The sequence below is a fragment of the Diabrotica virgifera genome, chromosome 3, assembly GCF_917563875.1.
Source record: "Diabrotica virgifera virgifera chromosome 3, PGI_DIABVI_V3a".
NCBI lineage: Eukaryota > Metazoa > Arthropoda > Insecta > Coleoptera > Chrysomelidae > Diabrotica > Diabrotica virgifera.
The window spans coordinates 34,546,688-34,790,480 of NC_065445.1; the positions used below are offsets into that span (position 1 = coordinate 34,546,688).

The window sequence follows — 243,793 nt, forward strand, 5'->3', positions numbered from 1 at the left end:
AAAAATATTTCATCCGGAAAGCAGATGGGTTGACCTAGATTCGGATCAAACTATACCGTCATGTTGGCGGTCATCTCAATCTCAAAACAGCTAAACGTAAACAAGAAATATTGTAGTGATATTTCTTTCTAATTTATGAATACCAAGGTGTACGGTGGTTTTCTGGACGCTGGAACATGCACGCTGGAGCATGCTTTGTATTCAGTTGTCAGCGCTCCGTTGCATCTTGGACAGGGCCGTTTAAATACGAAGGATTATTCGCACACAGACTCGGCGCTGACACTTAAAACCAACGTGCACAGTCTTATTATTTAGACTTACTTTTACAATCAAAATTTCACTATTTATATTGTTTTTTCCGGTATCTGGAGTTGCACAGAAAGTTCTCGTTCGACCAGTTTCTAGGCCTCCGTTGAAGAGACTGGACTGACCAACAGATGCAAGAACAAACACAGTCCTGTATGCAGACGATACAGCCAGCTACACATCAGGGAATGAAGAGAGGAGAATTTTCAAACTCTAGAAAACCTTATTAGGAAGGATTTAAGAATTCACGGACAAATGGAAGATCAAAATAAACGGGGAAGATCAAACACAATTTACCAAGATTAGCTAGTTATTCAAAAATTAACAAAATTAAATATGTATGTTTACGTTGAGAAAACGTAGTTATCAACTTGAGCCGGCAGAGACTAGGTGTTGCCAGTTTTCTGTGGGAGTTGGATGTATTATAGTCTATAGTATTTGCTATTAATCACGGATAAAATAATGGGTGTTATTATCTATTCAAAAATAATGAATAATGAGCATAATATTAAACGGCCGCAGAAATATGTTTATCTACTCTATCTCTTATTATACAGATTGGTCATAAATTATACCACAGATTCTGGGGTCAAAAACAGGTTGATTGAACCTGACTTACCTACATACAATAGTGCACACAAAAAAAGTTACAGCCCTTTGAATTTACAAAATGAAAATCGTTTTATTTTCATATATCGAAAACTCTTAGAGATTTTTTTATTGAAGATGGACATGTGGCATTCTTAAAAAAATTAAAGTGAAATTTGTGCACCCCATAAAAAATTTAAGGGGGTTTTGTTCCCTTAAATCCCCCCAAACTTTTGTGTACGTTCCAATTAAATTATTATTGTGGCAACATTAATTAAACACAATGCTTTAAAAACTTTTTTGCCTCTCTCTAAGTACTTTTTCGATAAGCCAGTGTTTATCGAGATATTTTGAATATTTGTGGAATCCACCACATATTTGTATATGGTTAAGTACGATTATAGAAACCTGTTAATAATATGAAAATTTATTTATAATTTATATTTTTAGGTATATTTTGAAAAAGAAGCCACATCTCGATAAAAGGTGACTTATCAAAAAAAGACTAAGAGGCAAAAAAGTTTTAAAAACACTGTTTTTAACTAATGGTACCGCAATAATAGTTTAATTGGAACGTACACAAACATTTGGGGGGTTTAAAGGAACACAACCCCCATAAATTTTTTATGTAAACATATTAAATTAGAAGGTGCATCTCGATAAATACTGACTTATCGAAAAAATACTACGAGGCAAAAAAGTTTTAAAAACATTGTGTTTAACTAATGGCACCACAATAATGAATTAATTGGAACGTACACAAAAGTTTGGGGGGGTTTAAGGGAACAAAACCCCCATAAATTTTTTGTAGGGTGAACAAATTTTATTATAATTTTGTTTTAGGATGTTCCTGCCATAAGAATGATACATGTCCATTTTTAATAAAATATCTCTAATAGTTTTCGATATATTAAAAAAAATCGATTTTCATTTTGTAACTTCAAAGGGCTGTAACTTTTTTATGAGCACATTTGGACTAAGGTAAGTTAGGTTCAATCGAACTATTTTTGACCCCAGAATGTGTGGTATAATTTATGACCAATCATTTCGGGACACCCTGTTTTATAAGTTTTTAGTTTGTGAAAACTGTCATTATAAGTAGATAGCATTACGTGAAGGGTTTAAAGTGTGCGTGAAGTAACAATGTATTTTAAATGGGATTTACTTTTTCGCACTGTTTTTTGACACGCTTTCATATAATCAAATATCCTTAACTTTCGCGTTGTCATGGTGATGACATTACAACAAAAGTTTTGACAGTTTCGTGGTTTGAAACAAGTTTGAATTTTTAAATATCAAAGTTCTAAAAATTGTAGAATAGAAATGTATTCCAGTGACGAAGAGTTGCAGTTTTTTTATTTGTTTATCGTAGATAAATAAATATTGTATGAAACTGTGCGTGAAGTACTTTTTGCGCACTTACGCGATGTATAGCACTCGCTCCGCTGTCGCTCGTGCTCTAAACATCGCGTGCGTTCACAAAAAGCATACTTCACGAATTGTTTCATATACAGTGTGTCCACGATTGGGGTGCCCAAGAGGAAAAACTTTTTTATTTTCAATTTTAGCGAAAAATGTCATTCTTGGTAAAAAGTTTTGCTTGTTCTAAAAACCATTAAAACGAAATTAAATTCAAGTTTTTCAAATCATGCTTAATTTTGTAGCCAATTTTATGTAAATCCCTATAAATATTTGCACTAAGTTCGAAATTGTAACAATAATAACTTGGGAGAACAACCATTTCGCTTCTTTGGATTATGAAACCAAACTTTGTCGTTCTCCTTGAAACATCCAATTATTTAATAATTAAATAATTATTAATCCAATAATTTTAACAATAAAATTGACCACAAGATAAATTCTTTTTTGGACGCTTAACATTGTCAAAAAAAATGACAATTCGCAAATGATTTATCGGAGTTGACAGTTACTAAGCTACATTGTAGCTTGGCAACACTAGATTATTGTTACGATTTCGGACTTAGTGCAAAAATTTATAGGGATTTACATAAAATTGACTACAAAATTAAGCAGGATTTGTAAAACTTGAATTTTATTTCGTTTTATCGGGTTTTAGAACAAGCAAAACTTTTTATCAAGAATGATATTATTTTTCGCTAAAATTGAAAATAAAAAAGTTTTTCCTCTTAGGCACCCCAATCGTGGACACACTGTATAACTATTTTATTTTTATTTTTATTTGTATGACAGCAGTCATTGAAAGATATCGAGTTGATTATTACGATAAGTTCATCAGAACTTTTTGAATGTATTTTTCTTGTTAGCATTAGATGTTTATTGGAGCAAATTTAGGAATATAGGAAACACTTACCTTGATCTATCAGCATGGGTGGTTCAGTGGTAGAATGCTCTCCTTCCTCATTGAATCTACCTTAAACCAAAGTAGCGCATCTTTGTATGATTACTCCATTAGTTCTGTATCATCCATATATTTTATCACTCCGGAAAATCTTCTAAACCCGGCGACGGCCACATATTTCAATTCTCACTTACTCCATCGTATGATCTTTTCTATAGTACAGCTCTATTATATTCAAGATAAAGAAATCTGAATATACAAATTAATGATTTGGTAAAGTTTAATATTCAAATATACTCAATAAATAAAAATTAGTGCTTTCCAGATGCCATTTTAGCTTTGACTTTTTAGTTAATTTTGTCTTCATTTTTTTACTGTCACTTTTTAAAAGCAATGAATTATTTAGACCAACATAGACGGATAAGCTAGACTGAAGATTATGAGGGAGATCCATGTCCAGCTGTGGACAAGCGAAGATTGAGTAATGAGACTGATAAGCCTAATTAATCATATTACCAACGTCTTCACCAACGTCTTCACCAAAATCATATATATCAGAATCTACAACAAATGTAAAACGGAAATCAATGAGTCACAATTTGTTTTAGGAATGCTCTGAGCACAAGGGAGGCAGTGTTTTGCCTACAAGTATTAGTACAGAGATGTAGAGACCTGAACAATTAGTTCACAGAGAACATTGAGCTCAGAAAAGGTGTGCGACAGGGACGTGTTTTCTCCCCTCTTCTTTTTAATATTTACTCCGAACAAAAAAGCACTGGATGAAGCAAACGGAGCAAACGTATACAAATTAATGGAGAATTGACAAATAATATCCGATATATGGACGATACAGTCGCACTTGCCAGCAGTATTGATGAACTTTAGCATCTTATGGACAGGGTACAAAGGGCGAGTGAAGAAAGGGGACTTAACCTTAACATAAAGAAAACAAAATGGATGCTAGTGAGCAAAACTCAAAACCCTGCCAGACAATTAAAAATAAAAATGCTAATGAAAAAGCTAGAGGCATTCGAAATGTGGGTGTACCGACGTGTCCTCAAAATATCCTTGACGACTCTTACCACCAACGTAGAGGTATTGCGCCGAACGAGAAAACAAAAAGAAATCTCTGTCAAAATTAAGAAACGGAAACTTGAATACCTCGGTCATATTATGGGACATGATAAATATCATATACTATAACTGACAATACAGGGTAAAATAGAGAGCAAACGCGCACCAAGAAGAAAAAGACACTCATGGCTTAAAAACTTACGCCAATGGTTTGGACTAACATCGATCGAATTATTCAGAAACGCCGCAAACAAAATTAAAATTGCTATGATGATAGCCAACGTCCGTAACGGACAAGGCACGTGAAGAAGAAGAATGAATTATTTATATTAAATTAACAGTAGCAAAAAACTTGTGGTAAGTATTCAGGTTTCGATTCTTGAAGTATTTTCAAGCAGTACACGTGTTAAAGGTAGGCTCTATATAGCCGGTTTCCAGCAGCCTCGTTCATCTAATCCCAAAACGACGTTGGGCAAATAAATTTGCCAAACAACGTTCAAGAATTAGAAGTTGTTATTGCCCCAGAAAAGATCGACACGATCAGATTTAAAACACACATCCTGTATTCTATTTCTAGCAATAATATAAATTATTGACATTATGTAAATTATTGCTGAGAATGGAATATTAGAAAACGATAACATCGATGAAAGCTGGCAAAAACTCAAAGATAACATAATCAACGCTGCAACAGAATCACTGGAGAGAGAGAGAGAAAAGTAACGAATACTCACATATTAAAGAAGAAAACCCCGTGGTTTAGAGAGGAAGTTAAGATAAAATGTGAAGAAGAGAAGAAAGCCTTTTTACAATACAGAACGCAACAAACCCAACAGGCATCCAACCACTATAAACGAATCAGAAACGAAACGAATACTTTAGTGAGGCAAATAAGAAAGGAGCACTGGCAGAGTTTCTCAAAACAGATGGAACACGACTTCTACGGAACACAAAAAGAAGTATGGAGAATAATCAGAGGGCAAAGAAAGGAGATGAACGAATTAATAAAAGCGAAACACATTCAGAAGGAAACCTGGGCAGACTACTTCCGATCTCTATTTGCTTAAGGCGATGATATGAACCACCAACACCTGAAGTTACAACAAACGAAGAAATAAACATCGAGGAGGAAGAGGTAAAGGAAGCATTAAGCAAATTAAAAAATAGAAAATCTCCAGGACAGGACAGAATATCGAACGAACTCCTAAAGTACGGAGGACAAGATCTAACTAAACAACTATTAACACTAATACAAAAAATAATAGAACAAAACAGAATACCACAAGAATGGAGATCAAACATCCTAATTTCCTCTTCAAAAAAGAAGACAAATCGGACCCGGAGAATTACAGAGGAATTAACTTATTAAACACAACATTAAAATTAACAACCAAAGTGATAACAAACAAATTGAATGAAATTATAACATTAGCAGAAGAACAACAAGGTTTTAGGTCGGGAAGGTCATGTACTGATGCTATATTTATAATGAGGCAAGTTCAAAAGTAATCGTTGGAATACAACAAACTGGCATATTTATGTTTCGTGGACCTTAAGAAAGCATTTGACAGGGTCACATTAAAGGACGTTATCCATTTGTTATACTCGAGAGAGGTACCTCTAGGAATAATTAAAACGATCGAAAACATCTACCAGAACAACACAATAAAAGTAAAAGTGGACGATGAATTAACTGACCCAATTGAAGCCGGCAATGGGATAAGAGAGGGGGATTCCTTGAGTTCTTTATTGTTCAACCTGATTATGGACGAAATAATAAAAAAAGTAAGAACTAAAAAAGGATACCAAATGGGAGAAAAACAACTTAAAATAATCTGCTATGCGGACGATGCAATACTAATCTCTCAAAGTGAAGATGATTTACGACGTATGTTGCACCAATTCAACATAATCGCCAGAAAATTTAACATGTTAATTTCCTCACAAAAGACAAAATGCATGGTTATAACAGCAGATCCAATAAGATGTAGGTAAATTGGAGCTGGAAGGTCAGATAATAGAACAAGTGATGGAGTTTAAATAATTAGGCATTACACTATCTAGCTACGCAAGGCTCGAAACAGAAGTGAAAGATTAAGTGAATAGAGCAAACAGAGCCGCAGGTTGCCTGAATGACACAATATGGAGAAATAAAAATATCGGAAAAGAAATGAAAGGCTGAATTTACAAAACAGTCATCAGACCAATAATGACATACGCGGCAAAAACACGATCCAACACAGAGAGGACAACAAGATTGCTCGAAACAGCGGAGATGAAAACCCTTCGAAAAATCGATGGTAAGACTCTATGGGACAGAGCTAGAAGTACAGATATACGACGGAGATGCAAGGTGTATAACATTAATAACTGGGTAAGAAACAGAAGAATAGAATGGAATGACCACATAAGCTGAATGACAACAAATAGGATAGTCAGTACAGCGAGAGACGGTTCCCCAATAGGAAGACGATCAGTAGGAATACCACGAAAACGATGGAACGACAACTTACTAGAGGCACATTGAAAAACCAGACAGAGTCATGTCTACCTATACAAAAAAAAAAGAAGAAGAAGATGTAAATTATATTTTAACTGTATTAATCATATTAATAATAAAACATTTTAAATCACTCTCATTCTCCTACCTTTTACCGAAAGAGACGAGACACCTGAAACAAAAAAATCTAATTTTATCTCCTAAAATTTTGTTATAAAAATCAAAGTATAGAATATTTTCATCATCATTTCCAGCTCTCAAGTAATCTACTTCCTGCTCCGATCATAGTCCTATCATCAATGTGAGTACTGCAATTCTGCAAAAAGTTCTCCCTCCTGGATTATGCAATAAAACAATTGATTGGGTAAAAGTCCGGGAAACCATAAACACCAACCTAAATATCACCGTTAGACTAAAAACACAAGAGGAAATTGAGACAACAGTTAGAGATCCAAACTGATGAAAAACGCGGCTTGGAAAGTACATCATAACACATGTACATCATAGCAGAAAGGCAGATGATGTTCCTAGATATATTAAGGAGTTTTCCACAAGAAATCCAGCGGACAAAACCAATCTTAATAGTCTAAGAGCTAGAGCCGAAAAATCATCGTCATAAGTAATATGGAGTTTGGCATGTGAAATGTGTCTATTATATATTGATAATTATGACCCCTTTCAGGCTGACACCTCAGTGGATACAGGAAGTAGCAATAAGAGATGAAAGGGGAAAGTTAGTGTAGTCATTAGGTTTTCACCTCCTATTTTGTTAAACCTCCATCGATTTGCATGAAAATTGGTGATTAGTTAGAGCATACCTCAAGAAATAACACTGATTTGGTGCCAACTTGCACCTTTACCCTGGAGGTAGATACCACCCCTTCTCGAGGTGAAAACTATTTTATTAAAAATAACTTCACAAATCGATAGAGGAATAAATTTTAAGTAAAATTTGTTATATCATGTTATTAAAATAAATCAATACTTTTTGAGTTATTAAAGATTAAAGATTTATCTGTTTAAGAGCACATGCGTGAAGTTACGAATGATAAAAAGAAAATATTAATTAATTGTATGTTACTAAAATATTATTTTTATATTATTTCGATATTATAAATTTAGCAAAAGTGTATTCGAATATGTCAAATGTACCATTATTGGACACCCCCAGTTTCTGAACATATTCAGTTTATATTGATAGAAAAAATTTAATTAAATATCGAAATAATATAAAAATAATATTTTACTAACATACAATTAATTAATATGTTCTTTTTATCATCCGTAACTTCACGCATGTGCTCTTAAATAGACAAATCTTTGATCTTTAATAACTCAAAAAGTATCGATTTATTTTAATAACATGATATAACAAATTGTACTTAAAGTTTGTCCCTCTATCGATTTGTGGGGTTATTTTTAATAAAATAGTTTTCACCCCCGAGAAGGGGTGGTATCCGCCCGCAGGGTAAAAGTGCAAGTTGGCACCAAATCAGTTTTATTTCTTGATGTATGCTCTAACTAGTCACCAATTTTCATGCAAATCGATGGAGGTTTAACAAAATAGGAGGTGAAAACCTTTAATGACTACACTAACTTTCCCCTTTCATCCCTTATTGCTACTTCCTGTATCCACTGAGGTGTCAGCCTGAAAGGGATCATAATTGTCAATATACAATGGACACATTTCACAGGAAAAACTCCATATTACTTATGACGATGATTTTTCGGCTCTAACTCTCCGTCTATAATAGACTGAGTTTCAGACTACATTCAGCAATTCAAGAATCCGTGAATACATCTTTTCAATATTTTATAAAAAAAAAAACGTGAGTCCTAGTGACTACTCATTGTGAACAGCGACCCAAAAAATCAAAAAAGACTCCTCCATTGAGACAGAACGATAATGCACGGGCTAGATCAAATGATGAAAAAGCAAAGAGTTTTTGCGGAATACTTTGAAAAAGTGTTTGCATGAGTAGATTTACTCGATGAAGAAATAAACAACTATTTAGATACTCCCTGTCAATTATCACCACCAGCCAGATCAATCATACTTCATCAGAAATTACGGATGAGATAAAGAAAATCAATTGCCATAAAGCTCCATGTTATCGTCTAATAGTGAGAGAAATTCTCAATTATTTGCCAAGAAGAGCTATTGTGTTTCTCAGTACTTTATACAATCTAATCCTTCATCTTTATCTTTCCTACTATCCACGCTCAATGCCTCAAGAAAGTAGCCACAGAACTTTGAAGAACTTTAACCTGTTGATCCAAAATTTCATCGGGTTTTTCTTTTAAGACGCACCAAGCGTCCAGATTCTTGTCATTCGAGAGTCACAAATGTATGAATCGACAACACAATTTAATATTATATTTTCTTAATAAATTATGTAACATGGAAACTGTGACATGGTGTACCTACATAGCAGTAAATTTTGTCTAAGTAATACCTAAGTACATAGTAGGTACAAATTATTATCTAAGCACAAACACTACTTACGGTTTTATGGACTTTTATTGTAAATTACAGAAAGTATATTTAAATTACTTACCAACAATATAAATAATTTAATACGATAAACACACATTATTACACAATAATTCTGTACACTTTAAAACACTTTTTTATCAAGCTTCTTTGGAATTCAAAGTAAAATGGTGTAAAATGATCAGCCAATCAGATCAAGGAATTTTTATCACGTGATAAATACTTGCAGTTAGCTTTAGGTGGCTGTGATATGAGCAATCTACGTCAAATTTTGAGGATAGATGTTCACCTTGGTTGTGACTAAAATTCCGATACCTACTACAAATTTATAATTTTTACATTTTTGTTTCAGAGCAGCGTCAATTACACGGAATTTATTCATCATCATCGTAATGGTACAATGGTACACCGATATTTGAAAATGGCACCTGCGAGTATTTTAATGCGGATAACTTAACTTCTACTGATATTCCTGCAGCAGACGACGCGACGATCTGTATTCTATCATTCTTAATTAAAGTAAATAGTATGGCATGTTTTAGAGCTTTCTATTAGTATTTTAGTTTATTCGAATTATATAAGTAGGTATTGTAGAATGTAGACAGATATGGTAGTTAAAAAGTAGTACATACCTATATGCAAAGTTTTACGAATAAAATCCTATTTTTATCTAGATTTATAAAATGTATGCCCCACAAACATTTATTATAACACAAACTTATTACATATTTCGTTATTTTTCATTTACGTTTTATGGTTATTAGTTAATTAGTTTAATTAATATGGTTATTAGTCTATTTTTCTTAAGATTTAATATTATAGGTCTCTATTGTATAAACTTGTGACCACCACTGAATTTGAAGTTGCCTACCTATTGGGTATTGTTCATTGACGGCACCGGAATTCTCAAAATTGTCAAATTCGAATTTGTTTTTGATTCACAGAAAATATCTGTTTAATATAAGAAGACAACCATTACAATACAATAATTGTAATGTTAATATTATTATATTTGAAAAACAATTATATATATATTATATATATAATCATATCCCTTCTACCATACAATGGTGTAGGGTGTAATAATTATTATTACCGATAGATATTTGAGAAAATGATCAATTACAATTTTATCTCATAACTTTAATTAAATCAAACCAAACAAGTTTCATCATCGGATGGATTATTTGCATTAGAGACCAGGGCATTTATAACAAAAAACACCGAAGTAAACCGATTTTTTAATACTATCGACTTGCTACTATTTGCATTGTGTTTAGGACAGTGGCGATTATAGAATTGTATCTCGGAAAGGAAGGACGGGACTTCCCCAATGTAACACATTTGGTAACACCAACCAAAATTGAAGAGCTTATTGCAACATAATGGTAAGCCACAAAATAATAAAACCGAGATATCAATGTTTAAAGTTTTAAAAAAATCTAAAAAATATTGGTTTAAATGTAAAAACCTGAACGCTTGTTAGTTAGTTATATTAGTTATTAAAATACATGTACATTTATTATTTCACAAAAAAACACATATTTATATTAAAAAAATAAGTTTATTAAAAAAAAATGTGGCTTAACATATTGTTAAATTTAAAAAATCGCAATACAAAAAAATCAACTAAGTTATGTTTCTACAATTTCCACTTCTTCATTAACTTCAGAAGCTGCGTTTAACTGATTATAAAAAGTGTGGTACACTGGCGGGATATAAACAAACTTTTTATATTGTCCAGTTTATTTTTCGCAATTTTCAGAGGTTCGTTATATTTCTTGGGAATGTTTGACAACTCTATTATTGCAGGTCTGCCTTTCCGTAAAACGGAATTTTCTTCGCCAATTTCACGTGAACTAATAATCGTCTTGGTTTTCTTAGAAGTATACTGCTGTCCTGAATTACGGCTTCTTTTTCTTTCATTTCGATCATAGTGTTCCTCATTTCGTTGTCTCCATCTTGTTGGTTTTTTCTTCTCTGAATTAACCTCCTTATCTTTAAAAAGCCTGGGTATTGGTTCCTGCAATTCATCCTAGAACAACAAAAAGAGACTGTATTACACTCTAGAATTTGCGAATATTTCAAAAATTTTATATCAATAACTCGATAAGCCACATGGCATACCATATTGTTCCATGTAATATATATGAATATTTTTGTGCAAAAACATGGTAAGCCAAAAAATCAGAAAATAAAGCTTACCTCACTAGATTGAGACGGAAAATCATCGCCACTGGGCTTATGGTCTTTGTCTGCTACACTGTCATCCCTATCATCAATAAAATTGACATTTAAACTGCTATTTTCGCTTAAAACCGCTCTTAATTCAGCACGTGCACCTGATGTCGGCGCCATTTTAATGTGGCTTACCACGTTTTACGCGAAAAAGTGAACAGAAATGGGCGATTGTATAAACACGATACAGCAATAACTCCGCCATCTATTGCAGTAATCACCAAATAATTTTTATATGGCTTAACATAGGTTTCTTCAAATACATAATGCAATAAAAGAGAATTCTGTAGAATTGTGGCTTACCATTATGTTGCAATAAGCTCTTCAATTCATAAATAAAGATAAAACCTACATAAAAGACATAAGTTATAACTTATACGCATTAAATTCCCTTAATTTTCCTAGCTAACGGGTTTATTGGGTTGAATTTGTCTATGGTGTAAGTTTAATGAAATTATAGGACTTTCTTAGGGGGGAAATGCATGCAAAAGTGCATAAACATGTCAAAATCAGTGTATTACGGGCCAGATTTTGCCACTCGGGAGTTTTTGGGGTCACTAAATATGAATAGTTACGCCATCAGAACCGACCCCCGAAGCACCTGGCACCCAGAGTTAGGTAGGTACTGCCATAGAGAAATAAAAACAGGTTGTTTTTATTTCTCTATGGGTACTGCTAATTCAAATCATCTGGAGTTTCGAGAGTTTTTACTAGGAGGTTTCTGGGATCGCTGAACACGAATACGTCATCAGAACCGTTTCCCCTGAGGCACGTTATCTTTTGGAGTTTTGAGGGTTTTCGGCACTAAATTGATGCAAATAAATTACTCAGCCAGTTATTGCCGTTTATGAACACGAATATGACATCAGAACCAACCCTCGGGGCACCTAGTGCCCAGGATGACTGATATGTACATCATTTTCTGGAATTTCGAGGATTCTCTGTTTTCGTAGGTCGATTCTGATGGCGTATTTATGTTAATCAACCCCCAAGACCCACTAAATGATCTATCTGTCTCAATTTAGTGCCAAAAAGCCTCTTTTTATCTTATCTTTCTCGCTGTCATCTTTCATGCCTTCGATTTCTGCTTCTTGCAACCTTATATCACATATTATATTTAGTCTTCTCTGACTTTCTTTGCTTTGGAGATTCTAGCTCGTATTTTGGTTTGGACTAGGTAGTGGTCCGAGCCTATGTTTGCACCGCGTCTTGCACATAGGTTTGTATGTCTTACGTCGCTGAAATTTCTTGCAACGACCACTACATCGTCGATTTAATTTATTGTGTTCTCAGCATGGCTTCTTTGTTCCATTACGCATATCTTTGTACCTACATAAAACATGTTCTGACAACTACTACTACAAAGTGTATCAGGCGAGTTCCATTGTTGTTCAACTTTTCATGTAAACCAATGTAAACTGTGTTTTCCAATGGTTGGCCAGTATTCCCTCTCCTTACCTATATTTTATTAATCTCTCCTGTTAATACCTTTATGTCATTTCAAGTACAGCCTTGTATAAGGCTTTCCAGTTGTTCATAAAATTCTTCTTTTTCTTCATCCGACTTCTCCTCAGTTGGTGCATGAGCATTTATTATTCAATACATAAAGAATTTGCCTCCGATTCTTGCTTTGCATGGTCTTTCGTTGATATTTATGTTGGAAGTCTATTATAAGGTGTTTCACTCTTTTATTGACTGTGATGCCTGTTCCTAATTTATGTTGTGTGTATAATACACTCATCGGCATAATTAACCACCCACCTTGTATTTCTATCAATTTGCAGAAATTGTCAATTTTGGACCACATTTTATGAGAGATACGATAAAAACTACCTTTTAGGAAAAGAAAACAATAAAATTATTAAAAAGAAATCATTTATCAAGAGATGCTTAACAAAAATCCAATGTTTAAAAATCTTCGATCGAAAAGATCGAAGAAAATTCAAACAAACAATTTTGAAAATCATAGTCTAATTTAAAAAAAAAATTATTGGGGATATTGTGCCAATAATCCTCTACCGCAGGCGTCTTAAGGACTCCGAAGGATGTAGGGACTGGTACACTTGCTCACGCTTTTTTTTGAGGTTGTCCCAAATGTGTTCAATGGACCGTGATAGTCGTGACGTCAAATCAATGTTGGCTAATCTGAAAAGGTTTCCAAACAAAGCAAAAAATTCACACGTGATGTTTGTTTTCGTTTTCGTAATTGTAATCAATGCTCATAGTATATTTCCCACCATATTTCCAAATAGGACTGGTAAAGAACCTGAAGAAACGCAGTAAGTACTATGTAGTGTGTAAAGCAATGTGATTGATATGACTAACAAGGATTGTGTCTTTAGAAAAAATGTGCAGATGATTGTTAAAACAAAATTAAAAATGATAAACACAAATCAAGTCTATAATCAATTGCCAGACGTCAAACTTTTGCTTTGTTTGGAAACCTTTTTGACTATCTCGGTCTATTGGGTTAAAATCAGGATCGCATGTCAGCCATAGTAAAACGTGAATCCCGATCGCATTAAATACTTTCGAATGAATCTTGCGGAATGCAACTTGCATTGTCTAAATCTAAAGTTTTCACCAATGAACGGTGCGAAAGACATGACATGGTCTTGGAGAACTTCTTCCACGTATCTTTGAGCATTCACACTACCTCTATCGAACATAACAAGATCAGTTCGAGCTTTGTAAGAGATACCTTCCCCAATCATTTTTTACCCTTCTCGGTAAGTCACTGTTTCGGTTATAGTGCTTGGAGCAAACATTTCATTTTGACGCCTGTAGACACGCAGACGTCCATTTGCACCTCCCCAGTATGTTCCCGCCACAGTCCAGTCAGCATATTTATTGTCGTGCAAAACCAAGTCTAGCTCTACTGTGTTGTGGAAACAGCTGTGGCGTGCGAGCTGAACGAAAAGCCCTCAAATTTCTTTCTGCCAGTCTCTTCTAATAGTACGTTCACCCACACTAAAGGTAGACTTCCGCACCACGCGACCGAGACAGGAGACCGCGACAGGCGACAGATTGGCGAGGTCTCCCCACTACTGCTCTCAATGCAATTATATCGGGGTAGTGCTGCAGCCCGCGACCGAGACCAGCGACCAACTATCGCCTTTCCCGACCTATCTGTCGCCTGTCGCGGTCTCCTGTCTCGGTCGCTTGGTGCGGAATTCTACCTTTACATGTCTAAAAGACGCGTACGAGCTTCGGGAGAGCAGAAGCGATAGCTCAACACATTTCTGACAATGAAGCGGTCATCTATAGTCGGTTCGCTAAACTCAGACGCAACCGGCTAGATATTTTAGTCGATAATTTTTTTGTTTTGGCAAAATTGGCAAAATTACTAACTATTTAGTGATTATTAACTATTTAATAATTATTTTTTGCCAATTTTACTAAAATTGGGAAAATTACCGACTAAAATATCTAGAAAGTTGCGTCTGAGTTTAGCGAACAGACTATAGAATTGTGTTGCATCGATATCGGCTTTGATCTGGCATGTGGGTGTATGAACTTGTCTCCCGAAATCGTCTGATAGTATCCCGTACCGTAGTTCAACCCCTACATCCTTCAGAGAGCTCAAGACGGCTGCGGTAAAGGAGTGGCACAATATCCCCCAATCGGATATCCGGAATATCATGCATGGATTGTCGAACCAGCTCCAAGAAGTCCTAAGGAGTGGCGTCAACATTCATTATTAATACTCAGAATTTTTTAATTAGACTATGATTTTAAAAATTATGTTTGTTTGAGTTTTTTCGAGGATTTTTAAACAGTGGATTTTTTGCTAAGCATCCCTTTATAAAGGACTTTTTTCAATAATTTTATTGTTTTTTTTTTCCTCAAAAGTATTTGTCATCGATCACTGCCTTCACATTGCCGATCAAAAGTAACAGATGTGATCCAGAAGGTTGCCATATTAAAATGGAACTGGGCAGGACACATACGTAGGAAGAATGGAAGACAACTGCTGGACAAAGCGAATTCTCGAGTGGAGACCACGGGCAAGCAAAAGAAGTAGAGGCAGACCTGAAACAAGATGGACTGATGACATCAAGCGAATGGCTGGCCCGAATCAGTGGCGTAGCTGACAGGCCCGCAAGGCGGAGGGGGCCCCTTAAAGCCTTCAAGCTTCATACTTCTACTTTCGTTAAATTAGGGACCAAAACATATTTTCCTAATAAGCATCAAAATAGGGAATTTGGAAGGAAGTAATGAAGCGGATAATTGACGTAACTCTTACCCTTCCGGGTGCAATTTAGCGTTTCATGGACATGTTTGTAGTTTAGATGAAAGCGAATCCCAAAAAGGTAATTTTTGTCGGTGGTTTTTTTATTAGCTCAATATGATCCTGTTTCAGCTAAATTAATCGATAAAAACAATAACTTAAAAACAAATTACTTGAGCCCCCAAATACGAAACGAAGTTATTTTGCTGGCTCAAGAAACTGAAAACAAATTGATCTATTTAATGAAAAAAAGTTGCTTTTATTCAATAATTCTTGATACCACTCAAGATATTTCAAAACACGATCAGCTTAGTTTTTGTTTTGTTTTCCGTTATGTAAAACTAACTTGCAATGAAAATAATTTACCTTCCAAAACCGAAGATGTTGAAAGTTTCTTGGGATTTATTCGCATTTTGGACCAAAGTGCAGGCGGTCTTGTAAATAAAATTTTAAAATTTATACAATCAAAGCAGCTTTCCGTACACAACTGCAGAGCAAAGGGTTATGCTAGGGCAAGCGTTATAAGTGGTGTATATTCAGGCGTACAAAGGTGCATAACTGACATCGAGAAAACACCTTTCTATGTTCATTGTGCATCCCATAATCTAAACCTAGTGTTAAATGATGCCGTTGCTGCTGTACAGGAGTTAGGAATGGACTTTAACCGAGTCAAGCTATTGACAAGTTGAGCTCGGCTCGGAATGTAACGCCGAGCTCGAGATAGAAGCTCGGCTTGAACTTCGAGCTGCCGGATAAGCTCGTGGGTCGTGTCGGTCGACTCGAATATTTCGAGCCGACTGGAACTTACTCCATATTTTACGAACACATAATACGTAGATATATTAAAACATACATATTTTGTAGTCTGAATTACTTATTCCCAAACAAAAGTATCGGTTGTAGCAAAAATAAATAAATTAAAAAAAGTATTAAGCATTAGCTAAAATACAGTACAACTTGCCATATCCGGACCTCCCCATATCCGGACGGTTCTGCGCCGTCCGGATCTACCGAAATCTACCGAGAAAGGCAGTCCTGCTGTTGGACAACGAACTAAAAGATGGCGAAATAATGTATTATAGAAACTATAAAACGTGTCTATCGACGAAAGTTATTGACGGCGTTGATTAGATTACTGGAATGTATGAATGAGAAAACGTTTCAGAGACTGTAAAAGAAGTAATGGTCTTGATATCAGGATTTTTTCATATCCGGATCGGTCTGTCGCCACATTGATCCGGATATGGCAGGTTTTACTGTATTGACAAGCTCGTTGAGGAAAGCTCGGCTCGTTTCGAATTCAGCTGGGCTCGGCTCGCAAGAAACACACCGGCTTGAGCTCGAAGTTCGGCTTGTCAAACGAGCCGAGTCGAGCTAAGCTCGAGTTTGTGACCGTCCCTAACAGGAGTTGGATTTTTTTACGATATGATTAAGAGATTATATGTTTTTTTAGCGCCAGTATTAAAAGATGGGATGTACTATGTAGGGGAGATATGCCTGAGACGGCATACTTTTTTTTAAATGTTTTGTAATCGATAGAGTTAGACATGTAATAAAAACCAAATTCAGTGCTAGGAACATTTACATAAATATAACATTATTTTTTAACAAGGTACATATTATAGTTTTTTTCTGAAAAAATAAATTGTAAAGTATTACATGTGCCATCTCACCCACATACGTCTCACCCACATACATGTATGTGGGTAAGATGGCATACCCTTGTTATAAAGGCACTAATCTCGACTCATAAATCACAAATAATGTTTTTTTGTAGTCTTGGGTACACCGGCACATTCGGAATATGACCACTTGCCACAAATTTGGCAAGGTTAGTCATTTGGCACATCTCAGTCAGGTTTTTCGAGAACGAGATAATGAGAAGAGGCCATTACAAAAAATGCAAGCAGCATCTTCCTCGTCACTTGTCTCAACATGGACGGAATCGATTTTGTCGGTTCGAATTCCTCTTAAAACGACCCATAACTGTAACGACAAACTTCAATCTTATAACAAAATTAATGCAGTGTAAAAACGCATAAGGGTGAGATGGCATACCTATGCCATCTAATCCACCTGCTTACTATGCCATCTCAGGCAACATTGTAATCATACCGTTTTTTTAACCTAATTTTTCTTAAGCACATTTTTAAGATATAAATCGATACAGGGGTGATAGGCATAAGGTAAAAGAACATCACAAAATTTAAAAACTTAACTCGGGTGTAAAGACTCGCGAATTATAATGTGATACAAAAAAAGTCAGTAAATATTTTGTCCTACTTAATTAACATTCCAAAGGCTACCGCTGTCAAAATAAAACTAACATGCATAAGTTCAACAATGTTGACAAATTTTAACTTGAGGAACTGAAAACTGTCACACTAGGCACCAAATTTGGAATAGTTTACGAAAAACGCGTGATATGCCATCTCAGCCAGTATGCCGTCTCAGCCATACTTCCCCTACTATTATGACTTTGGATTCATCGCGTTTGCCAACACTTAAAAGGTTATGTGAAACTCGGTGGTCATCCAGACATGATGCTGTTACGGCTTTGCGTTGAGCTTTCCGACAAGTAATGAAATCTTTAACGAAAATTCCATTGCTATCTAAAAAGAAAACGATGAAAAATTAGAAGCTAATCCATTATCAGAACATATAAATAATTTTTAATTTGCCGTTAACATTACTATTCAATCTAAAATACTCAACTTAATCTAACATTAAAACTTTTGCATTCTGAAAGGGCAGAGTTAACGGTCGCCCTTCAACTTTTTGAAAAAACTCATGCTAATCTTCGAGAAATGAGAAATTCGTTTTCCGAAACTTTAGCAGAAGCGGCAGGAATAGCAGAATAGTGGGGCATTATACCAGAATTTAAAAATACATGAATAAAACGTATAAAAAAATTTTACATTGAGCTCAGCTGCGATGAAAAAATAACTTATAGTAAACAAAGCTTTGAAGTTAATGTTTTCAATGTAAATTTAGATATAACATTGCAACAACTTACTACATAATAGGTTTTTCGGATTAAGAGGCATGTACAATAGGTTTTCATGTCTATTCCCAAAAAATCGATTAACACTAACGGATGAAGACTTGTTAAAGAAAGGCCAAATATTGCCCTTATAAGGCAATATATTTTAGTCCCAAAGGCCACATATTTTAGTAATTATACTGTTATTTGGTGCAACGGTGTAACCAGGATGATCCTAAGGGGGTTACAACTACTGGATGGTCTCTGGGGGTATGTAATAGTAATGGTGTTAAGCTCAAAGTACATCCAAATGGGGTGGGGCTATAACCCCCAAACCCCCCTGGTTACGCCTATGATTTTGTGTCGTTGTTTATAATAAGGGGGCCCACAAAAATTGTCGCGGGGGCTCCCAATCTTCAGCTACGCCACTGGCCCGAATGGATGCAAAAAACAGCAAACAGATACGAATGGACACACCTAAGGGAGGCTTACATCCGACGATGGATGGAATAACTGTTGATGATGATGATTTGTCACCGTATCTTTCATAAAATGTCGTCCAAGATTGACAATTTCTGCAAATTGAAAGAAATAAAAGGTGGGCGGTTAATTGTGATCGTGAGTGTATTTCATGAAAATTCTTTTTTCAAAAATGCAAAAATAAAACAACTTGGTATATGTAAGAGATCTAATTTATTAAATGTCTCGAAAACATACAATAAATAAGTAAACTTTTATATGCACGCTACTGTATGATGATTACTTCTTAGTCCAACTAGAATCATCTAAAACATATGTAAATTTGATATATTCATTAAACATCTCACACAACTCCAACTTAAAAGGTCCTAAACTTCACATACAATATAAAAAATCACTACCAACATTATATTGCACAAATTGTTAAAAATTATTACTTTCGCAGATTTTTTTTCAACTTCCTACCATCCATTGCACATAGTTAAACTCAAGAAAAATCGGCTTATATGTATCAACTATTGGAGAATTAATATTTTTTTGAAAAAAGTTTATTAGTTTTCGATAAAATTCTTTTATTGCCTTATAACAGACACAAAAAGCTTTGAAATTCATCACCTCAATGTATCGATAGAACATACAAGAAATATATAATTAATAATTTAGTTTAGTTTTGTCAATGATGCCAATTTTGAATATAATGATATCGATTTTATTGCAAAAATATATAACAAGGGCAAGCAATTGGCAAGTTTATTGATGTACAGTGTACAGTATATTTTACAAATTTTTATATCGGACACATCAGAAGAAATCTCATTTTAAACTTCTTCTTTTACTTCTTTAAGATCTTTCGATCTGTTTAATTCTGAAGCTGCCTCTGATTAATTTCCTGGGAGGTAGATTGCCAACTAACCGGCGGGTTGTTTTCTATTCTATTCTCATCCATTCGTCTCACATGGTTGTACCACATCCTCTTGTGCTGCCTTTCCCATCTTACAATATCTTGAATTTTGCATTGCTCTCTAATGTTTGTAGTTCTCACCCTGTCTCTTCTTGTTTTCCCCACTATGGTTCTTAGGGTTTTTATTTCGGCAACCCTTAGCATCTGTTTCGTTGTGTTGGTGTCTTCGCGCACTTCTGTAAGATATGTCATGTCATGATAGGTCGTATGCAAGTCTTGTAGATTCTAATTTTACTATCTGTGCGCATATACGGATTTGACCAGACTATCTCCCGCAGACATCCTAACAATGTAGATAGTTTGTTGATCCGACTCCTCAGGACGAGTCTTTTTAAACTTAAATGATTAAATATTTCTGAGATTTGACGAAAGTTCAATTTGTTTTTGAAGGTCTTCGTATTCCTTTGAGATTCTTACTCTACTTTAGACTCTTTAGAATCTACATATCTTTAAGAGATTCTCTTCTTTCAAGACCGTCATGAAGATGTTTCCTGTCAATTTTTAGCTGTAATATTTTTACGTTATAGTTGTCGGCCTAGTGAGTCAATCCCAGTATTTTCGGCAGACTTTTCCATCTGCAGATCCATCCATTTGACGCTTTGAAGTTCACATGATCCATATTTTCAGCTATTTTTTTATAGAATTTTTTCTATTCGAAATGTCGAATAAAGGCCTCTCGCATTTCTCGCCATTCATCTCTGTTGTGTGTGAGGCGTTTCCACATTGGTCCTGCGACTCTTCTGATGTCATCGCTCCAGCGCATTTGAGGTCTTCCTCTTGGTCTCTTCGCTTCGTACGGTCGCCAGTTTCCAACTTCCTTGCTCCATCTACCATTTTCGAGACGTTCGTTGTGTCCAGCCCATTTCCATTTTAATTTAGCCGCTTGTTCCACGGCATCCCTTTTGTTTTGTTTCGGGTTGCTTCGTTTGTTTGCCGATCTATGAGTGAGATACCAAGCATCTGTCGTTCCATGGCTCTTTGAGTTTTTCTAATCTTGTCCATGTTCATTTTTGTGAATGTCCAGGTTTGAGCTCCGTAAGTGAGAACGGGAAGGATACAAGAATCGAACACTTTGGTTCGAAGGTATTGTGGTATCTTTTTGTCTTTTAGTATATGTGAGAGTTTTCCGAATTCTTACTCGTCTGCTTATTTCGGTAGTTTAGTTTAGTTTAGCTTTATTTCGGTAGTTTTCAGCTATGTCTTCAACTATTTCTTTTAAAACTGGACCGCTGATAGGCCCCATGACAGCCCTCTGCTCAATATTCCACTCGGATAATGACTGTTCGACATCTGAATCTTTCATACTGTGTTTTCATTTTTGGGTTGATCTTGAATTACTCGTCATTCGTTGATGAAACTCTCTTGTTTTTTAAAAGTTTGCTCACCTGTGCTAGTGAAATTCCAAACTTTTTTAGAAACTTCAATTTGATTGCATTTTGATTGTTTTGCATATTCGACTATATTAACCTTTTCTTTTAAAGTGAGATCATTTTTTCTTCGAATGATGCCATGATGCCCTTGCAAACACGTAGGTCTCTGGCTGAATTCTAAATTAACTCTATTAATTCCAAGTTAACTGTTTCTAACAATTTATTAACGGGCAATGTACTTTATGGAAAAGTACTTTATGGCCTGTGGATGTTTCGAAGAAGTGTCGAATTGGTGCTGATAACAAAGTAATAAAGTATTTAATAAAATACTAAGTTTTCAATCTAATAGCACATAAAACAACATCAAAAAATGTTACTCTATATCCTACCGGACTGAAAACAATTGGAACCTTCTCTGGTTACACCTCCGAGGCTTCTACAATTTGCAAGCCATAACGGATGCTGAGACTAAGGAAGATAAAGGAATTTTATAATTTATAATTCACGTCCCATCTGCTCAGCGCGGTAAAGTTCCAACGAGAATGGTTCCCTTCGTACTCCAATCAGAGTAAACATGTAAATCAAAAATGAATAAACCATTTTCAATTTCGTTGCAACACGAAAATACAGCCGCATCATTATTCTGCAAGCTTGCTGCACTCTCTGATTGAACTAGAATAATGATGCGGCTGTATTTTCGTGTTGCAACGAAATTGAAAATGGTTTATTCATTTTTAAAGTATGTATTTATTACTTGACAGGCCCTGATAAACCAGGCATCATTTAAATTTGTATATCTAATTAGTCTTCTTTGGTCCATCTTTAGACATAGGCCTTCCGAATATTTTTCTTTGTCTGTCGCTAGAGTCATCACCTAGAGCCTACGTGCTTTTTGATATCAACTGCCCATCTCATTTCGGACCTTCCTCTGCTTCGATTATATTCCCACGGTCTCCAATTTATAAGAATTTTGTTCCATCGGTCTTCTTTGTGTCTTATACTGTGTCCGGCAAATCTCCATTTCAATTTGGCAACTTCTTGTCTAACATCCCTAACTTTTGTTTTCGGTCTTATCCACTCTTATCCATTAGTCTTATGTGCAACATTTGTCTTTCCATTGTTATTTGGAGCTGTAGCTTAGTTTGCCAAATGCCATTTCGTTTAAATGTTTATGTGAGCTATCGCCGAAGTCGATCGAGGTTCAACAAATACGAGAGTGTAGACGGCCACCTTGTGCAACTTTGCCTCACTTCGTTCTACTTCCATTCCCTGTCGGTCTGGCGCGTCCGAGTCGAAGAGATCTTTGTCGGTATCGCACCACTCTGTCCGTATCGCACTTCCTCGCGAAGTAGAACGAGTGTGTAGAGAGGTACTTCGGACTTCGGTCAACTTTGGCGAAGTAACTTCGCCGAGAGTGTGGAGCCTGCATTAGGATTGCACATATAAACTTATTATAATGTAATGAGAGTAAGAGGAAACGTTTCAGATTCTCAAATTTCTAAACCGGGATATTTATATAACTGGTATTCTAATAAGCGGGTTCGACTTACTTCATTTATCATTGATTACAGCCGTCAAATGTTCTTCTATAACAAGTTTTTGCCTTACATTAGATTGAAAGATTATTTAAATAATTTTACAATTGAAAATTGTATCGATACCTTTAAAAACCAGCCTTGACTGCTTTTATAATTAATATGTTTTGTTAATTTCTTGTAGTTCGTTCATTAATTTAGGTAATTCATTTGACAGTACCTCCAATTCCGTATTATTGCCAAAAACTGATATATTATAGTACTACATTACTATTGTTCGAAACATTCAGCTAAGCGGGGTACTATTGTTCGAAGTATGAAATTCCATAAACAAGGGATCTACTTGTTTTCTGGAATGACCCCTGGTTTATATAATTTCACACCTCGAACAATAACATCCCGCTGAACTGACTAATAATGAGTCTCTTACATAGATTGTAATACTATGCTTTACGATTCACCCGTTTTAATTTTGATAAGATCTGATTCTAGTAGAACGCATACTTATGACTGTATAGGATATATTTAGAAAAACATCATGACGTTGAAAAAAAGCTTATCGGTGTTTTTGAAAATCGAAAAATCATCAACAGTATTGGCTGTGAAAAACTTTGATGATTCTCGCATTGAAAATTAATTGTGGAACAAATCAAGCTCTCCAGTATTCTCTCTATTTACACGGTACACTTTAATATTAGGTGATTAATGTACAGACCTGATCAGAAAACGAAGTTATTTAGTTACTAGGAAAAAAACGGACATCAAAATACATAAACAATTTCTAACTTTAACAATAATATTATGATATATCTAACACATAATGCATAAATATGTACAGGGCGATATTCTACTATTATTTTAGTTTTTATAAATAACAATTGTCCACCGACTATTATGCGATAAAAAGATGATCAAGATTACCACTCACAGGATTTTTAATAACAGACTACAAAATTTATCATTGCCTAGAAAGACAATGTTTAAACTTATTCTACTTAATATGGAATGATATCTACAATATTTTTTATTTATGAGTATACTAGTTAACAAGTTCAATGCTTAAGTTTTTGTTTTGGTTGACTTCTTCTTCTTTGAGCGGGTACCATGCCTAAATGTTAGGCCTGGGTAGCTTTCATGACTATTTGTCGATATCGTTCTCGATCTTCCGCGGCATGTAACAATTCATCTAATGATAAGCCATTCCATTGATGAAGGTTTTGGAGCCATGAATATTTCTTCCTATCAATTCCTCTTTTTGGTCGATCTTTCCGTTGAGTATTAACAGCAGTATCTAGTAACTGCTACCACTCATTATATGGGTATGCCCCCGATATTCATGTTTTCTGTTTTTTATTATGTGTATCAAGTCACCTTCGCCTTGACCTATTGTGTTTAAGACTTCTCTGTTTGAAATGCGTTAAGCCCATGATATTCTAAGCATTCTACGATATGACCACATCTCGAAGGCTTCTATTTTGTTCATCATATTCATGATCCAGGTTTCACATCCATACAGGATACACATAATATTTTAGGAACTTGATTCTTCAACTGACTGTTGTAAGTTCAACTAAGAATTGCTCAGTAGGTATAGATCTAAGTTTTGGTGGACTGCATTAATGAAATCATAGAATTAACATTTACACAGGCAGCCAAGCGGTTATTCTGGCAGTAAAAAGGACTCACCAAATCAAAACTAGCAAGGAACTGCAAAAATCTCCTCAACAACCTGACAAAAGATAAAGAAATCTTTAATAGGACTGCCGGGTCATCAAAGTGTGCATGGGACTCAACGAGCAGATCTGTTGGAAAAACAAGGCTCGAGAGAAATCTTTGTAGGTCCAGAACCTTTCTGTGGCATCACTGAAGAGGCTACAAAAAAGAGATTCACAAGTGGCTGATAAAGAATCATAAAAAAATGGAGAACCCATCAAAGACAAATCCAGACTAAAAATAATCAAGAATATTGATAAAAAACTCTCGAACAATTTGATAAATCTCAATAAACGAGAGATCAAAACGGTCACTGAAATGGTGACTGGACTTAAGTTTAAGAAAAAACCTATACAAACTAGGTAAGGCGAATGAACCATGGTACAGCAAGTGCGAAATAGAAGAAGAGACTGCCATACCCGTTCTATGCCATTGCAATGGTTTAAGTGACGTGGGTCAAGAATTCACTAGTCAACTGAGGTTTGAAACCAGAAGAGATCCTAAAATTACCTAATTAGAAAACTGTTGACCTTCGTTGAGGCTTATTGCAGTTTAAGGAAAAAACAATTGATGAAAAAACAAATAATTTAACAGAAGAAGATGTAAACAATTTATATTCTTCTTATTTTGGCATCATAACCCTGCCTGGGTCTTTGCCTGTCTAGCTACATAGTTCCATTCAGACCGGTCTTGTGCCCTTCCCGTCATAATTTTCAAGTCGTCTTCAACGTCATCCAACCATCTCGTTCTCGGTCTCCCTTTCTTTCGTCTTTTTGTCGGCTTATGGTCTGTCCATCATGTTCTTCCTCCTGATCTTCCTCTTGGTCTACGTCCTTCTACCTTTCTTTCCACTACCAATAGTTACATGGTCTCCGTTTTTATAAATATAGCAACATTCCTTGTATCGACATTATTTAGGTACCTTCCCGGAGACCTGAAGATGCATAGCAAATTGTAGTATGCGAAACCGGTCGGAAAGTTCTTTATTTAGGTATTTCTTTTATCTAAATATAGTTGTTTTATTTGTTATTTCTTATTGGAAATATTGTTTTTCGACAATTCTAAATATAAAAACGACATTAATAGCAGATCGCCCCATATTGTTAATTGTTTTTAGACAGTACGAACATGAAGCTTCTGCGCATGACTATTTACTACCTATATACGCAATGACTGCTCCAAAAGAATCCATATAAGATACATGTTATAAATATTGCGATATTCCATTAAACTAACGAAAGAAAAAAATAAATTACGACCATTACACAATCGACCAACAAGGAGAAATTTTGTCCGTTGATTTTCTATTACATTGAACATGCGTTGTTTTTTTTATTAAGCTCATTATAGAGGACGTTACAACTCTTCGTGAGTCTATGACGCGCTTACTATTGTCTTCCATGTTCTTCCATCTGGTCTTTCCCAAAACATATTTATTTATAAGACGACTGTCGTCACTGCGTATCACATGCCCTGACCGTCTTAGTCTATTAGCCTTTTATATCTTGACCTTTCCGAAGAGAGGCTTTAACTCGGTGTTGTGTATGTGCCTCCACTGCAAGAGCCATTATATCACTCGAAGAATTTTGTATTCCTACACCAGAAATTTAATTACTTATCTTTCTGTTAGCGTCCATGTTTCGCTTCCATAAGCGACTGCTGGTCGTATTATGGTCTTATATATCTGGATTTTTGCACCTCGTGAGAGAAGTTTTGATTTCATTAGATGGTGCCTTGCAAATAAATATATCTGTTTCCCGCCATTATTCGCGTTTCAACTTCTTGTTCTATTTTTGTTTTAGTGTCTTATTATTTGCGTAGTTGGTTGTGGTCGCTTTTCTTCCTTGATTCTCCCACAACCTCAATATCAAAATAGTAATCTTATTAGCTGAGTAGGTATCTATTATTTCACTTTCTACCTAATCACTAGGTTTTCTTTTTACAGTTATGGTATTTTTCGTAGAGTATTTTTAAAAGAAACCTTACTTTTGTGGTCGTAATCATTGGCTTTATAGAATATATATTTCGTACCCTTTCTTTTACAAACTTCTATGCTTTTTGTCAAGTCTTCTTCTTTTTCAACTGCCATCTCCGCGACGAAGGGCGGCAGTCATCATAGCTTTCTCCCTGTGCTTCTTTTTCCTTGGATCTTTTCCTGCATAATCAGTTGGAGCAAGCTGTATCTCACTTCATATGTAATATATCCAAGATATTCAAATTTTCCGGTTTTAATTGTATTTAAGATTCCCATTTCTTTATACAATCTTATCTGAAACCCTTTGTTTGTGACGTGTCCATGATATTTTCGGAATTCTTCTATACACCCACAACTCGAATGCTTCCGATTTTTTTATTGATGCTGCATTTAAGGTCCAAGCTTCCATTTCATAAAACAAAGACTAGAAAACGTAGCACCCTACCAACCTAACTCTTAGCCCCAACTTTAAATCTCCTGTGCAGAACACTCTTCTTATTTTGTTGAAATTTGCTATATCCCTTTCTATTCTGATTTTGATGCCCTGGAAGTAATCATTTGTGGAGTTAATTATTGTTCCAAGATATTTGGCTACTTGTGCGAGATTGGTTCCGTTTATTAGAAGATTCACGTTATTACTTTAAGTTTTCGATATTCCCATAAATCTTGTCTTCTTGACGTTCATTGTTAGACCGTATTCTTTTCGTTGCCCCGCTATCTTGGTCACCAATCTCTGAAGATCTTGCATATTTTCGGCTAAGGTGTCATCCGCATATACTATCTAATGTTAATGGAAGCTCTATTTATCTTTGTTCCAGCTGTTTCACCCTCGAGAGCTTTTTCAGAATCTCTTTCGAGTAGGCATTAAAAAGAATTGGCGACAATACCCATCCCTGTCTCACCCCACGTCTAATTTCAATTTCCTCCGACAGCTGTTCGTTAACACGTATTTTGCTCGCTGCTTATAGTATAAGTTCCTATTTTATCCTCGTTTAAATGTTCTAGAAAATATTATTTTCATCTATAAAGCTTGCTCATTCTTATAGTTTCTGAACAATGAGGATACATAAGAAATAACTGAACAGACAATAATAATAATATCGTATGGCATTCTTGCTGACGAGCTCGTTTCGGATTATTCCGGAGCCAATTACATCTTTAACCCTGTTTCAGATAACTACTATCGATGCACACTAGCCCAGGGGGAGTAACGGCGTTTCGTGCCCTCCGAAGCACGGAGACGGTTCGTATCGTTTTTAGAAATGAAAATGTCATTATACAGCCGACCCATTGGACTGATTATTTTAAAGCACTGTACAAACTTAATTGTAGAGGGGCATAGATGATTAGTCTGGCGCATCTGAAAATGTTTAATTGACACATATGAGAGTTGAATTGAAATATATCAAAAGCTTATCGAATTAAATACCAAATACATTTCACCTTGTTGGTTGTATCATGAAAGGACGTATTTCTCTTCTTTTTGTATATATCTTATCAGAAACTAAGATTATTTACAATAATAAACTATAGTAAACTTAACTAAAATACTACATGGAGATGCGTTTATGGTAAATTCTTAAAAAAATAGGAATGGCATGGAATGTATCATTTCTATATCAGACAAACTTTGCTTCGTGATTCCAGAACAATTTCCAAAAATAAAAAATACTTTAAAAATATGAAATTATATTCGTTTAAGCTAGGTTGGATGTATAAAATAAATACAAATTTGTTTGGAGCAAAATTCGCCAAAAGCTGTTATAAAAGGTATCCTACTTTCCACCTGAAAAGCTAGAGAATAGTATAAAGTGTCTGTCACGTCCCATACGTGTGTCCCATGATGTGTTCCAAAGTGGTTACTAATAGAACATCAACACAAATAGGGGACTTCAGTAGGGCTTTTCATTCACAGTCATTTGTTTCGAGCTTCTGTCATATGTCGTATCATCCGTGTATATTAACATTATCCACGGATTATACAACATATGACAGAAGCTCGAAACAAATGACAATCGATGAAAAACTTTGTTGAACACGTTGGTGCAAATTGTAAACATCCATTTAAAATGCATTGTGCACGAAATCAGTGGTTTGGCCTCATAAATCGTCGAATAGTTGTTTATTTAGAATACAATTCATATTTTTTAATAAACATGAATATTACAAGTGCAGTTAAAAATAGGCCACTAACTGAAGAATCCCGTGAAATTATACACAATGTTTTAAATTCAAAAGCAAGCGAAAGGAAATTTTACTGTGAAACAGGTACAAACGAAAACCCTTTGAAACCCTGACAACGTCGCGTAGGTAAACAAAGTTTGACGTTTCCGGATATTTCTGGCAACTTGTACATAAAGTTTGTACAGAAATAGCGGAACGAACAACAGTATTTTTGTAAACAACACATAACTAAGATTTAATATTTTTGGAAATTGTTTGCTGCTCCACGACAGCTATATACAGGACGTCCAAAAAAGTTTTAACCGTAGTATCATTCTAAATACATAATATGTGAAAGTAATACATGTCCAAATTTCAATTGATTATCTCAAGCGATGAAATGTGTAAAACTTTTTGTGAGACCCTGTATGTGGAATGTTTCAAGTTTCTCGAAACGTCGATTTTATATTAACTACAATAAATATTAAAAACTAAAACAGAATCTGTCTCGCCTGTACAATTACTGGCAGTAGTAGCTTAGATGATTAAATTAAGATGGTTCGTTATTCGTAGTAGGAGTAGGATGGATTGGTTGGTCTCTTTATCGGTTTCTAAAATAGGGGACGTAAAAGTCTTGTCCAGAACCTCGAGAAAATACGTCGCAATAAACTTGCGTGCATAGAAGTCGGCCCACTTAAAAATTTGGTCATTTTTGATGTCTCATATTTCCTAAACCTGTTGGCCGATTTAAGTGATTTTTTGACAATGTTTTAGCTTGATTCTTTAACAATACCACTGTAATAATATTGTTGCTAAATAAGTAAATTTTTTATTGTATACCGGGTGTACCAATCAAACTGTGTTTTTTTCTCAAAGTTCGCATCACCCTGTGGAAGATTCATAGAATACTGAAATTAAAATCCAACTATAGCCTCAGGTTTTCTTAACATTCTGTTTTTTTATTTATTCGTTTATGTTGGATAATAAAAAAGTTAGGTCCTTTAACAACTAGACATGTTCTTCATCAATACACGGTATTTCTAATAAAGTGCGACAAACTTTAAGGGATAATTCTGCATGAAAAAATAATGACAGTTGACTTTATAAACGTATGTTTGCAAATGTTTCGTTTCCGAGATACGGGATGTTGAATTTTTTCTTACAAACTGACGATTTATTTTATTGCTTTAAAACCGGTTGAGATATGCCAATGAAATTTGGTGGGTTTTAAGACGTAGTTATTGCACATTTTTTGACATACAATTAAGAATTAATATTCACCACTAGCGCGCATACGTGTAATATAACCGATCATATTACCCGTATGCACGCTAATGGTAAATATAAAATTCTTAATTTTATGTCAAAAAATCCGCAATAACTATCTCTTAAAACCTACCAAATTTCATTTGCATATCTCAACTGGTTTTAAAGCAATAAATTAATCGTCAGTAAAGGAAGTAATTTTGAACATTTGTTGTAGCTTTGCACCTAGTTAAAACATTTTTTAGTAATAGTTTCTGTTATTGTTCTACTTTGGTATTATTATATCGGAGAGTTCTTGATAATGTATTAAGAAATGAAAAATACGCTCGAATATGTTTTATTTTTTCGCATAGAAACGGTGCACCATAGGAAAAAAATACAAGAAAGGTCCTTTTTCGTAAATTAAACATGGAATATAAAAATAATTTTTAATTTGAAATATCTCAGTGGCGTACCATTTTTTTCTTTAAAAAATTCAGACCATTACCCTTAGGCACGCCAATGATGAATATAAAATTGTTATTTGTTTGCCAAAAAATGCTCAATAACTACCTTTTGAAACCCACCAAATGTAATTTTCAGATCTCAACCAGTCTTAGAGCAATACCCTGTATATTTCTGTTGTCGTAGCATATTTGGACTAGAACTAGTAAACTAGACAGTGCTTCTCTCGTTCAACCAACTCGATTATAACATATTTTTAAATGATTTAAGTATTACCTTTTAGAGGAAATAAATAATAATGGACGATTTCCTTAAGACTGTATAATAAATTGAATAGTGTAAAAATGAATATCAGCCTTAGGTTTGTTTTCATGATCCAATCTTCTCGAGGTATCCATAATATTTGATACTGTAAAGTATCAATCGTATTAATCTTAACTGTACTAATAACTGTTTGAGTAACAACCGTATGTAGTTGCGAACGTTTACAACTATCAATAAAAGCTGATTTCGAAGTCACAATCTGACCTTTAAAACCATAAAAGCTACTATTGCAGAAATTATACTGTTTTCGTAACTTTTTCTCGTCGTTTATAAAAAATATCTAAGTATCTAAGCCGTACAAATTAGGTCATAATGAAGATTTAAGTTAAGTAGCAGGCGTTTTAACGGAATAAGGTGTTGGTTGTTCCTTTTTTCTTATGTTTTACTATCAATAGTAGTTTCAACTTAGTTTCTAATAGTCTGTGGGATGGTCGGCGCTACCTTCGATCTCTTGATCTCCAGAATCATCTCCGCCTTCGTCATCGCTGGAGTTGTCCACGCTATTGCTCATCTGCTTTGCGGAATAATCCAAGCTGGATTTGTTCATGATGGTGTCTACAACAAAATTAACTTTAGATTACAATAAATTAATAGATACAATTGATGTCAGATCACAACTATGGTCTTAAAATAAATATATAGAAAACAAAATGTATGGCCATCAGTAAACTTCATATACTGAGAATTACAACACTCAACGTTGTAAATATATGACAGGTAAAAAAGGGTGCTCGCCGATTTCATAGAGAACAGAAGAATTGGTGTACTTTGTGTGCAACAAACTCGTTAGAAACGTAGTAAGTCGTGAGATCTTGTAGAAACATTGAGTAATTATTATTTTGAACAACGAATGGAAGGAACATCTTGTAAGGATAACCAGCAGAACTGATAGGATAATTAATGTCCAAGTAAATGCAGGCAATAGCAACGTGAACGTCATATCTATTTACGCCCCATAGGTAGGGTGAAAAGAACAGGAAAAGGAAGAATTTTAGTGTCTTGTTTGCGAGATGCTCGAGATTCCTATAGATGAAAACTGTTTTCTTAAAAAGAGTTCATGGAGGTGTTGGGATGGAAATAACAGATGATGAAGAAAATAGTGTGATTGACTTTGCAATGGCATTGGATTTGTCTGTGGTTAATATAATCTTTATGAGAACTGAAGACCAGTACCAAAAAACATGGGTTGTGGAATGATAAAAGTGTAATAGAACCTTAGAGAGAAGAAAGAGGCTAGAAAAAGGTATGACAGGTCTAAAACACAGAAACATAAGGGGAAATACAAGGTAGCAAAGAGGGAAGCAAAGCGTGCTGTAGCTAATGCTAAGCAAAGATAGTTTGAAAGAAAAAAGATGGATAAGAAAATGCTGAACGAAGAACACCAGAGAAGAGATGGAGGATCCAGAATCCCAAATGAGAATAAGGATAATACAGGATAGGGAGAAATGCAGTTGTCGAGGCGTTAAATAGGATGAAGATTGAGGCGCTAGAACCTGATGGAATACCTGTGGAGGTTTGGAAGGTCCTAGGAAAAGGAGGGATTGTTATTTTGTTGTCAAATGATGAATAGGATATATGAGGAAGAAAATATGGCCAATGCATGGAGAGAAGTGAGATGGTATCATTCTGTAAAGTTAACACATTCGCTGCCTATCAAAGGAGATGGAACTCGGTTAGGAACCATTCTGTTAAACGGCACCTGACTGAAGTAGCCATATCCCGCGTTGGCGCATTATCGGCAGCAAATCGGTTAAAAGGGGTATTAAGGACTGTAACAACTATAGAGGGATTTTTACCTATTATTGAGCCTGGGTTGACATAATATAATATTAATACAACAGTATTTTGGAAATCCTCATTTATTTAGCTTACATATATGACGTAATAAATAAGTACATGTTAACAATAATAGCGAGAATGAATATCTGATATAAAAAAGTCACTTCGCGCATGTAATAATTTTCCCGGCGAACGCACTCGGGTCAATGATCTTCGTTTCATGATGGACCGAGAGTCGGTTGCATGATATACCAACCGATACATCACAGGGATGAAATTAGTGTCACATGCAATGAACATTTTGGAGAGAACTTTAGAGCGAAAGTAAAGAAGACAAAACAAAGACTGCAATTGTTTGGTCAGGCTAGACGTAGGAATGAAAACTATGTGGTACGAAGAATAGAGCGGTTGGAAGATGATGGAAGGAGAGGTAGAGAAAAACCGAGGAGAAGATGGAAGGGCTGTGTGAGAGGAGACTTGAGAGAGAAATGTTTAGGTGAAAAAGACAGGAGGGTCAGAAATAAGTGGCAAATAAGGGTAAGGAACAATGGTCTCTGAAAAAGAAAAAACTGAGAAAGAAGGACAAGCAAACATGATATACCCCATGTCAGAATACATATAGTAAATCAGGGCATAGAAAGGGTAAAGAGATTTAAGCAATTGGGATGCTGGCTTAACGATAAAGGGGATCCTGATGATATAGTCAAAATTAGACTCGAAACAGCCAGAAGTGCGTTCCTCTAAATGAAAGCACTATTTTGCAGCAGAGATATGTGTTCGATTACTCGTTGGATTACCATTAAATGCTACGTAAGTACTGTCCTGATGATAAAAATAAATAAGGAAAACCAAACAGCGGAGGTAAAAAGAAGGGTCAGATTAGCCTGGGCAGGATTTGGAAAATTAAAATGGGTCCTAAAGAATAAAAAAATACAAAAATACTTAAAAACAATAGTGTTTGACCAGTGCATACTCCCAATTCTCACATACGCATGCCAAACATGGACGTTGACCAAGGCAAACATGGATAAAATAATGAAGACACAAAGAGCCATGGAGAGAGCAATGTTAGGAGTAAAATTGACAGACAAAAAGCAAAACAACTGGGTAAGAAATAAAACAAAAGTCAAAGACGCAGGACAACATATAGCCAGACTAAAATGGAGCTTCGCAGGTCATAACGCTAGACAAACGGACAATAGGTGGAATAGCACGATACAACAATGGAGACCATGGACAGGAAAGAGAGCAAGAGGACGACCCCAGATGAGATGGGGAGACGACATTAAAAAGATTGGAGGAACGCACTGGAAACAGAAAGCACTAAACAGAAGCGGATGGAGGAAACTGGGGGAAGCCTATGTTCAAAATTGGACGAATTAAAGGGCAAAAGAAGAGGTGCTGTCCACACTATTGTGCGGAGTTGACGTTAAAGGTAAAAACAAAGTCTTTTGAGATGTGATTGTACCGGCGGTTATTTAAAATACCATCGATCGAAAAAGAATAAAATGATCGAGTCTTAGAAAGTACGAATAAAAAAGGGAAAATTATTAACAACAGTTGAACAAAGAAACGTTTTCTGTAGTTCAGGGAGCCTCCCTGAGGGAGGCCAGCACAATTATACGATTAGCACAAAATATAGAACAACTCCACTTGCTGGTCGCCAACATCCAATCCGACGCGACGTTCGATGAGGCGAGATCTTTCATTTTATTCTTATAAGTTTTACAATATGTATTAAGAAAGGTACTTTAAGGGATTGTTTGAAATAAAAATATCTTACCGCAGTTGGGTTTTGCGCGTGTGCGAGTATTTGCAAATTCGACGCCATGTTTATCGACACACCAACACATTCCTATTGCACTATGACATTGCATCGGTAAGTAATACCCCTGGTTGTCACACTCAGGAACAAACACTCCTAAAAAGAAAAGAGATTTTAATTAAAAGATAAAAATAATTTTATAATATTGCTACATTGATCTTCGAGTTCAGAAATTAAGGGAAGCACGACTTTAATAGTTTGCTTAATTACAAAGATTACAATTACTAATCATATCAATAATTACCGCATAAGAAGAATTCGCATTGATGCGTATACAATAGGTAGGTACTATGTATTATGCAAGAATAATACTCCAACCCCGCATCTGCTAGCTTATATTTAATATAATATTAACAGTAATAGCCCGGGAGGTAGTGTCAAATTTACCGGAGCATTTTAACATGGCTTGTTTCTTTTTATTTAGGTAGGCGTTCCAAAGCTTTATTAACAAATGATGTGTCAGCTGGGCTAAAACCGGGGATTTTAGACAAGAAAAGGTAAAATATGAAAGTTGATGGACAAACGCTACAACTTAAATGTCAAATATTTATACACGTTATTCAGAACATTTGATAGCCTTGCTTACTTGGCTCCTACCTTTCACTCAGGAGATCCAGGTTCAAATCCTGGCGCGGAAAATTCTTTTTGTTTTTTAAATTGACATTTTATTTTGAAAAATAATTATTTTTATAATACCACGTTTTTATTATTTATACGAGACAATATAAAAAAATCTGTTTGTCTTTTATAGAATCGCAAACTATGCATTCTTGGTCATAATATTATGATTGATCTTAATAAGCCAATTTGTTTTACATGAACCTCTAAAGGTTTCTGAGTTGGTAAGACCAACAATCAAGTGGAAAGGGAGACATTATTTGTTATTTTTTTGAACTGTTTTTTCTTAATTTTATATGTTGTAGAACCGAAAGATACAACCCTAAATTTTCACTTTTCTCTCACCAACCCCCATTTTTAATAGCAATCTAAATATTTCCCTATTCTCTATAATACATAAAAATGAATGTTTGTCTGTACCTATGTCCCTTATAGAATCGTAAACTATGCATTTGGTAGTAAAAAGTATAGGTACGCAATATTTTTTGGTATTTTTTGGCTTTCTGGTAATTTTTAGGTATTAAACTTTCAAACATTATTTAGTTTTAAGCTTAGATTAATGAAAACACCTTCTTAAATCTATGGTTTTAAGGCGGTACGAAGTTTACCGGGTCAGCTAGTTCATAATAAAAAAATATTCGTAGACTAGTGTGGCAAAGATTAAAAAGTATAAATCAATAATTTATGAATTTTAGATTGTAATAAAAAAGCTTCATCTGCATCATGTACGTTGCAAAAAATGTTAGCTGGCCAAGTGGACATGCCGTGGTATTATAAAAATAACTATTTTTCAAAATAAAATGTCAATTTAAAAAACAAAAAGAATTTTTCGCGCCAGGATTTGAACCCGGATCTCCTGAGTGAAAGGTAGGAGCCAAGTAAGCAAGTCTATCAAATGTTCTGAGTAACGTATATAAATATTTGACATTTAAGGTGTAGCGTTTGTCCATCAACTTTCATATTTTACCTTTTCTTGTCTAAAATCCCCGGTTTTGGGCCAGCTGACACATCATTTGTTAATAAGCTTTGGAACACCTACCTAAATAAAAAGAAAACAGCCATGCTAAAATGCTCCGGTCAAATTTGGCACTACCTCCCTGGCAATAATGACACTCTGCGACCTTGATGAAGTTTAGTAGTCCTACAATAGGGCTTTTCATAGATTGTCATTTGTTTCGAGCTTCTGTCATATGTTGTATAATCTGTGTATAAAATTAATTATACACGGATTATAAAAAGCCCCATAGGGCTTTTAGTAATTCTGTTTATCAGAAAGATTTTTCATTGAGCGAGTCCGGCCCTAACTTTTCGCCTCAGATGACAGATAACAAAATGGCTACAAAACGAGACTTCAGAAACTTCAAAGGCACCGACGAGAGTGTCACTACTGTTTGTTTTTAATACTGTTCTTCTATACTGCTCTAGAAGGTAATCCTTGAAGGCAAAGTATTCGGAAAGCGAGGAATTGGGAGAAGAAGATTATCATGGTTAAAGAACCTGAGGAAATGTTGCTCCACAACAACTAATATATTTAAAGCATCAATTAATAAAATAATTATAGCCAGAATGATCTCCAATATTCGAAATGAATAGGCATCAAAAGAAGAAGATACTGCTCTAACGCACAAGGTCGTAATCAGGGGCATGTGACTCACATACCCCTGCAGTATATATTGATTTTTTGTGGCGCTCATGTATATAAACAAATGTATCAAGTCTCGATGATACTGTGGACAAGATTGTTATCTACAAGTATAATATTTGATGGCTACTCTGAAAACCCTATCACAGGAACAAACAACAAAGTTATGGGAAAGCTTGCGTCGCACGAAAAATCACCAATCGACAGAGATGAAAATAGAAGGACCGTATCAATATTATCCCAGGATAAATTTCTCGGTAATGAAAAGAACAAAACAAACTTAATATATCTTCTCAAAACTACTCTATCACAGGTGGGTTTTAACGTCGATCAAGCTGAATTAGATGCAGATACAGTCATCATACGTTCTGCGCTTGCTGCATCTCAAGATTCTGTGACTATCGTAGCAGCGGACATTGACATTATTGCTTTGCTCACGTCATTCGAAAGGAAACAATCCACTGTATTTTTTTAAACCTCAAAAGTGTGTAAGTAGGATCAATTATATACTGTCGTTAAAGTTTTATATATGGCGACGTCATTGCAGAGAATTTGCTGTTCTTCACGATTTTTCAGAATGCGCCATAACATCAGCAGTAGCTTACATGCTTATTAAACTTAAATTCATTGAGATTTTACAGAAACAGTGACTAAAAATACATTTAACTTATCATTGCTTCCTTCAACACAAGATGTAGCCCATTTCCGTAGTGTCCGAATTTATCAGTAGGTTCAGTCGTGGCTCGGCAGACACTGTGACTTTGAAGATTGAAGCTGGAAAATTTGGATACCAATCCAAACCAAAACTCCAACAACCCCGAACTTCCAAAACTAATTTTATCTAGATTGCAAAGAGAACTGTGGAAATATGTATGGTTGCCAAAAAAGCAGGCCCCAACTGATCTGCAGTGTGCCTCGATTATTTTAGTGAAACCTGAAGTAACATCACAGAGAGAGAAATATCAAAATTAATCGAAGAAAATGATTGCAAAGATGAATTACCCACAACAATACCAATTCTAACTCCCGTCATTCAACAAACATTAACATCCGATTTTGAGTTAGATCCTGAACCATAGACTGAAGCATCAAATAAAATGAAAAAAACAATAGCTGGAAAACAACTTTTTTTTAATATATTGTGACGAATTACCGACCGCAAATAACAGGTTCCGTCTCGACAGCACATGTAAGGAGACATCTGGAGGAATGACTCTCCGTACAAGTGAGGAAACGACTTCTCGAGAATGACCGACGGTCAAGGCCACGGATTACCTAATGATGGGCGGTTCCGTTTTTCTGGAACGTTCAAGAACATTGTTGTTCTTTTTTGTATTCAATATATAAGGAACAAACTTTGTAAATAGAGTGAGTCTGTAAAATAAATTCGTTTGTACCTACTGTTAGATAAATAAAATCGTAGATAAATACGAACCGCTGTTTCTTTGTAATTATAAGTTATTACAGTAAAAACCGCTACAATATAATTAGGATCAATATTATCTCCCCTGAAAATTGTCCGTGGATTCGGTCCTATGCTACATGTCCGGCGATAACACGTAAAAACGCCCCACCAGAGGTTGGGTGAGGCGTTCTTGGTGGGTGGGGGGTCGATAATAAATGAATAATATCATAGGAATGTTAAGAAAATGATAAATCGTATGAATAATAAAATATATAATAGAAAACTAAACCTAATGGTTCGTTTTTTCTTACGAGAATTCTTACGAGTATTCACGAAACCGGTCAACTTCGGAGCGCTGTAAAACCCAGATATATTAATGAAATTACACGTTTATTACTTAATTACATTAAAAAAATAAAAGTGCGTCCCCTGAAAAATGCAGTCCTAATTGTAACTTTTCAATGAACTAATAAAAAAATTATTTAAATATAGGTACATACCAAGCATGTCAACAGTAATCTTGCGTTTGACCGCAGCGCAAGGCCTTTCTGTTCGCTGGAAACATCTACACCATTCCGAAGGAGTAACGATGACGTCTCTGTCGATGTCGCATTGCTGCAGGAAGGGTTTCAAACAAACTTCGCTTTGATCGTGTTCTAAGTCGTAAAGTTCTTGTAGAGAAAGCTTAGCATCACCGTCAGCGTCCAAATGCTGGAACATCCATCTTACTTCGCCTTTACACGTTGCGGGGAAGTGAGCTAAATATGATAAATAATCGTTATGTATCAAATAGATAGCGGTTTGAATTGCTGCTAATATATAATTTAGTTATAATGCATACACTATTAACTTTTGAAAACATTTATGGGTAGAGTTAAATAGCGCGCCCCCAAACATTTCTTTAAGAATGTATGTAAGGGTAAATAAGGTACTCTATCCACAATCCGTTTTAAGGTTTTATTACATTAAAGTAAGATGGGGCGAACAGTTTCGCTATTTACCAGTGGCGGATCGTGGCCTTAGAGACAGGGTCGGCAATATTTTTTTGTTCTCCTCCTCTAGGTATACCATATAATTAAAAGGCTTAAATCATCATAGGAGATTTTTTTGTTTTTTTTTTTTTTGTTTGGTTTACTTGACATTCTCTCTTGTGTCATAGTGTTTCGACAATACGTTTTGATTATTTTGAGACAAGAGAAATCCCGTTCATTTGAGGCAGAAGTTAGTGGTAATAAGAGAATTTATGAACAGTTTGTTGTAGTGAATTGCAGTACTTACTATATTAAATTATACATATTTGTAACTTATCCCACTTTCCGAAAATATTTGGATCAGCATAATTTTTAAGTAACTTACACTTAAATAAATATATTGGAAATTTTTTGGCGAAGCAAGATATAGTAATTAAATTTTAATCACCATGCTAAAAATAATTAGATGTTCTTTATATCCATATAAATAACAAACAGAAAATGGCAAGTGGATTTAATTCCTCTAATATGCACATGCAGCAAAGCAGTCAAATAAATTGGGTCGATCCAAACACCCAATACGTACAAACAGGACAAATTAATTCATTTATGACACCGCAAACAATACAACAAATACCACCACCAGTTATACAATACCCACAAGTATACACTGCTCAACAAGTACAACCAGAGGGAAATCAACAATTTTATCCACCAAAGTACCAAACATTACCTAGCACTTCCAGACAAGATGAAGAATGGAAAATTGCAGAAAATAGATAACGTAACAGAAATAGTCCCGAAAATTACCAAAACAAATTAAAACAGATGAAAATAGACAACTACTGGCTCAATCCTCCTACGTCAACGTCAAACCGGTTTAATCTTTTAAATGAAGAATCCGATGGCGACGAAGAGACACAAGAAAATGGTACAATACCAAAACCTCCTCCAATATTTATTGCAGGTGTCAAAGATATAAAACCACTAAACCTCCTACTAAATAGCATAGCAAAAGAAAACCACACTATCAAGGTTCTAAACGATGACCAAGTAAAAGTTCAAGCCAAAACGATTGAAATATATAATATCATTATAAAAGCATTAGATGAAAAGAAAACTGAATACCACACATACCAAAAAAAAGGAGATAGATCATTCAGAGTCGTTCTAAGACATCTACATCCAACAACCAACCTAGAAGAGGTAAAGGCGGAACTGGAGAGCCAAGGGCATATTGTGAACCAGATCACTAACATACGACATAGAATAACAAAAAACCCACTTCCATTATTTTTTGTAAATCTTAAATCAAGCTCTAACAACAAAGATATATATAATATAGACTCACTACAAAATGCAAGAGTAAAATTTGAACCACCAAGGCCTGTAAGGGATCTAGCACAATGCCAAAGATGTCAGAGATATGGACATACGAAGAACTTCTGTGTCAGGCAACCCAGATGTGTAAAATGTGCGTTAAACCACCCGACAAAAGAATGCACACAGAAACATCGAACAGAAAATGTCATATGTGTCTTATGTAATGGTAATCACCCTGCCAACTACAGAGGGTGCACTGTATACAAGCAATTGCAGAAAGAAAGATACCCACCGCTGAGGAAGAAGGAGTCCGAAGAAAGTGCAAGGAGAGTATACCAAAATTACATAGTACCAGGTGTTACATACAGCCAAGTCGCAAATAATAATCAACAACTGAATCAAATTACTACACAACCATCTGATATACAAGAGTTAAAACAAATGATGAAGGGTCTCATGGAGCAGATGAGCACCATGCTCAACCTTCTTACCACCGTCGTAGCAAAGATGAAGTGATGGCAGACAAACTAAAATTTGTGATCTGGAATGCGAATGGATTAGCCCAACACAAACATGAACTTAGTTTATACTTGACAAATCATAAAATTGATCTAATATTAATATCAGAAACGCACTTCACAAAAAAGAATGTCTTAAAAATTCCATATTATACAGTTCACCATACCATGCATCCTGATGGAACCGCCCACGGTGGCACGGCAATCATTATTAAAAACACAATCAAACATCACCTCGCAACTTGTCTTGCAAAAGAATACATACAAGCCACAAACATAGTTGTAGAAGACTGGACAGGCCCCATTACTTTCACTGCGGTTTATTGCCCTCCAAAGCACAAAATAACAAAAGAAGACTTTAAAGTGTTCTTCGACGAACTAGGCAACCGATTTATTTGTGGCGGTGACTATAATGCCAAGCATCAGAGTTGGGGTTCTAGACTAGATACGACCCGAGGAAGAGAGCTATACAAAGCAATAAACAACGATAATCTAGAAGTAGTAACAACACGAGAACCAACGTACTGGCCAACCGACTTAAATAAAACACCCGATCTTCTGGACTTCAGCATAACTAAACAAATTAACAGGAACTATATGCATGCGGAGTCATGTTACGAACTTTCTTCCGATCATTCGCCAGTTGTTATAACACTAAATAAAAAAATTCTCCACAGGGAAAAACCATGTGTATTGCATAATCGAAAAACAAACTGGAACATCTTTAAACAACTGGTCGAGGAGCGACTTCAACTAAATATTTCCCTAAAGACCAATGAGGAGATCGAATATGCAGTAGAACACCTAAATTTAGTTATACAACAAGCTGCCTGGGACTCAACAACACCCAGCAACAATGAAATGAAGAATGAATACACTTCATTATCAATAAGAGAGAAAATAGCCCAGAAAAGAAAACTCAGAAAACAGTGGCAAGCAACTAGAGCGCCACAAACAAAAACGCAGTTGAACAATGCTGTGAAGGAGCTAAAAGAAATGATAGCAACAGAAAAGAATCTTCAATTCAGTGAACACATAAAACAACTAGATACAACTGAACAAACAAACTACTCCCTATGGAAGGCTACTAGAAAATTAAAAAGACCCCAATACAATATACCACCATTAAAAAAAGAGCAGGGCGGATGGTTAAAAACACCAAAGGAAAAAGCAGAGACATTTGCAAACCACCTAAGAACTGTGTTCATTCCCAATGAAACAACTGACCCCAACCAAGAGGAAACAATAAACCAAGCACTTGAAGAATCATACCAGCTAGAATTACCAGAAAAAAGATTCAAAAAAAGTGAAATAAAGGCCACAATAAGATTCAATACCAACCCTAAAAAAGCTCCAGGGTACGACCTAATCACAGGACAAATATTACAAGAACTGCCGGAAATAGGATATACATATTTAACACAATTATTCAATTCAATCATGAAAATCAGCTATTTCCCGCCACAATGGAAAGTTGCCGATATAACACTGATTTTAAAACGAGGCAAACCACCTGAAAGGGTAGAATCATACCGGCCCATCAGTCTACTACCCGTGCTATCCAAAGTGTTCGAAAAACTTTTATTAACAAGACTAACACCTCTCCTAGAAGACGAGGGAATAATTCCAACTCACCAATTTGGATTCAGGCAGAAACATTCTACCATTCAACAAGTACATCGACTAGTAAACAGAATCCATAAAGACCTCGAAGCATCCAGATATTGCTCCGCCCTATTCATAGACATAGGACAAGCGTTTGACAAGGTATGGCACCAGGGGTTGCTCTATAAGCTGAGGAGTTGTTTGCCTCTAAATTATTACACACTACTAAAGTCATACCTTACAAATAGACGCTTTAGAGTCAAATACGACAATGAAATATCAGAACTTCAACCCATAACAGCGGGTGTCCCCCAGGGAAGTGTTCTGGGTCCTGTCCTGTACCTACTCTATACTGCCGACCTTCCAACATCACCTGCCACAACAACAGCTACATTTGCAGATGATACTGCGATCTTATGCTCCAACAAGAATCCAAACATCGCATCAGAACTATTACAAAATAACATAACTGAAGTCGAAAAATGGTTACAAAAATGGAGAATTAAACCAAATGAGCAAAAGTCAATACATGTAACATTTACAACCCGTAGAGGAACCTGTCCACCTGTATGTATTAACCGCAAACAAATACCACAGAAAGACGATGTAAAGTACCTTGGGATTCACCTGGATAGAAAACTGACCTGGAAAAAACACATATTTTCCAAACGAAAACAATTGGGCCATAAAGTGAGAGACATATACTGGCTAATAGGAAAACAATCCCAGTTATCAACACAAAATAAATTACTCCTATACAAAGCGGTGTTGAAGCCAATTTGGACCTATGGGGTAGAACTGTGGGGAACAGCCGCAAATTCTAATATTGAAATAATACAAAGGTTCCAATCCAAAATACTAAGGATGATTTTAAATATACCTTGGTACATCACCAACAACGCCGTACATCGAGATGCAGAGGTAACTTATGTAAAGGAAGAAATTACATATCGAATAAAAAAATACAAGGACCGATTGCGGGAACACCCAAACCACCTAGCAAGGAACTTGATGCAGATGTGTGCAGTGCGCAGGTTAAAACGTAAAGTGACCAGTGATTTAGTGTGAGCTAAAAAAAAGTGTAGTACTTATTTATGTTTTCCCAGAACCAATAATAGTTTAGTAGACTAACATTAAGAGCGGCATATTAATGGGTATGTTCGCCACATGTCAATAGTTTAGCCGACATAAATATTATTTAATGCTTATTACTTTGTAAAAAACGGCAGATTGTAATAAATTGGGATGTCAATAAAAAAAAAATGTATCAAATAGATAGCGGTTTGAATTGCTGCTAATATATAATTTAGTTATAATGCATACACTATTAACTTTTGAAAACATTTATGGGTAGAGTTAAATAGCGCGCCCCCAAACATTTCTTTAAGAATGTATGTAAGGGTAAATAAGGTACTCTATTCACAATCCGTTTTAAGGTTTTATTACATTAAAGTAAGATGGGGCGAACAGTTCCGCTATTTACCAGTGGCGGATCGTGGCCTTAGAGACAGGGTCGGCAATATTTTTTTGTTCTCCTCCTCTAGGTATACCATATAATTAAAAGGCTTAAATCATCATAGGAGATTTTTTTGTTTTTTTTTTGTTTGGTTTACTTGACATTCTCTCTTGTGTCATAGTGTTTCGACAATACGTTTTGATTATTTTGAGACAAGAGAAATCCCGTTCATTTGAGGCAGAAGTTAGTGGTAATAAGAGAATTTATGAACAGTTTGTTGTAGTGAATTGCAGTACTTACTATATTAAATTATACATATTTGTAACTTATCCCACTTTCCGAAAATATTTGGATCAGCATAATTTTTAAGTAACTTACACTTAAATAAATATATTGGAAATTTTTTGGCGAAGGTAACTTTTAAATTTTGAATTATCAAAGAGGTCAAAAATTTGCAAATCTTCAAAATTCGAAAAATGAGTATCTATTTGCATAATAGCAGGTATCCAAAATTTCAAAATATACTCGTTTTTCGAGATACGTATCATGCCTTTGTCTTTTTTGGGATGGTTCGAAAATATCAAGCGAATCCAAAACGTCACTGCGTATATATTGGAAACTTCTATCATTACGAAAATCTCTCAGCTTTCTTATTTTATTTTTGGAATAAATACTAACAATTAACTGATTTTGAAGAACAATGAATATCAAATGGGTTTGGGCAAATACTTTCTTAAAAATATTTAAAAGAATATTAAAAGAGTAATCATTTAATAAAGTTCTCAAATCGATTGCTTCACGGATCAAGATATCACCGCTTTCAAAATCGTCGCCTTCGATAATAAAATCAAAAAAAACTTCCAAAAAGCTGTTCACGAAAATCTGCTACAGTGAAAACTAACCGAGATTTAAAATTTCATCGCGTCTGACAAACTGTTTGCATTTTTTTCGAAACAAATTGTTCTAAAACAGTAGTCCGTTTAGGCGAGCTAATATGGCAAAAAAAGACGATATTCTTTAATTTTTTTACACGTATCCTGCAAAACTATATTCATTCTATGCGCATGACGGTGAATAAATAAAGCTTTTGGTGCAATAGTTTTAACTTTTGCCTGGAGACCATTCAATTCACCGGACATCACGGCAGCGCCGTCGTAAATTTGCCTTACCAATTTATTTTTGATATACAAAAATTTTAATCTGATCTCTGATCTGTCCTTTAAAACACCAAAAATATATTCTGCCTTATTGCTTTTACTGACGTCTGTAAAACCTAAAAACCTCTCATAAATATTACCACGTAACGCCTATCGAACAACAATTGATAGTTGTGAATGACATGATAATCAGAAGTTTCATCTACTTCTAGCGAAAATCAAATGGTTTTCAGAATCTCAGATTCAATAACGTTATTCAAAATGTAACTGATTGATTATATTAGTTCATTCTGTACTGTTTTAGACACGCCGGTAAATATCTTCGAATCAGAAAAAAAATGGAAAATTTCAAATCGTATTTCTTAAACAATTTTATTAGTTCTCTATAATTACTTTGATTTAACGAATGCTCCGATTCATCATGTCCCGTAAATGATAATTCCTGACAACTTAAATAAATTTCAATATCAATTAAGCGACGTAAAGCGGCGTGATTATTTTTTACAATTTCTGCCGATGCTTTCAAATGAAACATCGGCAGATTTAAATGTGCCGTACCTGCCGCTTAACGCCTACGGAGAGAACTATACGTTTGGTAGTTTGGTTGCTCTTCGACTCGTATTTCGTTGAGTTTTACGTGTAAATCGTCAAGCTCGAGATGAGCTGGGGTCGGCTTGCCGAAAACAGTTAGATGAATGGCTCGGATCATTCATTTTTTGAAAAGTCTCTTATGCACAGGGATCACTTAACGCTCGGATTGGCCGAATCCTTTTAAAAACCATGAATAAAATTCAGTCTGTATTATCTGACAGATTTTTTTATTTCACAGATACAAATGACATTAACTCTGATTAAATTAGATATTAAAAAAAATCTATATCTATAAATGTGTGGGTCGGCACTGCCGACCCTGACAGGCCGCTACTGCTGTTTATATGTTGTACAGCATCGTCAGGCCCATAAGAAACTTAGGATATCAGTACAAGATTTTGTATAGTTTCGGTAACTGTTGATGGTTAATGTTAATTAATGATGTAATGATCTCATACACATCAAAGTCACAAACGCTAAACTGATTTAGTCATATAGAAAACATGTTCGAGCTTTAAAAATAGTACAGAAATGTAAACCATTTGGAAACCATACCTTTGGATTTAACTTTTGCTCTTCGTCTTTTCGTTGCATCGGACATAACAACGGAAAACCAGTCCAATAGTCTGTTTCCCATAGCCTGCAATGCCGATGGAGAACACTGCTTGGGGGGATAAATTGGAGTTCCAAGTATAGGACCACTATAGATTTTGTTATCCAAAATTTCATTGTATCCTCGAAGTCGTTCCTTGTCTTCTGCATATAAAATATTATTGTCCTAAAATAATGAGTTCATTAAAAATTAACATTTTTGGTAAGAGCCATTTTTTTAGAACTACCACATAATGTTACGACAGCCTTGCTACGTCCTGGATGGGAGGTACTCGACTATTCGACTATGCACGTGTTCGACGATTCGAAATAATTCCATTTCGTACAGAAATGTGACGTGCTGGGAGAAATTTGACAACACTGCCCTAAACATAACTCGCTCTCTCTCTCTTACCCCACCACTTTTGCCTCGCTGCATTGGTCAGTGTCGTCCTAGCAGCCTTCGAAGATAGAGGTCCCGGTCACTGTTACCGGCAATGTGAAATTCATGCTGTGATACGTTTTTTAAATGCAATGGATTCCGTCTATTGACATTTATCGTCAGTTAATCAAAGTTTATGGGTAAATATCTGTTCAACATTTTCGCAAATGGTATTGATAATTCAGTGAAGATCGGAGTAGAAGTCCTTCAGATTCATCGTGAATTTCCGTTTGGCCTTCACTAAATTCTCTATACAATTTGCGAACATGTTGAAGAGATATGCACTGTTACCCATAAACTTCGATTAACTGACGATGAATCTCGATAGGTGAAGTCCATTTTACAATTAAAAAACGTATAACAGCATGAATATCACATTGTGGGTAACAGTGACCGGGACCTCTATCTTTAAAGGCTGCTAGGCCGACACTGAGCAATGCAGCGAGACGAAACTGGTGGAATAAGAGAGAGAGGGAGAGTAAATGTGCAAGACAATGCAATAAAATAAAATATATCGTCAGAGTGAAAGACAGTAGAAGGGCCAGACATTTTAACAATGGAAAATGAAAGAAGATTAAGTGGTAGATTATGATAGAAACGGTTATATACACTATACTTTAAAATTTTAAAACAATTATTTTTCAGAAAAAATGGACAGAAAAAGATTCGTGAAATGTTTTAAAAAAATATTAACTTTAGGGAGGTAGGCGCAAAATCTTGGTCCAATGCTTTTTAAATGCATTTTTTTTTTCGAATCCTGAGAAAACTAATATGATTTTTTTTTTAATTTAAACGTAAAATGAAATATTACATTATTACCGAGAGCCAAAAGTCCCTGAAAATTTCCATATTGTTTATTTTAATAAGTAACAGGACTGGAAAAAAAGAGAAAATTTAGTGTGATTGTTAATTTCAAATATTTCATTCAAAAGAAACTTTTTGTATATTTTTAGGGACTTTCAGCCCTCGGTAATAATGCAATCTTTCATTTTCATTATGTGTTTAAAGTTTTCAAAAATGTTTATTAGTTTTCTCAGGATTCGAAAAAATTGAAATCATTTAAATAGCACTGGTCCAAGATTTTGCGCCTACCCCCTTAAGAATTTTAAAAAATTCATCAGAAAAAAGTATGTTACCTTATTATACTTTGTATATTTGATGTACTTGTAATGTTTGTTGTCGTATTTAAAGTCCTGAGGAGTATACGTATATAATTCGGATTTTGAAGGATTTTTGTTAAGCTTTCCTCCATTAATAGATCCACCAGTACCTGTCTTATCTAACGTAGCTTTATATTTGTTCATGAAAGTATTCAGTTTTTCTGATTGCTTCTGTTTTCTCTTGTAGTCATCATCTAAAAAGTAAAAGAATTATTAAAATTAATAATAGCCAAAAATAACACTAAAAATGTATCAAGGGAAAATTTTCAGTGATAATAAGCCATTATTTAAAATATTAAGAGAAAGATTTATTTTTCATCATTTGTATTGGTAATAGTTTTAGAAAAAAAAATCCAATCAAATTTCTTACTCCAAGATATTTAATTATGCTTTGATTGAAAACAACAAGGACAAAACAGAAATAATTGTACAAACACTCCACAACTACTCTCACCTTCCTCTTCGTCAATATCATTAAACACTCTTGAAGTTTTATTGCAGAGAATTGTTTTCATTTGTGCAAACGTATTTCTGTTTAATGATACTTTGCTGAAATGCAGGTTCCTAGGTATTTGTATTTTCCAACCATATGTTCTTTTTTTTATTTTTGTTTTCCCATATTGTCATATTATTAATCCTTTTATATTCACTTTTAGTCCATAATTTTCAAAGAAACTGCTTGTCTTGTTTAGTAGTAGTTGGAATTGTTCAGCAGAGCTTTCCATAATCACGGTGTCATCTGCATGATACGTAATTAATAGCTCTTCCATTAATTATTATTCCTTCACTTTTAGATAGTAATGGTTCCTCAAAAAGGGATTCACTATTAATATAATAATAATTTATTGAAAAGTAAGAACACACCTCACAAAGGCAATAAACACCATCCTAAAAGTGCAGTAGAAAGAACGACATTACCACGGAATCTAGGAGGAAGAGGACGAACACCGATCAAACTGAGGGAACCAGAAATGCGCATAAACCACCTCACTAAAGACGAAAAATGCGCACCTGGATGGGTAAACCTCTGCACGAGCGACATCCCAATGAGGTCAGCCAAAACTATGTCGACAATATAGCGTCGAACTATTGGTTGACATCACGAAAGATGTTCCCTGAAACGGATGGATCATTACTGGCCATTCAGGATCAGGTTATACCAACCAGAAATTACCTGAAATATATCGTCAAATACCCTCAGGTTCAAAACGACAGATGCCGATATGGATGTCAAGACCAAGAAACCATCCAACATCTTACAGGGGGCTACCAGGCATTTGTAGCAACTGAATACAAGAAACGGCATGACGCAGTGGGAAAAATCCTTCATCAAGGGATCTATCAAGCTGGGACTTCTCCAAACGGACCATCTCCCATATTATCAATACGCCCCTGAGAGTATGCTTGAGGATGGCAACTACAAGCTGTACTGGGACCGCACTGTGCTCGCAAACCAAACAGTGGCACATAATTATTATGTGTATATTATAGACCAGATCTCGTACTAGTTAATAAATTAACAAGACAAACAATACTAATTGATGTGGCGATACGTAACAATAATCTACGTAGTAAATTTACTGAAAAGATCGCCAAGTGCAGAGATCTGGAAATTCAAATACGAAGACAATGGAGAATGCAAAGTACCCAGACGATACCTATTATTATGTCTACTACTGGAGTCATTTCGAAGAACCTCCTCGAAAGTATAAAAAGACTTAAACATCTTTACAAGACCATGCAGAAAGCTGTACTACTCGCAACGGTCAGATGTGTACGAAAATTTTTGGGAGATACACCTGCATACCAAGTCACCTAGGGCTCGATAACACGGAAAGAGTCCCACCAGAGCTCAATCATTTTGATACCGTAGGTATCTGGGATGAGTCAATTTTCCCCTTAGAGGGAGTGTGAGCCGTGTGGCGAAATCTATTGAATAGTAATATAGACATAATACATCGCTGCCCAACGCCTCTCTGGATTCTCTGCCTTACTGAACTGGGTCTGTTAGTTATCTACTACAATATGTGCTCTTTGATTCCAGTAAAGGTTTGTTGTTATTCTTAATTATTTTTTGTCTATGTTTTTGTCTTTACAATTGGGACTAATTATTCATGTCATCCTTTGTCAAATGCTTTTTCAAAATCAACGTAACAAACGTACGCATCCACATTCATATCCCTGCATCTTGGAGCCATCACATTAAAACAAAATAAGCCCTCTCTGGTTTATATTCCATTTCTGAACCCAAACTGACATTCATATAAATATATTCCTTCTTTCAGTTTTTTTTTATTTATACCATCATGTATTATCGCCAAGAAGAATTTGACAACACGACTAAAATCTTCTCCCAGCGGAACTTATAAAAAATGGAACTGCAATATTGATCAAACTAATAACTATAATTTTCAACAACTACGCAAATGGAGAAAACATACCAGAAAATTGGAAAACAGGATGGATAACCCCAATACACAAAAAGGGTAACAAGGAAGACTGTCAGAACTATCGCTGTATTACTGTAACAAGCACCTTTAGCAGATTATATGGGAAAACTCTAAAAACTCTAATAGAAAATGAATATGCACCTTTAGAGATCGAACAACAAGCAGGATTCCGAGCAGGAAGATCCTGTATCGACCACATCTTCACGATCAACCAACTCAACGAAAAAAAAGTAGCCAGAGACAGAGAAATACATCTACTATTCGTCGATCTAACTAAGGCATATGATACCGTACCACTTTGTAAATTATGGCAAGGATATTAATATAACTTTAATAAAAGCAGTGTAACAATTCTATAACAATATCCAAGCAAACATAAAAATCAACAGCAGATTATCCAATAGCTTCATGGTGAATAAGGGACTGCGACAGGGATGCAGCTTATCGCCAACACTGTTTAAAATCTATATAAATGAGGTCTTGAATAAGTGGCGGAAATCGTGTTCTGGAATGGGGATACAGCTAATAGTCTAAGAGCTAGTGAACCTTTTGACTAACGGTCGTCCTGTAAGGCTAGAAATTTGTAGAGTGATAATTCATAGCACACCAAAGCTAAAAACCATGACCTGGCAGGCCTCAGCGGTGCACGTGTATCTACCAGGTGAATCGAAAAGTGCAAATTTAGGGGGTAAAATAAACTTTCTCCTGTAAGGTTTAAATTTAAGTATGTGTTTGAGTAAGTCATTTAAAAGAAATGTGTAAAATGACAGGCGATTCTGAAGAGCATAAGACCTTGCCAGGCGAGGGGAAAGATTAGGGGTTTTTCCTAAATTTATTTTTTTTGCATCGAACAAATTTTTTTTAAGTTTTTTGAATCATTCCAAACAGAAAAGGTCTTTGGTGATTTTTCTCTTAAGTTAATAGTTTTTGTTATATAAGCGATTGAAAATTTTGAAAATTGCGAAATCGACTATTCTTAACCCCAAATCGGATATTTATCTAAAAATCTCAAAGTTGCCAAGGTAGGTAGATATTCTTTAAACATTGATTGATGAAATCCCAAAGAGTTTTTTGCAATACAATATCGGAAACCCCTTTGTTTTTTAATTGCTAATCAAGCGGACGCTTCACTGTAGTATAAGTGAGGACGTTTGAGTTGGCATAAATTCATTATCTCGAGAATTGGCAAATTTCAAGAGCAATCTTCAGACAGGTCGATTTTTATTTTTAAATTAGGACTTTTTGGCATATATATAATACTAGTGACGTCATCCATCTGAGCGTGATGACGTAATCGATGATTTTTTTAAATGAGAGTAGGGGTTGTGTGATAGCTCATTTGAAAGGTTATTTAATTCTCTATTCACTAATATAAACAATAACATAATTATTTATACAGGGTGTACAAAAAAATTTTTTTTATTAAATTAACTTTGATTAAATTTGACAAATAGAAGAAAAAATTTTTTTTGTACACCCTGTATAAATAATTATGTTAATGTTTATATTACTGAATAGAGAATGAAATAACCTTTCAAATGAGCTATCACACAACACCTACTCTTATTTAAAAAAATAATCGATTACGTCATCACGCCCAGATGGATGACGTCACTAGTATTATATATATACCAAAAAGTCCTAATTCAAAAATAAAAATCGACCTGTCTGAGGATTTCTCTTCAAATTTGCCCATTCTCGAGATAATGAATTTATGCAAGCTCAAACGTCCTCAATTATACTACAGTGTAGCGCCCGCTTGATTAGCAATTAAAAAAACAAAGCGGTTTTCGTTATTTTATTGCAAAAAACTCTTCGGGATTTCATCAATCAATGTTTAAGGAATATCTGCGTACCTTGCCAATATTGAAATTTTTAGATAAATGTCCGATTTGGGTTAAAAATGGCCGATTTCGCAATTTTCAAAATTTTCAATCGCTTATATAACAAAAACTATTAACTTAAGAGAAAAATAACTAAGGACCTTTTCTGTTTGGAATGATTCAAAAAGCCTAAAAAAAATTTGTTCGATGCAAAAAGAATAATTTTAATAAAAACCCCTAATCTTTCCCTTCGCCTGGCAAGGTCTTATGCTCTTCAGAATCGCCTGTCATTGTACACATTTCTTCTAAATGACTTACTCAAACACATACTTAAATTTAAACCTTACAGGAGAAAGTTTATTTTACCCCCTAAATTTGCACTTTTCGATTCACCTGGTAGATACACGTGCACCGCTGAGGCCTGCCAGGTCATGGTTTTTAGCTTTGGTGTGCTATGAATTATCACTCTACAAATTTTTAGCCTTACAGGACGACCGTTAGTCAAAAGGTTCACTAGCTCTTAGACTATAAACGATGACTCAACACTATACACACTGCATTTTGCTGACGATCAGGTGGTGATTGCCCAGGATAAAGATGATCTAATATTTATGACAAACCGGCTGTTTCGAGATTACAAAAAATGGGGCCTATACGTTAATATAAAGAAACCCAAATATATGGTTTGACAAACAATGCGAAGAAATGTTGGAAACAAAAACTCACAAAAGAATGAAAATGCTACAAAACCCTACAGATGAGAACAAAGCAGATTTTCACAGAACGAGGGCACAGACAAGGCAACTACTCAGAACTAAAAAGAGAAGCTACATAGAACAGCAAATACGAGTAATGGAAATAAGTGGCGAGAGGAATCAAATAAGAAAATTCTTTAGGGAAGTGAAGACAGTCAGACAAGGTGGAAATGTTGGGGTAACACAAGCTATGAGAAATGAAGCAGGTGAACTGATAATGATGGAAACAGAAATCGTAGAGCGATGGAAGGAATACTTTCGGAATTTACTAAATATTGAAAGTGAGATGGAGGAATCAGAGACTACATTTCATTCTGCAGATGTGGAAATACCACCACCAACACTCCAAGAAGTAAAGAATGCAATAGCATCTCTTAAAGATCACAAAGCACCAGGAAATGATGGTATAAATGGAGAATTGATAAAAAAAGGAGGAAACGTTTTACATCAAAAATTGTATGACATTATTCTCAGAGTATGGCAACAGCAGAAAATGCCTAGAGAATGGAATGGAAGCGTTATAATACCCATACATAAGAAGGGAAATAAAGAGCAATTCCGAAACTACAGAGGCATATCGCTTATTAGTATAGCGTATAAGATTCTATTAATTATCTTACTAAAGAGACTCACTCCGTATTCGGAAGATATTCTAGGCGACTACCAATGCGGCTTTCGAAGTGGAAGGTCAACAATAGATCAAATATTTACCATCCGACAAATATTAGAAAAAAACTGGGAATTCAACCGAGATGTACACCAAATCTTCGTAGATTTCCAGCAAGCATATGACTCGATAAAAGGAGGCAGACTATGGCTAGCAATGCTAGAAATGGAAATACCAAGAAAATTAGTGCAGCTCACTCAAATGTGCGTGGCAGACTCATATGCACAGGTAAAGATAGGAAACAGAACATCGATGCCATTTATTATAACATCAGGGCTTAGACAAGGAGACCCTTTATCACCATTGCTATTCAATTTGGCTTTAGAATACGCAATAAGTAAAATATCGTCTGAACTAACAGGGGGATTCGCAAATCGAGGATCAAAACTATTGTTGGCCTTTGCCGATGATCTAGATGCAGTCGCACATTCTACAAGAGACGTAAGGGAGGTGTTTTCACAGCTCGAGGAGGAAACAGGTAACCTGGGCCTTCGAATAAATGAAGAGAAGACGAAATATATGCTGGTGACCAAAAATCCAAGACCAAGAGTTAGGCAGAACGTAACTATTAATGACCACAACTTTGAAGTAGTAAAAGAGTTTAAATATCTGGGAGCAGTAATCACAGAGGACAATCACATAGAAAAAGAGGTCTCAGCAAGAATAGCTGCGGGAAATAGAGCATTATACTCCCTATCATCATTATTAAGATCTAAGCTGCTGAAAAGACAATCTAAATTAAGACTGTACATATCAATTATTCGCCCAGTGATATTTGAAAGGAAAGTCCTCAGAATGATATTTGGTCCTCAAAGAGATGAATTGACAGGAGAGTGGGGAAGGCGCCGCAATGCTGAATTGGTGACTCTATATGGTACTGAAAACGTCGTCGGACATATAAAAGCTAATCGGATAAGATGGGCAGGTCATGTAGTAAGATCAGAGGAAGACAGAGTGCTAAAGACAGTGTTCTTCGAGAGACCAGACGGTAGAGGATCAGTGGGCCGTCCCAGAAAAGGATGGAAGGATGGTGTTGAAACCGATCTATCTAGGATTGGGGTACAACAATGGCAAATCGAAGCGCAAGATCGCAGACGATGGAGGGCCATAGTGGATGCGGCGAAGACTCACCCCGAGTTGTAAAGCCAGTCAAGAAGAAGAAGAAGAAGAAGACAAATATATGTGTATAGGATGACAGAAAAGTGAGTTACTAGAGGATGATATGGTTATCGAGCCAAGCTCTGATTATGTAAACCTTGGATCGAGAATTCAACAAAGTGGAAGGACAGAATTCGAAATAGAGGAAAGAATTATGAAAGGAAAGAAGGTAATAGGAGCTTTGAACTCACTACTTTGGTCAAAAACCATATCAAAGGAAAAGAAAACACAGCTTTATAATAGCATCTTTAAAAGCGTGGTACTGTATGGATGTAAAACCTGGCAACTGAATAAGCGAAAAGAACAGAAGTTGCTCGCACTGGAAATGGACTTCTGGCGAAGATCGGCCTGCATCTCCAGATTCTCACATATAACGAATGAACGGGTGCGAGACATTATGAATAGAACAACAAACATAATTGAAGAAGTCCAACAAAAACAACTTTGTTGGTATGGCCATGTACAAAGAATGGAGGAACATCGACTCCCAAAGCTAATAATGGAATGGCAACCCCCGGAAAGAAGGAAAAATGGCAGGCCGAAAACTACCTGGATAAGTGGGATCCAGAAAGCAATGTCGAGAGAGATCCATGACCAGGAGATTGGACAGATCGACGCGGCTGGAGAATAGGAACCGGAAGGCGCAGGACGCTATAAACCGGTGTTATATATATGACTAAAGTCTTCAACGTTTGTATTTTTAGGGATAGCGCAAAAGTTGAAGGTAACTATTGTTTCGGTATATGTCCTATTTTGTTTATAGTTAAGGAGGTCTATTTCAGAGTGCACTCTCTTAACGAACTGAAATATAAGCGGTTCTTGGTTTTATTTTGCAATGAAATTATTATTTTCTGTTAGTTTTACTCCTGAATGTGCGGGACCAAGTTTTCGTTGGAATTTTGGCACGTTGAACAGGCAGGAAGCGAGATGCAATTTATAGATCTCCCGTGGCCTTCCTTTTTCAGCATTCGGTTGGTTTGTAAATTGTACAAACCAAGAAGGAGTTACCAGGAACTTGGTCTCAATATAAGTTTTATTTTTAATATTATTTTTAATTTTATTAAAACAAAAGTTTCAATATGTTATTTTTTTATATTACCTGAACAGGGACAGAAGCCTTTACATCCCACTTTAATGTTTGAGTGGTGGATACAGTTATGGTAGTCCAGTCGACATAGGGAACTGTACGTCGTGTTATCTGAACCACACAAAAATATTGGTTTTACAACTGGACAAGGCTTGCATCTGCAAAAACATAAATAAATTATATGATCTATTATTAAAAATAAAGAAAATAACATCTAAGTAAAAATCTTCTGTTGCAATTGGTATAAGGAAAATTAAATTTAAAAATGCAAATGGTTTACAATAGTTGTTCAGTACGAACGTTTTCGGACTTATCAGTCCATCTTCAGTCAACTTTGAAGTACTTGCGCTAATAACCGCGAAGCCAAACAGTGTCTGAGTTTACATTGTTGGTTACATACTTCTTCTTCTTCTTCTTCTTCTTCTTTTTGTATAGACATCTCTGTCTGTTTTTCAAGGTGCATCTAATAAGTTGTCGTTCCATTGTTTTTGTGGTCTTCCCGCTGATCGTCTTCCTATTGGGGAACCGTCTCTTGCTGTCCTGACTACCCTATTTGTTGTCATTCGGCTTATGTGGTCATTCCATTCTATTCTTCTGTTTCTTACCCAGTTATTAATGTTATACACCTTGCATCTCCGTCGTATATCTGTACTTCTAGCTCTGTCCCATAGAGTCTTACCATCGATTTTTCGAAGGGTTTTCATCTCCGCTGTTTCGAGCAATCTTTTTGTCCTCTCTTTATCGGGTCGTGTTTCTGCCGCGTATGTCATTATTGGTCTGATGACTGTTTTGTAAATTTTGCCTTTCATTTCTTTTCCGATATTTTTATTTCTCCATATTGTGTCATTCAGGCAACCTGCGGCCCCTGTTTGCTCTATTCACTTGATCTTCCACTTCTGTTTCGAGCCTTCCTTAGCTAGATAGTGTGATGCCTAGGTATTTAAACTCCATCACTTGTTCTATTATCTGACCTTCCAGCTCCAATTTACATCTTAATGGATTTGCTGTTATAACCATGCATTTTGTCCTTTTTGAGGAAATTAACATGTTAAATTTTCTGGCGATTATGTTGAATTGGTGCAACATACGTTGTAAATCATCTTCACTTTGAGGATTAGTATTGCATCGTCCGCATAGCAGATTATTTTAAGTTGTTTGTCTGCCATTTGGTATCCTTTTTTAGTTCTTACTTTTTTATTATTTCGTCTATGATCAGGTTGAACAATAAAGGACTCAAGGAATTCCCCTGTCTTATCCCATTGCCGGCTTCAATTGGGTCAGTTAGTTCATCTTCCACATTTACTTTTATTGTGTTGTTCTGGTAGATGTTTTCGATCGTTTTAATTATTCCTAGAGGTACCTCTCTCGAGTATAACAAATGGATAACTTAACATAAGGTCCACGAAACATAAATATGCCGGTATGTTGTATTCCAACGATTTCTCTTGGACTTGCCTCATTATAAATATAGCGTCACTGCATGACCTTCCCGACCTAAAAACCTTGTTGTTCTTCTGCTAATGTTACAATTTCATTCAATTTGTTTGTTGTCACTTTGGCTGTTATTTTTAATGTTGTGTTTAATAAGTTAATTCCTCTGTAATTATCCGGGTCCGATTTGTCTCCTTTTTGAAGAGAGGTATTAGGATGCTTGATCTCCATTCTTGAGGTATTCTGTTTTGTTCTATTATTTTTTGTATTAGTTTTAATAGTTGTTTAGTTAGATCTTGTCCTCCGTACTTTAGGAGTTCGTTCGATATTCTGTCCTCTCCTGGAGATTTTCTATTTTTTAATTTTCTTAATGCTTCCTTTACCTCTCCCTCCTCGATGTTTATTTCTTCGTTTGTCGTAACTTCAGGTGTTGCTTACATACTTAAAACTATTAAACTAGCCGACTTCAAGTTACTGAAAATAGATAAAACTATCCGGGAACTGCATGTGTTCCTACTCAAAATAGCAAATTACATCCGTATTGAACCGCAATAGCCTGCCAATTCACTCAATAGTTTTTTTTTCAACTCAACATAATTTTGTGTATTTTGTACACTTTGCTTCTTCTTCTTGACTGGCTCTACAACTCGGGGTGAGTCTTCGCCGCATCCACTTCTTCTTCTTCTTATGCAATCCACTAATGGATGTTCGCGATCACGTTTGACCATTTTTCTCTATCCCTTGCAGTATGTATTAGGTCTCCTATGTTTCTTAGTCCTGTCCATTGTTTGACATTACAGAGCCATGACATTTTCTTCCTGTCCACTCCCCTTCTTGCTTCGATCTTGCCTTCAATTAAGGTTTGCAGAAACTGGTATCTTTCGTTTCTAATTAGGTGCCCCAGGTATGCCGTTTTCTCTGTTTAATTATGCATAGCAGTTGTCGTTCTATACCAATTCTTCTCGGGATTTCTTCATTTGTTATTCGTGCGGACCAGGGAACTTTAAGGATTCGTCGATAAATCCACATCTCAAATGCCTCTAGCTTATTCATTGTGTTTATTTTTAAAGTCCATCCTTCCATGCCATATAGGAGCACCGACCATATAGCATTTCGTGAATCTTAGTCTTAGGTTCAGGTCAAAGTCAGAGTTCGTAAAGACGTTTCTGAATTTCATAAATGCACTTCTGGCCCTTTCTATCCGACTAAAGCTCTCCACATCTCCGCATCCACTAAAGCTCTCCATTTTCTACGATCTTGCGCTTCCATGTTCCAATGTTGTACCCCCATTCTAGATAAATCGGCTTCAACATCATCCTTTCAACTCTCTTTGGGACGGCCTACTGATCTACCATCTGGTATCTCAAAAAATTCTGTCATTAACACTCTGTTTTCCTCTGATCTTAACACATGATCTGCTCAACTGCTCATCTTATCTGGTTAGCTTTTATATTATATTTGACAATGTTTTCAGTTCCATACAGAGTAACCAATTCAGCATTACGGCGCCTTCTCCACTCTCCAGTTACTTAATCTCTTTAAGGGCCAAATATCATTGTTAGAGCCTTCCTTTCAAATACCAGCAGCTTATTTATTTCCCGCTGACGTAGAGTCCATGTTTCGCTTCCATATGTAAGAACTGGGTGAATAATTGACATGCACAGTCTTAATTTAGATTTTCTTTTTAGTAACTTAGATCTTAATAATGATGATAGGTAGTATAAGGCTCTATTCCCTGCAGCTATCCTTGCTGAGGCCTTTTTTTTATAATATGGTTGTAGGCTCTGATTACCGTCCCCAGATATTTAAACTCTTTTACCACTTCGAAGTTGTGGTCATTAATAGTTATGTTCTGCCTAACTCTTGGTCTTAGTGTGCCTTGACCTTAATGATTGTCGGTGTCGGGTATAATAAACATAATAACAACAATAGAATAGTTGTAAGTATACTTACACTACAGAATCTAATGAATCGTCACTGTCGCTTTCTAGGTCGTCTTCAGTGTCATAGAATACATCGTCTTCATCGTCTTTTGATTCGTCTGGTTCAGCTGCCGTTTTTGGAACAACAATATCGCTAAAAATTGAAAGAGAAGTTAGCCATTATTAAAATAGAAGACTAGATCTAAAAACTGAAATATTCATTTTGAGAATTATTTTGTGATCTGTACTGCCACCTTAAAACACAAAAATATAATATAGTAATAAATAATATAGTAATAAATATATATAATTTCTATTTATCTTAATAGTGGGGGTGGAAAGTATTCTAAATTTGTAGTTACTCGAGTGTTATTGGGACCTATTGGGTTGTGAAAAGTAGGTCCTAAAACCAAAAAGTTAAGTAAAATTTTCCATAAAGTGGGGGACTTTCCATTTTTTAATTTAATTTTCCATTTCCAACAATCGTTTTTTCTGATTATAGCGCCATCTATCCATAATTTGAAAAAATGTCTCGAATAAAAGTTGCTTATTTTTACGTAAAGAATCCAAATCTTCAATAAAAATTTGGGGCTCCTATTTAATATTTTAAAGTAACCTCCCACTCCACTTCCGTGGAGGGTCGTGGTTGGTACCATTCGATAGATTTTTCAAAAATATTTAATACGTGTATGTTGGAATTTTTCGATCTGACGTTCATTTCGCGAAATATTCGCTTTTTTGTTGTCAAACTTTGTGACCCATTTCCTTACGCCCCGCTCAAATCGTCAGATTTTTAAAATATGCACTCTTTTGCATGTACTTAACTTACCTTATCTTAATCTCACGATTTCAAGTAGGATACATTTTTTTCTCGGACCCCCTAACGAACTCCCCTGTATTAACAGCCAATATATGGTAGAGGTACATTTACAGGGCACAAGGTTTCTCCCCATGTGATAATCTGACGCGCTCGAGTAACTGCAAAAATCCCCACTTGGGCTCCCCTACCATAAGTAAATATTTTATAATCAATGACTCGTGCAAACTTTTCTACTGTAAAAGCAAATACTTGACAATTAGCCCAGTAAATGAACGGGAAATTCGGCGATACCGTGTAATTTTCAGGGGCAACTACGAATTGCATGAAAATTTGGATTTAGGTTCTACTTACCCTCCACTTCAAAGTTGAAATTGTGCCGTTGGTTGCTTTTACTTGGGGGGTGACAGTCACCCCTTCTCGGGGGTGAAAAAACATACGTTCAAGATAAGACCGGAAATGGACAAATTGACTGATTTTAAGCAACTTTTGTTCTATAGAGTTTTTTACGTAAGTCAATACTTTTCGAGTTATTTGCCATTGAATATGTTGATTTTTCGACAAAAAAAACTACGTTTTCAGACGGTTTTTCGCAAATAACTCAAAAAGTAAATATTTTATGAAAAAAAAATATCCTTAGCAAAAGTGTAGCTTATAGAAAACCCAAAAAAATGGTGTATCAGTAAAGTCTATCAATCAAATAAAAACAAAGTTGTAGCTCATGAAAAATACGTTCTTATTCGTCTAATTCCAAATCGAATATTTCAAGGTGAAATCACCGAAAAATTAAGCACTTTTCAAGAAAAACCCATTTAAACTTTTTTAAAGTGTTTAAAAAAGGGTTATTTTAATTGTTAACAAAAGTTTTAGCATTAAAAATAAGCGAGTTACGCTCAAAATAAAGTTGGCCCCCTTTTTTTTGTAAAAAATCATGAAAATCTCGCCGTGTTTAGCTCTCCAAATGAAATTAATCGCTACCGCTTTACAAACAATTTACTTACCTATCTATTTTTTATATGATCTGTCAGTCTCACCGCTTTAAAGTGTTTATTTTTAAAAGGGTCATAATTGAGAAAGCTTGAATGGGTCCCTAATCACGAGTGTATGCAAATTTTGAACAGCCATATCTTAACCAATTTTTGTCTTACGGAGAAACAAAATGAAACTAGCATATTTATAATAGCAAAACCTACATTTTTTTACTCTTTAAGATTTTTCTTGTCACTAATATTTTTTAAGTTATTTTGAAAAAATGAAATTTTTCAAAAATTTTTAGAAAATTTTTTTTTACTATAAAACCAAAAGTATTCAAAAATAAACACTTCAAACCAATCAAACTTACAGATCATATAAACAATACACATACAGTTAAAATAGATTAATTTCATTTAGGGTGCTAAATAGAGGGAGGTTTTCACGATTTTTTTTACCAAAAAAGGGGCCAACTTTTTTTTTTAGTGTAACTCGTTTATTTTTGATGCTGTAAACTTTTGTAAAAAACAAATACTAAGCTTTTTTTCGATACTTTGAAAATGTTAATAAGGTTTTCCCGAAAAACTCTTCTTTCTTCGGTGATTTCGCGTTGAATTATTCGATTTGGAATTAGACGAATAAGAACGTATTTTTCATGAGCTACAACTTTGCTTCTACTCAATTTGTAGACTTTACTGGTACACCATTTTTTTCGTTTTTTTATAGGCTACACTTTTGCTAAAAATATTTTTTTCGATGAAATATTTACTTTTTGAGTTATTTGGGAAAAACGGTCTGAAAACGTAGTTTTTTTGTCGAAAAATCAACATTTTAAATCGCGAATAACTCGAAAAGTATTGACTTACGTAAAAAACTTTATAGAACAAAAGGTGCTTAAAATAAGTCAATTTATCCATTTCGGGCCTTATTTTAAACACGCGTTTTTCACCCCCCGAGAAGGGGTAAATATCACCCGCCAAGTAAAAGCAACCAACGGCACAAATTCAACTTTGAAGTGGAGGGTAAGTAGAACCTAAATCCAAATTTTCATGCAATTCGGAGTTGCCCCTGGAAATTACACTCCAAAACGGTCATTTATTGGGCTAAATGGCCTATCACATTTTTTTGTTGATACCCAGTAAAATATAATATTATAAAAAGAGTTTATAAACTTAAAAAAAGTAAATAAATGTTGAGTGTGCTTCACTTTCAATGGAAATCTTCATTAAGGTTTCATCTTATAGAAAGGTTTTAAAGCGAAACTTCTATACTGGCGTTTTTTTATTATTTGTCCTCTGTAGTAAAATACTGAGGCAATCATCATGAAAGAAACGTCACGAAATGCTTGAAAGAGTCCATTTTCGCGACGAAAAGAGTCCGTTATACATCATGTAAACTTTTCAATAATATTAAAATCTATAACAAGGATATTATCTAAAAGCAGCCTTTGATGGAGATCATTCATTCATTTCAGAGCAGCATTTGTGGCATGAAAGAAGTCTATCGTGCTACAAGATTATGCCGTCAGGGGCTAAATCTGCTCAATGGCGTGGCGAGGTTGTCCGCAGTCTCATTATTGTATCTGGCTCAGTTCCCATTTGAATAGTGAGGCGCGGCATAACCCATGGGATGTTCTAATGCAGTTTAGAGTCTTCCACTAAGCGGGTTTATTCCATACCTCATTGAGACTCGTTGACTCATTGAAATTGAAGGTTCAACCACGAGTTATACCAATATTAAGAACCCTCTATAGCAAATTGTGCAAAAATACAAAGATTGCGCTGAGCAGGTTACCTAAGTAAAATGCGGTGGCCGGGATCAGGAGTATGTGACGTAGACGGATATCAAGTGTATCATGCCGGAAATACCGATGCCAATCACTATAATGGAGTTGCAATCGTAGTAGCAAAACACTTAGCTCAATCAGTATTAACTTATATCCCCATATCTGACAGAGTAATGCTAGTAAAATTTAGTTCAAAGCCGTTCATTACCAATGTAATTCAGGTCTATGCCCCAACATCATCCAGTGATGAAGACAAATTAGAAGCATTTTACAAAGATCTTACTGATGCTCTAGATCTCAGAAAATACCATAGTCCTCGGAGATTTTAACGCTAAAGTCGGCACAGGACGCTGTTTGAACATTGTGAGGGATTATGGCTTGGGAAACAGAAACGAACGTGGACACGATTTCATTATATCGAATACTCACTTTAAACTACCACCGAGAAGACTCTACACCTGTAAGTCAAATGCAGAATCAGAGGACAAAATCATTAGGAACCAAATCGACTTCATTCTAGTAAAAATCGATTTAGAAACTGGATCAAATCAGTTAAAACTTATCCAGGTGCTGACATTGGGTCTGATCACAATCACATAGTAGCTGTAACCCAATTAAAATTAAAAAAGGGGATCAAAAAGAAGTCTCGCAAAAATATTGATACAGCCCAATTACAAGACGAGAAAGTTAAGGAATCAGTTCAAAGACAACTCAACGAAAATTTAATTTGGGAAAATATCGGTCAGAATGTCGATGAGGGCTTAAATAAAATCGTAACAACAGTAAAAGAAATCTGTGTGAGAAATTTACAAGGCAGGTCAAAGCTAAAAAAGCAGGCTTTGATGACAGAAGACATATTGGATTTGATGGAACAACGGCGATTAGTGAAAAACAACGAAACACTTTATAACAGCATACAAAAAGAAATTCGACGTAAAATACGAGAAGCAAAGAGTCAACATCTAGCCAAACAGTGTCAAGACATTGAAGAACTTGAAAACAAATATGACACGTTTAACATGTATAAAAAAGTGAAAGAAGCGGCTGGTATCTTCAATAAGAAACAAACTGCATTGCTACAAGATGAACAGGGTAAAGTAATATTTGAAGTAGAGGACAAACTTAAAGAATGGGAAAATTACGTCACGAACCTATTCGAAGACGATAGGAGTAGTTCACCTCCCGATATTACTAACTGCAACGGACCCCTAATAACACGCTCTGAGGTAATAAAAGCCATACTATCATCAAAAGATGGCAGAGCGACTGATCCTGATGAAATTCCAACTGAAATATATAAGCTTATAAATGATAGCAATGTTTTAGTTTAGAGGCTATAACCTCGTTTTTCAATACGATTTATACCAGCGGACAACTTCCTAATGGCTGGTCAAATTCACTGTTTATAGCTCTACCTAAGAAAACAACAGCAAAAACCTGTGCTGATTATAGAACCATCAGTTTGTTAAACCATTTATTGAAAATTTTTCTGAAGGTAATACATGGTCGTATCTACAATAAATGCGAGGAATACCTGGATGACACACAGTTTGGTTTCCGTAACGGGTTTGGAACGAGAGAGGCATTGTTTGGAATGAACGTACTTGCTCAAAGATGTCGAGATATATCTGTAGACATATAATGTTGTTTTATTGACTTCCAAAAGGCATTTGATCGTGTTAAGCACTCAATGTTGATCGAAGCTCTAAAAGACATAGGTTTGGACGGCAGAGATGTTCGAATAATTGCAAATTTATATTGCAATCAAACAACATCAGTTTTAGTAGATGGTGTGGAATCACAGGCTCTTAATATTAAAAGAGGAGTACGGCAGGGATGCCTCTTGTCACCACTGCTTTTCAACGTTTACTCCGAAACAATTTTCAGAAAAGCTCTTTCTGAAAAACAAGAAGGAATACTTGTGAACGGTGAAGTCATCAATAATTTGCGATATGCGGACGATACAGTACTCCTAGCTTCTAGTCAAGAAGATCTGCAAACACTACTTGATAGTGTCGTTGAGAGTTGTAGGGAGGCAGGTCTGGATCTGAACATACGGAAAACCAAAGTACTCGTAATAAATAAACAGCAGCATATAAAACCGTCTATATATGTAAATAATACCAAACTTCAGCAAGTTGATAAAATCGTTTACCTTGGACAGCAACTAAATTGTAACGCAGAAAGTCACGGCGAAATTAGATCTAGGATAGAGCAGGCTAGAGCCGCTTTTAGAAGGATGTCCAAGGTGTTATGTAACAGAGGCCTAAAATTGGCATTGAGGATCCGCCTACTTCGCTGCTACGTGTTCTCGGTCTTACTTTATGGTGTCGAGTCCTGGGCCTAGATTCCGTGCACTGTAGATATCTACATGTCGCTTTCTATCGATATTTGAATATCAAAATATTTGAATTTTTAGCTTTAATTGAATTATTTTCTAGTTTTGCTAGGTTATACTCTAATTGATAAACTAAAGCAAAACTAGAAAATAATTCAATTAAAGCTAAAAATTCATATATTTTGATGTTCAAATATCGATAGAAAGCGACATGTAGATATCTACAGTGCACGGAATCTAGGCCCTGAACTGTGAATAAAATCGATCTAAATCGCCTTGAGGCTTTCGAAATGTGGTGCTATAGAAGAATTTTAAAAGTTTCGTGGGTGGAGAAGATTCGAAACTTCACAATACTAGAACGTCTCAGCAAGACTACTGAGATCATAAAAAGCATCAAGCAGAGAAAGCTGGAGTACTTCGGACATGTAATGAGAGGTCCCAAATATAGGTTGCTACAAAATATTATGCAAGGAAAAATAGCAGGCAAACGCAGTCCAGGACGAAGAAGAACCTCATGGTTGAAGAACTTGCGAGATTGGTATGGTGTTGATACAAGCATGCCATTTAGGGTGGCAGTGAATAAAATTAAGATAGCTATGATGGTAACCAACGTTCTGAAAGGACATTGCACATGAAGAAGAAGGTTACCTTATAAGAGTGAATAACGACAGAACACCTAGTAGAACGCTCAGCGGAACTATGGTAAGACGTCTGTCAGTAGGAAGACCAAGGAAGAGGTGGATAGACGAAGTGAGAACCGATCTTACCCTTATTTACTTATTTTACTGCCGCCAGTTATTTGAAAAGTCACCTATCTGTTCTTCATGTATTCTCTATGACAATATTATTTAAAAAGTTTGTTGGGTATGGCGAGTCAATAGAAATTTCATTTCTGGAAAGGTTTTGTTGGTTTAAAAATTATGATACTTTCAGCGTATTTCCATAAAATAGGAAAGCGAGATGGGTTCAGCATATGACTGAAAATTGTGGTTAAAAGAATATTTGTTTTGCAGTGCAAACTCAACTGATATTAAATCGTAAAGGAAGCTTTCCGTGAGTTTAACCTAGTTATCTCAGTTTTAACTTCTGCTGATACAAAGGCTGCTCTTGGATGTCGTTTTAACTCTCATGTAGCTTTCAATAATGTGTTGCCGTTTACCGATAAATTTGTAATGTAACGTTCGGAGCTACTGTTCTGTAAGCTCTTTACAGCAACTTTTAATTGTCTTAACAGGGTTGTACTGACGTTAGATATTTATATTACGCGACGTTTGACCGATTTCCCTGGACATTTTCTCGAAATAAGGTATTGGATATAGGCGAGCGGCACACCCCTAATTTGAGGCTGAGAAATCGAAAAAGCGACCATGATAGGTGAATGGCAAATTTTAGTCATTCTTTATATTTTCGAGGTCGCTGAATCCGAACATGAAGTTTATTTTTATCTAGAATTTGTGAAACATGTTCAAAAATCAAATTTTATGCAAAAATGCGAAAAATCAATTTTGATGATTTTTCATATTTACCTCGCTGTATTTTTGGTCGCTGTAAATCTTTCCTTTTGAAAATTTTACTGTGTTATCTTGAAGTATCTGAATAACAACGAGCTTTGTCCAAAATGTTTAGACAAATTAAAAGAGGAGTTGTTAATTTTTAAACATTTTATCGTCAGATTTCGTTAGTTTCATGCTTTCTTAAAAAAGTTGAGTGACAACCTTTTTAGTTTATAGTTTTAACCAACACAGTAATAAAATATTATAATTCATGAAGACGTTTTCTGAAAAATTTCAAGTAAAAATATGCAATAGGAAAAAAGTTATGTGATTTTATAAACGAGTGGCACTCCCCCAAAAAAACGCTTATTTCTCGAGATAGGGAAGAGTTGGATAAAACGGGATACCTAGCCTAGAGACCCAACTAGTGCTGCTATCAATCGGACAACGACGAAAACTTGTTTTCAGTCATTTTAACATTCTCAGTTCGTTTTACCTCGATGCCATTATTTGATGAAAATTTGTTGTGGTTAGAATTTTTTGACTCAATTTTTTTGGTACTTTGTACTTTTAAGTGCGTTGTTTTCTACATTACATTGCCTACATATCTAAACATATAATTTCGGTGACTATTAAATTTAATTAAGCACTCATTAACGAATATTCTCATGTGTCGTCTATCTAATTTTACTTTCACGTTTAGGCAGGAGCCATTTTTCTTTTGAAAAATGTCTGAGTTGGACAAAACGGGACACTTATAAGTTGGATAAAATGGGATACAATTTTTTATGTCCCGTCTTATCCACCTATTTATTTGTTGGCCTATTAATTTTTTAAATAGCGATAAAGCGTGTTCTCATACTGCAGAAAAGAACAATATATTTTTATGTGACTTTTGTTCTGATACAGGTACGTACCTAGTCCTAAATAAAAGGTTTTATAACTCATTTTGCAATAAAACATAAAAAAGGCCTATTTTTAAGTTTCTGACTACTGAAGATATTATTTTTTTAAAGGTAAATTTTGCTTTGCAGTCTTATATCTACTTAAATATACTTTTTAGATAATTTTATGCAAAAAATTAAATATTGTGAACCTATCCCGTTTTATCCAACCGTGGTATGCTAAAACGGGATGTGCAAGACTTTAATAAATATTTATTTTTACTATTTTTCAGTCATTAAAAATAGCTAAAAATATATTGTTTGTGTGCTTCAATAAATGTTATACCTATAAAAAATAATAATATGATAATTTCTTTAACATTTTTTCCGTAATAAAAATAAACAAAAATGGTATCCCGTTTTGTCCAACTCTCCCCTACTGACCACGGTGTGGTGAATGGCTAATTTTTGTTTTATTTCATGTTTTTGATGGTGCTGAAAACGAAAATTAGGTTTATTTTGAATTTTAGATGGAAAAACATTGTCAACATCGCAATTTTACCCTAAAAATAAAAAAAAATAAATCACGTTTTTCTTAAAATTAAAAGTTGCACCATTTTATTCCATAAAACATTTTATTCTTTGTACCCCCTATTATAACATCAACTTGATTAAAAAGCTAAATTTCAAATTTTGTCATTTAACTTTTGCGATTAAACTTTGCGATTCAGGAATCAACACCTTTTGCTTTAAACAATTCATAACTTTTATTATAATAAGACAGAAAGATTGAAACAGGTACCATTGTCTTCGGAAACAAATATTATACTTACTATAAAAATTTCAAAAAAAAAAATTAAAATGGAACAGAGTTGTAGCGAGTTAAACGCAGAAAATGTGATTTCATTTTTTTTTTATTTTTAGAGCAAAATTGCTATTTTGCCATTGTTTCCCCATGTAAAATTCAAAATAAACCTAATTTTCGATTTCAGCACCATCTAAAACATAAAGTATAACCAAAATTAGCCATTCAGCACACCGTGATCATCACACCACACAGTATCTCGAGAAATATGCGTTTTTTGAGGTGTGCCGCTCGTGTATAGTCACATAACTTTTTCCTATTGCATATTCTGACTTAAAATTTTCCTGAAAACTTCTTCATGAATTATATTTTATTCCTGTGGTGCTATAAACTAAAAAGTTTGTCACTCAACTTTTTTAAGTAAACATGAAACTAACAAAATCTGACGACAAAATGTTTAAATATTAACAACTCCTCTTTAAACAGTTTGTACAAAGCTAGTTGTTATCTAACTACTTAAGTTAATTCAAAAGCAAATATGTACAGCGAGCAAAGATACAGCGAGGTAAAGTTGAAAAATCATCCAAATTGATTTTTCGCATTTTTGCATAAAATTTTATTCTTGAACAAGTTCGACAAATTCTGGATAAAAATAAACTTCATATTCATATTCAGCGACCTCGAAAACATACAGAATCACCAAAATTGGTCATTCACCTTAAAGTTGATTTTCGTGGTCGGTATAACGTAATTTTAGGGGTTGCTGCCGCTCGCCTAATATGCATTGACATATTTTGAGTAAAACTTTTGTTGGGACTTGCGGCCGATTAGGAATAGTCTAGGGCGCATCTGTTTTGAGATGGACGTTGAGAGGTGACTTAAATTTTTTTGCAGAAATTGCTTGAAAATAACTCAAATAATAATATTTGAGTTATCCTCCCACTCAAAATGGTCCGGAACATTGTTTAAATAATCAAAATGTCAAAAATTGAAGGAACAATTCGATTTTTTTATTGGTTTTTTGATTATAACTTTAAAACTATTAATTTCTGAGAAAAGTTGTACTGACATAAAAGTTGCGCAATTAAATTTCCTATAATATAGAATTGGCTAACAATTTTAAAAATAGTCACCCTTGTTGCAAAATAGCAATAATTGCGAAAAAAAACATACAAAAACAAGTATTTGCATTTTACGTTTTTCAACCATTTATGCTACACTTGGGACCTTCATATTTTACCAAGAAAAACTTTATGATATATTTAAACAACACTGTCAATTTCATTAAGATCGTTTTAATAGATTTTGCAATACAGCTTTCGCAAAAAAAATTCATTTTTTTAAAATGTTGCAGGACTGAAAATAAAGCAGATAGCAAGTTGAATTTTTTTTTTGCGTATAGAAGTGTACTGTACCTTTCATTTGCAATTTGCAAAATTAAAATCGATTAACTACGTCAGGAATTTTTTTAAATAAACATTAATTATTGGTGCTACGCGCAGGACAGCGGTGTTCGAATCACACAAGTTGATTTCCACCAAAATTTCTTCCAATCTTTATCTAATATATTATTTTCTTACTCTATATTTTGTTGTATTTTAATATTTTAATTCCACAAATATCAAACTAATTTTATTATTGTTTGTGAAATATTGTTTAAACAATTGCTATGTTTAAAAATAATAAACTTTTATTCTCTAAGTTAAAATATATGAACAAAGAAAGTTTTTGCTAACAAATTGTTAACAAATAAGTGTTATTTCAAAGGATAGAGTATGTGTTTTTATTTTGCAATAAACAAATTGATTTATTTATATCGAAATGTAATAACAATTATAATGTATCAATCATTATCAAAGGTCATTGGAATGCCCAATCAGAGCAAACTATCCTGTGTCCTGCGCGTAGCACCAATAATTAATGTTTATTTAAAAAAATTACTGACGCCGTGGTAGTTAATTGATTTTAATTTTGCAAATTGCACATGAAAGGTACAGTACACTTCTATATGCAAAAAAAATTTCATTGCTATCGGCTTTATTTTCAGTCCTGTAACATTTTGAAAAATGAATTTTTTTGCGAAAGCTGAATTGCAAAATTTATTTTGCAAAATCTATTAAACCGATCTTAATGAAATTTACAGTATTGTTTTACTGTATCATAAAGTTTTTCTTGGTTAAATATGAAGGTCTTAAGTGTAGCATAAATGGTTGAGAAACGTAAAATGCGAATACTTGTTTTTGTATGATTTTTTCGCAATTATTGCTATTTTGCAACAAGGGTGGCCATTTTTTTAATTTTTAGCCAATTCTGTGTTATAGGAAATTTAATTGTGCAACTTTTATGTCTGTAAAACTTTTCTCGGAAATGAATACTTTTAAAGTTATAATCAAAAAACCAAGAAAAAAATTGAATTTTTCCTTAATTTTTTGACATTTTGATTATTTAAACAATGTTACGGACCTTTTTGAGAGGGAGGATAACTCAAATATTAATATTTGAATTATTTTCAAGCAATTTCTGCAAAAAAATTTGAGTCACCTCTCAACGTCCAAATGTACTAATATTTTTACAGATGCGCCCTGGTCTATAAATACATACTTATAATAAGAATAATTTTGAGTTTGAGAAACGGTGGAAGAATTCTGCTACTTAAGATCACTTGTAGACTACAAAAACATCACATCCAAAGAAATAAGAAAACGCATATGCGTGGTAACCGTTGTTATTTTGGCCTATGTCCCCAATTAAGGTCCAGACGTATGTCAAGAGCAACAATGTAAACTTTATAAAACAATCATACTCCCAGTGCTCACGTACGGATCGGAAACATGGATAATGACGACTCAAGATGAAAGAGTTACTACGAATCTTTAAAGGAAAAGTATTGAGGACCACTTATGGCGAAGTTGCCGAACATTATCTATGGAGAAAGCGATATAATTTCGAACTCTATAAATTTGTTGGTGATGCAGATATCGTGAAAACCATCAAAATAAAGTGCCTAAGATGGGCGGTCCACCTTATGCGGATGGATGAAAGTGATTCTGCTAAACTAACTCTGCTAAATAGGTCGCTCGGAAGAAGATGGAGGGGCTACCTAAACTCAGATATCTGGATGATGTGCAGGAAGGTTTAATGGAGACTAGAGTAAGGGGGTGGAGAAGAAGGACACTCGAAAGGGAACGATGGAAGAATGTTTTGAGACAGGCCAAGTCTCACGAAGGGCTGTAGCGCCAACTTATGATGATGATGAGTTTTGATTTATTTTTTTAAAGATTGTCTTTGATAATATGTTAGATTCAAGGTTGGGCAGCATATTAATTCCTGATTTTCGGCCTGTTCGCGTCCTTCGAGCTATCGCAGAATATACAGGGTGTTTGGTAAAGAATGGGCCATAGCTTAACCTCAGGTTCCTGAGGTTAAAATGGACCGATTTAAGCTAACTTACCTTACTACAAAGTTTATAATAACCGAGATACAGGGTTAAATAATCAACGTAATAACATAATAGGTAATACACTCACGATCCGAAAACATTTTCGGCATTGACACTAAACAGGATTCTTTAAAACTATCTGATTACTATCTGTCTTCTATCTATTTACATGGGACATGGGACTGTTTATGCCTAAAATTTGCGTACCGCACATAGTTGTCAGATTTAAATTTGCATACCAAAATGTATTTTAATTTTTTGGTTAAACGGTTGCATTTAGAAAAAAAATGTTATAAGAGTTTTTTGTTCTACATGGTGCCTTCTACCTATACCTTTAAGGAACGCACTATTTTCCGGGACACCCTGTATTGACCAGTTGTGTTGTTTAGTTCAGCCGTCTCAGGACTTCCTCATTTCTAACTCTGTCGATCCAGCTTATTTTAATAGTCGTCTGTATACCCATATCTCAAAGGCTGTTAAGAAACATAACCTCACTTAAACATAACCTCACTTAAAGTCCACGCTTCTACTCAATACAGTAGGGCAGGAAAGATATAGCAACATGTCATTTGAACGCGAAGGTCAATACTAAGATCGTGAATGAAAGAATGGGCCATGGCTTAACCTTAGATTCCTGAGCTTAAAATAGGTCGATTTAAGCTAATTTACCTTAGTACGAAAGTTGATAATAACCGAAATACAGGGTGTCAAAGTTAAACTTTTTTTTATTTATTATTGAATATTTCCTGACAGGTATGAGATAACAACATGAAATTTGGTATGTGGGGGTTTATTGGGCCGAGAAAACTAAATTCCCTACCAAAAATTATGTATTACCCAGAAGGCGCCACATACGCCTTTCAGCACTCATTTATTACGTTCAATTTTTTTTATCCCTCACTCTGTATAATTTTGACATTAAAATATTTATTCTCCTATTAGTTTTACTTAAAAAAGGTATACTTCTTTCATCTCCCTAAACTCATCCATTTTCGATATAAACGCATTTTAAATCTGCGATACACCATCATTTTTAGCATATTTATCATTGTAGTTACACCCGAAAAATAACTTAAAACCATAAAATTATCCAAAAATGTATCGCAAATTTCTTCAAATGGATTTTGCGATGCAATGACATAAATTTGAGAACTGGCACAATTATTATGGTTTTAAGTTATTTTTCGGGTGGAACTACAATAATATTATGCTAAAAATGATGGTGTATCGAAGATTTAAAATACGTTTATCTCGAAAACGGTTGAGTTTAGGGAGATGAAAGAAGTATACCTTTCTTAAGTAAAACTAATAGGAGAATAAAAGTTTGAATGTCAAAATTATACAGACTGAGGGATAAAAAAAATTGAACGTAATAAATGAGTGCTGAAAGGCGTATGTGGCGGCCTCTGGGCAATACATAATTTTTGGTAGGGAATTTAGTTTTCTCGACCAAAAAAACCCCACATACCAAATTTCATGTTGTTATCTCATACCTGCTAGGAAATATACAATAATAAATAAAAAAAAAGTTTAACTTTGACACCCTGTATCTCGGTTATTATAAACTTTGTACTAAGGTAAGTTAGCTTAAATCGGCCTATTTTAACCTCAGGAACCTGAGGTTAAGCTATGGCCCATTCTTTACCAAACACCCTGTATAAATATATTCTAAACACTTTAGCTCTTAATTTATTTTCTATTCACTTGTGCTAGACATATCGCTCTATAGTTCTCCCAGTAAGGTTTGAACCCCTTTCTTACAAAGTTTGTAATTTTATACCTTATAATTTTATACTGATCATTTTTAGATCCTTTATTTAAGCTGTTCCCAAATTCTTCCCAGGATTTTTGGTTTCTCATCTATTATTCCCTTTTTGGCAATTTTATTTTTATTTTTATAATATAGTTCGTTGTCACTTGAAACCTTTGTATGCTTTTATCTTTTCCTTCCTCCTTTTTTGTCAGTGATAGCCACTTTTACTGGGTTTGTCAACCATCTGGTCTGTTTTTGGTTTTTCTTAATTCTACAGTAATCTTTAGCTGATTCGTATATTACTTTCTTTAATTTTTTCCATTTTTCATCTAGTGAATCCCTAATTTTAAGCTTTTCGTATTTCTTTAGTCCTTTATTTATTTTATTTTGGTAGATGTCCCTTATTTTGTTTGTATTTAGTTTTCTTATGTTTATTTGGCTGTATTGTGTATTCTCTAATTAGATATCTAGTGTTTCTATTATTTCCGCTATTATTAGTCTATGTTGTCTGTTCAGTTCTGCTTCATTTATTACTTTTACTTCTTTTGTCATCGTTTCTAGCTCTTGTGAATATGTTATACAATCTATGATGCTTCTTGTTCCTCCTTCCTCGGCTATGAAGGTATATCTGTGATTCTTTTGTTATTACCATAAAGTTTATCCCGTTTTCATATTATTGTCAATACAGAATTAGATAATTCCATGCCCGGTTATATTCATTTCCATTTCTCCGTATTAATCTTATACATCACTGTCTTTCGTTTATATTATTTCCTATTCTAGCGTTTGTGTTATTAGTATTGTTTGATTTTTTTTCCGTAATTGTATTTAATGAGTTTTGTAATTGAGTATAGAACTCATCCATTTTGGAAACATCTGGTATCTCAAATGAAACGCATATCCGTGTTATGTGTATTTCTTCTTTAATTGCTATGCTTAATGTAATTATTCTTGGGGATATTACTTCATGGATTAAAAAATTTCTTTTGTACGAGTCTCCTTCTAAATACTACTAAATGCATGTGAATTGGGGGAGAACATTAGGACCTACAGCTAGAAGGTAGGCATCGAATTAAACAATATAAGAAATATATTTAACTAGGTTTGCAAATTACAAATAACGGTACATAAGAAGAACCTACGAAATACAGCACAGCTATCTCTACAACACCATAATGAAAAGATAGCCACGTGCGACTAGGAAGTATGGGAAATAAAGAATACAACAGAGAAAATACTTAACATAACCAAAATGGAGAGCAGGACCCTTACAGAGACAATAATTACAAAATTAAAAGTCTTTGAGATGTAGATCTCCCACCCAATGGCACTACAGCCCAAATCGAGCCTTGGGATCCTTCAACAAGCTTCTCCAATCATTTCGATTTACCGCTGTTCTTTTCCATGAACGCGTTTCCAGGAAGTTCCTGGCATTCTCATCGACTTCGTCTTCCCATCTCTTTTTAGGTCTACCAACAGGTCTTTTTCCCTGCATTCTTGCATTTAGCAATTTTCTGAGGATTCTATTCTCATGCATGCGGACCACGTGCCCTGCCCACCGTAATCTCTGCAGTTTAGTGTATTGTGCTAGAGTTGGTTCGCTATATTGCTCGTATATTTCTCTATTATACCTAATTCGCCAGTTGTTATTTTCACTTATTGGGCCCAGTATCCTACGTAATATTTTTCTTTCAAACACATCTAATGCATTGGCATATTTCTATGTCTCCACCCATGTTTCACAGCCATAACTTACTATGGGCCTGATTATTGTTTTATAGGCCCGGAGTTTTGTTTTCCGGTGTACGTCTCGCGATTTGAATATGTGGACCATCGCGAAATAGGCTTTATTTGCCAGCACAAGCCTTCTAATTATTTCCGGTTCTTCTTCATTGCTTGCGACCAGATCCATTCCTAGGTACGTGAATCTATTCACATGTTCTATATCGTCAATAAAGTGTTGTTGCGCCGGTCTATTTGATCTGGTTTGTATGAGTAGTTTTGTTTTATTTGTATTTATTGCTAGCCCTACTGCTTCTGCACTCTGCTTGAGATGTAGATCTACCGACGAATATTGCGGATTAGTTAGGTTGGTCGAATAAGAAACGAAATAGTTTTACATCGAATGAAAAAGAGCACAGAAAACAAAAACAATAAAAATTCGAAAGTTACAATATTACGGTCATGTAATGAGACATCAACAGAGATATAACCTTCTACACCTCATTATACGGGGCAAGTTCGCCATAAGAAGAGGCACAGGCCAAAGAAGAATGTACTGACTCCGAAATCTCCAAGGATGTTATCAGAGACATCGGCTAATCTGTTTCGAGTTGCCGTAGATAAAGATATTATTGCCAATATGATCGTAAAGTTCCATAATCTGACAGGATACTGGAAAAAGAATAAGAAATGGTAAATTATTTTTAGTGTTATAAAATCTTAGTTAGGATATCAAAACCTGTCTTTTTGCTCTTAAACTTAAAATAACAAATTTTACTACCATTATGTCTTTCAACAACAAAACAAATGATTCTATGTAGCATCCGCTACTTTGTTCTAAAGCTGTAGCTTAGGTGCAGATTACAAAACTTGTACACTCATTGTAAGGGCTTAGTCCATTTCTGGAAAAGTATAACAAAGGAGCAAAAGAAAAGGCCTGATTACAGTTAACAACATAAAGAATATCGTTTGCGAGGAAGTCGTGATGATACGACGACTACGAGGTCAAAAGGGCTCGTCGTTGTGTGAGGATTAGCCCTTATCGCGAGAGAAAGTAAACAAAGGCAGAACAAAAGCATTGTTTTTAAGTACACCTCCTATTTTAAAAAAATAAAATTCTTTTTGTCTAACACGGTGGTTGTAAATTGTTTTTTGGCGTTAACTATAACTGCACATGTTATATTCTGTGTCAGAAATGTAGTACATCTCTATTGACATCACAAAATCAGAAATAACTATTTAGTCCAGTTTTCAGAGATCGTCTCGTCTAAACACGAGACGAACAAGCTGAATTTTGGCTGAAAATGTCAATTTTTGGAGCCCAAAAAATGCAAAATAGTTTGCCACTACTAACCACTTGGGCTTCTCCCTAAATCCCACATCGTATGGGGAGGAGGAACATCGATTTACCAAAAATCTGTTGACAAATATGTACGCGCGCGAAGTCAATTTTTTAAATAAAATTTGTATTAACTCAATGGTAAAAATACTACAATAATTGTTACTGAATAGTAACAACTATAGAGAAATATCTCTACTGAGTACAACATACAAAATTCTAACAGCCCTCATAAACCAAATACTCACTCAATTCACAGAGAAAAAAATTGGGGACTACCAGCAAGGATTCAGAGATGGCAGATCCAATACAGATGCGATGCACATAATTACACAAATAATCGAAAAATGCCACGAACACAACATAGAACACCCTCTTAGACCCTCGTAGACTTCTTACAAAAATGGCTAAGATGGATCCCGAGCTAAAGTAACAACAGAAGAAGGTAGCACAAAATCAATTACAATAGAAACAGGAGTGCGACAAGGCGATTCCCTGTCAGCCACAAGCACACTATTCAACATCAACAATAACAGTAGATGGAACAGTCAAGGCTAGCGGAATTAAATTAATTATAGCCTACTCCTCACCATAAATAGTGGCATATAGCATATGCAGATGACGTAGTACTTATGGGAAGAGACAAGGTAATAGTAAAAGAAGCAATAACAACCCTGGCAAATGAAATATGGAAAATATCAGAGTTGCAATCAGACCAGTAATTACATGCGCAGCCGAGACAATGTGCTTCACAGATAAAGACGAAGAAAAATTAAGAATATTGGTAAGAAGAATCCTAAGAAGAATTATGGATAAGATTATAAGACTATAAGAATGGAAAATGGAGAAATGAGAAGAAGAATGAACCATGAACTAAAAAAAATAATGAAGGGAGAAGACCTAGTTAGATTTATTAAAGCGTACAGACTGAAACGGCTAGGACAGACGGCTAGGAGAGAAAAAAACGACCTACTGATTAAGAAGATCACCAGATGGAAACCAGAAACTGAAAGACCAGTTTTAAGGGGAAGAGCCAGACAGAGATGTAAGGACCAGGTCATGAGGAACATCAAAATCCTGAAAGTGAAAAAGGGGAGGGAACTATGCACATAATCGAATTGAGTGGAAGCAAAATTGTAACGAAAGCCAAGTCATACAACAAGCTTTGACAATACACAAGAAGATTGCGAATGAGCCATCCAGAGAGCTCTAAGTAAGAGTAATGTGAGCAAGTCGTGAAGTCGTAAATTGTTTTTTGGCGTTAACTATAACTGCAAAATCTGTCATATTATGCGTCACAAATGTAGTACGTCTTTATTGGCATACAAAAAAAATTCAGGGCCCGGATTACGTACACTCGATACGCATCGTATCCGCCATGTTTACCGTAGGGAGTGATTACAAAACCTCTTTCCCTACGTTGTCGATGCGAGTCAACTCGAAGGCACTGCTCGATACCTACGACCCTGTCGAGTTGCCAACCCGAACTATCTATCTCTCTCTCTGATAGATCGCTGATCTCCTATAACGCTTTCTCTCTTGCCGGTCCAAGTATAAAAATTAAGAAAAGTGAATACATAATGACATAACCTACTTACTTCATACTTTGATTTTTTCAATTTAAAAATAATGTAAATCGTTAATCAAACGATATTTAGATTATATCTACGGTTTTGATAATAATTCTCATGTTTTGAACATTAAAAAAATATATTGTTTAAATCTCCCAGTGAGGTGTTATTACACTCATTACACGGACAGAAGTTCTCTAATACTTATTCCTACTTTAAAAATATGTGAGAAGGAAAGCTCTGAGACAGAATTCGATGAAGTGAATAGGTAGTTAGCAGTGACCATTACGACCTTTAGTAATATTTTTATATAACGTATCGTATCCCATCTTTCCCTGGCCATTTAATCTTTAATAACGGTAAAAAATCATAATTAATCTCAAATTCTACTCAAGTTCGAAAATCATATATTTTTATATCTAGGTACACGTTATCACTGTACCATTCTTAGAATATAAAATAAACGTTTATAACAATTAAATATGTAATAAAAACTTTATTTTATATTCTATTGTAATAATTATTGAGGTTAATGAGAGAAATTCCTTGGCATATAACGTGCACATCATTCCATTTGTTCGAAATATTATCCCGTAGATTCAAAAATACGAAAATTGCCGATGATTTTCTGACAGTCTACTCGAACCCAGTTCGTAATCACTTTTTGGCTTCGATGCGTATTCGCATCGAGTTTGCCTACGGTTCGTTTTGCGATCTCGCATCGAGTGTTCGTAATCCCGCTGCAGAAGTAATAATAATCCCGCACCCAATGGGTGCGTTCGGACGACCATAGCGGCTGGCTGCCAGCAGAAATCGGCTGAGTGGTTGCATCCAGCCGTGATAGGGAAAGCTTAGTAAATCTCTCAGCGGCTGGCTTCCAGCGGTGACGTCTGACAGCTACTGCTGGCTCAGCTGTCCAGCCGCTGTGGTCGTCCGAACGCACCCATTTATACATACAGCAACTGGTAGCCCTTTAGGTTATGAGTAGAATGACGTATAAATCTCAATATCGTAAAACATGTCACTTGTCGAGTAGTGCATTCTTTCACGGTTTTTGCTGTAAATTTTAAAGAACCGCTTGGATTGACATAAAATTTGGCATATGCATAGCTAACATGTCAAAGAAAAAAAGTGATATGGTACCGATGTTTTGCCCTGGGGGTGACTTTAACCCCATCTCGGGGGTGAAAAAATATATGTCCAAGATAAGTGACGAAATGGATAAACTGACTAATTTTAAGCAACTTTTGTTCTATAGAGTTTTTTCACCAAATCAATACTTTTCGAGTTATTTGCAAGTGAATATGTTCATTTTTCAACAAAATAACCACGTTTTTAGACGGTTTTTCGCAAATAACTCAAAACGTAAGCATTTTGTCGAAAAAAATATTCCTAGAAAAACTATAGCCTATAAAAAAGTGAAAAAAATGGTGTATATATTATGTCTCTATACCTAGCAAAAGCAGAGTTATAGCTAATGAAAAATAGGTTCATATTCGAAAAATTCCAAATAGAATAATTCAATGTTAAATATCCAAATAATGAAGTATTCTTCGGGAAAACACATTACAACTTTCTTAAAGTGTTTAAAAAAAGCTTTACTTCTGTTTTTATAAAAAAAATTTCTAGCATCAAATGTAAGCAAGTTAAGCTCAAAATAAAGTTGGTCCCTTTTGTTTTGGCAAAAAAAAAATCAGGAAGATCACCCCCCAATTAGCAATTTAAATGAAATTAATCATTACTGCTTCACAAGTTACTTTACTTATGTTTTGTTTATAATATAATCGGTAAGTTTCATCGATTCAAAGTGCTTATTTTTGAAAAAATTTGGTTTTAAACTAAAGTTTTTAAAAATTTTAATTTTGGAAAAAATGCTTTTTTTCAAAATAACTTAAAAATTGTTAGAGATACCAAAAATCTTAAACGATAAGAAAAGTCTGCTTTACTTTTCTGAACATTTTGTATTTTTTTGTTTTTCTGTAAGACAAAAATTGGTTAAGATTCGGTGTTTCCAAATTTGCATACACTCGTGATAAGTGACTCGTTCAAGCCCTGTTAACTACAGCTCTTTCAAAAATAAGGACTTTGAACCGATGAAACTTACAGATCATATGATCAATACATACGCGAGTAAAAAACTTGTGAAGTGGTAACAATTAAGTTCGTTAGAAATGCTAACTAGGGGGTGATTTTCCCTATTTCTTACAAAAAAAGGGACCAAATTTATTTTGAGCGTAACTTGTTTACTTTTGATGCTAAAAATTTTTTTTAAAAAACAAAAATAAACATTTTTTAAACACTTTAAAAAAGTTAAAATGAGTTTTCCCCAAAAAAGTGCTTCGTTTTTTGGTTATGGCACGTTAAAATATTCGATTTGAAATTTGACGAATATGAAACTATTTTCCATTAGCTATAACTCTGCTTCTACTAGGTATAGTGACCTAATATATAGTTTTTCACTTTTTTACGTGCTATATTTTTAATAAGAAATTTTTTTTCGACCAAATACTTACTTTTTGAGTTATTTGCGAAAAACCGTCTGAAAACGTGGTTATTTTGTAGAAGAATTAACATATTCACTCGCAAATAACTCGAAAAGTATTAACTTGGTTAAAAAACTTTATAGAACAAAAGTTGCTTAGAATTAGTCATTTTATTTATTTCCGGACTTATTTCGAACATATATTTGCACCTCCAAAAGGGGGTGAAACTCACCTCTAGGGCAAAAGCACACATCGGCACAATATCACTTTTTTTCTTTGACTTGTTAGCTATGTGTATGCCAAATTTCATGTCAATCCAAGCGGTTCTAAAATTTAGGGGTTTTGCAATATTTTACCTTTAAAGAACGTACTAGAGTTTTGAATTTAGACGCATAAAAAAGAAATCCGACAGAGTGTGGCGCGGCAAGCTGAGTAAAATAGAAAAATGTAACAGAAAAGGATAAAAACTGAAGATGGGATTCAATGCAACGTGAAATAGCGAAATGTCTCTCAAAATTTGCTATTTATTATCCTTAAGCTAATACCGAACCCTAATTTATGGTCTCTGTACCCTATTTTATTGTCCTTTGAAGAGTTCCGCTTTTTGCCGTGAATTGTCAATCAAATGGCAGGGTCCAATCAAAGAAATTTAACATACAGGTACTAAAAGGCCTTGTTTAGATAGGGCGGTTTGCCAACGTAAACGTCACGATTAACCTGTTTAAACGCTGATAAACCGCGTAAAACTCACGGTTGCATATGTACGATGATGAGCGGTTGTATTTGTTTCTATGTTAACTTGAACCGCTGATGTTTATGATGTCTATGTACTTACTTTGTTTCTGGCCGCATGGTCTAATCCTAAAGCCAATAAAAAAAAACTTGAACCGCGGCGGTTGGGTTTTTCAGGTAAACCGCGACGTCGACGTTGGCAAACCGCCTGCATATAAACAAGCCCTAAAGCTCCACAGTTGCCTGCCACCTCTTATAACATAATGACCTAGTTACCTTTTGACCCACTTACAACGTGTGGGGGTCATATGTTGCCCTAGGGCCGTATCCTTAGGGATTTTATCCATCCTTTGGATTATTCGATGTATTCATTTATATAAGACTTTTGTCTGTTTTTTGAAAGGCTTTGACCTTTGTATTTTTTTGGTTGGCTCACCATGTTCTTGTAACACTGATGATGCTCTTGTTACAGATCGAAAACGTTTTGTTCATATGTTTGTAGCCCTTTAGGGGTTTTTAAACTAATATACCTTTTACCAAAAAGAAAATTTTTTTATTAAATTTCACTTAAGCCCTAAAGCGTTCCTGTTTCGACTTAGCTAGGGAGCTGATACGGATCAGTACCGTGGCAATTTTACTATGTAGTGGTCAAACTACGTTGTATCAAGATTTTTATCATTGTATAAATTAAGCAACTTAATAAAATTTCTACCACCCACACTGGCGGTGTTTCTTGATATTCTTGGGGATATGATGATCCGTCTGATTTTATCATAAAAGTAAATATTTATTAATTGTACAGTACTCTGGGGTGCGAATCGTGTTCTCTTTCCTTTTCTATTATATATTATTATATATTTTCTATCTCTGTTTGCCGACGTTTAAATTGGTAAACTGGCGAAGCGCGCTTCAACGCGCGGAATTCGAATTGGATTAATAAGGAATAACCAATCTTGCACTTTTAAATAATGTCGGTACACTCTATTTTAACATTCGCAACTATACACAAAGACTATTGTCAAGACCCGAGACAAACGTTATGCACCAAGAGCTAGCAACGTCGGAAAACAAATTTTTAAGACAACTGGTTCTTTAATATATTATTCCCTATGCTTCCTCGAACACCGTACCAGCCATCTGGCTGCTGATACAGGTTGCGTTCATTACTGCATTTGTTCATTACTACAGTTTACTATTTGTACAGGTAAACATATCGAATTTAAAATTAATATGACACGAAAAGTTATTTCTTTAGTACTTTTTAAACATTATTAGAAATATGAACTATAATTGCCAGACATTTTTGTGGTTTAAAAAGTAATGACAAAAAAATGTTTCGTCCTAAAATAATTATAATTCAATATACAGGGTGATTGATGAGTGTGATAAAGCTCAGTAGATCCGCTATAGTAATAGATAGCAATAAAAGTTGATAACAAAAATTGTATCCAACTTTCAGCTTTACATTACGAAATTAGTTAGAATGCTACAGGGTGTTTGATAACATAGTGGCAAACCAAACTTATGTTTTTTTTTAATGGAACACCCTATATTTTATTTTATACTTATTCGAAATTTTCTTAACTTTCCCATCACAAAAATATAAAGGTTTGTTATGTTATATAGGGCTTTTACAAAGTTATAACCAATTTTTTATAAAAAAACGTAACAAGTTCAGCTCCCTGTATAATTAAAAATAAGCACAACAGCAATGGTTTATTGGTGCTATCAATGGTTTATTGGTGCTATATTTTTTTGTTGATTGTCAAAATTTATAAAAATGGTTGATATTTCTAATTTTCCTTATATCGAATACAGGGTGAGTCAAAACGCAAGTACATTCTTTTCTCAGAAATTTTAAATGGAACACCCTTTATTTTATATCATCATCGAAAAGTATCATTACCGTACTTTAATTTTTGTATAATAATCCCTATGCCTAAATTTGTTAGTTTTCGAGATATTTTCATTTTTCAGAGCAAGTTATTAATTAAGGTGTTCTATTTAAAATTACTGAGAAAATGATGTACTTGCATTTTGACTCATCCTGTATTCGATATGAAGAAAATTAGCAATATCAACCATTTTAATAAATATTGACAATCAACAAAAAAATATGGCACCAATAAACCATTGCTGTTGTGCTTATTTTTATTTATACAGGGAGCTGAACTTATTACAATTTTCGTAGAACATTGGTTATAATTTTGTAAATACCCTGTATAACATTGTTTGGTCTGACACTACGATATCGAAGACCCTGTAACATTCTAACTAATTTTGTAATATTATGCTCAAAGTTGGCTACAAGTTCTGTTATTAACTTTTATTGCTATCTATTACTATAGCGGATCTACTAAGCTTTATCACACTAATCAATCACCCTGATTTTGTATTTACCTGTACAGGTGTGCTGCGCAGTAATGAACGCAACCTGTATCAGCAGCCAGATGGCCGGTACGGTGTTCGAGGAAGCATAGGGAACAATATATGAAAGAATCAGCTGTCTTAAAATAGTTTCTCGAAAACGTTGCTAGTCTTAGACCATTATGTTTACAGCTTTTGTCAGGGCCAAACTCCCCCTTTTTTAACATTAAAAAAAAACAATTGTTATTAAGTATTTTAACTACTTTTGATATCGATAAAAAAACACCGACATCTCTTAATTCCATATTGATCTTATTAACATTAAAAGAGCCTTCCTCGCATCAAACTCGTCATTATAATGGTATTATCATCAAATTTTGCTAAGACCCTACCAAATTTCGCAACTTCAGAAATCTTCAGTTGCTCTCATCCAGTCGGTTTTGATACGGTTTATATTATTAGATCAAGGCGTTAGTGAGCGTCCTCTGCTTCGAATCGTTTTTTCCCTCAGGCAAACTAAACATTGACCTCTATTGCGCTCTTTGTGCCTCTAATCCTGTTTACAAATCATTTTGAGGTAAACGGTTCACAGATCAAACAGGAGCATGCATTGGTATCCATTGGATTTAATTAGTGTTTTATGTTTAGGATGTTTTAATTACCTCATCAGGTATTTTGTGTATTGTTTTTGAACAGCAAATTTAAAACATATCGTGCGGGTTATGGTCCAAGAGCTGTGAGACATTTTTGAGTAGGTATTTTAGGCAAGCTGAAAATTTTTCAGGTGACTCTTCCATAATAGCCTAATACAAAAATGCCGGTCTGGCTGGAGGGTAGCGGTTATTTTCCCCAAAAATCCCCCCCAAAGTTAAAAAAAGGGTAAAAATTATTATTACAAAAAATATCATTGACGTGACTTTAAAGTAAATTTAAATATTCAAATATTAGGAAAATAAACAAGCCAGGCGATTTGAGGGCGATTTTAGCTCTGCAAGATACTTGCATGGGCGTCCCAGGATTATTTTCAGGGGATGCATATTAACTTCAGAAGATTTTATCTGAATCTGTACATACTATTAACATGTATAAAATATACAACTATACATGCATAGCTATGTATATTCCTTCTGGACAGGGAGGTACAATTGTTATTTTGACAGGGTATTTTTTAATATTAAAAATAAATATTCTAAAAAAGGCAGCTTTTTGGTGAAATTTTCCAACTGCCATGTGATCAAACAAATTACGGGTTCATATAAATGAAAAGCGCTATAGGTAAGCAGCAGTGTGAGAAAGAGCGTATACCGATAGCTGTTTGCGTCCTCTGTTCTAGCGAAGTGAGTCCGTTCGCTCGAGAAAAATCACGTGACCTGGTGATACCCATGTTGTTGTGCCTCGAAACGTTAGAGTAATTGTTATATATTATAGTTTTTTAAGTAACTTTTCCTTAATTAAAGGAAAATAATACGTACTATACAATAGATTTTGCAAATATGATAGGAAATGACAAATTTATTATTATAAATATATAGGTAGAAAATTATAAAACTATAAACTAAATAAATTCTGTGTCCGAATCTTGTACTTCTTCTTCAAACTCCTCATCTGAGCTTAAATATTCATTATTTTCTTCTTCGTCAGACTCCCCTCGAGACTCAGATTATTCTTCTACATGAACTGTAGATAGTTGTAATATGCATTTAGAATTTATTAAAAATTAATTACTGATTAATTAATTGATTTGCTACGTATTCTCTGTCATTTTGTACGGAGTCGAAGCCTGCACAACCACGGGCGCATCTGAAGAAAGACTTGCCATTGTTGAGATGTGGTGTTATCGAATAATGTAAAAAAATAATGTACACAACACGTAACAAACGCGGAAACATTAAGAAAGATGAAAATTAGACAAGAAATACTCAACACTATGAAGGAAAAAAATGAGCTACTTTGGTCATATAGTAAGAAATAAAAAACCTGATGTGATTGGTTATATAAGGAAAAGTATTAAGTATTGGTTTTAAAAGAAAGAATACGTAGCAACTCAATTAATTAATCACTAATAATCTTTTAATTAACTCTAAATACATATTATAACTATTTACAGATTAGGTAGAAGACGAATCTGAGTCTTGAGGGGAGTCTAACAAAGAAAAAGAGAATGAATATTTAAGCTCAGATGAGGAGTTTGAAGAAGAAGTACAAGACACAGAATTAATTTAGTCTATAGTTTAATACTTTTCTACCTATATATTTATAATAATACATTTGTTTTTTTTTCTATCATATTTGCAAAATCTACAGTGATGAGCGCGCTAATAACCGGCAAAACAGCTCAAAAGATGGAAAACATAATACATCTCGAAACAAAAAGAGATGAAACTCTTTTTGTTTCGCAATGTGTTATGTTTTCAACCTTTTGAGCTATTTTGCCGGTTATTAGCTTGCTCATCACTGTATTGTATAGTACGTATTATTTTCCTTTAATTAAGAAAAAGTTACAACAACATGGTTATCGCTAGGTCACGTGATTTTTCTCGAGCGAACGGACTCGCTCAGTTAGAACAGAGGACGCAAACAGCTATCGGTATACGCTCTTTCTCACACTGGTGCTTACCTATAGCGCTTTTCATTTATATGCACCCGTAATTTGTTTGATCACATGTCAGTTGGAAAATTTCACCAAAAAAAACCTGTCTTTTTTAGAATATTTATTTTTAATATTAAAAAATACCCTGTCAAAATAACAATTGCACCTCCCTGCCCGGAAGGAGTGTACATAGCTATGCATGTATAGTTGTATATTTTATACTCGTTAATAGTATGTACAGATTCAGATGAAATCTTGTGAAGTTCAGATGCATCCCCTGAAAATAATCCTGGGACGCCCATGCAAGTATCTTGCAGAGTTAAAATCGCCCTCAAATCGCCTGGTCTGTTTATTTTCTTTATATTTGAATATTTAAATTTACTTTAAAGTCACGTCAATGGTATTTTTTGTAATATCAATTTTTGCCCTTTTTTTAACTTTGGGGTGGATTTTTGGGGAAAATAACCGCTACCCTCCAGCCAGACCGGCATTTTTGTATTAGGCTATCATAGAAAAGTCACCTGAAAAATTTTCAGGTTGCCTAAAATACCTACTCAAAAATGTCTCACAGCTCTTATACTATTAATACAATGGTTGTTTTAATTAACTGGACGATATTTGTTTAAATTTTCAATTAGGTACGTTTAGGTTTATTTCCATATTAATATTATTTCGACCCTCTCAACGAAAACTGTCGTTTATTATATTTCGTCATTATATTTTGTTTAGTGTTTAATTAGACGAGGCAACGAAGCATTACACCTAGCAATTTTGTGCAGTAAGATGAATCGTCATGCAACTTTTTGCATTCGATTAGAGAGAGTGTCAGGCAACTTTGTGAACTAAATTCATCTAGGGCAAACATTTCTGCGCATGAGAAAAAGCATCTTTAAGGTGCATCTCGAAGAGATGGAAAATAAAAAATTTAGGACTCAGGAAATATTGACGGAAATGAGTTAAATTTTTATAAAAAGACTAAGTTTTCACTCTAATGGCATATAAAACAACATAATGCTATTCTACATCCCACCAGAATGAAAACAATGGGAACCTTCTCTGGTTACACCTCCGAGGCTTCTACAATTTGCAAGCCATACGGATGCTGAGACTAAGGAAGATGAGGGAATTCTACAATTTACAATTCACGTCCCATCTGCTCAGCGCGGTAAAGTTCCAACGAGAATGGTTCCCTTCGTACTCCAATCAGAGTAAATGTAAATCAAAAATTAATAACCATTTTCAATTTCGTTGCAAAACGAAAATACAGCCGAACCATATTCTAGTCCAATCAGAGAGTGCAGCATGCCCCTCTACCGGTTTCGAAACTTATTAGTCTCTCATCAGGAGGCACATATGCTGCTCTCTCTGATCTAACCAAAACAAACCCCAGCGTGCATTCTCATTCATTTCCCATTGTTTTCATTCTGGTGGGATGTAGAATAGCATTATGTTTTATATGCCATTAGAGTGAAAACTTAGTCTTCTTGCTAGCAGTTGCCGCTAGGGCATCTATGCCATTTCGTTCGTTGTAATCCGGGACTGCACGCTGGGGTTTGTTTTGGTTAGATCAGAGAGAGCATATGTGCCTCCTGATGAGAGACTAATAAGTTTCGAAACCGGTAGAGGTGCTTGCTGCATTCTCTGATTGGACTAGAATATGGTTCGGCTGTATTTTCGTTTTGCAACGAAATTGAAAATGGTTATTCATTTTTGATTTACATTTACTCTGATTGGAGTACGAAGGGAACCATTCTCGTTGGAACTTTACCGCGCTGAGAAGATGGGACGTGAATTGTAAATTGTAGAATTTCCTCATCTTCCTTAGTCTCAGCATCCGTATGGCTTGCAAATTGTAGAAGCCTCGGAGGTGTAACCAGAGAAGGTTCCCATTGTTTTCATTCTGGTGGGATGTAGAATAGCATTATGTTGTTTTATATGCCATTAGAGTGAAAACTTAGTCTTTTTGCTAGCAGTTGCCGCTAGGGCATCTATGCCATTTCGTTCGTTGCAATCCGGGACTGCACGCTGGGGATTGTTTTGGTTAGATCAGAGAGAGTAGCATATGTGCCTCCTGATGAGAGACTAATAAGTTTCGAAACCGGTAGAGGTGCTTGCTGCACTCTCTGATTGGACTAGAATATTGGACCAAGAGGGAAAACAGTGATTTTAAGACACTTGGTTTTTTAATATATTATTCCCTATGCTTCCTTGAACACCTTACCGCCCATCTGGCTACTGAGACAGGTTGCGTTCATTACTGCGCAGCGCACCTGTATAGGTAAATATATCGAATTTAAAATTATTTTAAGACGAACAAATTTTTTGCCATTACTTTTTAAACATTATTAGAAATATGAATTATAATTGCCAGGCATTTCTGTGGTTGCTAAATATGCGCCAGACGCTATTTTTTATAAATAATAATTGAAAAATTTAAGTCATTTTAGTATGTCTGAAATTTTAATATTATATTATTTACACATAAATAAATGCAAAATTAATTTGCCAGGCATTAATTCGGTTGCATTCATCAACCAGATGGATTTAAAATCATAAAAATAATGTGTATTTTCAGCAAAACGATCGCTGCTTGGGTTAAGAAACTAGACAAACAAAAGATACGACAATTTCGGGGGTGAATGTTGTCCGCACATGATATTAAGATGGCCAGTCACAGTCGCAATGAATTCACAGTTTGTTAACGATTCTTGTCGAGTTTCTATTTAGTGAAAAGTAATTGTGATACAATATAATAGCAAATAAAATACAATGTGTGTTTTGCAAGGAAAAAAACGAGAATATAATAACTTTTGTGGATGAAAAACTGTTAAAGTGTAAAGAAGTTTTGAGTGCGCGTATGAAATACAATTTAAAATATAATAATGTACAGTTACCGGACCAAGTGAATACCACTGATGGATACCATAAAAAATGTTACAATTCTTTTGCAGCCTTAATGGCTAAGTATCGTAACATATCTGACATTAATTCAGTTTTGTCAAATCTTCGTCATACATCAAGTTCTTCGCTGTCAAGTGTGAGTGACACTGTTTTAGATAGTGATGAATTTTCCAATTTATCAATTTATTAAAAATAATTTTAAATTCGATATATTTACCTGCACAGGTGCGCTGCGTAGTAATGAACGCAACCTGTCTCAGTAGCCAGATGGCCGATAAGGTGTTCTAGGATGCATAGAGAATATTATATTAAAGAATCAGCCGTCTTAAAATAGTTGCTCGAAAAGGTTGCTAGCTCTGAGACCATATGGTTCGGCTGTATTTTCGTTTTGCAACGAAATTGAAAATGGTTATTCATTTTTAAATTTTTATACTTGGGGGTTTTGGAGGTCACTGAACACGAATTTCATGACACGCGATGGTCTCCGAGGTACCTGGTGCCCAGGGTGAAACTCGTCGCCTGAGACGACCGAATAATTCTCGGGACGATCGAATAATTCGCGAAATGAAGATTGGATCGAAAAATTGAAAAACATGTATTCAATATTTTTCAAAAATCTATCGAATGACACTAAACACGACCACCCCACTCCACTCCTTGGAGGTGGGGTGGGGGTAACTTTAAAATCTTAAATAGAAACCCACTGTGTTATTGCAGATTTGGATTTCTTACGTAAAAGCGTTGATTGAGTTATTGGAGTTATATCAATATTTCAATCAACGGTAAAAGTAAGCAACTCTTATTTGAGATATTTTTTAGAATTGTGGATAGATGGCGCTATAATCGGAAAAAACGATTTTTTCGTGATACCATAGTTGAATTATAGAAACGGTCTAATATCTCGAGAAATACACTTTCAAATAAAAAACCAAAAAATACGTCTTTTATATTTTTTAAGAACCTATCGAATAACATAAAACACGACCCTCTACTCCACCCCCTGGAGGTGGGGTGGGGTGTAACCTTAAAATCTTAAATAGGAGCCCCCATTTTTTATTGCAGATTTGGATTCCTTACGTAAAAATAAGTAACCTTTATTCGAGACATTTTTTCGAATTATGGATAGATTGCGCTATTATCGGAAAAACACTATTTATTAGCGCCATCTATTAACAATTCTAAAAAATATTTCGAATAAATATTACTTATTTTTTCATGAGGAATCCAAATCTGCAATAAAACATGGGAATTCCCATTTAAGATTTTAAAGTTAATCCCCACCCTACCTCCAGGGGGTGGAGTGGAGAGTCGTGTGTGATGTTATTCGATAGGTTCTTGAAAAATATTAAATACGTATTTTTTGGTGTTTTATTTGGAAGTGTATTTCTCGAGATATTAGACCGTTTCTATAATTTACCTATGGTATCACGATAAATCGTTTTTTCCAATTACAGAGCCATCTATCCACAATTCGAAAAAATTTCTCGAATAAAAGTTGCTTATTTTTACGTAAGAAATCCAAATCTGTAATAACAAATGGGCGTTTCCGTTTCCGTTTAAGATTTTAAAGTTACCCCCACCCCACCTGCTGGGGATGGAGTGGTGGGGTCGTCTTTAGTGTTATTCGATAGATTTTTGAAAAATTTTAAACGCATATTTTTCAGTTTTTTGATCCAATCTTCATTTCACGAATTATTCGATCGTCCTGCGAATTATTCGATCGTCCCAGGCGACGAGCTCCACCCTGGGCACCAGGTACCTCGGAGACCATAACCGTCATGAAATTTGTGTTCACTGACCTCCAAAATCCCCAAATATAAAAACTGACCTCATTTCCGTCAATATTTCCCAAGTTCTAAAATTTTCATTTTCCATCTCTTCGAGATGCACTTTGAAAATGCATTTTCTCATGCACAAAATTTTTTGCCGGAGATCAATTTAGTTCACAAAATTGCCTGACAGTCTCTCGAATTGAATGCAAAAAGTTGGACGACGATTCATCTTACTGCACAAAATTCCTAGGTTTTGGGCTTTTTAGTGCTTCGTTGCTTCGTCTAAATTAGTAACTATATTATACTTTATGCCCATCTGGACATAAAGTGCACTTTATGGCACTCTTCTTCTTCTTCTTCTTCTTTAGGTACCGTCTCCTCACCAAGGAGGTTGGTAATTATCACAGCTATTTTCACTTTTGAGATTGCAACTCTGAACAAGTCGACGGAACTGCAATTATAACACTTTCTCTCTCAGATTGTTGAGCCAGGAGATGCATCTTCTTCCAACAGTTCGTTTTCCCTGTATTTTTCCCTGCACCTCAATATTTGTTATTCTGTCTACCCAACTTATTTTTAATATTCTTCGGTAGGTCCACATCTCGAATGCTTCAAGTCGATCGTTTATTTCTTTCTTTAAGGTCCAGGCCTCCACCCCATATAGCAGCACCGAAAACACATATGAACGTATAAAGACATAACGTATGAAGGTACAGACAAACAAAAATGTGAAAATTTCTTAATAACATTTATTATTAAAGTTAAAAATATGGAAACATAAATCTCATGTTATGAGGGGTGAGCCATAGATAAATAATATATAGTATTACCGGATAGATAGGCAACTCACTGTAAAAATTTGGTTCCTTACGCCATTTGCGACCGATGTGTTAACTAATCACCAAGCATTAATTTTATCCGTTTAGCGCCTCTTGCGGGCAATTTCGTTACTAATTAAAATATCTTGTTATTTTACAAGAAATAATCTCACCTATATTATTAAAATAAAATACCAAAACTTACTAAGCTTGCTAAAGTATTTTATTTAAATAATATCTAAGTAATACTCATAAATTATTCGGAATTCTCAAGTTGCAAAATATGGATGTTATTTTTGCTGTCAAATTTAGTAAGGAAAAGGGATATAAAAAAGTTAGACAATTTTTTTCTAAATATAGGTACGTGTATTTATTTGTTGTTTCAGATAAAACAGTTATAAACTAATTACTATTTACCTATGCATTTTTGTAACTTTTCTATGATTTGTACACAACAATAATAAACCATGTTTATTTTTTTTTTATTAACACATCACCAAAGTTCCTTCGCAACTAAAACAAAACTACACTTAAACGAAGGATAAGGAACCAACTGAAATTGAAATTACTAAGAATAAATCGTTACAGATAATACAATAAAAACTGTAAACTAATAGAAAATTATTTGTATTTGCACTAACTCTAACTGTCATTACTTTTGACAGAATTGACATTGTCGAGTTAAGCCTCGTTTGATTATTTTATTTGTGACATTCAGGTATGGTGTTTTAACATAAATGATTGGTTGAAGTCTTCGTGAGCGAGAAAGGCTATCATTTCTCTTTATTTAGCTGAGCGGTGTGGAAGTGGTGGGGGAAATTCCCCAATTTTTCCATATAAGATTCCGGGGCATGGGGTGAGCGTTATAACTTGTTGCAATTAATAATACAAGAAAGAATACAGGGTAGAAGGAGTCGAGGAAGAAGACGCATCTCCTGGTTAAAACAATTTGAGAGCTTGGTTTAACTGCACTTGGTTGCCTACCTTCTTAGAGGAGATGGCACATGAAGAAAAAGAAGAACATATATCTAGTAATTCTGGAAAGATCCGGTGATAGATACATTGACAGCAGCCCATGTTGATTCACGTTTCATTCTCTGCTTATCAAGTTTATATACGGAAAAGCCAGATCCAAAGGGGTGCCTGCCAGCATCCCTGAAACCTTACTATTTGATGATATATTACCCTTCATATTATGCCCCTCAGCATCTGACGTACTTTTCCATCCACCATGGCTCTTCAATGTTGTTATACTGGCTCCAGTATCTGACAGAAGAGTTACCGATGTTTGGCGCAGACAGTGACCTGTATACTTGATAGGATCGCTAAAACCAAGATATTTTGCAATAATGAAAGGGATTTTTCCAAATATATTTTTTCTAATTAGTTGTACAGTACAGTGACCTTCTCTATAGGTAAAAAAAAATTTTCTTCTGGACAACCACGTGGCCGTAAAGACGTAATCTCTTATTAGCTTTCAAACTATTTATTTTGTGCTCATCAATAATGGTAAAACCCCGCTTTTGTCGTTTTTTGTCTCTGGTACGCCTACCACAAAAACTAATTTTCTATCTTCTATGTGTGTAAATTAAAATATTCCCCAGTTCTTGCCGTGGATATCCACCAAATATTAATGCAACTTTGTTCGTTAAAAACGTCTTATTCGGTGCTTCATAGATAAGTTATTTTAAAACATCTTCTGTAGAACTTTAGACTTGTTTGGCTGATATCATTTTGACCTTTGCTTCAAGTATTCGCTTAAATTATGGTAACTGGCCATGTTAATATTTTCATTTATCATTAAAGTATTCTTATCTGTATTTACAAAACAGTCATCAGATCAATAATAATATACGCGGCAGAAACACGACCTGACACAAAGAGGACAAAAAGATTGCTCGAAACAGAGGAGATGAAAACCCTTCGAAAGATCGATGGTAATACACTATGGGACGGAGCTATAAGTACAGATATACGACGGAGATGCAGGGTGAAGAACATCTTTAATAACTGGACAAAAAACAAAAGAGTAGAATGGAATGACCACATAAGCTGAATGACAACAAAATAGAGTAGTAAGAACAGCGAGAGACGGTTCCCCAGTACGAAGACGATCGGTGGGAAGACCACGGAGACGATGGAACGACAACTTACTGGAGGCACATTGAAAAAACAGAGAGAGTCATGTCCATGTATACAAAAAGAAGAAAAAGAAGGAACTCAGAAAAAACGTTTCAGCGACATCGCCAAATTATCTAAGCAGCACAGTTTCATTAATATGTTCTACACAGTTTTCTGGCATCCAGTTTAGACATTTCTGTCGTATGCGTCTCTCGATGTCTTCAGTAAAAAGGTTTGTGTTGATTTTTCCGCTTTTTTGCGATTTCGTAGAGAATTTCAAAACTTTCCTGCATTTTCACTTTTTAGGTTTGATAGCAGCAGATGTTTATTTATGTTTGACATCAATTTATCTTGGATAAATTATGTTGAAACGGGGCTCTTATTAAACTTTACCTCTGTAGATTGTTGCTTTTACTTACGAGTATTCAAGAAACCCGGTCAACTGAGGAACGCTGTAAAACGCAGATTAATAAATTAACTTAAACAAATTTATAGTGGAAATTATTCATTGAAAACTCTCTATAAAATTGCTCTGATGTTATTTTTTGTAAAATGACCAGAAAAAGGTTATAACGCCCAAAAAAAATGTGTTAAAAAATTTTCAGTTAATTTTTGTTTGTGCCTTTTTATTCCCAAATGCAACCCTAAATATAACTTTCCAATGAACTATACGGCAAACCTCGTATCTGGAAAAATGTGAAAATTATTGAAACTCATCAAAATATTATAGGAACATCAGTCAACACAAAATTGTATATCAGGTTTGAAATTTTTACGCCAATATTACTTTATTTTAATTCAGATGCTTGAAAATTATTAAATTGGATTTAAAAGTATGTATAGGCACACAAAATGTTAAAAAAATTCAAATTAATGTTTGTATCAACGTTTTAATTAAAAAGATAAAATTGAAATGGAATGTATTTAAGGGAAGTAAACATGTAAATGGATGTAGAAATGCTGTTTGTATAGGGCCTTAATGATATTTACTTTTATGCTAACAAAATGTCCCATTATGGTCTTTTAAAACGGTAATAAAACGATTTAGAATGTGTATATATTAACAAAAAAAAAATGAAATTTAAAGGAAATTTAAAAAAAATATTACATTGGTTTAGAGAAAAATATGAATTAAAGATTTATACGACTATCTATGTAAAACAGGGGGGTTTGCATAATTAATTATTTTAATTTTTTATGTATCGCACCTCACCAGGCACATCGCTGCACACCTTGCCAGGCATCTCACCGCACATATCACTACAAATTGCAATATACAGTTCATCTAATATAGTTACCGGTGCACGTCATTAACTATGTCAGAGATCTAAGTTGACAGTGTTGCCCAATGAATTCTTGAATTCATTTTAAATCAAATATATCACATAATTACTGTGAAGTGAATTATACAACAAACCAAATTAATATTCAATATAATAGTTATTATTTATTAAGCGTTATTTTTATAATACAGCCTTCAACGTTTAATGTCCGACTAAATTATTCTTTATATGCGAAAAATTTGAATGAATTTTGAATTCATTAGTTTTCAAATAAGTACATTTACCAGTAACAGTAGTAACGTAATAAATTGTGGTAACCATAGTTTTACTTAGGTTGATATTTGTCAACTTGGCAGTATCTAAGTCGATATTTAAATTTAATGCCCAAGGGCGTTATTTTTCAAAATATCGCCCTAGGACGTTATATCGTGCCTACTTAACAGACTTCGAAATAATGTCATTATAATAATGTCATTATTTGTCAAATAATATACCAGTCGGACATTAATAAATAAAAACATTAGAAATAGTAAACAAGGATTAAGTTATAATGTTACGTTAAAGTAAATAATAAAAACAGTAAAAAATATAATGAAACAAATACTTATAGTAAAGAATAAAAACAAACATGAAGTGTCATCACCGCAACTGTCAAATAAATGTTACCAATTTATGCCAAAATATCACCTTCGTTCGATTACAGTTACAGTGTGTTCCGAACAAATCTGCTTCATAAAAACGCTTTATAATCCATTTATACAAATTAAATGAAACATAATATTGTGTATTTCTTTATGTTAACATTAATAGAAATCTTCAAATATTATTTCTACGCGTATATAATAAAATATATCTGGTGGCTGTAATTCCAGTGTACTCGGCAAAATGATTCTACAAAAGAACACACCTACCGTCTAAATATTTCGTGTTGGTATCATGTGACGTCACGGGCTATGACGCGGATGACGTGCAACGGTAAGTATATTAGACGGAGTATACTCGACATGGCTACTCTATGGCAGAACATATTATGTGGCGATGTGCGTAGCGAGGTGCAATACTTCAGTATATTTCTACACTAAGATAAAAATGTATACCATTTTTATTTAGACACAACTTAGTCTTTCTACAGTAAGGTTTCGTCATAAGGACCGATATCTCTGCTCCCTGTAATATTAAAGCTGCTTGAGAACCTTCTCCTCAAGAGAAAAAACCAATAATTGTTTTTTTTTATTTAATAATTGAGGGGTCCGGCAGTAAAAAATGGTAAGGGACAGTAAAGAAGTTTTGAGTTTTGAGGTGTTGAATTTTGAAAAAAATATTCTTATATTTTTTATTAAAAAATATAAGAGTATGAAGCATGTTAAAACTAGCTGAATATGTTGTTAATACGTAGGCAAAATATGGAAAACCAAATATTTTTTTTTAAATGATTAATAAGAAAAGTATGAAAATATGAACTACAACTTAACATTGTTTACCTAAAATATTTGAAATAGTTTAACGTAACGTGTTAAGTGATGTTGACTTAACATAATTTGGTAGGTACTAGGAATTCATTTTAAATTTAGATACCATTTTTGGTAAACAGCTGGAATCAATTCCCAAAATAATTTTACATCTTTCAGGTTGTCTAAAACGTTTAAATAAAAATAATAATATATTGCTGGAGAGAATTTATTTTCATGTTTGCAAGTAAAACATGTTAAGTTTTTATGCAAAGTGAACGTGGATGTAAACAATGTTAAGTACATCCCTTACCATTTTTTATTTGCGAACTTTATTCTAAGAATATAAAGAAATTATCTTATTTATAGACACTTGACCAAGCTAGTAGCTTCACTAAATACTTGAAATTCAGGATCTTTATCTGAGTTGCAATCATCGTAGCTCTCAGAATTATCACTGTAAACATCAAAAAAGCCATTTAGATTTGAACAACCTGCATTATCATGGACACATAACATTATTTTCATGCTTATGCATGTCCCTTACCAAATTTTAAGAAATTAATCTGGCTCCACCTATTATTAGGAGGATAAGCTAAGTAAAGTTTTCTGCCTTGCCATGTTCCTTGCCATCTTTTACATAGTATTTCCCGAAAAATCCAAATTTGTCCATTACCATTGTTTACTGCCGAGCCCCTCAATTATTATTAAATTAAAAAATGTATTCCGACACATCAATTCGGGTTTAGAAATATGCACTCAAAAATCGACCAGGTGCACAAAATCACCAATATTATCGAAAGATCGCTAGAAGAAAAGAAAGTCCGTTAAAGTGTCTTCATTGATGCTGCACATGCTTTCAATAAAGTCTGGCATGAAGGTTTAATTAAACCAAAAAATTGTTTTTGACTGTTTTTCAGAATTAAAAGAAATTACAGGTCCGGTCCTATACCTACTATACACGTGTGATATACAACATTGCTGATGATACGCCAACTTTGCTGATGATACGTTTGTTCAAGCAGTAGGGACGACTAGTAAAGAGGCGACCAACAAGGTCCCGGTAGCTGTTAACCAAGTCCATAAATCGACACGAAAATGGAGAATCAGACTCATTGAAGCTAAAACTGTTTTACCAACAGAAAAATACAATATACCTATACGTTATTATCAACAATACCCAAGTACCATATGCAAATATGTACTGATAAGTATAGGTATAGGTATAACATAAGATGCCAAACTTTGCCGGAATGCTCACGTCAAGAAAAAAAAATAGGAAAAAAACAAGAATGTGTGTGTACTTTGTACGCACGTAAGAAGTTATACTTCTATTATATGATTTAAACGAAATTAATATACTTTTTATTTATATTTTATTTAAATATTAAACTAATTTATACTTACTACTTCTCAAACATTTTTATTAAATCAGTGCCAAAAATTAAAATAATAAAAGAATAAAACACACACAATATTAAAATATTAAATAAATATTAATAAAATATTAATATTAAAAATACCACAAATGATTACTGAACATTAATTGTCGGAAATTTTTTTAACTAAATACGTATTTTCTGAAAATAAAATTATACACTGTGTCCGTAAAGTATGGAACAAATTCTTTTTTAGCTAAACAGAGCATTTTAAGAAATAATCCTGAAACACGTCGATTTTTGATTTTAATTTACCGTATTTTAAAATAATATTCTAATATACAGGGTGAATTACTTTCGAGTAATGACGTCACCGTCATTTTTTTTTAATGGAACACCCCCAATTTGTCTCAATTTTCGGATTACTCTAGCTGAGCTGATTCCAAAAATGTATCACATGTTGATTCAAATTGGTACAGGGTGGACAAAAATACAATAGCTTTGTGTGTGTTCATATAGTAACGCGTTAGTTAAATTAACAATATTATCAAAAATACTTATTGTATTTTTGATATTTTAATTAATTTTTGATTTTAATTAATTTTTGATATTGTTTAATTTAATATTTTAATTTAATATCAAAAATTAATTAAAATTTAATATTATGAGCACACACAAAACTATTGTATTTTTGTCCACCCTGTACCAACTTGAATCAACATGTGATACATTTTTGGAATCAGCTCAGCTAAAGTAATCCGAAAATTGAGACAAAATGGGGGTGTTCCATTTAAAAAAAATGACGGTGACGTCATTCCTCGAAAGTAATTCACCCTGTATATTAGAATATTATTTTGAAATACGGTAAATTAAAATCAAAAATCGACGTGTTTCAGGATTATTTCTTAAAATGCTCTCTTTAGCTAAAAAAGAATTTGTTCCATACTTTACGGACACAGTGTATAATAAATATACTTACAATAATAAAATGTATAAAAAAAAAATAAAAAAAATAAAAGTTTTTATTGGGATTCGAACCAGCTATCAGCGCGGTTGGTATATTGGGGTTCATTCGCCTTAAACGCTTCGCCACGGAGGCAATGTGTCATTATGTGCGAAGATCGACTAACTAAACGGATTAAGCTTTTGACATTTTTGAATTAAATTAAATTATTTTGATTTTAAATTGAAATGATTTAGAATTGAAAAAATACAACAAAACATAGAGTAAGAAAACAATATATTAGGTGAACATTGATAGAAATTTTGATGGTAATCAAATTATGTAAATAAAAGTATTACATACTATGTATTTTGGTAGGTTCAAATAGGTAGGTACCTATGATACATTTACAATTATTACGTACCTGTTGCTTCACTACAATTATAAACTTTTTTGTTTCTGTCCTCACAACAATAAAACTAATATATTATACATTTGTTTACCTTCATATTGAACAATTATTTATTATTGACAGATCATTTCAACACCCAATCAGAGCCAGTATAACGACTAATACCGTACTGTCGGTGTGCGCATGCGCGCAGATAAAGAAGTATAACTTCAAAAATTTTAACAAACGCTTTTCTTTAGTTACGAGTGACTAAAATTAAAAATAATATAAAAAAATCAACTAAAAAGCAAAAAATAAAATAAATTGAAAAAATCTAACACATTCGTCAAAGAAAAGCGTGGCGCGTCTTCATCGAATAAACGGTTTTCGCCCCACGCTTTTCTTTAACGAATGTGTTAGATTTTTTCAATTTTTTTTATTTTTTTTTTAGTTGATTTATTTTTAATTTTAGTCACTCGTAACTAAAGAAAAGCGTTTCTTAAAAAAATTTTTTCATATTTTTTATTTTTTACTTTTTAGTTTTACACTTTTCAAACATTAAAATATATCGTCATGTTTATTAAAATATGTATAACACATAATGATGTACTAACATAAAAGCTGCTTTCTTCTTGACTTGATTTCTCAATACTCTGCATATTGATAACTGCCTTAAACAAACATCAGAATCATTAATTCCATGGTAATCCTTTTTCATTTTACATAACCATTATCTATGTAATGCTCCTGATTATCAGGTTGTCTCTCATTTGGACAGGTCGATTTATCTTCAACATTATTTTTGATAAAGTTAATTGAATGGCCGAATACTCCTTCAATAGCATTATATTTTTCCTATTTTTCATGTTTTGATTTATGTTCAGTTTATTTAACACTTTCCTACTTATGGTGTTACATATTTTATCTGAGAAACCAACACAGGACTGTATTTGTGCTTTTTAGCTTTCTTTTAGACGATTATACACATTTGTAACATTTATTCTAGTTGTTGATAGATGGCACTATCATCGGAAAAAAATTATTTATTATAATATGATATAATATGCAATTTGGTATAAAATCAAATAATCGTGTTTATTGAGTTTATAAAAAGATATGTTCTTTGATTTGTATAGTCGTATAAATTATAAATAAATTGTACAGATCATAATCATTTTTTATTATAGCACCATCTATCAACAACTAGAATAAATGTTATAAATTTTTCTATCACTTCTAACTAAATGCGTTAGAAAAAAATCGAAAAACAGTGACGCACTGAAAAAAGCCTCTGAGAAGCACCATATCAGCAGTATACCTTTCGTTATTACGGAAATGAGAAAAACAAAAATTAATTTGCAATCATAATTAATTATACATAAGATTATTTGTTATTACTGGTTTTATATTGCTTAAAAAGGAGTTCTAACATTGATTACTTAAATAGTAAAGCAGAATCGCGGTTAATGTCGCAAAAATTGGAAGATGCTTATAAAAAAGAATACGTCAAGTTCATTAAATGGATGGAAGAGCAAAAGGTAACAAATACAGATGAACGAGTTGTGCTTACTGACCTTCAGGAAATGTCGGAACAGTACAAGTCGTCGACTATGTGGGCTATCCATTCGAAATTGAAAAGTATGTTGAGGATAAACAAAGGGGTAGATTTAAAATCATGTGTGAAAATGCATGCATTCATGAACCCAATTAGCAACAATGGCGTGGCCAAGAAGGCGCATGTATTCAAGGAAGACGATTTGCGGAAGTTTTTCATATTTTATTTATTTGACGTTACAAGGTATGTACTCCTGCCAGGTCAGATCAGTATTTAAAACTGTTAATTTTGTTAATTTGTTAATTTTGTCAAGGTAATTTAAAAAAAACGCGCGTTTTTTAAGTTTGAATTTACACAGGCTGAGGCGTACTTAAAATAAGCAAAATGGTGTACCAATAAACGAAATAATGTTTAACTTAAGCATTCCGCAAGAAAACACTATGAAAACCAACTTATTTTTTAAATGACACATTTAGTTGTAGATCCATGTGATTTAAAGTAAAAATTACAAAAGGAAATACATAGTAGATAAAAGATGTGTAAATGATAGCCAAGGAGGTAGTGTCAAATTTGACCGGAGCATTTTAGCATGGTTGTTTTCTTTTTATTTAGTTAGGTGTTCCAAAGCTTATTAACAAATGATGTGTCAGCTGGCCAAAAACCGGGGATTTTAGGCAAGAAAAGGTAAAATATGAAACTTGATGGAAAAGCGCTACAACTTATATGTCAAATATTTATATCCGTGACTTACATCTATTAATGGCCTAGAATACTTGGCTCCTAGCTTTCACTCAGGCGACCCGGGTTCAATTCCTGCCGTTAAATTTTTTTTTTGTTTTTAAAATTGACATTTTATTTTGCAAAATGATTATTTTTATAATACCACGTTTTTATTATTTATACGAGATAATATAAAATAGTCTGTACCTATGTCTTTTATAGAATCGTAAACTATGCATTTGATCATATCATTATGATTGACCTTAATAAGCAAGTTTGTGGTACATGAACCCTTGAAGGTTCGTCAGTTGGTACGACCAATCTAAGTGAAAAGGGGAGTGACCCCCCTCCCCGACATTTTTTTTTTATTTTTTTGGACAAATTGTTTTTTTCTTAATTTTATATGTTGTAGAACCGAAAGATAAAACCCTAAATTTTCACTTTTCTATCACCAACCCCCATTTTTTAATAGTAATCTAAATATTCCCTATTCTCTATAATATATGAAAATTAATGTTTGTCGGTATGTCCCTTATAGAATCATAAACTATGCATTTGGTCGAAAAAAGCACATGAAATATTTCTCATGAAATACTCTCACATGAGTATTTTTTGGCTTTCTGGTAATTTATGGTATTTAACTTTTAAACATTATTTAGTTCTAAGGCCGTACGAAGTTTGCCGGGTCAGCTAGTTAATAATAAAAAAATATTCGTGGACTAGTGTGGCAAAGATTAAAAAGCATAAATCAATAATTTTATGAATTTTAGATTGTAATAAAAAAGCGTCAGCTTAATACGTAATAGTACGTGGCAAAATTTTTTTATATATTATAGAGTATAGAGAATAGAGAAATATTTAGATTGCTATTAAAAAAATGGGGGTTGGTGACAGAAAAGTGAAAATTTAGGGTTGTATCTTTCGGTTCTACAACATATAAAATTAAGAAAAAACAGTTTGTCCAAAAAAATATAAAAAGAATGTTGGGGGCCACCCCCCTTTTCACTTAGATTGGTCGTACAAACTAGGGAACCTTCAGGGGTTCATGTAGGTACAACAAATTTGCTTATTAAGGTCAATCATAATATGATCAAATGCATAGTTTACGATTCTATAAGACATACTTTTTATATTGTCTCGTATAAATAATAGAAACGTGGTATTATAAAAATAATTATTTTTCAAAATAAAATGTCAATTTTAAAAACAAAACAAAATTCAACGGCAGGAATTGAACCCGGGTCGCCTGAGTGAAAGCTAGGAGCCAAGTATTCTAGGCCATTAATAGGTGTAAGTCACAGTGATAAATATTGACATATAAGTTGAAGCGCTTTTCCATCAAGTTTCATATTTTACCTTTTCTTGCCTAAAATCCCCGGTTTTGAGCCAGCTGACACATCACTTGTTAATAAGCTTTGGAACACCTAACTAAATAAAAAGAAAACAGCCATGCTAAAATGCTCCGGTCAAATTTGACACTATCTCCTGGGCTATGACATTAACTCTACAGTTTTCATTTTAATATCATTTGAAATATAACCAATAAAACTAACTACCCGTATTGAAGGACTCTATATATCCAAATAACCATAAATCACAAACTTCGGCAATACAGACCTAAAATAGATCGAAACTCGAAACTCTTAAGAATTCTGCTTTATTTAAATTGTTTTTCTTTCACCAAAAGCAATTTAAGTTCTACGTCTAGTCTATTTCACTAAATCCGGCCCTTAAAACGGCTTTCTTTGTCCCCCTTCAACAATGTTCGCTCTGACTCCCTACGGGCACATCCTCTATACTCTATACTCTATACTCACCCGTTTTTCTTGAGTTCCTTTTTGGATACGCAGACCGCTGTGAAGGCATCCTCCAGCAGGCAGATCTCTTTTTTCTTGCAGTTCAACGGTCGACACAGATCGCCTAATAGATTGCAAAAAAAAAACATATCAAAAAAGGGCGTTCGAGATTTTGAAGATTAGACAGAGATTGATAGATTTTAATGGTATTTTTTATGGTTTTTTACAAATGTTTGTGAGGCTCTCTGCGGTGCGTGCTCGAGAGTATAAAGTAAAATTTTCTTTGAAGTTTTTCGCTGTTTTTGTAAGCGATCAAATAAAGAAAATGTTGGGTAAAATTTTCGTATTTTCCTATTCGGCCAGTAAATGAACGTAAAATACGGCGATAACGTGAAATTTTTCGTGTCACTAATCGAGTAATTCTAAGCAACTTTCGTTCTAGTTTTCGAATTATTTTCGAGTGAAAATGTTCATTTTTCATCAAAAACAAACACGTTTTAAGACGGTTTTCGCAAATAACTAAAAAGTAAGTATTTTATCGAAAAAATATTCTTAGCAAACGTGTAGCTACAGCAAAAGGTCTGTAGACCCAGTAGAAGCAGAGAAACGTCATGAAAAGTAGGTTCTATATATAGCACATTATGTATACACTCTAAGCCAAAATTAACCGCCCACCTTAAAAATGGCTCATGTTTGATGTCTCATATTTCCTAAACCTGTTGTCCGATTTAAGTAATTTTTTTTAATATGTTATTGCCTAATTCCTTAACAATATCGCTATAATAATAAACATTGTTGCCAAATAGGTAAATTTTCATTGTATACCGAGTGTACGAATCAAACTGTGTTTTTTTCTCAAAGTTCGCGTCACCCTGTGAAATATTCTATCATTTGTAAAATACTGAAATTTAAACCCAACTATAGCCTAATGTTTTCTCAACATTTTGTTTTTTGATTCATTCGCTTATGTTAGATAATAAAAAAGTTAAGTACTTTAACAACTAGCCATGTTTTTCATCAATACAGGGTGTTTTTAAATAAGTATGGCAAACTTTAAGGGATAATTCTACATGAAAAAATAATGACAGTTTGCTCTATAAACATTATGTCCGCAAATGCTTCGTTTCCGAGATACGGGGTGTTAAAATTTTTCTTACAAACTGACGATTTATTTATTGCTTTAAAACTGGTTGCGACATGCAAATGAAATTTGGTGGGATTTAAGACATAGTTATTGCAGACTTTTTGACATACAATTAATAATTTAATATTCACCATTGGCGCGCATACAGGTAATATGACGGCTCATATTACCTGTATGCGCGCCAATGGTGAATATTAAATTCTTAATTGTATGTCAAAAAATCTGCAATAACTACTTTTTAAAACCCACCCAATTTCATTTGCATATCTTAACCCGTTTTAAAGCAATAAAGAAATCGTGAGTTTGTTAGAAAAATTTTAACGCCCCGTATCTCGGAAACAAAGCATTTGCGGACATACGTTTATAAAGCAAACTTTCATTATTTTTTCATGCAGAATTACCCCTTAAAGTTTTCCATACTTATTTAAAAACAACCTGTATTGATGAAAAACATGCCTAGTTGTTAAAGTACCTAACTTTTTTATTATCCAGCATAAGCGAATGAATCAAAAAACAGAATGTTGAGAAAACATGAGGCTATAGTCGAGTTTTAATTTTAGTATTTTACAAATGCTAAAATATTCCACAGGGTGATGCGAATTTTGAGAAAAAACCACAGTTTGATTCGTACACCCAGTATTCAATAAAAATTTACCTGTTTAGCAACAATGTTATTACAACGATATTGTTAAAGATTAAGGCTATAACATATTTTAAAAATCATTTAAATCGAACAACAGGTTTAGGAAATATGAGACATCAAAAAGGACCCATTTTTAAGGTTAGTGGTTAATTTTGGCCCAGAGTGTATTACAATGCACCATAACTCTGTTAGTGTTTAACCTATAAAATGCTAAAAAACCATGTTATATTTTTTTAACGGCAATAAGATCATTTAAATTATTTTTTAAACCCTTATATTTGAAATGGTTGTAGTTGGCATGGCTTAAACGAGTCACTAATCAAGATTGTATGCAAACTTTGAACAGCCATATCTTAACCAATTTTTGCCTTACAGATAAACCAAAAACATCCAAAATATTCAAAAAAGGAAAACCTTACATTTTCTTACTCTTCGAGATTTTTCCAATCACTAATACTTTTTAGGTTATTTGAACGAAAGTGGCAGGCCCTGATTAAAGCTTTAGATGAGGATATATGGGGCGACGCATATAAAATTACCATGAAGTCCTTGAAAATAATGGCCCCATATAAACTTGACGAGGACCAACGGATGGAATCAGCTGAACTCCTCTTAGATAATAGCAACAGAGAAACCAGGTTTGATCAGAAGAATATGTAATGACCTACTGCAGAAGCAAGAGTTTCCCAGGGACTTAAAGGAAGCGAACTTAGTTCTACTCCTGAAGCCTGGGAAGCCCCCCGATTCGGCAGCCTCTTATCGGCCAATATGCCTCCTGGACTGCCTTGGTAAGTTCTACGAAAGACTTATCAAGAAGAGACTGGAAGTCATGTTGGAAGATGCGAGAGCGTTATCTAATCAACAGTACGGATTCCGGAAAGGCAGATCGACAGTAGATGCCGCAACCTGGATAAAGGACTCGGCAAAGGCAAGCAAGAAAAGGTGGGTAGTCCTTGTTCTGTTGGACATAAAAAACGCTTTTAACTCAGCAAACTGGGGCCTCATTGTAGACAGAATAGTCGAATGTGGAGCTCCGGAATATTTGTCCAACATAATAAAGGACTACCTATCTGAAAGAACCGTATGCATATCAAAGAAAAAGAAGATGAAAATGACCGCGGGAGTACCCCAGGGGTCAGTCCTGGGACCCTCACTTTGGAATATATTATATAACGGGGTACTAGAAATAAACAAAGAGAGAGGAGTAAAAGCGATTGCATACGCGGACGATCTGGCCTTACTAGTCGAAGGCGATTGGGGCATAATAGAAAAAGTAAACCAAGCAATAAAGAGAACCGCGGAATGGATAGAAGAAAACGATTTAAAACTTGCAGTAGAGAAAACTGAAGCGATAATTTTGAGGGAACCGAGATACAGAAACAACATAATATTCGAGTACAATGGCTCCGAAATAAGACCCCAAAAGACCGTGAAATACTTAGGCATCACGTTAGACGATAGACTAGCATTCGGACAACACGTTCAGGAAGCATGTCGAAAGGCTGAAAAAAGGACCTCGGTACTAAACAAGTTAATGCCAAACATAGGGGGCCCAGGATCACAGAAAAGAACAGTTATGTTACAATCCATTCTATCGATAGTATTATACGGGGCCCCGGTATGGTACGAGGTCCTCCGGATGAAAAAATATAAAGACATGCTTCTCAGGGCACAAAGGAAACCTCTGATCAGGGTGTGCAGCGCGTACAGAACTGTATCAACCATTGCGTTACAGGTGGTGGCTGGTTCTGTGCCGGTGCACATCCTGGCTGGATAGAGAGTCCGAATGTACCAACGGGGCAATAGGTTCAGGACCATTAGAAAGAAAGAGAAGTATAGAGTTGTGGCAGAGGGAATGGGCAGCCGAAGTCGAGAAGGCGGTCTGGACGAGATCCTTGATCCCGGATGTGGTGAGGTGGTGCGGGTGTCGGCATCGGCGCGTCAACTACTACTTCACACAGTTTTTGACGGGGCATGGATCGTTCAGAAAATATACCCACCGTATAGGGAAGACCGCTGACGATCTGTGTCCCGAGTGTGGGGTGGTTGATGACGCGCGGCATGTCGTGTTCGTGTGCCCTGCGTACCATGCGGGGCGTGCCGAGCTGCAGCTGGGTCTGGGATCCCCTCTAGGTGAGCCACACGAGCTAATGGACAAAGCCATTAATAGCAAGAGAGACTTCGACCTGGTCATTGCTTTTGTCACCAAGACAATGAAACACAAGGAAGAGAAGGAGAGGCGTCTGCAGACGGGATGACCACTATATTTATTTATTTAAAAAATGTGTTTGTGTCGTGGCGGGCAGTCAGCGGGGGGAGGACCCTTTACATCCAAACCACACTGACTGTCTATTTTTATTCTTACATGGTTTTATTTATTTATTTATTTATTTTATTGTAGTTTATTTATTTATTTACTTAATTTTATCTATACAAGTAATCGTCTTTGATCAATTTTATCTTTCTATTTCCTGTTTATGTTCTCTATCTTTACTTTTTCTTTTCTCTTTTGCTTCTTTCCTATTCTTCTTTTCTCTTTCTTCTCTCTTCTCTAATTCTATCTCCACTTTCTCTTTTCATCTCCTTTTACTCTAGTTCTTTCTTTGTATGTTATACCATGTTTTGTATCGTTTTGGGACAGTCAGTGGGGAAGGACCTTTTACATCCAACCTACACAGACTGTCCCATCTAAATGCCAGAATGAATGGGTGGACGAGTAAGTGTGCATAGATGAAAGTAAGGAATGTTTGGGGTTAAATGAAAGAAAGTATGAATGGGTGGATGAGACAGCGTGGATAGATGAAAGTATGAATGACTGGAGTTGCTCGTAACTGCCAACTGACATTCTCTGGTTCGTTCCATCCTGGGCTGGGGACACCCCGGTCGACCTACCCGCGCACGGGTTGAGCTAGGCGGTCGCTTCACCGGCCTGTCTGGTGCGGAGCGTGCGCGGGGGGCGGCCGAGCGGCCAACCAATCCATGGAATGCACGCTAGAAGTGCCGGAGGGGAGCTATGAGTAAGGTCGACGGGTCAGATATGCTCGCTAAGAGCGGTTCCAGACCCGTCGGCTGGAGAAAGAGGAGGTGGGTTTAGTCGGTAGGCGGCTCGTGATACAGAGAGGGCGGGCCGAATCCGACACACCTGGGACACCTTCCCAGACGGTCTTAAGAAGATTCCCACCTCGAAAAAAAAAAAGGTTATTTGAACGAAGAACAACAAAGGAGTGACGGAGTGTGCAGGATCTTAAATGAGATTTTAATACCGGTGATAGCGAGAGAGGAGATTGTCGAGGCGTTAAAGAGGATGAAGAAGGCAGTAGAACCTGGTGGAATACCTGTAAAGGTTTAGAAGGCTCTAGGAAGGAGGGGTTGATGTTTTAAGGCAAATGATTAGTAGGCCATATTATGAGGATGAAATTATGACCAATGCATGGAGACAACGTGTGATGGTATGTATCATTGTACGAAGACAAAGCGGACGTTAAGGAGTGTAAGAATTATACAGGGATAAACTTTGCTCTTAATGAAAATTTGGGAGAAAACTGGAGATCGAAGAGCGAGAAGAACCAAGGTGACTAATCTTGGGTTAGTCACCTTGGGTAGTTAGGAAAGGATAATCAGACTAAAATGGAGATGGGCAGGACACATAAGCAGAATGACAGATGGGCGATGCATCGCGATGGACAAAGAGGTTATTGGAATGAAGACCAAGGGAAGACAAGAGAAGCGCCGGTCGACCACCTACAAAGTGGACCACGATTTAAGAGGGCTAAATAAAAACTGGATGAGAGCGGCGCAAGAAAGACGGGGTTGGAAACAGGGGGAAGAGGCCTATGTTCAGTAATAGACTTTTGAGGCTGGATGATGATGTAGAGCGAAGATTAAAGAGACAGGCATCGACAGGAGAACAGTTTAAGTTTAAGCCAGGAAGCAGGACAACAGATGTCTTGTTTGTTTTGAGACGAGTGTAAAAGAAGAAAGGCGCAAAAGAGATCTGGATGGAAGGACGTAGCAAAACAGGCAAAGACATCCATGGTCATGATTGCACAAGAAGAAGGAAAAGAAGAATGGATAGTCCATCCTTTCCAAGAACAATCATGATCATTCTCTTTGCCTTATCCCTATGCGGGGTCGGCTTCCCTAATTGCATTTCTCCACACAATTCTATCTTGGGTCATATCAATATTAATCCCTTTTACCAACATGTCCTGCCTAATCGTCTCCCCCCACGTCTTCTTTGGTCTTCCTCTTCTACTCCTTCCAGGAATCTGCACTTCACCAATTCTTCGTATTGGGTGATTAACGTCTCGACGTTGAACATGACCAAACTATTTCAACATAGGCTCTCTCATTTTGGCATCAATTGGTGCCACACCTAGACTTCCCCTAATATGCTCATTTTTAATTTTATCCTTTTTTTGTCACTCCACTCATACATCTAAGCATTCTCATTTCCAACACATGCATTCGTTGTTCCTCTTTCTTTTTCACTGCCCAACATTCAGTTCCGTACATCATAGCCGTCATTATGGCTGTTTTATAGAATTTTCCCTTCAACTTCATTGGAATTTTCTCCATTACTCTGTAATACCGACCCCAGGTACTTAAAACTATTGCTTTTTACAATCAGTTCACCATCCAAAAATACCATTTTATTTGTAGTAACTCCATCTTTAAATGAGCATTCCAAATACTCTGTCTTTGTCCTACTAAGTTTTAAACCTTTTTCCTCGAGAGCTTGTCTCCACTGTTCCAGTTTTTGTTCTAAGTCTCTTTCACTATTTCCTACTAACACGACATCATCAGCGTATATTAAGCACCATGGAATGTTACCCTGTAGTTTCGCTGTTATCTGGTCCAAAACTAATGAGAATAAATACGGACTAAGCACCGAGCCTTGGTGCAATTATACTTTCACATGAAATTTATCAGTCTCTCCCACACCTGTCCTAACACTAGTCGTTACTCCCTTATACATATCCCTCACAATCTTTACATATTCACTAGGGACTCCTTTCTTATTGAGTGCCCACCACAGAATCTCTCGAGGAACACTATCCTATCATATGCTTTCTAAAGATCAATGAATATCATATGAGCGTTTGTTTCTTTACTCCTGTATTTTTCAATCAACTGCGTTATAATGAAAATTGCATCTGTTGTTGATCTGCCCTGCATAAAGCCAAATTGATTCTCGGATATTTCGGTCTCTTCACGGATCCGTCTATCAATTACTCTTTCCCATATTTTCATGGTGTGGCTAAGCAGTTTTATAGCCCTGTAGTTTGTACATTGTTGTATACCTCCCTTGTTTTTGTAGACAGGTAGTAGTATACTGCTTCTCCATTCGTCTGGCATTTGTCCAACTTCCATAATTCTATTAAATAAATCTGCTAGCCACCTTGTTCCTGTCTCTCCCAATGCTCTCCATACTTCCCCAGGAATATCATCTGGTCCTACCGATTTTCCTTTCTTTATTTTTTGAAGCGCTTGAGCCACTTCCTCGTTTGTTATTTTGGTGACCATTGCTGCTACTGTCTCCGTTGACTCCACAGGCTGTCTGTCAAATTCTTCATTTAATAAGCTGTCAAAGTACTTTCTCCATCTCTTTTTGACATCCTTTTCGTGAACTAGTATTTTATTATTTTCATCTCGGATAAATCTAATCTGATAAAAATCTTTGGCTTTCTGTTTGGCTATTATATATATTCGTTTCGCTTTCCCTGGTATTAAGTTGATCGTATAGGTTTGAATACGCTTCTGCTGTGGCTTTTGCTACTGGTACTTTCGCTTCCTTTTTCGCGACCATATAGTTTTGAAGATATGTGTCGGATCTGGTGTCTTGCCACTTTTTATATAATTTTCCCTTCTTTTTTATTTTTCCTTGTACTTCGTTTGACCACCACCAAGTCTCTTTGTCCTCAAACTTTTTTCCTGACGTTTTCTAAAGTATTTCAATAGCAGTCTCTCTAATACTACTGGTCATCTTTCCAGGAACAATATTAAACACAATTGAAGAGATTATACAGCCCTTCCTGACACTGGCTATATTCTGCAATTATCGGAATATGTGCTGTTTATTTTTACTGTGTACTTATTATTTTCGTACAGACCTCTTATCAAGTGAATTAAGAGGATGGGTACGTATTTTCGGCTGCAATGCTATTCAAATCGGGATTCATTTTTTTCGAATCCTGAGAAAACTAATAAGCATTTTTGAAAAATTTAAACGCAGAATGAAAGATTACGTTCTTACCGAGAGCCGAAAGTCCCTGAAAACTTCTATAATGTTTATTTTAATAAATTACAGGGGTGAAAAACTAAGAGAAAATGTAGTGTGATTTTTAATTTCAAATATCTCATTCAAAAGAAACTTTTTATTCATTCTTTTTATATCAAAATACAAAGACTAATAATCTACTTCGACAGTCTTTTGTATCCTAGTATATTCATTAAAAAGTAGTCCCGACCTCTTTTAAGTTAAAAAATAAAGGCCACAATATCCACGAAGGAGCAATTTGATTAACCCAGTTTCTGGTTCACAACTTTCGCTTTTTATTTTTATCTCGAGGGGTTCGAATTCAAGTTGTTTCTAGATTACTTTTAAAATTGTTACATATTGTGGTTTTCTTTAGATACCTAATAGAATGGCAATATTTTTAAAAGTAATAGTGATTGAAAGAGGTCACACAAAGGCAGTTTTGAGGTAATATTATTACACTAAATCAATTTATTCATACTTCAACAATATTATAATACTTATTGAGACATCAACTTTGTCTACTTTTTGTGTAGACACGACTCCGTTTTTCAATGTACCTCTAGTAAGTTGCCGTACCATCGTTTTCGTGGTCTTCCCACTGATCGTCTTGCTATTGGATAACTGTCTTTCGTGGTTTTTACTATTCTATTTGTTGACATTCGTCAATAATATTCATTCTAAATACGATGGGGAGAGTAAGTGGTACGAAAAACATTTTGCTAAAGTGCCTCCTAGAGACGAAGAAACTTAGCGAAAGGCCAGCCACGCGATAATTTACGGCGCCGTAAGAGTAGTAAACCTGACGAGCCATTGTCTTACCAATTGTAGATGAAGTAGGAGTTAGTCAACCAATGCCTCGTTAGTCAACCAAACCTGAACGAGGCATTTGACTAGCCAGTTGGAGATGAAATGGGGAGTTAGTCAACCAATGCCTCGTGTCTACTGCTCTTACGGCGCCGTAAATTATCGTCCGTGTGGCCCTGTGCAACAGAAAGTTAGGGAGAAGAAAATGGCTAGAAACGGGTAGGATACGTCTAAAACAGTTGAAGATAAGGATGTATACAAAGTAGCTCAGAGGCAGCAAAGCGCGCTGTAAATACTGCTAAGGAAAGATCGTCTGCTCCGCTGTATGCAGAGTTGGAAGCACTCGAGGGTATGAAAAGATTATACAGCATTGCTAAATCAAAGGACCATTACAAAATACCATTGACATTGAGGTATTTTGACAACGAAACCCGATTTGGGCTTCGAAACGTTAATAAAATCATTTCTTTGGTAAAATTGTGGCTTATTTCCCATTAAAAGTAATTGATTATAAAAATGCCACAAGAAAATAGCTTCAGAACAACGTCAAATAATTATAATAACTGTGTGTTTAATTGTACTAATTTGTACTTACATAAATAAATTACAATAAAATTTTGGTTTTGAACAGTTTTATTCATGAAATAATCGCAACAAATTGCACTCGATCTCTAAAATTAATATAGAATTTTAGAGCTCTTGTGCAATTACTACTGATAATTACCCGGAAAGGATGAAAGGATTTGATTTCAGTTCAGTGCCTCTACCCAGGTGCTCCGATGAGGAAACGGTTATTCCGAAATACGTATAAGCACATAGTAGAGGTTCTGTACTGTAATCAAATCTGAACCATCTTTTCTTTTCTTTTAGTTCATACTTTATTCACCTTTGGTGGATATTACAGGAAATAGTTCGCTAAAATTATTATCACGGTGAATGACAGGACGTGAAATGCAATTTAGATTTTCCTTGTCGAGTATTTCGCCGCTCTGTTATGCTTTATTTTTCCAACTTAAAAAGCTCAGAGGATAAATAATTTCGAATTTTATTTCCTGACTTATTAGACTTTTGTGGTACGAGTACTTTAGAAATGTTCTAAAAGAAGAACACGTACAGGAGAAACAGACGATACAGGATCCCAAATAAGAATATAATACTGGAGATAGCAAGAAATGGTCGAGGCGTTAAAAAATAGGACGAAGAGTGGTAAGGCAGTAGGACCTTATGAAATGCCTGTCGAAGTTTGGAAGACTCTAGAAGAGGAAGGAGTTGATGTTTTGTGGCAAATGATGAGTAGGGTATCTGAGGATCTCCTTGCACCGGGTCCTATACTTTTCTCAGTATCTTTCTCTGAAATGGTCATTCCACAGGTCTTACAAAAATAGGTTATTACGGGTCTAATTAATGTTCTGTTTATTAACAAAATACTTCTTGGGCAAACATATTTCCTTAATAAATAATATCCAGTTAAAACTCAACATTATACTTTATTCAAAACGACACAAACCTAAGGGCTTGTCCATATAAGTGCTGTTTGCCAACGTCGACGCCGCGATTTACCAGTTTAAACGCTGGTGAACTCGCGGTTGCATGTAGTGCAACGCGTACTCGCGATTTTGAGTAGTGATGTTGATCATAGTTACTTTCGAGTATTCGTTACAAATCGTTACTTTTGTACAAAGTAATCATTTGCAGTATTCGTTACTTTCATTACTATGATTACTTTTGTATTTGAGTACCGGTAATCATATCGAGAATCGTATTTCTCAGTAGGTAGGTATTTTGTATAAAGTAATCATTTACAGTACTCGTTACTTTGATTATTATGATTACTTTTGTATTTGAGTACCGGTAATCATATCTAAAATCGTATTTCTCAGTAGGTAGCTGTTTTGTATAGGTATTCCGATATAACAACGACCGTCACCGATCTGTTTAAGGGATAAAAATTATTTGATTACTATGTTTACTTTTGTTACTTTTGTATTTAAGTACCGGTAATCATATCGAGAATCGTTCGTATTTCTCAGTAGTTAGGTATTTTGTATACGCTCTGAGCTTCGCTGGTGTCGCTACTAGCGGATTACTAATGCAACTTTCGCCGGTAATTTTTAAATTGATTATTTAATTGTTATCGCTTAATATTTACAACGCAAAAAAGTAACTAAATTGTAATCGATTTTTTTAAGATTTTGCTAATTATTTAAACGTTGTATTAATTAAATATTAATTTCTTACTTCGGATACTTTCACAATTATCGTGTAGATGGCTCTTAGGTTAATTTATAATTACATATTACGATATATTAACAAAACTTAAATTCAGTATTTAAAACATAAGTAGGTATACTTAAGGTAAAATTATACACCACAGCTTTGACCAACTAATATTTTTTCCTATTAATGTTTTTAATTTCAATGTTTTTAAATTAATCACTTTGACATTTATGTCAAATTTCCACCGAACGTTCACTGATTTGTCACTACTGGCGCTCGCGAAATTTCAAATATCCCCTCTACCTACGAGCTCACAGCGTATAGGTATTCCGATATAACAACGACCTTCACCGATCTCTTTAAGGGATAAAAATGATTTGATTACTATAATTACTTTTGTATTTGAGTACCGGTAATCATATCGAGAATCGTGTTTCTCAGTAGCACAGTATATAGAGTTCCCTCTGTATACTGTGTCAGTAGGTAGGTGTTTTGTATAGGTATTCCGATATAACAACGACCTTCACCGATCTGTTTAAGGGATAAAAATGATTTTATTACTATGATTACTTTTGTATTTGAGTACTGGTAATCATATCGAGAATCGTATTTCTCAGTAGTATAATGGGATTTATCTCATTATTTAGATATTTTAGAAATCCTTAAATTAACTAAAGTATTCGTCAGATATTTATTTATGAAACAGTAAACATTACGCATATTTGTTATAATAATTGCAAAGTAGAACACCTTAGCTGAATTGCACGTTTTGCTTACTCAACAAGGTTGTGACTATTCATTTGACACGCTAACGAGAATATATACAAACATATTTACATAACGAAGTATTTGATAAATATGGGAACACGATCAGATTTGAGTGATTAGTGGGTCAGTCGAATTAGTTAGTTAGGTTTGAGAGGTTGCTGCCGTTAGAGCCGAATAATGTCACCTATCAACTGAATACATTTATACGGTATTAGTTTAACCAAATAAAGAAGTTATGAGTACATAGTGCCTTCCTGATAGTCAATCCCATCACCAGAGCAGTTAAATCATCACATACCACCATATGGCGACCTGAGAGACGGACTGGACTTCTGAGGCAGTAGACAACAGGAACAAATATGGCAAAAAACTGGAGGAAACGAAGAAAATTTGGGGTAAAGTACCAATCCCCATACTAATTGGTATCGTTAGATGGAATGGAGACTATATGGAGCTGGAGAGGCCAACGATAAGGGAGTCCAAATGGTAGACGTCGACATGGACGAAGGTTTGGAGACATGGGACCACGCCCAAACGTCAAGAGGACAAATGGAAAGAAATGGACAATGCCTAGTGGACAAATGTGTACCTAATCGTGAGTAACTTTTTAGCTATTTTTTTAAATTGCATATACAGTCTCACATATATGAATTTTTTTGTTAATATAGTATAAATATAATCATTTTAGAAGAACTAGATTTATTAATTTTCACTTAAATATAATTAAATTAGGTAAAATTTTTTTCGTATATTATTAAGTTTTAGAAGTATTTCACTAATTTAGAAGATTTTTTTTGAGAATTACATATCATATATAGATAATCTTAATCGATAGTTTTATTTTAATAGAAATATAACAATTCTTATATTTTATATGGTAAGAAATAATATAATTATTTTTAAACATACGAGTACGTAAATAAGTTTATTTTGATTTTGATGTAATTTATACTTGATGAAAATGCATTTTTGCATACGGAAGTTATTTTGTTTATAACAATTTACTAAGTACTTCGAGTATAATATTATGATGATATGACGTGTTTGACATTGAAAATTGAAACGAATGAACTACATAAGAATTCGCTAAACGACAAATTTTTATGAAGAAAGTTTATTATGATAAATAAAATCAACCTGAAAATATAAGATATTAGTATTCGAACAATATGTTTATAAATAAGGAAAGATAAAAGAAAGTATTTTAAGATGATGAAGAAATTGGAAAATCCAGCATAAAGGACTTATATTGGAGACGGAAATGTCTCAATCAATGGAAATTTTTGTTGAGAAATGCACGTAAATGCAAAGATTTTTACTTATGATAAATATGACAAGACAAAGGAACATACCCTGAAAAGGAAAAATTAAAAATGACTACGGAAAAGAAATAATTTTTTATACAAGGTGATTATACCACGTACATAGGACTAATAAAATTCGTCCTTGTGAGAGAGCCCACAACTACTGCCATAATGGCATATGGAGTTTTTATTGAGTAAACGAATTTCCTCGTGAGAGAGTGAATTATTTATATACAATGATTTGTGACGAAAAGAAAGTCAGTTAAGAAATGATGATGAACTGATATAAGAAGAAAAATAAAGACAAAACAAGTTATATAAATATGTTGAAGTATCGGAGTTTATAAAGGAAAAGAAAATCCCATTTGAGGAAAAAGACAAAAGAAGATTAAATATTATGACTTAAAAAGTTATCTTAGAAGAAAAACAAGTATTAAGGATAATTTGAAGAAGGTTAATGTTAAAAGATCTGGAAAAATAGAATAATTGAAGAGAATTTTGTACCTACAGTACAAAAAGTTACAGTACCTACAGTAAAAAGTACTATTTAAGAAGAATACCTTGTATGGCTTCAAGTAACATAATTATTAGTATAATATATAAAATAACTTTAAATTTCTATAATATACATATATATACTTATTTTATTCGAATGAGGTCATGTAAGACTGTATTTCAATTAGAGAAATAGAGATTATTTTTGTGACGTAAAAGTGACTATACGCGTGAAGAAACTGAACTTCTATTTAACTAGTAACAAAAATTTAGATTAACTATTTAGCTATTGTAGGTTTTTCTCATTAGTAATTTTTATGTAAATATTTTAATGGACGTCCAGACTTAATATTAATTACTCAGCAATTGCAAGCTGAAATTTTCTTTATGTTTATAGGAGATTTTCATGATATTTCAGGAGATTTTCATTGTTAGGAGATTTTCATTATTAGGAAATTTTCATGATATTTTTTTTAACAGAATATGGTCTATTTTTATTTACACTTTCTTTCGTTTTTTTTCATAATTGAATGCTAAAATTTTTTTTTTGATACCGACTTTTTTTATTTCAATTTTTTTTAAATATCGGTCGAATTTTAGTATAAATATTTTATAATAAAGTACAATTAGAGACAATTTAGACAATAAAAACCAACTCTTGTCAAGGAAAAGGTACGAAATGAAAATAAGAAGATATTAGCATACCCATTTCGTGTTTTGAAACTAACTGGATCTCACCTAGACTGAGTATATCAGATCAGACAGGAATTTAGGGATGCAAGATGTAGAAGATTTTTTTAAGCGCACAACTATCCATTTTGTCTTTTTGGAACTAACCTTCTCACGACTAAGGACGTGCAAAAGGACCGGAAGCAAATGCAAGGATATAAAGTTGCGAAAAACTACCCACCAAGTAGGTAAGGGTTAGAAAATGAAGAATTTATGAAGCAAATGATATATAAATGAAGAGCTATGAAAATAATACAAATATAGGAAGGAAGATATATGAAATATAAAGTAAGTGATAAAGAAATAATGAAGAAATATGAAGAAGAAGAAGATTTTTTTTAATAGTAGACGATGAAGAAAGTACTAGGTATAAAGAAAATGAAGAAATATGTAGTTATTGTGAAGTACCAGACAAGAAGAAGAATAAGAAAAAGAGATAATTTCTAATAGAAGAATATTAAAAATTGGAGAACATCAAAAGATTTGTCTTAAGGGTCTAGTAAAGAAGTAGAATTAACAAGTAAGTTCAAATGAAGTAGTTGTAATTTTTTTTTAAACCTCTGAAATTAAAGTAAAGTATAAAATACAATTTCTAAGTATAGATTTTCGCGAGTCACAAGAAAAGAATTAACTAAGAATAGACGATGTTTGATAATTAGTGAAATAAATTGTATATATTTGTAAATTTTGTTTATATATTTTTTTTTGCAAAAATTTGTATAAATCTATACATATAACGTAGTCAGTTGATGATGATAGTAAGAAAATTTTCTTCTCTTCGGGGAGGAAAAAGGAACCACGGTACATGGCTCAGAAAATTTTCTTTTCTAAGGGGGATGATATAATGGGATTTATCTCATTATTTAGATATTTTAGAAATCCTTAAATTAACTAAAGTATTCGTCAGATATTTATTTATGAAACAGTAAACATTACGCATATTTGTTATAATAATTGCAAAGTAGAACACCTTAGCTGAATTGCACGTTTTGCTTACTCAACAAGGTTGTGACTATTCATTTGACACGCTAACGAGAATATATACAAACATATTTACATAACGAAGTATTTGATAAATATGGGAACACGATCAGATTTGAGTGATTAGTGGGTCAGTCGAATTAGTTAGTTAGGTTTGAGAGGTTGCTGCCGTTAGAGCAGAATAATGTCACCTATCAACTGAATACATTTATACGGTATTAGTTTAACCAAATAAAGAAGTTATGAGTACATAGTGCCTTCCTGATAGTCAATCCCATCACCAGAGCAGTTCAATATACAGCAACCACCATAGTAGGTAGGTAATTTGTATAGGTATTCCGATAGAACAACGACCTTCACCGATCTGTTTAAGGGATAAAAATGATTTAATTACTATGATTACTTTTGTTACTTTTGTATTCGAGTACGGGTAATCATATCGAGAATCATATTTCTCAGTAGTTAGGTTTGTATATTAATTAGCTTCTCATTATAAATTTAGAAAACATTACAAAAATAGGAACAAATTTTAAAAGTATTCCGATATAACAACGACCTTCACCAATCTGTTTAAGGGATAAAAATGATTTGATTACTTTGATTACTATGATTACTTTTGTTACTTTTGCATTTGAGTACCGGTAATCATAACGAGAATCGTATTTCTCAGTAGGTAGGTATTTTGTATAGGTATTCCGATATAATAACGACCTTCACGAAGTACGAAGTAGGTAATCAGAGTAATGAAAGTAGATACAATAGTCGTTACTCGCTCTGTTACGATTGGTACGAAGTAATCAGAGTAATCAAAGTAGATATAATAGTCGTTACTCGCTCTGATACGATTAGTACGAAGTAATCAGAGTAATCAAAATAGATACAATAGTCGTTACTCGCTCTAATACGATTGGTATGAAGTAACGAAGTAATCAGAGTAATCAAAATAACGATTTGCCTCTCTGTATAGTAATCGTTACTTTCGGTATTCGTAAGTAACGAGTACTTTGTAACGAGTAGTTACTTTTTCAACATCACTAATTTTGAGCGGTTGCATTTGTATCTATGTTAACTTGAACCGCGGCGATTGGGTTTTTCAGGTAAACCGCGACGTCGACGTTGGCAAACCGCCCTCATCTGGACGAGCCGTTAGATAAAAATATACTCCTTGTTATAACTAATTTTTAAACGTATTTTTCAATTTGCATTTTGGGTATGTAAACCATTTTCTTTATTCAAGAATTTTTTTATCAACATATCTTTTATTGGGGAAAAGCATATAACTCTAGAGACCTCGAAAGCTGAAGTATAAAATACATTTATACTAAAAAGATCGATACCACTTTGGTAAGGCTTTTGTTATTTTATTGCTATTCCTTTTGCTTTAAAGAATGATAATATTAAAATACTCCTAGTGGAATTTTTCAGAAGACTTTTCAAGAATAACAAACTTGACCGTTAATAACAACATTCTAGTGTCCAGGAGAACATTGTCTAGTTGACGTATTGGATTGAAAGTACTACTAAATATCTTAAAACTCTTTGTTGTTGTGCCACTAGTATCGGTGATTGGAAATCAATAAGGCAACGTTGATTTTGTTTACTGCTGATGTAAAGAGCTCATTCTTGGTGCAGACAGGTTATTCTCTTAAATTCCGCACCATCACACTCTTCTACACCCTGGATTTCTTCTTCGTTCGATATTGCTTGGCAATATGATATGATGGAATAGTACAGTGCACAGATTCTAAAGGTGCCGGTGGAGGATGGCGTCTATGCGCAGTATTATAGTCAGTGTATAAAAGAGAAAGTATCCGAAATAATGAAATATCAAATTTTATATTATTTGTTATTTCATTATTTCGAATACTTTCTCTCTCATACGTCGTGAGCGCCGCTACGACGACGCGACGACAAATGACAACAGCATTAATTAACAGAATTAAAAAAAAAAGCAATAAAATTCCGGTGGAAAATGATGCTAAGCGCTCCTGAAGGTCAAATGATGCAGTTATTCACGATAACATCGAAAAAATGTTAAAAATTAATATTTTAATTGTTTAAAAAGTAGTAAACTTTGTATCTAGGGCTTTTCGTTGTTTTCCTCGTAATACGAGAGATGTCGCTAGATTGCGTCTCAAAAGGTGGAATCATTGTATCGCGATGGTTTCTCTTAAATAGGCAGATTGTTTATGTTCCTTTCAGAGTAGTGACTGCATAGCTTCACTGAGGAGGCATGAGGATGCTGAAATAGCTATATGGAGATGGTGGTCCAACTCTGAATCGAATACAAACAAAAACTTTTATCTTTTCCATTTTTACTCAGTTTTGAGTATTTAGAAACTGTCTTTCGGTCCTTTTCCTAGACGAAGAGAAGGTAAATGCGTGGCCTAAGTGTCCTCTATTTGCTTTCTCCTATTTTCGTCGTCTCTGTGATTATAAGGGTGTAACAAAAATACAGGTCATAAATTCATTCACATATTCTGGGACCAAAAATAGTTCGATTGAACCTAACTTACCTTAGTACAAATGTGCACATAAAAAAAGTTACAGCCCTTTGAATTTACAAAATGAAAATCGATTTTTCCTAATATATCGAAAACTATTAGAGCTTTTTTATTGAAAATGGACATGTGGCATTATTATGGCAGTAGTATCTTAAGGAAAAATTATAGTGGAATTTGGAAACCCCTCAAAAATTTTATGGGGGTTTTGTTCTTTTAAACCCCCCAAACTTTTGTATACGTTCCAATTTAATTATTATTATAGTACCATCAGTTAAACACAATGTTTTAAAAACTTTTTTGCCTCTTAGTACTTTTTCGAAAAATCAGTTTTTATCGAGATATTTTGAATATTTGTCAAATCCACCACATATTTTGTATATGGTTAAGTATGATTATGGATACTTGGTAATAATATGAAAATTTATTTATGATTTACATTTTTAGGTATATTTTGAACCATATTAAAAAAGAAACCACATCTCGATAAAAGGTGCCTAATCTAAAAAATACAAAGAGGCAAAAAAGTTTTAAAAAGACTGTGTTTAACTAATGGTACTGCACTAATAGTTTAATTGGAACGTACACAAACATTTGGGGGGGTTTAAAGGTACAAAACCCCCATAAATTTTGTATGTAAACGTATTAAAAAAGAAGCCGCATCTCGATAAAAACTGCCTTATCGAAAAAATACTAAGAGGCAAAAAAGTTTTGAAAATATTGAATTTAACTAATGGTATCACAATAATACATTAATTGGCACGTACACAAAAATTTGGGGAGGGTTAAGGGAACAAAACCCCATAAATTTTTTAGGGCGTTCACAAATTTCACTACAATTTTTCCTTAAGATGTTCCTGCCATAAGAATTCCACATGCCTATTTTCAATAAAAAATCTCTAATAGTATTCGATATATTTGATAAAATCGATTTTCATTTTGTAACTTCAAAGGGCTGTAACTTTTTTTATGTGCATATTTGTACTAAGGTCCCATTCGAACTATTTTTGGTCCCAGAATATGTACTTTAATTTATGACCTGTATTTTTGTTACACCCTGTACAATGTATATTGTAAAATCCGGAGATACGTGATGCGGCCAAAAAGCAGTTTATTAACGAAAAGTCTTAGATTTAAAATATTGTTTATTGTATTTTTTATTTCAATTATTCTAATTGTTTAAAAAGTAGTAAACTTTGTATCTAGGGCTTTTCGTTGTTTTCCTCGTAATACGAGAGATGTTGATAGATTGCGTCTCAAAAGGTGGAATCATTGTATTGCGATGGTTTCCCTTAAATAGGCAGATTGTTTATGTTCCTTTCAGAGTTGTGACTGCATAGCTTCACTGAGGAGGCATGAGGATGCTGAAATAGCTATATGGAGATGGTGGTCCAACTCTGAATCGAATATAAACAAAAACTGCCTTTATCTTTAATATTTTAATATTAAAAACCGCAAAGTGAAGTTGCAAGAGATAGCTGACACTTTAAAGTTATCAAACGGTAGTATTTTGACTATTGTGCATAAACATTTGGTTATGAGAAGGCAGTTTTCCAATATGCTCGATATTTAAAAAGGGAGATAAATCTCAGTATGAAAGTTACAGAGATATCGCTTTACTTGATGTAATTTTTAAAGTCCTTGCCAAGGTTATAAGAGAAAAATTAGACAGATAAGTTAGTGTGCAGGTAGGGGAATATCAAGGTGGTTTTAAGTAAGGAAGATCTACCGTCGATCAGATTTTCGTACTAAAGATATTACAGAGCGGTACCTACGAACAACAGCTCCTGTTTATGATGAAGAAGCTCCTGAAGCAGGTATATGATACAGTCGTACGGAATCGTCTTTATCAGACACTTCGGTTAATTGGGATATCGGAGAAGTTGGTCAAACTAGTGAAATTGGCACTGGAGAGAACAGAATATCGAGTAGCACTGGAGGGTAGCCTCTCAGAAAAGTTCAAAGTACGAAGGGGTTTGAAGCAGGGAGACTCTCTGTCAACTGTCCTTTTCAATTGTGTATTAGAGGCAATATTCCGGGAAAGCGGGATCAGAACGCAAGGTACGATCCATGATAGAAGAACTCAGGCACTTGCATATGCAGACGACATAGTATTGATAACAAGAACAAAAGAGAACTGCTAGCTAAGAGTATATAACCTTTTTAAAAGAAAAGCTAAGCAGTACTATCTGACAATTAACGAACACAAAACAAAATTTATGGAAATGGGAGATACACTAAATGAAGAACAGGTTTTGAAAATTAGAATAGATAACGATGGAAAAGACAATTGTTTCTAAAAAGTGAAAGAATTTGAATAACTGGGGGTGACTGTAACAGAGAAAGGAGATAAGGAGATTGAAAATTGAAAAAAATTGCGAAGGGAAGACGACCAGTTAAAGCATTGAGCAAACTTTTAAAAAGTAGTCTTATCTCAAGAGCAGCAAAACTGCGGTTATATAGTACGGTGATACAACCTACAGACAACCTACAACCTGTATCGTAGTGAGTGTTGGGTTCTGAATAAGAGTGAAGAAAATGCATTTGAAAGATGGGAACGGAGTGTGCTGAGGAAGATTTTCGGTAGTGTTAAAGTGGGAGAGAACGAATGGAGAAGACGGACGAATGCGGGAAGTTCATGAACTGTTTGAGAAGCCAATAATCAGCCATATGGTTAAAACTAGATCTTCGCTGGTTGGGACATGTGGAAAGGATGTTAGTGGACCGATGGGCGAAGAGTATATTAAGAGATGAGAGAAGAATAAGGAGGGGTCGACCGCGGAAAAAGTAGCTGGAAGCAGCCAAAGAAGATCTACAAAAAGCAGGCGTTGTAAACTGGAAGACGGCTACCCTGGACAGAGTAAAGTGGAGAAAGACAGTTGAAAAATTTCAAACCATGGGTCCCTGAGACCTGCAGTGCTGTTATTATATGTCGCAGTGGATGAAACATGAATCCATAACTTCACTCCGGAATCAAATCGACAGTATATGAGTGGACAACACCCGGACAAAACCGTCCAAAGCAACCAAAGACGTAACAAACCGCCGGAAAGGTTATGGCGTCTATATCTTGGCTCCCGCAGGGAACTATTTTCATTAACTATTTGAAAGCGACTACTATGTTGGTTTATAGGAGTGTTTGAAATCAGTAAAGACAAGGCCTTCATTATTCAAGAAAAAATTGTAGTTTCGCCAATACAATGCACCGTGTTACAAGTGGATGAAAACGATCGCAAAAATGCACGAATTGGGGTTTGAATTACTTCCGCACTTTTTTCCTATCTAAAAAATGCTTTGTGGCAAGTGATATCGCTCCGATAAAGAAGTAATCGCCGAAACTGAAGCCTATTTTCATTTTGAATGCCAAAACAAATCGATTTACAAGGCTGACATCAAAAAATTGTTAAAAATCGTTGGAATGATTGTCTCGCCGCTAAAGGACATTATTTTGATGAATAAAGAATACTTTTTGCAAAAAAGCTGTTGTTTTAATAGTTAGACCAGGGACACGACAATGTCTTCAACAAGACCTCACACAGCCACAACACAAAGACTATTAGTCCAGGGTAATAAGGTTTTTTCCATGACACTCGAGCAGCCAGGGTACTGAAGCGTTTTTTCGACAGGTAATACCTATAAGAGCAAATTGTAACTATTTCCTGCGTAGGATCTGGCGGTCATTTTTATTTATAAACAATTAAGTGTCAAAAAATGGCATTTTTCCCTTTATTTTTCAAATCAATGGAAAACAGTGAAAGTTATGGTTTTTTTTAGTACAAATATCTTTGAGATTATGGAAAAAGCTTTAAAATGACATATTACAAAGTTTGATATACTCATTTATTGTTAATATAATTGCGAAAAAAGGTCGGAATTGCAAAAAAAATTAATTTCGCAATATCTATTGTAAAAATTAGTGTACAGCTTTGAAATTTTTGTCATATAAGGGTTCTTTGGTGCTTAATATGTGATAAAAATTTCAAAGCGATTCATTCAATTGTTTAAATTTTATTCAAATTGTTTATCCCAGAGAGCATTTTTTTTACAATAATATAAGTCAGAAAAAAATGACGTTAGAACCATTCCACAGGTGTCAAATGAAAGAGCATGAGCTATATTTTCAACTTGGTTTAAAAAAAGTGAATAAAAAATGCATTTATTAGTAATAAATAATTATGCAAAAGTATCGTAAATCTTTCCTTATAAACTTTTTATTTTGTTATACAAGAAATTATATATATTTATTACAATTTTTTATCAATTATGATATAAATAACATTATTTGGTAGTTGTGCACTTAATAGTCCTGTCGCCAGGGGGGGTACAACGGCCTCGTTAATTCAGATGGACTTACTCAAGTTTTTTTTATGTATTTTGACCCGTAGAACACGAATTTTTTGGGTAACAGTTGATCCGAATGTCGATAAGATTGTTATAGACCAAGAACTTGAGGAATCAAATAACAGCGATTTTTGGCAAAACAAAACAATATTTTGTATTTTTTGGGCCATTTTAAGTAAAAAATATTTCTACAAGTTTTTTCGTAGGATGCACAGTTTTCGAGATAAACGCGGTTGAACTTTAAAAAAATCGAAAAATTGCAATTTTTGAACCCGAATAACTTTTGATTAAAAAATAAAATAGCAAGTCTGCTTACCGCATTTGAAAGTTTAAGTCAAATTATATCGGTTTTGATTATTTGCATTGGTAAAAATTTATTTTTTTATTGTTTAACAAAGCTATAAACACGTAGGGTTTCCCGTGCTTTTACATGCGTTTTAACGCATGTAACGTAGAAATAGTCTTGATTGCACTAGTACCTATTCTACCTACTCGTTCGATTTTAAATGAGAAATCATAGAAACATCACTCACGCACTAGTTGTTTGTAGCTTTGTTTAACAATAACACAATAAATTTTTAGCAATGCAAATAATCAAAACCGACATAATTTGACTTGAACTTTCAAAGGCGCTAAGCAGAATTGCTATTTTATTTTTTAATCAAAAGTTATTCGGGTTTAAAAATTGCAGTTTTTCGATTTTTTCAAAGTTCAACCGCGTTTATCTCGAAAACTGTGCATCCTACTAAAAAACTTGTAGAAATATTTTTTGCTTAAAATGACCCAAAAAATACAAAATATTGTTTTGTTTTGCCAAAAATCGCTGTTATTTGATTCCTCAAGTTCTTGGTCTATAACAATCTTATCGACATCCGGATCAACTGTTACCCAAAAAATTCGTGTTCTACGGGTCAAAATACATAAAAAAAACTTGGGTAAGTCCATCTGAATTAACGAGGCCGTTGTACCCCCCCTGGCGACAGGACTATAAAACAGGGTAAAAAAGTTAATTTTTTTGGAAAAAGTTATTCAAAAAGTTTATAAGGAAAGATTTACGATACTTTGCACAATTATTTATTACTAATAAATGCATTTTTTATTCGCTTTTTTTAAACCAAGTTGAAAATATAGTTCATGCTCTTCCATTTGATACCTGTGGAATGGTTCTAACGTCATTTTTTTCTGACTTATGTTAGTGCAAAAAAAATGCTCACTGAGATAAACAATTCGAATAAAATTTAAACAATTGAATGAATCGAGTTGAAATTTTTATCACATATTAAGCACCAAAGAACCCTCATTTGACAAAAATTTCAAACCTGTACACTAACTTTTACAGCAGTTATTGCGAAAATAATTTTTTTTGCAATTCCCACCTTTTTTCGCAATTATATTAACAATAAATGAGTATATCAAACTTTGTAATATGTCATTTTAAAGCTTTTTCCAGAATCTCAAAGATATTTGTACTAAAAAAATCATAAGTTTCACTGTTTTCCATTGATTTGAAAAAAAAAAGGGAAAAATGCCATTTTTTGACAGTTAATTGTTTATAAATAAAAATGGCCGCCAGATCCTACGCAGGAAATAGTTACAATTTGTTCCTATAGGTATTACTTGTCGAAAAAACGCTTCAGTACCCTGGCTGCTCGAGTGTCACGAACAGGGTATATTTTTGTCTTATTACCCTGGCCTATATTGGAAACGGAGTAGATGAGACCTGAGGAACAAATAAAAAGAAATATGTATATGAAATAATATTCGAAAATGGTTTAAGTATATGAGCGATGATAGATCAATACTATATTTTTTGCTTCAAACAAGTTATTGTCTCGTCGCCTTTTTAAATTGAGTTACGGCAAGTAGGCAGGTTAAAGGCTAAAGGTAAAAACGTGACTTTATTACAAAAATATAGAGACGCAGTAGTTTTGAATTATTTCTAATGTTTAATGACTAATGTACTATTATACTCTCAGAACACGTACACTGCAGATTTTCTTTCAGGATTATTGAAAAATATCACCACGCTAAATTATGGCTTAATGAAAATTAAGTTTTTTACGATCTTGCTGAATTGAAACTATATAATGAATACTTATAGTACTTAAAAACTCATACAATAGTTATATAATGATTTACGTATCTACTTATCTAAAAATAATTTACCTTTCCCATATGAACAATAAAATCATTATTATCTCTTTTGAAATAAAAATATTGATTAAACCAGGTCTGGTTTTACAATGTGATTGAACCTGACAAAAATAAATGAAAAGAGACATGGAAAAATATTGGTTCATTGTTTACAAATGTCTCAGAGTATTTGTTGTACAAAAAGGGTAAAAACATGCCTAAGAGACAGTAGAACCACTCTCCGAAAAATTGGAAGTAAAATCTTTAGTCGCGCATGGCGACCGCGCAATGTTCGTAGTCGCTTTTGCCCCACTCTCGCATTGCTAGTCGCATAGAAACGTACGGGTTTTAACAGGGAAAACCCGCATCCACCACTGGTGAATTACCAATTGCGTACTGTCGGTATTACTTCTTGAGATCAAAGTGCCGACATGGAAGTGGTTTTACTGTCCCTCTTTATACTGTGCTGAAGATACATGATGAGGGCGGTGTAGGTCGCGATCGCGGTCGAGGTTTATATCGATGAATATCTTCATATATTTTGGTGTATTGAAAGACTAACGCGTACGCCATTCCTTAAGACTTCTTGATTTGCATTTTTTGTTGTATTGTATTTGAAGTTTGTCGGGGTGTTCATATTATTTTTATAAGTTCTTGTAGCAAACTGAGACAAGGAGGTATTTGTAATAAAACTGTACTATGATTCATTTTGAAATCAAGTAGAACAGTATTAAACTGCCAAAGCTCACACAAACTTTTGTAAAATTATATGCAAATTATAATACCGGGTGTCCACTTATATTTTCCCCCATTTTAACTGCCTATAACTTCTAAACGGCTCAAGATAGAAATATGCGGTTTTCGCTGAAATGTTTTATTTTAGTACAAGTTTTGTCTGAATGTATTGAATTTTTTATATCGCTTTCGAAAACGAAAACAATAATGGCGGATTTTTGAAAAAAACGTTGTTCACTTTTTTTAAACGGAACACCCAGTAATTTTTTTGTAAATTGAAAGAAAGGTCATTAACCTATCCAGCGATATAAAGTTTTTCAAAATCGGTTGTCAAATCACTGAGTAATTAATTTTTAAAATGAGAGGTGCAACGTGGATATCACATACTTAAATAACATAACTAAGCAAATTGATTTTATGTTATGTGATTTCCACATTGCACCTCTCATTGTAAAAATTAATTACTCACTCATTTTACAACCGATTTTAAAAAATTTTATATCTCTGGATAGGTAAATGACCATTTTTTCAAGTTACAAAAAATATACTGGGTGTAATAAAAAAAAGTCAACAACGTTTTTTTTTCAAAAATTCGCCGTTTTTTATTTAAAAGCGATATAAAAAATGGTAATTTAACTAAAAACTAAAAAAAAACGGTCATTTACCTGTCCAGCGATATAAATTTTTTTAAAATCGGTTGTCAAATGACTGAGCAATTAATTTTTAAAATGAGAGATGCAATGTGGAAATCAAATAACATATCAATTTGGGCTAATTAGCAAAATTCATGGAAAAGTTATTTAATACCAGCAATTTTATTGCTGGAATCGAATTATAAGATCCTATATATTAATAATATAGGTATGCAAAGTCCACAGATAGTGTGCTACTTTTTTTATAAACAAAATGGCGCCGACAAATCGTATTGTTTTCAATTATTGCTCTATAACTCCGAAGATTTTAACTTTACATCAAAAACACCCAAATAAAAATTCACCGCAATTAAATTCTGCATAGAGATATGTTTTTCACGATTTGCTCCGACAAAAATTGTCCTCGGAAAATGCGGGCTTTCATAACAAAAACTCTAATTTTCAAATAAAGTTTTAGGTAAGTAATTATTAATCAATAATTAAATAACTTAGTGACATTAAAGCTTTCTTGGTATAGATTGTAATTCCAGAAGTCGGTGAAAATTAAACGGATATTTTAGCAACAATTCAATTGTTAATTAACAAATTACGATCGCAATAATAACCAAAATAATCATGATACATTGATCAAACTTATATAAATTATAAAGATGAGATGCTTATTTAATATTTTAGCGACAAATTATAAATTTTTCTTTTTTTTGCATAATCTTTGAATTTTGAAGAAAAAATAGTTATAATACGCTGGTCTAATTAGTAAGGTACAAAGAAAGGTTATTTACCAGCAATTTTATTGCTGGAATCGAATTATAAGATCCTATATATTATTAATATAGGTATGCAAAGTCCGCAGATAGTGTGCTACTTTTTTTATAAACAAAATGGCGCCGACAAATCGTATTTTTTTTCAATTATTGCTCTATAACTCAATTCTACATAGAGGCGATTCTACATAAATTCAACCCAATTTAATTCTACATAGAGGCATGTTTTTCCCGATTTTCTCCGACGAAAATTTTCCTCGGAAAATGTGGGTTTTCCCAACAAAATCTCGAATTTTCAAATAATTTTTTTGGGCCAGTAATAATTTATCAGTAATTATATAGCTTGGTGAAATAAAAGCTTTCTTGGTATAGATTATAAATTCAGAAGCCGGTGAAAATGAAACAAATATTTTAGCAACAATTTAATTGTTAATTAACAATTTACAGTCGCAATAACAACCAAAATAATCATGAGACATTGATCAAACTTAGAAAGATTATAAAGGTGTGATGCCTATTTAATATTTTGTCGACAAAATATAAATTTTTCATTTTTTTGCATAATCTTTAAATGTTTAAAAAAATTGTTATAAACAAATTAACATTTCTCAGAAATTGTTTATTATATTCTAATTTTAAAAAATACTTAAAATGCGTATTTCATAGGTCTTGAAAATGAATGCTTTAAAAAAATTTTCCAACCATTTGCAAAAAAGTTAAGAAACAGCAATGTAAATATACGATTTTTCCGTTGTTTATAATTTATTTTAATTGTTTCAAAGCTTAAAAGTGAGTCTATGGTACAATCTAATTACTCGCAAAGAATGTCAAAAATTAGTGCAATGGTTATATTTTAATCAAAGATTAAAAATACTTTTTTTTGTAATTTTTAGCGCAAAAGTAGGCCTGATACAGAGTCGGAGCTAAAATGTTCACTCGAAGCGACTGACACGCAGCATACATTATTTATTAAAAGTGTCGTCGCGCGGCCGGTCGTCGCTCCGAGTGAAAATTTTAGCTACAGTACTGTATTAGCCTGCTTTCGCGCGTGTAAATTACAAAAAAATATATTTATAATCTTTAATTAAAATATAACCATTAAAATGATAATCGATATTTTTTTGTAAATCATTAGCTTGTACTTGTTACTAAACTCACTTGTACGCTTTGAAAGAATTAAAAAAAGTTATAAACACCGTAGTAATCGTATGTTTACTTTGCTGTTTCATAACTTTTTTGCAAATGGTTGCAAAAAAGTTTTAAAGCATTCATTTTCAAGATATTTGAAATGCGCATTTTAACTATTTTTTAAAATTATAATATAATAAAAACTTTCTGAGAAACGTTAATTTGTTTATAACTACTTTTTTTAAACATTTAAAGATTATACAAAAAAATAAAAAATTTATATTTTGTCGACAAAATGTTAAATAGGCATCTCATCTTTATAAGATTTCAAAGTTTGATCAGTGTATCATAATTCTTTTGGTTATTATTGCGACCGTAAATTATTAATTAACAATTGAATTGTTGCTAAAATATTCGTTTAATTTTTACCAGCTTCTGGAACTATAATCTAAACCAAGAAGGCTTTTAAGTCACCAAATTATTTAATTATTGGTAGATAATTAATTATCTAAAACTTTATTTGAAAATTAAAGATTTTGTTGGGAAAACCCGCATTTTCCGAGGAAAATTTTCGTCGGAGCATATCAAGAAAAACACGTCTCTATGCAGAATTTAATCACGGTGAATTTTTATTTGGGTGTTTTTGTTGTAAAGTTAAAATCTTCGGAGTTATAGAGCAATAATTAAAAAAAACACGATTTTCAGGCGCCATTTTTATAAAAAAAATAGCACACTATCTGAGGACTTTGCATACCTATATTAATAATATATAGGATCTTATAATTCGATTCCAGCAATAAAATTGCTGGTAAATAACTTTTCCCAAAAATGGCCTATTCTCCGATAATCAGCCCAGACTAGTATGTGATATCCATGTTGCACCTCTCATTTTAAAAATTAATTACTCAGTGATTTGACAGCCGATTTTAAAAAACTTTATATCGCTGGATAGGTAAATGACCTTTCTTTCAATTTATAAAAAAATATACTGGGTGTTCCATTAAAAAAAAGTCAACAAAGTTTTTTTCAAAAATCCGCCATTTTTGTTTTCGTACTTGAAAGCGATATAAAAAATTCAATCCATTCAGACAAAACTTTTACTAAAATAATACATTTCAGCGAAAACCGCATATTTCTATCTTGAACCGTTTAGAAGTTATAGGTAGTTAAAATGGGGGAAAATATAAGTGGACACCCGGTATATAAATAAATAAATACCATTTTTAATTTATTTTTATATCATTACTTACTCGAAGGATCGTGTATCCATCTTTTCTTTTCTTCTGATTTGTTAGACCTATTTTCGTCCTGAAACAAGTGATATATTGATTAGAACAAAAATGATTTTATTGTTTTATTGTTTTATTTTAACTTTAGCTTAAATTATATGTTTATTAGGGTAAACATTAGGGGTAACATTATTGTAATAAATTAAGTGTTTATAACATAAAAACAAATAAATGATTCATCATTTTATAGGGTTTTTTCCAAAGAGGGAAAAATATTTTTTCTACGAGCGTGCAAAAATGTCTACTTTTGCTCAAGCATTTTAGTTTAAAAAGTTTTACTTTTCCGCACGCTTGTTACTTTTTCGCACGCGTTTTACTTTTCCGCCCGCGTTTTACTTTTCCGCACGCGTGTTAATTTAGATATGTTAATATGGTCTTAAAGTAATTATAATACAAGCAATAAACTAATATTTAGATATTATTTATTAATTTATTTCAAATATATCTTATTGTATTAATGTTTTAATGAAATTAACGTGAGAATTCGATGAAATAAAATAATTTTGACATAATATTCGAAAGTCAAATCAGTAGACAATAACAGTGGTTTTGAATCGTCGTCATGGAAACCAAGATCGTCGTCATGCTAACCAATTATGCTTAAACTTTGTCAAATAATTAATTTGTGTATGTATTTTCATATTAATTAAATTAATTGATTAAGATTTGGTTATTTTTAAAGACTCGTAGAAAAAATATTGTTCCTAACGCTTGCAGAAAGTCTCTTTTCCGCACTCGACTGCTTGCCGAACTCCCGCTTCGCGTCGTTCGGCAAACTGCAGTCGCGTGCGGAAAAGTATGACTTTCTGCACTTGTTAGGAAAACAACTATTAAATATGTAGCCAGATACATGTTTACTTTACCGCAGTATTTTTTCCAGACATAAAAAAATTTGTATATTTATGTAATTATTGAGTTATTAACAATTTTTAAAATGAATATTTCTTATCGCTCGGTATGTAATTTTGACAGGACTAAAATCGTATTTGGCGTCATTCAAAAATCGTGACGCGAGTGGTAACCTTGCCGTATACCGTAATATACATACCGTTGATTGAATACACGAATACATAACGATATGAGTGACTGGGTTCGGAGTGGTTTCAACGCTATAGGGATTGATTTGCTCAGTTTTTCGAAAGAAAAAATAGAGCGGCAAAAATAAATATAGATTCCGAATTTTCAGTTCTTGACTGGCTTCGGAAAAGGACTATCCGAGAAACTTAAAACAATAGGAAATAAATTCAACATTTCAACAACATTCAAAACAACAAACACATTGAGATCTATTCTATCTAAAACTAAACCTAACAATGAACAAAAAATAACAAAGAATTGCATTTATAAAATACCTTGTGAATGCGAACAATTTTATTTAGGTGAAACATCAAAACCATTAAACGTTAGAATAAGTGAACATCAGTCTTATATTAAAAAGAGAGAATTTGATAGATCTCAAATATGTCAATACGCTTGGGATAATGAACATAGAGTTCAGTGGAGAGATTTAAGTATAGTCCTGAAAGAATCAGATAGTAAAAAGAGAAAAATCAAAGAAGCGGCTCTAATTATGCTAAATGAAACCAATTGTGTCGCAAATTCCTCAGTAGAATGCAGTAGGATGTGGTTACCCATACTGAAAGAGGAAGTCAATAGAAAGAAAATACCACGATTAGTAAGTCAATAACACATTGAGTTAGTACACATTTTATACTTTAGTATTACTTATTGTATATCTACGTATTATTAATATTATTTATAATTTAAACATATTAAAGTCAGAATTTGGTATTAGTTTTTTGAAGGTAAATTAAATATAAGACCAAATACTTACGATGTCGGGATAGTATCACGAGGTTTTTTCCTGGTTTTCCCTCGTGATTTACTATGGAATCTCTAACGCGAGAATTTTACTGTCATCGTTGCATTGTGTTGTCTTTTTAAAGACAGCACACATGCTATGATTTTTTTTGTGACGGATATTCTTGAGTTGGGATTAATTTCATGTAATCGAATGAACTATCTTTTAGTAAAGTAGTCCCAGGAACGCAACTAATAAATATTGGCGATATCATTTTAAAGTCTTCTACTTTAAAATGTATAATATACGTCTGAATTGCCAATGTAAATGAGTCAGACTAAATAAATTATTAGAAGAATTTTTTTACTTAGCAACAACATTTTTGTTTATTTTAGTAGTATTTTGTATTTTGACAACGAAACCCGATTTGGGCTTCGAAACGTTAATAAAATCATTTTTTTTGGTAAAATTGTGGCTTATTTCCCATTGAGAATAGTTGATTATAAAAATGCCACAAGGAAATAGCTTCAGAACAACATTCTGAACATTTGTTTCTCTCATGGAAGATCAATGAAGGCCTACTCCTTTATGAAACTACACCCCATACCATAACTCCTTTAGCAAGCGTTGTTCTCACATTTTAGACAAAATTGAATTTCTCGACTTTCACGTCTTCACTGAATTATTATATTTCCATTGCGAATGTTAAATATTGCCATTTATTTAATACTTTTTCTCAGAAATATGAGTCAATTATTATTTTATTTAGCTTAAATGCCTCGACAACAAGGCCATTGGCACAGTATAGTTGATTTCGCAATCAGATTATGTAATGTGTAGTATGTGTGTTAAGTACAATAGATGTCTTGTTACTTAATAAAGTCGACATCATTGTCTTTACAAAGAGACGCTAATTGAATTCGAACGTCTGCGTCCGTCAGGTGAGTACCGATCCCACAGAGATAGAAATTATTTTTGTTTATTAAATGTTTAATCTTTATTTTTTATGTCAACTTTCATTTATTTCAGTTCTATTCCCATTTACTCTTCGTATAATTCCGTATTCAAATGTCGTAGCTAGATTAACAAACGACGAAGTTTATTTGTCTGTTGGTAATTGTGACTTCCGTCTGTTAAGGCCCGTTTTCACGCTACGTTTTCTTGTACGTTTTGTGGGTCATACAAAACGTACGACGAAACGTACGTTTTGTCAATAAGCGAATTTAATTTTTTCCATTCGACAAGACGTACGTTTTGCTGTTTTCACGATACGTCTTATTGTACGTTTTGTGTGATAGGACAATTCCTATACATTTTTCGATTCGACAAAACGTACGTTTTGCTGTTTACACGCCACATTTTATTGTATAGGATATGTCCTATCACACAAAACGTACAATAAGACGTAGCGTGAAAACGAGCCTTTAGTTTCCTACCCTGTAAGCCCGTTATTCTTAATTACTCCTCATTTCTGACTCTGTTCTTTCATGATATTCTAAGCATTCAGCGCATGCACCACTTTTTAAAAAGTTTGTTTAACGGATCTGGCCTTTAACCTCCACGCCTTTATTCCGTACAGGAGAACAGGCGAAACGTAAAATCTCGTTTTCACGCTACGTCTTATTGTACGTTTTGTGTGATAGGACAAATCCTATACATTTTTCGATTCGACAAAACGTACGTACGTTTTGTCGTACCTTTTGTGTGACCCACAAAACGTACAAGAAAACGTAGCGTGAAAACGGGCCTTAACACTTCTTATCTGTCGTAGCATTTTCTAACTCAGGTTGAAATCCAAGTTAAGGTCAGAAACTTACAAAGTTCCAAAAAAATATTTGTGGATTGCTGCTATGCTGTTTATTTTAGTTTCAGGGTTGCGTTAATAGATATCCCGTTTACTTTAATATCCTTATTACAAACTGCCACTACTTCTACTAATGCTTTTTCTTCGTATAAGTTAAACAACATTGGAGAAATTATACAACCTTGTTTACTCCCTTTTTTATTGAGAAATCTTCCGATTCATTGAAGTTTAGACGTATCGTTGCTTCTTCTTGTTCATCTACGACACTACAGCCCAAATTGAGCCTTGGCCTCCTTTATTTTTTGCCTCCACCCTTGCTTGTCTGTGGCTGCTCTTCCCCATACAAGGACTCCTAAAAGGGCTTGTGCGTCGCTGTTTACTGTGTCTTCCCAGCGCTTTCTTGGCTTTCCAACCGGTCTCTTTCCCTGCATTCTAGCATTCAGTGCTCTTTTCGGTAGCCTATCCTCTCCCATTCTTATCACATGTCCGGCCCATTGCAATCTTTGTATTCTAATGAAGCCTGACAGGGGTGCTTCCTTATAAAGTTGATAAAGTTCGTTGTTGTATCGACTTCTGAAGATTCCGTTTTCCCTCACAGATCCTAGTATTCTCCTCAGTATTTTCCTTTCGAATGTGTCGAGTTTGTTTTTGGATTTTTCTTTCAAGACCCAGGCTTCATTGCCTTAGTATGTCATAGTTATTGGTCGAATTAAAGTTTTATAGATTCTTATCTTTGTATTTCGGTGGATACTTTTAGACCGAAATATATGGGAGAAGGCCGAAGGCTCTGTTTGCCTGCGTTATTCTCTTCCGTATTTCTCCATCTTCTGATCCGTCGGCATGTATTTCTACTCCCAGGTATGTAAACTTTCCAACCGTTTCAATGTCATCTTCATGTATAATGTTTTGCGGGACTATATTTCTTCTCGTCTGAGTCATTATTTTTGTTTTTTTCTGTGTTAATTTCCAGACCTAGCATTTTTGTTTGTGTTTTTAACTCTGCGTATGTTTCCTGTGCTCCTGTTGATGTTCTACTCATAATATTAATATCATCGGCATAAGCGGCCAGTTGAACCGTTCGGTTGGTCAGTAGGTTTCCTCGTCCAGTTTGCATTTACCTAACTGCATACTCCAATGCCAGGTTAAACAATGTTGGGGCCAGCCCATCTCCCTGCTTTAGTCCCTGCGAAATTTTGAAAGAGTCTGTCCGATGGTTTTGTATTCGTACACATGCCTGAGTTTCGTTGCTGAGACGTATCGTTGCTGTCTGGTTAAAATACAAATTGGCGATAACTCTTATACCCTTGGCATCCAATCCTGACTCTTGTAGACGTTTTTCACTAGTTCATGTTTTACGTTATCGAATGCTTTGTCATAATCGATGAAACAGAGAAAAACATTATTTCTTTGATCTAAACAATTCTGTATTAAGAGGATCGGTACGTATTTTCGACTGCAATGCTATTCAAATGGGGATTTATTTTTTTCGAATCCTGAGAAAACTAATAAGTATTTTTGAAAAATTTAAACGCAGAATGAAAGATTACGTTATTAGCGAGGGCCGAAAGTCCCTGAGAACTTCTATAATGTTTATTTTAATAAGTTACAGGGGTGAAAAATTAAGAGAAAATTTAGTGTGATTTTTAATTTCAAATATATCATTCAAAATAAACTTTTTATTTATTCTAAGGGATTTTCGGCCCTCGGTAATAATTTAGTCTTTCATTCTGCGTTTAAATTTTTCAAAAATATTTATTGGTTTTTTCAGGATTCGAAAAAAATGAACATAATGCCGTGGTAATATTTTCCAAATCTATCTTTGTCTGACAACGCACTCAGCCGAATATAATATTGTCAGCATATATTGTCAGTCAGACACTGACAATCAGTGACAATGGGTGCGTTCGGACGACCACAGCGGCTGGACAGCTGAGCCAGCAGTAGCTGTCAGACGTCACCGCTGGAAGCCAGCCGCTGAGAGATTTACTAAGCTTTCCCTATCACGGCTGGATGCAACCACTCAGCCGATTTCTGCTGGCAGCCAGCCGCTATGGTCGTCCGAACGCACCCAATTTTAAATATTTGACATTGCATGGGGAATATGTTGAGTTATTGATTAAATATTATTGATATATATAGTGTATTTGATAAATAATTGATTTAAGACGTGAACTTGATAAAAAGGTATTTATTGTGTATTATTTGTGGAAGATTCAGGCAGAGAATACATCAGGATAATATATTCTGTGATCCAAGTATTTTGTTGTTAAAGATGTTCAAAATTGTAAGCGTTCCATAACAATATATTATTAAAAAATCACTTTAACACTTTTCCTCTTTTCTCGATTGAGTATTAGTCTTTGTTGTACAAATAAATTATTACAATCACTGAATACATAGTTAGTGAAAAAATTATCACATTTATTAACTGAATTAATAATTTGCAATTATAAAAATAACAGTTATCCAAGAACATTCAAAACCCATCTCTTTAAATTAATGATGACAATTTCAAGTAGAATGACATTCTAGTAATGTTTACATATCCATACCAGTGTTAATTTTACTACACGTAATTTGGCGTGTAAAGACAGAAAAAGTAGGGATACACGTAAAATATTTGCGAATTATGTACCCATAGCCTTAATGTTTGCATAGGCTAAAGATCGCCATTTCCAGTCCATTTTTGAAACCAAAGTGGCTCAAGCCACTGATCTCTTCACATTTTTAAAGTAGTATTCTCAGGAAAAGTAAAAAGTAGCTCACAAGCATAGGCGTCATTTCACGAATTTCATTGGGGCGGCAAAACCTAACGGGGGGTTTGGGGGGTAAATTTTGTAAATTTTGATGCAAAATACTATACACTATTTATATACTTATACACTATTTTTTTATAACTATACGCACTGGCTGTACACATCCTGATTTTCGATTTTTTACATTATCTGTCCCAACCTTGTATATCAACCTAGGATTCCACTAGATACAGGTCTAAATCTTCTAAATTCAATACAAATCTTCAAATTCAAATACAAATCTTCAAATTCAAATTCAAATCTTTAATAGGCTTCTATTTACAATAGTATTTTAGTAGGATAAGAGAAACAATATGTGTTTTAGAGGTGATGGATTCAAAACTAACTTAAATGAAGTCTCCTTTTCCGGATATTAAATACATCAATGACACTTTCAATATCGACTGGGATTTTTCTTTCAATGGCTAAAAGTCCCAATGCAGACATTCTTTCCTGGCCGCTAGCGTTTCTGGTGTAGGTTTTTAATCTTCTCAGGCATGAAAAGGTCCTTTCACACCCAGCTGAGTTTAGTGGTATCGTGAAAAATAGAATAAAAATATTACAAACGTCATGGCAAGACATTTTTTTGAGTTTTTTGCACAAAAACTGACGATTTTTCTTCAACTGTTTTGTTTCTCATTTCTTTCAAGTTATGAAAAATTTTCATTTCGCAGAAAAGTAACTCCTCATCCAAAGAGTAGTATTTTGAAACAAACTTGATGCTTTCCTCCACTAGTTCATGTCTTCCCAACAATTGGCTCAGGTGGTTAAGTACATCCAAATTGTTTTCCTGCAGCCTATTTTCAATTTCCGGTTCCAATCAATCTTTGGGGTGGCAAAATAGTAGGATACAAAAGTTTGGGGTGGCAGCTGCCACCCCTTGGCACCCCCGAATTACACCTATGATTCACAAGGCTTATTAGCCGGGGGCCCTTGCATAATTTCGCACGTGGTGTCGGTGTTTTGATTAGGGTAGGTAAATGTAGATCGTAGCAGCCAATCTTTTGGAATCTTGTTCATAACTTAGATATCGTTAAAGAGCTTCACAACAATGTCTAGATTTTCTTCATTAAGTAACTTGATTGTTTCTACATACATATAATCTGCTTCTAGGGCTTTGCTACTTTTTAATCGTTTGATAGCGTGTACAATCTCAACTTTCAAAATACTTGGTCCGTTTAAATGGTCTTCTAGTTGTGGTGGCATTTGAGTTCTGTGAAATGGGATAATAGACTTCGTCAAAACCCTAGATTTTCTAGACTAAACATAAATGTAGGATAGACACAAAAGAACTGTCAGGTCGTAATCTGGAAAGGTACTTGACGAATGGCCAGACGGCTTCTGCCAAATCTAGGTAGCACGGTCAGCACTCATGAAGATCAAGGCATTGGAAGTAATACAACAAACAAGACCAATATTTTATGAAAAATGTTAGAAAACTGAACGAAAATGTGTTTAAAAGTAATAAATTTGTTAACACAATATAAATTATATGCCTCTGCTAAAAACACTGGCTACGCCCGAGAAACCCATTATGATAAGACAGGAGATGGGATTTTTGTATTTTCATCATGCTTTTCGATCATTTTAATTTATTTCTAAACATTAAATTCTTGTAGAGCAGTTTCAAGTGCAAACGCCTATGCCTCCCAGAAATATCCGCAGATGTTGACGAATACCACTCCAACCTTGGAGGATGAAATTCTCTTTATTTCCCCTTTTCATTTCTTCAATTCGGTCTGGAGGAAGCCCTTTACAGAAATTTTATGAGAAAATTCTCGAGTTCGATTGGGGTTTCTAATATGAATAAACGATTTTCGATACTTTTGAATTTCCAAATAAAATCAGACAGGAACGTAGAAAAAGGATTTTATCCCGTGTTTAGGGGATATCTAGTGGATATTTTATTGTTTTCTGATGTGAATACAGTCCCTGCTCATATTATTAGACTCAGCAAATTCTGATTTTCTTTGTTTAATAACCAAATTATAATTAAAAAAATGAATGTGTGTACTTTGTACGCACCTAAGAAGTTATACTTCTATTATATGATTTCAGTGAAATAAAATACTTTTAACAGTTTATTTTTATTTTATTAATTACACTGATTTTAATAGTTACTTACCACTTTCCAAATATCCAAAAATTAAAAAAAAAGACAGCAATTTTTCGCATTTGAATGCGGGACGCATATTTACAGATGCTTGCGTGTGTAGACACCAGGGTGTTGAAATCAGTTAGGGTTTGGAGAAACGGTACATTTACAGATGCTAGCGCATGATGACACCACGGTGTTGAAACCAGTTAGGGTTTGGAAAAACAGTACGTTTACAGACGCTAGCGTGTGTTGACACTAGGGTGTTGAAATCAGTTAGGGTTTGTAAAAACAGTACATTTACAAATACTAACAGATTTGGACACCAGAGTGTTGAAACCAGCTAGCTTTTTTAGTGGCTATACATGCATAGATGCTAACGGCTATTGACTTTGATTTTATATACCTACTGTTGTGGAAAAATATTTAAGTGATTTAGGTATTAATAAATAATTAAACGTTGTTGGGATATAAACAATAATATATTAACACAAAAAACATATTAACATAAAAAATAATGTTGTTCTGAAGCTATGTGCTTGTGACATTTTTATAATTAACTATTTAGATGGGAAATAAGCCACAATTAAATTAAAGAAAATAATTTTATTAACGGTTCGACGCCCAAATCTGGTGTTGTTTTCAAAATACAAAATACGTACTACTAAATTAAACAAAAATGTTGTTTAGTAAAAAATACTTTAAAATGTATAAATATATGTATGAATTGCCAATATAAATGAGTCAGATTAAAAAAATTATTAGTAGAATTTTTTACTAAGCAACAACATTTTTGTTTAATATACAGGGTGTTTGGTAAAGAATGGGCCATAGCTTAACCTCAGGTTCCTGAGGTTAAAATAGGCCGATTTAAGCTAACCTACCTTAGTACAAAGTTTATAATAACCGAGATATAGGGTGTCAAAATTAAACTTTTTTTTTGTTTTATTAGTGAATATTTCCTGAAAGATATGAGATAACAACATGAAATTTGGTATGTTGGGTTTTTTTGGGTCGTGAAAACTAAATTTCCTACCAAAAATTATGTATTGCCCAGAGGGCGCCACATACGCCTTTCAGCACTTATTTATTACGTTAAATTTTTTTTATCCCTCCCTCTGTATAATTTTGACATTAAAATTTTTATTCTCCTATTAGTTTTACTTAAAAAAGCTATACTTCTTTCATCTCTCTAAACTCAACCGTTTTCGAGATAAACGCATTTTAAATCTGCGATACACCATCATTTTTAGCATAATATCATGGTAGTTACACCCGAAAAATAACTTAAAACCATAATAATTGTGCCAGTTCTCAAATTTATGGCATTGCATCGCAAATTCCATTTGAAGAAATTTGCGATACATTTTTGGATAATTTTATGGTTTTAAGTTATTTTTCTGATGTAACTACAATGATATTATGCTAAAAATTATATTGCACCGCAGATTTAAAATGCTTTATCTCGTAAACGGTTGAGTTTAGGGAGTGACCTTTTTTAAGTAAAACTAATAGGGGAATACAAATTTTAATGTCAAAATTATACGGAGTGACGGATAAAAAAAATTGAACGTATTAAATGAGTGCTGAAAGGCGTATGTGGCGCCCTCGGGGCAACACATAACTTTTGGTAGGGAATTTAGTTTTCTCGTCCCAAAAAACCCCCACATACCAAATTTAGTGTTGATATCTCATGCCTGTCAGGAAATATTCAATAATAAATAAAAAAAAAGTTTAACTTTGACACCCTGTATCTCGTTTATTATAAACTTCGTACCCAGGTAAGTTAGCTTAAATCGGCCTATTTTAACCTCAGGAACCTGAGGTTAAGCTATGGCCCATTCTTTACCAAACATTCTGTAGTAGTATTTTTTATTTTGACGACGACACCCGATTTGGGCATGGAAACGTTAATAAAATTATTTTTTTTTTCAATTTAATTGTGGCTTATTTCCCATCTAAATAGTTAATTATAAAAATTCCACAAGCAAATAGCTTGAGAGCAACATTATTTTTTATGTTGTTCTTTTATGTTAATATATTATTGTTTATATCCCAACAACGTTTAATTATTTACTAATACTTAAATCACTTAAATATTTTTCCACAGCAGTAGGTATATAAAATCAAAGTCAATAGCCGTAAGCATTTATGCATGTATATTAATTACTAAAAAAGCTAGCTGGATTCAACACTCTGGTGTCCAAATCTGCTAGTATTTGTAACTGTACTGTTTTTCCAAACCCTAACTGATTTCAACACCCTAGTGTCAACACACGCTAGCGTCTGTAAACGTACCGTTTTTCCAAACCCTAACTGATTTCAACACCGTGGTGTCAACACGCGCTAGCATGTGTAAATGTACTGTTTTTCCAAACCCTAACTGATTTCAACACCCTGGTGTCTACACACGCAAGCATCTGTAAATATGCACCCGGGACCTCTCGATCCGTAGTCGAATGCTGTATCAATGAAGCTACGAAGGCATTGTTTTGACGGTTTCTCGGACAGTATGGCAAACCACGGTTAAATAAACGAAGTGAAGTATTAGGTATTAAATAAAAATATTTTAATAATACGTATCACCTTACTCCCGAGGAAGACAAATCCAAAGACACAAAAATTATAATAAGTAAATATATTTACTAAAAACACTAATATATTCTTTCAACACCTTTTTTGGACTGATACATGTAACTTAAAAGATTTAGCAACGAACAACATACTGTCTATGTGCGCATGCGCGCAGAATAATAAAAAGTCACTCCCTATCGCGCCTAAAGAAGTATAACTTCAAAAACTATGTTACCTATACAGAGTGAGTTGTTTTAGAACGCCTCAAATATACGAAACGCCTTAATTATCTCGGAAACGGCTTGCACGATTTTTATAGGTTTTAGTGAGTAAGGGTCTTGTAATGCGGCCGATATTATATCTGTATTTACATTGTTGTCAGATCTTCCGTTTTTCTGAAAATCTAATAAATTTTCTTATTTCAAATGGAATATTATTTGCTTTTTGGTCAATTTCTCACCATAATACCATCCTTGGGTTATTCTGTTCATTTCTTCAATTCGGTCTAGAGGAGGCCATTTACAGAAATTTTATGAGAAAATTCTCGAGTTCGATTGGGGTTTCTAATATGAATAAACGATTTTCGATACTTTTGAATTTCCAAATAAAATCAGACAGGAACGTAGAAAAAGGATTTTATCCCGTGTTTAGGGGATATCTAGTGGATATTTTATTGTTTTCTGATGTGAATACAGTCCCTGCTCACATTATTAGACTCAGCAAATTCTGATTTTCTTTGTTTAATAACCAAATTATAATTAAAAAAATGAATGTGTGTACTTTGTACGCACCTAAGAAGTTATACTTCTATTATATGATTTCAGTGAAATAAAATACTTTTAACAGTTTATTTTTATTTTATTAATTAAACTGATTTTAATAGTTAGGTACTTACCACTTTCCAAATATCCAAAAATTAAAAAAAAAGACAGCAATTTTTCGCATTTAAACCCGGGACCTCTCGATCCGTAGTCGAATGCTGTATCAATGAGGCTACGAAGGCATTGTTTTGACGGTTTCTCGGACAGTATGACAAACCACGGTTAAATAAACGAAGTGAAGTATTAGGTATTAAATAAAAATATTTTAATAATACGTATCACCTTACTCCCAAGGAAGACAAATCCAAAGACACAAAAATTATAATAAATATATTTACTAAAAACACTAATATATTCTTTCAACGCCTTTTTTGGACTGATACATGTAACTTAAAAGATTTAGCAACGAACAACATACTGTCTATGTGCGCATGCGCGCAGAATAATAAAAAGTCACTCCCTATCGCGCCTAAAGAAGTATAACTTCAAAAACTGTGTTACCTATACAGAGTGAGTTGTTTTAGAACGCCTCAAATATACGAAACGCCTTAATTATCTCGGAAACGGCTTGCACGATTTTTATAGGTTTTAGTGAGTAAGGGTCTTGTAATGCGGCCGATATTATATCTGTATTTACATTGTTGTCAGATCTTCCGTTTTTCTGAAAATCTAATAAATTTTCTTATTTCAAATGGAATATTATTTGCTTTTTGGTCAATTTCTCACCATAATACCATCCTTGGGTTATTCTGTTCATTTCTTCAATTCGGTCTAGAGGAAGCCATTTACAGAAATTTTATGAGAAAATTCTCGAGTTCGATTGGGGTTTCTAATATGAATAAACGATTTTCGATACTTTTGAATTTCCAAATAAAATCAGACAGGAACGTAGAAAAAGGTTTTATCTCGTGTTTAGGGGTTATCTAGTAATTATTTTCGTCTGATGTGAATTCAGTTACTGCTCATATTATTAGACTCCCGTAGCAAATTCTGATATTCTTTGTTTCATAAGTTAAACATTGTGTTTATATGGGATTAAACCACAATTCAAAATGTAATGAAAATTACATTTTTAACTAATGTTTGACGTATCGATTTCCACTTCGGAAATTGTATTCAAAAAAGATTATTTTAAAAATCTCTAAGATGAAGTAAAAACCACTTCTATGTAATAGATATATTTATTAAAAATTTTTAAAATCCCAATGGATTGAATAAAATGTGTCCAATTCGGAACGTTTTCGGACCTATCAGTCCATCATCAGTGAATCTAGAATAGAATAAGTAATCCCACTATTAAAATTGAAAAGATGGTTGAAATTTTGAAAGTTAAAAAATGTGGTTATGGTTACTTACTCAAATACTTGCTAATTACCCCCAAAACCAAACAATGGTTGAAATTATAATTCAATCTACATTATGATGAAGTAATATTGAACAGGCTAAACGCCGATGTTAAAAGATATAACCTCCGGGAACATGGTGAAACTCTATCAAAAACCTTAATCAACCATCTTATGCCAACGTTGACTACCAAGTGTTAAAGGTTTGTAAGAAACTGTTTGGAGTGACATTGACAGTAGAGAAGAAGGTAGTCGATTTTCAAAGGTTTTAACAAAAGGTCATGATCGAAAACAATGATACGGTAAAGATTTTAATATCTGAAAATGTCTAATCATTTAAATCTATTGTTTTTTTTTTAATTAGAAAATTGTGTTTTACAAAATTTTTAAAATATAAAATTATTGATGGATTCGACCGTTACTTGATGGAAGTTCATTTTATCTAACAATAAAACACTGAAAACGTTTGTTTTCTATACTTCCACAAAATTTATTATAACTAAGTGACTACAGCTGTTTCGGCGGAGTGCCTTTCTCAAGTGATATAGTTTACAATGTGTTTGCCTTTTTAAGTCTTCAACTGAAGAGGTTGAGGAGTGGGGAGCTGTTTGTCTCGAGTTGGTCATTCAGAATTATATGGTACACAAACAACAGTGCAGGACTTATTATGGGTAATCCTCTAAGCCCATTGCTATCAGATATATTTATGAACCAACTTGAAACAACAATTTCTAAACATCCCGTATTTAAACAGTTCTTATATTGGTGGAGATACGTGGATGATATACTAGTATGTTTTACAGGTACTAACAGACAACTTGACCAATTTCTATCATATATTAATTCACTTTATAATAATATTGAGTTTACAATAGAAACAGAACAGAATAACTCCATAAACTTTCTAGATGTAACGATTTCCAGACTACACAACAAACATGAGTTCTCCGTATATCATAAACCTACCCATACTGACACAACTATACACAATTCATCATCCCATCCTACACAACACAAATTAGCAGCCTACCATAGCATGATACATAGACTGACAGAAATTCCCATGACAAAAAATAACTTCGAGATAGAATTAAACATCATTAAACAAATAGCAGTAAACAACGGCTATAACGAACAAACAGTTAACAAAATTTTAAACCAAAAACTCCATAAGAAAGCCCTGAAATTAGTGTATCCACCACCACAGAAAGAACCCAGTACCTTCTGCTCTCTCACATATACTGGCAAGATAACAACAAAGATAGCCAGATACATAAAAAAGAAAGGAATAACACCAGCTTTCAGAACTAACAACAACTTAAGCAAATATATTAAGAACAATAAAAGCCGAAAGAGAAAGCAACTACAGAGTGGTGTGTACAAACTAACTTGTGGTGACTGTCCGAAAACGTACATCGGTCAAACTGGCAGAACTTTTGACAAACGGATAGCAGAACACAAAAGGGCATTCAACAATAGAAAAACAGACACTTCTACATACGCACTTCACCTTCTAGATCATAATCATTCTTTCAATGAAGAGTTTCAAATTCTACATATTCAAAATAAAGGCCTTAAGCTATCTTTTTTAGAATCTATGGAAATTAATAAACTGAAAAATACAGATATAATTCTGAATGACCAACTCGAGACAAACAGCTCCCCACTCCTCAACCTCTTCAGTTGAAGACTTAAAAAGGCAAACACATTGTAAACTATATCACTTGAGAAAGGCACTCCGCCGAAACAGCTGTAGTCACTTAGTTATAATAAATTTTGTGGAAGTATAGAAAACAAACGTTTTCAGTGTTTTATTGTTATATAAAATTATTGTTGACTGTATAACTGTTGACTATAAAATTAAACTGATCAATTGATTAAAAAGGAAGAATGAACTGATTAGTAATAATGATAAACAAAAAGATAAAAACAGATGATGGTGGGAGAGAAGAAAGAATAAATTTTGAATTGTAATACTCTTATACAGAGAAATTACCATGTTGGCAAAGTTCCTTGATAGAGTTTCACCGTGTTTCCGGAGGTTATATCTTTTAACATCGGCGTTTAGCCTTATCAATATTACGTCAACATAATGTAGATTGAATTATAATTTCAACCATTGTTTGGTTCTGGGGCTATTGATATTTAAGCGATTGATTTTGTTATATTAAGCGATTGAAAATTTTGAAAATTGCGAAATCGGCCATTTTTAACCCTAAATCGGACATTTATCTAAAAATCTCAAAGTTGCCAAGGCAGGTAGATATTCTTTAAACATTGATTGATGAAATCCCAAAGAGTTTTTTGCAATACAATATCGGAAACCCCTAATATCGGAAACCCCTTTGTTCTTTAATTGCTGATCAAGCGGGCGCGACACTGTAGTATAAGTGAGGACGTTTGAGTTGGCATAAATTCATTAGAGGATGGGCAAATTTCAAGAGAAATCCTCAGAGAGGTCGATTTTTATTTTTAAATTAGGACTTTTTGGCATATATATAATACTAGTGACGTCATCCATCTGAGCGTGATGACGAAATCGATGATATTTTTAAATGAGAGTAGGGGTTGTGTGATAGCTCATTTGAAAGGTTATTTAATTCTCTATTCAGTAATATAAACACTAACATAATTATTTATACAGGGTGTACAAAAAAAAATTTTTCTATTTGTCAAATTTAATCATATTTAAGTTAATTTAATAAAAAAAATTTTTTGTACACCCTGTATAAATAATTATGTTAATGTTTATATTAGTGGATAGAGAATTAAATAACCTTTCAAATGAGCTATAACACATCCCTACTCTCATTTAAAAAAATAATCGATTACGTCATCACTCTCAGATGGATGACGTCACTAGTATTATATATATGCCAGAAAGTCCTAATTTAAAAATAAAAATCGACCTGTCTAAGGATTTTTCTTGAAATTTGCCCACTCTCGAGATACTGAATTTATACCAACTCAAACGTCCTCACTTATACTACAGTGTCGCGCCCGCTTGATTAGCAATTAAAAAACAAAGGGGTTTCCGATATTTTATTGCAAAAAACTCTTTGGGATTTCATCAATCAATATTTAAAGAATATTTACCTACTTTTGCAACTTTGAAATTTTTAGATAAATGTCCGATTTAGGGTTAAAAATTGCCGATTTCGCAATTTTCAATCGCTTATATAAAAAAACTATTAACTTGAGAGAAAAATCAATAAAGAACTTTTCTGTTTGGAATGATTCAAAAAACCTAAAAAAATTTGTTCGATGCAAAAAAAAATAATTTTAGGAAAAACCTCTAATCTTTCCCCTCGCCTGGCAAGGTCTTATGCTCTTCAGAATCGCCTGTCATTGTATACATTTCTTCTAAATGACTTACTCAAACACATACTTAAATTTAAACCTTACAGGAGAAAGTTTATTTTACCCCTAAACTATGCACTTTTCGATTCACCTGGTAGATACACGTGCACGGCTGATGCCTGCCAGGTCATGGTTTTTAGCCTTGGTATGCTATGAATTATCACTAGACAAATTTCTAGCCTTACAGGACGACCGTTAGTCGGAGGGTTCACTAGCTCTTAGACTAGTACCTGTTCGTGGCGGATTCGTTAGATTAGTACGCGTTAGTACGTGTTTTCAAGTGGCACACAAACGGTGCGCACACGATCCAACTTCTGCCGGCGCAAAGAACGCACGGCGCACATATCTATACATACCTTTACGTTAACACCTCATGTACACGCAACAATTCAATAGATTCTAGACAGAAGCAGCTAAAGCGGCCATTAGAAGACTCTCAGAAAAAAAGCAAATTAGTAATTAAAACCAAGATCAACAGCACCATACATACTTAATTATTTACGCATCTCTCGTATGGGGACACACGACGACTCATTTTATTATTGCTTCGAATGAGCTTTAAACGTTTATTATTTAATATACATTTTTTTGTTCAGGAGATTTTTAGTATCGTGTTGATATTAATTTAAACAGTTTTTACTACATCGGTATTTACATTTCACTGCATTATTCCTATATTGTAGTATCTATCATAATTAATTGAATTTTATGTTTCTATATATTTAAATGAATTGCATACATCTATTGATTTTAAATTTATAGAAATAAATACAGCACTGACAAGTATTTTATATATATATTAAAATTTGCGGAATTTGATGTTTGGTTTATTCAAATTTTTTGTCGAGTGTCGCTTTATATAATTTTATTCGATTAATGTTATTGGGACCGTGCAAGTTCGGCAAAGCGACACCTTTTTCTACGCTCTGCAACTTTATTCGCACTTTTAATTATATTGGCCAATTATATTAGTCCTGGTTACTGGATAATTGTCAAGGCCATAATCCAAAAAAATAATAAGAAGAAAAAATAAGATTCAGGTTATGTTATTAAAACGTAAACAATTGTATGTAGTAAATAAAATTAGTTATTAAAATGCAGTACTGCAAGCAAAATACAATTAATTAAATTTACCTTTATATAATAATTGCATATCATATCAATATTGTGGAGCAACATATAATTTTTCTCCTTCAATGACAAGATATGAAATGTACGTCAATTTGACAATTTCAATTAACAATATGAATTATTTAAGAAAGTTGCAATATTTCTCCGCTATTCGCGCACGATCGTTTGACGTATCCCTTCTAAGTCATAGAGGTATATATTAACATAGAGGGAGCCTACCTTCCGCGCTTCCTGACGACAAGATCTCATGGACTGGTTTGCTGCATCTCTTTCTAACACATTGTATCGAAAATCTATAATGACATTCAGTGTGAAGATAGGCATGGAAGAGGAGGACAACTGTAGCAGCTTTAATATGCGTAAGAGTGAAACAGCACTAATCCAAATAAAAAAGATGGTGTCGTCACTTCGCTCTGAATGACACTCTCTCTACGCTAATATATAACTCTATGTTCTAAGTACTTGCACACCGCGAATACCACGTTGAAATGTAGTAAACTGTTAGTTGCAATTTGCTCATCACAATGTAACGTTATAAGTTATAAATGAGAGCTATTTTTGTTATTTTTCTTCAAGTAATTATTTTATTCCAATTTCTTTCAATGTTATTCACATTTAGCCATGGTTTTGTTTTACAATTTTTTCTTCTAAAAATAATCCGCTCAAGTTTCTTCAAAAAAGCGCTTCAAACGCGCTTTCAACAAAACAGCTAAACAAAAGTCTTCGTTATGATAATGCTCACATTTTTAACTTGTTGAATATTGCTGTCTTTTAATGTATTTTGTTGTAAAGGCACAAATGACTTTAGGAAAAATGCGTGCAAAAATGCGTCACAGGTATACGTGCAAATATCTACCGTGCAGTCTGCGTACGTATGCGAATAAATAACAAAACTTCTTAAATTCCTCGGGGTAGCAATTGTTCAATTTTCAACAATACATAACAATATATAATATATAGATAGGAGATAGATATCTACAACCGTAATACATCCAAGAAACCTACAAACTCCTTCATGATTAATGACCTTTTTAAAGGAAATTTACGATAATTGGAATTGAATTTCACAATGAAAAATGATGTTATCCATTACGACCGGATATAACAATGAAGGAATATGGAATTATTGAAACGAGACTCCACAGTATTCTGAGTAACCTAAACATACAATTGTAGGTAATTTAAAAATACTTAAATTGATATACTGGATATTGGCGTATAATCGATCAGTTCCAATTTCCTCCCCGATGGAAGATAATAAGGTTTTGTTTGATTAACAGACGTTTCCCATTACGACGTGATACATACGGACATAAACAAAACATTATCCTAAACATCCCCTAAATATCTTTTGCGATGTTATGATTGTAAAGTGGGATTGGATTGCATAGACATGGAACTAGCAATGCAGTCCAACTACCTGGAGGCAAATACGTCAAAAACAGTCATTCATTAGGATAAATTGAACACATGATACAGAAAGCTGAGTCAGTATCAAAATGTCGTAATCAAATTAAACGAGAAATAAATTAAATTGAATCAATCCATTTCCATAAATGAAAAATTTGAACTATTAGACAATAACAAGAGAGAACATAATAGCACAATAATTAGTTATAAATCCATCTCCTCAGTCAAGATGGATTGGGGTTTATGAGATATTTCCGAAAGGGAGAGTCCTATGATTTTTTTAATTTAATCAGATCAATGTGAAAGATATCTGCATCTTGTAACGATAGCGTTGTCAAGCTATCAGCGCTGACGTGCTGCCGCTCCGTACACACGCACTCCCACCTTACTTTACACTAGCATCGATGGGATCTGGTAACAACTCTACTGGCCCAAGGCATTGACTGAAGTACAACAGCTTCTACTAAAGTGTTGATTTAGTATCAGCTACCAAACCTGCTCTTGAAGCGTTGATTTAAGGTCAAACCGTCCTGCCACGGTATTGATAGGTCACTTTCCCGTTCCTTACTTTCTGACCAATCCACCTGAAATTTTGCACAGGTTTTCTTTAGACATTTCGTGAGGTAACGTTGTCGATAATTATTTATTTTTATGCTTATTTTTTGTTTAACAATAATAAATATGTTAAAAAAGGGTTCAAGGCAGGTTTTGTTTATATTCGATTCAGAGTTGGACTACCATCTCCATATAGCAACTATTTCAGCATCCTTATGCATCATCAGTGAAGTTTATGCAGTCGCAACTCTGAAGGGAATATAAACATTCTGCCTCTTTTAAGGCAAACCATCGCGATGCAATGAACCCACCTTTTGAGACGCAATCTAGCGACATCTCTCGTATTACGAGGAAAACAACGAAAAGCCCCAGATACAAAGTTTACTACTTTTTAAACAATTAGAATAATTGAAATAAAAATATAATAAACAATATTTTAAATCTAAGACTTTTCGTTAATAAACTGCTTTCTGGCTGCATCCCATATCTCCGGATTTTACAATATATAATCACGTAGAGACGACGAAAATAGGAGAAAGCAAATAGAGGACACTTAGGCCACGCATTTACCTTCTCTTCGTCTAGGAAAAGGACCGAAAGACAGTTTCTAAATACTCAAAAACTGAGTAAAATGAAAAAGATAAAAAATGGTTCAAGGCAGGTTTTGTTTATATTCGATTCAGAGTTGGACTACCATCTCCATATAGCAACTATTTCAGCATCCTTATGCATCATCAGTGAAGTTTATGCAGTCACAACTCTGAAGGGAATATAAACATTCTGCCTCTTTTAAGGCAAACCATCGCGATGCAATGAACCCACCTTTTGAGACGCAATCGAGCGACATCTCTCGTATTACGAGGAAAACAACGAAAAGCCCCAGATAGATTGCGTCTCAAAAGGTGGGTTCATTGCATCGCGATGGTTTGCCTTAAAAGAGGCAGAATGTTTATATTCCCTTCAGAGTTGTGACTGCATAAACTTCACTGATGATGCATAAGGATGCTGAAATAGTTGCTATATGGAGATGGTAGTCCAACTCTGAATCGAATATAAACAAAACCTGCCTTGAACCCTTTTTTATCTTTTTCATTTTACTCAGTTTTTGAGTATTTAGAAACTGTCTTTCGGTCCTTTTCCTAGACGAAGAGAAGGTAAATGCGTGGCCTAAGTGTCCTCTATTTGCTTTCTCCTATTTTCGTCGTCTCTACGTGATTATATATTGTAAAATCCGGAGATATGGGATGCAGCCAGAAAGCAGTTTATTAACGAAAAGTCTTAGATTTAAAATATTGTTTATTATATTTTTATTTCAATTATTCTAATTGTTTAAAAAGTAGTAAACTTTGTATCTGGGGCTTTTCGTTGTTTTCCTCGTAATAAATATGTTGATTTTCACCGTTTTGTTACAAATATTTCATTTTTTTTACTTCCGAGTGATACCAGGAACTCAAATATCGTAAAAAATAAAAAAAAAAACTCGACAGCGTTACCTCGAAAAACTTATAAGCTAATAAAATCTTTTTGAATTTTTTGTTTTACGTGACCCAATGACGAGTTCTGATGGTCACCGCATTTTTCAATATTTTTCCTTGAAAATTATTTTGAGTATTCTTTGAATTGTACTTAATATGCTTATTTAATTTAAAAATAAAATAATTGTACCATAGATTCAAAAAAATATCACAAAAATGTGCTTGAAATGTTTATTTCAAACCATACCCTCCCCTTAAGTTTTGTTAAATAAATTGGTTTTAAAGCTGAGTAACAATATATAAACTTTAGTAATATTAAAATAATTAAGTGTTGGTATGCTTTAATTTAGATATGAAATATCTTGAAGTGGTTAGATTTATGTATAAAGAGTACAGATACCAAACGAATTGGTTTAAAAAAATACAGCGGAAAATACAGAGCGTTCTATTTAAAGTAAGCAACTAAATAATTTACATTGTACATGTTGGCGGCTAAGTTTAAAACACCCGGTGTGTAAATATTAATGAGTTGGACATACGGAGTTCTTTGCAAGAGCTTGTTCAGTATTTGTTTAGTATTGGTTATAATTTCACGTCACTAATCTTGTTATTAAAGGAGATATCGTTATTCCATTAGAACTAAGAACATTCCTTTTAAAATTTTTAAAAAATCGGAGTATCTCGAAAATACTTCATTTTTGGTATAGGACACTGTGCACCAAGTTTATCTAAAATTTCATGTAAAATTCGAAAATAAAATAAAAAAATATTAGGTACCATTTAAAGTAACAACGTTGACGTCTACTTTCGGTATGACTGGAAGTACCTCTTTCAGGAAAACATATTTTAACTCAGCGTCATCCAAAACCTACAGCTTTTTAGCAATTTCAAATTTTGAACATAGGTATCTGTATCCGCCTTTACTTATATACCACACCCTGTATGTATCTTCTTCTTCAGTGCCTTATCCGGTCCGGATGTTGGCGATCATCAAGGCTATCATTGTTTTGTTGACTTCTCTGCGAAACAGCTCCGCGGAGGTTAAACCAAACCATTGTCGGAGGTTTTTCAACCACGAGATACGACGGCGTCCCAGTCCTCTCCTGCCAAATACTTTGCCCTACATGACGAGTTGAAGAACTCGATATGTTTCTTCGTTCCGCATCAGGTGGCCAAGGTAATCAAGCTTATGTTGTTTTACTAAATTAAGCACTTCTTTTTCTTTTGTCATGCGCTGTAGGACCTCAATGTTGGTGACATGGTCCACATAAGATATTTTTAATATCCTCCTGTAGATCCACATACCTGTATGTATGCGATCTAGAATTATTCAATTTTAGGAAAATGTACATCAAAAGGAGAGTATTAATAACATAATCACAGAAATTCTAAACGGCTTAAGGTATTGTTACAATATGATCCGTTGCAAATGGAATTGAATGGCATTCGACTGATTATAATGTATGAGAAACTGACCAGCCTGAGATATAATATACCTACTAAACGATTACATGTAGGTACCTTGAGGATACGCCATGTAGATATGATACATTTCCCGTCATATATTTACTGAACTGGTCATATGATCAATTTTTTATTGTTATTTTATGAAATTTTTACATCTATTTCCATACAATTTATTGATACATTTACGATAAATACGAGAATAGATTGATATAAAACTAGCCTTTGATAGATGGCATTACTTGATACCGAATTACTCTCGGTTTTGACATTTGCCATTCATGTCATGACGGCTTTCAAAATTTTAAGCTGAAAAAACTATTAGATTGGTTTTTATAGCTGTCAGAACTTTGCAAACAACTTTTGTGTTTTCGGAAAAATGGAAAAAATCGAGTATCGTTCGGGGATTAAGTTCTTCCACAAAAACGGGGAAAACGAATGTGCAAATTAAAGCTGACCTGCACGAAGTTTATGGTGAGACTGCACCTTCGTTAGCAACAGTAAAATTTTGTAAAGCTGAATTTGTTCGTGGTCGTACGAGTGTTTTTGATGACGAGCGTCCCGGGAGGCCAAATGAAGTCACCAGGCCGGAAATTATCAGTAGTAATTGCACAAGAGCTCTAAAATTATTTAATTTTTCCCGAGTGATACTTTGACAGTTTTAATTTCACGAGCCGAAGGCGAGTGAAATTATGTCAAAGTGTCACGAGGGCAAAACTTCTATATTAATTTTAGAGATCGAGTGCAGTTTGTTGCGATTATTTCATGAATAAAACTGTTCAAAACCAAAATTTTATTGTAATTTATTTATGTAAGTACAAATTAGTACCATTAAACACACAGTTGTTATAAATATTTGACGGTTGAAAGTCATCACTTTTATAAATTTTAAAACATTAATTGTCATTAATGTCACTGAATGTATTTTTTCATAGCAACGAAGGGCATCTGACGTAATATACATGACCACGGGAAATTATCAAAAATTATCAGTTTAATTTTTATTTCTGTAGCTTTCTATTGGTCAGAATCTCCTATGAATGAAATAATCAAGAAACATGATTATGGCAGATCGTCGAATCAAGCTCCTCGAGTTAGTAAAGGACCTAAACATTTACTACAAAGCGTACACAACATCGTCCACGATCATTTGGACGTGAAAAAGCTATCCGCGCGATGGCTGCCGCGTTTGTTGACTTTAGGCTAAATGCGAAGGATTTCTTTTACCGATTTATACACATACCGATTTTTTTTCCACAAAAAGGGAAAGCCGACCTAAACGAAGTTTATGGTGAGGCTGTACCTTCGTTAGCAACAGTAAAATTTTGGAAAGCTGAATTTGTTCGTGGTAGTACGAGTGTTTTTGATGATGAGCGTCCCGGGAGGCCAAATGAAGTCACCACGCCGGAAATTTTCAAGAAAGTCCATGACATGATTATGGCAGATCGTCGAATCAAGCTCCTCGAGTTAGTAAAGGCACTAAACATTTCCTACGAACGCGTACACATCATCCACCATCATTTTGACGTGAAAAAGCTATCCGCGCGATGGCTGTCGCGTTTGTCTTTCGGCTAAATGCGAAAACGTGTGACCACTTTGGAGATGCATTTGGCACGGCGCGATGCGAAGGATATTTTTTACCGATTTATCACCGTTGATGAAACCTGGGTGCATTATTACATACCGGATCAGTGTTGCCAATCGGCGGATAATTATCCGATTTACGTACCTTTTTGAGAGTTGTCGTATCTTCTTCGTATCTTTAAATAAATCGCATATTTGCGGATATTTTTCAGTGTATCTACCATCGACTAAAACTTTCTCATCCATATATTCCCAACACATTAATTTTGTTTGGTTCCGCTCAAATTTTTATAAATAGTCTATACTGAATGAATGTTAGTGACATCCGATATTTTTCATCTTTTGACAAAAGGGACATGTGCCGATTCTTTTATTTAGAATTTAAATGCACAAGTGCATCCACTTAAGGCTAAGGCATATTAATAAAATTCAAATTTCAAAAACCGTCTGCCGTCCGATGTTATTGTTTTGATGAGTATTAGTTCGATGAGTATGAGTTTATTGCCGTCCGATGAGTTTTTAGTTTTTAGTCTTTAAACTTATGAAAGCTAATTCACGCACGATTTAGTTTTATTTTCATTTTATGTAGTGAATGAAGTGCTTAAGTAACTCAGGACTCGATAAAAATAATGAATTTTAAAATCATTGACCAGAAATTTTGCGCCTATGCTATTAATGTAGCTGTAGTTTATTTTGTATTGATTTATTTATTATTTATTTTTCCGGTACCTAGTTTTAGGTAGTTATTACGTTTTAATAAAATAATATTTAAAAGTGTTTTTTTTTTACTTAAATAATTATAATAAATTAATTTACCTAACGATCCAAATAATGAAATATTTAGATTTATTTATTTATTTAGAATTTAACACTTACGATAATACAAAATACGAATAATATAATAATAGTAAGTAAATAGTATTTACATACATGAATTAGGTAATAATCAGCTAGGATACGAGAGTTTCATCTATAAACGAAAATTTTTAAACCGTGAAATAGAGAATCCAGTAGATTAAAGGGCCGGTTGTTCGAACACTAATCAGAAATGGAATCAACTGATCATTATCAAATATTTAATTACTGTCAATGTCAACTTTGATTGGGTTGCTGAAAACATAATTGATTACAATTATGAGATTAATTGATTAATTAATCAATTATGTTAATAAGGGAGCGTTCAAGTATTACGTAACGCAGGTAGGGGGGGGGGGGCAAAAATCTTCAAAAATCGCGTTTCGTAATAATTGACCGCTCCCTAATTCGAACGTTAATTGATAATTAATAATTAATTAATCAATCAATTATGTTAATTATCATAATGATAATTTATTACAATCAACTGATTGGCGTACGAACAACGGTTTTTGTTATTTGATGGTTGTTAAGGGGACTGAAATAATACCATTGGCAACATTGATTTTAATAACAGAATAATTTTTGAACTAGCGTATCTTTTCGTGACAAATCGGATATTTTTCGAGCGATCATCGGATAATCTAGAGAAATGCGATTGGCAACACTGTACCGGATACCAAAAAAACAGTCGAAACAGTGGCGCAAACGCGGGAAGGACCGCCGTAGAAGGCAAAAAGTGCACATTCGACCGAAACAGTGATGTCGACTGTTTTCTGGGATGCGAAGGGCATCATCCACGTGGACTATTTGGAAAAAGGAAAAACAACAAATGACGAATACTCAGGGCCGCGCCAAGGCTTTCAAGCGCCCCGGGGCAAGTAATTTTAGGCGCCCCTTTCCTCCTCCCCTTGTAAGTAGTTTTTTGCAACTTAGTGAATAAGTCCATTTACTCACAGTTTTTGCCCCGGATTTTAAAGCACCGCTTGTATTGAAAAGAAATTTGGCATAAGCGTAGCTAACATGTCAAAGAAAAAAAGTGATATTGTGCCGATGTGTGCTTTTGCTCCGAGGGTGTTTTACCCCTTCTCGGGGGTGAAAAACTATACGTTTAAAATAAGTACGGAAATGGATAAACTGACTAATTCTAAGCCACTTTTGTTCTATAGAGTTTTTTCACTAAGTTAATACTTTTCGATTATTTGCGAGTGAATATGTCCATTTTTCAACAAAAAAAAACACGTTTTTCTTTCGCAAATAACTCAAAAAGTATTTTATCGAAAAAACATTCTTAGCAAAAATATAGCTTATAAAAAAGTAAAAAAAAATGGTGTATGCATGAAGTCAGTAGACCCAGATGAAGCAGAATTGTTGTAGCTAATGAAAACTAGGTTCTGATTCGTCAAATTCCCAATCAAATACCTATTTCAACGAGAAATAAACAAAAAATGAAGCACTTTTCGGGGTAAACTCATTACAACTAAGTTTCATCGGTTCAAAGTGCTTTTAGAAAAATGGTTTTAAAATAATTTTTTTTTTTTAATTTTGAAAAAATTACATTTTTTTCAAAAAAACTTGAAAATCATTAGTGATACCTACCAAAAATCTCAAAGAGTAAAAAAATGTACGTTTTGCTTTTTTGAATATTTTGGATTTTTTGTTTTTCTGTAAGACAAAAATTGGTAAATCAGGGGTAAAAAAATGTAAAACCGTGGAATTTTGAGAATCAACACCGATTTTAATGAAAATTTGGATTTAAGCTCGGTTGATCCTCTTCTTCAAAATCTACCCTATGCCGAACCGGGCTTCTGCCCTGGGGGTGAAAACAACCCCATCTAGGGAATGAAAATTTTTAAATCAAAATAACTATGGAAGTCGTTAGATTGACCAATTCTGAGTAAATTTTGTTCTATAAATTATTTTTGCAAATTCGATATTTTCCAAGTTATTAGCGATTGAAACTATGCATTTTTCATTGAAAAAGCTCACGTTTATGCCCGTTTTTCATGAATAACTTATATTTTTTTAATGACCTATGAAAGATCTCTCTTGTTTTCCCAAAAAAGTTTCACCACATTCGAGTTATTTGAGAATGAAGGTTCTCATAATTCGGTTCTAATAACTTTCAAAGTATCAACTTTCCAAAAAAATTTTATAGAATAAAATTTACTTAGAATTGGTTAATATATCGACTTCCATAGTTATTTTGATTAAAAATATTTTCTACCCCTAGATGGGGTTGTTTTCACCCCCAGGACAAAAGCCCGCTTTGGCGTAGGGTAGATTTTAACAAAGGTTAAAATCTACCCTACCCTGAAATCGACCTTGATTCTCAAAATTTCACGAGAAAATTTTAAATTTTGATTGGACAGATTGGACTATATGATATGGCTGTTCAAAATTTGCATACTCTCGTGATTAGGGACTCGTTCAAGCCGTTTCAACTACAGCCCTTTCAAAAATAAGCACTTTGAACCAACGAAACTTACAGATAGTAGAAATAATACATAAGTAAAGTAACTTGTGAAGCGGTAACGGTTAATTTGATTTAGGATTGTAGTTAGGGGGTAATTTTCACGATTTTTTTTACCAAAAAAGGGACCAACTTTATTTTGAGTGTAACTTGCTTACTTTTAATGGTAGAAACTTTTTTAAAAAACAGAAATAAACAAGTTATGATGAGTTTTCCCCGAAAAGCGCTTTTCGTGGGTTTCTAAACGTGTTTTTGTTTGTTGAAAAATGGACATATGCACTCGCAAGTAACTCGAAAAGTATTGACTTAGTGAAAAAACTCTATACAACAAAAGTTGCTTAGAATTTATCAGTTTATTAATTTCCGGACTTGTTTTAAACGTATACTTTTTCACACCCGAGAAGGGGTGAAACTCACCCCTAGGGCAAAAGCACATATCAGCAAATCTCTTTTTTATTTGGCAGGTTAGCTATGTGTATGCCAAACTTGATGTCAAGCGAAGCGATTCTTTAAAATTCGGAAGTTTTGCAATATTTTATTGTGAGTGAATGGACTAGAATCGGTATTCGGTATTCGATCCGTGCGTGACCATGCTGGGGGTACGTAGAAACGATGTCAACGTGAGTAGTGGCGAAAATGACATTTTTTGAGCTATCTTTGTAATGTCATTGACATTGTTGGTATAACAAATTTTATAAAAAATGGTAAATAAATGTTATCTATTTATCATATGCTTAACGTCAATTTGCGAGACCCTAAAAAGGTCAGGACCTCGATTTTTGACCCTTCGCTTCGTTATCGAACGTATTCGCTTCGTATCTGTTTAGTGTACAGATAGCGAATGATCGATAACGAAGCGAAGGGTCAAAAATCGAGGTCCTGGTGAAGCTAGGTGTTGCGTCAGTCATGCACGGAGCGAATACCTAAAAACTATTTGTTATATGCTTAGGAAAGTAATATACATACCGATAAATTATTATGAATACTATAAATATTTACAAAAAACAACGATTACACCATCAGAGAACAAATATGGTTCAGTTTAATAAGAGAAATAAGGGTTCGTACAATTATCGGATCAAAGTAATACTTACTGCCATTTTTATACCTACCTACGATTGGTAAGTTTTAAATTTTACAGGATAATAAAATATTACTAATATTTCTGGTAATTTCGGTATTGTAAAATTTTTTTTCGGCTCCTACTGGCGCCTTTTGAATATGGCGCCGGGGGGCTCCGCCCCCCTTCGCCCTTATGGACGGCGCGGGCCTGCGAATACTATGCAGCATTATGGCATTATTGGATCCATTGCACGCCGAATTGCGTCGAAAACGCCTCGGTTTGGCACGTAAAAAAGTACTTTTCTACCAAGACAATGCACCGGCTCATCGATCGGTCGTCACCATGGCAAAATTACACGAATTGGGCTATATGAGTTGGTTGAACACCCACCGTATTCCCCAAATATTGCCGTCAGCGAACTGTTTCTGTTTCCAAACCTAAAAAAAATGGCTCGGAGAACGCCGTTTCGCAACAAACGATGAAGTCGACGCTGAAACTTCGGCCTATTTTAGTCTTACTAAGTGTATCAAGCCAAAAGGGACCATGTTGACAAATAAATCGATTACGTATTTTTTATGGGAAATAAGCCACAATTTTACTAAAAAATGAATTTATTAACGTTTATTTTATTAAATTTACTATGGAATCTCTAACGGGAGAATTTTACTGTCATCGTTGCATTTGGTTGTCTTTTTAAAGACAGATCACATGCTATGATTTTTTGCAACGGATATTCTTGAGTTGGGATTGATTTCATGTAATCGAATGAACTATCTTTTAGTAAAGTCGTCCCAGGAACGCAACTCATAAATATTGGCGATATCATTTTAAAGTCTTCTACTTTAAAATGTATAATATACGTCTGAATTGCCAATATAAATGAGTCAGATTAAATAAATTATTAGAAGAATTTTTTTACTTAGCAACAACATGTTTGTTTTATTTTAATAGTATTTTGTATTTTGACAACGAAACCCGATTTGGGCTTCGAAACGTTAATAAATTCATTTTTTAGTAAAATTGTGGCTTATTTCCCATAAAAAATACGTAATTATAAAAATGCCACAAGGAAATAGCTTCAGAACAACATTAAAAATAAATCGATTTAATCCCAAAAAACTTGTTTTTTCTATCAAAGGCTAGTTTTATATCAATCCACCCTCGAATATCGACGACAAATGGATAAACAGAATTTAAAGAACGATAAAGATAAAGATAAAAATATAAAAGATAAGATAAAAGATAAAAAGATAAAGTTTTTTATTTTTATTATATTTTTTATTTTATTTTATTTTTATTTTTCATTTTATAGAATTTAAAGAAATTTAAAGAAAAGATTAAAATAACCAACACACTGAGATCTACCCCTAAAAAACCAAACTCTACAACAAACAAAAAAAGGTCAAAAATCCGTCTACAATTTTTAAGTCTACAATTGATTTTAAATCTACATACAATTTTAAATGTAATTGTTAAAAATGAACTTTTAACTTCTGGAGTTAAAAACCTAAGAGTAATCCATTTGATTCCTCCGAAACTCCAGAAGATAACCTGTCTTAGGCACCAGGTGCTCCTGTGTCTGTGCTGATCACGTATTCGTGTTCAGCAACCCCAAAAACCTATAACTAATCCGTTTGCATTAATGTAGTACCAAAGACCTTCGAAACTCCAGGAGCGCCTTTCATTGACCTTGGAAACCAGGTGCTCCGAGAGTCGGTTCTGGTGGCATATTCGTGTTTAGCGACCTCAAAAAACCCTCTAGTAATTCATCTGCATCAATTAAATGCCGAAAACCAGAGAAACTCTAGAAGATGACGTCCCTTGCAGTGGTCCTGGCCACCACGTCCTCCGTAGGTCAATTCTGATGGCATATTCATGTTTAGCGATCCCAAAAACCCATGAATAATCTGTTTATTTCAATTAAATGCCGAAAACCAAAGAAACTCTAGAAGATGACGTCCGTTGAAGGTCAAGGTCAAAGTAAAGGTCGCCATTGGATAGTCAGGAAAAAATCCTAGACTACTAGTACTTTTAATTGATCCAAACTTCTACATGTTGCCAGATAACCAGTAACTCAGGGAATTGGAATACCCTGTAAATCTTATAATTTTCCGAGTTTGTGCCTCTATGTATATCTTAAAAATCCTTCATACGATTGAGTTGTGCCCATAAGAACTTTTTATCAGGATACTTCAAAGGGTATTTTCCCAATGTATGAACGAAATCCACTGGGACCTAATTTCCATAACGTTTGTGCGGGGTACTTTAAAGAAAAGATTAAAACAACCAACACACTAAGATCTACCCCACCAAAACCAAACTCAACAACAAACAAAAAAGGTCAAAAAACCGTCTACAAAATACCCTGTAAATGCAAAAAGTTCTTCGTGGAGGAAACCGCGAGACCACTTGGTGTGAAAATAGACGAGCGTGAAACATACATCAAGAACAGAGTCTTCGAGAAATCCCAGATATTATGCAACATGCCTTGGACAACAAGTACAGAGTACAATGAAAATATGCATCACTAATCATGAAAGAAACATACATGAAAAAGGGAAAAGTCAAAGACGCCGCCCTGATCCTATTTATAGTCTAGTCGCCACATAGGGGATCTAGTTGCCACATAGGGGATCCCGGAATCCAATGGAAGTGGTCTGGAAGCCCAAATGTGGTGCGTTTAATTGTTATTAACAAATTATGCTAAAATTAGGTGTTCTTCAAAAATTATTAGAAGCCCTTAGAAGTTAAGGTCTTCTCTGGTGTATTTTTGGTTACTCAATCGAATGCGACTAGTCGCGATTACTCAAAATGTGTTCTTATTTTGTTAATAACAAAATAATTGTTTATTCGCCGAAAAACTCGAAATGCGTTATCTACAGCAAGTTTGTAGTGTTTTCATAGTATTTTTATACGCTAAATCGATTGTCACTAGTCGTGATAGCTTAAACCACGTTCCGACTTTGTTATTAATAAATTATTGCAAAAATAACGGTTTATAGTACGTTTACTCACGGTTTTTGCTCTAAATTTTAAAAAACCACTTGAAATGACATGAAATTTGGCATGCACGTAGCTAACGTGTCAAACAAAACAAGTGATATTGTGCCAATGTGTGCTTTTACCATGGGGGGTAAGTTTCACCCCGTTTCGGGGGTGAAAGAAGAAACCTTTAAATTAAGTCCGAAATTGGCTAAAGTGATTAATTCTAAGCAACGTTTGTTTTATACAGTTTTTTCACTAAGTCAATACTTTTCGAGTTATTTGCGAGTGAATATGTTCATTTTTCAACAAAACAATCAAATAACTCGAAAAGTATTGACTTAGTGAAAAAACTGTATAGAACAAAAGTTGCTTAGAATTAATCAGTTTATCCACTTCCGGACTTATTTTTAAGGTTTCTTTTTTCACCCCCGAAAAGGGGTCACCCCCAGGGTAAAAGCAGACATCGGCACAATATCACTTGTTTTGTTTGACATGTTAGCTACGTGTATGCCAAATTTCATGTTAATCCAAGTGGTTTTTTAAAATTTAGAGCAAAAACCGTGAGTGAACGTACTATAAACCGTTATTTTTGCAATAATTTATTAATAACAAAGTCGGAACGTGGTTTAAGCTATCACGACTATCGGCAATCGATTTAGCCTAAAGTACTATGAAAAAGACTACAAACTTGCTGTAGATAGCGCATTTCGAGCTTTTCGGAAAATAAACTATTATTTTGTTATTAACAAAATAAGAACATATTTTGAGTAATCGCGACTAGTCGCATTCGATTCAGCGACCAAAAATACACCAGAGAAGACCTTTAGCACTATCAATTCATTTACAGGGCTTTTAATAATTCCTGAAAAACACCTAATTTTACCATAATTTGTTAATAACAATGAAACGCACCACATTTGGGCTTCCAGACCACTTCTATTGAATTCAGCGACCCAAAAAACCTATAGTACCACCATCAAATCGCGGCGAACTAAAAGTGTCCACGGGACCCCCTATGTTACGACTAGACTATTAACGAAGAAACAAATGTGTAACGTAACAAACACATCAGCAGAATTTAACAGGCTTTGGTTGCAGTGGCGACGCGTGACTCTTTCTAAAGTGTTACCAAAACCAGATGCAAAAAATCTTAATTAAAAAAATGAAAAAAAAATTTTTTTTACCAAGGCCAGAATCAGAACAAAAAAAAATGAAGATATGGCTGAATGTATATATAGCTTCAATAATATCTAGAAACATCAAACAGTTGATGTTTCTAGATGTTGGCAAAATTCTTGATCTTTTTCGGCAATCAATGTTAACAATTCCCTGTAATTGACTCGATTGTCAGAGTCGTCGCCCTCAAAATGACCACGAAACGCTAATTCTTGTTTGGCCAAAAAACATACGGTATCTATTAAGTGTGTTAAGGATATACTTATCTATTTTTTTAACAAACTCATTATGTTTAGCAATATTTGCTTTAAAAGCTTGGTTAAGAGAACTTTCGATTCTTGTTTTGCCAAACTGAATCAAATTGGGTATACATCTTATATTGTAGGTAATGGAGAAATTTCATGTCTCCTTTTTAAAACTCTAAAACTATTTAAATCGTGAACCTGGTCCACCCATTTTTTCTGTAGAAACCAGAAGACATGGCCAACAATACAGTATATTTTTCTTGCAACCACATAACGAAGGATTTTCACTGTACCAACTAAATTTAAAATATCGAACTACTTTTTTTTATTCCTTTTTTAAATTGTTTAAAATAGGTCTTCCATTTTCAATAATTTCATTTTTTTCTTCAAAATTATACAAGGAGAATTACTTTTCAAGTAGTTGATCGATTACGCAGCGATACTCATCCACTCATCCATGGTTAACTGCACGCACACTTTTTATAGGTACTGTAACCAAATTTAAATCTGGTAACAGGGCTACTAATATACACAGCACGCTCACGCCGTCGCTGCTTCAAAATTTTCAGACATTATCCGGTCCCGAGCGACAATGAGGTTGTAAGCATTGTAACCACAAATGAAACTGGTAACAAAGTGTAATAAAGTGCAACGTAGAGTCACGTAAACGCGCCAATATTTTCGTGTGTCTACGAGTAGTTGGCTATTTACTGAATTAGGTACTATTAACACATAATATAATAATATATGTCTATTGATAAAAATATAGGTAAATGGAATTATTTCACATTAGTCATAAAATATTTATTTGCAAGATTTTTAACAGTTACCAATGGTAACAGTGGTTACATGGACGTTTCGCCAGTGATTGGTTATCAATATTAAAAGAAGAAGTCAACAACAAGACTAGGTATATATCAACAATAATAACGGAGTAATAGGAAGTCGGAAAAACACAGAGACATGTAAAGGGTAGACACGGCATACTTACCAAAAAAGCGTAACGCGGAAACAGCATGGAAACAGTCGATCGGTGGTCTATCTATCTCTTTTAACCAAGCGACCCCGCGCATGTGACCGACAAAGATGGCTAGACTACTCAATCATATGTCGGCGTTACACCTCGATGCAATAAGTGGCATAATATGACTACAATCTTATACCCAATACATACGCAACACACAATACACAAACTCACTTTATTAATCTTTTTATTCATACTTTGGACAACTTATAGAATACAATATTTTCAGTCTCAATCTATAACATCACTAAATAAAAGAAAATTTTGCCAATTCAGTCGAATTTGTCAATTTTTGTATCTATTAAAGAATTGACAGTGTTCTAAATTACAGTTTTCCATTTCCATATATTCCGACCGTCACCGCCTTCTTGCATTCCTCATTTGAGAAATAAATTCCAGAGAATACTAATGTCAGTTGCATGAACGATTTCAGTCAATTCTGTGAACTACATAACGCGTTTCTAAAATCAATAACGTATGAAAACAAATTCCTTTCCAGACTTCGACTCGTTTCTGAATTAGTCCTGGATCCCGCGTACCAAATAAAAGATTATTAATAGCAAGCTGAAAATTGGACAAACAGCCTGCTATTTTTCACAATCATAAACTTGTCCGGATAACACGTTTATCATGTTCTACAGTTAAAGATTCCCGTATTCCAGCTTTAGTTCAGAGAAATAAGAAAAAAAATTATCCTGTTGGTGACACAACCCCTCCAGGCCGAAACCAAATTTGAGTAGTATGGACATCTATAATAATAACATATATGTTTTCTGCAGCCGATTTTGATGATATACATAGTTATAAACAAATGAAGATCAAAAAACGGTAAATTTTCGGTTTTTTGTTCTATTGTCAAAAATTTAAGCGATTTAAACTAATTTGAGAGTAAATAAAAAAATATAAAAAAAAAATTTTTAGGAAACGCTTTTCTTTAGTTACGAGTGACTAAAATTAAAAATATTATAAAAAAATCAACTAAAAAGCAAAAAATAAAAAAAATTCAAACACATTCGTTAAAGAAAAGCATGGGGCGAAAACCGCTTATTCGATGAAGATGCGCCCCACGCTTTTCTTTAACGAATGTGTTTTAATTTTTTTTATTTTTTGCTTTTTAGTTGATTTTTTTATAATATTTTTAATTTTAGTCACTCGTAACTAAAGAAAAGCGTTTCCTAAAAATTTTTTTTTTATATTTTTTTATTTTTTACTTTTTAGTCTTACAGTTTTCAAACATTAAAATATATCATCATGTTTATTAAAATATATGTATCAAACATAACATGATTAACAAACATGAAAATTAGTCGGAATCGGCAAAAAAATTTAATTTCTATTGTTTATTTATGAAGCATAATGTAAACAATTAACGTAAAAAGTGAAATTATGTATAGTTCATATAACTAGCTATAATCTCTAAAACTTTCAAGTTTCTTCATTGTAAAAAACAAGGGAATTTAAGCATTTTCCATTAAAATCGTGTTTTTTTATTTAAACAATTATTAAACATAAAAAAAATTTTATTCACTATTCGTGTATTGTTCCTGCGAATGCATATGTCTGCAAATTTTCATGCATTTTCATTGAAGAAAAGGCAGTCAAATTAAGGTCTAAATATATGACACAAACGATTGAACTAAAGAAAAGTGTTTAATAATAAATTAAATACATTCTTCTTTTTTGTCAAATAATTCAATAAAAAAATTATTTTGGACACCCTGTACAAATAATTATATAAATTTTTATATTACTGAATAAAGAATTGAATGACCTTTCAAATAAGCTATCGCATGTCCCCTATTCTCATTTAAAAAAATCATCGATTACGTCATCGCGCCCAGATGGATGACGTCACTAGTATGACATATATGTCAAAATATCGTAATTTAAAAATAAAAATCGACCTCTTTCGGGATTTTTCCTTAAAGTCGCCTTTTTACGAAATAACGAATTTATTCCTTTCATTTACATCGTACTGTATAAACAAATATATGAGTGTTCAATATTTAAAACTTTATTGTTTATTTATGACGCATAACGTAAACAATTAACGTAAAAAGTGAAATTATGCATAGGTTATATCATTAGCTACAATCCGTAAAAGTTTCAAGTTTCTACATTGTAAAAAACAAGTGAATTTAGGCCTTTTTCCATTAATATCGTTTTTTTTTATTTAAACAATTAATAAACATAAACAAAAATTTTTTGTTGTATATTCGTGTATTGTTTCCGCGAATGCATAATATGTCTGCAAATTTTCATTCATTTGCATGGAAGAAAAGGTAGTCAAATTAACATCCAAAGATTTGACGCAATCTATTGAACTAAATAAAAGCGTTTAAAAACTCATAAATCGTATAAAAAACTTCAATATGGCGTTCGCTGAATATGTCTATCCTTATTGGTTGCTTAGAAAATTGCAAAATAAATCATAAATTTTGAGTTTTTATAAATATTCTTCTTCTTCTTCTTCTCAACTCAGGCGAGACTCGTTAGTCTCTGGCACTTGGTCATAAGACCTTTGTACCAAACCCTGTTCTTCTCCTTAAACTTTAATAAGTCCTGTGGCCTCAACGAAGGCCAACAGTTTTCTTATTGGTAGTTTTAGGATCTCTTCTGGTTCAAACCTCATTTGACCAGTGAAGTTCTGCCTTACATCACCTAGCACACTGCAATAGCAGTATGTGTATGGCAGTTTCTTCTTCCACTTCGCACTTTCTGCACCATGGTTCATTCACCTTACCTAGTTTGTATAGGTGATTTCTTAAACGACAATGTCCAGTCACCATTTCAGTGACCGTTTTGATCTCTCGTTTATTGAGGTTCATCAAACTGTTCGAGAGTTTTTTATCAATATTCTTGATTATTTTTTTAGTCTGGATTTGCCCTTGAGTGGTTCTCCATTTATTTTGATGATTCTTTATCAGCCATTTCTGAACCTCGTTTTTCATAGCATCTTCAGTGATGCCACAGAAAGGTTCTGGGCCTTCAAAAGTTTTTCTCGAGTCTTGTTTCGCTAACATATCTGCTCGTTCGTTCCCATGCACCCCTTCATGATCCGGCACCCATATTAAAGACACTTTATTGTCTTTTGCCAGGTTATTGAGGAGATCTTTGCAGTTTCTCACCAGTTTTGATTTGGTGAGAGGGTTCTTTACAGCCAGAATAGCCGATTGGCTATCTGTGTAAATGTTGATTCTCTTAGCTTCATCAATGATTTCATCAATGCAGGCCACCAAAGCAAAAACTTCAGCCTGGAACACCGTTGTATGTTGACCTAGGCTGTAAGATTTATTATAGTTACATGTTTGCCCAAAGACTCCTGATCCAGTACCATGGGCAGTTTTAGATCCATCAGTGAACCATATTAAGTCTCCATTAATGTTTGGGACTTTTTGTTCTCTAGATGGTATAATTGTGTTAATCTTCTCAGTGAAGATTAGTTCTGTCATCATATCTAAGTTCATCATAAAGATGTATTCCTCAAGTATAGTCCCAGTAATGTTTGTGTGGCTATTCAATACATAATTTGGCTTCCAAGTATTGTTTGCTTTGAGCCTCAGGATGGTCATAAAGGCTACCGCCGAAATATACAATTCCAGCGGAGGGAGACCTGTGATAGCCTCTAATGAAGCCGTTCCTGTACTATTCAAGGTATAAAAACTTCAATATGGCGTTCGCTGAATATGTCTATCCTTATTGGTTGCTTAGAAAATTGCAAAATAAATCATAAATTTTGAGTTTTTATAAATATTCTTCTTCTTCTTCTTCTCAACTCAGGCGAGACTCGTTAGTCTCTGGCACTTGGTCATAAGACCTTTGTACCAAACCCTGTTCTTCTCCTTAAACTTTAATAAGTCCTGTGGCCTCAACGAAGGCCAACAGTTTTCTTATTGGTAGTTTTAGGATCTCTTCTGGTTCAAACCTCATTTGACCAGTGAAGTTCTGCCTTACATCACCTAGCACACTGCAATAGCATAGTATGTGTATGGCAGTTTCTTCTTCCACTTCGCACTTTCTGCACCATGGTTCATTCACCTTACCTAGTTTGTATAGGTGATTTCTTAAACGACAATGTCCAGTCACCATTTCAGTGACCGTTTTGATCTCTCGTTTATTGAGGTTCATCAAACTGTTCGAGAGTTTTTTATCAATATTCTTGATTATTTTTTTAGTCTGGATTTGCCCTTGAGTGGTTCTCCATTTATTTTGATGATTCTTTATCAGCCATTTCTGAACCTCGTTTTTCATAGCATCTTCAGTGATGCCACAGAAAGGTTCTGGGCCTTCAAAAGTTTTTCTCGAGCCTTGTTTCGCTAACATATCTGCTCGTTCGTTCCCATGCACCCCTTCATGATCCGGCACCCATATTAAAGACACTTTATTGTCTTTTGCCAGGTTATTGAGGAGATCTTTGCAGTTTCTCACCAGTTTTGATTTGGTGAGAGGGTTCTTTACAGCCAGAATAGCCGATTGGCTATCTGTGTAAATGTTGATTCTCTTAGCTTCATCAATGATTTCATCAATGCAGGCCACCAAAGCAAAAACTTCAGCCTGGAACACCGTTGTATGTTGACCTAGGCTGTAAGATTTATTATAGTTACATGTTTGCCCAAAGACTCCTGATCCAGTACCATGGGCAGTTTTAGATCCATCAGTGAACCATATTAAGTCTCCATTAATGTTTGGGACTTTTTGTTCTCTAGATGGTATAATTGTGTTAATCTTCTCAGTGAAGATTAGTTCTGTCATCATATCTAAGTTCATCATAAAGATGTATTCCTCAAGTATAGTCCCAGTAATGTTTGTGTGGCTATTCAATACATAATTTGGCTTCCAAGTATTGTTTGCTTTGAGCCTCAGGATGGTCATAAAAGCTACCGCCGAAATATACAATTCCAGCGGAGGGAGACCTGTGATAGCCTCTAATGAAGCCGTTCCTGTACTATTCAAGGTATAAAAACTTCAATATGGCGTTCGCTGAATATGTCTATCCTTATTGGTTGCTTAGAAAATTGCAAAATAAATCATAAATTTTGAGATTTTATAAATGTTCATAACTTATGTAAAAATTAACTTAGAACCTTCTTATTACACGGAGTGCTGAGACTTATGGTGCTTAAATCATACCCTGAAATTCAAAGCAATTGGTCAAATAGTTTAAAAGTTATTTAATTTGTTTATCCCAAATTATTATTTTTGCAACATTATAAGTCAGTAAATGATGAAGTTACAGTAATACTTTAGATAATTTATGAAAGAAGAAGATTTACACTATTAATTTAGTTAAAAAAAATGACAAGAAATAATTCTAAATATTGCAAAATTATTTTGCAAGAACATGCGAATTAAGAAAAGGGGTGGGGCTAACTTCGTCCCTAATTGTCCTAGATTGTTTTGTTTTTTTCTTTCTAAATGTGTATAAAAATTCAGTTTTTTTCTAAATATGTAAAAATAATTTTTCTACGGGTAACGGTTTAAAAGTTATTCTAATTGTTTATAAGTACGCAGAAAATCGACATGTTCTTGCAAAATAATTTTACACTGTTTAAAATAACTTTTTGTCATTTTTTTTTTAATTAAGTTAGTAGTATAAATAATGTTCTTCTTTCATAAACTCTCTGAAGTATTACTGTAACCTCATAAGTTTCTGACTTATAGTGTTACAAAAAAAAATTAATTTGGGATAAACAATTAAATAACTTTTAAACTACTTGACCAATTGCTTTGAAATTTAAAATATAATTTAAGCACAAGAAGTCTCAGTATTCCATGTAATAAGAAGGTTCTAACTTAATTTTTACATAAGTTATGAACATTTATAAAATCTCAAAATTTATGACTTATTTTGCAATTTTCTAAGCAACAAATAAGGATAGACATATTCAGCGAGCGCCATATTGAAGTTTTTTTATATGATTTATGAGTTTCTTATTCTCAAATTTGTTAAGAATGCTTCACTTTTTAGTAATAGACGAGAAAAGCGAAAATTTACCGTTTTTTGATATTCATTTGTTTATAATTATATATATCATCCAAATCGGCTGCAGGAAACATAGATTATTAATATAGATGTCCATACTACTCAAATTTGGTTTCGACCTGGAGGGGGATGTGTCACGAGAAAAATCTTATTTCTCTGGACTATTTTTCCATGCATCAAAGTTGGTCCGACTCGACACCGTTAAGCTATTAACAAATTTTCAGCTTGTTATTAATAATCTTTTATTTGGTACGCGGGATCCAGGACTAAATCGTTTGCATATAAAATAATGTATCGCGTGTTCAAAGTTTTCCCGAAAATGGCTAATATCTCATGCTATTTTTATACTAAAGAATTCTGCATATAATTATAATATTGCTTTAGACAAACTGGATTGCGGATGTGATTTTCTTAATTAATTGTTTTGACCTACTAAATTTGAAAATGGCCTTCTGTAAATTTTCGGTATTTTGAAATAACATTAGGGAAAGGGTTCACAAAAGGTCGAAATGTACTATGTATTTATAGGCATAGGAGGTTTAGTTCGAATTCTGTTAAGACTGGTCATTTTAATTTACAATTTGTATCAATCTGAAATTAAGTTAGTGCCATTATGAATGAACTACGGAATAATAGTGGGGTGGTTTCCGTTGCCTTCCCCATCGCAGTACCACAACCATTTAAACTGCTCGTCATGCTTGTGATACTCCAGTTTCAAGTCGATCATTCCATCCCCATCCCATCAGAGAGGAGAAAGGTGGTAATTAGATTTTGGGAGAATAAAGGGACGGGACATGTTTTCTCTCATATAAGGCCCGAGAGACATGAAAACCGTCCTTCGTACTGCCCTCGCCATGCGCATCGTACTGCCCTCGCCATGCGCATTATAAAAAATGCGTTCCAAGCGAACATGAACGATGATTCGTACCGTACACTGTGTTGTTCCACGCGATCCATGTACCGTTTTGAAATCGGTAACTGAACGGTCCTTTTGATACATATAGTATTTTTACTACAAAAGCGATATTACGTAGGTCAAAATTTTTGACGTAAGAGAACTGTCAAAACATTAGAATGTGACTTTTCATTATTGCCATGTTTATACTGTCAAAACATTAGAATGTGACTTTTCATTATTGCCATGTTTATTATAAACATGGCAATAATGAAAAGTCACATTCTAATGTTTTGACAGTTCTCTTACGTCAAAAATTTTGACCTACGTAATATCGCTTTTGTAGTAAAAATACTATACATACCTTCAAGCAGAAACTATTTGTACTGACTTGCGCAGTTAGGATTGTTTTTATTTTTACTGGTCACTGCTATGAGATCAGCTGATCATTCAATAATAGAATAATCCACAATTCACGCTATTAGTACCTGTGAATCTTGATTTTCGTTTAAATAATTATTAATTTTTTTTTTCAAATTAAGCTTAAAAATATGGATAATTTATTATTATTTTTTTGAAGTTATACTTCTTTACCGGCGATATGAGGGTGAATTTTTATACCTATGTTAAAACCTATGATCCCGGCGCTTGTGCATTATAACTTTGTTCTGATTGGATGTTCAAATGACATGTCAAAAATTATTCAATATGGCGGCTGTGGTACAGCTGTAGTTTGATTATTTATGGTTGTTGCGTTTTAAAATTTGTGTGAAAAGAAACAACAAACTAAAGTTAGTTAATAGTTATACTGCCTTTTTAAATAGTTTTCATATACCTATATTTTTGGACTTTTGGACTATTTTGGACAAGGAAAACTCATTCTAATTAGGTAAGTAGTTTTTATTATAATCATATTGTAATTATACATTTGGATTAGGTTGAAATACAGTGGAGCGTCGATTATCCGAACTAATTGGGGGACATAGGTGTTTGGAAAACCGATTTGTTCGGATAATTGAACTACAATATATTGATACATATTTATAGTCATACATATTTATCCACAAGTGAATAAAAGCCATATTTATATACCTACATATTTATTTATATCTTGATAATGACAACTAGCAACTAAACAAAAAAGTGCAGTCTTTGCAACAACATAATTATTTTTGGATACAATATTGAAGAAAATTGAAGATATTTTAAGCGTCAATTACTAACGCTTGCTCGGTATTCGAGTGCGGGACGCGGGAGTCGATAGTTCGAATAAGCGGTCGTTCGGTTGATCGACGTTCGGATAATCGACGCTCTACTGTACATTTATTTATACAAATACGATATGTATACAAATTAGGTCCGATTTTTATTTTTAAATTATGATTTTTTGGCGTAGATTTATTTATCTAGTAGGTATGTAATGCTTTGATTTACATACTTAATTTGATTACCAACAAAAGTTCTACCAATCTTCATCTAATATATTGTTTTCTTACTGTTTTGTTATATTTTAATATTTTCTTCCACAAAATTTAAACTACATAATTTAATTATATTCAAAACAACTGTCAAACAGTAAAACGTTCAGTTACCCTATTTTTCCACATGACAAATAATGTGGAATTGGACGAGTGAGTCTAGGCTTCGATTACGAATCAAAGCGCCCCGAAAGTCACGGGTTCGATTCCCGATGCAAGTTTTTATTTTTTTATGCATTTTATGATTGTAAGTATATTTTTGTTATATAATTTTTTTTTTTTTTCAGAAAATGCGTATTTAAAATTTTTGCCAACAATTATTATCGTTTAGAAATCGTTTGTGTGCGTTTTATTCTTTTATTTTTTTAAATTTTTGGTATTGCCTTAAAAATCACATAATATGTAGTAGAAGTATAACTTCTTACGTGCGTACAAAGTACACACACATTCTTTTTTTTTTTTTTCATAGAAGACAGCGATTTTATGTAAGATATCGATTCTGAGGAAGATTTTGAAGTTGAAGTGATGTTTAATGAACATGTTAGAAATGATAATTTCTAACCATCTAGCCTAGCAAACTACTAGTCTAGTGGTATTGTGGTACTCGTACTGAAAATGGCTCAGGCGCAACTCGAACTTAAAATGGTACACAAATACGTTCCAAGAGGGTTACGTACCGGTAATCGGTTCGGGATCGAAAGAAAACCGTTCAAGGGCGATTCTGCGCATTAAAACAGTCCAATCGATTTCGTGACGGTTCAAACCTCGATAACTCGGATTAATCGGGACCGCGGCCGATCCGGGTTACTTACAGATAAACTCCGTTATAATTGAAATAACATGAAATATATAATATGCACAGTACCTACACATCTAAATTATTAAAAACAGGCAAACACAAACCTAAGCAAACGGAAGCAAACAATACAAGACTGTACTACACACAATATAGTCACAATCGGAACGATGTGATGGACAGTGAAAACTAAGACCATTGTTTAAAAAAGAATTTTTTAAATAGTCTTTTAGTCTTTTTTAAACAATGCTCAGACAGTTTGAAATAAATAAAGGAATAACAGGTGCCTGTTGTTTCCGATAAATCCGAGACAATGACCGTCGCTCTGCCGCCGCCGCCGTGTGCCATGAGTCATTTTTACTATCGTATACATAGTTCAAATTACACAAATACACATTATCTCTTAAATATTATATTATATACTATCCCTTGCAAGATAATTCGGATGGAATTCCCCAGATTAAGAGAATGGGCCGATATCAAGCACAAAATAATCTGGGGAATTCCATCCGAATTATCTTGCAACGAATAGTACATTTTTCTGCGCCAAGTTGTTGTCTATCTTCCCGAAAACCGTGACATAATTCTTGCAGTTTTCGCATCTTCAAAAGGATTCTCTTCTAATCTCTCCAAAAGCGTACGATCTTTATAAGCGGTAGATATTTTTGGTCTTCCAAAACCTTGTTTCTTTAGAGAATTTCTTGTTCTCTACATCTTTCATTAATATTAAAAACTGTTGTTCTGCTTACGTTTAATGGTTCGCTACGGCAGATAGTGACCAACCATCTTCTAATTTCGCTTTTAGTTCTTTGTGGAGCCATTTTTTGAGGTTGAACAGAATAAGTTATCAGTAGTAATTGCACAAGACCTCTAAAACTATCGAATTTTTCCCGAGTGACACTTTGACAGTTTTAATTTCACGGCCCGAAGGGGAGTGAAATTATGTCAAAGTGTCACGAGGGCAAAATTCGATAATAATTTTAGAGATCGAGTGCAATTTGTTGCGATTATTTCAGGAATAAAACTGTTCAAAATAAAAATTTTATTTTAATTTATTTATGTAGGTAAGTACAAATTAGTACAATTAAACACAGTTGTTATGAACATTTTTTGACGGTTGAAAGTCATCACTTTTATAACTTTTAAAACATTAATTGTCATTAATGCCACTGAATGTATTTTTCGTAACAACGAAGGGCATCTGACGTAATATACTTGATACGGGATATTATCAAAAATTATTGGGTATAATATCATAAGAGAGTGAGAATAAATTGAAAATAATGCGACAGTTTTTCGAAAATTTGTTGTCTGGCAATAGACACGAGAGCCCGCAGGGCTCGAGTGGCTATTGCCCCATGACAACAAATTTGAGTAAAAATGAAGCATTATTTTCTTATTTATTTTTACTGTCGTGTGATATTCGTAAGATTATTTTTTAATACGTATATTATGGATATTTTCTTAAATGTGACAGTTGTCAAAACTAGGAAACTGGTTGCCATTAAACAGAAACAATCTACTTAAAAAAATTCTATCGGTAATTTTCTACAGTAGATAATTCTCAGTATAATTTTAATCTGATTGGACAGAATTAAACACGTGATCAAATATCTTACTATACGATTGGAAGTTAAAATCATCAAAAAATAATCACCTTAATTTTCATTTCTGTAGCTTTCTATTGGTAAGAATCTCCTATGAATGAAATAATCACCGCACTGTTTTTGTTGAGCTAGTCGCTATTACTGAGAGAGGATACAAGAGCGGAAAAATGCGTATTTTCTGTCCGGAAATCAGAATCATAGACAGCTATTCGTACGTCTGTTGCCTGCGGGAGTAAACAGTCAAGATAGATTCACGGTATTTCACCATGTGGTAACTAGTGGTTATCACTAAGAGATGAGAATAGTGTTCCCTTTGAGAATCAAAATCAGAGAGAGATTTTTCGTTTACGGTGTCTAACAAATGTCTGTCTGTATTTCTAAAGAGGTGGGGCAAGATGGGGAGTGCGAATTATTACTCAGGCTTTATTAGTAGACCAGGGCGCATCTGTAAAAATATTAGTACATTTGGATGTTGGGAGGTGACTCATATTTTTGCAGAAATTGCTTGAAAATAACTCATATAATGATATTTTAGTTATCCTCCCACTCAAAAAGGTCCGGAACATTGTTTAAATAATCAAAATGTCAAAAAGTTAAGGAAAAATTCGATTTTTTCTTCGTTTTTTGATTATAACTTTAAAAGTATTCATTTCCGAGAAAAGTTCCACTAACATAAAAGTTGCGTAATTAAATTTTCTACAATATAAGATTGGTTAATAATTTTAAAAATTGTCACCCTTGTTACAAAATAGCAATAATTGGGAAAAAACCATAAAAAAAACAAGTATTCGCATTTTAAGTTTTTCAACCATTTATGCTATACATGAACCTTCACATTTTTCCCAGAAAAACTTTATAATATAATAAAACAACGCTGTAAATTTCATTAAGATCGGTTTAACCGATTTTAAATTTTTTAAATAAACATTAATTTTTGGTGCTACGCGCAGGACAGCGGATACGTTTGCTCTGATTGGGCATTTCAATTACCTTTGATAATGATTGATAAATTTTAATTTTTAGTAAATTTCGATACAAATAAATAAATTTGTTTATTGCAAAATAAAAACACATACTCTGTCCTTTGAAATAACAATTTTATTGGCAAAACTTTATTTGTTCATATATTTTAACTTAGAGAATAAAAGTTTATTATTTTTAAACATATGCAATTGTTTAAACAATATTCCACAAACAATAATAAAATTAGTTTGATTTTTGTGGAATTAAAATATTAAAATACAACAAAATATAGAGTAAGAAAATAATATATTAGATAAATATTGGAAGAAATTTTCGTGGAAATCAACTTGTGTGAATCGAATACCGCTGTCCTGCCCGTAGCACCAAAAATTAATGTTTATTTAAAAAAATTCCTGACGCCGTGATAGTTAATCGATTTTAATTTTGCAAATTACAAATGAAAGGTACAGTATTTTTCTATGTGTAAAAAAATCTGTTTCAACTTGCTATCTGCTGTATTTTCAGTCCTGCAACATTTTGAAAAAATCAATTTTTTTGCGAAAGCTGGATTGTAAAATTTATTTTGTAAAATTTATTGAACTGATGTTAATGAAATTTACAGTATTGTTTTATTATATCATAAAGTTTTTCTGGGTAAAATATGAAGGTCATAAGTGTAGCATAGGTGGTTGAAAAACGTAAAATGCGAATACTTGCTTTTTTCTGGTTTTTTCGCAATTATTGCTATTTTGCCACAAGGGTGACCATTTTTAAAAATTTTAACCAATCCTTTATTGTAGGAAATTTAATTACGCAACTTTTATGTCCATACAACTTTTCTTGGAAGTGAATACTTTTAAAAATCAAAAAACGAAGAAAAAAATCGAATTTTTGTTCCGGACATTTTTGAGTGGGAGGATAACTAAATTAAAATTATATGAGTTAATTCCAAGCAATTTCTGAAAAAAAATATGAGTCACCTCTCAACGTCCATCTCAAAACAGATGCGCCCTGGACTATAAAGTAATAATTTAAAATTTATATTAGGCGAAATTATCGAATTGATAGCTTATAGTGGGTGTAGGCTAGATTTTCAAAAAGGTCCAAAATAAGTCATTTTGTGTCATTAGACATCACGTTGTGGTTTATGTTAAATTTTTTTCGGATTAACGTTAGAGGTTTATTTAATTTTTTTGTTTTTTTTGTCCTAGTAATTGTTATTATTATTGGAAATTGGATTATTGAAAAGCTATAACTTGCTGATAAAACGGCATTTTATGAAAGAAGGCGCCCTCTTACGTAAAAAAACCTTTTTGACGACCTATTCTACGACGAATAGAGTGAAGATATTAGTGGCTAAGAGTCTTTAGATGAAGAAAATAGTGAATAAGAGGATGGTTGTTTAGTCAAAGATCTATATTTGATGAATATGCATTATAAGAAGTACAGAAGATAGAAAACAATGATGCCGTTATGAACATAGAACCTACGGAGAAACCTACAGAAAATCGTCCCAGATTTTCTAGTCGTAATGATTTTAAGTGCTAGTCACAACCATTAGTGAAGAAGAAAAGAAGAGAACCTTTTCAAAAAATAGTGTTTTGTATTTATATGGTCTAAAACGAAGCGCTGAAACTGCAAAAAAAATTGGTTCACAAAAATGGGTCATATTAGAAATGATTACATAAGAAATGAATTGAAGCAAGAACTGATAGGATCTAAAATCAAAAGAAGAAAATTAAACTGGTTTGGTCACAGTATTAGGATGAAACAGAGCAGACTAGTAACTAGAGGAATGGAATCCAAGAGACACGAAAGGGAAGAGAACAAAGGGAAGGCCGAGGATAGGATAGTTGGAACAATCATTGCAAATAGGCAAGAAAGGAAAATCATTTCAACAAATGGAAGAATTAGCTAGGGACTGGGAGGGATAGACATTGGACATGATTACATACAAGAAATATGAAAATATAACTCGGACGCCCAAACTGGGCACTAAACAGTTCCCGATAAAGAAGAAGAAAACGTAGCGTCAAAAACAGGTTATTACTTTGCTCTAAGTATGATCATATAAAGTTGTGCAATCTCATTACATCGAAGTGCGAAAAGGATAAAATAAAATGACCACCAACTCAATTAATCTAATTAATTATCACGAAAAAAAGTTACTCTATCTAATTACTCTGTCTTTTGCACGAGTACAAATAAATATCTAAGAGGTTGACTGGTTTTTAAAAATACTCTGAAAAATAATGCCCAAACAATGACAATATTTCAATTAAAAGTTTAAACAACTTTTCGCGCACTGACAGCACAAGAAGATTTATTAGTTTCCACTGCAGGATTGAGAGATTTTGCCGTGGCATACAATATTTTACTTTTGTTTTAAAAAGAAGGTTCAGTTCAGTTCACTTTGTGACAGTAATAAAAGATGCAAAAGTGTTTTACTCCAGACATTTTTGCCCGCTCTCTTTGTATCAATGTCGACCGGAAGATATGGACGCCAAAGTGACGCTGAACGTCGGAAATGATACTTTTTAAAAATTTATACCCCAGGCTGTGGGTGAAAAAACGTGATATAATTCGGGAATTTTTGAAACCTATCAGGTGTTGTAAAGGACGATGCCAGGAATAACTTCTACTAAAATGTAACCAAAAATATTGTGCGCTTTTTCTTATTGCGACTTTCATTTGTTAAATTTGCAATTATTAATGATTTTTAATTTTGTAGCTTAGGATATTGATTTTAGAGAAAAACTTAGAAACTTAGAAAGTTGTAGTAAATTAAAAAACCTACAATTTGAGCTATGGTAAGTTTAATTTCGTTAATTGGTTATTGCAAAACAGCCTGCGAAAGGTCCAAAATGGCCGTTTTTTACAATTGCATTATGTTAACTATATATAATGGGAAATAAGCCACAATATTATTAAAAAAATGATTTTTATTAACGTTTCGACGCCCAAATCGGGTGCCGTTGTCAAAATACAAAATACTACTAACATAAACAAAAATGTTGTTTGCTTAGTAAAAAAATTCTTCTAATAATTTATTTAATTTGACTCATTTATATCGGAAATTCAGATACATATGATACATTTTAAAGTAGAAGACTTTAAAATGATATTGCCAATATTTATGAGTTGCGTTCCTGGGACGACTTTACTGAAAGATAGTTCATTCGATTACATGAAATCAACCCAAACTCAAGAATATCCGTCACAAAAAAATCATAGCATGTGATCTGTCTTTAAAAAGACAACCACATGCAACGGTGACATTAAAATTCTCGCGTTAGAGATCTCATAGTAAATCACAAGGGAAAACCAGGAAAAACCTCGTGATACTATCCCGACATCGTAAGTATTTGGTCTTACATTTAATTTACTCTCAAAATTAATACCATAATAATACCATAATAATGGTCTTGATGTTTCACCTATATAAAACTGTTCGCATTCACAAGGTATTTTATAAATACAATTCTTTGTCCTTTCTTGTTCATTGTTAGGTTTAGTTTTAGATAGAATAGATCTCAATGTGTTGGTTGTTTTGAATGTTGTTGAAATGTTGAATTTATTTCCTATTGTTTTAATTTTCTCGGATAGTCCTTTTATGTATGGTATTGATATTTTCCTCGTATATATTTTAGAATAAGTGAACATCAATCTTATATTAAAAATAGAGAATTTGATAGATCTCAAATATGTCAACACGCATGGGATAATGAACATAGAGTTCAGTGGAGAGATTTAAGTATAGTCCTGAAAGAAACAGATAGTAAAAAGAGAAAAATCAAAGAAGCGGCTCTAATTATGCTAAACGAAACCAATTGTGTCGCAAATTCCTCAGTGGAATGCAGTAGGATGTGGATACCCATACTGAAAGAGGAAGTCAATAGAAAGAAAATACCACAATTAGTAAGTCAATAGTAGAGTTAGTACTTATTTTATATTTTAGTGTTACTTATATATCCATGTATTATTGATATTATTTATAATTTAAACAAAATTATAGTAAAGTCAGAATTTGGTATTAATTTTGAGAGTAAATCAAATGTAAGACCAAATACTTACAATGTCGGGATAGTATCACGAGGTTTTTCCTGGTTTCGCTTGTGATATACTATGAGATCTCTAACGCGAGAATTTTAATGTCACCGTTGCATGTGGTTGTCTTTTTAAAGACAGATCACAAGCTATGATTTTTTTGTGACGGATATTCTTGAGTTGGGGTTGATTTCATGTAATCGAATGAACTATCTTTCAGTAAAGTCGTCCCAGGAACGCAAGTCATAAATATTTGCAATATCATTTTAAAGTCTTCTACTTTAAAATGTATCATATGTATCTGAATTGCCGATATAAATGAGTCAAATTAAATAAATTATTAGAAGAATTTTTTTACTAAGCAACAACATTTTTGTTTATGTTAGTAATATTTTGTATTTTGACAACGGCACCCGATTTGGGCGTCGAAACGTTAATAAAAATCATTTTTTTAATAATATTGTGGCTTATTTCCCATTATATATAGTTAAAATTGTAAAAATGCCACAAGAAAATAGCTTCAGAACAACATTGCATTATTTATTGTACAAATATTTTTTTATTTTTTAAAGCTTTAAAATGAAGATCTTTCAATTCCAAACATAAAAAAATTGTAAAGCCAGATTAACGAATTTGTTGCTTAGATATTATAAATTGTTTATCCCAAGAGGTCAAATGTCGAAGGCTATAACTTTTTGAAAAAAAAATCGTAGAGAGTTGGTGAAACATCCAATCTCCTTCTAAAGAGTTATATTTTCATATTCTGATGTAAATAAATGCGTTAAACATTTTTAAACCTCTAATTTTTGGGTTTGAAAATAAGGGGGCAAATTTCGTTATAAACATTTAGAGCTGAAGCGGCCCTGTACATCCTATGAGTTTTTAACTTACAGATTATTGTTGCTGAAGATAAAACGAAGATTTAAAAAAAAAATAAAAAATTTCTACGACCAACTGAAGCCGAGATAATTTTTGGGTTTGAAAATAAGGGGGCAAATTTCGTTATAAACATTTAGAGCTGAAGCGGCCCTGTATATCCTATGAGTTTCTAACTTACAGATTATTGTTGCTGAAGACGAAACGAAGATTTATAAAAAAACTAAAATTTTCTACAACCACCTGAAGCCAAGATAATTGTTTTTTTTTTTTTTTCTTAAATCGTAGTGCCTTTATTTATAACAATTAAGAAATTATTTTACAGTCATTGACTAAAGAAAGACTTATATTATCTTAAAATAAAAATTATTATAAAATATAATTACATTTAATTATTAAAAATTATTTTTTAAATCGGTGCTTTTGCAAACGGCCGAATTTTGCAAATCGCCCGGCTCGCTTCAAATCCGCGCGCTCGGAAAATTTTTACGTAACTTGTATTAAATTTTGACAGAAAACAATTTAATACTATTAGTATGGTATAACCAGACCCAAACCCAGACATCCAAAGTGAAAGTTATCCTTTAACACCAAAATTGTTCTATATGGTCCACATAATGTTCAGAAAAAAAGTCACACCATTTTGAGCGTCGGGTTTGGGGGGGAGAGGGGGAGAAATCGGTAAATTCGTAGTTTTTTACGTTTTTCGTCAATATTTCTAAAACTGTGCGGTTAAGCATGAATAACCTTCTATACAAAAATGTTCTACATTAAATTTGAAATAAAATGTCCCTATGCATAATCCTTCTAAAATGAACGGTTTCAAAGTTACTGAGGTAGTATAATATAATTGGTCCAAAAAAAGGCCTAACCTAAACATCCAAAGTAGAAGTTTTCCTCCAACACTAAATTGTTCTATATGGTCCACATATTGTTCAGTAAAAAGTTACACCATTTTAAGCATCCGGTTTGGGGGGGATATAAGGGGAGACGTCGGTAAATTAGTAGTTTTTTTACGTTTTTCGTGCATATTTCTAAAACTATGCTTTAGCGTAAACAATGTTCTACACAAAAATGTTCTACATAAAATTTAAAACAAAAAAGGTTGGGTACATAATTGTTATAAAATCAACAGTTCCAGAGTTACGGAGGGTAAAAAGTGGAGGTTTTCGATAGTTTTTATATTTTTTGGGCAATTTCCTACTGATTTTCTTTAACAGGATTGTGTTTTATAAATCAAATTTACTATTTCAGTGGCCGATGGTATGTTAGTGATAAGCCCTTGAATAAACGTCAACCTCACCACCCAAAATCATCATCAATTGCCCAAAAAATATAAAAAGTATGTATCGAAAACCTCCACTTTTCACCCTCCGTAACTCTGGAACCGTTGATTTTATAACAATTATGTGTAGGACCTTTTTTGTTTTAAATTTTATGTAGAACATTTCTGTATAGAACATTGTTTACGCTAAAGTATAGTTTTAGAAATATTGACGAAAAACGTAAAAAAACTACTAATTTACCGACGTCTCCCCTTATATCCCCCCCAAACCGGATGCTTAAAATGGTGTAACTTTTTACTGAACAATATGTGGACCATATAGAACAATTTGGTGTTGGAGGAAAACTTCTACTTTGGATGTTTAGGTTAGGCCTTTTTTTGGACCAATTATATTATACTACCTCAGTAACTTTGAAACCGTTCATTTTAGAAGGATTATGCATAGGGTCTTTTTTATTTCAAATTTAATGTAGAACATTTTTGTATAAAAGGTTGTTCATGCTAAACCGCACAGTTTTAGAAATATTGGCGAAAAACGTAAAAAACTACGAATTTACCGATTTCTCCCCCCTCTCCCCCCCCTCAAACCCGACGCTAAAAATGGTGTGACTTTTTTCTGAACATTATGTGGACCATATAGAACAATTTGGTGTTGGAGGATAACTTTCACTTTGGATGTCTGGGTTATGCCATCTTTTGGATCAATTCTATCATACTATATTACCATTATAATATACAGTCTATTTACCACTGTATTTATTTTTCTTGATAAACTTTTATATGTGAAATTAAAAAAGAATAGTCACTACAAGAAGAAAAATTTTATATTGTATAATATAGTAAGAAGTGACATTATTATTATTATATTTATATAACAATGAAAAAATTAAAAATATAGTTATATATTTCATATGTATGTATCATTTTTGTAATATTATTTCTTCAAAAATGAAATTTCACATATAAAAGTTTATCAAGAAAAACAAATACAGTGGTAAATAGACTGTATATTATAATGGTAATATTATTAAATTGTTTTCTGTCAAAGTTTAATACAAGTTACGTAAAAATTTTCCGAGCGCGCGGATTTGAAGCGAGCCGGTCGATTTGCAAAATTCGGCCGCTCGCAAAAGCACCGATTTTAAAAATAATTTTTAATAATTAAATATAATTATATTTTATAATAATTTTTATTTTAAGATAATTTTAGTCTTTCTTTAGTCAATGACTGTAAAATAGTTTCTTAATTGTTATGAATAAAGGCACTACGACTTAAGAAAAAAAACAATTATCTCGGCTTCAGTTGGTTGTAGAAAATTTTTATTTTTTTATAAATCTTCGTTTTGTCTTCAGCAACAATAATCTGTAAGTTAGAAACTCATAGGATGTACAGGGCCGCTTCAGCTCTAAATGTTTATAACGAAATTTGCCCCCTTATTTTCAAACCCATAAATTAGAGATTTAAAAATGTTATACGCATTTATTTACATCAGAATGTGAAAATATTACTCTTTAAAAGGAGATTAGATGTTTCACCAACTCTCTACGATTTTTTTCAAAAAGTTATAGCCTTCGACATTTGACCTCTTGGGATAAACAATTTATAATATCTAAGCAACAAATTCGTTAATTTGGCTTTACAATTTTTTTTATGTTTGGAATTGAAAGATCTTCATTTTAAAGCTTTAAAAAATAAAAAAATTATTTGTACAATAAATAATGCAGTTGTAAAAGACGGCCATTTTGAACCTTTCGCAGGCTGTTTTGCAATAACCAATTAACCAAATTAAACTTACCGTACCTCAAATTGTAGGTTTTTTAATTTACTACAACTTTCTATTAAAAAGTTTTTCTCTAAAATCAATATACTAAGCTGCAAAATTAAAAAAATCATTAAAGATTGCAAATTTAACAAATGAAAATCGCAATAAAAAAAGCGTACAATATTTTTGGTTACATTTTAGTAGAAGTTATTTCTGGCATCGTCTTTTACAACACCTGATAGGTTTCAAAAATTCCTGAATTATATCCTGAAATCGACCTATGTTTCACCCACAGCCTGGGGTATTACTGTATTCACAGACTAGATGGCATTTTTGTTAACACTGTTTTAATTTATTTTGTGTTTTAAAATCTTTAGCAACAATTACGAAAATGTACTAATTTTACAAACAATATACATGCATAATATAAATATATACCGATTACTTGTTAAAGGCACCCCTGTTGGGATATTAGGGGATTTTGCCTATTACTTCTAGAATTCAATTTTTTCATTTTTAGTCCGTTCTTTAACGGTAAAATATTGCAAAACCTCTAAATTTTAAAGAACCGCTTGGATTGACAAGAAATTTGGCATACACATAGCTAACAAGTCAAAGAAAAAAAGTGATATTGTGCCGATATGTGCTTTTGCCCTGGGGGTGATTTTCACCCCCTCTTGGGGGTGAAAAAATATTCGTCCAAAGGAAGTCAGGAAATGGATAAACTGGCTAATTTTAAGTAAATTTTGTCCTATAGAGTTTTTTGATTAAGTCAATACTTTTCGAGTTATTTGGCAGTGAATATGTTCATTTTTTCAACAAAATAACCACGCTTTTTAGACGGTTTTTCGCAAATAACTCAAATAGTAATTATTTTGTCGAAAAAACATTCTTAACAAAAATATAGCCTGTAAAAAATTTAAAAAAAATGGTGTATATATCACGTTTCTATACCTAGTAGAAGCAGAGTTATAGCTATAATAGCTAATGAAAAATAGGTTCATATTCGTCAAATTCCAAATGGAATACTTTAACGTGAAATAAGCAAAAAAGAAGCACATTTCGGGGAAAACTCAATACAACTTATTTAAAGTCTTTAAAAAAAGCTTAATTTTTGTTTTATAAAAAAAATTTTTAGAATCAAAATTAAACAAGTTACGCTCAAAATAAAATTAGTCCCTTTTGGTTTTGGTAAAAAAATCGAGAAAATCACCCCCTAATTAGAATCTTAAATGAACTTAATCGTTACGACTTCACAAGTTTTGTTGACTCGTGTATATATTGTTTATATGATTTGTAAGTTTCATCGGTTCAAAGTCCTTATTATTGAAAGGGCTGTGTTTATTAATCAATGGTCCTCTAATAACTTTCCAGGCTCTCTTCGCTCGTCACACATGTTTACTTATTCGCATGTACTTTCCCAGCAATTATTTTTAGCATTCTTTACTTGACTTGTTACTAATCTTCTTTGCTCTCTATATACATATATTTATATCCTCGGGTGTTCCAGTGGCTATCCATTTACTGTAAGCTTTCTTCTTCAGAAAGTTCGTGGACCCACCAAGGGCATTCCTTTATTTTATAGTTATTAGTCTTTATATAAATATTACAGTCTTTTTCCCTAGAACTGCTTTTGAAGCATCATGAATACAAAATTTTATGTTGATATTATGTTCTCTGCTGACTTATCTTTTATCTGCGTAATAAGTTTGTATATTTGACATATTATAACGTTTTTAATTCTCGTTAATTCCATATAATATGCTCCCGGTAGAAGGTCTTTTAAATATCTACAAAGTATGTATACAATTTTTTATACATACTACATTATGTACCTCCAGTTATTTTCTCATAAAACCTGCATTATAAATTTATAATATTAAAAATTAATATGTACATACAGAAATATTGAAAAACTATAATAGGATGTTAAAAAGCCATATACGGCAATATAGTAACCTTTGCAGTTTCATAAGCATACTAATTAGAAAACACTGCAAATGTCAGTAGTCACAAAAATGTTGAAGCGCCATATTTTAAAAATAAGTTGTTTTTGCCTACAATGGATTCCGCAATAGGCCAGTTGCAAGGTCGTTTCGCAATTTTATGTTCATCAATGTTTGTAGAATCGCTATACCTACAAGACCGGTCAGTGTAAAACATTTATCCAATTAGTCGACTAAATAAAAATTAAACATTGAATGCAAATTTGAGACATAATTTAGGTACTAGACTATGCTATATCTGTGTACCGTACCGATTCCACGTATCGATTCGAAGAATATTTTTCATTTTCCTTTTTCTCGCATTGGTCGTCATTGTTGAATACGTCTTGTTCCGAGACATAACGTTGCCTCTAAGAACAAGGTATTTATAACTCATCAGTAGGGTACTTACCTTGCTGACGAGCCTCTCCTCCTTTATCCGGGCTTGGAAGGTTTAACGGCACCACCGCTTTATCCTTAGTCCAACGGCATGGTAGAAAGACATAACCGGACCATCAACACCTACGGACCCTGTTTGTACATGAAAACCAGAGAGGCTGGTGCCTCTCTTTGTGCTAACCAGTAACTAGTTACACTCCAATGTTGCTATGTACAAATCGAAAAATGAAGGTTCTTCATTGCAATCTACCAGAAGAAGAAGCGGAAGTACAGATATTCTCCGAGTATGTCAGCGGCTTAAAGGATCGACTGGTTAAGGTTCACAAGTTCACCAGGAATAAGCTGCAACTCACCAGTGACCGAACGAAGATAATGTTCGATCAGAAATCCACTCTCGTTAGCTTTCTCGTAATGCAGCCTGGCTCTACCAACCAACGAGAAGAAAAGGTCTAAGTCTTAATAGGGGAGTGGGGTATTCCCATCTCGGCCCACTATAATCCTTTAATACTCTATGATACCCCAGGTACATTTTAAAAACCCCCAGCTCGGCTCGAATATTAACAGGTAGGTATTAGGGTGTATTCCCATCTCGGCCCACAAATTTATCTTGGAATTATAGATTAGGGAAAATATACTGTTTGGGTATCTGCTACGCCACTGCTCATGTAGTCAAAAACAATTATTTCTAGTTGAAGATACACTAATGTCACTGTTTTTGTACTATGTTTTAAAAAGCATATTATTCTGTCGACACCTCGTAGTGTAATTTAATGTATCTTTCAATTAACTACTAGTTCAGTATCCAGGCAAAATCTAAATGACATCTTTAAGTATAAATGAAATCTTTAGTCAAAGAGGAAAATTGTTATTAGTGTGTGAACGTTATAAATTTAAAGAACAAAAATGAAAATTAGCTTCAGGTGAAACAAAGTGGAGATGTGTAAAGGATAACTGCAAAGCATTCATCAAATCAATTGGAGAAAATAAGAATCGAATTACAACTAGTATAAACTACATTTTGTAAAAAAGATATAGATTTAATTTTAGAAAATTCTTTATATAAGGTTTTTTTGTAAAATTTTCTGAATTTTTCAATAGTCGTCAGTTTTGTTCTAAAATTTATATTTTCGGAGTTATTTAAAAAAACATCTAATTTCGCAGTTCATTTGTTTAATAAAAAATGAAGCACCCACTTCTCGAGTAGAACTTTTTGATATGTTGTTTATTAAACATTTCTTAATGAAATTACAAAAAGTTCTATCTTGTTTGATTTTTTCCGAAGTGAAAATCTATATGCACTCCACTATAAGTTGCAACGGCCCTGGGAGAGACCGTACCTGTTCCACTACGGCCTTACCGTGTTACGTACCTAGGGTTCCGCGGAACGGAATAGGAATGGCCGAACTGTACCGACTACAGGACTTGTGCGTAGTCGGTTCAGTTCGGCTATTCCTATTCCGTTCCGCGGAACCTTAAGTTCGTTTTACGGCTACTGCTAGAGTCAATTATATGTACGGTATAATAACTGATCTGAAGAGGGAGACCTGGAGAGACTGTGTCCTTATGAAGGACAGAATCTTCCGTCCGGTTCCAATTAGGTGCTGTTTGAGGCGAACAGACTGAAAATGGGTGATGTTGTGAGTCACATACCCCTGATTGCAGACCTCTATTTTAACGAAGTCACGCAGAGAAGGTGTTCTGCTCCGTATATCAACACTTAGAGGACGCAGAGTTCAAATTCTTTTCTCTTCAAATATGTGAGCAGCGCATTTTTAAAAGTTTTTCAAAGTTTTCCATATGCTGCCAACCCAAGACCGATTTCTCTACCTAGACCGAGATTTTTTTATTACCTACTTTCAAATAAGTAAAAATATTGAGAGCAAATTTTTGTTAATATATTATCATCATAAGTTAAACTTATTATTATATTCTAAACAAATTTCAATTAATTTTGATATTACTAACATTGTAACCAAACTATTAGTTCCAGACCTTTATCCGTAAATTTAAATTTGTTCAATAAATTTATATTTAAATACACTTTCAAAAAGTTAAATACTCCACTCCAAAAAGAAGTTTCCATCTTTTCCGTAAACTCCAAGTTTCTTGTTTCCTCTTAATATCACTCTATCTATCTATTTTGAATAAAACAAAGACATCCGTCTGCCGTTAGTGCCGAATTTTCTCACAAGAAACTTCTCTCCAGGTCTATAAAATTTTTAGTCGAAACTTTCTTGCAAAGTGTAACTGAGTTGAAGCGAAGGGAGCCAGTTTGTGTGCACTTATTGCAAATGAAGCATTAATATATCATTTGCCGGTTTCCGCTTTTTCTAATATGGAAGGTAGAGCATCCGCTGCAGATACTTCGGGAATTACTTGCAGAAAATATGTTGCCCGCCCTCCCATTTCATCCCTAACCTCTATTAACTGGGAGCCCAGTCGGCTTTACTTACCTTGCAGTTTACATACTAGCACGCCAACTAAATTAATCGTTGGCTTTGAAAACTGGAAGCCTCAGGAACAGGCTTGAATAAAAAATTAATTGGCTGTTATATATTGACGACATTCTCAGACTCTAATAATTCTTCTCTGCGCCTTATTCTTCCATGATTATATCATGCAAATTAACTGTTTTTTATTATGTTATGGGTTATATCTTTTCTTGATACTTTACTGCAGGGGTTCCCAACCGGTGGTATGCGTACCACTGGTGGTACGCGGGAAGGTTTCTGGTGGTACGCGTCACGTGGGTGAAACAAGCGATTACGCTGTTACGCAACTACTCGTATTTGTACGATTTTATTTTCATGAAGAAGTTATAGAAGAGTTTTTGTTCTGCAAATCACTTGAATCAAACACTACAGCGGAACTCATTTTTAATGCAATAAATGAGTATATACAGAGTGGCCCAAAAGTCCGGAAACGGTCAATTATCTCGTAAATTGCTAGTCATAATTGTACAAAATTTGAGATACACCTATTTTCGGATGCGGAGATTCCATATTTGATATTTGCAATGTTGCCAGATTTGCCGTTTCTCTTATATTATTAGTAACTTTGGTTTTTCAAATTCATCACCCTGTATATTCAGTCATTATTGGAATCTCCTATTTAATACGAGTTCAACCCTATGTAACACTTATGATTTTATGTAGTCTGGAAGGTCTTAAATACATAAAACAGTGCAAAATTATGTAGATTTTAATAAATTTAAATATTTAAATGTAGAATGCTGTGATTTTGACATTTGTTCACCATTTACATTATTGACTAAAATTTACAGTAGTTATGTTTTGAAAAGTTCTGCAAGATAAATTGCTTCTCGAAAATGGCTCTTAACGAAAAAGAACGAATTACTATTCTAATGATGAGAGGGTACGGTGACAGAAAAAGATCTTATTGTGAAGTAGCCAACTTGTTCAATGATACTTTCCCAAACCGTTCTCCTATTCATAAGGCGACGGTACAAAAAACTGTAAAGCGATTTGAGGAATCTGGAGAAGTAAAAGATAGATACCGATCAGGTAGACCGAAAAGAGTTATAAATGACAACAAAACTTTAGACATAATGCAAAGTTTTGTTGAAGATCCACATACATCCTCACGCAGGGTTGCACAAGTACATGATGTAGGTCGTTCTTCAGTCTTACGTGTATTAAGTAAGAATAAATTTAAACCATACAAAATTAACTTATTGCAAGAATTAAGTGAAGATGACTTCGATCGTAGATTACAGTTTACTGAGGTAATGATGGATAAAATTGAAAATGACGAAAATTTCGTTAACAGAATATGTTTTTCCGATGAAGCAACATTTACACTGTGTGGAAGTGTAAATCGACACAATTAAGGTACTGGAACGACGTAAATCCACACTGGATGCGTGAAAACCATACCCAAAGACCACAAAAATTAAATGTATGGTCAGGTATAGTAGGTACTCAGTTAATTGGGCCATTCTTTATCGAAGGAAATTTAACGTCAGATAGTTACGAAATGTTACTTAGAAATGAAATTGTACCTACACTGAGAAACTTGTTTGGGGCCAATTTTAATCAGATATGGTTTCAGCAAGATGGAGCTCCAGCTCATTTTGGTGTAAATGTTCGGCGTTATTTAGATGAGATATTTCCCGGACGATGGAGTGGTAGACGAGGTAGAATTGAATGGCCTCCACGTTCACCTGATTTCAATCCTAAAGATTATTTTTATTGGGGATACTTGAAAAATTCAGTTTACAAAACTAAACCAGCAAGTCTTGCAGAGCTAAGGCAACGAATTATCGATGAATCTCGATTAATTTCTAGACAATCATGGAGAAATGTGGTAGACGCATTCTACCACCGATTAGGGTACTGTCAACTCACAAATGGAGCACATTTTGAACACTTGATAAAGTAACCATTATGTTAAAAAATGTTGTAATCTATCAATTGTTACGTTTTAATGTAGTTGAAAATAGTTAGTATTAAAAAATTTATTGAGATATTTAGGCGTTGCCAGACTTCTGTTTTATGTATTAAAAAATGTTTATATCTTAAAAAAATGTTGTAATCTATCAATTGTTACGTTTTATTGTAGTTGAAAATAGTTATTACTAAAAAATTTATTGAGACAATTAGGCGTCGCTAGACTTCTGTTTTATGTATTTAAGACCTTCCAGACTACATAAAATCATAAGTGTTACATATGGTTGAACTCGTATTGAATAGGAGATTCCAATAATGACTGAATATACAGGGTGAGGAATTTGAAAAACCAAAGTTACTAATAATATAAGAAAAACGGCAAATCTGGCAACATTGCAAATATCAAATATGGAATCTCCGTATCCCAAAATAGGTGGACCTCAAATTTTGTACAATTATGTCTAGCAATTTACGAGATAATTGGCCGTTTCCAGACTTTTGGGCCACTCTGTATAGGCGTTCCTTGGTCAAAGTGTATTGGTGTATGTACAGATGGAGCAAAAGCTATGTCAGAAAAATTGACACGGCTAGCAGCAAAAATAAAGAAAGTTGCTCCTGAATGCCGAAGTACACATTGCGTCATACAGCGAAAACAATTAGCTGCTAAAGGTATGCCGGAAAATATGATCTCCGTTTCATCACATGCTATGAAAGTTATTAACTTCATAAAGGCTAGGGCTCTTAATTCAAGGATATTCCCCTTGTTCAAAAGGTCAAAACTCTTCTGTTGCATGTAGAAGTGAGATGGTTATCTCGAGGGAAAATTTTCATCCGTCTCTTCCAAATGACGTCAGAAGTTTTAATGCTTTGAACTGAAAAAAATAATGACATGAAAAACTTGTTCTGTGATGAAGGATGATTGTCAAGATTGGCGCATCTAGCTGTCAATTTTGACAGACTCAACACGTTGAACATGGGTCTTTAGGGAGCAAATACAACACCCTTCACAGCCAATGTGAAAATAAACTTTCAAGAAAAAATTGGTTTTTTATGTTCTTAAATACACGAAAATAAATTCTGCATTTCCTAGGCTGTCATCGTTTTTTGGAGAAAACAAAATATCTGCAATACCAGATATGGTTGCTGATATAATTCTTCACTTGGAATCTTTTCAAGAAAGTTGTAATAAATGTTTCTCTGAAGACTATTTCAAACTTGACAGGATCAGAAATCCTTTTGCAGGAACCTCACCAAATGAGTTGGAATTACAGGAAATATTCATCGATCTAAGAGAAGACAATTCTATGAAGGACAATTTTAAAGAGGAATCCTTAATTGACTTCTGGATCGGGTGCAAATCTCCGAGTATCCAATGCTCTTCTGACAAGCTACGCTGTTTTTAATGCCATTTGTCACTAGTTACTTATGTGAGACTGACTAGTGTAAATATTTTGCTAAAAAAATTAGGTATGGGGGGGGGGCTTGCTCCATGCCTCCGGTGTTCAGTGGTACGCTAAAATCTTCAAAATATTTCAGGTGGTACGCAGTTGCTAAAAGGTTGGGAACCCCTGCTTTGCTGGATGTCTTATATTAGGACATGTCTCAGACATTTGCTTAGTTTCCGCCTTACTATGTTTTTGTCCTCCTTATAGGGAGAACATTCAACAAGTTTTCACAAAGATGAAAAATAATAGAACTCTGGGGGAAATAGTGTAGTGATTCTTCTTCTTGTTTTGCTGTCTCCTTTAGTGGAGGTTAACGACTACATTGGCAAGCCAATGCGGCTCTAAACAAAGATATTTAATCAAGGCCGCTCCAGTCTCTGATGTTTATAAGCCATGAAACATGGCGCCTACCGGGACCAAGTTTTCCTTCAATCGTACCCTGGATGATCAGTTACGCGTGGCGGCACTTTTCGTATCTCATGATGTGTCCCAGGTAGCTAACTTTTCTAACTTTGATGATTTTTAGCAGTTCCTTAACTGTACCTATTCTCTTCAGAACATTTTCGTTGGTGGTGTGGGTTGTCCGAGGTATTTTCAAGATTCTTCTATAAAGCCAGAGTTCAAAGGCTTCTAACCTATTATCAGCGTTATGTTGAGTGTCCAGGGCTCCGTTTCATACAAAAGTATTGACCATACATAGCAATGCAGAAAACGACTTCTAAGGCTGATATTAATGCTACTGTTACAAAAGAAGCTTTTCATTTTGACAAAGCCTTGTCGGGCCTTGTCACGAATGCAAACACTTTTTACTCTATGTCTGCATAACGAATTAATCCAAATAAATGGAAAAATTCGGTTACCATTATCCTTCATAAAAAAGGAGGTAAATTAAATCTTGGAAAGTATACGTCCATTTGCTTACTAAACCACCTATACAAGCTCTTTACTCTCCAACACTGGCAAACAGATTGGAAGTAAAACTCGATTTCTATGAGTCAGAAGAACAGCATGGTTTCGATCAGACCACGGAACAAATAACCATCTACAATGTCTTAAAACTTGAGTTGAAAAGCCTATCGAATATAATAGATCCCTTACTTATTGTTATTGACTTTCACAAAGCATTTGACATAGTGGAAACAGTCGCTATCTTAAAAGCACTATTAGAATGCAGAATAGACCACAGGTATGCGAATATTATTCAGAATATATACGAAACTGAGACAACTGTAAACCTTAGGCAGAACAAAACGTTTTCGCTCTGTAACAAGAGCATCATCAGTGTTACAAGAACATGGTGAGCCAACCAAAAAATACAAAGGTCAAAGCCTTTCAAAAAACAGACAACGGCCTAGGCTAGATACGGCCCTAGGGCAACATATGACTCCCACACGTTGTAAGTGGGTCAAAAGGTAACTAGGTCATTCTGTTATAAGAGGTGGCCAGTTGCCTGCCAGTTTCCCTGCCAGGGATACGGCCCTAGGGCAACATATGACTCCCACACGTTGTAAGTGGGTCAAAAGGTAACTAGGTCATTCTGTTATAAGAGGTGGCAGGCAACTATTCATTCTTATCGAATAGTTTAAGAACTGGAGATTACAACCAAGTACTGCAAAAACTGAATTATCAACTTTTAACCACAACAATATTTCTTTCTCTGTTGGTTCTTATTACAATTGGCAATTACCGAGTAGTGTATACAAACTAACATGTGATGACTGTCCAAATACTTATATCGGTCAAACTGGCAGAACCTTTGACAAACGCATAGCAAGACACAAAAGGGCTTTCAATAATAGAAACATATATTCTACGTACGTACTTCACTTTCTAGATCACAATCATTCTTTTAATGAAAGAATCAACTTCATATTCAAAATAAAGGCCTTAAGCCATTTTTATTAGAATCTGTGGAAATTAATAATTTAAAAAATACAGATATAACTCTGAATGATCAACTTGAGACAAAGAACTCCCCACTCCTCATCCTATTCAGTAGAGACATTAAAAATAGCAAAAAGGCACGCATCACTTGAGAAAGGCACTTTGCCGCAACAGGTGTAGTGACATTAACTGATAATAAATTTTGTGGAAATATTGGAAACAAAAGTTTTCAGTGTTTTATTGCTAGATAAAATGAATTTCCATCAAGTAACGGTTGAATCCATCAATTGTTTATTTAATCATTTATTAGGTATATCTATATATCTTAAAGAATGCTAAATATCAACATTACAGATGTATCTTTGTGAACAAGCCACGTGGGAATTTAAAGTCAAGGATTTCCAACAAAATTGCAATCTATCTTTCAAAATAAATCCTTTTGTAAAAGCGGGTTAAACTATAATAAATCTTCCACCATCATAACCTCGTAGATTACGTATAATGCTGATATTATCATCTTTATATAATCTGGTTTTATATCCCCGACAGACAATGAAGTTTGTTTTAAAAAATCAATCGTTTATCCTCGATATGATTTTTAAATTTTGAATTGGGGATATTTTCTCGATGAAAAAAGGGTAATTAATATTATATGGAATAAATAAATTTTTCTTCTTCCTCTGCTTTTCCCCTTTCAGATGTCGCTGTTCCTTATTATTCGTCGCCACTTATTTCTATCTATCGTATCTTCTTCATTTCAACATTTCTCTGTTAACTCCTCTGCCATGCAGTCCATCCGTCGGTCTTTCTCTATCTCACTTTACTTTAACTTTTAACAGCTCTATCCTTCCTCCCACATAGTTTTCATTTCTATAACTGACGTGACTAAACAATTGCAGTCTTTGTTCTTGATTGATTTTTTGAGGCTGTGGTCAACCTGGCTCATCACGTCGTTGCTGATCTTGATCCTTCTAGTTTTACTCAACATCCACCGTATCAATTTCATTTCAACTACCTTTATCTTCTTGTTCTGAATCCTCTTTATAGGCCGCACATCACCGTCGTCGTACACCAACGCAGGTTTCACAACACTCTTGTATATTTTTTACTTTCAACCATTCCCCGATTATTCGATCACAGACTATCCAGTTTATTCGCTTCCAATTAAACCAACCAGCCTATATCCTGTAGGATGTAGGCCCCCCAAACCTCTACTGGATCTACTGTCACCAACATTATTTAACATATATACTTACTCTGCAACGTTGTAAACGGCACATCTTTATTATTTTATTTAAATAATTTTTTCCAATTTCTTTGGAATTTCTTGCATTTCTTAACCGCCTGTTTCTTTTTACTTTTTTTTCTTCAAAAAATAGTTGGCGCCCACTCTCTTTATTTTTTATTTTCTAAATGTTCTGTTCTATTTTAAGACAGCTAATTCAACCACAGCACAAACATGTATTAATTTTATATTCTTCCGTGTCACACTTCATTTCAGTACAACTCTCTTCCAATTCTGTCAAAGTCAGTCTTTCAGTTTGTGTTTTTATAGAAGCCGATGTCTATTTAAGTTCCTGTTCCATTAAAAAATTCATTTTATATTAACAAGCTCTTTTTGGGGTAACATTATATTTGATTTTAGTTTTAATAATCATTTTTTTTTCATAACCTCACTTCTCTCCAAAGCCACGTTTTCAATTTAATAAGTTCTAGGTATGCATGTATGCAAGGAAAATATGAATAAACTAGCCATTTCCACTAGCCAGAAAGTGCAATGGAAAGAGTAATGTTAGGTATACGACTGTCAGATAAAAAGAGGAACGACTTGGTAAGATCAAAACAGAAGTCGAGGACTTAACAACAGAAATTGCCAAACTTAAATGGAACTTTGCATGCCACACTGCTAGACAAAAAGACCAATGTTGGAACGCAACAAGACAACATTGGAGACCTTACGGAAGTAAACGACCAAGGGGAAGACCACATATGAGATGAGTTGATGATATTAAAAGAATAGCCGGAACAAATTGGAAATATGTTGCTCAGGATAGAGATTGATAAAAGGAGTTGGGAGAGGAGGCCTATGTCCAAACATGGACGATAGAAGGCTAAGAATAAGAAGAAGACTTAGTTCGATGAGAAGGGTATATTTATTTAGGCACTTAGGCAAGCAAGTATGGCTTAAGGGGAAAGGCGCAAAATGTCGCCTGTCAAAATTTTCAATGTGTTTTAAATGTATTCATTTTTTTCGAATCCTGAGGAAACTAATAAGTATTTTTGAAAAATTTAAATGCAGAATGAAATATTACGTTATGTGGCGACACGCTTTAATTACTATTTTACTATTTTTTTAATTGCTAATTTTAAATATTAGCTTTCCTTTTTAAACGAAATAATATGGGTCATTTAAAATTCACATGTGTTTCGCTCCTAATATACAAAACCAGAATGTATAAAATTCATTGCTTTTTCATGGGAAACACAAATTCCATAATAGATTACGGTACCAGATTAGCCACCCTCTTTATGTCAACTTCTTAAAAACCACACAAAATGTTTTCAGTTTTTAAAACGCCAGATTTATTAAGTTGTCGCCTGTCTGGCCATATGGTAGAACCACATAATGATATATATTAGTGTTTGTGGTCTAGTTCAGTCGATATGTTATAGTCAAAGCCCGGATTTCAGGCACTCCTAGGTTTGACTAGGCAATCCTCAGGTCTGACTGACGGTCTTAGTCCAAGCCCGAAATAAGGGCCAATCCCGAAAGTTGTTCAGGCAAAGGTCGAAATTTAATTTTATGAAATCGGGGTTTGACTAGTCAAACCCCGATCAGCTATTAAAATGTCGTAATTTGGTAGATTAGGTTTAATAAAACGTAATTTTTTAATTTTAATATTTATTATTTTTATACTATCGGAATGAAAATAAAAAAATTGTGTGTATTCTCACATATCGAGGCATTATGGCATTTAGAGTTGCACAATGCGTTAGACCTCTTACACTTACATAATTTTGAAGAGCATTTCTCATTTTACTTTATAGAGCATTTTATAAAGCCTTTTCCTCCAAATTTAGAATATTTTGTACCAACTTCTCTTAGAGACAGCGTAACGTCTGAAACATCTTCGAAATTAAGGAAATTCTCTTTGCATTCTCTTATTTGATTTCTTGAAAACTGTGTGTTTATTGTTCCGTATTTCGTACCAACTCTATGTAAACCGTCTGTTGTTTTACCTTGTATGTTACCCAAAATATTTCGAGCATCTCCTTTTGCTCTATCAAAGCTGGGGATAGGTATTGTTACAGTTTTTTAAATAATTAGAATTTATTTACGCCATAACAAATGAGAAAATTATTTAACATTAAATATTTAAAAATATTAAATTTTTTACACAGAATAAAAATATTTTGAGGAAATAGATTCCACAGACTTGTATGAGTTTAGTATTCGCGGTGTGCAAGTACTTGGAAAGGGAAACGAGAAACGACCGTGTGCGAGTCGCGGAGAAATATTGCATCTATCTTAAATAATTCATATTGTCAAATGAAATTGTCAAATTGACGTATATTTCATATCTTCTGGCATTGACGCAGAAAAATTATATATTGCTCCACAATATTGATATGATATGCAATTATTATATAAAGGTAAATTTAATTAATTGTATTTTGCTTGCAGTACTGCATTTTAATAACTGATTTTATTTACTACATACAATTGTTTACGTTTGCTAAACATAACCTGCATCTTATTTTTTCTTCTTATTATTTTTTTGGACTATGGCCTTGACAATTATCCAGCAACCACGACTAATATAATTGGCCAATATAATTAAAAGTGCGAATAAAAGTACAGAGCGTAGAAATAGAGGTCGCTTTGCCTAACTTGCACGGTCTCAATACACTCCCAACATTTCCAATAATCCTTCTTTTTTTTTTAATGAAACCAACTCTATTTGAGCTGTTAATATTGTGAGGTAGGAAATTTTGTGTTGTACGTTTTCTACTCTGAATCTGTCAAAATTTGTCTGAGTTGAGCGAACGGAGTTTGATTATTATTTACACGTAATTTGGTCAGTGGCGGATCCAAGGGGGTGTCACAGGGGTCATGACCCCCCCCCCAGACGAAAATAAATAAATATCAATTTAATAATCTTAAAAAAAGAAAAACCGAGAGCCGTCAAACAAAAAAAATTTTAGGCCCATCCAAAAATAAATTGAAAACCCACTTACTTATCCTAGGGGTGGTAAGACTAAGTGACCTTGCATCAGAGACAAGTATTTAAATCACCCTCAAGATTCATGAACCCCCCCCCCCCCCAAATTTCTGAATCCGCCACTGAATTTGATTTGACCAAGTATATGGTCAAATCCAAACCAAAGAAAAGTTACATGCATGCGTTGTGCACAGATAGAAAAAAATAAAATAAATAAAGGAAAGGCAATTGAAGGTCTTCATGCCCAGGCTAATGCTATGAAACACTTAAGTGAAAAAAATTTCAAGCAATTTCGATCGGAAAAACTGTAACATTACATATATCCCCAGCAATGATAGAGCCAAAGGAGATGCTCGAAATATTTTGGGTAGCATACAAGATAAAATCACATTTTTTTCAAGAAATCAAATACGAGAATGCAAAGAGAATTTTTTTAATTTAGAGAATGTTCCAGATGTTAAGCTGTCGCTAAGAGAAATTAGTACAAAAGATTATAAATTTGGAAGACCAGGCAAAATGCCACTGCAATATAATGCTCTTCAAAATTATGTAAGTGTAAAAGGTCTAACGTATCGTGCAACTTTAAATGCCATAATACATCAACATGTGTGAATCAACACTTTTTTTTATTTTAATAACAATATAAAAATAATAAACATTAAAAGTAAAAAATGACGATTTATTAAACCTAATCTAACAAATTACGACATTTTAATAGCTAATCGAGGTTTGACTAGTCAAACCCCGATTTCATAAAATTAAATTTCGACCTTTGCCTGAACAACTTAGTCTCTCCTAGGTTTGACTAGTCAAAGGCCGAAATTGTAATTTATTTCGGGCTTTGACTAAGACCATCAGTCAGACCTGAGGACTGCCTAGTCAAACCTAGGAGTGTCTGAAATTCGGGCTTTGACTATAACAGATACACAGCCTCCAGCCGGTTCACACAACCCAGCAGGCGTCGGTCGGTCATAAACCCTTGCTGGGCAAAAGAATAACAAACCCTTACGAGATATAAACAAATCACGCCTTTTTTTACCAAAAATAAATAAATATATTATTGACAGTTGTTTGCGTTTTATTAATATTACTTTATTTATGTGTTTCTGTGAACACACCACGGAACAGTAATTACCAAGGGCCGAAAATCACACTAAATTTTCTTTTATTTTCACCACTTTAAATTATTAAAATAAACATTATAAAAATTTTAGGGGACTTTCAGCCCTCAGTAATAATTTTTAATCTTTCATTCTGCGTTTAAATTTTTCAAAAATATTAATTTTCTCAGGATTCGAAAAAAAAATTAATACATTTAAAACACATTGAACATTTTGACAGGCGACATTTTGCGCCTATGCCCTTATGTTGTATTGTATTCGTAGTTTGCCGGTGTGGCCCTGTTAGTTTTATAAATTCTTGTAGCAAACACTAACAAACCTAGCAATTGTTAAACAAAACCGTTCTAATGTCAATTTATACAAATTGTCCCTATTTAATTTAAAAAACCAGATTTAAAGTACATAAAAATGCCGATTAAAAATACATAAAAATAAAATTGTGTACCGCATCACATAGACTCGAAACTTTCGAAATGAGCGAGCAACATTAAGGGGGTTTAGATGTACTACAATGTTATCTGTAGATCAGAACAAGATACGTACGTCCCCTTTGGCATGGTGAACGTTCGAGTATGAAGCTGAGTTTTCCTGAGATTTGCGGCATTAACCAAAACCAGGCAAATTACTTTACGCTGGAAACAGGAAATTGTAGATTGAATTGGAAGATCAATAATTTTGAAGACGGATGATGGTACGGTGAATATAAATAGTGAATATTTTAGGAAATATACCAGGAAATTGGAGTATGTGTCGACATAGAATTTAAAAAGAACACTACCTTACCTGTATAGATGCAATGTTCAAGCAGTAACGTAATAATAGCATATCCATTTTATTTAATAAGGTGCTCAAGGTGTCTTTTGTAACATAATTTTTAGTGGTACATATTTAAGTCTATACACAATAATTGATAGACCAAGCAAATTAGATTTTCAAAAGATTGACATCGTATCAAAAAATTTTATATATGAAAGTTGTAGATAAAATAAAATAACCTCAAAATTACCAAAAAATGAAAATAATTTGTTTAGAACTAGGTAGGTATATCCGAGAAGTTCCATAACAACCATATCTCGGATGAAGTTTGGACATGCTTGCTATCCGGCAGATTTATACAAAATAAAAATAATTGATAACAATCTTTGTGATATTTGCAATGAAACGACAGACTTAGATCATAGATTTTTTAATTGTAAGAAGTACACACATCAGTCTGAGATTCTTAGAAAAAATTTAAGAAGTTTAAACGTTTACGGTCCCTACCATGTTATGTATCTTTTGGCACTGAGTGATAAACGTATTTTTTATTTTATTTTCTTTTTCCTATATGACTCTAAAATTAAGTTATTGAATGACTAGATTAGGCTTGTAACTCTAAACCCTAGAAGAACCAAGGAGGGTTAAAAAGTATCCACAACATTGCATTACATCCGATTTTCTAATACATTTGTTCCTAAAAATCTCAAATAATTAGTAGTTGTCGGCGTACTATTGCCCTATTAGACAGCATAATTAGCATTTCTATAATTTAATTAATTTCCTCATACTTTTATAAAAACTTGATAGTGGACTATAAATAATCCCCTTTAATACCTTCAACACCATCCCAAAATGAAAAGGGGCGATATCATTCATCTGTCAAATTAGCAAAATCTAAAAGAAAAAAAATTAATGAATACAATGACAAAACGTAACAATTAATGAATACAATTTTGAAGTCGTCAAAGAATTTAAGTACCTGGGAGCGATCATAACATCTGAAAATAAATATGAAAAGGACGTGGCAGCCAGGATCATTGCAGGAAACAGGTCATATTACTCATTAAGGACCCTACTTAAATCAAAAATACTCTCAAAACCAGCAAAAATAAGACAATAATTCGTCCCACAATAACGTATGGAAGCGAAACATGGACTCTGAACCAGCGGGAAACGACAAAATTACTGGTACTTGAAAGAAAGATACTGCGGACTATCTATGGGTCTTGCAGAGAAGAGACAACAGGAGAATGGAGAAGAAGACACAACGATGAACTCCAGACAATATATGGAGATGAAAACAAAGTACGCTACATTAAAGCAAACAGAATACGATGGGCGCGTCACGTGCTAAGTTCAAGTGACGAAAGACTTCTGAACGCCACATTCTGGGAAAGGCCCGATGGAGAAAGGTCAGTTGGTCGCCCAAGAAAGAGATGGAAGGACGCAGTAGCTAGTGATCTACGCAAAATGGGAGTACAACAATGGGAAATAGCTGCTCAGGACCGACAACAATGGAGGGAAATAGTAAACGCGGCCAAGACTCACATAGAGTTGTAGAGCGAAATGATGATGATGAAAAGAAAAAAGGCCAATAAGTGGACAAAAACAATTATAGTTTGTTCAAAATGCAAGTATGTATGCGATAAGCACAGCAAGAAGTCAAAAATGTTTCTGTATCCTCTACGATAATACCAATTCCACTGAAGCCGAAGACTCCGGGTAAATTATAAATTCGTATCTTTTAACTGTTCCATTATCGTCTAGGAATAAAATAAAAGTGTTATTTTTAAATTAGTTTAAATAAAGAAGTACGTTTTTGATTAATTTATTTGTGGACATCCCTCGCGAAGACCCTCCTTGGTCATCGGTGTTTCTAATAAAAGGTTGGAAAGTTTTATTAAACTTTGGTTTTGTTTTCATGAGTAGCAATTAAAATAATTAATTAATTAATTGAATTAATAAGATGCTGATCAATCTCATAACAGAGAGAAAATACAGAGCATAACAGTCATCATCATCATCATCATTCTCTTTGCCTTATCCCTATGCGGGGTCGGCTTCCCTAATTGCATTTCTCCACATAATTCTATCTTGGGTCATATCAATGGTAATCCCCTTTACCAACATATCCTGCCTTATCGCCTCCCCCCAGGTCTTCTTTGGTCTTCCTCTCCTACTCCTTCCAGGAATCTGCACTTCAGCTATTCTTCGTATTGGGTGATTAACGTCTCGACGTTGAACATGACCAAACCATCTTAACCTATGCTCTCTCATTTTGGCATCAATTGGTGCCACACCTAGACTTCCCCTAATATACTCATTTCTAATTTTATCCTTCTTTGTCACTCCACTCATCCATCTAAGCATTCTCATTTCCGCCACATGCATTCGTTGTTCCTCTTTCTTTTTCACTGCCCAACATTCAGTTCCGTACATCATAGCCGGTCTTATGGCTATTTTATAGAATTTTCCCTTCAGCTTCATTGGAATTTTTCTGTCACACAACACACCACTCGCTTCTTTCCACTTCATCCATCCAGTCCTAATTCTACTGCATGCATCTCCATCTATTTCTCCATTACTCTGTAATACCGATCCTAGGTAATTAAAACTATTGCTTTTCACAATCATTTCACCATCCAAAGATACCATTTTATTTGTAGTAGCTCCATGTTTAAATGTCATCTCCAGCTTCATTTCTAGTTCCAAAGCCTAATCCCCCATGTATTGTTTCATATCCTGTCTTGGTTTGGCCCACATGTGCATTGAAATCACCTCCTATTATAACTTTCTCCTCTGCTGGAATATCACTCAGTACGTCTCCTAATTGATCATAGAAAGCTCTTCTTTCATTCTCACCCAGACCTGTTTGGGGAGCATACACACACACAACATTCAATACCTCTTTATCAATTACAAATTTCACTGACAGAGCCTAACAGTATATCATCCAAATTATTAAAATCTGATAAATGCATGTAGGTATTTACCTTTTTTCTCACTCAGTATATTAAAGCGGGTCAAAAGAACAACAGCAAACGGTATCTGATAAAAATATTAACACAGCAGCATGACAATGAGATCCTCTAAGTGCGTATGTGCATAACATAAAAACAAAGAATAAAGTGTATCAATTCTTTTGTCTCTATGACAACAGCTCAATAATAAAAAGAAGAAATTTCAAGAACTAAATTTTGATTCAGAGTTTATACCCTGTGCCCTGTACACTAGTGCAACAGATACTCAACTTACTGAGACCTCTTGCAATTTCGTCGACAAAGAATATGAGTCCATTTATACCTTTTATATCTCTACCCATTACTCTATAAGAGCCCCTAAAAGTTAGAGCTGACATCATTAGGACAATCGATATTCTCAAGAACAAATTGTCTTCGATTTTTTCTAAAAATAGACCCTGACAGTCAATATCTACGGGCAGCATACTACTTACTACCTATTTAAAATTTATTAATTTGCCAGTTGATATATGATTAAAAGCGAATCAGAATGTCAAGTTCTAGGAAAATGTAATAATGTCGCGGAGTTGATTTATTACTCGTTTATTAACCATAACCTAAAAAATTGTAAATGTGTTTTATCTGGACGTTTCAGGATTTCGTCTAATGGTTTTTGTTTGGAATCGTAGGGAATCGAGTAATTTTCTGCTGTTATCTTTTTTAACTCTAAATACAGTTGAGTCCACGAGTCTTTACCCGTGCGTCATTAATACCTGGCGAGATAAAACACACATTTGAGAACTCAAATTTTAACCCGTAATAGGGCTTTTCATCGACTGTCATTTGTTTCGAGCTTCTGTCATGTGTCACATAATATTAATTTAGCTACGTCATACGTCTTTGGTTTGTATCATTGGGAATACCAATAACGTATGACGTAGATATATTAAGATTAGATGACACATGACAGAAGCTCGAAACAAATGACTGTGAATGAAAAGCCCTATAGGAGCAGTAGCTACTTACTGTCACTTGCTGTTGCGTTTAGTAAATTTCAATTTCCGACTTATCATCGACTTACTTCGTATGCTTTAAATGATGACGCACGGGTAAAGACTCGTGGACTCAACTGTATATACAGTGCATTCATAAAGTGTGGAAACGGTCTATTATCTCATGACTTAATTATTTTCAGAGTTAAAGCTCTGACAGGTCGATTTTTATTTTTAAATTATGATTTTTTGACGTATATCCCATAATAGTAACGTCATCGATTTGGGCGTGATGACGTCATCGATTTGGACGTGATGACGTCATCGATGATTTTTTAGGGAATAGGGGTCGTGTGGTAGCTAATTTGAAAGGTGATTCAATTCTCTATTCAGTAATATAAACATTAACATCATTATTTATACCGAGTGGCCAAAAAATATTTTTTTAATTAAATTAATTGTCGCAAAAAAAAGAATATATGTAATTTATTTAACTCAAAATACATTTTACTGCTGTCAGAAAAGAGAAAAAAATGTTTATTTCACAAATAAACATTACTATTCGCTTAAATTAAATGTTCAAACTGCCAAGAGGCAGGTGTGTGGCTGTTTAACATTTAACATTTTTTATATTATGTGGCATCAGTAAAATGTATTTTGAGTTAAATAAATTACATACATTCTTCTTTTTGCGTCAATTATTTTAATTCAAAAATTATTTTTTGGCCCCCTGTATAAATAATGATGTTAATGTTTATATTACTGAATAGAGAATTGAATCACCTTCCAAATGAGCTACCACACGATCCCTATTCCCATTAAAAAAATCATCGATGACGTCATCTCGCCCATATCGATGACGTCACTATTATGTACTATACGTCAAAAAATCATAATTTAAAAATAAAAATCGACCTGTCAGAGCTTTAACTCTGAAAATAATTAAGTCATGAGATAATAGACCGTTTCCACACTTTATGAATGCACTGTATACAGAGTGAGTTTTATGTATGGAAACACTCAATTATCTCGGAAAGGGCTTGCACGATTTTTATAGGATTTTATGGGTAAGGGTTTTCTAATGCGGCCGATATTATAGTGCTAATTACATTGTTGTCAGATTTTCCGCTTTTCTGGAAATCTAATGAACTTTCTTATTTCAAATGGAACACCTTGTACATTTTTTACGTTTTGAAGTCCTTAAGAAATACTGATTATTTTTCATGTGATATTCTTTATACCTGAATGCCATAATTTCGGAGTTATTGCTACATTTATTAAAAAAAATTTAAACAAATTATAAAAATCAATTTTTTCGGCCCTGGTAAACATTATTTTAGGTTTTTTGGATCATTATGAATAAAAAAGGTCTTTCGTGATTTTTCTCTAAAATTAATCTGTTCTGAGTTATAAACAATTTAAACCTGAAAAAAAATCGAATAATGATGATTTTCAAGGTTCAAAAACACAAATAAAAAATATTATTTTTAAAACTGCAAAGTACCCAAATTAAAGTTCAAACCTTATTTTATCAGTTAGCGATAAGTAATTTAAGCTTGTTTCATTTTAAAACATTGTTTTTTAGTTGTTAATGCAGAATCAACTATTTGACACTAATCAACCATTAAATATTCTGTATGTTTTTAATGTAGGTAGTTATTGTTGTTCCTTCTGAGTAAGTGTTTTATAGTCGTATTTATGGTGCCTAACTCTCTTTCTGTATTGAATTGGATATTAACGTAAGCGTCTCTTGACTTTCATTCAGTGTTTCCTATTAATTTTTTGTTTGGTGTTTGTGCTGTTGATAGCTTCAGTAATCCACTTCTTTGTGTATGCCCACATTTTGCGAGGGTCTCCGGTAGTTACTGGTACATTTTCCGGGTGTTTTGGAACCATTTTTGTTTTGTTTTTTATTTGTAATTTTCTTACTGTGTAAAAGTAGTAATGTAACCTACTGAGAGCAAAATATATCACGTAACTAATACAATATTAATAATAGAAAATCGAAGAAGATTATATAAATTACGGCAAAATAGCTTGCAGAAATACGAGTATAGATGAATACTATATTCTAATAGCAAATTAGAGAACAATAAAATACGAATAGATCTACCAATCTGCAATTCTAACAATGATGGTTGTAATCGGCATTCGAATATATGGCTTCAAAATAGGAAGGTCAATATTTTCAAGGTTGGGCTTTGGTGCATCATCCTTTATAGTTACTTGGTTAAAATACAAACCCCTATTGATTATCCAAAAATACGCTAGAAAAGATAATTAGCATTTAAAAGGGTCATAAGGTCAATATATGAAATTTTATGCGGAACGGGACTTATAAATTAGTATGTGAATTTTTCCTTTCTCTCCCCTCTCCCTGTTTCTCCAGATGCCCAGATTACTGAGATTACAGCATAAAATATAATAGTGCAGTCACTGAAGGTGGATATGAGCTATTACCTCCGATTTCGTTGAACTTCCATAGATTTGCATGAAAATTGGTGACTGGTTAGAGGATATCTCAAGGAACAAAGGTAACATGGTGCCAACTTGCCCTTTTACGCTGGGGGTGGATGCTACCCCTTCTCGGGGGTGAAAATTATTTTATTGAAAATAACCTCATAATTCGATAGAGGGACAAATTCTAAGCAAAATTTGTTATATAAAGTTATTAAAATAAATCAAAACTTTTTGAGTAATTAAAGATCAAAGATTTTAATTTTTCTTGAGGATAATGCATGTTTTTAACCGATTTTTCATCAATAACTCAAAAACTATAAGTTTTTACAAAAAAGTTATTACCAAAATTAAAGCTAATAAAAAATGAAAATAACCCTTTACTAGAAAAACCTTTTAATGTCAACTTAAAGTAAGTTACAGCCTGTAACTTACAGGTAATTTAATATATATTTTTTTCGGTGAGTAAAAAAATCTAAGTATTCAAGCTGAAATAACGGGAAAATGATGCATTTTATAACATAAACTTATTAAACATTTGTCAAAGTACTTAAAAATATCTATCAAATGAGCCCTCGAACATGTTGATTGCATTAAAATTTATGCACCAAAATTTTTTCAAAATTTATTTTTTAAAAATTTTTACAAAAAATGTTATTGTTTTTTTTTAATAACTCCGTTTGTTTTTAAGATATCAGGTTTATCTAAATACCGTTTGAAAACTAATTCCAAGGGCTATTTATTTATTTATTCACGTTGAACTTAATATTTTAGAACCCTTAGTTTTTTTAAAATAAAAGGTTAAATGGCCCCGGTTGCATGGTTTTCACAGCAAAATTTAAGATTTAAACGTTTCTATCTCGGTTATTTTTTACCCTATGGAAATAGTAAAACCGGTAAAATATTTGACACAGAAAAAACTAAAATTTGGGTATATATAATTTTTTACGTATATTGAGTATTTTTGGAGTTTGGATTATCAAAAGAATATGAAAATTACAATAATTTTAAAAATTATGATTTTTTTAAATTATGTATATATTTTTTTTTAAATATGCATTTTAAACCGGCCAAAGTTATTGAAATCATTACTTATGCTAATATAAAGAGGTTCTTGTAAGGATTACTATAAATTTTAATTTTTGTGGAAATGACGTATGTTTAATTTTCGCTTTTTCCTAAAAAAAATCGAAAGCGTTGTTTAATTTTCATCATACCTTGCTTAATTTTGACGCAATTAACTGGTTCTGAAGCTCATTTAATATTTATTCCGAAGTACGTTGACCAATTATCAGCAGGTATATTTTATACATTGCATCGGGTTCCCGTTATTTAAGCTTGAATATGTACTTAGATTTGAGTACTCGTTGAAAAAAATACAAATGCAACTGCCAATAACTCACTTTGAACTAACATTAGTTTAGTTCTTTAAGTAAGGAACGTATTCAGTTTTGTATTATCATCAATTTCAGTAATAATAACTATTGTGTAAAAGCTTATAGTTTTTGAGGTATACGTGAAAAACCGATTTAAAACATGCATTTTTTTAAGAAAAAATAAAATCTATGGTCTTTAATAACTCAGAAAGTGTTGATTTATATTAATAACTTGATATAACAAATTTTGCTTATAATTTGTCCCTCTATCGATTTATGGTATTATTTTTAATAAAATAGAGTAAAAGCGGTTACAGAGTAAAAGCGCAAGTTGGCATCATGTCACCTTTGTTCCTTGAGGTATCCTCTAATTATTCACCAATTTTCATGCAAATCGATGGAGGTTCAACGAAATCGGAGGTGAAAACCTTCAGTGACTCCACTATAACTAGATTGACGAATTGGATATACACTCAGGTGCAAAAAATCTGATCCCCGTCTATTTTATAGAAAAGAAGACACAAAAGAAATACAATTTATGCGAAAGAATTATTTATTTATAAGAACATGTGGCATTATTTGAAAACCGAAAAAATGAAAAGTAGCTTTGTTCATAAAAAACACTTACCTACGTAAAATTATGTTTATGTCATTTATTGTATCTAGTATTTTCTCCTCGGACCCTAATAACAGCCTGCATACGTCTTAGCAATCTTAGCATTACATTTTGAAAATGAAGTTGGTGCAATTCGTCCCTTTTTACTCTAAGGGCCGGTATTTCCAACCTCACTTAAGCCGAAGCTTACTTTAAGCCTTTGCTTAAGCTTAGATGCCTGTATTTCCACTTCAATTTGAGGCTTAAGCCTAGGCTTAAACCAAATAATTTTAAGCTCGCGCGGGAGTTGGTTTAAGCCTTTGCTTAAAATTTGTTTTCTGTTCTTTCGAGGTTATTTCTATAGATTATCAATTATAGAGTTATTTTGAAAACCAACTTTTGAGTAATAACGTTATTATTAGATTATTAAATAATAATCTATTTATTTATTAATCGTAATAACGATTAATAGAATTCTTACTACTTTTGGAAGGTTTAGGCACTTGAAAATTATTTATTTCTACAATGCTTTATTTTACAAAAATAAACTTACATTCCAATTTGACATTTAGGAATATATGCAATAAACAAAATTGCAAAGACGGATATATTGCTTATGCAAAATAACAATAAAAATATAACCAGAGAAAATATAGACAATAAACTAACAACACATGTACCATGCACACAAAATTACGTGAAGTAAATGACATTGATACAGATGACAAGATAAAATTAAATGTCAACAGTATTGGTTTTTACCTCAGAACAGTTAGTTCTAGCATTTTGACATATTCAGAGGTACCAAACCAATTAACTTTACAGTTGAGCATCAGTTTAGTTAAGGAAATGATGGAAATACGGCACCCAGCTTAAGCTTCTCCTTAACTTTTGACACAGGCTTAGCTAAGCAAAAGCTTAAGTAGCTATTGAAATACTGGCCCTTAGAGCAACTCTAAGCTGAGGCAAGTTGTTTGGGCTGGATAGCCAAACTTGAATTCGTCTCGTGTGTCCTATATGTGTTCGATTGGATTGAGGTCGGGGCTGAAAGCTGGCCAATTGATATGAACAATCCCGACGTCTTCTAAGTATTCATTCACGATTATAGCACGGTGGAGACGCACGTTATCATACAAAAAAAAAATAAAACTACATAGATCCTATGAATTGCGCAAAACGTACCACATGCTCATCTAAAATGATTATTATAGACGAAGAGCTAGAGCCGAAAAATCATCGTCATAAGTAATATGGAGTTTTTCATGCGAAATGTGTCCATTGTATATTGACAATTTCCCTTTCCCTTTCAGGCTGACACCTCAGTGGATACAGGAAGTAGCAATAAGGGATGAAAGGGGAAAGTTAGTGCAGTCATTAAAGGTTTTCACCTCCTATATTGCTAAACTTTCATCGATTTGCATGAAAATTGGTAACTAGCTAGAGCCTAGAGTCTAGAGCATACCTCAAGAAACAAAACTGATTTGGTGCCAACTTGCACTTTTACCCTGGTGGTGGTCATGCCACAAATCGATAGAGGCATAAATTTTAAGCAAAATTTGTTATAACATGTTATTAAAATAAATCAATACTTTTTGAGTTATTAAAGATCAAGGATTTGTCTATTTAAGAGCACATGCGTGAAGATACGGATGATAAAAAGAACATATTAATTAATTGTATGTTAGTAAAGTATTATTTTTTATATTATTTCGATATTTAATTAAATTTGTTCTATCAATATAAACTGAATATGTCCAGAAACTGGGGGTGTCCAATGGGGGTACATTTGATATAATTTGAATACATTTTTTGCTAAATTTACAATATCGAAATATTATAAAAATAATATTTTACTAACATACAATTAATTCATATGTTCTTTTTATCATCCGTAACTTCACGCATGTGCTCTTAAATAGAGAAACCTTTGATCTTTAATAACTCAAAAAGTATTGATTTATTTGAATATCATGATACAACAAATTTTACTTAAAATTTGTCCCTCTATCGGTTTGTGGGTTTTTTTTAATAAAATAGTTTTCACCACCCGAGAAGGGATGGTATCCACCCCCAGGGTAAAAGTCCAAGTTGGCACCAAATCAGTTTTATTTCTTGAGGTATGCTCTAGCTCTTTACCAATTTTCATGCAAATCGATGGAGGTTTAACAAAATAGGAGGTGAAATCCTTTAATGACTACACTAACTTTCCCCTTTCATCCCTTATTGCTACTTCCTGTATCCACTGAGGTGTCAGCCTGAAAGGGGTCATAATTATCAATATACAATATATACATTTCACATGCCAAACTCCATATTACTTATGACGATGATTTTTCGGCTCTAGCTCTTAGACTATTATATATCCTGCTCTTGTCATAGAACCTCCATCCACTAGAACTAAGTCAGTATGGGTATCGGAACGTATACCAGCCCAAACCATAACTGACCCTCCTCGATGGGGTATTCTGTCGGCAATATTGCATTAGGCAAATCGTTCTCCTCGTCTTCTCCAAATTCTTGTTCCACCGTCTGCTGACCTCAAGCAAAACCTGGACTCATTCGAGAATAAACCATTACTCAAATCTCCGTAAGCTTAATTCCAATGTACGTGTTCCTTCGCAAAAGCAAGTCGAGCTTTGTGGTGTTCCACGGATAGATGTGGGCATAGACTTGGTCTTCTGGATAAAAAATTATCCAGAAATTCGTTGAGGTTATTTCCCAGGTCAATTAAAGATAGAAGTGCTTTGTTAAATGTAAATTTATAAGTTTTTATCGGCAAATCTCCCACCTCCACTAGTTTCGTTTCTTTTTATCTCACAACTTAATATGTTTTCAATCTTTTGCGTTAATAACATCTTAAAACGTTTCCATATTTTGCGGCAAAATAACGCAAAAGATGGAAAACATAATACATTGTGAAAAAAAGATGAAACTAGTAGAGGTGGAAATTGTCGATATAAACGTAAAAATTAATATTACATTACGTAGTTTCCCAACTTTAGACGTCTGAGACAGGAGTATTTTATAAAATTCTTCTGTCACAGTGACAGTTATCATACCACTTTGATATGTCTAAAGGTGGAAAACTATGTATGTAATGTAATGTTCATTTATACGTTTATATCGATAATTTCCACCTCTACTACTTTCATCTCTTTTTATTTTACAATGTATTATGATTTCCATCTTTTGCGTTATTTTGCTGGTTATTAGCGCGTTCATTACTGTATAAATTATCATAAACATTTCAATATTCATTTCCGGTTTGTTTATTTTGCCGCATACTGCATGTCTTTTTCAACCTCCCTCGTATCAAGTTCAGTGTGTAAATTTCTGTGTTAATTTTTTTCAACGTTATTTTAAAGTCCGTAATAAAGAACTCCGCAGAAACCTTATGGGAAATGGCTCTCTGTCAAATGCTCTGAAATTTTGGGTTCTAGTAGTCCTTAATATGTAGAACAAAAGACTCAATGGGCGCGTAACTCCAAAAAATCATGGTTTTAAGATATAACCCTCTGAAGTTATAGGTACAGTGAGGACGTTTGAGTTGGAATAAATTCATTTTCTCGAGAATGAGCGACTCTGGAGATAAATTACAAATCAGGTCAATTTTTATTTTTAAATTATAATTTTTTGGTATATATATATATCATACTAGTGACGTCATCCATCTGGGCGTGAAGACGCAATCGATGATTTTTTAAAATAAGAATATGGGTCGTGTGATAGCTCATTTGAAAGGTTATTAAATTCTCTATTCAATAATATAAACATTAACAATATTATTTATACAGGGTGCCCAAAAAATTTTTTTTAATTAAATTAATTGAGACAAAAAGAAGAATGTATATAATGTATTTAATTCATTTTCAGAAAAAAATGTTCATTTGATAAATAAATATTGTTTTTCGCTTAAATTCAATATAAAAGCTGCCATCCACCTGTCTCTTAGCAGTTTGAACATTTAATTTAAGCGAAAGGGGTCGTGTGATAGCTCATTTAAAAGGGTATTTAATTCCCTATTCACTAATATAAACATTAACATAAATATTTATACAGGGTGCCCAAATTTTTTTTTTAATTAAATTAATTGAGCGAAAAAGATGAATGTATATACATAATTTATTTAATTCGAAATACATTTTACTGCTGTCAGAAAACAGAAAAAAATGTTGTTTCCTTAACGGACCATGTTTATAGGGCTCTGACCCTCATATTTTTGTAAAACTATATTTTGGTGGTTAGGATGTATCAACTTTACGTAAGCACTGATGATGACTGGTGAACCAGTCGAAAACTAGTTATATATTTGTGATGTAGCCCTTTTTAGGGATTTTAAATATACCTTTTATACAGGATTTGCTATTTTTTTTTCAAGAGATATCACTGTTCTGTAGTGGCCTGCTTGCTTACCCGACATTAAGCCTAAAGAGAATTTGTGGGATATGCTTAAAAGAAAAATTGGATCTCCCGGGCTAACTCACAAAACACCGCGCGGCTAGTAAGCGTAAGCTGCTCTTGAAGAAAGAAGCAACCTACCACAATACAATGTTGACAATTTGATTAGGAGCATGTTCACGTAAATTGAAGCTGGACAGTGGCGACGCGTGACTTTTTCTAAAGTGTTATCAAAACCAGATATTAAATATATACCAGATATTATATTATATATTATCTATATGTATAAAGTATTTTATAAATATTTTTATATATACAGTGTTCCCATACATCAAAGTTTGTTCGACTAGACACCGTGAATTTTCAGCTTGCTATTAATCAACTTTTTTTTGGTACGCGCGATCCAGGTCTATTATAAAAGTAGATGAAATAAAATTAAAAAATTAAAAATTTAAGAAATTATATAAAGTATCTACAAACTAAAAACATATTTGTTGTTTTTAGGTAAAATATGTATTATATCGCCTTTATACTTTATTAAAAAATCCAAATTGTACAATTAGTATACTAATCAGTACATTCATTTGTCATTTTTAGCCTAAAATATTAAATAATTTTTATTTTATTGATTATACACTACAATGTACTGTATAATCAATATTATTATATGTCATATTATAATAATGTTGTTAATTAATATATTTCGACAAGTAATTAAAATCGATTAATATGATTTATATAGGATAAAAAGGTATAGATATATTATCTGTATAATAAGCAAGTACAGTTACAAGTTATAAACTAATAATTAATAATGCATATTATGCAATAATCGAATCCAAAGGGCCGGTACGGTTAACTAACCGGAGTTTAATCGAGAAAATACCGGCCCTAAGAATAACAGACTTCATAAATGGAATTATAATTATTACCTATAATTATAATAATAATTAAAATTGCATTTATTAAGTCTGATATTCTTACGGTCGGTATTTTCTGTCCCGATAGACACCGGCTCTACCTAGCGTCACCAAATTAAAATTTGGTAACACCAATACGCGGTTTCAGAGCCATCGTCCCCGCAAAATTTTCAGAGACGATCCAGTCAAAGATCCTACTATCGTTGCCACTCACAGAAGTGGTAAACGGCGCGGCGCACGGTAAGGGCACAGTATAATAAATATGGAACCTCTTTATACTGTGGTAAGGGCGTATTATAATAACGTGCAACCGATTTTACATAAACTCGCTGATATCTTCGTGCGTCTAGTTGGCTATTTTACTGAATTAGGTAGATACTATTAACAAATATTTCTATTTTTAAAAAATATAAATGGAATTATTTCATAGTAGTCATAAAATATTTATTTACAAATTTTAACTGTTACCAATAGTAACAATGGTTACATGGACGCTTCGCCAGTGAAGCTGGATAAGGGCTTGGGTTGGTGACACGGTAATATCTTTTTCAACCTCCCTCGTATCAAGTTCATTGTATAAACTTTTGAGTTAATTTATTTTCTACATTATTTTGCAATCATTTTGAAGCACGCCCGTTTAAAATTTCATCTCGAATATGAATTTTCAAAGAGCTTTATAATCCTCCAAATGGAAATTTTTCAAATTTAAAAACTGGCTTAGTTTTTGTAGGTTATACTCAAGTCCGTAATAAATTCGACCACATCGTTGTTCTACTCCCACTTGCCTACTTCTAAATTATTCATTTCGGAAGCATGTTAGTATATTTCGCGGCTAGCGATGTGGTCGTCGCCCATATTTTATTCCCGGCGCCGAGGCCCATGGGCCCATAACGAAATAGGTCAGTGTGAGAGAAGAAGCAATTTTATAGAGCCATTCGTGTAGCCGGATTCGGAATTCGATGGCATATCTTTCGCGGGATAACGTTAGGGGTAATTTGAAGGAAATCTCTGCCTGCTGATCTTAGCAAAGTTAAATTCGGGCTTCGTTTTAAGGAGGGATCGTTACCGAGAGGGTGAATTTCTATCGGTGGCGGAATAAGATATAAGATTTTCAGGAAACTAAATGGCTTCTTTCACTGCATATATACATTTTTAACGCTTAAATTGTAACGATTCAAAAATCCTTTAAGTTTTGATTCACGTATATAAGTTCAGTTATAATTTTAAATTATCAATTGGTTATTTGTTATAAACATTCTAATTTGATCTTAGAAATTTTGGCGAAAAACACTTACAGTGTCTAATTAGTATAAACAAAGGCCAATATTTGTTAGTGTATTACTCGCTGAGAGCGAGGAGCGAGGAAAAGATCATCCATCGGTGAGAAATATTTTTCATTCCCGATAGGGCGATGTTAGGCATTAGTAACAAATATGTACTCGCCTCGCCTACCAGGGGTTCGTGGACAATTATTTGGTAGGTAAAAACACATTTTGAGAGTTAGAAATATTTTACTACCAGATACGTAGCAAACTTTAATAAATTTGGTGATGAATCGTCAAACGGCCATAGGAAACTCAATGGGAAATTCTAATCTGTTGAAATCTTGCTTTCTTAATTATTTTAAATCAAAAGTCATGAGAAACTATTTGTAGAGGACTAAATGTTATTGAATACAAATATAGCGATACGCTTTAATTACTATTTTCGTTAATTTTAATTTTAATATTTTTTCTCAAAAGCGAAACAACTTAGTCATTCGAAATTAACATTAAATTAAATACAAAAATGTTAAGAGTGACATGGCTTTACTCTGTCAACATCTGTTTTCTCACCCACATAAATTAGTTATCATATCAGACCATTATGTCAACAACTCACTTAATGCATCGAAATTGTTTTCTTAAAACTGCAAAAGTGTACGCCAGACCTAGTGATTTATTGACAGCTGGTCAAAGTAAAAGAAACACAAACATATTTATCGTTTGTGGTTTTTTTCTTCAGTCACAGCTCGACAGGCATACGTATCGGGTCACACCCCTTGGCCGTCGCCAACATCGACCTTTCCTTCCGAGTGTCTTAAGCGAAACACATTTTTGTTACAATAAATAAAATATTTATCGTTCTTTTTATTACATTCATTTCAATTAAATTCCGGCAACTCACCCTACTGGAATACAAATGTTAAAATTGTTGTAGTAATTAAACACATTCCATTATTTTGCAAAAATATGCGTTTGCCAAAGTAGTTTTGTAAAAGTTAGGGGCCACACGCAGTACAGAACGTATATATGTATAAAGCGTCCCGTTAGGTCACAATAAAGTTAGATATTAACAATATGTATTTGAATTGTCAATACTTTCATTTTATGATGTATTGTTTAAAAAGCAATAAAGTTAATGAACAGTGCTCAGTTGAGTAAAAACTAGATCTATTCATTCTTGTTTATTTTTAACTGCAGTAAACTATGATGTTTTAAAACAATTAATATTTAAATTTGCCAGACAAATTAGTTAATGTTAATTGAAGAGTAATGATTTAACTGTACACAGCAGTAAATGTTTATACGAGCAATGTAATTTGGCCGAGCAATTTCGTACTTACGTAAATAACGGAATTACCCTGAATTGACTTTCAAATCGATTTAAAATAAACTTATGGCCATTCACATTTAATCTGTATACAGAGTGAGTTTTATATATGGAAACACTCAATTATCTCGAAAACAGCTTCCACGATGTTTATAGGTTTTGGCGGTAGGGGTTTCCTAATGCAGCCGATGTTATAGTGCTAATTACATTGTTGTCAGATCTTCCGTTTTTTGGAAATCTAACTAACTTTTTTATTTCAAATGGAATATCCTGTATATTTTTTGCGTTTTGAAGTCCTTAAGAAATACTGAATATTTTTCATGTTATATTCGCTATACCTAAATGTCATAACTTCGGAGTTATTACTACATTCCAAAAAAAAAATTTTTAACAAATTATAAAAATCAATTATTTCGGCTCGGGTAGACACTATTTTACGTTTTTTCGATCATTGGGAATAAACATTTTTTTGTAATTTTTCTCTAAAGTTAATCGTTTTCGAGTCTTAAACAATTTAAAACTGAAAAAAATCGAATAATGACGATTTTCAAGATTTAAAAACACAAGTAAAAAATATAATTTTTGAAATTACGAAGTATCAAAATTCAAGCTCAACTCTTCTTCTAATAGATTGCCATAAGATTTTTTGTCTCGTTTTATTCTAAAACATTGCTTTTTAATTGTTAACCTTCGTAAGGCGGTGCTTAGATTCTTACGTAAACAACGGTGCGGGATGCATTTGCACCCCATCTGTATATCCATTTTTTATATGTAAACGTCGGGAAAATTGATTTAAAACATAATTATGACTTGTTTATTTTCCTATGAAACATAATTTTACAAAAATAGTACTCATTTCTTCTTAAAAAAAATATTATCGTTGCAAGACAATCACATGAAATTTTTCACAGAGTGAGCAACACAAAGTTTTTACACACAATACAGTTAAGCCGGGACTTTCGGTCTTTTTTCTCTGACATAAGTAACACCGACCTTGTTCCTTAGCTCTCTTAGCTCCAGGTGGAATATCAGAAACGTCCTATTCAGGATATGAAATTTTCATAATTTGTACCCTACAGTCATTTTTCCAAAAAAGCACTTAAACGTTAAGAGTTTTAAACGGTGTAATGCGTTAACGGTGTAAGTGGAATGCGTTTAGAATTGAATTTAATGCGAATAAAAAAATGGACAAAAATCAAAAAACTTTATTAAAAAAGATAGTGAGAAAAACGAGGTCTGGGGTGCATTTGCACCCCGCGCCGCCTTACGAAGGTTAATGAAGTGCATATGAGAGGACGGGGGATCGAGCTGACACTGTATAATTGCAATATGATTATTTGGCCGGCTTCAGGAATGTTTTAAAGTTATAAACATTTTTTTGTTTTATACACAAATAGAATATCTTGATAACTATTAGATTTAATTAAATTCAGAAAACGGCGTGTAGAAGACTCGGCAAGACGCTTCTTTTAAAAGAACAAAAGTTGAGCTACGAGGGGTGATTCCTGAGACGGGTCCCGATGAATTCGTAACTATTTTAATCCCCCATCCTAATTACAGGCCAATTGGTAACTCTGACCCTCAGGTAATTTTTCGGTAACCGATCAACTACCAATGAATTCGTAACTAAATAAAGGTATAATCTTTTAGACTTGAAATAAACATATGGAAAATCTCTTTGCTTTTACATTATCAGATGGATTTAAATAATTTATCATTTCTAATCATCTAAATATTAAATTTACAATTACTTGATAAAAACGAAGCTCGTGTAGAGCTATACTTGATGGAAATAATATTTATAACACGTGTTAATGAAACACTGTAATATTGTTTCAATTATTTTATTAAGATATTTCAATTTTTGCTATTTTTTATAGGTACATATAATACAAATATAATGTTTTTAAGCAAACCAAGAAACATTCGGTTTAGATTTAAGGTATTATATTAATTTAATCAATGGTTTCGAATTCACTTGAAGAACGTTTCGAGTTGGCAGGTCAGGTAATGGAAAAGTTACGAATTGGCCGGTGTACATTTTGATTTGAAAATTTTTGTCATTAAAAGTTACGAGTTGGCGCGTGTCCCCTGAGATACAACCGGTCAAAGCTGACCGGCATTTGCGACAGAGTTCTTTCGAATCTCTTTCTAGAAAATTTTCATAGCTTCAATATTCATAACAAATATTATCTATAATAATAAAATCGATCGGTATTGCGCGTGAAAAATACCAAAAAAAACTAGGTTGAAGAAAATTGAATTTCAAAGTTCAAAACCGGTATGCCTACTTACGTAAAAAATGTATTTTCTCGGCTTTCAATAGAGCAATTTTCTTCATTTTTTAATCTGATGTAATTTGAATAGATACATCTAAATAACGCATTAGCAAATCCTAAAGATGCTTTAGTTTTGTTATAATAAATTAAATTATTTATATAAAAAAACTACATATTTTTCCTATGTTCTAGACTTTTTTTAGAAAAACTTACTACACGCGTACCTTTTAACGCTCTAAATACAAATATTCTCATTTAAAATCTATATCATTTAGACCTGGACTTCCAGACTTCGACTCGTTTCTGAATTAGTCCTGGATCCCGCGTACCAAAAAAAAGTTGATTAATAGCAAGCTGAAAATTTTTTAATATCTTAACGGTGTCTAGTTGGACAAACTTTGATATATGGGAACACTGGAACAGAGGAAGTTTTATTTGTGGAACAGGTTAAAAATTTGGAGCGTCAGACTACGAAAACGTTCTATGTTTTTTGTCGGACAGAACTTCCGATTGATTTGTTACCATTTGATTAAACTCTCATGCAAAAATCAGACTGGTGTTTATCACCAACTCTGCATTTTAATGAGTGGAACACGAAGAACATGTCAAATGACAGGAATCATGTTGGTTAGTAATAGCAGTCTGATTTTTGCATGAGAGTATAATGAAAGGGTAACAAATCAATTGGATGTTCTGTCCGACAAAATACATGGGACATTTTCGTAATCTGACGTTCCAAATTTTTAAACTGTTCCACAATTAAAACTTCCCCTGTTCCAGTGTTCCAATACACCAAAGTTTGTCCGACTAGACACCGTTAAGCTATTACCAAATTTTCAGCTTGTTATTAATCAACTTTTTTTTCATACGCGGGATCCAGGCCTAATTATTTAAATATTTTTTGTGTAAACATATTAAAAATTTTTGTTAATTTTTTTAAACATTTGTTGTTTTTTACCGGACTGCAGACTGAACGGTTTCAGCGGCTCTGATTTCGCTCCAGAACAATAGGTCACCTGCGTTTATATATATATATATATATATATATATATATATATATATATATATATATATATATATATATATATATCTTCTTGAAGGAATAAAGGCTATTTAATATTAGTGTGAGATTTTTTGATATTTTTTGATGTGAATTAATATTGGAGTTACATAGAATAGAGTTATATCAGAAGAAGCAATTTTCGGCATTTTTTAAATCCTATGTCAATCTCTCCGTGTACTCATTAGCTGACATTCTAGCACTGTATCCAACCCATCTTGTGGCCCGTATAGGTTTCAAAACTCAGGGGAAATTTTGTAGAAAGTTAATTAGGCAACGTAGATTGTTATACAGGGTGTCCAGAAACTTTACCGACAAACGAAGACAAGAGATTCCTCAGATAATTTTAAGACAATTTAACCCAATTCACCTAGTCCGAAAATGCTTCTTAAGGGAGCTAGAGCTCTTTGAAGATGGCGTCATGAAATTAGTTTTTTTTAAATACCTCCAGAACGCTTAGATTTAGAAAAACAAAAATTGGTATGCATATTTAGTTTTCATAGATGAATCGATTCCATCTATCGCAAAATTCTAGTACCGGTCATGGGCGTCCGTTTTGGGTAGAGCAACGGGTATTTTAACGCATAACTTTTTTGTTCTTAACTTTTATGCATTTTTGACACCGTATTATTAAATTGTGAGGTATTCTAGTACTAAAAGGTACTCTTGCTTTAAGTCGGTAGGACACACCGTTTTCTAGAAAAATCGATTTGAAATTTTTCATTTTTGGAATTTGAAAAAAAAATGAAAAGAACTTTTCAACAAAAAACGAAGTATTTTACCAACATAAAGTAAGAGTAACTTTTAGTACTCGAATACCTCATAATTTAATAATCTAGTGTCAAAAATGCTCCAAAATTCAAGATAAAAAAGTTATGCTATAAAATAACTGTTGACCTACCCAAAACGGACGCCTATGACCAGTACTAGAAATTCGCAATTAATGAAATCGATTTATCTCTGGAATATAAATAAATGCACCAGCTTTGGTCTTTCTAAACAGTTTTTTTTTGAAAAAAAAATTTTTAATTCAAAGAGCGAAAAATTTTCAATTCGATTTTTCTAGAAAACGGTGTGTCCTACAGATTTAAAACAAGAGTACCCTTTAGTACTAGAATACTCCATAATTTAATAATCCAGTGTCAGAAATGCATAAAAGTTAAAGATAAAAAAGTTATGTGATAAAATAACCGTTGCCCTACCCAAAACGGACGCCTATGATCGGTACCAGAAATTTGTAATGGATGAATTAGATTTATATCTTGAAGATAAACACGCGTACCAACTTTTGTTTTTCTAAATGGAAGCGTTCTGGAGGTATTTAAGAAAAACTAATTACAAGACGCCATCTTCAAAGAGCTCTAGCTCCCTTAGGAAGCATTTTCTGACTAAAAATAACTAAATTAACTTAAAATTATCTGAAGAATCTCCTGTCTTCGTTTGTCGGTAGAGTTTCTGGACACCCTGTATATTAGAAAACAAAAATTGGAAATTTGAAATCATTTCTTGAGAACTGGGTATTTTGTGTGAATCTGAAGAACTAAAAGACGATTAGTTAAAAAAGACTGATGGAAGGGGCTTTTTGATTCGATTGAGATTTGAAAGAGGAGAATTTGGTTATCTGTTGCTGACCTTTGAAAGAGGAACTTCAAATCCTGACAAGTGAACTAGTGTTTGGCTTATGAATGAAGATCGGGAGAAGTTTGCAGCATTTGTAGGTACAAATAAGATATTATTCATCGGGAAAAACTGAGACAAGGATAATTTAGCTGTCAAAAGAGATAGGAAGGATTATTAGAGCATTTGACCGAGATTCGGTGAAAGTAGAAGAAAGAAAGGTGTTTTAGATAACTCTGTATCATCCATTTAACATCTGTGATAAAAGAACATCTATTTTTAAAATTTAAATGTAAAGAAAACAGGGACATTTTAGAATTAAAATACTTGGAATTTATCTACTTTTCAAATATATTTCAAAATCATAATAATCTATATTGCTTTGTATATTTCATTCATTCGACCTTTTTAGTTTAGACATTTTTCTTTCGATACTTTCGAAAGAAACCTATTTACGGTGTTATGGTAACAAATTTGAAAATGGATGTCATAAAAGATCATTTAGAATTCCACAATACCCGGAAATACAAAAAATACGGCGGCTTTGGTTTAGAAATGAAAAGAGAATGAACGATAAAAGAGTACTTAATTACAATTTAAATTTATCGAAGTAAACGTTTTTTAATTATGTTTCATTTTATTAGCAGCTTTGGTAACTTCTTTTTATAGTAGCCTTGTTCATTCATTTTAAAATTAAAAGGGGGGTTGTCATATAAAAATAAAAGTATAACAAAGATATTGCATATGGATAAAAAGAGATGGATGCTAAAAGTATCGATCATGAACAAAATTGAAGCATTGGAAATGTGGATTCATAGACGAATGCTGAAGATACCTTGGACAGCAAGGAAAACTAATGAAGAAGTACTAAGAAGGGTCAACAAAGATTGTGGTATTATAATATCACCCTGTACAAAAGATGTTTTATTGAAAGTAAATTGTCCGCCCTTGACCAAGGCCGACGCGTGAGATTGCAAAGTTCATTCTAATATATAAGTAAACGCCCGATGATATGATACCATTATTATTATTGTTATGATTATTGTAATAGTTATCAGTAACCACGTTTAAGATAGGTCGTGATTATAAATAAGTTATTATGATTTAGTCATCGATATGGTAAACCAAAAATATATGTATTTGAATAGAAATAAGAGTTTTAATTAATTGGGACCAGAAGGCAGTAACAATACACATATTTATGACATGGCGTTCCTGTAAATTAGTTGGAGAATCTTCTGAAGATGGGAACTAAAGATTGGAAATACCGACGGCGAAAATGGAAGATGGACCAGGAACCGGACAGGAAACCCAGTGAACAAAGACACAAGTGTTAAAATGTAAGTAAGTAAGTAAGTAAGTAAGTATGTCTATCTTTATTGAAAATGCTTCCCTCGTTTTTTATTGAACATTGAATAATTATCTTTGCTGATATGTAAATAATTTATAAAGTATCGATTTTTTTTTTAAGAATATCTATGAATTTTGAAATATGAAGTGATTTTTGAATTGAATATTTTTATAGAAGTTTATTATATATGCTATTCTTGAATTTTTATTGAATTTTGAATTGTTATTGAATTTATTTGAAAAATCTCTATCCGATTTCGATTTTTTAGTACGGTTATTTTTAAATATTTTATGGAATATCGAATTTGTTCCAAAAAATTCTATTGAATTTTGAGATTTAAACTTATTTTGAATATGTTTATCTAACTTTTGAATATGCTATTTTTGAATCTTTATTGAATTTTTGTCGAATATGTATACTAATATTGAATTTTTATTAGCCAGTTGTTTTATTATTGATATTTACTGAGTAAATTTAGTACATTTGCATCGATTTTGTGTTAAATTTTTTTAATGAATAATGATTAGTGATGACATACGTTGATATAAGAGCTTAAGATAAACATTGCTGTAAGCAAGAAATATACTTTTAACGAACCGACCTGATGAGTCGAGATAAGGAATTTGAAGAAGAACTATATAGATTAGAAGAAGAACTAACAATATTATGAGCTAAATATTATGAGGCAACTAGAGACAATAAGAAACCCACTGCTCTTGTCAAATTAGGAAGGTACTAAGTGATTTATAGAAGCTTGAAAGCTTATTAGAGACCCACTCTGTGTTTTGAAGGGTACCTATTTTATTCATGAGTATTCGTGAATAAACAACGGCCTCAAAGCAAGGGATTGAGGTTGTGAAATTTGTAAAAGAATTTGATCTAGCCAACGATATTATACCCGCTTCTATCAAGGTAGATTGTAGAGGTTTCGTGGTTAGTATTAGTATTGAGTATTATGATTGAGGTTATGAAATATGTAGAAGAATTCGAACTTTTCTCTCGAGTAAAGCCACTTTGATTAGTCGAACGTAGGCATTGAGGGATAAGTAAAGGAAGTGATTATTATGATGTTATATTATGAATAATATATATTTATGATTAAATGAAAAATGATTGTTATATTAAGATGAACTATGTACACTGTAGAAGTGCTATTATATGAAGAAAAATGAAGAAATATATAGTTGTAGTACCAGACAAGAAGAAGAAGAGAAAAAAAAAAGAGAATTTTTAGTAAAATATGTGGGAAAAATGAAAGAAGACACAAACAAAATTGCAAGAAAACAAGCAAAATTAAGAAGATACTAATCAAATAAGTAGCTAATCATTGAATTATATTTAAGAATTAAGCTTGAATTGTTTTTTGAAATCTGTAAAGTAACGTAAATTATAAATGACTTAAATTTTAAATATAGATAATGAATTCAGGTTAAATTTTCGCGAAAAATAATGGAAGTGTTTGAATTAAGGATAGACAATATCTTACAGTGTTAGTTACCTTAGTGTTAGTATTAGAAAAAAGAACCCTAAAAGAAATTTTCTTTAAACTTGATATGATGAGAGACATTTATTAATATTTATTCTAGCAAGAGACATTAATTTTTTTTTATTATTAAGAAGGGACGAATAGTAATTAATCAAAAGACTGAAATAGGAATTAATAAAGTAACTTTAAATTTTTACTAAGAAGGTTAGTAATATTAAGTTTAGTTAAATTTGGAAATATTATTGGTAGATTTAAAATATTATATAACTATTCACTGCTTATATGACGTAAATTAGTGTAGTACACTAAAAAGACTAAAGACTAGATTAAAAATTAGGATAAGTTTTATTCATTGTTTTACGAAAGTGAATTAGTAAACGAAAAAAAATACTAAAAGACACGAAGGAGTAGTGCGTGATTTAGTGACAATTACTTATAAACAATTATTTGTAGTTTTTATAAAATACCAGTTTAGTATAGGGACAATATGAACTTTTGTTTATAATAGGATTTTTGTTAAGTGTCTTATAGCGGCCGATATAGGACCTTAACTATTAAGTAATATAAGGTATATCTCCTAAAAGGCGATGATGGACAATCAATCTCATTTTAAAAATATGTAATTTTAACAAAACGGGGAGGTGTGGTATTATAATATCACCCTGTACAAAAGATGTTTTATTGAAAGTAAATTGTCCGCCCTTGACCAAGGCCGACGCGTGAGGTTGCAAAGTTCATTCTAATATATAAGTAAACGCCCGATGATATGATACCATTATTATTATTGTTATGATTATTGTAATAGTTAGCAGTAACCACGTTTAAGATAGGTCGTGATTATAAACAAGTTATTATGATTTAGTCATCGATATGGTAAACCAAAAATATATGTATTTGAATATAAATAAGAGTTTTAATTAATTGGGACCAGAAGGCAGTAACAATACACATATTTATGACAAGATAGAGAACTGCTAAAGACTGTTAAACATCGAAAAATGTCTAATCTGGGTCATATAGTGAGGGGAAGTCGATATAAAATATTACAACTGATCCTTAAAGGCAAAATAGAGGGCCGTATAGATGTGGAAAGATAAGTTTCTTGGTTAAAAAACATTCGTGAATGGACTCAGATATCAAATGCAGGACAATTATTCCATACTGCAGAAGAGCGAGAAGCCTTCGCAATGGTAATCTCCAACGTCGGATAATTCTGATATGGCACGTGAAGAAGATGCTGACGACAGCATTATTTTTGCAGATACTATTCGTTATAGGCTTCGATGTTGTTGCCGAGAAACAATGACTTGGCTGCACAACCTACGAAAATGGTTCAACTTAATTCCTCATCCTCTATATTTTCTCCTTCGTAAGGATATAGTGGTGTCATGTAATTTGACTATTTATGTCCAATTATGTCTCTTTTGTGCGGTTATTTTGCTTTGGAGAATGAGTAATCAGTCAGGTCCTTTATTTGGTCCGACCATCGTCGTACTGAAGGTCTTCCTCTAGATCTTTTGCCCACTACGTTGCCTTCAACTATCATGCGTTCCTTCTCTTCTACTAGTTATATGTCTAAAAGATCTTGATATTTTGGACATATAACTGCAAGTATATTTGAAGGTCCATGTTTTTGAAACGTAGGTGGCGATAGGAAATCGTTTTTTGTAATGTCAGTGTTCTTGCATGTTCTCTTTCTAGATATTTGACTTTTTAGAAGAGTTCTCTAAATTCTTGGCGGTCAGCATGATCTTCTATTTGTGCACATACAGATTGTTTAGTTTTAAATTAGATATACGGCCTATAAATGACAACACTTCTTTTCCGCTGCCCACCTAATGCGCCTGGACCTCGATTTTTGACCCTTCGCTTCGTTATCGAACGTATTCGCTTCGTATCTGTTTAGTGTACAGATAGCGAATGATCCATCACGAAGCGAAGGGTCAAAAATTGAGGTCCTGATTCGCGCCGATTCACTAAGTCATTCGTTATTCTACAGTGGCAATGCAACCCATTCTCAGTGACGGCTCGTGGCTTTAGGGACAGGGTCGGCAAGGTTTTGTCTCCTCAGATAGGTATGTCATCTAATTAAAAGGCTTTAGTTCCATAGGAGATTTTTGGTTTTTGTTTATTTTTTTATTTTTTTTTGTTTTTTTTTTTGTTTTTTCCTATAAATTTAGAACCTAAACCTGTTTATGAATTAACTCTAGTCTATGTTGTTTTGAAGTTGCAAAATGGATTATAACGTCATTGTAAAATTTATTATTGTTTTGGAGAGATTTTAAAAGTTTTTTTCTATTGACATTTGAAACAATCTTGACATTATCTCTTGTTTCATGATGTTTCGACAATACGTTTTGACTTTGACTCTTTTGAGACAAGAGAAATCCCGTTCATTTGTGGCAGAATTTGCCCACATTTGAGAACAATAATTTATTAATTTCGGGAACAGTTTGTTGTACCTAATGAATTACAGTACCTAGGGTAAAACCCCTAATTATTGGCACTGAGTCATTAGTTGGCACCTTAGTTGAATTTTTTCAGTTTTTGTAAAAATATAGCGTTATTTAGAGAGATCATTATGTTTCGTAATTTGGCAACATTTTTGGTAAAACAAAACGCCACGTATTAATAGTATGAGTTCAGTTTGATCTGTGAAATAGGTCTGTGATTGTCTGTCTCCATCAACAAGGTAAGAAATTTGTCTCGATCCTTAACAGAGTAGGAATTTTAAAATCGATTTAGTTTCATTTTTAGATTGAAATCGTTGTTTTCGATGATAGTAGTTATTACATAAAAGTGTATAATTCATGTTCTAACATAAAAAAACGTTATAACATAAAAAAATATTGAGAAAAAGGGGGTGCCAATATTTGGAATGCATTATGATAATGTTTTCAAATATTGGCTCATGCATGCCAATTTTACGTTAACTGTATATTATTTTAGCTAATTTTTGGCACCGATAGGAATTAACAAAATTTCTTTAATTTAAGAGAAAATATGATAAAAATGGATCTAAATACTTCTAATAAAAACAAGAAAAGAAGTTCAGGAGTTCATAAACGAAAGGTGAGATGAAAAATAAAGTTGATTAAACTTACGACTTTTGTTAGGTAAACATGTATGGTCCCAGTCAATAACCAATAAATTTCAGATATTTAACAATAGAAAAAATATTTATTAAACATACGCTAAAAAAGTATATCTATTAGTCTTAAGTTGAAGTTAGAATTTGTCAAAAAGACACTTTCCGCAAAAATTATGAGAGTGCCAACATTTAGAAGAAGTTGGAATGTTTTCCTAAATGTTAACAGTATGGTACAAAAATGTAATTATTTTATTGAAATGAAACTTTTTAACCCGCTGTACTCAAAATTGAGAACACAATATTCAGTAGGTATAAGCCATTTTAATCACGTATACCTATTTTTTTTTCAAAAATAGAGAAATCAAATAAACTTGTAACTATCAATTGCTTAAACGAAGTAGGCTTACTAAAACTAAATTTTTATTAGAATATAAAAATTGTCATAAAGTCATTCTGATAACAGTGTCTATTTTTTTTAGATACAAAAAATACATATAATGAAGAACTGCTGCAGAAAGCTCTTGAGGAAGCTAGATAAGGTGTATCTAAGAAAATAGTTGCTGTGAAATATCCAATACCTAGAGCTACAATTTAATATAGATTAGGGAATAAGTTCACGAAAGTCAAAAAAGACAGGAATACGTTTCTGTCAGAAAATGAGGAACTAAAACTGGTCAATTGGATTATTGAAAATGATCAAAAAGGGTTTCCGAGGCGCAAAATTGATTTACAAATGGCTGTCAAATCATTTTTAGACGTAGAACATAGACCAAATCTGTTTAAAAATAACGTGCCTGGTGAATGTCGGTACAAATTATTTGTTTAACGTCATCCGGAGTTGTCAGAAAGAACACTAGAAGGAGTAACAAATGCGTCATCCGCTGTTTCCAAAAACGATATGAGAAGTTGGTGCAAACATATTGAAATCGATCCAAAAAAGAAAAAACTTTTTTCTATAGTTGAGTATCCTAAACGTATGTATGTGGCTCCGAAAGGCAAAAAATGTGTGTAAAATCAGATAAATCAAACATAATTAATTTGTTTGATGCCGACTTAATAGACGAAATTAATTCTGATACAAGTGGATATTTATCTCACAACTGTAAATAATTTCACATCTTAAAAAAGTTTATAAGGAAATTAAGGTGCCATCGTCCTTAACTTATTTAGTAATACTGAAGCAACGGTGATTTCAAATTTAATGATGATATTGAAAATATAGTCTGTTATTATCGACAAAAGTCAAAATATAGATTTACGTAACTTAAACTTTAACAGTGATATAATAATTTTAGAGGACGAAAGATTACATGAAATTAACCAATCAGAAACCACCAAAGAAATATGTACCAATGCAGTTAACTTAAATAGTACTGTAGAACATATTGGTACTAACTTCTTCTGACTACAAAACCAACGCCGAAAGAAAACAAAAAGAAAAAGAAGAAAAAGAAACGAAACAGAAAATAGACAGAAAAGACTATTGAAAGCTGCAGAAAGGAAGGAAAAACAATGATAAATCACAAATAAAAAATAAAACCCTAGTAAAAAACGGTATAACGAAAACAAAAAAATAATCAAAAGTTAAAACATCAACAATGAAAGAAAAACATGTTAGAAATTTAAATCAGGCATTAGGCGATGACGACTTTTTTACAGACATCCCAAGAAAGAATATTTTTCAGTATGGTGGACTATGTATTATATGTACTGAAAAAATTTACGAATGTTTACTTGGTATCAAGTGCCAAGGATGCTCCAGAACATACCACATAAAATGTTTAGAGAAACAGAGTCTGTTCAAACAAGAAATAATTGTACCTATTTAGTTTGAGTATTTTTGTATTTTTTCTGATTTCGCTATATTGGCTTTGTATCTTTTTTTTTTGTTAATTTTTATTATTCTTGACTGTACACACAAGAAAAATGAATTCCATAAATGGGTGCCAACAAATGAGGCGCCAACATTTAGACCCATGCTAACAAATGAGGTGCCAACATTTAGACCCATGCTAACAAATGAGATGCCAGCATTTACACCCATGCCAACAAATGGGGTGCTCATTATTGGGTTTACGGTGCCAACAATTAGAAAATCAGCTTTTTTGACTTTACTTCAATATTAACAAAGCTTATAGTTGATATGAAAGTAAATTAATTAATTTTTTCAAAACCTGATATATTGTACGTATCTCACTCCCAGACACAATTAGATAAAAATATTTTTAGAGTTTTTGCAAACGATTTTGTAATGAAAGATTCTTAAAGGTGCCAACTAATGGGTAGTTTACCCTATATAAAATTATATATATCTTGTAACTTATCCCACCTTTTTATTTTTACCAATTTATTTTTAATATCAAAAAATTTTAATCTGTCCTTTAAAACACCAAAAATATATTCTGTCTTATGGCTTCTACTCACTTATGCAAACCTAAAAACCTCTCATAAATATTAGACGTAACGCGTATCGAAGAACAATTGATAATTGTGAATGACAAAATGTAACTATTAATTGATTATTTCATTCTGTGCTATAATTAACTTGATTTAACGAATTATCCGATTCATCCTGTCCCCTAAATGGCAATTCCTGACAACTTAAAAAAAACTACAATATCAATAATTAAACGACGTAAAACTACTTAATTTCATAGTTTCACCCCGGGCGCGCTAACAAGGTACGTGGCTAGGTACGTGCTTTGCTGCCGTTTGCAGATCACCGATCGGCAGATTGGTATCTGCCGGACTTACCATGCAAATGAATACAGGGAATGTATAATTGGTTGCCTATCGGCTAATATTCCATAGCTTCTTATTACAAGCAAATCGTCAATCTGGGGACGGCTTGTCGAAGCGGGCCTATCGCAGTCGGGTGCATGGCTATAGGATCATTAATTTGAAAAGTCTCTTACGCACAGCACACAGGGATCACTTAACGTATCGGATCGATCGAATTCTTTTAAAAACAATGAATAAAATTTAGTCTGTGTTATCTCACAGATATTTTTTTATTTCACAGAAACGAAAATCATCAACTCTGATCAAATTAAATATTTAAAAAAAATCTATAATGTGTCTATAAACGTGTGGGTCGGCACTGCCGACCCTGACTAGCCGCCACTGTACAGTGCATTCATAAAGTGTGGAAACGGTGGATTATGTCATGGCTTAACTATTTTCAGAGCTAAAGCTCTGACAGGTCGTTTTTATTTTTAAATTATGATTTTTTGACGTATATCCCATAATAGTGACGTCATCGATTTGGGCGTGATGACGTCATCGATGATTTTTTTAAATGGGAGTAGGGGACATGTGGTAGCTCATTTGAAAGGTGATTCAATTCTCTATTCGGTAATATAAACATTAACATCATTATTTATACCAGGTGGCCAAAAACATAATTTTTGAATTAAATTAATTGCCGCAAAATAAAGACTATATAATTTATTTAATTCAAAATAGATTTTACTGCTATCAGAAAAGAGAAAAAAATGTTTATTTGACAAATAAACATTGCTTTTCACTTAAATTAAGTGTTCAAACTGCCAAGAGGCAGGTGTGTGGCTGTTTGACATTAAATTTAAGCGATAAGCAATGGTTATTTATGAAATAAACATTTTTTTTTATATTATATGGCATCAGTAAAATGTATTTTGTTTTGGTACAAAGGTCTTATGACCAAGTGCCAGAGACTAACGAGTCTCGCCTGAGTTAAGAAGAATGTATTTTGAGTTTAATAAATTACATACATTCTTCTTTTTGCGTCAATTATTTTGATTCAAAAATTATTTTTTGGGCACCCTGTATAAACAATGATGTTAATGTTTATATTACTGAATAGAGAATTGAATCACCTTTCAAATGAGCTACCACACGACCCCTATTCCCATTTAAAAAATCAACGATGACGTCATCACGCCAAAATCGATGACGTCACTATTATGTACTTTACGTCAAAAAATCATAATTTAAAAATCGACCTGCCAGAGCTTTAACTCTGAAAATAATTAAGTCGTGAGATAATAGACCGTTTCCACACTTTATGAATGCACTGTATAAAGTATGTTAGATAAGTGGAGTGCTCTTTTGTATTTAAGAAATTGTCTTCTTGTAAACTTCTATATAGTCTAGTTTTTGTTGTGCAAGATTTTAAAGAATTTTAATAAAAAAAATATATCGCAAACCTATTATAAGTAATCTATTAAGTCGATTTTAATGAAATTTGCTGGACAATTTTATTATATTATAAAGATTTTTTAGACAAATAATTACGATGGTTCTAAAGTGCAATATAAGTGGTTGCACTGAATAAGAACAGGCTTGTTCCCCCCTTTTTTGTATTTATTGTTATTTTGCAGTAAGGGTATTAAATTAAAACATTTCCTCCACTAAAATAGTAAATTTTTACCCAGTTGTATTTGTAACATTTTCAACATTTTTAACCAGTTGTATTTTATAGATTAGTTCGTTCAGAGAGATTCTGACCAATAGAAAGCTACAGAAATAAAAATTATAGTGATTATTTCATTCACAGGAGATTCTGACCAATAGAAAGCTACAGAAATGAAAATTAAGGTGATAATTTTTGATAATATCCCGTCGTCAAGGATATTACGTCAGATGCCCTTCGTTGCTACGAAAAAATACATTCAGTGACATTAACGACGTTCTACACCTTCGGCAAAGAATTAAGGATTTGCATGAAATTTTAGTAGGTAGTTTACTTCAAAAAACTAAGACTTGATTTTTTAAAAATTGTTTTACCGTGCCGTTTAATTACTATTAAGGGTCAAAGTTAAGTTTTAACATGGGCTCTTATGGTAATTCTTAAAAAGTTAATAAGTTTTCACCCAAATTTACGATTTTTAATTATTTGTGCTTAAATTAAAGGTTTTTTTGTAAGGAATAACATATTAAAAAATGAGGATTGTTTACCGTACCATTTATTTTTAATTTATTTATTATAATTTATTCCGTAATTTCCGTAATTTATTATAATTTATTTTTATAAAGTATTCAATACTGAAACATATGATTTGAGTATTCTGCTATAAATGCATTGTTACCAACTTTCGCTTGCATATAAGTTTCCCCCCTTTCCTCTGAGAGGCACACCCCGCAACGAAGGTGTGGAACGTCGTTAATGACAATTAATGTTTTAAAAGTTATAAAAGTGATGACTTTCAACCGTCAAATATTTATAACAACTGTGTGTGTGATTGTACTAATTTGTACTTACATAAATAAATTACAATAAAATTTTTGTTTTGAACAGTTTTATTCATGAAATAATCGCAACAAAGTGCACTCGATCTCTAAAATTATTATCGAATTTTTGCCCTCGTGACACTTTCGACATAATTTCACTCCCCTTCGGGTCGTGAAATTAGAACTGTCAAAGTGTCACTCGGGAAAAATTCGATAATTTTAGAGGTCTTGTGCAATTACTACTGATAATTTTTGATAATTTCCCGTCAAGTATTTTACGTCAGATGCCCTTCGTTGCTACGCAAAAATACGTTCAATGGCATTAATAACAATTAATGTTTTACAACTTGTTACAGAGAACACCAAGAAACAGATTTTTGACAACGAAACCCGATTTGGGCTTCGAAACGTTAATAAATTCATTCTTTAGTAAAATTGTGGCTTATTTCCCATAAAAAATACGTAACCAAGAAACAGGTTTAGGAAATACTCAGGCGAGGTTATCAATATAATATTAGTTAAAATGATTTAAAATGATAGTTTTATTCATGAAATAATCTTACCGAATTACTCTCGAGCTCTTAAATTATTCACTTGTTTTGCCCAAGTGACACTTTGACATAAGATTTTGAACAGATCAGCCCTGGTCTATTACCTTTTTCGTGGTATGTAGAAATTGCATTTTTCGCAGTTACTTGTTAATAATTAAAAAACATCACCGAATTTTGTGCAGGAAACAAGTAGAAAAAAATTATTCCTTTTAGACCTTTCCACCTTTCCTACCTGTACCTAAGTACTTTATTTTCTTAAAATGACGCGAAAAAAAATTCTCAGAAATTACGATAATAATAATTACGAAAACGATATATAAAACAAAAATAATCATTTACCTCCACCTCCAATCATAAACATTTGCCGATGAAAATCATTTTAAAAAATTGTTTCAGCTTTTGAAAACGATTTTGGCATTGGACGTCGAAACATCACAGAATTCATTATGGTAGGGGAGCCCAAGCGGGGATTTTTGCAGTTACTCGAGCGCGTCAGATTAGCATATGGGGAGAAACCTGGTACTCTGCAGATGTACCTCTACCATATATTGGCTCTTAACACAGGGGAGTTCGTTAAGGGGGGCCCGAAAAAAAAATCTATCCTTAAAAAAACTTGAAATTGTCAGATTAAGATACGGTAAGTTAAGTACATGCAAAAGAGTGTATGTTTCAAAAATCTGACGATTTGAGCCGGGCGTAAGGAAATGGGTGAGTCTCAAAGTTTCACAAGAAAAAAGCGAATAATTCGCGAAATGATTGACAGATCGAGAAACTAAAAAATATGTGCTCAATATTTTTTAAAAATCTATCGAATGATACCAAACACGACTTCCCACGGCGAGGGGTGGGGGGTAAATTTAATATTTTATATACGAATCCCGCGATATTTCGCGAAATGAACATCAGATCGAAAAACTGTAAAATACACTTATTCAATATTTTTGAAAAATCTATCGAATGGCACCAAAGACGACTCCCCATGAACGTGGGGTGGGGGGTTACTTTAAAATCTTAAATAGGAGCCCCATTTTTTATTGCAGACTTGGATTCCTTACGTAAAAATAATTAACTTTTATTCGAAACATTTTTTCGAATTATCGATAGATGGCGTTATAATCGAAAAAAACGATTGTTGGAAATGGAAAATTAAATTAAAAAATGGCAAGCGCCCACTAAAATGGAAAACTTTACTTAACTTTATTTGGTTTTAGGACCTACTCTTCACAACCCAATAGGTCCCCAAAGCGCTCGAGTGACTGCACATTTAGCATACTTTGCTCCCCTACCATTATGATTTAATCCTATCCAAAAGACACGTCAAAAATTATCTATATATTTTACTAATATGTATTTAGAATTTAGAGGACTAAAAATATTTGATTGATTATGGGGCAAAATTGTTACCTTTTCAAAGCTTATAAAAAAAATAAATTTAGGTATGGCAACGTTAAAAAATGATATTTGTTTTTTATACGAATAACAACGTGAACAACTAATGAATGATGCTGTCTTTAAACAATAAGTAAAAAAACAACAATTGGTACCCACCGCCAACAGACAACAGGTACTTCAGACCAGAATGTCTACCTGTTTTGAAGTGGGTACTACTTGTCTACCTGTCTCTGTAAACGGTGAACTTTGTTGATATTACACAACAAAATATTCAAATATGCACTCGCATTTCTATTTGTTTATTTAAATGAACTAAGCACAGTTTTCTAAAAAGTCACCTCAATGTATTTATGGGAATGTCATAACCCCATTTCAATTCATCCCTTCTGTCACTTGAAGGTGCCAATGGGCGTTTATCATAAACACTTCGTATCTTTAATATTTATACATGATTTAATGAATAAATAAGAGAAGAATATACGTTAATATGACTTACCTCTTCGGCAAACTCAAAGTCTCCTTCAAATTTTCGTTTTCTCTTCGCTTCCGAAGCTGAAAACAACACCGCAAGGGCGATCACAAATACAATCAACCTCATCGTGACAATGTTTATGGAAATTTTAACTATGTTCACTAGTTTTTCACTGATATTTTCACGTTAAACGATGAAAGAATCTACGAGTAGTATTTGAAGCCATGGACGATGCGATGACTTTTTGATTATTTGATTCTGCTTGTGCTGTGCCTCTTTTCTGTCTTCCTTTTGCTCTTCGGCGGCGTTGCCGGATGATGGTGATGACAGGGTGGGTGTCGGAAAAGGGTTAGCAGGTTAAGCCTGTGCGTACGAGGAGCGGTCAAAAGATATTAGTCGTTTGGTGTTTTAGAAATCAAATAATATTCAGCTTATAAAAACAGGAATATGGAACAAGATTATATCGGTAGGTAATTTATATTATGGCGTATATTATTCTTATTTTAATTGGCAATTCATTTTCTTTAGACGTTCGCGTTCCTTAGTGTTTCTGCATTTAACATTATCAGCAGATTAAATTTACGTTTTTTTGCTTTGCATACTAAGGTATTTATTTCTTCTTTAATTATTACAATAAAATAGACTATAAAATCTACTTTTTTGCCAGTTACTTCTAATGGGACCTTATGGCAAATGATATCTCGTTTGAAAGGTATTGAAAATACCTATTCAATCATACTAATTTTGTTTGGGTTTAACCCTGGATTACTCGCGTAGCAAAATATTACATGGACGGTGGCGTGTAATGCACGTGTGTCCCAGGATAAATCAGGTCAAAAATATGGTTTACTGTTTAATCTGTTTAATCATTAGACCGAAAGCAGTAGACCGAACTCATTAGACCGAAAAGCACTTTACCGAAACCTCACTAGACCCAACAATAGGAGACCGAAAAGCAGGAGACCGAAAAGCATAGGTACATAATAGAGGGTGCTCAAACATAATTGTAATCTAAGCAAGGGTAACCTTCACCCTTTATCCCGGCTTAGGACTGGTAGTACAAAGTACTAGCGAGTATAGAGGTTGTGTTTTGCTTTGTTTTTTGTTTATTTTTTTGTTTTTATTTGTTTTTGGTTTATTTTTTTTTACTATGTACAATACTAAAAATAGTCTAGAAGTTGTTTTTTTTTTGCTTTGTTTTTTGTTTATTTTTTGTTTTTATTTGTTTTTGGTTTATTTTTTTTTTATTTATTATGTAAAATACTAAAAATTTCTTTAACGGATGAAAATTATTTTATATCGGACTGTACAGAGTGACAATTTACATAGTCTATATATAAAATAATACAAAATAAAATAGAATAAACAAAAAGACAAATATGCAAAATCTTAGCATAATTTACTGCAATCTTTTTTAATTTATGTACCTACCATTTCTATCTAATGCTGTTCGGTCTAGTGAGGTCTCGGTAAAGTACATTTCGGTCCAATGAGTTCGGTCTACTGCTTTCGGTCTAATGATTTCGGTCTAATTGTCGTGTACCCTAAAATATATAGGGTGAGGCAGATAAAGGGCCTATTAGAAATATCTCGAAAAATAAAGGCAACTGAATTACGAAAACTTAAATAAGGTGGTTTTGAAGACTGATCTATTTAATGAAAATGTTTTCATCTATTTGGTACTTCCGGTTATACCGGAAGTTGCTTATAACTTCGTTTTTTTAAATGGGACATTCTGTATATTTTAATTACATTTTTGGATTCTCCTCGATTTCTTCTTTCTTAAAATATGAGGTTTTGTAACATTATACAGGGTAGGTTAAAAGATAATTACGTATTCTTATTAATTTCGTAGCAATATTCACACCCTGTAGGATTGTAGTAGTTTGACATAATAAACTCTATTTATGTTCAAATGATTTTTAATATAGTCTACTATTGTTAAAAATTATTAGTATAACTCAATTTTTAATTTTAGTATACGGGGTGGGTCGAAACTCGGAATGAGTATTTTCTGAGTTTTCTTAAATAGAACACCCTATATTTTAGTATTGTAATAAAATGATAATGCATGGTACTTTTTTACTTCCTAAGCATTCCCTATACCTAACTGCTTTAATTTGTGCTTAATTGTTAATCGAACCAACATTCTTAACTTCGATGGTATTTTGATAGATCAACCATTATTGGCAATTTTAAGTATTAGTCTAGATTAATATGTATTTATTTCCAAAAAATTATTTGTGATTGAATATTTTCACGGCCAACCTAATACAATTTCACGTATTTTGTGTTGCAATTAATGTTTAGCTTGAATCATCACTAACTCACAAATTAAAGCAGTTAGGTATAGGGAATGCTTAAGAAATAAAAAAGTACCATAAAATAAGATTTCATTACAATACGAAAATACAGGGTGTTCTATTTAAGAAAACTCATTCCGAGTTTCGACAAACCCTGTATACTAAAATAAAAAATTCAACTATACCAATAATTCTTAACAATCTAAGACTATACTAAAAATCATTTAAATATAAATAGAGTTTATTATGTCAAACTACTACAATCCTACAGGGTGTGAATATTGCTACGAAATTAATAAGAAAACGTAATTATCTTTTAACCTACCCTGTATAATATTACAAATCTTATATTTTAAGAAAGAAGAAATCGAAATGAATCCAAAAATGTAAAAATATACAGGGTGTCTCATTTAAAAAAACGAAGTTACAATCAACTTCCCTTATAACCGGAAGTAGCAAAGAGAGCAAATTATTTTCATTAAATAGGTCACACCTCAAAACCCCTGTATTCCAATTTTCATGATTTTATTTCCTTTAGTTCTCGAGATACTTCTAATAGGCCCTTTATCTGCCTCACCCTGTATATCCAATTGAAGTTTTGATATTAAACAAAGTTTGATTTTATGAACTATTTATTGGAACCTTATATTTTGTTAAGAGCGTATATTATACAAGCGTGAATAAATAGGTACATTTCAAAAATTAAAGTTGGATAAAATGGTAACCATATCATTTTTAGCTTCTTTTGTTTCGCATTTTAAGCAGACGACAGGTGATTCTTTCTGGTGTTCTTTGTAGATCCAATTATTGCAGAGGGAACAATAGTCCCTTGTTTTTTGTCTCTTTTGGGTTGGGGTGTAGTTGTTTCTGCAGAAGTCGAAGCTTCTTCCGACTGTTCGAATTATTGATTTGGACTAAGGTATTTATTCTTTCTAATATTACAAAGAACCCTCTATCTATAGCAAACATTTTTGAACAAAAATCGCCATCATCTTTATTTGGATCTGCTACTCCGAATACTTCTTGTTCTTCTAGCTTTTTGTACCAAGCCAGCCATTTTTCCGGATCCTTACTCATTTTTAAAATACATAAGTAATAATTCACATAGAAAACAAAATATAATAAAAATAAACAAATAACTCACTAACAAATATTAAGCTCACAATGAAATTCAGAGGTCACGTGGGATACCTATGTGTCCCAGAACCAAATTTAACCTCACCAATAATTCTGAATAGAAAACTCAAACATATCCACCTCACCAAAGTCTTGAGTAAACTGTCCGGAAAGCTTACCTAGAAGCTGGTGTATCACATGCACTATACAAGAACACATTCGCGGTTTTCCAGCAAGTAGGATACGCTGGTATCCCACGCTAGTACTGAGGGTTAAGCTGATTTTGATGAATAAATTAATTTTTTTTTTATTTATTAAACACCAATAAGATGCTTAAGGGCATTACAATCTGATAAAATAATGTGATCAATGAGCAACTTATTTCTAACCTAAATTACTACTAAAAAACTTAAGACTAAGGACAAACTCGATAGCACCCCTTAGGTTCTGTTAATATATTGCACAAATGTTAACTTGTACCATCACTTGCACCTTGCACCGTGCACTATTTTTCACTTAACTAACTCGAAGGGTTTCTTCCTCTTGAGTCTTCTAGCTAGATCCGTGTTGTCGAGGAGCTGGATGGCCTCAACATTGACGTGTTGAAGAAGTCGTTGTTCGTGACTCTTGGCAAATTTTTCTATGGTCTTGTTAACAGTATCCATGTCTAGGTCCCTATGGAGGTCACTGTTCCTATAGTACCATGGAGCGTTGACAATGCTCCTTAGCACTTTGTTTTGGAATCGTTGAATGATAATTAAATTTGTATTACTAGCGCAGCCCCATAGCTGGATGCCATATGTCCATATAGGTTTTATAATCTGTTTATACAAAAGTATTTTATTGTAGATCGAGAGAGTGGATTGTCTCCCCAATAGCCAATACATTTTTTTATACTTCATGTTAAGCTGTTCTCGTTTCTTTTTAACATGGGCCCTCCAGCGTAGCCTAGCGTCTAGAGCCTAGAGTAATACCCAAATTCTTTGCGGTATCGGCATATGGTATCTGAGTATTATTTACGTTAACAGGAATGTATTGATTTTTCTTGTTTATAAAATTTATATGCACTGAGTTCATTTCGTTTAATTTAATTCGCCAGCGTTTAGTCCACTCGTTAAGTCTGTTAACAGATATTTGTAGTTTTCTTGCTGCTTCTTCATGGTCTTCACCTACGGCTAAGACGGCAGTGTAATCAGCAAAGGTAGCTATTGTGTTATGATGTACTTCAGGGATATCACTAGTGTATAATAGGTATAGGACCGGTCCTATCACACTACCTTGTGGTACCCCTGCATTGATTTCCTTTAGTTCCGAGTAGGCTTCTTCTTGCTTAACCCTAAAAACTCTCTCTGATAAATAAGATTCCAATAATTCTGTGTATTGTCTTGGCAAAATCCTGCTTAATTTGTACTTAAGTCCTTCGTGCCATACCTTATCAAAAGCTTGCACCACGTCGAGGAAGACAGCGGAGCAAACTTTCTTTCCTTCTAGCGACCACTCTATTATATCCGTTATTCTATGGACTTGGTCGATAGTTGAATGACTTTCTCGAAACCCAAACTGGTGTGATGGAATTAGAGCCTTAGCATCTATGTGAGGTTTCAACCTTTTCAGCTAAAGCTTCTCGTACAGCTTTGAAATTACGGGTAGCAATGAAATCGGTCTGTACGATGATACTGTATTTGGCTGTTTTCCAGGTTTAAGGATCATTATGACCTCAGCCACTTTCCATATCTTGGGAATATATCTTAATCTGAACGAGGCATTTATGAGATATGTCAGTTTTACTATGGCTTTCCTAGGAAGTTGTTTTAAGATTTCCCCAGTAATTATGTCAAACCCAGGTGCTTTCCTGGGATTGATGTTTGACTTAATTTCGTCGGCCACTTTTTTTGGGGTGACTAGTTTAATTTCACCTTCTTCCTGTGTGACATTTTCCCATTGCAGTGTGTTATCACCTTCATTTGGCTGGAATGTTTCCTCGAGATATTCAGCAAATTTATTAGCCTTCTCTAAATTGCTTTTTGCCCAGCTTCCATCTGTATTTCTTAGTGGGGAATTTTGCATTATCGGTCGTTTTAATTTCTTAGTGGCTCTCAAGAGGGAATAATCAGTTGTGCTATCATTTGTCAATTCTCTTAGATAGTTACTAATTGATTCGTTTTTATTTTTTTTTAATTTCTCTTTTAAGCTATTGTGTAGCATTATTTAGTTTTGTTTTATCAGATGGAGCTCTAGAGCGTTGCCAGATCCTTCTGATAAATCCTTCTGAATAAATTAAATAAGTTCTAAAATAGTAGTTTAGCAAATAATTAATAAAATTTTAAGAACCAGTAATGCATCAAATAATAATTTTCAAATAATTAATGTTCAAAATGTGTTCCATCACTTCCTAGCAGTAATTCATCCTACTGCTAAACTCTTGTCGTAGTCGTTCAATGTGTCGGGGAAAATTGCCCCAGATTCTTCAACAATTCGTTGTTTCAAAATGTCAATACTGTCGGATGCTGTAACGTAAACCTTAGATTTTAAGTAGCCTCACAGAAAAAAATGTAATGGTGTGAGGTCCGGTGACCGAGCTGGCCAATCTATAGAACCTTGTCGTCCAATCCATCTACCACGATATTCCTTATCTAGACAACGTCTTACTGCACCGTAATAGTAGTCAGGAGCAAAAGTTCAAGTTGCCGACTTCATCTGGATTATGTTCTAGAATTTTAAAAATTCTGTCACTTTAAGGTGCCAATGGGCGTCACCTTCAAATTTTCGTTTTCTCTTTTTTTTTTCGTGACATTTTCAAATGTTACATGAATGTCGCTAATAATCCTCAAGTTGATGCTGCTTTATTTTCTTAAATAAAACAGGTCTATCCACAGAAATTATTACATAATTTCAAATATTCATCTTTTACTCGACATTTATCTAAAAAAAAACTGCTGTCTACCACTATAAAATAAAGTATTATTTTTATCCAATAAATAACATTAACACAATACATTAGAATAAATTAAAGATAAAAAATACATTAACAATAATCAGAATTAACAGATCCATGTACTACAAATTGGTCGATAGATATTTTTCGATTTTCCTCATAAAAAAGCCCTTTTCTCTCCGTTTATAGAAAATATAAAGACTTGGCGTCACTGTCGATATCTCGTGTACGGAGATTG

The 243,793-nt window shown here is 33.5% G+C and overlaps 2 protein-coding genes across 2 annotated transcripts; both read right to left on the reverse strand.

The window, feature by feature from the left end:
- Positions 1-10,874: 10,874 nt before the first annotated feature.
- On the reverse strand, positions 10,875-11,825 carry LOC126881824 (uncharacterized). The gene is made up of 2 exons (XM_050646411.1): positions 11,488-11,825; positions 10,875-11,317 (listed from the first exon to the last, which is right to left on the reverse strand). The coding sequence occupies exons 1-2, from the start codon at positions 11,638-11,640 to the stop codon at positions 10,964-10,966; spliced, it is 507 nt and encodes a 168-aa protein (XP_050502368.1). The 5' UTR covers positions 11,641-11,825; the 3' UTR covers positions 10,875-10,963.
- A 7,583-nt stretch (positions 11,826-19,408) lies between these two features.
- On the reverse strand, positions 19,409-237,498 carry LOC114344961 (proteoglycan Cow). Its single transcript, XM_028295783.2, has 10 exons — positions 237,226-237,498; positions 132,412-132,469; positions 103,581-103,683; positions 59,373-59,495; positions 56,001-56,146; positions 48,025-48,242; positions 46,411-46,633; positions 38,735-38,992; positions 34,528-34,665; positions 19,409-31,520 (listed from the first exon to the last, which is right to left on the reverse strand). Exons 1-10 carry the CDS (start codon positions 237,325-237,327, stop codon positions 31,378-31,380), a joined length of 1,512 nt encoding a protein of 503 aa, XP_028151584.2. The 5' UTR covers positions 237,328-237,498; the 3' UTR covers positions 19,409-31,377.
- Positions 237,499-243,793: the final 6,295 nt, after the last annotated feature.

What these genes read in the sequence shown, in the direction of transcription:
- LOC126881824 (XM_050646411.1), bottom strand. Translation starts at nt 11,640, where the DNA reads ATGGCGCCGACATCAGGTGCACGTGCTGAATTAAGAGCGGTTTTAAGC. An exon ending in TTCCGTCTCAATCTAGTGAG is followed by an intron (nt 11,318 to 11,487) that starts GTAAGCTTTATT and finishes TTGTTGTTCTAG; the next exon opens with GATGAATTGCAGGAACCAAT.
- LOC114344961 (XM_028295783.2), bottom strand. Translation starts at nt 237,327, where the DNA reads ATGAGGTTGATTGTATTTGTGATCGCCCTTGCGGTGTTGTTTTCAGCT. An exon ending in ACTTTGAGTTTGCCGAAGAG is followed by an intron (nt 132,470 to 237,225) that starts GTAAGTCATATT and finishes CACTTGTTTCAG; the next exon opens with GACGAAAATAGGTCTAACAA. An exon ending in AGCAAAAGTTAAATCCAAAG is followed by an intron (nt 38,993 to 46,410) that starts GTATGGTTTCCA and finishes TATCATATTTAG; the next exon opens with CTCACTTCCCCGCAACGTGT.